This window comes from Betta splendens, chromosome 21 (genome assembly GCF_900634795.4).
Source record: "Betta splendens chromosome 21, fBetSpl5.4, whole genome shotgun sequence".
Lineage (NCBI taxonomy): Eukaryota > Metazoa > Chordata > Actinopteri > Anabantiformes > Osphronemidae > Betta > Betta splendens.
In genome coordinates, this window is record NC_040899.1 from 13306687 (window position 1) to 13568420 (window position 261734).

The 261734-nt window shown below is 42.6% G+C and overlaps 12 protein-coding genes and 2 long non-coding RNA genes across 31 annotated transcripts in view; 8 read left to right on the top strand and 6 right to left on the bottom strand.

The window, feature by feature from the left end:
• Nucleotides 1-11529: 11529 nt before the first annotated feature.
• LOC121201883 (uncharacterized) lies at nucleotides 11530-14563 on the top strand. Its single transcript, XR_008693497.1, has 5 exons — nucleotides 11530-11669; nucleotides 11776-11956; nucleotides 12922-13143; nucleotides 13280-13787; nucleotides 13934-14563. It is a non-coding gene; the product is annotated as an uncharacterized LOC121201883 (long non-coding RNA).
• A 2231-nt stretch (nucleotides 14564-16794) lies between these two features.
• Nucleotides 16795-38840, bottom strand: epb41l5 (erythrocyte membrane protein band 4.1 like 5). Of its 3 annotated transcripts, XM_029137823.3 has the most exons (26): nucleotides 38618-38840; nucleotides 37647-37862; nucleotides 34715-34819; nucleotides 33464-33506; nucleotides 33212-33290; nucleotides 32956-33000; nucleotides 32416-32468; nucleotides 30442-30562; nucleotides 30209-30296; nucleotides 29928-30016; nucleotides 29737-29806; nucleotides 28425-28594; nucleotides 27899-28005; nucleotides 27611-27629; nucleotides 26854-26896; nucleotides 26496-26614; nucleotides 21859-22010; nucleotides 21659-21756; nucleotides 21394-21525; nucleotides 21110-21177; nucleotides 20441-20563; nucleotides 19722-19803; nucleotides 19509-19589; nucleotides 19215-19277; nucleotides 18844-18983; nucleotides 16795-18473 (listed from the first exon to the last, which is right to left on the bottom strand). In XM_029137823.3, exons 2-26 carry the CDS (start codon nucleotides 37824-37826, stop codon nucleotides 18404-18406), a joined length of 2340 nt encoding a protein of 779 aa, XP_028993656.1. In that variant the 5' UTR covers nucleotides 37827-37862; nucleotides 38618-38840; the 3' UTR covers nucleotides 16795-18403. The 3 variants fall into 3 exon arrangements, with proteins under 3 accessions (XP_028993656.1, XP_028993657.1, XP_055360742.1); XM_029137824.3 differs by lacking the exons at nucleotides 34715-34819; nucleotides 37647-37862; nucleotides 38618-38840 and adding an exon at nucleotides 34312-34617; XM_055504767.1 differs by lacking the exons at nucleotides 32416-32468; nucleotides 32956-33000; nucleotides 33212-33290; ... (2 more) ...; nucleotides 37647-37862; nucleotides 38618-38840 and adding an exon at nucleotides 30826-32170.
• Nucleotides 37863-40551, top strand: LOC121201937 (uncharacterized). Its single transcript, XR_005897152.2, has 2 exons — nucleotides 37863-38015; nucleotides 38237-40551. It is a non-coding gene; the product is annotated as an uncharacterized LOC121201937 (long non-coding RNA).
• ptpn4a (protein tyrosine phosphatase non-receptor type 4a) lies at nucleotides 40318-84869 on the bottom strand. Of its 2 annotated transcripts, none has more exons than XM_029137822.3 (27): nucleotides 84334-84869; nucleotides 68462-68616; nucleotides 62839-62946; nucleotides 62482-62524; nucleotides 61760-61838; nucleotides 61244-61288; nucleotides 61100-61152; nucleotides 58859-58979; nucleotides 58512-58599; nucleotides 57535-57623; nucleotides 54952-55015; nucleotides 53844-54016; nucleotides 52930-52998; nucleotides 52678-52812; nucleotides 52336-52497; nucleotides 49336-49495; nucleotides 48944-49027; nucleotides 48766-48822; nucleotides 48413-48569; nucleotides 48016-48182; nucleotides 47502-47592; nucleotides 47252-47313; nucleotides 46531-46677; nucleotides 45766-45894; nucleotides 44287-44435; nucleotides 44032-44167; nucleotides 40318-43938 (listed from the first exon to the last, which is right to left on the bottom strand). In XM_029137822.3, exons 2-27 carry the CDS (start codon nucleotides 68597-68599, stop codon nucleotides 43567-43569), a joined length of 3078 nt encoding a protein of 1025 aa, XP_028993655.1. In that variant the 5' UTR covers nucleotides 68600-68616; nucleotides 84334-84869; the 3' UTR covers nucleotides 40318-43566. The 2 variants fall into 2 exon arrangements, with proteins under 2 accessions (XP_028993655.1, XP_055360741.1); XM_055504766.1 differs by having other exon boundaries at nucleotides 52678-52815.
• Nucleotides 84870-86931: 2062 nt separating this feature from the next.
• tmem177 (transmembrane protein 177) lies at nucleotides 86932-88765 on the bottom strand. The gene is made up of 3 exons (XM_029137825.3): nucleotides 88615-88765; nucleotides 88086-88327; nucleotides 86932-87922 (listed from the first exon to the last, which is right to left on the bottom strand). The coding sequence occupies exons 2-3, from the start codon at nucleotides 88284-88286 to the stop codon at nucleotides 87191-87193; spliced, it is 933 nt and encodes a 310-aa protein (XP_028993658.1). The 5' UTR covers nucleotides 88287-88327; nucleotides 88615-88765; the 3' UTR covers nucleotides 86932-87190.
• Nucleotides 88766-95663: 6898 nt separating this feature from the next.
• Nucleotides 95664-107206, top strand: mrasa (muscle RAS oncogene homolog a). Of its 3 annotated transcripts, XM_055505121.1 has the most exons (8): nucleotides 95668-95821; nucleotides 100006-100261; nucleotides 101170-101418; nucleotides 101617-101770; nucleotides 102746-102845; nucleotides 103314-103393; nucleotides 103897-103971; nucleotides 106880-107206. In XM_055505121.1, the coding sequence occupies exons 3-8, from the start codon at nucleotides 101226-101228 to the stop codon at nucleotides 106944-106946; spliced, it is 669 nt and encodes a 222-aa protein (XP_055361096.1). In that variant the 5' UTR covers nucleotides 95668-95821; nucleotides 100006-100261; nucleotides 101170-101225; the 3' UTR covers nucleotides 106947-107206. The 3 variants fall into 3 exon arrangements, with proteins under 3 accessions (XP_055361095.1, XP_028992699.1, XP_055361096.1); XM_055505120.1 differs by lacking the exon at nucleotides 100006-100261 and having other exon boundaries at nucleotides 95664-95821; XM_029136866.2 differs by lacking the exons at nucleotides 100006-100261; nucleotides 106880-107206 and having other exon boundaries at nucleotides 95664-95821; nucleotides 103897-106613.
• Nucleotides 107207-112940: 5734 nt separating this feature from the next.
• Nucleotides 112941-149745, top strand: pth2ra (parathyroid hormone 2 receptor a). Of its 3 annotated transcripts, none has more exons than XM_055505180.1 (13): nucleotides 112941-113071; nucleotides 119778-119883; nucleotides 121474-121584; nucleotides 121779-121900; nucleotides 124337-124434; nucleotides 128544-128727; nucleotides 130752-130905; nucleotides 131579-131639; nucleotides 134314-134380; nucleotides 137782-137876; nucleotides 142244-142382; nucleotides 144872-144913; nucleotides 147098-149745. In XM_055505180.1, exons 2-13 carry the CDS (start codon nucleotides 119778-119780, stop codon nucleotides 147482-147484), a joined length of 1566 nt encoding a protein of 521 aa, XP_055361155.1. In that variant the 5' UTR covers nucleotides 112941-113071; the 3' UTR covers nucleotides 147485-149745. The 3 variants fall into 3 exon arrangements, with proteins under 3 accessions (XP_055361155.1, XP_028993230.1, XP_055361154.1); XM_029137397.3 differs by lacking the exon at nucleotides 112941-113071 and adding an exon at nucleotides 114478-115090; XM_055505179.1 differs by lacking the exon at nucleotides 112941-113071 and adding an exon at nucleotides 115686-116279.
• A 10950-nt stretch (nucleotides 149746-160695) lies between these two features.
• On the bottom strand, nucleotides 160696-180243 carry LOC114847035 (polycystic kidney disease protein 1-like 2). The gene is made up of 39 exons (XM_055505233.1): nucleotides 178668-180243; nucleotides 178363-178553; nucleotides 177126-177345; nucleotides 176899-177029; nucleotides 176663-176810; nucleotides 176395-176575; nucleotides 176093-176225; nucleotides 175839-175986; nucleotides 175406-175711; nucleotides 175125-175267; nucleotides 174866-175042; nucleotides 174594-174731; nucleotides 174369-174515; nucleotides 173993-174117; nucleotides 173700-173817; nucleotides 173485-173616; nucleotides 172215-172328; nucleotides 171915-172029; nucleotides 171646-171836; nucleotides 171313-171543; nucleotides 171106-171207; nucleotides 170275-170453; nucleotides 169787-169933; nucleotides 169208-169407; nucleotides 168908-169101; nucleotides 168543-168741; nucleotides 167562-167808; nucleotides 167170-167404; nucleotides 166996-167092; nucleotides 166777-166911; nucleotides 166146-166331; nucleotides 165129-165459; nucleotides 164895-165028; nucleotides 164094-164218; nucleotides 163081-163241; nucleotides 162615-162825; nucleotides 162055-162156; nucleotides 161828-161959; nucleotides 160696-161712 (listed from the first exon to the last, which is right to left on the bottom strand). Exons 1-39 carry the CDS (start codon nucleotides 178909-178911, stop codon nucleotides 161500-161502), a joined length of 6663 nt encoding a protein of 2220 aa, XP_055361208.1. The 5' UTR covers nucleotides 178912-180243; the 3' UTR covers nucleotides 160696-161499.
• Nucleotides 180244-187400: 7157 nt separating this feature from the next.
• Nucleotides 187401-198311, top strand: LOC114847546 (alpha-1,6-mannosylglycoprotein 6-beta-N-acetylglucosaminyltransferase A-like). Of its 4 annotated transcripts, none has more exons than XM_029137403.3 (19): nucleotides 187401-187565; nucleotides 187694-187793; nucleotides 188054-188144; nucleotides 188457-188522; nucleotides 188768-188965; nucleotides 190690-190754; nucleotides 190961-191050; nucleotides 191171-191236; nucleotides 191375-191551; nucleotides 191655-191824; nucleotides 191951-192079; nucleotides 193925-194058; nucleotides 194144-194277; nucleotides 194638-194781; nucleotides 195119-195265; nucleotides 195370-195483; nucleotides 196298-196372; nucleotides 196463-196620; nucleotides 197477-198311. In XM_029137403.3, the coding sequence occupies exons 2-19, from the start codon at nucleotides 187707-187709 to the stop codon at nucleotides 197673-197675; spliced, it is 2244 nt and encodes a 747-aa protein (XP_028993236.1). In that variant the 5' UTR covers nucleotides 187401-187565; nucleotides 187694-187706; the 3' UTR covers nucleotides 197676-198311. The 4 variants fall into 4 exon arrangements, with proteins under 4 accessions (XP_028993236.1, XP_055360795.1, XP_055360796.1 ...); XM_055504820.1 differs by having other exon boundaries at nucleotides 188054-188143; nucleotides 188432-188522; XM_055504821.1 differs by having other exon boundaries at nucleotides 187403-187565; nucleotides 187694-187980.
• A 122-nt stretch (nucleotides 198312-198433) lies between these two features.
• Nucleotides 198434-233520, bottom strand: tmem163a (transmembrane protein 163a). The gene is made up of 8 exons (XM_029135882.3): nucleotides 232937-233520; nucleotides 229429-229548; nucleotides 208101-208144; nucleotides 207517-207608; nucleotides 206666-206762; nucleotides 203030-203141; nucleotides 202081-202222; nucleotides 198434-202001 (listed from the first exon to the last, which is right to left on the bottom strand). The coding sequence occupies exons 1-8, from the start codon at nucleotides 233136-233138 to the stop codon at nucleotides 201941-201943; spliced, it is 870 nt and encodes a 289-aa protein (XP_028991715.1). The 5' UTR covers nucleotides 233139-233520; the 3' UTR covers nucleotides 198434-201940.
• Nucleotides 233521-233617: 97 nt separating this feature from the next.
• Nucleotides 233618-238522, top strand: acmsd (aminocarboxymuconate semialdehyde decarboxylase). The gene is made up of 10 exons (XM_029135881.3): nucleotides 233618-234323; nucleotides 235017-235061; nucleotides 235616-235712; nucleotides 235806-235855; nucleotides 235941-236177; nucleotides 236323-236416; nucleotides 236695-236790; nucleotides 236936-237108; nucleotides 237195-237293; nucleotides 237675-238522. Exons 1-10 carry the CDS (start codon nucleotides 234267-234269, stop codon nucleotides 237735-237737), a joined length of 1011 nt encoding a protein of 336 aa, XP_028991714.1. The 5' UTR covers nucleotides 233618-234266; the 3' UTR covers nucleotides 237738-238522.
• ccnt2a (cyclin T2a) lies at nucleotides 238318-246659 on the top strand. Of its 5 annotated transcripts, XM_029135877.3 has the most exons (10): nucleotides 238319-238517; nucleotides 239007-239088; nucleotides 239197-239325; nucleotides 239628-239688; nucleotides 240181-240243; nucleotides 241003-241048; nucleotides 242987-243150; nucleotides 243272-243342; nucleotides 244390-245569; nucleotides 245748-246659. In XM_029135877.3, the coding sequence occupies exons 1-10, from the start codon at nucleotides 238336-238338 to the stop codon at nucleotides 245819-245821; spliced, it is 2052 nt and encodes a 683-aa protein (XP_028991710.1). In that variant the 5' UTR covers nucleotides 238319-238335; the 3' UTR covers nucleotides 245822-246659. The 5 variants fall into 5 exon arrangements, 4 of the variants coding, with proteins under 4 accessions (XP_028991709.1, XP_028991710.1, XP_028991711.1 ...); XM_029135876.3 differs by lacking the exon at nucleotides 245748-246659 and having other exon boundaries at nucleotides 238318-238517; nucleotides 244390-245673; XR_003784113.3 differs by lacking the exons at nucleotides 243272-243342; nucleotides 244390-245569; nucleotides 245748-246659 and having other exon boundaries at nucleotides 238336-238517; nucleotides 241003-241445; nucleotides 242987-243126.
• map3k19 (mitogen-activated protein kinase kinase kinase 19) lies at nucleotides 246406-257809 on the bottom strand. 4 transcript variants are annotated; one of them, XM_029135872.3, is made up of 16 exons: nucleotides 257650-257809; nucleotides 257351-257553; nucleotides 257088-257276; nucleotides 256092-256212; nucleotides 254993-255156; nucleotides 254622-254724; nucleotides 253939-254026; nucleotides 253222-253338; nucleotides 252618-252769; nucleotides 252490-252524; nucleotides 250494-252404; nucleotides 250297-250401; nucleotides 249978-250219; nucleotides 249602-249854; nucleotides 249318-249526; nucleotides 246406-249223 (listed from the first exon to the last, which is right to left on the bottom strand). In XM_029135872.3, exons 3-16 carry the CDS (start codon nucleotides 257274-257276, stop codon nucleotides 249094-249096), a joined length of 3819 nt encoding a protein of 1272 aa, XP_028991705.1. In that variant the 5' UTR covers nucleotides 257351-257553; nucleotides 257650-257809; the 3' UTR covers nucleotides 246406-249093. The 4 variants fall into 4 exon arrangements, with proteins under 4 accessions (XP_028991705.1, XP_028991706.1, XP_055360793.1 ...); XM_029135873.3 differs by having other exon boundaries at nucleotides 254622-254682; nucleotides 257650-257808; XM_055504818.1 differs by having other exon boundaries at nucleotides 257351-257449; nucleotides 257650-257805.
• Nucleotides 257810-259376: 1567 nt separating this feature from the next.
• Nucleotides 259377-261734, top strand: part of ramp1 (receptor activity modifying protein 1) — a 32000-nt gene continuing 29642 nt past the window's right edge. Inside the window, exon 1 of the mRNA XM_029137165.3 lies at nucleotides 259377-260026. Coding sequence (XP_028992998.1) covers nucleotides 259969-260026 — 58 coding nt within the window. The 5' untranslated portion in view covers nucleotides 259377-259968. The remainder of the gene's footprint in view (nucleotides 260027-261734) is intronic.

The window sequence follows — 261734 nt, forward strand, 5'->3', positions numbered from 1 at the left end:
CCTTCATCAAGAACTCAATGGGGAAGTGGAAAACAGCCCTGGAGGCCAACTTCAAGCCGATTGCCCAAGTCAATATCGAGTGTGGCATATACCAAGAAGATGCTCTGTCCCACTGCTGTTCTGCATAGACCAACCCCCCACTTTTTACTTAGTCCTCACCTTCTGTCTTCTGCCTTACAGCAGATTAATAATCCATCACACTCTGTCTGTGTCTCAGCGGTGGTGTGAAATTTGCACCCACAAGAGGCCGGAACATAAAGGATCAAAGATTCTTTTCATATTATCGGGTCGGAAAATCTTGTTCTTAATTAACACATTCCCGTGAAAACATACAAACGAAAAAGCTCGGAGCCTGTTTGAGCTTAGCAGGAAATCTGTCGCCATTCAACAAATTTATCTTTTAAGTGTGAGAATAATGATGGGAGAGTGATGACATCGTGGGATAACTAGCTTACAACTACAGATCACACATCGCGCGCGTGTGTGTGATCATAATTCATAGTAGGAGTGCGTGTTCTTTCTTTCCAAGGGCCAGATAACCGCTGTAACCTGCCCCACATCCCTGACCATCTGCTCCACTTTAGTCCTTCCTAATTGGCTGTAACTGTTTTTAGTGAAATGCTAAAGTTTGGTTTCAGCTCTCTAATTAGCTTAGTGAGCCATTATTAGTGATCTCTCTGCATCAGCGTTTCTTCATCTCTTTCTTCTTGTTTTCCCATCTCTCTTGCCCTCATTTCTTCTCTGCCCCTTCTTCCTGCTGTTACGCTGCTCCTCCAGAGACTGACCTGGTTCTCACGCTTCCTCCGAGATGAAAATTAAAAAAAAGAGATATCAGTAGGTCCACGCACGGGGTGAATGTGGTGCCATATTAAGCTTTGTTTCAGTATGTGTGTTGTAGGTGCACTGTCTACTAAAACAGTAAGGGCTTGTAGGCTGGAATGGTAAAGGAGGGTTATTTGACCCTGTTGGATGCCTCGAGCCCGCTGGAATGAGGCAATTAATTAATAATTAATAATCTTATGTTTTTTTTCATTGCAGCTCATGACAATTTGGTTGGTTTCCTAATAGGAAATTTGTGGTGCAGTGTAAGCATTTTTGTGTTTTCGCTTTTCTGTCCGTCCATCCGTCCGTCTGTCCAAAGATTGTAACTGCTGTTGAATGCTGTTATAGAATTTTATGGGTTAATAATTGAATTAATGTGTATATAAACGAAGGGAATTTAGATAAATGTACATAGTTAAGAGCAAGTCCTTACGGCACCTGTATGAGGTACATCTTTCTAGCATCTATGTTATGTTTAAGTTGCTAACTGCTAACATTCTGCAGGTATTAACATGGCACGTTGTGATGTTTCAGTGAAGGTTCCATAACTGAATCCATATATTATGACCTTTATAAGCTAAGCAACTTTGTCTTGTTCATATTCATGGTGAGTGTCATTTTATTTGTTTGTTTACATTTCTCCAAAAATGTGTGTTGTATGTATTTTACATGCCCTTTATTTAGATCTCACGGCGCGCTGAAGATTAAGGAATAAATGCCTGTGAAAAACAACACACGTTGTGTCGTGATGCCTCACAGGGAACTTCAAAGATGACTTAAATTTAGTTTCAATATAAATATGTTATATTAAATATAAGTTAAAAATCTAAATTTGATAAATCATTATTTTACGAGGTAATTTCTCATAAAACTCCTCCTTTCTGCGTTTAGTCTGTCTCCCCACTCTCCAATCAGCCCTGGAGCTTGGTTCTGCTATAGTTGCACTAGTGGTACTTGATAATATTTGTAAAACGCTGTATTATCATACTCTGAATGAGCTCAACCCTTACCTGTAAAGTGCCCTTGTACAATATATACAGTAAATGAAATTCATGAAATGTATGTAAAGGCTGTTGTTTCGATATCACACATATCACAGATACAGTAACTAAAGGATATTTGCATTTCGACTTCATGGGCGGTGCAGGAACAGCCTACCTTGCTGTTCATCACTCAAAACGAATGCAAATGTGGTGAAGAATTATTCGCGGAGCAAACAATGAGTCTGTTATTTGTCTTATTTTTCCCTTTTTCTCCCAGCACCTGTTCCACTTCCTTTCATCAACTTTACTTATTTGAATTCTGTGTGTTCCTGCTTACAGGAAAAACAGGACAGGACTGAAAGGCATTTAAATAATATGAAGGTAATTTAATCTGCATATGATGCAGCCTTTTACTGAATCATATTTTCCAATTTGTACAAACATAAAGTAAACTAAGTGCCAAAAGTCTCCTTTACTGACTGTACAAAACCCATTAGGTGTATTTTTTTTTTTATCTTCCTCCACCTGGAGGGTGTCCGGGTGAGAGAGCTTGTTCATGCTCTTGGCAGCTTCCAGCTCCCAGCTCTCCTAATGTCCCCCAGCCCACTGGTTGCATGCTGCTAAATCAAATTACATTTCATCAGACAAAAGCTTTTTTTTTCTCCTGCTACAGAGGCTACACCCGCACAAATATGATGGCTGTAAATCTAATCACAGCATAAAGTTTATTGCTTTCTTATTTCTGGCTTTTCATTTGTTTGGCTGGTTGCCAGGCGCTGGCAGCCGTCCCTGAATTACTGCCAAATTAAAAAGTTACACTAAATCTGAGGCCCACCTGAACAACTAGTTTGTTTTGTATAATTCACTTTTGCCTTGTGTGTTTCTTTCCCGTTCTCCGTTGTTCTATCTGCACTGAGCTCATCCGTTTGTAATTTATTGTTCCTCAATCCTCTTTTCTTACTTTTATATTAATCCCCACCTTCATCCAATATTTCCACCACTCGCGCGTTTCTTTTCAATCATCTCGTGTGTCTCACGTCTTATTGCTCCCTTCTTTTATGAAACATTTTATCACGAGCGTTTTCACCAACTGCTTCTTTCTTTCTTTGTGTTTTGGGCCGTCTTGATTCATTTGTGCGTGATTTCATCAGTCACAGTTACAGCTCGCACATACTGTAATGATGATATCAGTCTTTCCGTTCGGTAGCCCCTGGCTTATCTTAAACAGATGCTCCGCCACAAACACTTGAGCTTTTAGAGGTTGTTGACATTAGGACTCTTAAACCAGACGCGGCTGTGGTTTTTTCCCCTCGGTGCAGTGAGTGATCGTACAGTATGTGTGTGCACTTTATTACCAAGATCCACTCACGGTGTAAATGTTTCATTAAGAAATGTTCAAGTGGGCGCCCCATTCCCAGAAACATTGTGTTTAGACAGGGCGCACGCCCATGACGTGTGTGTCAGACACAGAAAGGCTCACAAACAATACAAACACCCCTCACACTGTACTGTGCACGCTGGCAGGAGGAACCTGCTGACTCCTTATCCCTAAAACGGCAACAATAGCCCTCAACAGGGCCTCTGAGGAGCCGCAGAGTGGTCCCCACAGAGGCAGCGCTTTCATCAGGGTGGGTGGCACAAGGTGTGTGTGTGTGTGTGTGTGTGTGTGTGTGTGTGTGTGTGTGTGTGTGTGTGTGTGTGTGTGTGTGTGTGTGTGTGTGTGTGTGTGCCCACACATACCTGTCTGAGCTGCCTGCTGAGCCCACGTTGTTCCATGTTCCTTTAATATGACATCACATATCACATCGACACTACTGTAAATGTGTTGTATATATTCTTATTATACATGATGATACATGAAGCACTAAATACATTTGAGGCCTTTGGGGCAGAGGTTATATAGTTTTCCTTGACTGCATGTAGCTGCTTTCACGCAGGAAAGAAGAGGAAAAGACACAATCAGAAAAAGTATTTTTACTTACTGTACATTTAACAATAGATTATTGTCGCTACCTTTACAGGAACAAACAGTTCAAATCAGTTGGCCATTTGTGAAACTAGAGCATCTCTGTAATTTCTTCTAAGTGACATGTGGAGGCTTTATTCATTGTTTTAGCATATAACCAGAGTCATAGAGGGTATTTACATCTTTGCTCTATGTCACACTTGACTGGGTTCATTCGAGCACGTCTCAACACACACACTCACACTCAGGTGAGAACCAAAACAATGTAGTCTGACAAACATCGGGGCTGTTTTCATGGTAGTAACATGATTTGATTTGCTTTGTTTGTTTTTTTTATTTCATCCGAATCAGCAGGTTGTTGCTGAACAACTAGTCAACAGCGCAGTGTGGAGGAGTGTGTTTGGTTGTGAGCATTGTTTTGAGGTGTGTTTCTGCTTTTGTTTAAAAAGAAGACTGAGCAAAACAACTTTAGGTGTTAAAATGCTTGATCCCTCCTGGCTCAAACTCACTGTGTTTTATTGCATAGAACTTTAAGCTGCTACATCATAATAAATAAACATACTGTACATTTATTTTATTCTTGAACAAAGCTCAGGATTTCTGTTTCCTGCTGACGGTGACGCGTATGCGTGACATTCTTTCTCTACAGTCTCCTGCAGGTCTGTGATTTTTCAAAATGAAAACTCTCACATACTATAATGAAACGGAAAAAAATGAAAAGAAAAAATGACTAATGGTGTAAGTCACTCCTGTCATCACAAGGTCCCTAATAATGTTTTCATGTGTGTGTGTGTGAGCGTTCCTTAGGGATGGAGGTCCACTATACAGTAATTAATTTTCTAATAATGTCCCCGTGGCTTCACATGTGAACCGAGTTACAACACATCAATCACAGCTCATGCAGTGTGTGTGTGTGTGTGTGTGTGTGTGTGTGTGTGTGTGTGTGTGTGTGTGTGTGTGTGTGTGCGTGTGTGTGTGTGTGTGTGTGTGTGCCTGCCACGCGGTGCATTCAGGGGCAGCTCTGGGCAGTGTGTGCTTATTGGATCGGTGACAGGTTGCTGTATTATTCATCACCTGATTGAGAATGACAGATGACTCCCTTTATGAGTGGATGCACGTGCATCAGTGTGTTTGTTTCTTTGGTTTAAGAGACAAGAGAAGGTGGTGTTGACGTGTTTTGTCGTCTGTTTATTGTGCAATTCCTACGTGAGCAATAATCAGATTATCATAGACTCAGATTAAATGCAAGGTGTGTGTAGACTTTATATTATAACAGAGGAAACAGTCCACAGTCCACTCATTTTGTATGTAGTTTGTTACATATATTCTACAAAACAGGACACAGTAATAACAATTACTTGCTATTATTACATATTACTGACTTATCTTCTTCATGCTGAAGTTAATAGTGCTTAGCGTTGATCTGTTGCCTTTATTGTGTAAAAGCAAATAGTAAATGACTGAAGGAGTTTGTCGTTTGTTTGTTAGGGAAAATGACTCACCAGATATTTGAGGTGGATGGAGGGTGTACAAGGTCCAACCAAGGCTTAGGCCAAAACAAGCACTTTGGTTAAGGGCCAGTGAAAAGTCTAATAAAGATATTGTGTATGAACTGTAGTGAGGTTTCTCTCCTTTAACCCTGTGCTGAGTTCCTGATCCTTATCATTCAAACATGAATAGTGAGTCTCAAAGCTGAACATTCAACTGCAAAAGATTGCAGAAAAAAAAACATAAAGGGCTTGAACAGAAATATCTAACTATACCTATAATGCTGCCTCTAATACATGTCTCTGAACCACCAAGCAATATGCTGCCGTAAGATTCAGTGGGAGAGACAGCGTGAGTACAGGAGAGGTTCATTCATTTCCTGCTGAGTTAAAAGAAGGTTACCAGCCCCTGAACACCTCCTGCACAGCATGGTGTGCGCTAGTGTGTGTCTGTGTATGCGTGCGCCTTTTGTTCAGCTTTCAGCGCGCGCGCGTGTGTGTGTGTGTGTGTGTGTGTGTGTGTGTGTGTGTGTGTGTGTGTGTGTGTGTGTGTGTGTGTGTGTGTGTGTGTGTGTGTGTGTGTGTGTGTGTGCGCCTTTCTTTCTACTCTCAGCATGTAGTAGTGAGTGACAGCTGGTGATCTGGAACTAGAAACCCAGTGTGTGGCTGTAAATAAAAGCTCATTCTGATTTAAATAGTGGCTCCCAACCAAGTTGACCTCTATACTTCACATCTTGCCCGCGTCTCTATGCACAGATGTTTTTCAGCAGGCGAGCGATGCCCGGCACCAAATGACAGACATTAGCGAGGAGCTGAGCGGGGTTTAGCAGGTGAGGAGCCGCGTAAACGGACCCATCCATCCATCAGTAGTGACAGTAGCGTCAGTTTCTAAACACATGCAGCATAATAACAGCGCCGAGGCCTGTCCAGACCTGCAGCGATGAACCTGGGGAGTCGATGGCTCATCATGGTGCACCTGACGACAATCCTCCAAGAGACGCCGCCGCCTGAGACTCCCTATGATCCGCCCCTTCGGGTGATTTGCACGGTGGAGCGGTTTTGCATCACCGGCGCAGGCACGGAGGAGGAAGGACCGGTGCATGAGACTGTATTAGCTTCAGAGCTGTGCACCTACAGTAATAAAGCGACAGCTGAGCACACGCGCGTGAGTCTGTCTGTCGGTGTGTGTGATGGTATTATCCTTAATAGAGAACCACAGGTGGCTCTGTTAACCAGTCTAAACAGTGTGATGCAGATTGGCAGCACTGGATGAAACAGAAGAGGAAGGGGAGCATATATAGACCCCCCCACCACCACCACCACCACCACCACCATACATTATTCATTCATGTTTACTCCTGTGTCTTCTTTCTGCCAGCCACATTTCCTTCCTCCTCTCTTCCTCCTTCTGTTCCTCCTCCTCCTCCACTCGTGTCCTCCCTCCACTGCCGTTCACCCTCTCCCCCACAGGCTACGAGGCCCTTTTCTTATGAGAGCCCTAGATCTCAGCCGCAACTTTACAGTGGCTGAATATTGTATCATCTATCACTCTGCATAGAGCCGCAGGCGGCGTCAGGGGGGTGGTGGTGGTGGAGGGGATTTACTGCACAAGACGACGGCCCGCGTGTGGTGGGGGGGGGGGGTGTGGGGGGGGGTTGGGTTGGGTGAGACGAGGACGCAGATGGAGCGAGAAGACCGGAGACTGAAGCGTGCCAGGGAGGAAGAGACACCCAGCAAGGCAGACAGAGAGGAGGCGAGGGTGGAGGCCCGTCAGCTGATGGATGGAGGCGAGGGGGAGAATGCGCAGGGAGGGATGGAAGTGAAAAAACAAATGAATGGAAGAGGAAGAGAAATAAGCAGAGGGAGACAGATGAAGTGAAGGAGTGGGCTAATGAGCTTGAGTGATTGAGTGATTACTGCTCGAGTGTGTGTGTGTGTGTGTGTGTGTGTGTGTGTGTGTGTGTGTGTGTGTGTGTGTGTGTGTGTGTGTGTGTGTGTGTGTGTGTGTGTGTGTGTGTGTGTGTGTGTGCGCATGATAGACACAGCGCTTAAAGGGCAAAGCCAGGCTGCGTGTCCATTAGGTGTTTAGTAATGACTGAGGTTTTGTGTGTGTGTGTGTGTGTGTGTGTGTGTGTGTGTGTGTGTGTGTGTGTGTGTGTGTGTGTGTGTGTGTGTGTGTGAGCGTCTGTAGTAATCATCTGTGTCAGCGTGATTGATGATTGACCACAGTCGCTGATTAAACATTTAACATCTTTTAGGACAGAGGAGCGAGGAGAGGAGGAAGGCAGTGATGGAGACGAGATGTGAGAAGGAGGAGGGAGCAGGCAGAGGCTCCTAATGATCAGATTGAATCTGGCATCAACAGGAGAAGAAAACTCCAAGTCAACACCTTTACAGGTCGGCCTCCCTTTTCAAACTGGGTTCACACTTATTAGCCCAAAAAGATGGATGTGCCACGTTTAACACGTCCTGGATGCATTTTGCTAATGACTCACCGCCGGACTGAGTTTGTGTTTATTATCTTAAACCTGAGCTGGTTTCTCGTTGCCTCTCGCCTCGAAGGGGCTGATTCACGTCTAGAGGGATGGTAACGAAAGGAAAGAGATTAAACCATCCAAGATCCAAACGGTGTCGTCTCGAAGCAGATCTGGACCTGGAGCAGCAGCAAGTTCAGCCGTTACATGTGTCACGTCCCCATTAAACGGCCATCATCATCGGCCACTTGTTTTCATTCCAGACTCACAGCCAGTGTTGTTGACTTTAGCAAGTCATTGTTTATTTCCATCCATGATGGAACTTTAATTGTACCCGCACAGTGTAACTCAACTACATACTGTACTGCATCTAATACTCTACTTACGTCCAACAAAAGTCTGATGTGTTCTGTGAGGATAAATGCAGCTCATACAGGTTGTGTTCAGGTCCACACTAGTAGTTTTCTGATTAGGTTGTGGAGTTGTGTCAGGTGAAAAGTTCAGCCTCGTGGGAAATAGAAGAACGCTGCGGAGGAAATCAGAAATCTTCATCTCTTTCGGTGCTACAGAGACCTTTTATCGCTCCAGCGCCCATTCACCAACCATTCACAGCTGGAGCAGTTACAATATCGCATGGATTCACTGAAAATAATAATCTAAATAATCAACTTTCAGAGTTTTCAAATACTTGATTACGTCAGCACAACCATGAATGGGTTCTACTGACTTTAACCCAGCCAAGTTGTTATTGGGCTTTGTCCTAATGCATCAGTGACCCTAATATAACCTTAAACAAATGGTTACTAGTGTAGGTATTTGATGGGAAAGGTCCAGCACATGTGCCACTATAAGGTCAGGCTGAAATAATCTACAGTAGAGGGGATGAAACGGTTTGTGCAGTGTGTGTGTGTGTGTGTGTGTGTGTGTGTGTGTGTGTGTGTGTGTGTGTGTGTGTGTGTGTGTCTCCGCAGTCTGGACGCTTGGCTGTTCTCAGGCTTTCCAACATAATTCAGTCGTTCCGCCATGTCAAGTTCACCACCGCTGCCCCGCAGGACCTGCCACGCCTCCCTTTCGCCACGCGTCCATATATGGGCGTCCTGCCCCCCACCCCTACTGCGCTCAAAGAGATTATTATATTTATGTCCGCGCTGCTCCAGTGACCCTGTGACAGAGGAGAAGGGAGGTTATTCATGCCACTGCCCCTGTTGTGTGAGTGCAGAGAGTCAGATACAGTACGGGTGCATCTATAAAGTGTCACAGCATCCCACCAGGAAATAGACTGTACCATAGGTTTATCCTAAGATCTTATCTACAACACATGATGTCCTGTGTTGATGGGCTTTGACGGTGCACGTCTCGTCATTTGCAGTCAGCGCCAGCGCGGCGACTGGAATCACCGAGAAACAGACACAAAGAGCAGAGAGAGCGAGAAAAGGCTTGAAAGGAGAGAAAGAGGAGAAGAAAGGCTCTTTAAACGCGTGTGTAGCAGCGAGCGCTGGCTTCGGAGCAGACACGCCCCGTCACACAACAGTCCAGACATTAACTTCTCCGCTCTGCCATCACTCTTTCTTTCTTCCTTTCTCTCCATCTGCCGCTGCACCTGGCCTCTTCTGCGTTGCCTCACACTCGTTTCCTCGTATTCACTTCCTCTTTCTCGCCGCGGCCTCCTCCTCTTCCTCTCGCCTCCCCTTCTTTTTCCAGCTAAATGCTTCTTTCTCCCCCGTGCCCTTCGTCTCTCCGTCTGACTTCCTATTCCTATTTCATCCATGATCCACATCCACCCCCTCCTCCTTCTCCATCCTCTCCCCTCTGAGGCGGGGGGGGGGGGTCCCTGTCTCTCCATCTTGGCCCAGCATGACTGGACTGTGTGTGGATTCACAAAGTCAGGACCACGGGGTGATCGTCCAAAAAAAAAAAAAAAAAAAAAAACACCTAAAGGCGTCTGAGTCAGCGGCCATATGGCAGCGAGCAGCTCCCCACACCCAGACAGACAGACACCCGGTGTGAATGTGAAGGAATGGATTGTGTCCCTGACGGGCAGTGGGCATGTCCGTCCACCATTTAGTGGCTTTCCCATGAAGAATTGATATTATTCTCCAAGCTGCTTGGCCATGCTTGAGTCTGAGCGCGTGAATAAGTGGAGAAGGTTCGTGTGTGGGTGGACGCGAGTTAGGCAGGATTCAGTGAACCAATGCTAATTTAATGGCAGTTTAATAAACACTCACCCACATGTTGCTAAAACCCCAGAATTGCCCTTTAAGCAACATTATTGCCCCCCTTTTGTACAACGACAAAGCACAATACAGAGTAAAACGAACCCGGTGCCTGCGTTTGCTTTGCAGATCCAGTAAATGATGGCTGGTACCAGACAGAACGTCAGGGTTCAGCGGCGACACTGGGATCCATTAACTATCGGCGAAGTTTAATTGAAAACTACTGGGCAGTTTGCTGCGAAGTAAACGTCAGCTTGATTTATCACGTGGGAACCATGAACATCCTAATGATCCTCGCGGCCGCATTACAGTGATGTGGATGAAGCGTTGCGCTCCGAATGGAAACAGTTTGTGCTTTTCTGATCATATGTCTCGGCTTTTGTGTTCTCCGCATTCCGTTGCGTGGTTGTGTTATTGTTGTGCTCCGTGAGCCCGTGTTTGTGCAGGGGTACAGTAATAGTTTTGAATGTCAATGAAATATGAATGATCACGTCACAGTGAGAGGTAGCGGCTTTTCTTTTCTAATAAGACAATTATTTCCACGCGCGCTACTGATTCTGCCCTTTTCAATGTGTTCCCCGCCATTACACACACGCTGACTAAATTAAAAAGATTACTCACTTTTGACAATTTTACTGTTCCTTGTTTTTTTTTTTACAGCGTTCCCCGTCACGGACTCGTGTAAACGACGGCGTCTGCAGCCAACACAAAACTTCCGTGGGCGCTCGGGGCCATTTGTTTGTCCTGTGACTGACGGCTGGCTGATAACAACGCGTCACACAGGAATCAATGATGGGGTGGGAAATACAAACAAACACGAAAACAATATAAGGATGTTAATAATAAAACGCGATAAAAACATGTACTGTAAATCACTTCAGTCCGGTTTTATTTATTCATTTTAGTCGCTTTGTGATTCGCACTGTTGCCTCAAAGGTCTCGGGTTCGATTCTCAGGGTGTCCTTACGGCAACAACGTATTCATTTCTGTCACATTGATTGCTACAGCATGGAATTAACCCGTATGGCATCAAAACTACAATACTGCTCTTCAACAGAATTAATTGCAACTTATCTGCATATAAGCGCGTCTTGCAAACTGTACGCACAGCCGAATGCCGCATCACCCGCAGCGCGCGCGCCGCCTTTTTAACTTTCCCCAGTCAGCCGCGCGTTCCGCAGCATCTCCGTGGCCCTTGGTGATTAAAGTAACTTTGAAATCCCTGACTAATGCTGTGCGCGCAGGACGCATTTACATATGCAAAGCGCGAGCGCGGCGTCGTTCGGGGACCCGGCGCCGGCTCCGCATTAGCGCGAGGAACAAAGCGCCGAGTTCTAACTGGGGCAAAACAAACACACGACAAGGACGACAACGCCGCCTTCAAAACGCCGGCAAACTCCACGCATCCACTTGTTTTATTTGTGTTGTTTTGTGCTGAACCATCAAAGCGCAGCGCTGCTATTTCCTGCGAGTGCGCGCAAACGGAGCGCGTGCGGCGCACGCGTGAGCTGCGATGACAGCGACGCGAGCTTCGCACTGACTCATCCCGCATCACGCTCTGTCCTCGTGCATCTGATCATTAATGTCGTCCGCTCCTCTTCCTCCCGAGGCTTGAATGTTTGGCGACAACGCAAACCTGCGCTCATGCGTTTGATGACTGGACCATTACCCCCCTTGGACCAACCAAGCCTCCGGTTCCGGTTCTGTGTTTCTGTCTCCCAGAAGTACATTTTTAAAGCACTTACACCCGCTCCACTTTTCCAATAAGTGCATTTTTCTGCTGCCGAGTGTGTTTTGATAAGTTGACGTTTTGCCGTACTTCCCTAACAGGGACTTGAGAGGAGGGAGTGCAGAGCATTAGGACCGGGCTGTTCACGTTGGCCATTAAATCTCGTCTGCAGGACTAATGCACTGCTGGAGCTTTGGACGGTTGATGATGAAAGGATCTTCATCAGTGCTGAGACATCAAATGACTGACAATAATGAAGCAATGCCATGGAGGCTGTAGTAAGTAAGTTGGCGTCCCTGTCATTTGGATGCACTGTAGTCAGAACTGCTTCGTGTTCTCTCCTCTTTGGTCACGTGGGAACAAATAAAGTACAACCAGGAAGTAGATCGCGTGTAGCAACTGTTGCCATGACACCGCGTCACCCTCCTGGTGACGCTGCTCCCCTTCGGTGCCTCACGTTTGTCCTGCAGCATGTTGTCGGTGCCCAGCGATGCCACGCACACACACACACACACACACACACACACACACACACACACACACACACACACACACACACTACGAGACTACTTCGTCTCTCTGGCGACTGCATCTGTGAAGGAGCTCTAATTCCAGCTAATTTCACCGCGTAATGATGCTCTGAGATGAAATGAAACTTGTTACAGTGCGCCACGTGAACATCTGCACCCGGTTTGAGGATATTGGGGTTCGCACTTCGCCTCCCGCTGGACGGAGCTGCTCGTCACGTGAGCGGTCATAAGCGTCTTATTAAGCCTGCACACCTCATGTTCGTCCACTTCCATTTTCACACATTACTGGAGCACCGCTCTGCGAACAAGCGCTTGACTGTCTTAATGAGCCGTCGCCGCTGCGGTTTCACTGTTTCTATTTAAGAACGGAGGCGAGAATCTAAATTGTGAATTGTGCCGTTGTCTTAGCAGATGGCGTCTTTATGGCACATCCACAGAAAGAGGGGGAGACCCTTCTGCATCTAGGCCCGCAGACTGACAGAATTACACTCCACTAATTAACTTGAATAAGGCATCTTGACACTCAATCCAGGAAGTGATGCGCTGGAGCGTGTGCGCGTGTCTAACCAGCCATTGTTTTGTGACTGTGACTGAATAATAACATCGTCAGTTAAGCAAATGTGACCCATGCTGTCAATCAGATACTTCTGTGTGTGTGTGTGTGTGTGTGTGTGTGTGTGTGTGTGTGTGTGTGTGTGTGTGTGTGTGTTTGCACAGACAGTAGCTGCGTCCTCCTCCTTCGATTGAATTGACTCTCCGCGCAGACTGAAGTCGCCCGCCTCGATAATGGTCGCCATGGAAACGGCGTTCGCTGTGACAGATGCGGGATACGGCAAACCACAAGGGACACACACAGATTTGGAGGCAAGCGCTGGCAAATAGATAGCCGAACAAAAACGAGAATAAAGAGACAATGCGAAGCCGCCACCAATGGACACAGTGAGTGAACACATTCAGATTAATAAATGCCAGCAAAGTGGAATAAACGTTTCAATGATATTATTCCGTCTGATTGAAGCATCATAGCATTTAGAAATGTCAGGAATAAAATATCGGACTCTATCTGTTTTTCCAGTGTGTTTGTCTGAGCTGTGAACACAAAAGAACAGATGTGCCTCGTTTTGACAGATACCAGATTTGAGCTGCTGAGTTAAAGCTCACACAACAACATCCTACAGAAGCCTTTAGTTATGAGGCTGGAGCTCGTGGTTTTAGCCACTTTGCTTCTGAACCAGCTCGCAGTTCACAACGCAGACGTGTCTCTACTTTGAGAACCATTTGCTGCAATGGTTAGTCGTGGTAATACACAATACATTGGCCCACCAGACCGGTCCCTGGAACCTGAGCTTTACACATCATTGCCCATTGAATTTCTAATATGTTGCTGTTTCTGCCACCGGGTCTGGGTCTAATTAGCGCTCAGCCTCAAGAAAACAGCCTAACAAGCGACAAACAACGTACAGATAATAGAGCTCCGATAATTTGACACGATGTGATGTTGGAGTCCTGTAGTTGCATCACAGCTAATGATCACAGCTGAGAGCGAAGCAGAGAGTCGACTAGTTTCTGCATGTGGACGAGACGTGAGTATGATAAAGACGGAGGAACAATGTATGAGTGTGTGTGTGTGTGTGTGTGTGTGTGTGTGTGTGTGTGTGTGTGTGTGTGTGTGTGTGTGTGTGTGTGTGAATGACTCTCGCTCTGACTCTTGTTTGTGTTTAACACACAGAACCAGTGCCTGCTCTCAAGCCCACAATCCCCTGTGCATCCTCTGAACACACACACACACAACCTGTCAGCCCCGGCCGCGGCCCAGCTATTGAACCTGGTGTTCTGATAACAGTATCAACAGCCTCTCCCCTGCAGGCAGAGACGGCCTCGTTCATATCTGTGACGTCTGCTTGTCACTGTGGATGGCTGTAACACACATGGCTGTTGAACGGAGCTGCACAGCGAATGTGAGAAAGGCTCAGAGATGAGTTATTTCATTAGCAGAGCTGATGTGTGGGCTTTCATTTAAGGGGGGGGGGGGTTATGTCTTATTTCTGCAGACCAGTTTACTTACTGGTTAATGGAACATGCAGTGTGTTCACTGCTGCACTAGCAGAGCTGCAGTCAGCTGTTGTCCCAACTAACTGTGGTGCATCTCACTGTGCCTCTGAGTCTCTGATCTGAGTCTATTTTTATATTCATCAGGCGACAACTGTGTGTTTACAACTAGATGCCACTAAGGGGGACAGAGGTGACTGTGTGTGTGTGTGAGTTGTAAAGACACACACATCCACAATGCAGCACTTCTGGGATCAATTACCGCTCATCCACGTCTTTATCATCTCTTTATCTGTTCTGAGTTTGAGTATCTGACTGGGCCGACCGGCATAAATGCTGTGGATCTCACACACACACACACACACACACACACACACACACACACACACACACACACACACACACACACACACACACACACACACACACACACACACACACACACACCACCAGGCCCTTTTTATAGTTGAGATGCATAAGCTCCTTTTCAAAACGCCCTGTCAAAGCAGGGTATCCACTACACCGACTAGATGAACAACACAATAGCCTTTATTGGAATGACAAACAGAATCCTGTGTGTGTTAGTGTGTGTGTATGTGAGAGAGAGAGAGAAAGAGAGAGAGAGAGAGAGAGAGAGAGAAGGAGAGCGGTGGCCGGTTGGAATGGGTGAGTTTTCAGGGGCTGTGGATATTACAGTAATTAGGAACTATCAAACAATGTTCCCCCCCCCACACACACATCTGTAGCTGTCATGTTCGCTTCCCGTCCAGATGCAGCACCATTTGTTCATCAAGGACAGTGAAATCCACAAAAAACAGGAAACACCATCAGTACCTGACACTCAGTGACAGACATGGAGACAGATGCAGGAGCAGGAGCACATTTTTATCAGCATCTGGGTTTTTAATTAGGACCGTCCCTGAACTCACACACAAACAACGATCTGAATACAAATCCTTCACACGTGGACTCAACACAAAACAGTTGATTCTTGGTTTCATGGAGATGCCTCCTGTAACATTTTTTTCCTGCCACGCGTGTTTCAGCAGAAGCAAGTTTTCCCGTAGCATCCGTGATGGAGAACAAAGACTTAGAGAGACATCCATCCTTGAACCTGAACCACTTGTTGCTGGAGCAGGACACCGTGGATTCCGAGGAGGGTGGACAAGTCACAGATTAGAAACTGATGAGGTTTCCAAACAAATGGCACAACATAAAGGCATCAAATTCCACTTTTCTATGTACATATCATCAAGGGGAACTGCTGAAAAACAGATGCACTGAGATGCTGACATTTGCTTTTCTATTATTAAAGACTAACAAATAAAACCTCGACTCTGACTTCCATTGATCTGTTTTTGTTTCAGACCGAACGGCTGAACATCAGGTCACAAACAAGGCCGCGATGCCGATATCGAGTTGCGAAAAATGTTAAAATTTAAGAGAGGACAAGTAAACATTTGCGTTAGAGTGGATCTGAGCCGGTGACATCAGGCCACGGGCCCCGAGCCAAATCTCCATGAATCCACCCAGAGCTTTGAGCATGCTTAAGCAATCATGACCTGGCATAAGGTCCATGTACATAATCAATTATTCATCTGGAAGGTGGGGGAAAGTCAGCCCATCTGCTGGAGGGAGCAGTCCTGGCTGAGTGATTGAGCCGCAGCCCGTGCCGCCGCTCCGGCTTCAGTATGGAAGCTTTGCTTTGTGCCACGGACTGATCACAGTCCTTCTGCTGCAGCGAGACATAAACCAGTGGAAGCCAACAGCATCAAGATGGTGCTGTTACTTATAGACATGCTGCTTATTTAAGGTATATATTCAGTGAAATTCTCTGTGTGTATAGATGATGATCATACATCACATTATTGCTGTATCAGGTCCTTCTAGTGCTGAACCACAGTCCATAGGCTCCTTTAACAGCCCTCTGTTCCTTTTAATTCCTTTATTATATAGTTTTAAGCTGTAGCACAGAGCAGTGCTGCCATCTAGTGGTGTAATGGTGCACACACTGCACAGACTAGGGGGAGGGCGGTTATTAGAGTATAAAGGTGATTGACAGCTGATGTGTGCTGATGTCATGCGGCTTCATGTCAATGTGTTTATTTATGCACAGACATATATGAGAATTTGCATTGTATCTGTGGGTTGTGACTCTTTCTACCTGGTTGTTATTCAGTTAATGATGCGTGTCTACTAATACTTCTCTTCGCTGTTTTCACAAGCGTATCAGATCTTCCACTTCCGATCGATTCATCCCTGCGCCTCGTAATCTTGCGTTACAGTAGTTTGTAGGAAATCAGAATCATGTGTTCAAGAGTCTTAGTGGAAGTGAAATAAAAACTCAAAGGAAGAAATCTCTTTTCAGCAACGTAATAAAGTTCTCAAGCCCCTCAGCAAACTGAATATTATAGCTGCATAAGCTGCAATGTAGATAATTAGGTGAGTCACATGCATGTTGTTCCAACAGCCTTATATTTAGTTGCAGGTCACAGTTAAAAAGTCATATTAGCAATAAGAAATGGAGCATGAACAAGGCGGTAATGTAGCATCGCTTTACTGGATGATCAGACAGAAACGTTCATATGAAATTGCATTGGAGGCTCCACATCCAGTAGACTTTTATGATTTGGATACATATTAAAAAAAAAAGTCCTACTTTTTCATACTTAAAAAAACGTGTGTGTAAAATCTGCTCAGTTACAATACTGCCAACCAGCTTTGCAAAAATATATATAAATCTACTTCATATCTACAGTCAGCAGATGCCATTATGATAGTAATATCAAAATCAGAACTACAACACTTTTGGATATTTGAAGGATTACACTGAGTAGTAGCATAAATTACTGTCACACTTTAAAACGGTCAGCTTCCCTTGTTTAAAACAGTGAGACTAAAAACAACTACACTGAATGATGAGCGATTACAATGATTTGGGTAAAGCGACGACAAGATCTACAACTCTACTGTTTAAGAACCGGTGTAATACACTTGATTAATATGTCAGAACATGTAAATTTAAAAACAAATTCAAAAATTTGTGTACAAAAGGTTTTTCCTCCGAGGTGGAGGGTTGAACATGAACTACTGTAGCAACTGTGACATCTCCAGCTTTCTTCAATGAGACATTTAAATACATTCATCTCTACATAAGGCAGGTAGTAGCTACAGCACATTAATGCCTGGAATCCTTTCCTACAACAGGGTCAGATCACTATCTAAAATCAGCATCCAGTTATACGACCTCACTGTACACCTCGTACTCCAGTGATAACTTTAAGATATTCCAACTGAATTAACTTCAATCAGATTATATTACCATAAAATTATGTAAATTTATAAAAGATCTAAGTAATAACTAGGATTTAAGAGGACAAAGTGTGCAGCTTCACATTTTAACTTCAATAGCCATGAGCCAGAGTTGAACACATTAAGATGCTGAATCCCTGGTGATAATGGTGCCAACATATAAGAAGGGAAAGGCAAATAAAATGATAAAAAAGTCAATTAAGAGCAAGACAATAAAAAATCCAGTGAAAATTTTTGCCATCCAGTGTTGAAGAATCCAGCAAAGTTTGTATCCAGTGACTACAACATGTAGAACTGACTGGGTTTAGTTTATAATAAGCTACTGGGAAGAGCCCAAGAACGCGTGCTTGTGGTTAATCACGAGTCCAGGTGCTGTTCATCTCCCAGAATCTTTTCCTTTAGCTGTCCGTCAGTGCCTCGTTGTGTCCAGTGTGCTTCAGCAGCTCTATGTGTGAGAAAACCTCCGAGGAGTCGGGATCCAGTGGTGCCACAGTGCAGGATCCCACAATCCCAATCAAATGAAGACAATTAGACATGAACTAAAACATGCTACTCTACAGCGTACCTCTGTGTCATCACATGATCTTTGTGCTCAAGTTCCAACCTAACCTCAGGAATACTTTCATCGCTGGAGATGAAGGAGATTGGTTTGGATGGATTAAACGAACGACAAGTTATGGTCCTGAAATGTTATTACTATGAATGCTTTACTATCTTACAGTACTGCCTTTCCTATGGCTGTGATCTGTGTATGTGGTTCATTGTCCTGTTTGTCGCTGCCTTGTTCGCGTGTGAACGTGTGAGATGAATGTTGTGGTTCTGGCTCTTGGTCTCGTCTTCAGAGCTCAGTGGTCAGGAGACCTCTGGGTTTGGCTGCGTCCCCTGAGGCTGGCAGCTGACCCACAGCACTGTGGAACAAAAGCATGGTAGGAATACCATCAGCAATAATGACATGCTACAGGAAGCTCAGCATATGGAAAAAAGCTCCATGCTGCATTTAGAATTAAAAAAAAAAAAAGGCCACTTTGTTGCACATTGCAGTGGCTTTCAGTCATTATCCTGAGATGAATAATGTACAACATTTCCTGTGACTAGTAGTGTTTCACAAACATAAACTTTAAAACAAACAGTTTTAGCTGCTGCTATTGCATTGAACTGCTGAGGAGTGCATTCTGCTGCTTGGCCAACAGGGGGCAGCATGCTACAAAGCTAGAATACAAAAAAAACACCTTAAACATGTTCAGGCTTTAGTTAAATAATAAAGCAATAGATTTTTACCTGACAGAGACAGTGTTACGTGCGTGAGCAAGCTGGGGGAGGGCTTGCGTGAGACCTACTCCCCCATCTACAGGGAGGAGAGGGGTGACCTTAGCATTGTGGTCAAGGTCGAGCAGGCCATTGGTAAAAACACCTGGAGGCTGAATTAGAAGTAGATGAGGGAGAAGGCAGGAGGTGAGTTTCTACATAGCCTCTAATTTATATCTGTACAGCATCTACACAAGTGTATATGTATATGAAATGAACTGAGAACTACAATCATTAGGAGTCATTAAAATAAATAAATGCCATCATCACTGCTTGCATTTCACAATGATAGATAGATACAGCCAGGCACCAGAGCCAGACAGACAGTTAGACAAGCCACTCACAGTACTGGTAGGAATTATCCAACGGGGTGTGATCAGAGGTTTGAGCTGTTGAACTGCTGGCAGCTGGAAGACAACCAAAAACCTGTCAGCCTTCACTGAGCAGAATTATTAAACTATATTATTTTATTATAGTATTGAACATAAGTCCCGTTGCCACACACACACACACACACACACACACACACACACACACACACACACACACACACACACACACACACACACACACACACACACACACACACACACACACACACACACACACACACACACACACACAGAGTTTGCAATTACCACAGGAGTAGGATCAGTGAAGTCGATCAGGTTGTCAGACAGGGGGGCAGTGCTCGGCAGGTCAACATCCTCCGCTTTGACCTGCATGATGATGCAAAGCACAGCATAAATACTGGTTCACATACTAGTACACACGGGCCAAAGATCCGTTTGTGATTGTAACAAATACAAATTTACCAGCTCATCTCATTTACTTGTTAAAAGCCATTTTACCTTTGGTGCTATGCCTTCACTCGCAGACTCAGACGGCATCTTGGGGAAAGTGGGATTCAACTCTTCAGTTAACCGCTCTGCACTAATGGTCAGAGGAAAAGAAATATAAGCAAAAGAAACTGAATTGGACTTCTGTTCTTCTTAATAAGAGAGAGACACAGGGTAAAGCATATTTGCTAGCACATTTCATGGATTATTCTATGATTTATGAATTCCATCGATCGACTAAGCCCCATTACAAGGACCAAAAATGAAGGTTGTTCCCTTGACTAATGCATAAAATACATATCAAATATTAAATACCAAATAGCAAAACAGTTGCACAATTGACAAGCTGGAATTAGAAATGCGATGGCATATTTATCTCAAAACCTTAATAATTAATTAATACACCAATATTTTGTTTAGAAAAGAAAAGAGCCTGAAACAGGAGAGACATTTACTCCATCAATGATTATGGAGGCTTTACAGTATTACCTGGTAAAGTATGTTAATTCATTATATACATGACTTCAAAATCCCCAAAAAATTAGGTGAAGACATCTTAAAATCAACATTTTATGAAAAGACAAAATCACCCCCCTGACTCATCACGGTGTCATCCTAGTGTAAACACGTACTGTTCACAGATCTCAGCAGTATCCAGGCAGAGCTGAAGTCATGTGACCCACACACCCACACAAAAACCCAAACGCAGGGCATCATCTGAACACACTGACCTGGCACCAGCTGATGAGACCAGTGAAGCCGGCTTCAGCAGGTCCCAGGAATCCTGGATCTCAGGGCGACTGCTGACCGAAAGAGACGAGTTGCTGCCCATTTTCCCTGTGGGCAACTTCAACCTGGAATAAGACAGCGCACACGTTTGTGATCCCTAAAATTCAATATTCTGCCTAAGAGAAACACACAATTAAAGTATAATAATAAAATAAACTACAGGTGCATTTATTATTTTTTATTATTGTCACACACAAATTCAATAAATTTGTTCATCTTTAAATAATATATCTTTATCAGAAGCATTTACTAAATCTGGCTTATTCTCTAGTTTGAGCCATTTTCTGCCTCTGATGTGGAAAAGGAAGGCGACTTGCTGCAGGTGATGTAATGTTGTGAGCTACGCTGATAAGCCTCATGAATATTTAAGGGCTTAATCAGCTCTAGCAGCAGGGATTATGCTTCGTGATTGGCTGAGACAATGCACTGACAGTTGGCATGACTCAGGAAGACGAAGGAGGAGGAGTTGGAAAAAAGCGGATTCAAGACGATGCTTAGTGCTTCACTGCCTGACTCTAGTGTTTATTAGGAGTCTGTACAGTATTGCAGGCTAGTAAATTGTGTGTGACAGTGTGTGTATGATAGTGGGATAGTGGATAGTGCTACTGCACCTGGCAGATGAGTCCTGCACGTTACAGTTTTTCTCTCCAGCCATTACAGCATGTTCCTCCAGTGACCCCTACACACCGAACAGCAGAGCTTTATGTTAGATGGCGGGAGGAAAACATTCTCATAACATTAAAATGTGTATTTCCCAACTCAAAATCCTTCAAAATCCTTTTTGCTAACTCACAGTGTCGGTCGGTGATTAAACTGATAATAATGCACTGTTCCATACTGAACACATAATGTATAATGGTCAGACAGGCCCTGGTCAATGGCATGTGGTCCTTACTTTGAGGGCAGCAGCCTCAACTTGTGCCTTTAGGATATTACTCTTCAGGTCCTCAGTGTGCAGTGGGGTGACGTTTGGACTACTGCCCGCGCTGCTCAGCCCACACTTCTCTGCGACCTTTACCACATCCTCCTGTTGGAACAAGGGCAGAATCAAAGCTAAAACATTAAACATGTCTCATCTGCTTGCTCAGAAAAATGCATATCTATACATCTATATAAAGAAAAGACATCAGCAGTGGTTTTGGCTTGCTTTCTGAACCCACCTGATTGTTCATGGCCACATTGACGTTCACATTATTTCTTGGTGTAGCAAGGAGGGGACTGCTCTCTAACTCCAGCTTCTTCAGACGAGCTGCTGCTTCTGAAAAGGCACAGTACATTTGCAAGTTTTATTGTATTTTATAGTTGTGTTGTATTCATTGCAACACTAATTCCATTTTGTGGAAGGTTTTCATGCCCTCACCATTGAAGCTGAGCGAATCATCTGCAATGACACCGGCAGAGGCGTAGGCGTTGCTTGGTCCGGCCTCCTCTGTAGCTATCACTGTCGTGATAACTGGAGTCTGGATGACCTCATCAATGCACGTCTCCATCAGGTCAGCAACCACGGGCAAGCTAGAGACAAAAAGAACAAGAGGAAGACACAAACAAATGTCAGGCAAAGGTGGGGGACCAACACTTCTATCCAGAAATAATTATAAACCCATACAATGCAAGCAATAACCCACGTTTGAGTTAAAATGGGTCAAATGTTTCAGGGCTGTGCAACTATGCCTCTTACCTGCTGCATCCATGATTGGACTCTGCACACATGGCAAAACTGGGCGATGGTAGTCCATCAGAAGACATTACAATAATGCCAACTAAACAAAAGGTGAATTAAAACAATACATGCTCCGTAATCACAAAGCAAGGACCACAGCTGAAACACAACCTGAAGATATGATTCCCCAACAGGTCCAATAAACATTAAATGTTCTCTGTGAAACTAAAGAATCTTTAGTTGTTTATTCTCTGAAATGATTGAAGACACTGGTCACACTTGGTCACAGTGCAAACACTTAACTAGATAAACTAATATGAAACATTGTTCATTGGCTGAGATGTGCAAGGGAAGGTTAATACAGCAGTAAATGAGCTTGAGTGAATATCGACTTTTCATATATAGTATACAGGTGAACAGTTTTCATTATAACCCACTTAAATGCTCTCCCATCACCACAAAGTGCATGAAACAAGCATTGAGTGTGTTAAAAGGGTAACTTTTTCAGTTCATTTATAAAAAAAGTTAAAAAGGATTTCAAAAGGTATTACGCTTGTTTGATTTCTTGCCATAAGGTAGAGGAGAAGGTCAGCATTAATGTAATTGCTCAGAAGAGTCTCGCCTGGCTTTAAACTGGAGACAGGGACAAACGGCTTCCAAAGAAAGACAAGCCATCAGTATCCAACACCTCAGAAGATCAGACGTGAAACAGTGGGCAAACGATGCAACGATACTGTAATTAAGACTTTTAGATAATAAAATATGCACAGTAATATATTTCTGTAGCTCCACATATCAAAGCTGCAGAATAATGAAATGTGACCATTAAATTAAACAAAAAAAAAATCACAAGATTCTCTTCTATAAAAACATCACTAGATTTACCTCACATTTAATTCATTGAAGACAGTGTTGGAGATAAAAGTAAATAGGGAAAAAATAACAAGGAAACTTGCAAAAACTCCTCCAAGAACTATGTCACTACTATATATGAAATATGTAACCATTTTTCCTTGTAGGCTTAAGAGTGGAGCCAGTTTTCAAAGGCTCGCATTTATACAATCTGAAGTCGGTCAGTCAGTTTGACCAGGGGGCAGAGTGGGGATCAGATGAAAGAAAAACAGAACAGACCAACAGAGGAAAATGAGAGGAAAAGCAGCAGAGGCAGGACAACTTTGCAGAACTGTGGTCGAGAAAAAAAATGTGACAGGAGACAGATTGATACAGAGAAGGCAGAATGAATGGCGACGGGCAGCTTAGAGAAGTGTCAGTCTGTGACAGCAGTGAAGAAGTGACACTTTGGTTTCTGGCGAGGAATGTTTCAGTTCATAAGACATATGTGCGTTCACACCAAGTGTGTTCTTCCATGTGGCGCAGCACAACCAAAAAAAAATAAAAAAATACTAAACGCTTGTCAAGGCACAACTGAGTCATTCCGCTGTATGCACTATCCCATTCATGTCAATACAGATGATGAGACTGTCAGTTGGTCGGACGAGTCCAACACCTCTGTGGGAGCGCTGCTGAGTGACGAGCAAGGAGTATGGAGGGAAGCTGAGACCTATGGGGAGTAGACTGGAGGAAGATGGGGAAGGACAAGGGGACGGGGGGTGCGAATAAATAGAGTTGGGGATAATGGACCTGGAGAAAAGAATAAATGGAACTGTTTCAGAGGAGACGGGACAAAAAAGGGACGAAGAGAAGAATAAATTAGCACAATGACTTGCTTATAGATATATGGAAAATAAGATGGAGCAGAGTATAACAGAAGACACAAGGACACTTAAGGTTCTGGGGTTGCCTAACATTACTGGGAACGTTGTGCTGCCCCTGCTGGACGAATTGTGTATTGCAGCCACCAATACGAAGAGTGGCATCTCTGGTTTCAAGGTACATTATTTTCCTCTGTGGCCCTTATGTTTATATTAAAACAATCCTAGTAGTAATTTGGGTAGAAACAATTATTTTGTTGTGTGGCAAATCCATCAGGTTAAGAATAATACTGTAAGTTAACCATACAATTTACAGGGTTAAGAATTATTCTAGCTATAGATTTCATTATAGTAAGTACCATTAAGTGCCATTTAGCAGCCTCTGTTTTAACGAGTTAAAATGTATTCAGGCACATAATCAGTAAATATTTAAAAAGGTATGAGCCTCGTATATTTTTAAAATATTTTCCAATGATAGTCTGTACTTTTATTACATCGAATTTAAACTAACACTGTCCAGATTATTCAGAGAGCGCACATTGCTTCTGCTAAACTGTACACTACAGTATATTTAAGTGTGTTGTGACATGACCACTTGAGTGTAGTGGACTGCAGGTCTTTGGAGACTCTGACATCGTTTTGCACGCTAGCAGCTGGTGCTTGATGCCTTATGGCACATCTGTGCTTCTGTATTCTGAAGGCACTGAGCAAGAAGCGTCTTATACGTGATGACAGCTCTTCTAGAAGTGTAAAAGACAGGCATGCAGCTCCTCAGTGCTACTGTAAAACGCTGATTTACTTGACAGCGTATAGACCGAAAGGAGATGCCAGTTCATCGTCTAAATTCCCAATTAACACAAACTTGTGTTTGTTGCTAAACAATTAAAGAGGAGGAACTTAGAGGAAGGAGCAACACAGGTATATGAGAAGGCAGAAGATGCAGACATTGCTACACGACAGCTTAAACAGTACAAGACAAATGCTCCAAAATAGAGGAAACTCCATAAATTACCTTAATTGACAGCATTTACATGCAAAAGGTGGATTCCAAGGTCTGCTTTAAAATCATCATATGAAACAGCAGGTTTATTCTATTTTGTGCTGGGCAAAGTGTTGGGGACAGAGGAGCTGATTGGTCATGTTCCGGCTGCATGCAAAATCAACAGTGACACGACTTATAGCAAGAGAGACAGTCAGTTCAGAACAAATGAACAACTGGACATTTATTATTACCGTATCTAACTATTATCACTCTACTAAGCCTTTTTTAGAGCATCCTCATGGCCACTGACTCAGCTGTAAAATGGTTCCATGCCTTGATGGAAGCCTATTATGATGGGGTCTTATCATCAAAGTCATTTATGAAGGCTTGTTGGTTCCAGGACATTGAAAAGGTACATCACTTTCCTTCATAACAGTACAATCACTGCTAAACTTAATCTTACCAATAACTGGGACTAACTAGGAAGTAAGAACATCTCCTAATAACTCCCTTAATATTAAAGATAAAGGACTTGTACACAGATGTGTACTTTTCTTATTAGATTAACCACCATTTGATGTTCATAGGATTTACAATGCATCTAACCTTATCAAAAACGCTTTAAATGCTATAAGAAGTACTTTAGTAGTAGGAGGATATTCACAGGATGCACAGTGTGACATCAGGTGACTGAAAAAGAAGGGCACCTACATATTATAATGCACCAAGGTTATGAACAGAATAGATTCAAAGCTGAAATCATTACATTGCTGATTGATGACGCCAAACCCAAGATACCCTGCACAGCATCCAAAATCAATACACCACTGCCTCCACTGATTAGGTTGGCATTTCATGCTGATCAAGAGCAAATAGTCAGAGAAACACAGCGAGTTATCCCAGTGGAGAAGAGTCCCCGTTCCAAAAGCCAAGGCCGCCAGCTACAGAGCCATTGATTAGTTAAAGCCAGAGCAGCTGCAACGCTCGGTGCTCGTACGTACCTGGCCTTCTTGCAGACAAGACCAATTTTTCATCAATACATGTTAAAACTGGAACACACAGGGGGACACTGGAGGTTTAGAACAGCGATACTGTACTTGCAGGCGTACTGTATGTGCTTTTCTCTGTTCAAATGCGCACACACACACACACACACACACACACACACACACACACACACACACACACACACACACACACACACACACACACACACACACACACACACACACACACACACACACTATTGCACCCACTATTATACATATTTATATTGCTATAAAATACTACATTGGATGTAGTGCTTCAAATACAGCATAATAAATAAAAGAAATAAGCCAGGCATGGAAGAGATATGCAGGCACACAGAAAAATGCAAACACATGTACTCTCATTGCCTCCCTCCCTTCTTCCTTCCTGTTCAAAACAACACAGGGTCACTGGATAAGCCATGTTAAGCTACTCTCATGGCATTAGACCATGAAACACATCTAGCTATCCAACCATGTCTTTCAGTTGGCCTGCTCCAACCTCTCCTAACCTGATTCTGAAGGAAGTGGTGAAGAGGTGAGCCTTTATAAATAAATGAAGAACAAAAAAAATAAATACTTCCAAGTGAAAAACACATTTATCCAGATACCAACCTCCTTTTTTCACCTCCAGGACTTCTGGGCAACGTCTCTATTTCCATGGGTCCACATGCAGATGCAGCAGCTGGGCTGACCACAGGCACATCAGACCATGGGCCTCTTCTTATGGAAACCTAAGAAGAATTATGTTAAGGACAGAAAATAAGTTAGCGAATAGGGGAATACACAGAAAAGGGTGCAAGAAACTATAATTTGACATTAAAAAATTTGATTAATACGAGGATGGACTCTTCTCTATCATTAGTCTTCAATTTTACAGTAGTACGAGTTTAAGACACATGTAGGTGTTCAAAACCTGCTTTGGTCCCTTTTGTTTCACTGTGTAATTAAAAGGAGACATTTTGTTGCTCACCTTTTCTTTGATGGAGTTGACACCATTGCCTGAGGAAAGAACTCTGAGTAGAGAAAGAAAGTGATCATTTATATTTAAAATGAACAATGTAATACCTAATACCTAAAGAGTCAAAACCATATAATGAATTTTACTGTGTTCTCTGTATGTTCTCTGTATTTTAAAGTGCTTTGAGGAAGTGTAGAAAGACAAAATTATTTAGTAATTTTGTTCATTTTATATTTTTCGCCAAATTACAACCAATGTGCAAATGTCTATTGGGTACATATTCTACTGCTATAAAAGGGAGAGCTCCTTCTTATTGTACGCCTGCCCAATCAGGTGTGATGTAATGTCTAAGGAATGTTTATCAATCACAAGTCTATGAGTCAGCTGGTCCTGTGACAACTCAGAAGTACCACTGACATCATGTCTTAAGCCCCCACACACAGACTCCTTAAACAAAAGGCCAACACTTTTAATAAGATTATGGACACACCTTATGATTGGACTGAATGAATAGAGTGTATGTGACAGACCTACAGCAAAAGTATATGAACATCATTTACATCATATTAAATCAAATAATACCCTGTGGAGCCCCTATCAAAAATGCGATTATGCGAACAGGACTGCACAGAAGCACTGCTGCAACAATAGGTATTTGTTCACCTTTACTTTAATCTGAACAGGAATGTGACCAAAAGTGATTCAAACAGGCATTGACACAATGTAAGGTTCATTTAAAGGACTATTAAAATAAAAAGCGGGTACTTACTCCTGGGGGTTGAATGGTCCTGCAAAGACCAAAAAAACAAACAATAAGCGTTATGTGCATGATATATGCTATACTGTATATTACAGTGAAATACTAGAAAATGAACTAAATCTGAATAAAAGGTGAAGTCGATCAGTCTCAAGCTAGATTAACTCAGATTCAATGCCGTACAAACTATTAAAGGTCTGCTTCACACTGATGTCTTATGGTGCTGAGGCGTATCATGAATTGCATAAAGCGAGGCATGTCCTTGTGCTGTGCATGTGTTACTGTGATTGCTGTCCTTACCTCTGTTCTGCATGGTTCTTCTCGAGTACCGTCGACTTGGCCTCCTCTCAAACGAGGCTGACCGTCTTGCCTTATTGGCCTTTGTTGTCTGATACTCTGTCTTCCCGCTGATTATACACAAAGATACACACACAATTAAAAACCTCCATGTGTTCCTTAAGTGATAATATTAACTCTGAACATATCTTGCTTTTTGGTAAATCCTATTCACACAGACATAACAGACACGGGGATGACCCCAGCTGAACTCTGGACCCATCCGGGCGATAACCTGCTATTAACAACAAACCCTGTAACCTCTGTGTTAAACCAACATTACTGTCAGTGTTTATCCAAATGGGTAATGTTTAAACCCACAGAGCAGAGAACGAGCTGGCTACTGGAATACGTTCACAGCAAGAGGCTTTCTTCTGCCACTGTAAATACGTGTACGGGATTGTTTTGTTTAGAGGAAAATGAGATTTATACACTAGGATAACTAAATAACTGATGGCAATTTTTGATAATAAGGACAGTCATATTTTACCTGTATCTGAAGCGTGAGCCCATGCGTATGAAACTGGACTGTGCAGAGTTCTTGTGTACAGGCCCTCGCAGTCTGAAGAAAGCGTGGTGTTCCACAGCACACTTCCAAAGGTGCTTGCATGCCTTGGGATGGTCCATCCTGAAAACAAAAGTGTGCTCCTGCTCTTTACCCTGAGGAAGATTGGCATAAGGTTAGCTCTAATTAGCTCAGGCAAAGACCATGCAACCACAGCACAGATTTTTGGTGCGCAATTAAATTCAACATAAAATCAAGAGTCACTTGAAACCTTTTCAATTATAGTCGGCATGCTACAAAACTGAAAATCTGGATTTAAAGTTAAAGGTGTTTATTCCACCCATAGCTGCAACATTTCCACATTGAAACCTGACACTTCAAAACACAACATTCACACAATGCAGTGCGGCTTAAAAACACTAAGCCTCAAAATTCGTTGATGCACAGCCTCTTATTTCAAAGGTTGAATCAATTGTTTGTATCTGTGAGTCAACACGATCAGCTGCAAAAGCCTCAAAATAACCCAGAGATCCAAAAGGGCTTGATTTAACAAGCTGATTGTTCAGCGCTGCAAAAATATGCATGCAAAGCCTTTAAAGTCCTCAACAATCAAGTCAACAAGCTGTTCAAGTAATGTATAATTTGTAACATGATGAAGCCGAAATTCAGTCTGCACTGTTGGCACACGTAGCATATGCTGTTATCAGACTGATTATACTGTGGATTCTCTCCTTCTCTCCTCTCCAGCGTAGGATGTGGTCTCCTAAAGTTAATTAGTACAAACCATTTCACAATCAAAGATGAAGGAGTGCTTGTCTTTTCTTAAGCTCTTCTTGAGCTTCTGTTACAGGGAGCAACGATTTACCCTCAAAATATGTGCAACTAGTGTCAGCGTTAATAGCTGTTGTAATGTGACGGACAAGTGAACTGAGCAGACAAACGATAAGGAATGAGATGTTTAGAAAAGAAAAGTACAGGCACTCTGAGTTGGAACGGAATCAGTGGTCAGTAGTCAATATCTGCGCTGTGTGTGTGCACAGGGGAACGGTGCATACCAGAAATACCAGAGGGGGCAGGCTTCTTTATTAACTCCAGCCTCAGACCTCCAGAATGAACATAAACAGACTCTCCCTTTCTTTTATACAGTATGCACTGGTTTTATCCTTTGGCCCTGAATGCAACAGTGCAGCACTGAAAAGGACATTCATTATGATTTGCACGTACAGTACAAAGAAGTGCCTGCATTTTTGCCATTCTACTAATTCAGAGGTATTTGGCTTTGATTGATCATGTTCACCTGTTCATCATCCTCCACTACTACAAGCGTCAGTTTGCTCTTCTTAAAATCCAAACGAGTGATCTTGGGCCTTAAAAAAAACACAAGACACAAGACAAATATTGTTATAATCTTAATAAATAATCATTAAAAACTAAAAAGGTGTATATCTAAAGAATTTGAGGTATAATTGAGGTATAAACCACACATACCAGAAGAACAGTCCGATCTTGGTTTGTCCTTCAAACACGAGCACTCCAGTGGGTGTCAAACCCAGACTGTACTCATTACCATCTCTTGCCTGCAGGACAGTAATAATGGAAAGAGGCAGGTAAATAAAAAGGAAACCGAAGTGAGTTTTTCCAGAAGCACATTCGTTCCACTTTCTTGTTTAAAATCGCAGCTTTCCTGCTGGCGTGCATTTCAAGGGATGTGAAACAGCAGCTTTGACCTGACGCTACATAGAACATGTTTGTGAGGAGTGTGTTGTTACCTTGACCATATGCATATCCACCCCATACATTTCTAGCCACTTGGCTTTATTTAGGTAGTTAATCTCAGCTTGGGCTGGTGTCTGACCTCTGAAAGAAGACACACACCAGAAGGAAATGCATCAATTAACACACAGAGTCAAAAGCAAAACGTAGTCTTCATGTTGTGAGTCATCTGATATAAATATGCTCCTAATATTGTAGCCAACTTCCTGTATCTAGTTCCAAGTGTCACCTGCACTCCTTCCATGCATTGTATATTGCCAGTTCAACGTCCTCTGTTTGGTTGGGAATGAAGCGGAATTCTGACACCAGATCCAGATTATGTTCTAATGGGTCACAATCACCGAGCTCAGCTAAAAGAAAAAAAAAGACAGGAACATCTGATTTATCAACAGAACAAAAGGTAATTAGGCTACTTTTCATAATTACATGCCAGGAGCCAGTTCAGACGAACAGTAACAGAAACAGTAACGTCTTTTCTTCTGGGACAACAGAGAGTCTCCAAATGCGTGGTATTACCAAAGCTGTTAATGACAGTTTTACTACATAATAACACAAATGTTAAATTAAAGCTTGACAAATAAATTTCAGTAATTGGGTAGATGTGATTACAAACCTATTGACGGCTTCACTAGTCGAGTAAAGACAGCCTCAGGATATAGAGGTTGTCCTAAGTCACTACAGTACATAGCAGTAGACCAACGACATGACTCAGAATAAAAAGAAAATGAAAGTAGAGAGCTTGACAGAGGAGAAGAGAGAAGACCGAAAGGGAGCAGGATTAGGGGGCCTCTGAAAAGGATGAAACACTAATGAGCTGGCATTTACTCCACAGTGACTATATGTGTGTCCAAGGTTTGTGCACGCAATCCCATTCCAGAAATGTTTCAGCTGATTTAGTCGTTTGGAACGGTCCTTTGCATTATATTTAGTTTATCTGTAGGGCTGTATAAAATCAAAAATATACATTGTTAAAGCTATGCTTTTCAATGGGGGTTGACCGAAAACATGTTGAGTTGTATTTAAGAATGAAGGGACACTCATTCCTCTATATTTCCTATCCAAAGAAATTATTATTTATTCCTCTGTATCAATCCCTCAGGGCAGCTGAAGATGACTTGAAATGGACTTTCTTAACATTTAACGGGAAGCTTCCGATTTATCAAGAGGTGAGGTTTAAAGTGACAAGCCGTGACACTGGACTAAAATAATTAGAATCTGGCGCACTGTTGAAAACAACAGGATTCATCAGTTTTTTTTAAAGTGGCATTAAGTTAGACGAGAACCCCAAAAATGTAACCTACCGAACCCTCAGGAAACTCTGTAAAGATTGGAACACGCCTCCCCAGTTGGAATATCTTGTTTTAATTTCCTATCTACTGCTCAGCTCCTGGCTACAATGGCAGCTACATTTCATAATGAATAGTAGTCCATGCCCAGTTTACCTTTTACATTTTTTTCAGTTTTGGGCTGCTGTGTCTGAGCAAACAGAAGAAAAAACAAGACAAGCTGATAACACCACAATACCTGACCTATGTCTCAAGTTAATTCTAATGTTGGGCATTAGTTCCAATCCAGGCATTTGTTAAGGATCAGTATCTGCAGAAACAAGTCTAAATACCAATCTGCACTATGCTGTCCCAAAGAGAGGGTCTCCCCTCTGCCCCACTTATTCCTGCTCAGTGTTCAGAGCAAGGATGAAAGGAGTGAGATACTGACAGTCACAGAGTAGCCACATGTGCAAATTCCTTAGTTAACTTTTAGATAAAATGAAATGTGACTTTTTTGTGACTTTGGGAGGTGAATATCAGCTGTGGGTGAAGTAGCACTGTGCCCCTTTTAGAAATACAAAAATAGCTCTAAGCAAAGTGAAGGCTACAGCGAAGCAGCAAACTATTTAGGTTAATTTAATTATCAGATCAAACTCTGTCCTGTCAGTTACCCAGCATTAAAAGCACTCCAGTCTAAGCTACAAAAACTTGACTGATAAACCTATGGTGGCTATGGTATAGTAGCTTTTGGGTCTGCGCAGCACACAGTTCAAATCTATCAGTGTTTACTGGAAAAAATAATACATCTTCCTGTAAGTCCAGTTTGAATCAACTGGAATTATGTGTCTATACACATAATGCCAGTTGGTACAAAGGCAAATCCAAGTACTGTAGCAACATGGCTGGACGGGTTCCTGGAGACCTGCTGTGCCTACCTTGTAATGAGAAGGCAGCCAACTCTACTGCTGTTTCAAAAGGACATTCAAGCCTGAAAACACAGACACATCAAAATTATTAAACCTGAAAGACTGCCACAGGCCACTAAATTCCCAACTGATCCTCAGCGAAGCCTAGTGGGCTTTTCAACTTCCTATTAGTATTCAACCAAACAACGCAAAAAAGTCCCATCTATGTATGTATCCAGTCTTACTGGCTACTATGACACAATAATAGTGTTGACCAACATCTAATCCTGTAAGCCTCTTGGCTTGGCCATGACTAAAGGGATAACAAATGAAAAGCAACAGCAGTTAACTTACTAGATAGAAAGTAAACTTTATTATAATAAATGTAGTGCAAACCAAAATGGAATTTGTTGATGTCGCATTACCATCATGGACATTCAATCAAAATGTGTTCAATAAAGACAGTAGTTGGGGAAATGCATGATTTGGCTTTCTTGACATTATTAAATATCTTTCTGCATCCAAGACCTGTTTATTAAGGTGAACAGCAAAAATCCAGATATTACATACTTGCCACTGAGGATGTCTTGCTTTAACTGTAACACAAATAAGTATCTGAAAGAAAAAGAAAATCCACACTTATGTTTTGGCTCCCAAACAGAATGAAAGATAACAAATCTACTTCACACATACTCCTCCAAGAAGAGGACATAAAACAAGATGAAGAGCTATCACAACCCCAAAAGTCCAGTTGCACTCAAACGCAAAACAGAAAATGTGAAAGAAAAAGTCAACTACTGAACAAAGTTTAAACCTCTTAACTTACCTTGTAAGCTCCTCATGCAGGTTGTTTGGTTCTGAAGAGTAGAACTTTACTCTCATGTGAAGGCAATATGGTGGACCAACTATTGGACAAATTACAATGATTTAATGTTATGAGGTTTATCATTGCATTGACTAGTATAATGTATGTACTTAAGAGGTTGTCTTAAGGACCAAGTGAGCCTCATTCACTGTTTGCTGTTATTCACATTATAATTCATGAATCATTAATGAGTGGAGTACCAAGTGTACTTACTTTTCACTTGCTTTTTGATGCTTTTTGTGACATCAATCCAATGCTGGAACGAAAAGAATGTGAATAAAAATTTAACATGTGGCAACATGCAAATACTCCTTCCTCATTGTTCCACGCTTTGTGTTTTCCTACTGTCCCTCTTTCAACAATTACTGTGAGGTTAGACATATATTCAGGTTACTCATAGGTATCTGCAATCACAAATACTGTAGGTGCGCTGTGCCCTCCAACTTAGTCTCATTGTCTACCAGTCTGCTGGTAGACAATGAGCTGAACAACTAGCTGCTGTAGAAAAAGCAGAACGCACAAATCGAGCTCTGGCAGCTACAGATGTGAATGTTTCTGACTAGACTTTCAAAAACAGGCTTAAACTGACAGATCTTCTAGTGGGGTCTTGTCTTTTCACAGACAGTTCACATCTGACATGTCACAAAGATCAGCAAGGGCAGTGTCTGTCAAGATTGAGTTGTAGACACTACACATAACTTGTTAGTCTGAAAGATTAAAAAAAAATCAACTAGAGTAGAGGACCAAATGCCATGATGCAAATTTCTGTTTGACTTTCAGTGTGACGGTGGAAGGATCATGGTTTTCTTCTCTATTGACCTTTGTTATGTAATATTTTCCTGAATAACAATGTACAACACACTGTAAAAATAAAAGGTATCCACAAAAGTTAAGCTAAAATCTGGGAGGTCCCAGGAGGCACACAGACACAACAAGTTTCTGCACTGTGCTGTAATTCTTACTACTTAATGATGTATGAAGCATGCCTGTCAAGGAGAGGCAGCGGTGCTGCTGTGTGTGCATGTGTAATTTAGAGAGGGAGAGATAACAGAGGAACTCACCACAGACTCTAGTCCTCTCCCCCGCATTCCTTATTATGGCCCTGCCTCTCTCATTCTCAACTTCACTGGGCCCTCCCAAGCATTCAATTCCCTGCCTCCACCCCTGTCCTCTTCTGCTTCATCTTTCCTCCCACCTTCCATGGCCAATGAGTGTTAATACGGAAAAAAGGACCTTTGGAAGACCAGTGACTTGTTTGTTCCCATTACAGTCAGTCCCATGCTGACAAGAGTCCTATATCCAAACCCTTTAGTTTGGTTACTGGGAACAAAAGGCCCTGTCTCTAACTGAAAACTGGCCCAACACTTAAGGAACATTCCTAAAATGTTTATGACTTGTAAAATCTAAACACAATAAAAAAGAATGATTATTACAGTCACCAGCGTGTGAAATGTTTGTTCTCACCGGCACTTGTGCAGAGTCCATGAAGCGCAGTCCAAAGTAGTCTTTCTCAATGATGTCTAAATGGTACATGATCTGATCGAACAGTTCCTCACCTTTGGCTTTTTTCTGATCAGGAAAGAACAGAAATGAACAAAGTCAGTCAGATTCCTTATGTTGTAAATGATGCAAATCTTGCAAATCATTACAATCAAGAACCAACATGTGCCGTAACTATGATTTGACTATCACAGAGCTCCCAATATTCATTTGGACAAAAAAATAATAATTTTAAATCAATTCAAATACACCAAATTATCTACAAGAAATCTTGAAGTAAAACTGCATCTGTTTTACCAAGCTTCAACAATATTCTACTTAGTAAACTTTAGGTTCAGTGTAAAATTTGGTTCTGAAAAACAGTTAACACATGTGAATGGAGAGATATGAGCAGCATTAACGCTGAACAGGTGTTTCCCTTTGTGACAGGCTGTACCAGTTACTGCCTGTGCGCTGTCTGCAACTGGAAGATATCTTTCACACATGTTCACTCACAAAAACTCACACAGGTCTGTTGCCATGGCCACCGAGGTGAAAGCACCAGAGATGCACTTTTGCATCAATTTCTTTCCAATCATACTAGTGACACAAAACTACTACATTTAATACCCGTTTACTGACCTTACAGATTTCTAGGACCTTTGGTGCATAGAGGCTTTGTATATGTCTACAGTAAGCTGTGTTACAGTCATGCATGTTGTCCCTCACTGTCTGCAACTGTGACATAATTTATGTACTGGGCCCCCAAAATGCCCAAAATGATTAATCCCTTCACAGCCGCACTACACTTGCTTCTGCACAATTTAGGGTTCCTACACACTCTCTCACACACATACACACATCCCAAGTGAGCTCCTGGGCAGCTCAGGGGGGTTGGCCCCCATCTAGCTGGCATAGCTGACAAGGCATACCGCACCCTACAGTACCCAGGGAGAAAGAGTACAAAGGACTCATTGTGTGTGTGTGTGTGTGTGTGTGTGGTGCACCCAAGGCCTTGTTATAGTGCCTGCAGTATTGTAGCATACAGCCCGGTCTCTTAGACACTCCGAATGTTTAAGTTGACAACTGAGTTACTTAACTCATGCTTTCTCCCGCAGCCATCAGACCAACTACTGCGATAATGCATCCGCTTTTAAAAAGAGCCAAAACACACAGTCTACATCAAACAAATGTGGAGGGGATGTTAAGCGCAAGAATGTTGCCAAACAGAGGAATCCCTGGGAGACAACTTTGGGTGGTCTTGCAAACTAGTGACACAAACAGCTGGAAAGCTGAATGAGCTCTATTCAGTTCCAGACTGTGGCTGAGTATTTACAGCCACTTGATCATCCAAAAAGAGAAACATTGTGTGCCATTTAGTAAAAGGTTCCCCATATTTTTGCCAGCCTGAGTTAAGCAGTTAAGTATTTAGTCAACACCTGAAAGTCTGAGAATACATTGGAGGCAAATGATCCATCAAATGTAAAATAGGTGACAATATTAATACATTTTTGCAGAAAACTACCGTTTTATATTTTCTCATTAGCTATTTGACTGTGATAAGTCCAGTGAAACGCTGATAGTGGGAAGCTGCAAAACTCCTCTACTTCTCTTTATTATCAGAAGCCCTGCCTACGCTCATGCTCACCCTGTTCATCCAATGAACATTCAGTTCCCTGCGTTACACAAAGAGCAGACAATTTAGAACAGGTCAGAACAGTGTGAGACAACAAAAACAGCGACTGAGAATCATCATGGCATAAAAGGGCCAGATAGAAAACGTTATTATTGAATAATTTCTCTGAATGTCACACACCAAGTCACAGCTTAGGTGAAAGTTCCTTAGTCTTGTTTTGCAATAAAGTAACTGATCAACTGACCTGAAGCAAAATACAAAAAGTGCCCATTTTGACACTGTAAAACACAGACTCAAAGACATAAACACGGCCGTGAAAATTATGATGGTACAATCTTTTAGGAGCAAAGGTCTTGGGTTTATTTTGGTCCTCAAAAAACCATCTGCATTTAATTATAGGGCCTTCAGCGTTTGCTAAGTTTTAACATGTCTGAAAAATAGGAACTACACCAACAAACAGAGTCCTTCTGTGTCTCATTTTTTTAAATATTATTAATAATTAATATAATAGAAATGTAACAAGTCATAGTTTTCTGAAGTCGAGGATGATCTCTTTGTCCTCTAGATGCTGAAACACTGTAGGTCATGTCATTCAGTAACTGCAAAGCAGCTCAATAGCACCAAGTAAAGCCTTAAAGCAGTGCTCCTAACGGGTGTGTTTTCATGGTTACCTCCTCACCAAACAGAGCTGCAGGTTATCACTTAGTGTAAGATGATAAGCCAGAAGAACTTGCAGATCCTACCTATATGTGGGGGAGGGCCACGCTGGAATGCCTTCAGAAAAAAGAAAATACTAACTGGAATGGGGCGAACACTTAGAGCATTAAACTAGAAGAAAGACTCCATAGGATTATAAAGCGGCTTCACTATGCACTCAATACTGAGGCAGAGGATCCTGTGAGAATATAAACATCACACAGTGGAAGAAAAGCCTGGGTTTTAGGTTGTGGGGAGCAAGCTGACATAAAACTGAAGGAGGAATTATGAAAAGCAAAATATGAGACGAATAAAAATTAAAAGGCAGAAGCAACATGAGCCCAACAAGTCATGTGATGCTGTCACGTGACTGCGCGTCCTCCAGAGAGGATCATGGAATTACAGGTGCTCAGCGCCCGATCACAGGGACACGCTGGTCACTAGTGCCCCTCTTTCCCTTGGGTTTGACATCTTAAACGCTCTTGGTCATGGTGAAGGCCACGTGGTTTGAGCTGTCAGAAACTGTAACCGGCGCAGTACGCACAGGCAGAGTCTAAGCGGAGGCGGAGGCGGAGGCGTCCTCACCGGAAGGTCCACGCTGACGTCCGTCCCGTCCAGCAGGGACACGCGGCAGGTGATGACGGACTTGGCGTCCCCGGCAGCGGGGATGTGCGTGGTGGCCCGCTGGGCCTCCCGCAAGCGGGCCTTCTCCGCGTGCTTCCGGATGGAGCGTCGGCCCAGCGTCCTGCGCAGGAAACTCAGCATGGCGTGGGGGGGGGGGGGGGGGGTCGCAGTGCCAACCTGAGGGGGGAGCGGTTCGGAAACACGTGAGAAAGAAGGTGTGATTCAAACTGCAGCGAGACAGAAGAAGGAGAATACTGTGTGACTTCGTTCAGCTAAGATAAAAATGAACTGCGAGGCTTAACTCGATTAAGTCACAGTTAAGAGCTACAGGTAAATGACTGGACATGAACGGTTATAACGTCACTGCAACAGAAACCAACAAAAAAATGTAGTGACGTCAGTTAGTTAACGTCAACTGACTTACATTTATAAAAAAGAAAGGGTTTTCAGAACGACTCTTGGTAGCTAGCTTCTTTATTTATTCGCTAGATGTGTAATATCAACTATTACACTGGTAACTAGCTAAATTTGCGCCTATTTGGTTTATTTAGGTGAGCCAGCGTGGTGCTAGCACACACCTTTTACAACCAAAACGCCTCAAAACCCCAGAAATACGAGAACACACTGGCGAACGTGAGCGGTTCCTGCTGGTGTGACGTCAGAGGAGTGGAGACTCGCCGCTATCCTCAGCTTCACTCGTACCGAGGCCTGAAGCGCCCGGTGTGTACGCGAAGCAACAGGTGTGCGCTCGTTTTAGCGCACCCGCCGACCGTTGGCCACGAGCGCACTCAACGCGGAGCACTCCGAGCGTGCAAGCGCGTCCCACACAGCAAAACAAGCACGGCCCTGCGCCGCGGGAGCTGGGAGCCGACGTCCACTTGCTCCCGCGGCCACTTGTAGGTCGCAGGACGTCTGGATGAGAGGACACTTACGAAAGCCTCCTCGCGTGGATTCACGGCGAAAGTACGTCCACTCGCATCGCAGGCGACTAAACGGCAACCTCGTACGTTTCCATGTCTTGTAACTTGTGTCCTTTTCACGCCGTTCTTCTTTTGTCGCGCCCCGTTCCCCCTGCGGGATAATTTTTCTCTCGCAGGTCCCAACAAAAAGTAGGAGGCAAAGCTTCCCTCAGGATGTGACGTCACGACAAATCCCGAACAAACCGTGATTAGCATTTTTAAAGCGACAAGCCTTTGTTGACCTGTTGTGGGTCAGCGACGCCTTCACGCGTGTCTTTTGAGACATACAAAGTTAAAATGTGTTATACATAACCTGGAAATTCATGTTTTATTCAAGTTATTTAATCGTTGGTTATTAACGTTTTCTAAGAAAATGGAATTGGTAAATCGCTTTTTTATTGTTGCCACATCTAAAGTCAAATGCACGCATGCATAAAGATGCGCCCAAATCCGCACATCCACATATTAAGGTCGTTTATATTTTAATTAGAGGATTAGAGGAACAGACTCTTTATTTATTTTCTGTATCAAGCATACAGTGTGTCCATTGCACCCTCTTCTGGTTAGTTTGGGTATAAAAGGTCAATAAACCTTGACATGAAGGAAAAGTGTGACTGACATGTGCATGTTTAAGGCTTTATGGGTCATTAAGGATTTAACGTCATGGTATCAAAGCAGTAATTAATGCAATTTACTGAATGTGTCCATTAGATTTCTTTTTTTGTGTGTGTTTATCAAAATGTTTAGATCACTTTTCAAAGTTGTGCACCATTTCTAATCATGTAAATAGGCTGTTACTGTTATGAGTACAGATGGGATAAAAACAAAACAAAAGTTTTGTTGAGCCTTTTGATGATGCTCATTTAAACAAAATATCATTATCTCTATTATATATTACATTTAAAACAAGTTCTAATTTACCTCTGTGGACACTGTCTATATTTTTTCCTCATGTAACAGCTGTCATCGCATCCTCTGGCTAGGTAGTACCATTATTAAAGATGGTTTAACTACCTTAGGCTATTAAATCATTTGACATTATCATCAATCTTTATGGTTGGCGTCAATGCAGCACAGCAGGGAGTATTTGTTCAGCTTTTCTTTCTCTGCTTTCGCAATATTTTCCTCACAACTAGAAAAGCCTTTTCATAACTTTTTGGACAGCCTTTGTGTCAGTGAGTATGTTATTTTCTTTGGATGCTGGCATCACAGACGGTGAAGGTTAGAATCTAACAAATCAAAAGTCTAAAGATGTTAAAGTGTTTTTTGCCAGTGTTTTCCTCGAACTTTGCCCAACCTCACTTTTACAGTGTGGAAAAGCAAGGTGATCGGAAGCCACGTCTCCATGCTTTGACAGACAAGCTTTAATTGTTCACAATCAAGCTTATGGACATGTCCAAAGCGCCGTAAAACCATGGTACCAGAAAGAAACAAGCAACTAAGGACAGAGGTTTGTTTATGACACAGGTAGAAGTTAACCAAGGGCATAATACTGTAAAACATTTCGCATCATCTTGTGTTTCATTATATATACACTCGCTGTTATAGATTTCAAATAAAACAAACTGTTTGAAATAGCAGTGTTGAGATAAACACCATGTGTGTCACATTTGAATCACCCAAAGGGAACCAAAATAAAAAAAATCTTAAATATAAACAAAATCTTTCTGCTCACAAATGATTTTCCCTTTTATTTTAAAGATTTTTTTTCATATACAACATTGTATTTACACGGTCTAGTATTATTTACACAAAATTAACAAGTGGCACTGTGTAGTTAGGAGTTCTTTTCTTTTTTCTTGTTCCCTATAGGTGTCTTATTTAAAGAAAATTAAAAATGATAAATAAAAAGCAAAAAAGAACAACTCATTTTAACAACGCTTTACTGTACGTCTCCAACTTTATTTCAGTAGCACTACCTGCCACTCAGCCTACAAAGTGCTGTCCTTTTCCTACAAGAGCAATAACTGTTTTTGCCCTTACAAAAATACAGTTAACCCAAGCCCGCCCCATGCCTGGTCCCCTCCAAACTACCTTTGATCAGTACCTCGAACACAGACAGTACCGGTTACGCGTCAACAACACAACAGCAACAGCTCATTGGTGGACATATTGTGCAGACAGAAACTTCTGCAGCCCTGATTAATCACTTATTAGCTTTCACCGTGGGGCACTGTTGACTGTTACCAAATGTTTTTATCAGCATTATAATTTTAATGTCAGTTAGATAGCCCAGCTGCTGTGCACACAAACAAATGAGGGGTAAAAAAGCCACTGGGCGTTTAAATCTGGTTTTGTTTGATTTTAAGCACTGATGGTAAAAAAGTGAAGTCATTTACTGGCCAGGTTTGATGGAAAAGAAAGCTGTTTGGTACTGTATCACTGTACCCATGGTGTTCTGCTCAAATGTGTCATTTGCCTGGAGGCCACGCAGGGAGAGTAGGATCCATGTAAAAGGATCTAAAAGAGTCGGCATCTGGGGAGAAACAATGAGAAGAATAGACTGTGGATGCTGCGTGGGCCTTGCAGAAATGATGGAGACTGCCTGAGAGAGGGAGTTAAAGAGCGCTGAGGAAAAAGGAAAGACAGCGAGGAAAGAAGTTTCTGGACGATCCTGTAACTACACGCAGCATTAGTTTGACAGAGAAGAATAGTTTGAACTGGCATTTCACAGGCAATGAGTCTGCTAAAGTAAAAACAGAAGTTTAAAAAAGTAGGCTCTGTTTGCATTTGTTCAAAAAACTGAGATGGGGTTAGATTAGGGTTGTGTTTTTATGGCACAACCTTCCAGTTGATGGACAAGCAGGCTTTTAACAGACAGCTAACTACATGTTAGAAACACTAGAAGAAGAGAGGGAGGGGAACAGATAACATCGATCTGACCACACACACACACACTCACACACACTCACACACACAGCAGTAGGTGGGGTTCTGTTTGTTCAGCTTATTCCATTGTAGGAGCCAATGACAGCAGGTACTGAAGCGGCCGGAAAGGTAAATCTCACTAATTATAAAGAGGCGACACTTCACTCCACCATGATATGAAAAGTACAATGTCAGCTGAACCTGTACTTGGGGGGGAAAAAAGACTCAACAAGGAAGTTGATGCTGGGTTTTGTGAATAAAAAAATACCATATGTTAATGTAAACATATGCCATTAAAGGTTGTTAATCAAAACTTAAGGGGCATTGGCTAAAGGTTTGTACTTGTGCTGCTTATTTGAACTGACGAGGATGAGAAAGATTTTGAAAAAGCATTACACGGCTCTGCTCTGGTGACCTCTTGACCCCACTGTTACTCAAAAAGTCATCTGTGAGGAAAGTCTTGGGAAAAACAAAGAACGAGTCTTACACAGAAAGCAACAATGTCCAGTCTTACTGTAAAAGCAAAAGTGTTCCAGTTAGCGCCTCTGGTTGGAAGAATTAAAAAAAAAAAAAAAAACATAATGAAGGAGGTCAATTGTTCAGTCCACCTCCTTCACAGCAAGGCCGAGATCAATTCCATTCAAATTCATATTCCAGGGGAAGCTGAATTCATGCAGCAACTCTCAACCACTTGAGGATTGTTTTAGGTACTGGTGACTCATACTGGTTGGATTTGTTTTTCAGGTTTGATCATAATGATGTGCAAAAAATATGATGGTTTCACAATGTGTACTTTCCACAATTTGTTCTGGGCCTGAGCAAAGTACAAACCAATCAGAGAGAGGAGGGGCTCGCATCACCTCAGCCCACTGTGCAAGCTGCAAAAGAGCTATAGGTCTGACTTAACGGTTTATATGAAGGAATGAATGGACCAACCTCAGCCTTGAGCTGTCAGCTGGAAAGCTAGAATTCACCTTGGCCCTGTGTCTACTGGAGTCTCCATCTTTAGGACTTCATCCTTGTTGTCTTGTGGTCAATTAACACAGTTTTAAGCAACAAGGAATTCGTTCAAACATTTAAAATAATTAAAAAAAAAAAAAATCTGTCACTACATTACTTTGAGTGGAAGGTGCAGTCGTAGAAGCACCGGTAGCTGCTACTAGTACATCAGTTTAAAGTGACCAGTAAACACAGGCCCTGACAATTGTAAACCAGTTAGAACGTGCGTATGTAAGCTCAAAAACACAGCACAGGGTTTAAAGTACCCAACTCACCACAGCATAGAACAAGAAGTGAGCCACGAAAGTGCTTTCAGCGGTCCATCTGCCAGTCTGCGCTGTCAGAAACTTAGACGAGAAAGCCCGAGAAAAGTAAAACCAAGTACAATAAATTAAATCACTGTTTTTCCCCACAAAAAGCAAAAAAAGAAACAAAGAAGTAGTTAGAAGAGGAAGTACACTACTTTACTACCTAAGATTTAATCAGGAAAGCATGAAGCTTTAGACTCGTACAAACAAAACGTACAACTTTTTTTGTTCAGTGGACAGGGTTTGACACGAACTAAAACACAATAAATACTCTTTCTGAAGAACAAAAGATAAGGTATATCTCTTTATCAGCTAAAAGGACACTAAAAAAAGGCAGGTCCGTCTGGCAGACTCGCTCAGAAGGGGACAGGGCAATCCCTTTCCGGGGGGGGGGGGGGTCAGGCATGGAGCTTTCCATCCACTGGGAAAGCCCTTCCCCTTCGTACTTATGGCACTACAGCAATTCCCCATCCACATTTTATCCACTCACACTTTTATCTTTCATTCTTTGTACACTTTCTTCACCCTGAACATTCAAATTCCCCTAATGGTACCTATTCAACACAGCTGGATTTCTTCTTCTTCTTTTTTTTTTTTTAAGTCTAACTTGTCCGTGATTTTGACGTTTGTTCATATGTTTGTCTTTTTTTTCCATTTTTGTCAGCATAAAGTGCAACAGTGCTTTTGTTCTCTCCTCCAGCCCTCGTCGGCCTTTCTGGTAACCTCCTAACGACTCCCAGTGCTCCATCACGGGTTAGCAGGATCGGGGTCAGGGTTCGCGCTGGTCTCACTTGTCACGCTGGTGGCGCTTGCAACACTTGGCTCCTCCACTTCCTCCTCCTCCTCCTCCTCCCCCTCCTCTGTCACTTCTCCCACATCCAGAACCTCCACCTCTTCGTCGTCGTCGTCGTCTTCATCGAGGCCTCCTTCCAGCAGCTCCACCACAGCGGCCTCGCCGTCCTCCGTCGTTTCCGCTTCGTCTCCTGCTTTCGGCGGCTCTTTCTCCTCCTCCTCCCTCCTGGCCTTTTCTCTTTGCTGGTACATGGCCATCTTGAGTGGCTTGACCAAACCTTCCTCGTAGACTTTCAGAATGGCCTCACACACAAAGCGGTACTGGCTCTGAAAGAGAGAAAAAACAGAGACAAACTTTTTAGCAAATGGGTTTAAAGTGACTGAGACAGAGTAAACAGACAAATGTATATCTGTACTTACAGGTGTTTGTATCATCATGGCCCTCTGGTCTCTCATAGTCCTGACAATGTCTAGGGGATACACTGGCTGACTACACTCCATTAGGCACAAGGATGTCTCCATGGTGATCAGAACCCCTGTTCGACCAATTCCAGCACTAAAAAAAATAAAATAAAAGCTCTTTACTATGTAAAATCCTGTAAATACAAATGTAGCCAACATCTCAAACTATGGAATATGGGCTCCCAACTTTCCAGAGGACAAAGGCAAGGGTACCTGCAGTGAACCACCATTGGGTGGTCTTGTCCCGCCCGCTTAGCTCGTACAAGAGCCACAAAATCCAGGAAATCGGTGGAGTCATCAGGAACACCATGGTCTGGCCAAGCCAGGTACTGAATCTGTGTAAACTCTCTCTGCTGCTCACTCTGAACACACACACACAGGGGGAAAGAAGAAAATCAAATAATCATGTATGTAACCGAGCTAGATATATTCATTGAAAAAGCCTTCCTTATTATTTACAGCCTTAGAAACAAATTCAGGGCCTTTTCTCTGACCTCAGACCAGACCTGAGGTTACTACATAATTAATCATTCTAGGATATCACTCATACTCAACCCACAACAAGTTATTGTGTTTCATGTGGGTGACCTCCAAGTGTGTTTTATTGAGCTGTGTGTCCTGTATAGACACTGCTCGGCACCGCGTTTGTATAATTCTGGCCTTTAAAACGTCTTATGAAACATGCTGTGTGAATAACAAACAGTGGTTTCATTCTTTCCACTCCACTGGATACCAAAACATGGATATTATCTCTAGCCTTACTACAAGGTAATGGTTTTATATCGGCCCATATCTTTTTATTTTATTCATTCATGAGGGAAATAAAAAAGGCAAACAGGATACTGAAGTAATGTGAAGTCAACTCAGACCACAGAGATTTAATGATGATGGACCTACGCGCACACAGGGCAACTGCTGACCACTCTTTTTCCTGTAACTCAGAGAACCTGTGTTCCTCTCGAATGTTGCCTCTTTGCATTGCCATAGTAACACATCTATCACCATAGCAACAATCACAGGCAGAGGAGAATGCTAATTACTGCCTCCTACAGCCATATACTTTAAAGGTCATGCTAACAAGGGACACACAGAGGAGTAATCAGGAAAACACAGACAACAGGAGACAATGAGGAAAAAGGTGATTATACATTTAAACTACTTTATAAATTACAGTAGATTTGTTTTTCATGACACAGTAGCTGACTCATCACATGCAATACGATTAAAGCAAATTTTAACAGCACTTTGCATCCAAAGCAAAAAAAAACATGTCTTCAATAAAGAAAGATGGGAAATAAAGTTAACAATGACATGCTGATCAATCAAAAAGCTTCCTAAGCCCTACAAAACAAACTTAGATTCTCCATTCCCTTCACTCTCCCTCTGCTTGGTTTCTCCTTCTCCCGCTCTCTATTTCAGCACTATGACTGACTGGGGTGGTTTGGTTGTCATGGTAACCAGATCCCAATACGTGGCCCGCATGCAGCAGCGGGAGCCAGAAAAAGAACAGCCCACACTGGTCACTATGGTAACACACCTCCTCGAACTCCACAGGAGCTCATCCTTTGAGACTCTCCGGTTCCTGTCTTTGACTGGACCACCTCGCTCTCTAGTTCCTGTACTGTCATTCAGACTTTCATCGCCTGCTCGCCCTTTGCGCTCTCTTCTGATATTCTGTGCGTGTGCGTTTACCTGCGTGTGTGTGAGAGTCATCTCTCGGACGAGGAAGGCGGAGTTGCCCTCTTCATTGTGGCACATAACTGTAAAGTCTCCATAGGTGGCGCTGCTCTCTGGGTTGGGCCAGTATTGATGACACTTCACCTGTATACAGAAAAAGATTGGTGACCAATTGTTCTTGGCTGCATTCACAAAACATCCGGTGCAGTAAACAGCATTTGTGCTACTACATGTAGATATTAAATATCGTTCTGTCTTTAGGCATTGGAGTCAGTCTTTTATGGTAACGTTTTCTTTTTTTTTGGTGGGTAATACTTTCATTCTAGTGTGTTAAAATATTAGCTTTGTAGTTTTGTTTTTGAAGAAAAGCTTTATAGTGACTTTTAAACACAATAACAAGCTTATTTAAAATGAGCCAAAATGACAAATTTTCAAATCATTCATCAACTGTTAGTCACCATTATTTATATTCTATGCTTTCTTGTATGTTCTATAGCAAACTGCAATATTGTTCACAATAACCGGATATTTTCAATATATCCTACACTGTTCATTAAGGGACTATTTCAGGATCAAAGGTAGCATTGAAAGTAGAGGTTTGGTAGCCTGAGTCAGATGAATTCATATATATATGCAGTAGTTCCATTAAGACCTGCCTGTACCGTGTACAGTAGTAGCTGCAGGCAATAATGCAGACTCAACAATCGTAATAAAACCCAGTGCTTTTACATAGAGGTGTGAATACGTAATCTGCCAACTGTGAGGCAAATTCCTACATACCCGCCCTCTCTCCACCTGCGTAGTCAGCATAACCACCAGAGTCGAGCCCTGCTCCCAGGTCATTTGCCAGAAGTCAGGGCAGGTGTTGGGCAGCGGGCCCTGGCATGCGATGTAGCGGTTTATCAAACAAGAGGCTGGAATCTCCATCTACAGAGAGAGACAGAGAGATTGAGAGAGGAAGCCTACTTTACAACATCTCACATGAAAACTGTACTGTGTGTTTGTACATTTGTCAAGAAAACCTTTTCAGTTTTTAAAGTTCCCGTTAAAAGTGCAGTAGTTACATTTTTTAATTGGGTAGAAAATACAAGAATATCTCAGAAAAGGTTAATTGTCCTCCAATGAGGCTGTTTATCGAATCCTAAACACCTAAACCTAGACATCTACGGTACCGTTTTACTGTTCAGATGTTAGGCAGCAGGACTGTAATGCATCAGTAAAGAAATTGCACTGATTACATTCAATACCAAAACCCACCCTCTAAATATGCACAGGCTGTTGGTATGTACAAAGCCAAATGTCTGGCTTGCTCAAAAACATGAGCTTGTAATGTTACTTGCTTGTAAAATGCGGTGTGGATCCATTCACCAGCATGACCACCATACAGTTTCAACATGTGTTTTGATGGTTAGCAAAGCCGACCACCCACTATGCCTCAAAAGAGCAAAACACTGAGGGGATAAACAAAAAGAGCAAAATGAGGAGCTACATTGATACTCACATTGATGTAATTTGCATTGATGTAGTCATCTGTGCTTTTCAGAATGACCCGTGTGGCATCATCTACAGGAAGAGAGGGGACAAAAAAGGTGGGAACAATTACAAATAAATAACAACAAAAGAAGAGGGTTCACAGGGAAGAACAGGCGGTGAAGAGAAAGTGTGATGAGACGAACAAAGGGTTTGGGTCGGGACAGATTTGAAGAAACAAGCCAACAGAACTGAAAAAAAAGCTGTGTGTAATTACGTACAAGGAGAGATGTCTCTGTAGCGATTTTTGGAAACGTTCTGAGGTAATTTGGCACACAGCATGGTCATCCCCGGCTTTTTCCTGTACAGTTGCTGTAAGAAAATAACACAATTTTTGAAATCAAAGTTGTAGTAACCAGAAAATTGGCAAACGATTATTAGCCACTTTGTACACACTTCAAAGTAAGTCCAAACGTCCAGGGGTATTTTACAGCACACGCTGTACCACCGAGGGTGTGTTTGAGTGTGCGTGAGCACTGGCATGCTATGACTTTGTGCATGTACAGGTGTCACTGAGTGCGGTTTTGGCATTTAACATTCCACTTTACTAAAAGAACAACACAGAACCTCACCAGGAAGCTGCTATGACAAGACGTTTTGGAACGTGGAAAGAGGAAATTGATTCGTGACAAGTCCTCACAAAACCTATTTTTCAAGTACTGTACACAAACTGTAATACAAAGAGCGTGCATAAACAAAGACCACAAATGGAATGCTTTTATTTAACTTCCTCACATCAAACTGTGCCAGTATGGCTCCACTGCTCAGGCCCTCCTTCAGTGTGACCATAGAGTCCCTCAAAGCATGCTGGTCTAGCTGGGCAGGGTCCTGAGGGGACTTCTCAGGGATGTACTGAAAATCTGGCTCCGAGTCCACCTTCTCCTCCACAACATCATAGATAGCTGAGTGGGAGAGGGAAGAAAGCGTAGATGCAGATTGAACACAAAGGGCTGTTTATGTTAATTTGAATCAAGCTTTAAGTATATGAAGATAACAGAAAAGACAAACTGCACATAGTTTTCCTGTGTGCATGCATTTCCCATGATGCACCAACTTCTACTATTAGCAACTGTGGCTAGTTTAACTTGAACAAGCCCATTCACAACAGGCTCCGCCAATGGCAACAACTTACCATTTGGTCTGACCAATAGGATGAGCTCGCCAGAGTGGCTCTCGCAGCTGGCCTTGATGAACATGACCACCTGGTCATGTGTGTGGTCAGAGATGTCCCGCCCGTTAATTAGGACCACCTGGTCGCCCTCGTTAAGGCGAGGCACGCACAGGTCAGCCTGAAGAGACAGCACGATGAACGCAAGGTGAGTGAATGAGATTCTGAATAGTAACAAGTGTAAAGTCCAATGAAATTGGTCAAAGTGTATGAGAGTGGTTAAGTTTCATATTTAATATAAATAAAACTTCACATCAGTAAGTGAAAGGACCTAGTACACTTTATCTACTGCCTCATAGCTATGAAAGGTAACTTACCGATGTTCCCGGAGCAACTCTAGACACAATGATAGGCATCTTCTGGTCAGCTCCACCCTGGAGACAAGAGGAGCACAACAAAGCGCTGACATTTCATTTCAGGAGCGAGCGTCGAAATCATTTAAGAACCGCAAAGGTAGGAGTGTAACAAAGACATCGTCTGTTCCGTAGCAGGCACCTTGACGTTGAAGCCAAAACGTCCGTGTTCATCAGGTCTCATCTTAATCAGGACGAGATTATCATGCGGGACAACGCCGTTGAGCTGAAAGGCACGACACACATCCAACCGTGCAACATTTGTTAATAAACTGCCTAGAAATAAACTACTGTCTAACTTGTCATTCAGTAGACAACTGTTTCACTGACGTAATTAAGAAAGGCAAAATCATATCAAAACACAACATAAATGTATGTAGCAAATGCTTAAGAGCCAAATTTAATTTTCTTGGTTTTTAATAATTCAGTATTATGACATTACATTGCTAGCATCGGATGTACAACAGAGAGGCGCTGTTTTAATCCGCTAATTAGTATTCAAAGCAACAGGCACTAAAACAGGCTCGTACTGACCGTGGTCTTGTCAGCATTGGCGGGAACATCATACATCTCATTGAGATGGTTGTCCAGGAGACTCTGCTGGGAGTGGGCCTGGATGATCTGGCTCAAGGTCTTCCTGCTCAGCTGCTTGGGTGGCAGAGCTGGTGGCGGTCCATCCACCCCCTCTGGTGACCTTAGGGAGAATAAGGACGAAAAAATAGGTTTAATTAAAGAGAATATACAGTATTACATCAAAATAAATGATCAAAGAGAAATAAGTGTAAAACACACACACACTCAGCAAGCTAGATTCTTGTGAGAGAGTCTGTGTTTATAGTAAAACAACATGGTCAGTTAGGTGAGGCTGTTGTCATGGCTTGGTCTCCGGAGGGTAAAATCTAGTCACTTCACTCGATGTCAGCATCTGTTATATGTGGTTGTGTGAAGGCCTCGCTTGGGGGTGGGAACACCAAGTCACAGAGCGCTGACTTTGTTTTGGCTGCTGCTACTGGTGCCACTTTGAGTCTCACACAAACACACACACACACACACACACACACACACACACACACACGCACACACTGGCAAAGTGGCATCTCTTATGGGTCACAGTCAGGTCATGGAGCAGGAGGGCAGCGCAGGGTTGCATTGGGGCATTTTCCTACCACGCCACAGGAGTAAAATGGATATATGTACAGCGAGCATGACTAAGCCCTGCTCTTGTACTTGCTGTAAAGCAGGAGACACCATGACTGCAATCACATCCTGTGTTCCTTGACGAAATTTGGAGAATCAAGGACATAATTAAACGACAGAAGTATCTCATCACACCATTACTACTACAAACTGAAGAAAAGGGTCTCATTATAGCACATACTGTACAGCTGCATGCAATGTTGTGCTACAGTATAATGTATAATTGTAGCTTTTCGTTCCCCAACACTGTCAACGAAATGAAGACACTCTTGAAAAACCATCAATGTAATGCGCTGTGGTCTGCTAAACAGATCATTTTCACTCTACACGACTAAATAAAGAACATTAGAGAGAGAGAGAGAGAGAGAGTGTCCAAGGGTTCTGGCTTTGCTGTTACTTGCATATATGTAGAACCAGTAGTACTGAACTGCGAGCGAGAAAACAGACTAATTTCATTTTAACAGGGGGAAACTCTTGAAGGAACGTTAGGAAAATCTGGAGGAAAGTGATCAATCAGAAAATTTAGACTGCATTTACTGTATTTGCATGTAAAGCATTGGAGCCAGGAATATTTATTCTCATCAGAATGGAAAGATTTTTATTTAAAAGGGAAAACACGTACTTAAGTCATTATATATCAAACAAAAATGAAATAAGTAGTAATTATCATATTTAGGACATATTCGTACTCATACTGTACATTGGCCACAAATCTAAATGACATGTATTCCCATCTTTGGACATTTTCAATGGCCCAGATGTATGATCAACTAATATTTTCTGTAGCCTGACTAACTGTTGAATATATGTACTGTATGGTTGATGTGAATCACTGTTGCTGTAAATAGCATTTTTAAACATCTGGTCTGTGTAGCCTGCTTGAAAGTAAAATTTTATTTATGAAACTAAAAGTGGGCACTGGAAACACTGTAACCTACCATGATGCATTAGGCCAAAACGGTGAGTAATTCATGGGTAATGTGCGTCCTCATCCTTCGGCTTTGTACCAGAACAATGAGCCGACAACCTGGCGTGAGTATGAGTGTGTGTGGTTTGTAGGCAGCGGAACAACCACTGCAATGTTACTTAACCATTCTGATTTCCAACTGAGACATGCTCCACCTCTCCTTCTGTATTATACACAGAGACACTGGTAGGGTGAATATTATGTATACAACACATCTTACAGCCCAGGCATGGGTGGATCTCACATCTATTGTTCGTTCTCAGACCATTATAGCAAAATGTGGCAGATGGGAATTTCAACTGGCCAATCAGGCCATATTAGTGTTTAGATTTTATTCTGGGGGTTCTTGATTCAACAGTAGATGAGTTTCAAGCCCCTCTGGTCTTCCTTCAATCCCACTGTGTTCAAATCAGCTGGTTTGTGAAATTCTGTGGGCTAAACCATGCCCAGATGGAAGAGCACAACAACCTACTGTAGCCAAAAACCATATACTGTACATAAGCGACCAATAAAAACTTAAAGCTGTAGTCGGTCTGTAACTGTATCAATGTTTTTTTTTCTTTGTTTCACTCTTGGAACAGTAAACCAAGCTAATTTCACTTCACAGCTGTACTGAACATATCAAACCTCTGGATCAAGAGCTGACACAGGAGGGTGAACAGGACTGCAATCTGTGATTTTTAAATGGCCAGATCTGCCTGACATCAAACAATGCAACACTTTGGAGAAAGAAAGTGGCCTGATTTACAATAAAACCAAGTTGCTCACTAGTTCATTTCCTTACACAGGCACTCAACTGCTCCTACTGTATGTACAGCACAGTCACCAGCTATTAAAGTACATGTTAGCACAATAAGAAGACAATCATACATCGTACATATCTCCCCCCTGCCTTACTCGCACACAAATGCTCTGATTCCTAGTTCAGCCGTGCTGTACAACCTCTCCACCCTGCAACCCGCTATAAACACATTTTACGGGCTGTTTTTCAAAGGGTTCATCTTTGCAGCAGGGCCGGCTAAGTGACACTAAGAGAGGGTGTAAACTGTTGGAAGAAGCCACAGACACAGACAGACATTTAAAAACAGTCAACTCAGCAGCGCACTTAGACAGAGTGGCACTAACACTGTTAATTAAAATTTTACTTGGAAATTAAAGGACGGCTTTTTTGGGGGATGCTTAATTTATGAAGTGAATTTATAGTAAACTTTACTGCTGGTTATTTTTATAGGGAAAAAGTGGGTGATGTGTCCACCAAAACAACGCTAGATGAAAAAAAGAACAGAAGAGATGGAAATATGAGAATGTTGTAGCGTGACATTCCCTTGAAATATAATATTCTTACTTGACCCAGCAGCTGTGAGACTTACGGTGTAGAGTCGAGGCTGATGCTGTTGGCCTGTGTGGAGGACGCTGACTTGTGATTGGAGGAGAAGACTGGCAGGCTGGGCGACGCATGGATCACGTGGTCAACCAGGTGGCCAACGGACGACGGGCGCAGTCGCGTGCCCTCTTGTACAAACAGCGAGTTCCTGCCAAGCACAAACACAAATACGTTAAAGTTTGGCAACATATCTTGGACATTTTTTTTAAATATACTCTGGAAATATAAGGAGCAAGCCTAAGCATGTTGAATAAGTCTGAATATTATTTCTGACAATTTGTGAGCGAAGCGAAGCTGAACCATTGTGGACCCTGAAACCTAGACTCACTGATTGGGCGTTCCTGGTGGCGAGCGAGTGGGCAGGCTCTGCGTCTCCAGCCTTTCATCGGATAGGCTGTTTCTGCTGACTGACTCCCAGTCAGTTCCACCCACCAGCTTCCTGGCCAATGGCTTGCTGGGAGACCTGCTCCATACAAACACACAATCATAATGAAAATTAAAATGATATTTTTTAAATAAACAGTGCAGTTTATTTTTTACTTGAAATGGCTCATGGTAAGCAACACAGAGCTTTCATTACCTGGCAAATACTCTGTCTTTGATGCCTTTCTCCTTTCCATACTGCACAGACTGCACCTCTGTCCGTCCGCTAGCGAACAAAGCAACAAAAACATTCATAGGACTAAAGAAACAGGAATGAGATCTTGTCGCCCCTGATTCTAAACCTCAGTTTGCTTCAACCCGCCCAATTTTGTGGTTCTGCTATAATAAAAGCAACTTTTATCTAACAAGTTGCTAAGAATATACCATGAAAATCAAAATTAAGTTAACAAAAACATCAGCAATAGGGATGTGTTATGATACAATGTTAATAACACTGAAACCACAAAGTGTGTCCTCAGTAGAAAGCCAGTAATTGCTGTATCCAAGGCAAAAACACATCTACGCATGCACCATCAGGAAAAAGAGCATCAGAGCGTGGCGTGTTCACATTGCATCACTGCTGCTCAATAATGCATCACAAGACCCCCAGTACTCAGATCCCCTCTCTATCTAATTTCAGAGAACTGGGAATCAGAAAATGCCACAAATGACAAATTCACAACACACTGTCATAATCTAGGTAAAAAATAAATATTTGATTTGTTCAATTCTACATATTCTTTCTTTTTTTTTTTAAACCAAAAACAATTAAGTTGTGGTTTTCTGGGGTAAGGTAGCATAACAGACAACCACTGGCTTTCTCAGGCCTCTTAGGCATGAGTGGAACAACTCCATCAACCTCCAAACAAACATGTACTTCTATTAATGGTCTTTGAAGTGGAGATCCATGTTATATATCACAAAGACAGAGAATACAACCACAAGCCTGATCTATGTACATGTGTTTGTATGAATCTAGCTCTCAAGGCAAAAGCCTTCAGAGCTTCTGTCTGCGCTCTGCTGATCGCACATCCTTTGTATACGAGGATAGTATAGGGTCATTCTTCTCACCAGTATCTGAACTTTGAGCCCAGGGTGAAGTAATGAGTGAAGAAGTTCTTCTGTGGTGGTACAGGCCTCTCCAGGCGGAAGAAGGTGTGGTGCTCGACGCAGGCCTTCCACAGGTTCTTGCAGGCTCGATAGTTGACCATGTTGAAACCCAGCAGCATCTCCCGCGTCTCCGTCTGTGTCAGACATCAGTTAGTAAGAATCACAAAGTCTTTGTTTTTTAGGCCTGTCAGATCACACATTATCTTCATCAGTGCCATCAATGTCTAAATATGCTTTACTTTTAACGGTTTCCACTGTCAACCTACTACATTTAACTGCTTTACTTTTAGCAAACAATCTCTACAATGCATCCAGTTTAAGATGACACTGGGAGAGAGGTTGTGTATTCCCCGGTCAGAGTGCCACAGAAACATAACCAGGTTGTAATTAGCTCTTTATTGATTATGTTTAACTGACCCTAACTAACTTTATTAACTGCCCAAGTCATGTTTATCCATGAGCTCCAATCTTTGTTTAGATAAGTTCAGATAATGTACAGTATGTCTGCTTAAACATAACACCTCCGTTAAAGAACAACTTGAGGCCTCCACATTCATAACTGTTGTGGTGTTTAAGATTCGGGGTATCCTCATCTCACACAAGTCAAAGAAAAAAACATTTTTAACAAACATATGATTAAGGCACATTTGCTTACTATGTCAGCAATATTGAATTTTTTTTTATTCAGATGGGCAGAAAAAAGCAAGACGTAGATGGCCAGCTTTCTGTAAAATTGTTTGATAAAGTGGGAATAGAAAGATCTGAATGTCGAACAAAGGATTAAAAAAAAAAAAAAAGAGTCAACAAGAACCCAGACACCAGGGGGTTAATCTGACACCGATTACACACATGCATGCAGACGCACCTTAGCTAAACATCTGCTGTACTGTACACACAGAAAAACAGAATTCTTCCTCTGTTTAGACCGATGCCACTGTGGGAAACAGAGGTAAATCTGTGTGTGTGTGTGTGTGTGTGTGTGTGTGTGTGTGTGTGTGTGTGTGTGTGTGTGTGTGTGTGTGTGTGTGTGTGTGTGTGTGTGTGTGTGTGTGTGTGTGTGCGCGCCTACCGCCTCTCTTCTCAGCTGGATGAAGAACTGTTTGCACTTGAAGGAAATTTTTACAATTTTCAACCTGGAAACAAAAAAAGACACAACACAAGGTCCACAGTTGATAAACAGTGTCATAACCTTGAAGAAAGTTACCATCACTACAGTTTCACACAGCTAAAGGAGAGCTAAATACTATTATTTATTTTTATTAACTAGGCATCTGAAAACCAAATAAACAGTAAAATAAATTAAACAAATAAAAATATTTCTCAGACGTCACCAAGCAGCTAGACAAAAGGAGAACAGAAATCCAGCAAGGCTAAAATTTTGTTTTGTGAATCAATCAGGAATTTAGGAATTCACAGGTGAATCTGTGTATCTTGTCATCAGCATTGCAAGAAAGAAGTAATATAATATACAAAATAGTTTACAATAATCCACCATGTGCAGTCGCGGGGAGAGGTCTACCAATGAGCAGAAGCCGTAACATAATCCTTTTTCTAGAGCGCTGTTGCTATTGTGACTCATCGCTCCCTGCTAAATATATTTTACATACTCACACACGCTTGCATGGACAAACAGACACACACTGGCACACACATGCTAAGACAGAGCGTGAGTCAAGGCCCCGCTAAGTGTGGCTCATTTGTCAGGCCGCTGAGGACAGAAATAGGGAAATGGCAAAAGCCTAAATGTTTCTCATGCACACTCTGGGGTTTTTCACCATTTCTCAACCCCAAGTTTATTTTAAACTAAAAAAAAAAAATGGTGAATGTGACGAGGACAGCAGAGGCATGTTAGCAGACGCGGAAGCCGGGAACCTTTGCGAAAGAGAGGGCAGAATGAAGACAAGTGAGTGGTGGACTGAGAGGCTGCTGTCCATTATGTGTCTGTCACACGTGGCAGTCGACGGCTGTTGAGGACAACACTGCTGCTCGCTAAATTTAGCTTGAGCGACTGTATACGCACACACGGTTGTAGTTTTTATCCTTGTGAGAACATCCATTAAAATAATGCATTCCCAAACCCCTTGACCTATCGCCACCCATCAGAACTGAATGTCAAACCCTGCCCCTTGCAAAAGGTCCACTTATGGGATTTTTTTGCATTTGTGCAATATAAAATTTGTCAGAAGGGATTTTAGCTTGTTGTTCCCACAACATCATTCATATATGATATAATACTGTATGATATAATTAATCCTTCACTCTACATACCCTCCGTAAACACTCAAACCTGGCACAAATATTGCGTTGCTGCACTGATTTCCACACATATACGACCGGCACCGGCTGCTATGGGCATTAGATCAGGCAGTGTGTGTCTATTAAGCCTACACGTGAATGAATTATCTTACAGAGTCACAGGGATTTGAGTGGTTCTTCTCCCACCCACAGCACCCATTAACATTTAGCCTCCCACAGTGCAGCAGCATGAGGTGTACGAGAGATTCTAAGAATCTGTGCTTTGGAATGAGACAAAGAAAAGACAAAGTGTGATTGATGAGAGTAGGTGAATTAGAGTGGTAAAAACTGGGTTGGTGGGTGGAGGGGGGCGGGGGCATTACGGCAGAGAAAGTAGCTTTGAGGCCTTTAAATTTTCCAGGAACTCATAGTTTAAGACAAAGTTCTTAGATGAGAAAAAAATAGTAGACTTATCTGCATAATCAAACAGGCAACTGAGGCTTAAACATTAATAAGCCATGTCAATATTCACTACTGTTTGTGAGAGGTTACCAAAATATTACACAGCACATTTCCCGGAAAAAAGGGTTCCTGGAGGCCATTCAAGTGGAGCTGGCAGCAGTCTCATTGGCACATAGGTGGATTTGGACAAGAACTTCCACAGTTTGAGTCCTCAGATCAGGACAGAAGCATTTGCGTCGGCGAGCACGGCTTCGACCACAGTGAGCAACGCAACACATTTTTTGGGAAGCTGCAAAGAGCCACTTTGTTTTTAATATGAAAGTGCATATTGCTTATCAATGCATGCAAGATATTTTCTTTCAACCTAGCAGTACTCTCCTTCTGGACAGATCTACGCACAAGTTGCACATGCACATGAGGGTTGTTGGTTTTCAGCAACCTTGCTCCTGGGTTCCCTGCAGGTGCTACTAAGACAGCTTTCACTGAGTCTTTAATTCAGCAATGTGTTTAAGGGGACGCAATAAATTAAAGAACAACACGGGCTTTGATTAATTTTGCCCTTGCTATCTGCATTTCATCCCGATAAAAACATGCTGTTTAGCCTGAAATATCTAGCTGTCGTTTATACTACATGATCTCTGTCAATACTATTATCTGTTGTTGTGGACAGTGATACCATTTCCTGTACACTGACACTGGAATTCACTCCCTACTGAATTTAATAGCTGCAAGCCAATCTTCTAAAACTGTGACAAATCTGGTATGACCAACACTGGTCGTAGTGTTCAACAAGCCACACACACAATTCTACAACTTTAAAGTAATATCTGAATAAGACAAATACCACAAACATCATTACCTTGTTTAAAAATAAGCTACAGAATCATTGCTGAGGTAGCAGGCCAACGTATTTAATGACATGTCATTTTATGCTCTGGATGTGTATGTTACTCACCATGGGAAATAGTTGATCCGTGCCCTGTTCTTGTAAACCACAATGCCAGCGGACATTACTCCAATAAGAATCTCAGTATTACTCTGGTCCTGAAGACAATGGGAAGGATTGTGTGCATATAATGAGTACAGTAGCAAATGAACTTTTGGAGTTTGTCTATTAAAATGATAAGATATTTTGCCTTTATCTGAGCCCAAATCAAAACACTGTGATTGAAGGAGCAGTAAAGTGTTCAAAAGGTATTGTGGATCTTGGGAATTAGCAACTGTGGTTTCAACCAGAGACCTGAAATGATCCAAAAGGACTTTGTTCTGAAACAATTTTTTCTATTCTTTTACCTTTCAGTGTAATAAAGACTAGACAGGGTCTGAACACACAACTAAGCAGATGTACACAAGTACGACTACTAAAAAGTATTTCACTAGTAGTTTCCTTAAAAAAATCCCCCAAAAATGGGGTTGGATTGATTACAATAATAAGAATGTATTAAGAATAAGTTGTGATTTGTGACTTTTTAAAATAGTTTGTATTTAGGTTTATAAAAGCATATTATATTTTTAGTCCAAGAATAATGTTAGTTTAAAAAATATATTTTAACGTGTATTCTACAGAATTGCGACTGGGAATTCAATTTCTTTTTAAAATAAAGATAAATAATAACCTAGCTTCACTAGCTCTATTTATTGCTGTTGGAAAGAGAATGCCACTGCGTGACATTTCTGCAGGGCATTGACATGAGTGGAAAAAAAAAAGAAACACTATTATACACATCACAGCTCCTCCAACCTGTTCTCCTTATGCGCATAGAGACGCGTCACCGCTCAGCTGATGATTGATAGATACAGAATGTGCAGTATAGTGTCAAGTAGGCGTGGCTGTATACATTTACTACAGTACAGTACGTAGCATTTGTATGTCCAGTGTTCCAGGACATAAGCAAACATGGGCAGGTTAACATGAAATAAAACCTTACTTACCCTTGCATAGTGCAGCTCTACCCCGTAGAGCTCCAGGGTGCGTGCTGTGTTCAGATAATTAAACTCTGACTGGGCAGGAGATAGACCACTGAGACCAAGATACAGGGAGGGGGAGAGAGAGAGAGAGAGTTACATACATAGGTTACATAGACAGGTAGAAGGTATTTTAAGGTTGTGTATGGGAGAACAGGGTGTGATAATGACAGGATAGGTAAGGCCGAGTGGGTTTAAGGGATAAAGAGTGTGATAAATAAAGGCCAATAAGTAGAATAAGTAAGGGCAGTAAGTTAAATAATAGCATTGAAAAAGTCTGGACAACCGTGAACGTGTGTGTACGGCAGGGTTACCTGTGCTGCTGGTGATGTTTGGCGACCTCTTTGTGGAAGTCCTGTGGAGGGCTGGGGATGAAGCAGTATTCAGACAGATATCCTGGACTATGCTCTGTTTCACTGTAGTCCCCCAACTCGGCTATGCAGAAAGAGAGACAAAGAGATGATGTCGCTGTATCATGACACAGCATTGGAGAAGAAAAGGCTGACCCAGCAGTTCACAGCCGTCCACAGACATTAACAACAGACAGATAAGCAGAATGAAGCACAGCTAAATTGGTTTTGACACAATTTTCTAAAATTTCTTTTCTCTTATAACAACCAGCTCTGTAGGCAGGTTGTCAGCAAGTGCCTTCTTAAAAAAATGCATAAAAACATCTCTAGAATAGAGAATACAATACAGAATCATCTATTTTAGCTTGAGGCTGGAATTGCCTTCCCTGGGAGTAAACTAAAAACAAAAAATTGGAATGCTTTGATAGAGTTCACATGAATCATTTTTTATCAAATACAAAATCCAACATAAATTCATTTAATCAAAATCTCTTTTTCTTCTTCTAATTGGATAAAAAACCCAACATGTTTATAGACTGGCAGATCTCATAGTTCTGTAAGGCAGACAAATACTGCAAGTCAATTTAGAAATAACTTCCATTCTATTATCTCACATTGCAAGTATCGATACACAGGTACTGTAGGAACATGAGTGGAAACGATCTTTAGGTCTTTAGTTGGTTTTAGAGTCAAGACCCCAAGGCCATTAGCTCACTAGCTAGCAGTTAAAACGCCAAAGCATCAATTCACTCAAGTAGTCCCCAGACTAACCTAACAGCCGGTAGCCTAAGCATATTGACCAATGAATCAATTCCAGCTCACTCTCCCATTGATGTGCACATGACTCTAGGGAGAAATTATATGTACAGTCAATAGCTGACTAGGGTAATGCATTTCTTTTATGCTGCAGTTATTACTTTAAGGACGTGTAATGTCAAGAGGCAAAGAGAGATGTTTTTATTTTTATCTTTAATCATACAGTATTATGGTTCAAGGTGTGAGAAACTACTGTAGCTTTAGCTCAAGCTATGAAAATTAAACACGCTGTAAATCTGTAATAATTTATGTTGCATATACATATTGTAGCACCTCGGTCCCTGGAGGAACGATGTTTTGTACCACTGTATACTTAAAAATGTGCATGGTTGAAATCACAATAAAAGCCTACTTGACTTGACTTGACATCATTTTCCATAAGTGATGTTGGACTTATGAGCACTGTATGGAATCTAAGCCCAACTGTGGATGGAAGACTGGGCAGAAACACCACCTTGTTCATTCCACCAATACCTACCACTGCCAAGAAGACCAAATCAACCAATACAACACTAGGTGAATCAGATTTAAAGATGTAAAGGTTTTGGATGATGCAACATTTTTGAAGATCTAACTGAAAATAAAAAAAAGATCATGTGAATTACTCAAGTCCATGTCAAATGGTTCCAAAGAACAAAAAAAGCAGCTCTAAAGCACCATTGTTTTAAGGGATGGGTTGCTATGGCGTAGAATGGCACAGAAATAACCAGAATGTAGGTCTACTTGGTGGGATTTGAGGAAAAAACAAGCTTCAGTGGAGGATTTAGAGAAATCAGCCCAGGCACTGAGCTAACTGAATTAGCAACATACAAGAGCAGCTGCTTCAAGCCGGTTTTCCTTCCTTTTTTAAAGCAAACATTTATGTGCATAATCTGGGCTGGCACTGAGCACAGTGACAACATGGACCTAAATACACAGTGCATGTGTGCGCACGCGTATAAAAGCAGCAGCATCATGATGTTGGTAGTCTAGGCTAAATCTCTTCACTGACCTATATACTGCAGCGGTTAAAATTCACCCGTACAATATGCGAGAGAGGAGGAGGAGAAGGACTGAATTAAAAGAGAAGGGCGACTCAAGGGGAGTGGGGTAAAAGATTCACAAGTAATATAAAACAGAGATATGTGGAAGGATGAATGAAACATTATGAAACCTGCTGTTATTAAGCCCTATATAGAATATGTAAAACTGACTATGGACCAGTACTGGGGGAAAAACAAACGGTTTGAACTTAGGCTTCAATTGTTACCACCACACAGCTTAATGCAGCCATAATAGCTCCAGAGCCCCAGTTATGAAAGCGCTGGGACAACCACAGTCGTAGCATTTAACAGTGCGTGTGGCTAAGGAGCAGCCTAATGAATTGCCTTTCCATTGAAGGCTACTCACATTGAACAGCATAGGATGCCAGCAGTGCAGCAGTGTTGTGTGGACAGGGCAATCTGGAGGCACAGTCACAGAAAGGATTCAGTCATGGATGCAAAATATATTATGATTCCATTCAACAGTATTACCAGGCCATGACATATTCACCTTCCAGTTAATACGTCCTGCTTGATCTGAAGAAAATATTGGTACCTTAGGGAGGAAAAACAAATTGCTTTAGTTTAAATAACACATAACTGTCACATTAGAAGAGCCACACTTTAAATGTCAATGCCTGTTTTTAATAGTCACATTATTATTCTTATTTAATACTTGTACCATGTGGTTTTCTAGACTAGAAAAACTATAGACCGTTACTTTCTTCAGAGGTAGACATAATCAGCAGGGGATAACGCTTTAATATAGAAGCTTAAAAAAAGAAATTAGATGGCATCAAAGGAGAGCGCAAAAGCAGTGACACCTCCTCTTTATGTTGTTTATGCGAAGTGCAATGTTGTAGACCTTATGTTTGCAGAAGCGAGGAATGGAGTGTAATGAAGAGTAATGAGTCGTTCTTTTCTTGGTAAATGTACCAATTGTAGCTTTTCCATTTTTGGAAATACAGAACTGATCATTTCTGTCAGTGTTAATCAGCACTCGGTGAATAAAAGGAAGAAACCCTACCGTGTGTATTCTTCCTGAAGCTTACTGGGTTCTGTCACAAAGAATTTGACTCTGAAGCTCAGGTTATGGGGAGACCCTCCTGAAACAAACAACAATTAACAGAAGATGAAACAAGTGCACAGATCTGCGCTTGCACATAATTACAACTTCAGCGTAAGCTCTTGGATCCAACTGATTTAGAGGAAACTGTCTGGTCTTGTGATTATGACACTGGCAGTGTTTTAATCCAAGAGCATTTACACCCACGCATTCTGTGTGTATAGCTTGAAACACTATGTTTTCATTGCAATGTGCAATCACGTCAGCCTCTGCTCCTCTACTGAAAACACAAAACCCTACGGTTCCTCATCAGTCAGTCAACATAAACAGAGTTGGGTTGAAGCGCAGTTCAATCATCGCTGGAGGAGGAGTGCACATCTCACTAGGGCTACTCCTTAATTGTTCTCCACGTTACAAATTCTATTACTCATTATCAAACAGCAGAGTTGAATTGAAGTTTAACCGTAGCTTAAGGCCGATCGAGAATTTTAAACCGCACTTGGTAAAAACTTGAGACTTTCGCTTGGGGTTGATTGAGAATTTTCAGCGTCAGTGAAGCTGAACTGCACACTACCCACCAGCAAATGTTTTAGAAATTCAGACTTGCTTTGTGTTAGGACTATTGACATTAGCTTTAAATGTGCACGGATCAGTTAATGTGGCGTGTTGTGGATTTCACCTACTTTTTAACTGTTTCCTGATGGGTTTGTTGGGATCGAGCCAGCGCTGTAAAATATTGATTGAGACACACTTAGAGACACCATACCACTTTCACAGAAAGACTGCACAACTTAAATTATTGACCTGGAAACACGCACCCACACATGCACAGACAGTGTCTAATCCAGCTAATACAGTGTATGCAGACACAATAAGATTTTGGTCTCTGACTTATACCTATTTGACTATTTATCTATTATTAGGAGAATAAACCAAACCCAATCTACTCCTGAAGCCATTAGGTCACATCATAGGTCATCTTTATCTTAGGTATCTCAATTCACTCTCACACACACAATTGTAAGTAAAATTATACTGACTGGTGCATCTGAGGAGTCATCAGCCAAGTGAAGACCAAAGTAATCCCTCTCGGTCAGCTCCAGGTGCTTAAAGACAGCATCCAGCAACACCTGGCCATGGTCCGACTTCTGCAGGGGAGAACCAATAGAGAATAAAGTGATGTGGTGTTAATGTGGACCCACTATTACTTTTCATGGCATGACGAGAGAGAAAAAAAGTTGGGGAAAATTTAATTAATTAATGTCAGCTTTTATAAGTCACACAGTGCTTAGTAAGGCACGGTTTGTGACATTTGATGAAAAAAACTACCCTAACATAGGAGTAACAACCATAAAACACATAGTATAAGTCTTAAACATCTTACTTATTTCCATAAAAAATTAATAATGGTAGGAATAGGTGTAAACAAAGGTGAAAACAAGATTGCTAAGTGAGGAATATAAAAGGAATTGATACAATGTGGGATGGAAAACTGCAAAAATGCCATTAATATCACATCATTTCACAAGGGGAAGTAGGGAGAACGACAGTAGCCACAAGTAGAGCAGAAATTTACACCTGATCCTGCAATGATTTGCGGAGAGGGAAGGGAAAAGAGTGCAACTCCATCAGAGCTCCCATGGGGGAACACACAGATACAAGTACAAACACGCAGAGCTACTACTCTTGTTCACCTCTCCCCTTTCCCCAGTGACACACTTTTAGAGCCCAGTATGTCAGAGAAAGAAAGAGAAAAAGAAAGAGAAAGAAAAAGAAAGAGCGTGATTGTGTATGTGAGTGCGTGTCAAAGTTTTGCTAAGTGTGAGTCCAACCTATCCATCTTCTACCACTTGTTCCCATGCAGGGTCGTGGGTGCTGCTGGAGCCTATCCCAGCTATCTACAGTCCATCGCAGGGCAACACACACACAGACAACTGTTCTCTCTCTCTCTCTCTCACACACACACACACACACACACACACACACACACACACACACACACACACACACACACACACACACACACACACACACACACACACACACACACACACACACACACACACACACACACACACACACACACACACACACACACACACACACACACACGCGGTCCTTCTCGCTGTGAGGCGACAGTGCTACCCACTGCACCACTCTGCCGCCCCCACTGCACCACTCTGCCGCCCCCAACCTAATAACTTCTAATAACTTTATTTATAAATCCTCATGAAAGAGCCTTGGCTGACCAAAGTGCTGTACATAGCCAGCCAATAAATAAACAAAAATAACCAATTAAAACAATACAATGAATTAAATACCAATAAAAACAAAGGAATAAAACAATGGACATCTCATGCTGAGTAATAAAGTAAAGTCAGGGAAGTTATGTGCCCAATATGCAGAGGTACGGCCTTCAAGAATTTGGGTGTTGCAATGGCAAAGGTCTGTCCTCTCTGAGCTTCTGCCTGGATTTGTCAGAAGAAGCTGATCAGCTGAACTGAGAGAACCAGGAGGGATCTGTAGGAAGAGGCAGCTCTCTACTAAGTTCTTTCTGTGCCATCCCGTGCTTCTCGCCTGCCTACAGCTCAGCCGTGGAGCATAAAGCCTGAACGAGGACAAAAATGTACAAGGTTAATGTCACACCGTTAACAAACGCCAATATGTTGGAAAAACAAAACAATGCGTCGCTGTTTTTCAATTTTAATCTAAGGTTTAACTTTAGAAAACACAAGGTTTGCTTTGGAAGCAATTATCAGATGAGAAGTGAAATCAAAATGTTGCAAGTGTTAAAACTTTTTAAGGCAATGACAAACTGAGTGGAATTTTCTAGACAATATGGACTCAAGAACACAAACCTCTGACATCATGCTTCCCATGGATTTGTGTGACACAAATGAATGAAGCGGCTGAACGTAACCACTTTACAGTACTAATAGTAGTCTGGAACTAGGACTAGTTATCATAACTAACTGGAACATAGAGTAGCTCCAAAATGCTTGTATCTCAAAGACAACAGAGATAAAAAAAAAAAATGAAAACAAGTGTAAAAGGACGAGAGCGTTACTGACACACAAAGATGGGGCAAAAAAAGAAAAGACTTGATTGACGATGCCCTGGGTGAGACAAACACTCTTTGTGTAGTCCACCAACACCACTGACTGAAATAGTGTCTGTGTGCGTGAGAGCGTGGCTAGAAGACGGAGACGTGGTGATAGAGAGCAATCAGAGCATAAGGGACTGGCTGAGAGACTGAGAGGGAGATGCTCTGATATGTTTTTTTTCCATGGTCAGGGTTCATCTAGAACAAAAGAACTAAAAACAATCACACTGGGCAGTTTGGCAGACCAACGTAGCACCGAATGGGAAGTGTTTCTATGGCAGGTTAACACCCCCCTCCCCTCATCCCCCCAAAAAGTGACACATTTTTCCTTCCTCTCATTCCACAGATGAATGTGTTTGTGTACGTGTAATGAAGAATGATGGAAATTTAGAAAGGCATGAGGAAGCGTGTCGAGACAGGAAGAAAGCTGCAACAAGGTGAGGTGGAGTCGTTCACGTCTACCTCTCTCACTTTCTGTGTCACACATACACATGCACAATGTAGCTTAGCATAGTCTGAGCAGCATGTGCTAAATATGCCACAACATTCATAATCTAAATTCATTTGCATAATGCAGTACAAAAGACAGATGCTAATTCAACTGATAAATCTCTGGTCAGGTTTTAGCCAAGAGATTTTAAACTTCAACCGAAGTTAATGGAACGAAAAATCTGTTTAGCATCTATTGAGGAGATCCTCACTGTGTAATCTAACATAGCCAGCCAATATGACCAGCTGTTAACATGGTTGAGCTATGTCTTCCGCTTCAAAACCTCACTTTAGAAATCAGACGCGAAAACATTGCCCAAAAGAAGCTCCACGAAGCATGGGCGCACATTTCACAACTGACCATTGGAGAAGAATTAATGAGGTCACGCAAGAAAAAGCTCATGGGGACCAACACTACCCTCTAGCAAAGTGATAAAAGGCCAACGAAAGGGGGAGGAAAGGAAAGTAGTATGTGGTGCTATGACTTGAGCTTTCACGGTGGCTTCTAGACAGGCTCACTAACCTTTATTGGTGACATAACTCAAGTTGTTGGCAGGATGGGTTAAGAGGTGTAGAGAAACCGTTTACTTGACTTAACCAAAAATAAGAGCTGAAAGACGCCCTCACACCTCCCTATTTCTGGATGAAGAAGAAGAAGCCAAAGCGAGTGGACCGCTCCCACAGCCCCACCCATCCCACAACACAAATATGCCATTTCCACAGTTTTTATACAAATCTAAGTTTTGCCCCAACACATAATTAAAATGAAATAATTTCACAAACACCAGTCATCTTTGAGAGTCAGCGGCCTATATTTCGGGCGACCGATGAGCAGAGCTGTCACGCTAATTGTAGGAGAATTTGTTATTATTAGGAGAGAAGCGAATGCTCAACATCTGCGACAACGGCAAAGACAGAAAATCTACTTTGCTTTACCTTGACTTTTTATTGCTTACAGGGGTAGAACTACATTAACAAGTAAAACCTTTGAGTTGTCAGTATCAGTATCTAACAGCCAATGCAAATATAATGCAAATGGCTATAACAGAGGGGCTTCATAGTTTAGAAAAAAAGAAATTTTAAATATTTCCTTGCCTCTGTCCTCTGTTCAGTCTCTCAGACTCTGTTGAAGAGTTATTCATCCTCTTACTCCCTCATTATGAAGTGCTACTTGATTAACATAGCTCCTACAGGCAGCTGGATGTTTAGGAGATGTGTAGTTGTTACTATGGTTACTGCGGCATTTGTTACTTTACTCTGAATAAATCCTGCTTCTAACTCAACTTTAGTATTTGTAGAGGCGGGGCAGTTGTAGCCTTTTAATTTCTTGTCCTTTATCGGGCTTTCAAGCAGCACCAGATTCTGTTTTGCACTGGTACTTTTCAGATGTCAAAGACCCCATCTAAAGGATTGTCAGTACCAGCCTTGATGTGCTCCCGCCACTAGCACCCCAAGCACTTTGGTTTCCATGACAATGAGCGGGTACGGTTGGGTTTTCACTCTCTGCTAGATTTGAGGCCATTCGGCCAGGGAGAGGATCAATAGAAGTATTGTTTCTCTCAGGAGGGCTTGTCTTTCCAGGAAGTTACTGCTGCTCTAGGGATCTGATCAATGACACTGTCAGAGAGACTGACAGAGAGCGAGTCATTCATGCCGCAAGAAGCAGGAAAAGTGGGTGGAGGTGGTGCCGATAGTGGGCAATCTGATTTAGAGTAAGGACGCTTGAAAAGGAAATGAAATGAACACGAGGCATTTCAGAGAGGAGGTGTAAGAAGGAAATCCACTATTATAGATTAAATGGTAACGCTTATTGCGTTTAGCATAAGGCGCCAAGTGCCATTATTTATAATTATTAAAAGTATGTCTTAATTTGCTTGATCACATTTTCATCAAGTTTTATTATAGTGAAGAATACTGAAGTTTTATTTAGTTCAATCCAGAAAATGTAAACATATTGTATTAATTTATTTTACATACATGATGCTCTTTAGTCTTTTCCATGGGAACCATGAAATGAAATGTAATAGTGGCAGGAACTGAAGGTTTACCAGCTACCAACTAGTGCGCGATAAAACACTAAATGTCTATCGCATTTATTGGTTTCTCATTCACAGTGAAAGTAAAAAACAATTACGACCTCAGCTCCCCGAAGAGCACTATCTAAATGAGTATATTATCATGTAGTCTTGAATAATACATAATGCAGACAGAAAAGACTTAAACACCAACAGGATGTGATCTGTCAGAGAGGATGTTATTAGGGGAACATTATTATCTGACTCAAAGGGAATTTCCCTGCTCGCACTGTCACAAGTTAGATCAAACACACTGTGACACAGACACAAAATCAAAAGTGGAAGTGTCTTATCACATGAAGGGACCGTAAGATCAGTCACACGACAATTAATCACCTGGCCTTCAGGCAAAACGTAAAGCACACTCTTCATCTGTGAACCAACCACTTCGGATACCAAACCCTGGGAGCCAAAAAGACTAAATTTAACCTTCAGCTGTCTTTAGAAAAAAAAATAATAAAACGTGGGTTGCTTTTACCATAGGCATAGATGCAAAAAGACACAGGGAGGCATTTCCACCTCCCACCAACTCTTTAGTTAATTTGAGGTGGGCTCAAAGGGAAATTTACAGTAATGGGAAAAGTGGGAGGGAGGAAAGGTAGCAGTAGCGGTAATCTAATTTTATGTGCTACTCATTGTGGGGGTTTTTGTGGGTTAAATTACAACAAGGTGAGGCATCACTTACAAGGTTGTGCTCCTCACTAAGAACACGTGTTCAAATAAGCACAAACGTGTGAGGGTTCATGAACTGAAAGATCAAGTAGTAGTACTCAAGTTGATGGATGAGAGAAATACTGTGAAAACATGATTACAACAAGGTAATTGTTTTTGAATGCAGAGTAGTTTAGTAGTAGGATCACCTTTATTTCCACGTCATAGGTTATCTTATAATAATAATTATCATAATTATTAAGAAGTAAAGTCAGCATGTGCAGAATGTCTGTGATTTCACCTTTCAACTGTGATAGCGGTAACATAGTTACCAGCAGTACTTACGCTGACTTTGAAAGCCTGGACTGTGTTATCCAGCAGCAGTACGTTGCACACAACCTGTGTGTGCTGCCTGTCTCGCTCCAGCTCCGTCGCCCGGACATTGTAGGATCTGCCAGCAGGCAAGCGGAAGCGCGCGCTCATCACGCTCCTACCAGGGTCTGCGCCGAGCAAAAACACAGCAGAGGGGAGAAAACCATAAGTGTGTGTGTGTGAGAGAGAGAGAGAGAGAGAAAGTCAAAGTGTAAAGACAAAAAGCTGTGGTACAATTTTTATCTGCCATTCCTTTTTTTTTTTTTTTTTGTTAAATCTTATATACATTGCAGCTGTACTTCAGATAAAGACCTTGTAGTAGAGACTCAAATATTTGACAAAAAAAAAAAAAAAAACACACAATAAGATAACGCACAGAGCCATGATGCAGTTTTCCCTCAACCTCCTGTTTGAAGACGACCACACACCAGCACAAGTCCGTACAAGCACAGCGAAGCAGCAGCGGTGAGCTGCTTCATGGGAAAAGAATGTCAATGACAGACGGGAAGCAGATTACCTAGCAAGACATCCCAAATTACAGTATTATAGCAGCGCAGCACTAAAACACTTACAAGCTCCAAAAACATCTGATTCAATGAGATATACAAAAAAAGCCAAAGGACCTGAGGATCTTCCCAACCTAATGTCTCATCACTTCAAAATCAACATCAGTCATTTTTGTGTTAACTGTGGTCTCCATATAGGTAAAACAAAAAGTAGTCATTTAAAACTGTTTATTGCCTCATGACACAATACTTTTTTTTTAACTCATACAACCAGTTGTACAGTATGTTCCTTGTTGTTTAATGTAAACCAAGGAAATCACCTGGGGCTGTAGAATATGCTCAGAGCTTAAATGGTTCCAGCTAAGAGTCCTACAGGAAAGAATAGAATGTAGAATATGACAAAAGCCTTGCATTCAGTGAAGAGCTGTGGTAGACTTTGAAGAAACAATGCTTTACAAATTTATGATTGAATTGATCACAGTCTTTCTTGGTCATATGTCACGTTCGTTCTAATGAAACTTGTCCTCTGCATCTGACCCATCCCCACAGGGGAGCTACTGTGAAGTGTCTAGCTCTAGGACACACCTGGTGCCAGAGGCGGTGACACACGGCTTCCCAGGCCGACGCTCTACCTACTGAGCTACCTAATTAAGCCACCTAGGGGGTGTGGTTGACTTTAATGTTATGGGTGATATAATGTATTACATTGTGCCCGGACTTCTGTATCACTAAGTGTCGCTACGTGTGAGACTGTTCAATTGTAGGTTCTAATTGTTCGGTTAGCAGTAGTGTTGTGAAAGCCATTACAGTTACAGCAAGTTAGAATACCTTGATGTGGAATATACTGTATTGTCTATGGGTGTGGCTAAAACCCATGCAAGCTTAGTTAGACACCATATGTGACATTCCCCTAACAATTGGTCCCTGGTCAGTGCTCATTAGAGCAAGCTTTGTGTGAACATATGGCATTGCAGTGGGTTCTGTGCCCCTTCCGCCCAGCTCATGCTTTTATTTGCATTCTCAGATGATTTAACATGATGGGAGACAAGTCCACAAAGGGTCACAGCCTCGTCATCACTGGCCGCTACATCAGTTCCGATGGCTCTGTGTGAGCACATTGTTGTTTGTGTTTGTATATGGCATATATGGAGGGTTTGTCTGCTTGTCGCTACACATCAGCACAACCCCCCCGTGATGACTGGCAGATGGTGTGTACACTGTTTATGTTCAAATACTGTACGTGCACGTTTACATTGGATGCCACCACTAACCACCACGGTAGCTGACAAGTAATTTAATATTTCTAACAATTATGTCATTTTTTAAGCACAAATTACAAATATACAAATAATAATAATATACAAATTATATTCAATAAAATGTACTACTCAAACCCTCTCCTGTGGGTGTTAAACTCCAAGCAATAAGACGTGATTACATCATTGGTATACACTGAAAAAATACTAAGGCTTTACATAAGCAACCATAATGAATGCTGTATTTATGTATGTTGTTGTCTAGTAAATAATCAGTGTGTGTGTATGTGTGTGTGTGTGTGTGTGTGTGTGTGTGTGTGTGTGTGTGTGTGTGTGTGTGTGTGTGTGTGTGTCTGTTTTGGCTCAGCAGATGACAATGCTTACCCCGCTCACAGTTTTAGTGGAGAAAATCGTGGCTTGTGTAACAAACTGGGGGTGTTTGCTTGGCAGAGGGTGTAACAAAGAGATGCTGCTGAGCAGCGCGGAACGTGTAGGATCCATTGGCGGAAGCTGATCACACTGTAGGTTGACATGGTGAGATCAATACACTGACTGCCAGTGTGTGAGCACACAAAAAGGCAGACAGACGCCAGCTACAATACTGTCAGCTTAGTAAACAGAAAGGATGGGCCAGCAAGATGAGCAAAGATGAAGCCATGCAGAAGGAATGAAGGACTGAGGGGCGCTATACTGTCAGTGGAGGAAGGGATGTGAGAGGAGGAGGGCAATGCAGCCCATGGGAGATTCTATCCTATATAAACAGTTTGTTGCCATCCAGCTGAAGACTGTTCAAAAGACCATGGAACTGAGGACTGGACTCAATCATGTAACTAAAATAGTTTTGTAGCGTTTTTTTAATACCTGCAATAGCATCTCAGGTAACAATAAAGCTAATTTGTTAGATTTTTTTCCTAGTGTGTAATTCATTATCCATCTCTTTTGTACCGGTTTCTGTTGTGCTGAATGGACTTCTATTCTCAGGCTTGTGTGATTTTCTGCTCTGTTGTGTTCTTTTCAGTTTTGCTCTGCTGAGCTGGACAGGAGGGCCACACTCCCCCTGAGAGAACCCTCCAGAACTCCGGAAGCATGCTACCATTATTGCTTCCTGCAGTCAGCAGAGCTTACAAACAAGCAGGAGTGTGTGTGGGGGGGGGGCCTAAAGCATCCCTCACTGGTGGGCTCTTCTGCCTCTCAGCTTATTGCAAACACAGACAGTCATGCAGTCTTCCTGTCTATAAAGCAGAATGTGCAGTCTTTTAAATAAAACACAGAGACACACGTTGTAGGTTGTGTACAATTCCACTATATCAGCAAACGCACCCTCTTATATACAAACACAGAGGGACCACTTAATCCAACTCCGATCTGTGATGCTTCATATACTTCTTATTTAAACTAGTAGTGCGGGAGTTTTCAAAGGAAAAGTTACAGATCAGACACGTCTTATCCGAGTTCGAATAAAGGCCAAATACTGAACTTCATTTGCCCCATGCACATTTTTTTACTTCCAATTTCTTCAAAAGAAATCCAAAAGACATGCTTTTTCTATCCCTTTGTGTCGGTTTGTAACAAATGAAATGAGAGGGGAGCAGTTATGAATCCCATAGGAACTGTGCGCACATCACTGCACCAGCGGAAACTAGGCCACGTAAACAGGTGGTCAATTACAGATGTGTGGCAATGTGTGTGCGTTTGTGTGCGTGTGTGTGTGTGTGTGTGTGTATGTGTGTGTGAGAGAGAGACAGGGTTTGCAGAAAGTGTTTGATTTCTGAGTTTTCGTTATAAATTATTCTCTTTCTGCATGCAATTCTCTTTTCTGCATGTTTTCACGGGCACTGGGATTTATTAGTTATCACTGACTCCAGTATTGGACAGAAATATACTAAAAGTGCAGGACACCACAAGAGCTTTTACCCTATAGAGATATTGGAAAGCTAGTTACCTGTTTTACACTCTTCTCATCTTTATTTATGCCTATATCCTCAGTCATTCACCAGCTCAAGGTTTTATTCCCCCACTTCTTTCACTGAAACATTGTGTCACACTCACAGTTCCTTTTAAATGTCCTGGTAATATAATTGCCTTGCTACACACTACTACAAAAGTAGGAGCTACAAGCTAGAACTACAAGCTGTAGATTCTACCCCTGCAACTCTGAGAATCTGCTCACCAGTGAGCAGAACAGAAGACGGTCAGCGTGACTGAACTTATCCCAAGATTTTAGATGGAACTTCCTTCACAGAAGCATCATTAAAATATTTTTTATAATGCATCAAAGACCAGCAGACGTCTGCTTGAACATAACTGAGCAATACTAGTAGCCTCTTAAAGTGTGTGATGTTTTCTGTGTACATTTCGCATTAAAACCACCTATTTTCAGACACTACTTACAAACAATTCATTTCATAAGCACACTATGCCAACATAAATATGTGTTATTATGACAAGGCTCCTTAAAGAGGACATGCTCCATTTGAGTATTTGTTTAGTTTTGCATGTAGCATAGCGTTTCACCTACTGAACCTTATCTTCGTATCAAACCCTTGTTTGGCTCTGGCCATGCAATAGTGTTATCTGCTTTATGTTGTTACATGACAAATGTTAGGACTAAAAAAAAGTTGATATGTTTGTTAACTTTGTTAACATAAACAAAAGGGACACAATCTCAAATGACTGACAAGATCTTGCCCCACTCCCACCAGTGGTCAGATTAAGCTGGGTCACTAGACGTTGAGATCTATTCGAGTCTGACTTAATGCAGATTTTCTTGAGACACTTTCGTTTTCCTTGCCTTTTCTTCTCCTCTCCTCCTGAGAGTATAGCCTGTGAGTCCATTATGCAAATTACAGTCATCAGTGCCAGGGTGCAGCCATTTACTTACACACACAAACACAGAGAGCCATTCATAAAACCTAACACCTGTCACAGAAATCCTGACTGAATCAAAGATACAGACAGTAATTGAGACCGACGGGCAAGTTAGGCTCTTTCTGGACAATGTTACTCCAGTGCTCCTGTCCTCTAGATGCATCTCACCTAACACCTTATTATCATTATTATCCCAATCCATCCTCCTTTGCTTGCACCTAATAGCTTTGGTGTTACTATGCTTCCCACTTCAGCTTGTTCTCCTGTGCCTAGTCACACCCCTTCCTCCTCTACAGCAGCACTGCTCTTTTATCTTGCTTTCCCTCTCATGCCTATATAATCTTCACTCTTCTCTTAATCTTGTTCTCTCCACTTCCATGTTCCTTTTTGTCCTCAGTAACATGCAGCCATTATTGAACAGGAACATTCTGGTGACTTGGTGCGTAACATCTTAATTTCTTTTCTTTATGTTGGGATTTATGTTGGGATACACCAGGATTTTGCCAAGGCACCACTGGTGCCGAACGCTAACCCTAAACGAATTAATCCTTCTTATTTTCAGTCAGAAGACGTTTTTAGTTTTATTGCAGAGATAAAATTTAAAAAAATGCATATATTTTGCGCGATTCTTGCCAATACACTGTCCTGACTACTAGGTCATTTGAAGTGACATGTATGTGGATGTGTTGAATGTGTAAGATAAATATAATCATCATTTTTTTATTCATTTTTGCAAAACAGTAACATATATCAGCATGCACATTGTTAAGTCAACAATAATGACCTAACTGTGAAAGTAGAACTTGGATGTTTGTGGACTGCGAGATTAGTCGGACAAGAATAAAATAATTCGGACACTAATAAGACTGAAGAGTTATTTATAAACCTGTAATGCATCACCACTGCTATGTAGTGAAACATACTGTAAAACGGCACGGGACGATATACTGTATTGTGCGATGAGAGACTTGCTACTTTAAGCACTCGCACAGAAAACAAACAGTGGAGAAAGAGGATTGCAGGTTTGATTAAAGCAGCACATTCCCCCGTTTCCCCTTCTCTGCTGACAGTGGCACCGTTAAACGGTAGCAGGGGTCGGGTTCTGAGCACGCTGCAAATTTCCACCCTGTGTCCACCTCAGCCCTGCACATTCCTGCCCCACCAGCCGGGAGGCCAGGTGGTCTGCACGGAGCGCAACCCCTCCTGCTGCTGTTAGATCAGGTTAGAGCACACAGTGGGCACTGAGATGTGATCTACATGGCCATATTGATTTCATATCTGAGTGCATAAGTAATATACTGAATGCAACTTGCATCTTCTCAATAGACTTTTGCAGTTTAGCAGAGGCTTCTGTATAACTCAGCCCACCTTGCTTGGGATGTAAAAACTCTCCTTATCCACACAGGCAAATATATAAATGTCCGTGTGTTATCTTGTGCATGTGAACCGGTCTAGGCTCCTGTGCAGCAGAACACGTTCACGAGTGCATACGCAGCTGTATCATTTCAATTTCAGCACTGGATCAAAGTTCAAATAGTTGCTGAGTCATAATGTTTGAGAACTTCAGGCATTAAAAGTAAGACTGGAATTGCACAGTGGTAAGCACTTTGATGCTGATCATGTGCAAACAACTTCAGTAAGACCTGAATATGCCACAGCGCTCTCTCGGGTTCTTAATGAAAGTCAAAGTGAAAGAATTTGTTCTATTGTCGTTGTTATTTACCGTAGCAGCGAGTTCAGGTAAACAAACCAACCACACCACTAAAATGCCTTTCATCCCACCCTTTGTGTCTAATGTATTTCTCTGTGACTAGACTCAGATCGACAATCAGAATGAAACAAGTACTCAAGTGAGAAGGACTATGAAAGGTGTTTATAGTCACCCTACTGCTTTGGAAGCAATGCCGATTTTACTAGAAGCTCTGAGCCTAACTAGAATGCTTGAACATTATCAGTGCTGTGCCATTATTATCAAAAGCTCACTCAGGGTTGTTTTTTGTAATCGTATGACATAAGGAACATCTATTTGTAACCTCTTGTCAACACAGTCTGACACATATACCATAAATAACATTAATTCTGTGTATGACGACTTAAGCTGCTTGGCTCAATCTGGCTGCTTCATAGTTCAGATTGTATCTACGAGGTAGACAGACAGTCTGTATGTCTGTCTTTGATTTGATGAAAAAATATTAGCATGTAAGGCAGTCTGGGTCTTTAGGGACCAAACATTTCTATTAAAAAAAAAAAAAAAAACAGGGGGTTAGGGTTAGGGTTGCGCATGTGATCCAACAATTTTACAATCCAGAAAACATCTCTTGCTTTTTAATTGTAAAAAATAAATCAAGTTCTCAGGATTCTGAGAAAGCATTATGCAACAGTTATACATGAGCTAAAGTGATTAAGGAGCTCACTTCTGGTATGCAGCCTTAAAATACACTCTGCCATTACTACGACTTGTTCCCATGCTGTTGTGTATAAGCACCTGCTGGTTGAAAACATGAAAGTTGGCATTCTAGTTGTCCTGAGCGCTAACGTTCACCTCGGAAAAAAAGACATTTTTGCTTCCGTTTGAAAGAGCTGCCTCTGGTGTGCAGCGCCTGGGACATGCTCTAGGCTTTTGCACGCATCACAATTTTGCTGACAAAAGGGAACTCTGCTCGGTGAATATACTGAGGATGCTTCTGGCGCTGCATTACACCAAATAACTCTTCACCTACTGGTCAAGTTACTAAAAGGTTTAACCTCTGACAAATAAATGTGTAGTTGTGGTTTACCACTGCTGCTGCTGCTCTTCCGGGGCTCACTCTCTCATGAACACACATTTTATGCTGTTATTTGTGTTGCATGGTGTTGACCTGTCATTACTGTCGCTGAAATTGTGTGTGGGGGGGGAAATCACAGGTGCCATTTTTACACGTTTGGTTGTGAGAAAGAGTAAGAAGATTTACATACAGCAGTACTGCAGTGATGTGAAAGCTCACAGATGATCATGGCTAAAGATAAAAGTTCATGAAACCCAGACACTGAACTCAGAGTGGATGGCTAACATGCAAACTACTTCTTCTTCTTCTATACTACACAAGTAGACCTGACAATCAAACCACTTGCTTAGAAGCATTACATAGCTTGTGTAGGAAACACATTGGGGGATGTCTATGTACCCCTGGCTGTGTGAAGAGGTGAAGATGAGGAGATTGAGGTGGGTGGAACACATTGTGGTTGGTAAACAGGGCCAAAACAGGAAAGCGTAGGCCCACCTGACAGTCACCTCATAACTTGTATAATGTTTCCACACGCTATATAATAATGTCAGTTGCTGGTGAAAACACTGAGACAGCAGTTTGTTGCATTTCCCACTGCCCTGGAATATAATGGAACAAATGTCAGGACTAAGGTTTATGCAAAAACAATCTTATGGTACAGCCACAGCAATAGTGAGGAAACAAAAAAAAGAAATCAAGAGACTGCTGGTGGATTTTTATGAATGCCGAAATCCAGTTTGAATGTCTTGTTCTTTGTAATGAAGCCACAGTAATAACTTAAAACACCACTGACAGTAATCGAATAGTACATGAGGATTGTGATTCAGATGACGGGTTTACCAAAGAACTAAAGTAAGAGCTTAGTAAATTTACAAGTTCCAGTTCTGTCCTTACTTCACACGGTTTCTCACAGCTTGCTGTAAAATCCTTGACAGAGTCTTACACGTCTAATCATTTGAAACTTTAACTTGAACCTTTCTGTTAAGTGTTTGTTACTAGGAATGCAGTTGTGGTTTAAAGCTCCTACTTGGTCTACTATAGAGTAATTCCATTCCCTGTATACCTAGGTCATGTGAGGTCCTTGGTACTTGAGGCCTTGACAATGCAACACGATATAACTAAGAACTAAGCAACAGGTAATAGGTCAAAACACCTCCTTGGCAGAATTCAACAACGCTAGTGATGTCTGTGCAGATTTACGATCCAGACTTAACGTGCCTTAGATTGAAATCTCTAAAAATGTCCCGTCTTGTCCTCATAGTAGCTGCTTCCATGCTGGCACAGAGGCCAATGGAGACAAAGCAGGCTGAGCAGCAGTGAGTCAGCCAGAGTCAAACCCCCTGCCTCACAGTGAAATCAGAGAAACCACAAGAATGTAACAGCTTCTGTTATTATTCCTCCCTGCTGCCTCCCAGCCCGATAGCCTGCCCTAGAAAATAGCAGCAAGGCCTGTTTCTGTCTTTCACACACTCACTAAATCTCATGTTCTCTGTCCTCATCAACACACACTGGCACACGCACGCACGCACACACACACACACACACGCGCTTCGCTTCTCTTCTCTGACTGCCCATTTTGCTCGCTTTCTTTCCACGCGCACATACACAGACGGACTGACACTGCAAAATCACAGTGTGCAATTTGCTGCTCCTACTGGGAAAAGCTGCAAACACGAGGGTGTCAGACGTTTAGAAACATCCAGACGCATGCACCCAGAGCAGCCAAGCTTATACAGCTTACGGTCAGGTGGTACACGCACAGTAGAAACACATTTACAGATTAAAACGATGTCGCTTCCGCATTCAGCAGAGGAGCGTTCATGAGGTCCCAGGTAAAGTCAAAGCTTCTGACGAAGTAAGGCCTAAACCTGTGAAGGAACTATGAATAGGTGCATTCAAAGCATTCAAATGACAACTTCCTGTGTCAAAATGAAGCTGGAGAAATGCTGGCTTCACATGTACTGTTTACCGGCCTTTTTTTTAAAGACTGACTCAATAGATGTTCAGATAACCTATAGTGATAACTGTACTAGTTATTAATGCTTTACCATTTCTTTGTAACCTTCCCAGTTTCTCTCCTAAACCAAAGTGACAGGGACCTTTTAAACAGGCTCATGGGACCTAGTAGGCCAACCTTTTTCCAATAGCTTTACTCCAAACCACATAAAAATTGCAGAAATTCTTAGTTGGTGGTAGAGAACCAATAAACACTGCATCAGGGCTATGGTGGGATATCAATGGTTGTGATTGATAAAAAACAATAGTTGAGTTAGCCGCAGGCGCTAGAGACTAAATTTAACGTTAAGATTTTATCCCGAACACTTAACCGCTTAAGAGTCATGTGGTTTGTGGAGACCATCTCAGCTGTCAGTGGGTGAGAGGTAGATAACATCTTCACATTTACACCTATAGGCAATGAAAGAGAGGCCAATGAGGCCAAGTGGATTCGGGCCCAAGCTACTCTAGCTGTGAAGCTACATTAACCAAAAACAATACAACTGTGTCAATTAATATTCAATGTTCAGTTTTAAGAATCAGAATGCAATGTGGTCAAACACTTGCTGTGTTGTGCCTTGGTGTTGTTTTGAATGCTGAGACATATTCAGCTCAATGGCGTGGCACCAAGGTGGTTTTTAGGAGGTTTTTAGAACTCTCAACAAGCACAAGCACCAGGCCAGAACTATAACACCTATTTGATTGGGTAAACAAGGGGTCTGACGAAAAACGAAACACAACACTACAACACTTGCTAGGGTTGAAGCAAGGCTTAGAGTTATGCACTTAGTTGGTGGTGCCCTCACAAAGATAGATGTGTGTGTGTGTGTTTGTGTGTCATTTCAAGCTCACGTGGGTGGACACACCCTCCTAAAAAGCATGCCCATAAGCCGGTGTTACTAAATAACCCCAAGCATGTTGTTAGTCCTCAGCCTCTTGCTCAGTGACTCCGTTCCCATGGCCCAGATCTACCTTCCACTGACTGGGACTGAAGAAATCACGGAGGAACAGAATTTTCAAGACAGCAGTTTTATGTGGAGCAAGACGGTCAAGTAGTATTTAAGGCTAGAGAGGATAAAAATAAAGAACAGAAAGAAGGAAGGATGGAAAACAAGCACACCAGTAAAAAAACTGGAAGCAAAGTGACACAAAAACAGCACCACTGCCGACCTGTGTTTTTAGACCGTTCTTTCTATTCCTGTTTGACTTGGATATAGAATCCCTGTGCACTTCCTCCATAGATCTCCAAGCAAAACAAGCAGCGGATAAAACTCGGTTTTACAATGTAAACTGTTGATGTTCCAGAAATAGCCCTTGTAAAGTGTCACACAAAAACGCACTGCATATCTGAAAACGAGGACAAGAAACTAAAGGTTTGGAAGGGAGGGGGGAGTAGGCTAAGCGCTTCTGCTTCTAGGTTTTAATAAATGATGAAACCAAAATGTAACTCCTACTGCCACCAACAGAGCTTGGAAAATAGCGATTTGTCTCAAGCTACAGACGTGATCAGATACAGAAAACAGCAATAATACGAACATCCGTTTTTTTACTACTGTTTTTAAGCAACTTTGCCCTCTGACCTCTGGGCTGGGGTGGTGGCGGTGGGGGGGGGGGGGGGGGGGGGGGGGTATTCAAGTCCTCTGAGGCAGCTGTTTCAAAACCACTCCTGAGGATCTGTAGCGCACAGAGACACACGCCAAGCTCGGGTTGCACCAGCGCCAGCAGCGTTTTGGAGGGGGCGCATGGCAGTAGGCCTCCAGCCCTCTGCCGAGCATATCGCGCTGCACCTTTGGGTGCAGAGGCGCACGTGCATCCCTGTGTATGTGCCCGTTGGGGGAGAAGAGGGCTAAATGATAGTGAAGGGAAGGACAAGCTAAAACATGCACTGGAGCCAGCTGCACTCACATACCTAAGGAGTGAGGGAGGGGGTGGGGCTGCAGGGGAGAAGCTTCTTTTCTTAGATTGAAAATGTTTGGGCTGATATCTATTATTAGGATTGTAAAAAAAAAATATGGCAACATGAAGTGATGGTAGTCAGGTAGGACTATATCATCATCTCAGTGTAGGGTCAGCCTCAATCAGTTTGAATATGTATTATTGTATTACATTTGGTTATTAAGACTTGCTTGTGTTTCGGCACTTGACAAATATCCATGGACTCATTTCTAGTTTCCATGCAACACTTTAAACACAACTCTTTTAAGTCACATTCTGAAAAGCACTTCTAAAGCAATATTTAAAAGGTTGTTACATTTCTTTTAACACTGAGAACCACAGGGATGTATTTGTTTTGGAGGTAGAGCTTGTTATAAAGCTGCATATTAAATATTGATATAAGAACTGGTTGTTACATCATTTACAAAAGTGCTTTTTCCCTCATAATCTTTCCACGGTGCATTTTCTATCAGTAAGATTAACCACCAAACGCTGATGTAACACTTATTTATGCCAATCACAAGCTGCCCAGTGCTTTTGTCTTCTATTCCCTCGGTTTATCCCAATCATTTTATCTCTGTATCTATCATCGGTGATCGTTTTAATCTTTTAAAGTCTCTTAATCCAGCCTCTGTACAGCCAGCTTGTTCCGTGTCACAGCCTCCAAACCATAATCTAGCCCTGCGTTTTACAGAAACTGGGTTAGAACACATAAGTGACTCATAACACATTAAGACACATGAATAGAGCCACTCTTTATGTTGCCATAGGCAGGTTTTTTTATTGCAAGCCTCATGAAAACTAACAATTTAATATTTTCTGTTGTCTTTAAATTAAACTCCTACGTATTTGAGACTTTCGGGACACTTTCCTACTTGATCAGGTTGGCCAGTTGGCTTTTCCAGCTGCTGACTGGCTGAACACATATGTGACATAGAAGTAATAGTAGTAGCATATTAAGAGCTTACTGACTGAAGAACTCAACTTCTGATGCAACCATTATACCTGGCCAAGACCTCCAATTTATGACAGCCATTTCCACTAGTGTCCGACTATCGTAAGCCTGATAAATTGTCCATAAAATACTATTTAAATTAATGATTGAGTTATGCTGTTCTAATTATTTGGATATATTTTTGAATTTCAAACTTTACTACAACTTTTCCACTAAAACTGAACTACTCATTCATAAAAGAGGATTACTGTACAGGGCCTGTTAGGCCCTCTTAGCAGGCAAAAGTGATGCGTCACTGGTTGCTGTCAAGGCATTTAGCTGCAGTATCTTGTACTGAATAAACATGACTGTTTTGGGGTTGTTGGGAGATAATTCTTCTTATCAACTAGCTGCCATTCTCATGCCCATAAGGCTGGGTATGTTTGATTAAATGGTATCAAACAAACTGACTTAAAAGGGTTATAAAGCCTGGATCACTCAGTCACCATGAGCCAGCATGTGTCACAGGGATCCTAGTTTTACTTTATCTTACAGAGGATATTATGAATATTATATTATATAATATTATATTATAAATTAACATTACTGTCAATCTATTTCTTTTGGGTTATGAACAAAAAAATATAAATACCCACAAAACATTACATAAAACTCTAAATTTACAAAAGCAAGATAAGGAAATGCTACCATCTTTGAAGCCTGATAGTATATCGTGCTTGCAGCACCCAGACAACAGCCGTCTTACCCGTACTGTCAGTTAACACCAGTGCAAAACTGTCAGTACTGCTGAGCACCATGCTGGGTGGTTGAGGTTCACCAGATATGGCGTGTCAAACTAAGATAACAAGACAAGGGAAGAGCAGAAAGTGGCACAGGGAGGAAATGCTGGGAAGAAAGCAGCTGGAGACTGCATGAGACAATCATTTAAACAGTCACAGTCATAGGAACGACATAAAAACCACACACTTCAAGACCTTTACACACCTTACATCAAGTCTTATTGCTTCATATCTTTAAGCGTATATTGTTCCACACATGCTCTGTGCACATCCCAAAATGTAAACACACCTCTTAGTCCTACAGTCTGACAAGAATAACAGCTGAGCTTTGACCACACTGGTATGCAGCCAAGTTTATGATGTTTAAGCAGGAGAGTGCCATCTTTCCGCAGCTTCTACAGTGGCACCCGTTAGAGCTGAGTAACATCCACAAAAATGCCACCATACTAAACTGGTACTTGAGAGGTCAAAAGGAGTTTCATTTCCTGCTTGTGCCCATCAACATTTCCAAATGGAAAAGAATAATAGCACCAGATATTCTAAACTACTCAGAGAGACTATTTAGGAATAGTTTTTAAAAACACAAGGCAAAATTATAGTATATCCCTGCTCCATAGCCAGTAGTAGATGTGAGACTGCTGACCTGGGATCTGATGATGTGACCTGAATCCCAACTTGCCCCCAGCAGATGCCCAGACTTCTGAAGTTAATCCCAATTACCTCTGCCACAGCTGTGTCCTTTCTGTTCTTTTTCCTCCTTCTAAGCCCACTTTTTCTCCCTAATATTTACTATCTTTTGTCCCTTCCTGTCTTTCTCGCTCTCTCTCTCTCTCTGTCTCACTCTCACAAACCACATCTGCTGTATGCCATCGGCATGGCAGGTTCAGGTGCATAGCTGAAGTGAAGCTGGGCCATTGCCACAGGCAATTTATTCTTCACCAGATGAGTCCATCCACTTTTTCAAATGTGGACGGAACAAAATCAGGAGAAATTTAAAAATCAATGCCAAACTCTTCAAAAGCATAAATAAATGACACAAAGAACAATGTTATGAAGAAATACATGCAAGTACCAGCAAAATCAGATAAAAAAGCTGACCCTACATTTAAAAAAAGTATGAACAATAAATTAAACAACGAGACCTCCTGCTATTGTCTGCATCTGATAATTTGAAAGGCTAACAACTGTACAAGCTAACAAACATCTGACTGGTACCTTCCTAGGACTCTAGTCTAATCCTTACTATCACAGCATCAATATATAATATTGTGTCAATAAACAGGCCAAAATGGTGTCCCAAATAAAACATGGCAGGCCTAATTCCCAAGATAAGTAGTTCAGCTTCAGTCACTGGGAATCCCAGATGTATTCAGGTCAAGCATCAGGTCAAATACATTCAGAGACACCCATCTGTTGGGGTTTTTTCTTCATATGCACAGTCTTTGAAAAGGTCCAGTCAAAACAACTCTGAATATAAAATTGTATAACATAAGCAAAAGAAAAGATCAGTACAGTTACACAGTATATATATATACACACAACGTGGGCTTCTGGTGGCCCCTTCACGTTCCACACTTCCAGGGTTGCTGATATTGACAAACATCTAACAAAAAAAACAATTTCGCAGTTTGGATATCGCAAAAATGACAACAGGGTTCAGGGAAGAAGAGACGGAGGCTACACAAACAGGACAGAGCAGGCTCCATATGATTTCAGCAGCGGCAGCAGACTGGCGAGCAGCAGGCAGCGGAGGAGCCGACTGCGACCCAAAAGATGTGGCACGGATGGTGGAGGATTACGTCATCGCAAGAAAAAGGAGGACGCCTCATCACAGCAGAAGCCTCACATCCATTACTTAACGCCACACCGTTAACAGCTCCCGACCGGCGAGCACGAGCCCCCTTTTGTTTCTGTCATTGCTGCGCAGGACTACATCTGCCGTAACGAACGCGCGGCGAGAAGTGGCTGCAGGGTCGAAGCATAGGAGCTCGCCTGTGACATTTCCAGGGAATGACACGTACGTGAACGCGGCAGTAACAAACAGAGCTTCGCCAGTCGTTTGGCAGTGAATGACAAAAACGCCACAAATAAAGTAGCACACTCGACTCTATCTCTCCGCAATTAAGGCTACGCGGTAAACACATTAGCTCGTTTTCAGAAAGACTTGCGTCGTAAATGCCCCACAAATCACCAATTAATGCTCATTAGGCTGAATATGACAGTGTAATGCTACATTTAAAGCCCCTTTCGTATGAGAACTGACGCCGCACTGGTTCCATTGAACGCCCACTGGACTGTGTCATTAAAGGGCTTATTGTACACTGCATAATGAATGAGTTGTTAAAGGCCCATTTAACTACAATAAATACGTCGATCAAACCCGAACGAAGCTTGAATAATTCACTGGACGTTTTGAATGCATACCAATACTGCGCACTGTGGATTCGCCACAGTCTCGCAGTTACGCAAAGTATACAGCGAGATATTGAATGGGCTAAGGAGCAGCTAGCTAATAAGTAAGCTACACCACCACTGGCGACCAGGGTTAGTTTAAAATATGTATATAGCACGGCTTTCTTCATCTGGCGGCCCAGTCAAACGGGAATACGCGTTATTAATAAACGCACCATCTGCTGAAGCAGTAATTTCTACGTTATTTCGCAATACTGGGTATTTCTGGCTGCACGGACAAGCAACTTAGATGCCAGTGACAGCGCTAAGCTAGCTAGCTAACGTCAGTTGGCTGTAAAAAAAACTGGTGGCCTGTGGACGAGTGTCTTTCTTACCGTCATAAACTGCTCCAGGGGCGTCCAGCTTTTAAGGAATATAATTGTTTCTGTATTAGAAAATGGTTTGTGCAGGGGCGATAGAGCCCGGACATCCAAAATCAGTTCTCCCACTGCCTATGAAACCCGAGCATCTTCATAATCACCGTCTTCATCAATACTCGGAGTCCGGCGACGTTTCACACACATCCATCCAGCAGAGCGGGGCCTCCTCCGGGCTCGACCATGCGACTGGCTCGGCGACGACGGATAATCCACAAGACAGGAGCCCCCGCAGTAACCATTGGCTAGACACGGCGACTAGCACTCGATTCAGATCGCCACAATGTGAATTATATTCCCACGCGCGCGTAAAAAAAGACGAAATGCGATCAACAAAGCGGTTACAAGTGGAAACGTTTGCGTGTAAAATCACGAAATAGGCAAACGTTGCGTGTCTGGCTTCCCCAACATGAGCCTGTCCGTTGTTGTCAGTGTTCCCTAGACTGATCTGCAGCTGCTTTGCCTGCCTGCCTTGCAGCATAGCAGTGATCAGTGTAGTGACGTAATGGCGCAGACGGAGCGGAAGGCGCGCTGTTTGTTTTTCAACGCACCCCATCGAGCGGCCTACGAGATGTGTGCCATGAAATCATATCTTTACAAATCGTATTCAATGTTGTAGGTTAAAAATCTGCCCTATGCATATTTTACTACTAAAACTACTTGTGAAGGGGAATAAACCATATCTAAACTGTTTACTATGGATAACATACATTTTCCTATGAGTTGTTTTATGAATTTGTTCAACAGCTTTGTAAAACCAAGGATTTGAACTATACACTTCATGTTTTTTGGTGTGTTTTTTAATTTTTATTTTGTTTTACTGTTAAAGTGGAGTGTATCTTAACAGAACATGCACACAGTCCAAGCAGGTCTCCACAAAATGACATTAGTGTCTCAGAGTTTCCTCTGGTTTGCAGCATATTTTTCTAAACACTGGGGTTGAGAGATATTGTGGTGACAAATTGCCTAGACTACGTGTATTGGATGGATTTGTTTGTTATGTTGGTTGAATACCTGAACTTAAAATGGTCTGGACTACCAGCAGTCGTCTCTTTACTAAAGTGAAGGTCAGGCTTTAAATCTGTGCATTTCCCATTTTGTCAGAGGGGGGTTATTTTTCTGATTTGACTCAACTATTCGACTGGCAGTTTGAGTATTGACTAGTGGCCTTGGATCCATTCACAGACCCAAAAACTGTAGCCTACTGTAACTGAAGTGTTTGTGCCCTCTAGTGAGCTGCCATCGTCACATCTGAATTAGTCACTGGGCTTAAAGGCACCAAATTTTCCCCGGCAGCCAGTGGCTTGTTAAACTGGGTCAGAACGCACATCAGATATCCTGCATTTTGTCTTACAAAAATAACCACATCAGCATCCATAGTATGGATGAAACAATGGCCCTGCTGACGTGTAACATGTTCCTTCCATGCACAGATGTATTATGATGGCCTACCTCTGGTCACCCCTGTGTCATGTCTAGCTTATTATCCATCAGTGTATGCAGCTCTTTTTTAGCTTTTGTTTAACACAAAGACACTTATACATAGATATATTGACTTAACCAGAATGTATTTTTACATGAATTTAATTATTTAGTTAACTCTGCCCATATGAACGTTTGCGTGGGTTTAAAAATAGCCGTATATAATATAATATTATATAACATATATATATAACTAACTAATCTGTGGCCCTGTCATTAATGGACACAGAAAACAATTAAGATTTTTAGAAAACTGTCAATGTAGAATTGTGGGCTGTACTGACCTCAAGTGGTTGAAAAAGAAATATTCTACAAACAATAGTCGATTATGCATCTTGTTCTGTAGGGCCTACAATGATGTAAGAAAATGAAGTGGAGTGCTGAAAGCAACACAATAGGACCATTGTTGCTGAAGTGCATATCAAAAAGAACACTTTGTTAGTTAGAGAAATGATGGACTAGACCTAAAAAGAGTGGCTTCTCACAGTTTAAAAGGATTGTTCCATTCTTTCACTTGTATTCCAAAGAATATCTGATTAGAATATTATTATTATTTGGATACAATACATTCAGGCCATGTGCTTAGGAGAGTCCTTAATGATGAGTGTCAACTGTCAAAGTCTACAATCTCCTTTACAAACATGGAGGGTTGAAAAAAACACGCAGTGCAAACTGTAATGACTGACAACAGTATTGCTGCTTTACCAGTTCTACTGTTTACATACATTTTATGTCCTTTTTTCTCAAAATATGTTCCTTCAAGTTTTGATCCCAAGCAACATTAGTAATTGCACCATTCTATATTTAGTTCAGTCCAGAGGGTACACGTAACATAATTAAAGCACCCTTTTAATATGCAGACAGAAGGCCTAAGGGAACAATAAGCTGCATATTAAGATCATTATCACTCAAAAAATTAGTTAGGGTCTAGAGTGGTAAAATCCCTAAAGGTTATTTGAGATTTGACCTGAGACACATAAAAAACAGCTGTTCATTAGGGGAATATTGAATCATTAAGTTAATGTTTTTTATGAATTAGATGTAAAATAGATAAAAAGGACACATGAAAAAAACTGAAGGATAGGATTTTTATATAGTTTTGAAGAAAAAATTGTATTTTCCAGTTTTGTATTATGATAACACATTTTTATATAAACATTAGATTTAAGATCTTTTAGCTAAGGTAGAATTATTATTATTTCTATATTGACACCAAGATGCAAGCAGTGATGTGTTTAGATGTCAGTCCATTCAATAGTGACCGTAGAACTGTTCATGAGGTACAGTGACATTATTCATTATTCTAAACACGGCAGCCCTCTTCCTTGTCTTTTCAAACTTTCTCCTCCTTCAGCAGTGCAAGGATGCCTTCCCTTCTGGATGTGTACGATGGATGTTTAAGCTGAAGAAGGTGAGCAGGGAACAAGTTCCCACTGGGAGCATACATCGCCTCTCCTTTCTGACCCATCAGAGTGCGCAGAGTCCTGTTTCTAGATAGCATCTTATCATAAAACTCTAATCCTCCTTTGGCATAATCTCGGGACACTCCAGCCGCACGTCTGTCAGAGCTATTTTCAATCCATTGGTTGACAGCATCAGACGTTAGGAAGTATGACACGGCGCCAAGACTCAGTGCCACGACATTTGCAACTCCACGAAGCAGAGCTGGCCCGGCATGGAGGCCAAATACCTGCTTTAAAACCACGCTGTACACCCAAACCCCACTCAGGCAGAAGGGGGCAACGACAGCATTTAGGACAGGTCCTCCAGACTGCAATCGAGCCACCTCCCGGGCTATAGCAAACTTCTGTGCCTCAGGGGAAAACACCAGTGCTTCTTTCAGAGCAGAACCAGTGTCACTGCTCCAGTCAACTGGTTTGCCGTTAATGAAAACAATGCGGTTGGTGATTCCACTGGAGTCGTCGCTTGTGCTGTTAAAGTTCGCTGGGATTCCAATTTGGACACCTGCGGGGAGCCAAGGGACTCCAGCACCAACTGGATGGAACCCATAAGAGGCAAAAGCAGAAAACTTCTTGGGGGAGGTGAGGCCATAGTCTTTCAACACCTAAAAATTAGAACAACTTTCAATTAAGGTATGATACAATTTTATTTTCATGGCATATTCTTCATGCTAGTTCTCATACAGTGTTTTTCAGTAGCTGCCAGTGAAGTGCAATTCTGGTCTTTATCAAATACGCACCATCAGCAAATAAAGATCAACAAATTACCTGTTGAAAAACAACTTGCAGCTTTGAAGACAGTGTGACTTCCTGTCCGTTGTGCCAGGCCTGATAGAGCTGACGATAGGAGTTGTCGGGGAATACGTGATAAAATATTTTGGCCGCAAAGATTCCACCACAGCTCGCGACGAGCAGCGGAGTCCGGTATTTCTGAAGAAGCGCCGAGTACTTGAGGAAATGAGACGCCATGTTACGTTCTCTGTGCTGCTGTAGGCTTCAGAAGGTGGAATCTGTGCGATACAGTACGTTACATCATTGACAATACCAACATACCAACATACTTGCTCGTTCGTCATTTGTGGGTGAGGTCAGGTAGCAAATATTCTTTACGTTTACTTAATTTTCTTTTATTACAAATACTTAACTGGAGCTAGCTAATGTTACCCATCCTGTAGTGAAGTTAACTAAGGGCGTACACGTAACGTTAGTATTTAAATAGCATTGTCTCTAAATGGATAATTTGATTTAAAAAGGCAAGGCATTTTGTGTCTACATATTAAAAAAATTATACACTTACGGGTTCACCACATGTTTACAAGGACAGAGGTGTCGTCCGTAAAGCGGTTTAGCTATCGCCGCGATGTCGTGCGACCGTTTTACGACAATTAAAGGAACATGGTCTAACGATCAGATTAGCCACAACCTGAAATCATCAACGACATTAACTAGGAATGGAATAGTTATATAGCATTAAATTTAAAACGTTAACTAACATTTGCTAATTGCTTAACATGTACATCACTATCATGCATTTACGTAAATCACATTAGCAGACTCCACCTGTTCACCTGAAAGTCATTCAATAGCGACAACCAATGTGTATTTATATCTGTTATAACTGATTCAAGTGACAGTTTATAACTGACCTAATTTTATTATGCATAATTTTTAAGCAACTAGTGAATTGATTCATCAGTTGGATAAAAATCATGCATATTGAAATTAGGTCAGTTTAATTAAGATTTGACAAGCTTGGATAGAACGTAGAAACTTCCATGAAACATGAAAGAAGCAATACTTATTTCGACAAATTCAAATAGAAAAAGTTCATCAATCCTTTAATACTTGCAAAACTGAAAAACTGTGCAAAACTCTCTGTCTATTATCCAAGAAACAAATGGAATAATTTAGTGGAATGAGACAGCTGTAACACGAACAAAAAACAAACTCAGAACAATACAATTCAGATTTAAACAATTATATTTTACAAACACACACACACACACACACACACACACACACACACACACACACACACACATATATATAAACATAACAGACATAAAGCATATACTTATTTTATTTTAGGAACTTTTGCTAACTAGGTCTACAAATATTTGAGTTTTCATTAATTCCTTTGTGCAAATACAGTTTGTACTTTATTTTCCTCTATTGCTTCTAAATATTAAAACAAATCCTGAATACATATAAGACAATAATTTCAATAACATCAGTTTAAATTTTAACAATTTCAATAACATGTGTGTAATAGAATGTGTGTATGGCTGTGTCAGCATCTGGATCAAAGATTCCGAGGCTTGTACTTTTACTACAGGAAGCTGGAGAGAATGCTGTAAATTCACCCTTACAGAACCCAACCATCCATAATCTATACACTGGGTGTGCCATACTCTGAGCATCCAATGCTAAGACACCCACTTCCCACACTTGATTGTCTCCAACTTCCACAACCCAGCTGTGACTTCCTGAGCTGAGTGCCCAGGACACAGAGGTGATGCTCCATTCTCTCAGGATTTGTAGGAAGAGACTGTTTTAGTCCACATCTCACAGTGGTCAAACTCTTCAAGATTACAGGTGAATAGGACACAATCTCCTTCATTTTGGACCAGACACTAAATTTCCCAAGTACTTGACAATATCGACCAGGGTTCTTTTGACCTGCTGTGCGTCATCGGGTAGAACTCCTTTGAACGCCTACACAATACAAACAGGTGTCTGACGGTCGTCTCAGTGCATCTTAAACCTCTCGTTGTGGATCCTGCAGACATAATGCCACCACCTCCGGGAGAAAGGCCTCGAACAAACTCTTCAGCACCAGATTGCGAGGCGTTTTTTAGACACACACACACGCACTTGCACACAGAACACTGGCGCAATCTTTTTGTCTGACACGCGAACGTTACAGAAGCTGTGACCACAAGAAAGCAGCATCGGGTCATACCGCACACGAGAGCGCCTGCGCCGAATCAGACGAAGTGGAAGCCACGTTTAAAGTTCAAGACGTGGATTTAATGGTTTAAAATTCACACCGTCTCCTTCTAAACTTAATTAACGTAATCGCGCCCTCTTGCTGACTGGGCGATAGTGAATGATGGAAGTGCGCCTCTTATTGGCTGTCGACATCAAAGACATTTTCCTATTTGCTGCTTGGCCCGTGACGTAACAGCAATTTAAGAAACACTCACCAGAACGCTCCTAGGCGCATTGTTAGTTAGTTTAAATGCGCCTTTTTCTGCTTGGTAATGCACTGTGTATGTTTAATAGTTTTTTTATATTTTGCTAGTTAGTTCAGCAATGTGTGTGTTGTCAATAATTACATCACATATCGTCATAACTTAATTTTAGTATTGTATTACTGAGGAGCCTTGTGTTGTTTTTTTTTTTTTGCAGAATTATTAGATGTGGTGTATGGTGGGAGTGTAAAATGTTCACCCAAAGTGAACTGTGTTTCAGACTGTCTCTGTCCACCCCCTTCGGATGTTATCAGCCATAACGAATGGGCTGATCGGAACTTATCAGCGCATTCGTATGGGCCAGTAGGTGCCTGCTCTGCCTACTCGCTAATAGCTAACAGCTAGCTAAGTTGCTATGTTAAGCAGCTTTAGAGGTTATTGTGGTTGGGGTTAGGGCTGGATAACGGGTGGGGGGTTCAAGTTACAGTTAGCTAACACAATACAGCTAGCTACTTGCTAAGTTATGGTCTCTAATAATTCAAAATCACAAACTTCGATCGTCACGTCTGAACAACAACCGCTCAACAGCGCCCCCACTGGCTCTGCTGGTTAAATCATCCGAGCCGTGATCAACCTTACGGATCATTGACAGCGATCTACTGCACCTATTCACCGCTGCCAGCAGGTAGATGGGCACCTACCGGCCCATACGTATGGGCTGATAACCACTGATAATGACCATTGAATGAGCAGAGTTGTAGAGAATAGAATAGAAGGATAAACTATTTAATTTTTTTATTCTAGTTGTTCTGATGTTTTCATCAATAAGGACTTGGTTAAAACTAACAAAGTATAAAAGTATGTTTACTGTACATTATTGTGTGTTTATATATTACAACATTGCATGCAGCACCACAGCATTATTTTGTTCTATAATCAACACAGTGTAGAATGCAAATGCCAATATGTGTTCTGTAGAAGCCATTGTAACCACTAATATAAAACAAACAGAGGATGAAAATATCACAGAGATACGCATATATTTCAAGCGTTGCTCAGTCATGTGTCAATGTGCTGCTGATGATTTGCATGTGGTGTGAATTTAGTTTGTCAGTTTCATGGCGGCTGCTATTTTGAGTTGTCAACGATGGCATTATTTACATACAGTACAATACTCTCAGCAATAATCAATTTGTGCACACATGATATCAAACAATATTATCTGTGGTAATTTTAAAACATTTCTTTCTGCCACCAAGGAAAATTAAATAACCCATAAGCACATTATAGCATATGTAAAAATAGAAAATAATGACAGAAGAGAGACAAATATCACTGTAGTAACATGGACAAAGAATTTACTAAAGGTAATTTTAACCTCAAAATTTGCAAGTTAATATTGTATATACATTGAAAGGTGTGTTGCGTGCATGAAGAGAATAGCAGCAAATATGTCACTGCACATGAACAGGAGGTGTGAAATTTTGTTAGATAGATAGTCAGACACACAGACACACACACATGCAAACATACATGCACATACAAACATACATACATTTGTGATTTATGATGTGTGTGACTACAGGTACACGCCTGCCAGGTACACAATCATTTGTTTCCACACAGCTGCACCCAACAGTGGTTATGATGGGAAGAAGGAAGTGAAACTGTTCTTCTTTAAGTCACAAGTGGAAAAGTATTGAGTGTCTAAGACTACCATGCATGACAGTGTTTGACCTCTAATGACATTAACTCAAATCACAATGTGCAACTGCTAAAAAACAGGACTTTTTTATTCACAACAAAATGTCAAAAAAACAAAACAAATCGAAAATGACAAATGAGGCACTTGTACAGAGAGGCACTATTGATGAAGGGGACCAAGCCATAATAATTAAAGTGTGCATACATTAAGTGTGCATAAAAACATAGACTAATACGGTATAATGATATATTATTTAGATAATAATGTACATGTACATGTCATACACGTACTGTATGAATTCAAAAGCTTAGTAACATAGTAGTAAAACATATTCAATGTAGGACAGTGAATACTGAAAAACAACAATGTGTGGATTTCTGTAATCAGATCAGATGATCTGATTCGAGTGCAAAGAAACAGCTTACAGCTGTCTCCATGGAAACAAGCAGGAGGCAATGAAAGGCTCTTTGTGTGCATATGTGACATATGAAATATGTATGTCTGAAGGGACAGAGATAGAAAACAATCCCCCATTCTATGTTTTATTTTTAATTCTAAACTATACTAGGACTCGCAAAATGCGAAAGCACAATAATAATATTGTTGTATATTCTATGCTTGTTCTATTGTGCCTTCTGCAATATACACAGTATAAGAAGCCAAGTCATGATAATGGGAACTTCAGGCAGATATCACAGTGACTGAAATGTTTTAGGAGCCGATTCTCATATCAATAACCTCTTGCAGAGACTCCCTTTGGTCCTTGACATTGTAGATCAGCTTGAAATAACAGCAGTGAGGTCAGCACCGAGACATTTCTCTTAATAATCCAAAACTAAATATATACCAAATAAATAAAGAAGATTTGAAAGAAGATTTAAAATGCGCATTGATTTGTGTACAAACATATCAGCGATCTACTTTTAGTGCATCAATAGACGCACTGATGACACACAAAGAGACGTCATTGGCGCCTAATTATCCGTGACACTGGATGACAGTTAAGTTTTTCTAGGCGGTCATGATGAACACAGTGGTTCTAATGAACCATTCTGATGCCTAAAAAATCGTTATCACTAGAAACTGGTTGAGTGGACGTGTGCCACTGTGACTTTGGGTACATGGGTGACATCACAGAGGCTTAATGTGCACTCTTTTTGACCCCGCTGTCCAAACACGCACAGCCTCTGAAGAATAACGAGGAGGCAGGCGAAACAAATCTATCAGTTCTCAAATTAAGCTCCCATCAACCTGCCGTCGTATCGAGCGCAGTGACCTCTCAACGCATGAATAAATCAGTAATCTCGTTCCATTCACCACCTCCTGATTGCTTCCTACAAGTCCTCCACAGCCTAAACAGATCAATACAGATTCTCGGGTTAAACGTAAGAGCATCTGCCCTCTTCAATATACATACTGGAAAAACAGCTGTTCAAAGAGATGTTAACATGTTAGTTAATGGAATTCTGTTATATTTCCCACCAGGAAATTATATATTATAGATTATAATATTTTAATATCATTATTATTATTTAACCACCCAACAGTTCTTCTTGTCATCACTTTCTTGACCAGCCATGATAACAAGTGGCCTAATAGATAAAGACATGTTTTGAAAATCACAAATAATAAATAATATGTGACTGCTATATGTGTGTGTATATATATGTTTAGTGTGTCTGTGTGTGTGTGTGTGTGTGTGTGTGTGTGTGGGGGGGGGGGGGGGGGGGGGGGGGGGGGGGGGTTATGTGCTTTCATTTGATTTGATTTTAATGATTTTCCCAGAAATCCGAGGCACGATGAGACACAGTGAGAAAGACCGAGAGAGTGTGAGCGGGAGCTTCATTTACCATCACTTAGTCCCTGTAATGCAAGTTATAAAACACCAGAGTATTTACAGAGGTAAAGCTTGTATCAGGCTTCTCGTGCCAATTGAATTATTTACATCTTTCGCTCCCTCTCGCGCACATATCCCTCACACTTCCTGGTAATGGACTACATCATAAACAGTCCTGCCAGTAATGTTGAAAACGTGTGTGTGTGAGAGAGAGAGAGAGAGAGAGGGGGGGGGGGGGGGGGGGGGGGGGTGAAAGTGAAACGTTTCATTATTGTGTTTTTTACAAAAAATGAACTTTTTTCATTAAAGCACAGCTACAAGCGCAGGTGTGTGTGTGTGTTGTTTGATATACATGCAGAGATTCATGTAGTTATTATTCAGATTCTTCACCAACCAGTTACTGTAAAAACGTGCACAGATTTACAGTAAGCAAAGCAGCTTATGGTTGTGTTTTTTATTGCGTTTGTCTGGATCTGGTGAGACATTCTGCACGCTAATTACGTCTTAACTTCAATTCAGCCTAAAGCAAACGATAATGATTAATGAAGTTAATAGCTAAGAGAACAATAAATTATCTTAATAATATTATCCCATAGTCTGTCTGTTATAATGCTAAGCCATAATTCTCAATAAAGTAATATGTAATATATAACATGGTTTCCATCCAGAAAAATCATTAACATCCACAGTACAGTAGCTTTATTTACATACTTTTTCATATGTTATGCATTTCATATACAGGGTTGTGTCACGTTCATTCACGAATGGAACTCGAATGCATTGTAATGTGAATTTCATCAAGTCAAGCAGCAGAGTTGAGTGGGCAGCTGTGGATCCATCCATCCTACCTGTGTGCAGTCTGTGTCCATCCATCCTGACTGTGCTCTGCTGTTGTTGGCGTTGTGGTTGTTGTTGTTCTAGCTGTGCTTTTCTTTCTGCCTGTCCCCTCACCCCCACCGGTCCTGGCAGATGGCACCCACATTCAGCCTGGTTCTGCTGGAGGTTTCTCTTCCTCGTTAGGAATTTAAATGTACCTTTATGTGGCTACCATTAAAGGCTTGCTGGTTGTGGGATTTGTTGTGTTTAGTTGTGTAAAGACATAACAATTGTGAATTCACGCTATATAAATATAACTGAACTGAGTTGAATTGGGACATTGCGAGATTTATATTCTTTCATAAATTATAAACGTGAAATGCGTAAACTTTCCAGTCCTTAAAGTAAAGTAGACCGGAAATAACCCTTCCAGTCTCATTGTCTCTTTACACACAGAAGTCAATAATCGATGCTTCAGTCAAGAAGCCCTCCTCTAAATTAGGAACGGCTAATTTGACCGGGCTATCCCTTTAATAAAGTAGCCCTCTACATAACGGAAGGGTCCACTTCACTCAAAAGGGGAACTCGTTTACTGCTTCTTGACACTATAGAGTTAAATACACAAAAAGGCACGTTAAAAGAAAACTATTAATCATATATGTGATTGCTGCTAAAACAGCAGATGCCCAATGAGCTCGACAATCGTCAGCAAATCGTTACGCGCCCTCTAGACGAGAGGCGCGCACCCCCGCGGGATTCTTCTAATTATAGCATCAGCTGTTCGCGATACAAAGATTAGCCAGCGAACGCATTGTTTCGCAGACGTGGTGAACGCGCGGCCCGTCTGCGGGTGAATGGGCGGCGGAGTCCCGGAGCCCACGAACACGGCGATGAGGGGCAACGTGTCGGCGTGAGGACGCGTCTTTGTTCGCCGCAGCGGAGCTCGTTCCCGGTGAGTGTCTTTTCCTGCCGCGAGAGGAGGCGTCGCGGACGCGGCCAGTGCAGGCAACACCTACTGCACGCGAACCGCCGAACTCGGCGTATCAACTACTCACCGCTAGCTAAGTGGCACCCGGGCTAATGATTCCCCGCGACGACGCGGCGAGTTGGTCCGCTCGCGCCATTGAAGCGTTTCAATGGCCGTGAAGCGTGTGCGGAAATTCCCGTTCGCTGCAAACTTGAGAAGAAGAAAAAAAATTAGCGAGCGAAATCCGTTATTCAGGGGCGGCTGCTGTCGGTTTTCCGTACGGACGCGCTCGCGCACAAAACGGGCCTCGCCTGCGCTCAGTGTCTCCGAAACAAACAAACAACAACAACACAATTACAAGCCGCGCTCGCCTTTTCTCGTCTGTCCGAAACGGGCTCGACACATTGTGCCAGACGCAGCCCGCGTCTGTTGTGACCGCCGTGCTTTTTTGTTTTTTTTTGTTGGCCACAGCTGGACACAGCTGGAGTCGCTCTGAAGTAGCAGCGGAGCGCGTACCGTAAGAAGCCGCTGAAAAGGGAGAACAGAGAGATTCTTCTTGTATCAAATCATAGGATGAGATCATTCAGAAGCAGCAGTCAGTCTGCGGACACACACACACACACACACACTGATCACACCCGTACGCTTACGCGCGCTGGCAGACACGCACGATGATTACTATTAATAGCCAAAGTGAAATCACTAGATAATTTAGCTGTCAGATCGCGACAGATCCCTCTTTATCCTTCCGTCATAACTTGACTGAAATGTCAGCCTCTGCTGCTGCTCATGGTGGCGGCCACAACGGTTTCCTTGCTCACGACAACAATGGACTTTTGGACAGTATTTCTCAGCTTACTTGGGTATAAACATATATTACTGGCTGTTAAACAACAGGTTTAAAAAAGCCTCAATTTGGCACCTAGATGTCTGATTTGTGGGGCGAATCGGCACATATTGGTCTCTGGCCCTTGAGGGACTGAGTAAGAAAGCATGGCGATTTGGAAATCATGCAAGCTGCCCAGGGGCAGGAATCGCATGAAACATTTAAGAGTAACCTGAAACGGACGATTTGTGTGACTCAATGATTAGCAACGTATCCTTTTCAAATCTACCGTTAAAAGCAAGCAATTATGACACGTCCTGATTGCATTGCAGCACCCATAGCGTCTTATTTGCCAGGTTGTTTTCCTTGAGTGATATTCATGTGAATATTTTCATGCGATGGTCCAACTTCCTTTGACAGACTGGATGTACTTCACTTGTGCGTTCACATACTAGATGTTTGCTGTGCAGTTTGTTAAATGACGATGTAGCGCGTTCACACCATTTTCGAGGTTGTTTCATCTCCAGGAAAAGGTAATGCAAGAAACAATGCTCTTGTCTCTAGGTGAAAGAAATGAGATTTCACTATGAAGATACAGTAACAGAATTTTATATTAGTGTCTTCATGAATAAGTACAAAACACAGAACTGTTTAAAAGTTTTTATTAAAGCTGCACCAATGGATTCATTACCATCAATGGATTCATTACAATCTAAAATACATTAAACATCAGGAGTAAAGGTGTAGGAAATGCACACTTGGAAATAAAACAGCACTTATTTATTCAGGAGACTGAACGGTATTGTTGATTTTTGAATAATGGAGGTACTTTTAGAACCAGATCCAGCTAATCTGATTAAGGGTGATGGACACAATTGCAAACTGTGTAAGAGCTGCATTGTGTTTTGCCAACAAACATAAATGGCGCTGTTTATTTAATTTAATCTAATCTTTGACTTAAACTGATGTTACCAATACTGTTATTGGTTCATTTTAAGCATTTCTTATTAAGCTGTCTCTGTGATCGTTATGACTTTGTGCTTATTTGGAGTTTCAACCATAAAACTTGTTTTTCATAATTGCTTTCAAATCACACAATGAGCTTTGATTTAAAGCTGGCTTTAAATGATGAAAACATAATCGTTGATCATAATAGTAGAATTTTAAGTTATTGAAAGCTGAGCAGGTGGTTTGTCTTTCAGGATTCTCCATGCAGAGATAGTTTCTGTTCCAGTGATGTTGTGGGTGTAAGGATCTATAGCTAGTGATACTTTAGCCGGTATAAACCTTTTGAAAATATATTATGACTTCATATATTGGGGTCTAACAACAGATGATCATAAATCATAAATCTTGTGTACTGGCTGATTCTGACACTGTTTTTTTACCTCATTGCATATGTTTTTATCTATTAACTGGTACCTAACCATTTATTTACTGGAACTGATGCCTTTCAGTGGTTCAGAAATGACATCCTGTGACCTTGGTGACGTTCCCAGAAACAGAAGTAAATTGTCAGGGTGGATTAATTGAAAGGTCAGTGTAGGAAATGCCCCCACTGTGTCCCAGCGTTACAGTTCTTAGTGAGAGCTTTGGGCTGTGCTTAAGAATTGTGTGTGGGTGGAAACCTCCTACACAGAACGTCCTAAAACACAGTTGAAGTATAAAAACAAGTAATGCTTTCTGACTACATTGGTTTCCCAAATGTGATTAGAGACTTGCAAGTCATCATTGACAGTTTAGGCACGGGTGATGACCCACAGTCATGTGATCTGCAGTTCATCCATCTATTAATCTATCTACACTTTGTCCCCTCTGCTAGGTTTTTTACGTGGTTCGAGTCTGGTTGTAAAACCACTGATGGTTTGGAACAAAAAGGAGGCGGGAGCTAGCTCCCAATTTGTTTCCTGAGATAATGCAAAATAGATATTTTCTAGACTCTAGTATAAGAACCTAGTCTTTAATGGGCTGCCTCTCAATAGATTTATATTTTTATTTATTTTATTTTTATTTATTTATATTTTATTTTATTAAAATAATCAAAACCATCAACACTCGTCCTCATATTCTGCTTAAAATTGTTTAATCCTAAATCAGAATGTTGAAGAGATTTATTTCTTAAAATCCTTGAACAAAGTATTGAGCAGTAACAAAGGAATTTTGCAAACACCTGCACAGTCAGGATTATCCAGGAAATTATATCACAGAGGGAACGTTTCCAGTTTTATAGATGGCACAGCTGTGTTAACAATGAAACAATATGAAATAATAGATGTAAGGTCTTGGATGTGTTGTAACTTTCTATTTTCTACTGTTAACTCAAAGCCAAGGTTTGGGCCTGGAAAAACCCCTAACATAGGTTTCTTTATTTACCCCATTTATAAAATAAATAATAGTTTTTCCCTTTTGACTATTAAAGTACTATAGATTGAGTGTCCTTTTGTTTTGTGTCCCCGGCCCCACAGCTGTTTGTTTGCAGGGCACACTCGCTGGCCCCCAACCCTTTTTGTTTAGTGTTGATTTGTTGGTTTTGGCTTAAATGTATGGACCTATTTTTTAAGATAAGACCACATTTCAAAATTCAGTTGTTAAGTACAGAAGCTCGTATGGCTCCTAAGTCAGGGCTGAGCTGCTGTAACTCGCAGCTACCTCTTTGCAAGCAGGCCTCATGCCTTAAAATGCCTTCTGTTGTGGTTTTGAAGTTAAATTTAACATATGTTTTGGCAAAATGTCTTCGGGGAAATACGGTATCAAACATAAATAAATAAATGTACAGTACTGATGCTGAAATCATTTATAAGAAATGGTGCAGAATAGCAGAGTTTATCATATGATCAAGGAAAAAATCCAAAATGTGGACTATCACATGATAAATTTGAGCTTTGCAATGTCTGAACACCTCCTTTCAATGACTGGTTAGTACAGGCTGTCTTCTCTCTTGTTAGTTACATTGAGTTACATTGCTGCTTTATTAAGCGAAAAGGGAAGTGCCAGAGCACCAAAAACACCTCTTGGAGCCCAGAGAGGCTTAATGTGAAGACAAAGACAAAGTTCAAACTCACACCATTTTACATAAGGCCTTGTAAAACAATAGGACAAAGGTTTAATCCCTTCACAACAAAATCTAGCATTACAGTCGTCACCTCCTACACTTGGTGACCAACCAAGGTTTTTATATTGTGATGATTTTTTTCTAAAAAATAAGTTGGCCTGCTGAAGCAGAATAGTTTGTAAAGCCACAGTATATAGCGTTCCATTTTTGGTTAGATGACTGGATTTCCCTTTGGAAGCTTCCACTCCCAAAGGAATGTGGGGTTTAACTTGTGTCTGTGGGTTATTTTAGTCAGCGAATGGTGAGTGGTGAGTCAGATGGAACCCACCGACCAGACGCACGGGAGGAACGCTGACACGCCCAGTGAGGGGGTGACCTTGCCCGGCTCCGCCCCCTTCACGCCCGGCGCGGCGTGAGCAGCACAGCTGGAGGCCGGAAGGCCGGGAAGGAAACCTCTTCCTTCCCTCTATTGTGCGGTGCAGGAAAGGATGGATGGTGGCCAGCTGACAGCTGTTTCCTGGTGGATGGAGGAGGAGTGGTAGCGTGGGTGTGTGCGCTCGACTCGAAAAAAAAAACAAGTTTTACAGCAAAATGTCATCTATTTATATGCCATTTGTGGTGTTTTTTCATTAAAGCCATTTGTGCCATATTTGAGATATTACATCATAAATGGATCATCGATTGGAATATAAGTGGTTGTTAATCACAGACAAGCTGCCGTATGATTTTAAAAGGGGTCTGCTTAAAAACAGTGAGCAGACCAGCCTTTTTTACAGTAGCAGTTAGGTGGATATTTACGGGTCTCTGTAGTTTTCGTTGTTGTTCAGTGCTCCTGACGCCACAGCTCCAATCATACACATACGCTGTCTATAAAAACTACAACAGCGATAGTGCGGAGAGATTAAACTAGAGCTGGTGCTCTAGTTTAATCTCTCCTAACGTGCTCTGGTCGTACAAATGATGCTTTCCAGGTCAAAGGCTGGGTGAGTGGTTAACCACTGCTTTTGCGATGATACTCATTGTGCCTCCATAAATAATTCATGCACATTCGCAGCCACTGGGAGCCATTGCTGAGCTACTGTATGAACAGTGTCCTATTTGGTGGATCAAAAATAAAATGTGCTCATTGTATATTTTTTTGGTTCATTTGGAAAGGCCATGTCAGAAAATGCCCAATGAATGAGATGCGACCACCAGAGCTTAGCCGCTGACCAGTGATAAGCACCAGATTCCTGCCAGACCTTGTGGGACAGCTGAAGATCCCAATGTACAGATCAGAGTAGTGTGTGACTCTTAAACTTTTTCCTTTGTTTTGCTTTCTGGCAGTCATGGCTGTGATCTGTCTCCATGGTGATAAAAAGCGGCTTCAATTGTGAACTTTAACACCTCTCTCTGTTGTCACCCCCCCTTTCGTGTTTGCTCTTTATCTCCGTCTCCAACCTTTCATTCATCAAGGCGTGTCTCGTCAACCACCTACTTCGGCCCGTTAGCGCCGCTGTGGAGGGGTAGCCATGGCAACCAGCGCCGTGCCAAGTGACAACCTGCCAACGTACAAGCTGGTGGTGGTGGGTGACGGTGGAGTTGGGAAGAGCGCGCTCACAATCCAGTTTTTCCAAAAGATCTTTGTGCCAGACTACGATCCCACGATAGAGGACTCCTATCTAAAACACACAGAGATAGACGGACAGTGGGCGATACTGGACGGTGAGTGGAACAATGACCCAGGCAGCATTCAACAATAAGGCCATATCTCATATTTACATTTGACTAAAGCTTAAGAATGGTAGGAATAGTCCAGAAAGTGTGTTCAGTAGAACTCATATATTCTAATAAATTGTTTTGGGTCAGTTAAACCATCTCCTGCATAATTTCATAATATATTTGTGTCTCTTCATCTTTAAGTGCTGGACACAGCTGGGCAGGAAGAGTTCAGCGCGATGAGGGAGCAGTACATGAGAACGGGAGACGGCTTTCTTATCGTCTTCTCTGTGACGGACAAGGCCAGCTTTGAACACGTCGACCGCTTCCATCAGCTCATACTACGGGTCAAAGACAGGTAAGTCGGCGCAGCACAGCTGAAGTGGTGCATCATGGGTATGATGAAGCCTTGGTTGTAATTTCTGTTTGTAGGAATGTGATGAAGGAAAGGAAGCATAGTTTTGTCATCTACTCGGCTTCTCCTTTTTTAAGGGAGGTAGATTTCCTGCACCTTTTAGTTATGACTGGTCAGATAAGTTCTGTTGGCCTTGACGGCATTTGACTAATCAGCTTATTTATGAATAAATTCAAACCAGATGAACATTTTTATTGCTGTGACTAAGCTGTGTGTCCACGCATATGGTAGTTTTACTAAGTCAAAGAGAGATTTGCAAAAAGAAGAAGTAGGTCAGGACACCCCTGCAATGAGAGATCCCCTGACCTGTGAAACCACCCTCTATAGAAACAAAAAGAGAAGTGTCCATTTCTGTTTGCGAGCGTCTCTGACTCTTGAATGACACACATGTCAGGGTGTCTTCCTTGCCTCACTCCTACTGCTGCAGGTCACTTGCATGAAATGCCATTGTCTTTTACTTAGAGTGTCAGTTTTGAGAGCAGACAAGTGACTCACAGCAAACAAATATAGAAACTAGAAATGAGCACGTTGTCCAGAGGTCTTGAACCTCGTATGTTACGTTGTGTGTGGTGTGCATAGCTGCTGTGTGCACATTGAGTATAGACAGCATTGTGGGTATCTGCCAGAAGCTTCATAATAATGTAGCAGTTCAGAATGTTCCTAAACGTGTGAGGTTAACTCAAGTAGTTGATTATGCAATAGATACGCATTGTCTTCACAAACTGCAGTTTCTCTTTCCACAGTAGTGCACAAGATACCAACACTCCTCACTGCAAAAGAAAAGAACACTGCATTTTACTATTTTATTTGTCGGCAATGCCAAAAAAGAGCCCCGTGTCCTGACGTGACCCTAGTCCGTCTATTGATTGAAGATGAGTGGAGTGTTGATTGTGTTGTGCCCTCTCCTGTGCTCCTCAGGGATGCCTTCCCCATGGTCCTGGTTGCAAACAAAGTGGACCTGGTTCATCTGAGAAAGATCACGTTGGACCAGGGACAAGAAATGGCTGCAAAGCATAGCGTAAGTAGCTCCTTCTGCTGATTATACGCTATGCGTTTGGAGTAGGAACTGACAGGCAAGGTGCTTCTTTCTATCTGACACAGTTAAGTCTATGGTCAAATTAAAAGCCAAAATAATAAAAATAAACTGGTTTAGTTTTGATTCTGTGACAGTTCATACTGTAGCAGAGAAAAAGCTTCAAAACACAGTTTTCTTTCTTGTGGTGTGTAATTGGTTTGGTTTGGCCTGGAGGAATGTAGCAGAATATGGCAGCCTGCTCTGCCACAAGCACATCTAAACCCTGGAATGTAACTTCTCTGGGCGTGTGTGACATGAAATGTTGTTTTTTCTGTTGTGGATCCAAGGACGCCTTCATGTGCTGTGTATGTACAACACTGAGAGAAGATTCCACTTATTGTAGTTGTCATCACCATAACCCTACTATTACCACTCGGGCATAGCCATTAACAGATCTTTTTTCTTTTTCAGATAACTTACATTGAAACCAGTGCCAAGGACCCTCCAATGAACGTAGATAAAGCCTTTCATGAGCTTGTTCGTGTTATAAGGTAGAGTTCCCTGTTCTTTTCACATGATGGTACAGTATGAATATAGTAATAAGATAGGAAGACTCATTCACTTGGTTGAATTGTGTGACAGCAAAACAATCAAACAAAATAAATCCTCGAGCTATTTCCTGTCTAGACACAGTCTCAGAACATTTGACCAACCCTTCTGTTGTTGACCAATAGCCATGTTATACAATGTTAGTACTGTACTAAAGCGGCCAAATACACAGCATTAGAGGACCACTGTGTTCACCTCGAGTCTCTAAGAATAGTATCAACAGATCTGTGTTACTTCATGCTGGGTCTGTAAGTGACTCACTGAGAAAACCCTGCTTGAAATGTTCCCATGGCTGATCAGTGGCTCAGTAAGTCAACACTGCCACCTGGTGGTCACAGTGTTATAACCAATAAAACAAAACTTCCCAGTCTTTTTAGCTTTTGTCAGACTTGTAATATGAGTCATAAGAGTGTTACAGTAACTGTTTGTTCTTCAACCTCCGCAGACAACAGGTGCCAGAGAGAAACCAGAAGAAGAAAAAGATGAAATGGAGGGCGGAACGTTCCACGGGTTCCCACAGGTTCCACTGCGCCATATTATGACCCCGCTTGCCTTTTCATCATTCGTACAGCACACAGACACGCACACACACACACACACACACACACACACACTTATATTACACAAACATATACACAACCGCATACCTTTTGGATGTCAAAGAACTCCCAGTTGATTCCTGGAGCACCCGAGGGAAGCGGGGACTTGACGCTTGCATGTTTGGATGGAACCCGGGAAGAAAGGATGTAACAACGGCCTTGAACTGAGCGCTTTTATCCTCCCTTCAGGTTCCTCTTTAACCGTCCTATGTGCATTCCACACAGATCTACAGCATGACTCAAACCTTGACTTATTTATCAAATGTGGCACAAGGAATCCGACTCTGGAGAAAACAACAGATGACACAATCACCCTGATTTTGGAACTTTACTCTTCTTAATAAAGGGAAGAAGACAGGGGAGACCCTCAAAGCAGTGCCTCACATCTGACTCCAAAAACCTGCTGAACATCACCTCTTATGCTTTCTGGAAGAAAAGCACCCGCGTGCTCCCTGGATTCGGCTCTTCTGTTCCCACTTCGTAGACTGGACAGGGATGAGGGGGTGAAAATCCGAGCGGCGGCCATGACGGTTCTCTCTTACGTGGTGAAAATAGATGTCGTGCGGTGCTGTTGAGTGGACGGCGAGTCCTGTGAGTACGTGGTCATGTGATGCTCTGGTTGTGAAGTGTCCGTTCAGAGACGATGGAGGAATGTGTTGTAGCGAGCAGAGGAAGCTGTATCATATCGGTCGACTGGTAAATGCTCTGATCAGTGTATTGTAATTATGAAGGATATTAAAAGGGCCAATGCAAGTGGTTGGACTTAAATGGAAATGTAACAGGACCCTCGAATGACACAATATTTTCCCACATATATATGAAAGAATACAACAGTTACCTTTCTGCAAAAGCTACTATTTAAAAAGAAGAAAACATTTATTGCAGATTTATGGTTCCCTCTCCTCAGCGGTTGCAATCCTTGATTAGCAGCAACACGAACAACAGCCCTCATTGTTTTTTTTTTGTTTTTTTTTGCCTTATGAGTCTTACTAAATGAGTAACCTTTTGTTTTGTATCTAAAATTAGGGAAAAATACAGTTTTATTTCATATATGTATAATCTTTGCAGTTTTACAAAGGAGCTGTAGGAAATCCTTCAAGAACCAGAATAGGCTTTGGAATTATGAACCGTTTCACGCGTGAAACAAGCTGGAGAAGCTGATTTGCACTGGTCGCTAACCAAAACAATGTGATGTCACTTTACTCCACGGGGGCTTTTCAGCGTTCAGGGCTCAGGCTGGAGAGTCGTGCTCAGATAAGGGGGTATGTGCTGTATCTGCAGAGCAGTTAGAGGGAACAAAGCTCCTAGGGTTTAAAGCCATGTTAACGTGCTGTCAGTCGGTGGGCAACCGTGCACACAGAACAACATGCATCGAGTATCATTAGGTTGTGGTCCGGAGCTGGAGAGAAATGTACAGTTTATTAACCTATGAAATGGCTCGTACTGTTACCGCTTCAACGGGGAAACTTCTCTTGTTGTCGTCTGGAAAGATTCCGGTCTCCTGAAGGAATACATTTTTGCACTTTTTTAATATGAAGTTCACACTCCTGTCGGCTCGTCGTACGAAGGAATTGGATGCAAAAATGAAATGACATGGCGAATGAGCGGGCGATGGGAGGTGGAGCCTCTGTGTATGCTGAAGGAAAGGTTCCAGGAGGTGTGGGGGGAGGAATCAGCCTCATCAAAGATGGAGTCACGCGTTCTACATCACCTTCAGTTAAAGGCTCTTCATGAAGAACACGTGGACGCACTGACCACGCGGCGATGATGCACCAGAATGTGGGGAACAAAAAAGGAAAAAAAAAAGCGTTTGACAGTGTTGCATCATGTATGTTTGATACCATTTTGTATTATTGATATGAAATATTGATATGATTCTTGCAAAATGTTTTTTAAACAACTGAATAATTTATTATTGTCTGTTACCTCAGCGTGTCCCAGACCTGGACAAAAAAAACTAAACTCCTACGTGGTTTCCTGTTTTTGTCCTTTGGGGCTGTCAGTGGTTCAGAGGCCTTTTGCCTTTGAGCCACGATTTAGTGGACCAAGAAGAAGGAAGCGAGCGAGTCCCGAGTACAAAAGGCTTAAGGACCTTTGATTCCGAGCAGTTTGTCATCAACTTGTAATTTATTAAGTGACGTTTTGCTTGTGTGTAATTTCACGTTCTGGAGTATTTCGTACCTTTGGGGCAGTCACGCCGGCAGACATCAGATCCGTCTTAAACTCAGAGTGGAAGCGTTTTCCTGGAGCTCAAATATTTTCTGTCCGGGTGTCTATTGACTTTTTCTTGACTATTAAATGAAGCACTCTTTTTTTTTTCAGAGAGGTTTTCATCAAACCTCATTGTTGAGGTGATGCAGTGTTTGCATTGCTGAAACTTTGCCATTACAACAGTCGTGTTTAACTTTCCACCAGTCGTGTGCTGATGTGTTTTGGACAGGTCTGTCGTGTTCTAACTGGCTGTGTCGGACTGAGGAGCTAGACGAGGCACAAACTAGCTGTGGCCTTTCCATCTAGCCTCAGGGGTTGATTATATTTCAATAAAAAAAATCAAGTATTGTGACCTTGGTTGGTGTTTTTTACCGGGTGAATCCAGCTCAAAGCCGACTAACCTGTGCGTACGGTGAGCGCGGCCACACTGGTTTCGAGAGTCACTCGCTTGTTCAGCAGAAGCTCTCCTCATTAATCTCGAGAGCCTTCACGGTCCATAGAGTTTAACAGTAAGAACGCTGAAAGCGCCATTTCGCCTCATTGATTTTAATCCCCCTTGGAAGCGAGGCGGGCTGGTTTTGCATCGCTGCTATTGATTTACATTCATGTTCTTTTCAGACTGATATTGGTTCAGGAAGGTGCTCAGTGGGAGACGAATGGCGAGAGGGTAACGCGCCGTCCCTGAATACGAGGACACCCCTCGAGTGGAGGTCACCAACCACACGCAGGTTCAGAGGTCTGGCAGTGTTGAGACGCTTCGACATGAAGAATCACCTCCTCAGTCCCTTTAGGTCTCTGAGAGCTGCACAGGTTCTACCACTAGGGGGCAGCACTTCTCCATCTCCTCCAGCAGCCTGCTCCCTCATCTGTGCAGCAAAGTGGACAGAGATGGTCCAAAAAAATAGCATACATGAATAAATAAAGAGGATTGTGTTAAAAACGTTCTATGCGCTTTTAATTTAAATGGAAACGAGCACGGCGGCAGAAAATAAATGTTAGGTCATTTTAGTATTAACGTTTGAGGGGACGCGCGGTCGTTGGAGCGTAAAGAGCCGGGACGTTGTCACATTTTGCATTCAATATAGAGATAGAATATAGAATACATAGATCTCGTGTTCCACCGCTGTCGCTGTCCACATAGTGATGTCACCGCAGGTCAGAGTTCACGCGGCCTCACCGCTCTCACACCCGCCGCTGTTTCTCAGCGACGCTGCATTTCCACGAGACGGCCTCATTATTCCTCGCGCGTGACAAACGCCTTCTGTTTCCTCCCTCCCTCCTCTGCTCAGTCATTTCTGCTCAGCAGGGTGCCTGGATTCACCTGGGCAGCGTTTTCCACCCGCCACCATTGCCTGTTTGTTTATCGCTCCCTTTGAACAGCCCGTGTCCCATTTTCATGGAATGAAGGTTTCGGGGTCAATAGCTGATTCCTGCATGTGTGTGATGATGACGCTGTATTAATACTCCACTAGAAATTAGCTTCTACATGACAAACAACAAAGTTGGTAAAACATAAAGACTAGTGGCCTTAATCCAGAGCTGCTCCTGCTCTGCCTTCCGTTCACACCCAGTGTAGGAATAATCACCAGAATAGTTATTTTTGCACATGCGTATCAGAGACCCCCCCCCCCACCTTTTTGGACGGCAGGGCCGAGTGGTGATGATGGAACGTCCCTCAGATGAATCCTCGTTAAACAACACGGAGGCCCATTCATCACGTCTCCTTCACCCTTTCGCTTGCTCTGCGGTGATTTACTGTACTGGTATTCAACCAGGAAATTAGCCTCTCCATCTGGTGATGACTGGACATGCATTTATGCTTTGTTTTCATAATTAGCATGCGGTTTTGCTTCGGATCTGTGCGTTTGGCCGGGAACGCAGTCGCCGTCCGGCTTGGACCTGAGTCGGTTGGAGCACTGCCTGTGCTGCTTGTTGTGCCACCATCACAATAAGCCTCTTAGAGTCCTTCGCCAGGAATCCCTCATAATTTCCACATGGAGCACAATATTTACTATCTGCATTGTGTAAATGCAACTGCAACGATCTTAAATCTTAATAAATAAATATACAGTTGTGCTGTAATACCCAAGTCACTGATGACATAAGAGTGATGTGAGGTCACTGGTGATGTCATAAATAAATGAGGCCGTGTTTCAGAAAGTGGGCTACATGAAAAGTATAAGTCATTATCATGAAATAGTATCAGACTAATATGTGAAATGTATCAAGAGATAGGACATTACAACTGAATGGGACATGAAAAATGACAGTGAGAGTGATGGAAATGACTTTTCTGGTCATGGTGACAACAAGAATTATGATTAAGGAAGATAATCACACGTCTAATAATAGTACAGACTTAGATCTACCACTGTTTTTTGCCATTTATTTCTAATCATAGTGGAGAATGTAGAGTTCAGTGCAGGTGGGTGAATGTCCCAGTCTCAGCACGGGCTTCAGTCATGAAAGGGTTAATGGCCTCACGCCCCTCAGGCCTCATTTCCATGGAGTGAAGTGTGAATATCTCTTCGTAAAACATGGATGAAAGCAGAAATGAAACAGGCTTACTCTTGGTGCAGCCCCCACTGAGACGCAGGGTGTGATGAGCAATCTTTCCCCCATAGACGTGCTGTAACAACACGCCAAATGCAGCACAGGAACTCATAGTGTGGGGTTTAAATGGTGTGAGGTACCAACAGTAGACGGATGCTTTAGTCTGAAGCTGCCAGAAAAAAGGCTTCAAACTGACCAACATGAGCGCCCCACGGGTTGAGGCCGCGACCCCCCGCTGTGCGCATCATCAAATACATGACTGTTATCAATATGGTGCCTAAAGCTCCAGGACCCAGTGTCTGTGGGTCATTTAATCAGGCCGGCGTATCTTTGGGAACACATGTAGGACTAATGAACTGAAACAGAAAGCCGCACCTGTCGTTGGCTCTCATCATTTTAGTCGAGGCGGCACGAACACGAGCTCCCTGCTGCATTTGGGCACAGCTGGTCCAACTTTCACTAGATTCGAGTCACCGGTGAACACTGGCATCAATGCAGGACCTTGTCAGAGTCGCTACAATGCTGTTACTGGCGCTAATTATCTTGGTGGTTTGTGGCACAGGCTTTTATTATAATTGTTTTTGATATGATCTTGTTCTATTTGGTTTAATTTAGGTTCAGTTCATTCTCATATTTCCATTGTTGGTCTGTTCTATTATAAAATCGTCTGTAGTGTATTTTGTTGGTTGTCTGGACGTTGAGCCGTGGCGTCGGGAATTCTTCCTTCTTCGTGGAACGATCTCGCTACCTTTCAGGCAGATTCATGAGTCTGAGAAGGGCTGTTAGACTGGAAAATCAGCTGCCTGGAAGAAAGTGACTTTAAGAATGACAAACGATGTGAATATAAACCTAATGTAACAATCCAAGAAACAAAGCAATCAGAAAATGTGACACAAAACAATAAATATAAGGAATAAGGAAACAAAAAAGTAAAAAAAAATCACAGTAAAAGGCCCAGATTATTTTAGTTATACTGTGAGTGTGATATTTGCTGCAAAGCATTATAGAAAAAAACGCATTCAACTATGAGCTCCTGAAATACAGGTCGTCTATTTTTGTCATGTGATGAAATTCATTCGCTGTCACACAGTATACTTGAATAGCTATAGGAAACCTTCAATACAGGCTCCTGGCCAAAGAATAACATTAACTTAAATCACAGACCCCAGCTCATAAAATAACACTAGAATGTGACCTCCCTGAACTAAAGCAAAGAACATGAAGCAATTCTTAGCTTAAATACACAGACTCACTCACAAACACTCTCACACTAGTAGACGCACTACTTGTTGAATCTGACTTCTGTTCAGTCCAGAAAACTGGACCCAGGGGAATAAAACACTTGAAATCGTCAACATGACTTCGCTGCTCATCCTGGAAATATACTGAAGGCACAGTGAACTGATGACAGACCCAGACAGTGGATCGCGACACATAATGTACAGTAAATGAACCAAACCTGGCAATGCTGGTGGATTAAAGCACAGGAGCTTCATTAGATTCTATCACACTCATTCAAGTGTCTGTGGAGCTGGAGCTAATGACGCCTGACAGCAGTGGGAGGTTACGTTACAACATGGACGTTCGTGGAGGATGCAGGGTGTTCACTCCAGCTGCTCGTGACCCCGTGCATGCAAATCACAATGACTTTTTCCCTTCGCAATAATCAATAAATAACAACCTTCCTTCACTCCACTCAGACGAGTGAATGATTTGTTGAAATAACGGGGAGCTGACAGGCATGTGGAAGGTGTCTGACAACTTATGGAAAAAAAATCTGAAATAGACGGTAATAAAAATGCATTAGTTCTCACATCGTCGGCGAGTTCCAGCCGCTGAGCGTTTTCCCGCAGCTTTTCAGTCAGTGTTTGCAAAATGAAAACGTTCAAAAACCGATAACATAATGTGCTATTTAAAAAAAAAAAAAAAAAAAAGGAGCCAGAGAATGATTTCAAAAACAGCGTGCTCATTACGCCGCAGGGACATTGCATTGGGCGCGTGTATTTATTTGAAGGAAGCTAAACTCGCATCGCTGATGCCTTTTGGTAGCGACTCGTCATCCAGAAAAGGCCTCGGCTCCGCTTTCGGCACGATCTCCTAAATGGGTTCTGTGGATTTGGCCGGTCTGAACCCCGTGGGTCTGCAGAAAGTTAATAGGAGCAGGAGTCAGGCTTGAACTGGGCACAACTATGATATTAAACCCTTCGGCCGAGGGTTTGACTGACTCTCCCACTACTTCCTGCTTTGGCACTGAATGCTGGCACCGAAGTGGAGTTTCTAATGCAAACTTGATGCGTGTCAGATCAAGATTATTTGTAGGAGGCGATGTCACTTTGGGGGTGAATGAATTAATTAGGCCCAAGATGAGCTCTGGCAACAGATCACTTTAACACAATTAACATTTCCAAAAGAATACATGCAAGTTTTGCTTAATTTTACATGCAGTACATGAAGTAAAGCTCTGTCACTTCCGGCCTTTTCAGCCATTTACGCAACCAAACCGTCCAGTTCTCAATTACATGAAGACGCTGCCTGTTTCGGGCCTTGAGGCTCGCACACCCCTTCACTGTACACACAACACCACATTAGCATCCACCACCATCCATGTGCACCCATCCATTATTCAATCCGCTCATCGGGGCTCCGGTGCAGCCGCTCTCAGCTGTCACTGGGCGAAATGCAGGGCGGTGCATCTCAGAGCCCACACACAAAACAGTGCTAGAAGGAGACAAACAGGGCGACAGACTGACTCACGATCCCTTCAGGGAAATAGTTAAACTCAATGCTTTGCCAGGGCTGCTCTAAATAGAGGCCGAGGCCAGACAGACAGACGGGAGGAGGATGACATGAACGGCCCACACAACGTATGCAGAAATACGGGATTTAATAAAGAAATAAGCAACACACACACAAGTAAGAGGAAAATATATAGATATCGAATGGGAATTAGGTAAAAGCAAGTAGAAGCAGGACAGGAAGTGATACCAACAGACTGACAGACCAACGGACAGAAACAAGACTGACCGACCACACCAGCCTGAATGAGCCTCTGTGGGAGGAAACTCAAGTAACCACATGTTTTTGGTTTTCCACAGTGCAAGAAAAAAGGTCACGAGTGCCGAGTCAGCAAGTTTCGAATCGATGGACGCTCACATTAGAGCGTGGCTGTGGTGGAGAACACGTGGAAGGTAGAGTACGGCACCTGAGGGCGGGTTGTCAGCTCACAGCGGTGCTTCACCTCTCCGTTTGCAAGAAGGCCTGTCTGGAACGGAGCGGGACGCGGCCCTCCGCCTCCATCAGAACCCCCGCTTTCCTGTCGGGCTGCGAGTACCGGAGACCAAGCACGCTGGCTGAGGAGCTTTTCCATGAAACTTAACCGTCAGTTTCTATTTAAAAAGAACTCAACACAACCGGCGCTCGCCTTGTTCCGATCTGACATTTAAGTTTCTGCCTTTAAAAAAAAAACCCAAACAACTGTTCTGTCTGCACGTTCTGCTGCAGTCGTGCCAGAGGTAGTGGCTCCTAGCACGCGGTGCACGTATTGCTGTAGGTTTCATCATGAGACAGATACTGTAGAAACAATTAGAAATCCAGTTTTCCAGGTTGTTGTAACTCACGAAACGCAAGCGACACGGGTCGACGTGCAATTACATTCAAATCAAAACCCAATCACACCCTTAAAGACACAAACAGTAAGATGTGAAAATAACCCAGTGGGGTGTCACATGATGCCACACTGTGGATTTAAACCATGCATGTTCAGGAAAATCCTCTCTTATTATTGATGAATACCACTTTCACGACTTTCTTATTGGATTTCTTCCGACTTGAACCTTTAATTTGACTATAGTTGAATCATCTATTGCCTGTTTGGCTCCGCTGAGCCGATCGCGAGACAATGTGAAATTGCAGTTTCCCTCCAGGAGTTTGAGGTTGAAAAGAGAAGGAAACAACAAAAAGGCCTCACAGCGGCTCACTGGAACCAGAACCACTGTCATCCTCCATTCAAATGCATGCAATAAAAGCCGCCTTGTTTATTTATACGTGACTCACGCGCTGAGTCACGCGCATCCTCGCTTGTAAGAGACTCAAACATCCGTCTTGAGCCGCGTGCACGGCGAGTGGAGGCCGGGGTCCCAGCAACACAACCACCGGGAAACAGCACCGATGACAAAAACACACTTGATCAGAACGGAAGAGGCCAGTGAACAATGGCCCAGCGCCCTTTAAAACGGCAGAATCCACTGGAGACAACAGGTGAGTGGACGTGAGCCACTAATGCATTTACATGGCGTTTCTCCAAAGGCATGTGACGTGATTGTCTGGGCCGCGTAATTAGGGATCCACGCTCAAAGTGCCTCATCGACGCTCAGGCGCCTTTTTAGAGGAGGAGGGAAATGGCGCCGGGGGGTTTTAATCCAACGGCGCCGCTGCCAAAGCGGAGTAGCCGCTTTAGCGTGCTGATGTGCAGCGCTGTTATTCACGCTCATTCTTAAATGCAGCCTGATTAAAGCGCGTGATAGTGGGGGGACAAAGCTGCAGGTTTGTGTTCGGCCCAAGGTTTCGCTGGTGGATGAAGGTCCCCTCGGCCTCGACCCGCTTTGTCGGCTCCACCGGCACCATGGCCACCTGGACCTCAATACAAATCTCTAGGGCAATGACTCATCCTGAATTGAGCTGTTGATTGTGAGATTTTATGCTGAGTCAGGCTGTTTGACGAAGCAGGAAGTTTTATCCTGGTGTGACTTTGTCACCTGCATTTTCAGTCTTTGGATCAAATAAAATTAGACGTATGTTTAAGGCGGAGTGAGATGAGGGTTCTGCAGGAACGTTCTGCAGGAACGTTCTGCAGGAACCGATGCCTCTTTGACGTGGGTGCGTTTGTTAGTTGACGCAGAAAACACGTGATCATCATCGACCCCGGAGCCACAACCCGTCCAGACGAGCGGCACCACATAAACGGGCCGGGCTCTGATGGGAACCCAGTCACATATGAGGCTGTGACAGCTTCCATTTCAGGCCCAGCGTGCAGTCCTTGGAAGCGAAAGCGCTTTCAAAACACAATGTCCAAGATGACAACAAAACAAAGAAGGAACGGAGCAGCCAGCGAACGCTGAGCAGCGTTTAGCAACTGAAAAGGGTGAAGACGATCAGAGGCCAGGTGCTAATGCTGCGGAAAAACTGGTCCCATTCGTATTCAGCTCCTTCATTTTAATGCTGAAATACAAATCTAAAGACTATTTTTAACCGCCATTCATGGTAAAGTGGACATTTGTTTGGAGTGGGGGTGTCATGAGGTCCCAGTGTGGCTGTGGGGGCGGTGATGAACGAGTCCTTGGGTGTAAACATAAGTACCAATCTCTTCTTACCCCCAGAGAGACCTGATTAAGGGGAAATCTTAATGTTTTGATCAATACAATTCAACACGAGACCCTCCCGTTTACAATGTAACACGGTGAAACCAGTCCACAAACGGTAAAAGACCCACTCTTAAAAACAGCTGATGGACGTGTTTGTCATTTTAATGCCTGGTTTTCAGCTCTGGAAGCAGAACAATTAGGGCTGAACCAGCCCCCCCCCAACATAGTTGTTGTATATATCTCATGATACATTACAACTGTAGTTCCCGTAGTGTGCGTCAATACTGTCATCAGGAGACGCGCAGGTGCCGTGACGCAGAGGGGTCCGGGTCTGAACCGCCGCGCACGTCGTGGTCAGACAGCGTTTAGCTCCACTCTGTGGGAAAGGAGCTCAAAATGCCCCGTGTGCGTGAGCAGTCCTCAGCGTCGCCATGCGCCCTGGGCGTAAAGCCCCACGTGCCCCCGTCGCTCTTCGTCGTCCTCCGTGGGTGTCACGCCGCAGCCTGACGGGAACCTCCGGTGCCGGCGTGCGTCCGGCACTCGCGGCGCAGACGTCGAGCGAGCGAGGAGCGTTCGCGCGCGAGGAGCCCACTCTGCGCGGCGCTCGGGACGCACGCGGACGAGGAGAAACCACGTGGAGTGTACGCCGTGATACAAGTGAGCCGCGTGAGCCGCGCGGCGCCGCGTCGGAGCACGACTTGCGGTGAAACTTTTTATTAATGTGCGGCCGCCAGCGGACGATGCGCCGGAAGCAGAGGAGATGTTTATTCCAGGAACCAAGTCGCGTGGATTAATATTGACGTGTAGCGTTATTTCTCCACCGATGGACGACGGGGCGGACGGGCGAACTATGAATTTGCTCTTGTGGATATTTGTCTTAAACTTTTCTGTGTGCTGGACTTCAACTGGCGCACAGGTAAGGCGCAATGATCCGCACTATCTTCTAATCAGACTGGTTTTAGAGTTTTACGCATTTTGCGCCTGTTACTAAGAAATGCCCACGCAAATAATAGCGGGCACGTGTGACCGCAATGAGCAGCTACATTAGACACAGCAGCAAATATGTGAATAACTAATATGTGTCTCAGTCCTTATAATTTAAAGCTTACTGAATTCTGGGCTCAGAGGCACAGAGATGCGCTCATCAGCATGAGTCATGCGGTTTTTTACTCCAATTTCTCAGCACAATAAGTAATTTGTCCACACCTCGTCAACATCGTGCAACCTGTTGATAAGTGACCGTCCTGTCAGGCTCCTTTTCACGGCTGACCTTTTTATAGATCGTCGCTGAACAAAAAAAGATTGTCCGCTCTTAATGCCAGCGTTGACATTCAGGAGCTGTTTGTCCCCCCCCCCCCTTCGCATCGATAAGCTCCGTTTCTGCCCTTCCGTCTTTGGATGCTTTACAAATTACGTTTGATCAGGTGTGCCCAGCCTGTATGGCGTCTAATTAAGTCAATACCTGGCAACCTAGTGGAAACAGGCAGGTCCTCCGGGTGAGGAAATTACATTATCCCTTCATATTATTCATGACAAAGTTAGACTAAAAGTGAGGAACATGAGCTTTGGTCGAGTATTATTATGACACCAATCATGAAGCACCAGGGATTAGTCAGTGTCCTTTAAAAGAGACTGAGTTGTTGAGTGAAGTGTGCTTGGAAAATGGTTTTAATAGTTGTGCTTGACACTAGTTTGAGTTGAGCCTCATCAGCACCATGGACAGCGCCGTCGGGACACAAGCTCTGCGAATATGGACAAATCACATTCAAACAGTGTTTTTTCTAATGCGAAGACACACATTCCTGCAGCAGTGTGACTTAAAGTGGGTCAACGGGCTGAGCTCAGTCCAACCTCCAAGCACTCATATGTGAGTAAAAAGGCATTTTCCGAGTCGTCAGCTGTTCGTTCATGTTTTGTTAGTTTACCTCCCGACATCATTTCCAGCTGACACGACAGCTGCCCTGTAGTGTTTCCAGGAACAGGAACGAACATGTGCAGCTGCAGCAGTTACATCCACCTGCGTGTGCAGTTTTCCTTGTTTGCGTCCCTGTGAAACTAATTCTCAGCTTCGGGGAGCAGTGCAGCGAGTCCTGGAGCCAGACCAGGTAAAGTTTGTGCGGTCGGGTCGTGCCAAGTGGCAGAAGTTCCTGAGAAAGGCATGACTGTGCACTTTTAGGACTGAACACACATTCTGGCTGTTTTGTGTTTGCGCGGAAACGTCAGGGCTTTGAGGCTTTTGTTAAGGAATCGATTGCGAGGCCTGGCACATTCACAGTCTTCATCCTTACAATACAAATGTGCAAGTATTTTTAATGCTCTCAGCCACTTCCCTAACTGGCTTTATAAAATTGGTGCTATCACTAGAACATTGTCACGGAGCTGAATGCCTATGGTGGCTCCTGAAATTGGATGATGTTCTAGATGATTGCCTCGTGTAATTCAGATGGAAATAATCACGGGGCGCCATGTCCTAAATGTGCAGACATCACATGCAAAGTGAATGTTTGAAGATAAAAAAAACAAAACGAAAACATGACACACGGCTCGCTTCGAAGCGCACGGTCCCCATCGACAAATCAGCACCTTCCTCTTTGAAATATTATCTGCGGTTTCGCCTGCAGGCATATTAGCATGTGAATAGATCTATGGATTCTGTGGGCGCTGAGGTTTTATCGGTAACATCTGTGGAAAAAGGCGCATCCAGCCGTTCTACCATCAAGTGAAACGTACGCCGACATATTCTAAAAACGCTTGCTGACGCTATTTTTAAATCTGGGGTGAACAAACATGCGCTAGTTTGACTCTTAAACGCTCAAACGGGGATGATTTGAACACACACAGTGTGACATTATCCAATTACAAGACTGTAAACTTCCCTGATTCCACATGTAAACAAACATCTGAGTTAGGAATGTAGATGCCTTCCACTGTGTGATTATGTCATCACATTAAACCCAGGTAAACAGTGTTTGATCACCTGAAACTCGTGAGCGTCCGCCGCAACTTTGCCGACTCAGCACATTTCTTGCTAACATCAAAAGGAAATGGTAAAGCTGTGAGTCCTCCATTGCTGTCTTCACTCCCACCTCTTTCCTTTCATTCCCCTCCTCCTCTCTTCCAATCTCATTGTGCAGCCCCGTGTCTTTGAAATGATCTTTATGTGCTTTTGCTAAACACATTCCTGGAGCCTGCAAAATGCTCACCAGCAACTGCTTCTCCAACTCCTTTCATGGCCACAGTTCTGTGTTTGTGTGTGTGTGTGTGTGTGTGTGTGTGTGTGTGTGTGTTTGTGCGATTTGGTACATGATCCAGAAAAGATATTGGTGAAGCGACGCTCATGTGTTACTGTATCCAGTAGTGCAGTTTTAACAGAGCTGTCCAGTGTCCTGCTTCACCTCTGGTGTCACGCTCTCTCACCACAGCAGCTCCATGATTCGCTGAGGCGGAACAAATTATTGAAAGCAATTATCCCTAATTATTTCTCGTGTGAGTGACATTTGAAGAAACCCAGTCTCTTTCGCTGCGTCCGCTGCTCAGCTTTGCTTAAGCATGAAGATATTACCAGTGGGCAGAGATGCTCTCCCACACGGTTGATTGGGCAGCCTAATGGTCCGTTAGCATCTCCTGCTAGCCGGCTCCCTGACAGGTGACATGGGACCGATTGAGTCCATAACGATGTCTTTGTTCAAACATAGCAGGTGCAGCTTTGGCATCGAGCCTCCTGGACTATAATCATGTCCGAAGGTAACACTAAATGATAAATATGACAGGATCCTGGTCAGTAAGACTCTGAAATGACACATCTAGAAGGAGCTCTGATGCCGGGGGTGGAGGCTGAGGAATGTCTAACTTCCAAAGGGTGAGAGGTGTATCTGTGACACAGAGAGGGCCACAGCAATCACAGGCCTACAGGTCAGTTCAAGTCAGCTTTGATCTCTGACTGGATGGGTTTAAAATGTTAGGAGAACCCACAGGAAATGCATGCGAGCATGGGGAGAATATAAACGCTCCAAATATGTAAAAGCTAAAAACCCATACAGTAGCAGTCTCCAAGTCTTTGGAGACTGGAGAATTGCTCCTCTAAATAGCTTTGCTTTTCTTAAAAATCCAGTGTGAGCGCGTCCCACAGCTCGAGAGCTCAGCGCTGACCAGGCAGAGAGAAACACTGTGGCAATAAACCATGTGGCTGTGAACAAGACTAAACTGTGGAGTCAAAAACGACTTTATGGAGCGGAGCGATGGAGAAGTTGAGGAGAATATATTATGATTATGTGGAGGAGATCAGGAAGGATGTGATGTTTTCTCCTGGACAAATAGAGACGACAACAGCAAAACAAGGGAGAGAGAGAGCGAACGAGCGAGCGAGAGAGATAAAGAGAGAGAGAGAGCGCTCACTGAAAAGGTCGAGTCTCGGGCCACAGATCCAGATTTCAACCCCTGTGGAACGTAGCCCTGACAACCAGAAGAAGAAAAGATTAGGAAGATGATGTCATTTCTAAATAATGTACATCAAACACAGTACTTTTTGTTTTATTTAAACATGCATTGGATCAAAGGTTATATTTTTGTTTTGTTTCAGAGATGACTAAATGTTTTTGAATGAAACCATTGCGCAAAAACTTTCTCCTTTTAAGCCACATCTAATGGTTCTGTTTAGATTCCAAACAGCCTTAATTAGATTATTATACGAATAGTTCAAAATAGTTCCTCTTTTCATATCGCTGTAACTTTTGAAACAATTAAACAACACCCCCAGTTCTCCGTTGTCGCCCACATTTCCCTGGAGCCGTTCGTTAGCTTTGCTCTCAGTGCTTCAGGAGTAGTTCTGGTTTTCAACAGTGACGCTGTTGTGTCTCCACATCATCGCGTCCCAAGCTGCTCGTCAGATGGTCCGACAGATGCAGTTTGCTGCGGACGGGGACGACTCCCTCGCGGCCGCGTTGATGACAAATCACACTTCGAGTCACGTGACTGCGCGGTGACTCACGCGTGAGTACGTCTGCGAAGGCAGATATGATCAGCTGTTACAACCAGGAGGCATCGGCTAAGATAAAAACCCCTGTTGCTATTTGTCATAGAGTGAACTGCCAAGTGTACAGGTCGGGGCTACCTGTGCATCGATTGTATATTCATGACGCTATAATCAAGGAAGCTGAAGCTGCAGCACGGGATGTGAAATCAATACAATCAGGCCATCAGATCCTGACAAATCACACATTCACGGTCAAAGCCTGCGGCGTCTCACGGAGATGTGCACGGGGTGAGTGATGTGCAGGGTTTGACCTTGTGTGTGTGTGTGTGTGTGTGTGTGTGTGTGTGTGTGTGTGTGTGTGTGTGGGGCTTCAGAGAGGAATACCTCAGCTGTCCTGCTGTGACTGTTCACCTCACATTATGATGAAGTTCTGCAGCGTGAATCTAAAAGTGACTGAGTTACACAGACGTTAGGCTGCAGCCTTGAACAGTGTGGACCACTTCAGGCAGCTCAGTGCGACCTGTTGTTCAGGCTCCTTTCCTCTGAATGCATCATGCATTATTGATGCTGCTGTGTGACGCCCTCGTCTTCTTCCCTGGATCCCTGTGACAGATGTGCTCTTGCTCCACAGATGGGCTTCGACGGGCCTCTCTCCGCGCAGGAGCAGATGTACATCCTGTATGAAATCAAGCTGCAGTGCTACCAGAACCTCTCCAACGTTGACCTGGAGTCCACAGGTACCAAGCGGAGCGACTGCGAACGGCCGTAAACGGTGCTTCAGGCTCGGTTCTAGCAGCAATCCTGATGCATCACACCCCAGAATAAGTTCAGCAGCTCCTCTCAGCTGCTGTGGATGCATTACATACATATTGGCAAAACGTTTAATTGTGACTTGTCAGGTGGGATTTTATTACCCACAAATCTAATTAGTGACTGATTGAGGCTCAGGTTACAGTGTTCTGGTCCTATTTTCTCCTAGTTGTTGGTTTTTACTGTCTTCTGATTCTGAACTAAACCCCACAGCAGAGCCGGTCATGCTCAGCGAAGCCCCGTCGCTCTTGGGTTGAATGGTTTAAGGGATTTAGCGCCACACAAAGTAATAGAATGCAGCCTGCAGCGGGCGGACGTGGGGCGCGGTGCGTTCAGGGCCCATTTGGCCTCCGGCTGTCGTAAGTGTGTGTAAATGACTCTCAGCCTTCACAAGAGAAGCGTTTTGTGATTACGCGCGCAGTCAGAGCCGGCGGCGCTCGCAGGCCGCCGTCGACGCCGTCCGATAGGAAGGCTGAATGAATGAGGCTCTTCATAATCACTTGTTGATCTGACTGACGGTCTAGTTTTTCCATTTTTATTGAAAATAAAAGATTTATTCTTGTCTCAGCGCTTTGTTCACAATAAAGCGATCAAACCGTGAATGCATTTTTCTTTTGTTGTCACTGTGAAAAGCCTAATCTCAGAGCAAGGTAAAATTAATTGATCTCAGCTCATTTACTCATTTATAAACGTTTCCTTTTTCTGCATTTGCAATTTTTTTTGCATAAATAAATGCAAACATACATAAACTGACTCCACTGTGTGTTTGTTACTGAGGCCATGGAGTCGTACTCACGCACATTATAACGAAACAAGGAGCCCTTTCATCCGCGTCCAGGGCCACTTCACACGCGTAACACGTGTAGCGTCTCGCTCTTTGTGCGCTACTAGAAAAATTCAATCAGCTCATTCCGAGCGCCTATAAATAAACAGCAGGCATCACTGTAACACGTATGACGCCTCAGGTCTAAGTCAAGAAACAACATGTGAGCAGATAATTCCCCTCCGCTTCTGAAGCTGTTCTTCACACGCGCTTCATGGTAGGATGTGGTGGAGGTGATAAGTAGGCATGTCATGCTGCAACCATTCCCGTCACTTTCAGCGTGAGTGCGGCAATGGGACGTTTTTCCCGGAGACGCACATTCTCTCGTCTGTAACGCTTTTGCAGGAGTTAGCGCCACAGCAACGCTTCTTCACTGGACATTTTAAGCCTGTTCCTCTTTAGTTAAAGGGCTGTTTTTATCTCCCTTCTATCAAAGTAAAGGAGGTTCTTGTTTATTAGTTGTTGCTTAGTGTATAAACAATATTCATCAGCCTGTTTCGATTCTCCCTAAAAATCACAACAATAATAATAACAGCTAATAACAATTTAGAGTTAAAGCTGGTTAACTGTATGAAAGTCAAGTCTATATGATAATTATTCTAAATATATGGCACAAATGAGCATTTGGCTGTGGATGGCTTTAAGAAATGCAGGTGAACCGTGACCTCTGACCTCCGACCCCCTCTCGCTGCAGACGACGTGTGTCCTCCAGACTGGGATGGGCTGATCTGCTGGCCCCACGGCTCCCCTGGGCTGGTTACCAAGGTTCCCTGTCCATCCTACATCTATGACTTCAATCACAAAGGTTAAGCAATTTCATTTTTCTCACATCTGCTATTGCCAGGACTCAGAACTAGGGCGTCACAAGGGATGGCTGTCATTTTTTAGCTTACGCTGAACACTACGTCTGGTATGAGCTGCAGTATTGACCTGGTAATCGTACATTTCTGACAGTGTGACACTGCATAGTTTGCTCAACTGCACAGATTCTTTTCACAGGACACGCTTATAGGAAATGCGATGTCAACGGCTCCTGGGTGTTTGTGGACCGCTGGAACAAAACATGGACCAACTACTCAGAGTGTCTGCGCTTCCTTCAGCCCAGTGATGAGGAGGGGAAGGTTAAGTATGGCTTTAAATTATTCAGGCAGCAGATACACATTTAATACCTGTCAGACTCCTTTCAAAGACACTGTGATGTTAAACAGCTAAAATAAGACAATCAGTCATATTTATGTGATAGCCAAACCATATAGTAATAAAAAGAAGGACCTAGAGTCTGCAGGCTTTGTTTGTTTTTTCATCATGTCCAGCCCTGTGCAACATGGAGGAGGGGACGATGTGGGGTCATTTGCTGGTGAATTGAGGGCACACCTTGCTGTCGCTGCATCATTTTGCAGCCCCACGCCGTCCCTTCCTGACCTCATGAGACTGACTTACAGTAGAGGATTTAATGAACTTCAGGACCTTCAATAATTATGGACAGCTGTTAAAATAATAAAAATAAAAAAACACTGAAGGACGTGTGTGGGGGCGCAGGCGTGGTGATATACTGTACCGTGCATGGACACACAGGGAACACATGCAGCGGCCAGAGTTGCAACCTCAACAGGATCCTCGGGGCCACGTAATGTGTTGGCTGGTGTGAACGACTGCAGAGGCTCTTTGAGGAAGCGTGTGCTTTATCATGCTGTTCTGTGATATAGAGCTTCAAAGCTCCTGCTCAGCTGAAGCAGAGGCTCCTATGGTTTTTTGCCTCATTACCCTGAAGTACAAAGCCGTGTCAAGTTGAGACCCCTCATCACAGGCTCCAGTTCTGAACTGCTGGCAGTTTGCGACTGATTTATTTAGAACTCAGGATGTATGAAAGTATTATGCATCTGTACTTTTAGATTTGTAATTACTGCTTTAAACGTCTTCAAGGTCTCAGTTAGCTCCTCTGATTGACATAGAACCAACATTAATCAACTCATCAGGACTTAATTTGTGTGGCGTAGACACTTTTAGGACACTTATTACTATACTTAATAATCACCTCACCCATAAAGACATTAAGAAACGTACTTATTTACAGCCCAGCAGACGGGAAAATCATCTTACTGTTAGATGTGTATTTGTGGGCACCTGTCAAAAGAGTTTGAGTCACTGTGGTGAGTGAAGCTCACTAACAGAGATAGCAGTAATGTACAGGCCTATTGATTCCTGTTTGACAGCTTAACGTGCTCAATATAAATGTTTAACACAGTGTGTGTTGAACATCACAGACAGTTAAGAAAGCAGCACAAGGAGTCTATCTTATGTGTCTGTGCCCAACGTGAAGCGAATCACTTCTGTTTGTCCCAAACCAGTCAGATGATCCAACCGTGTGACAGCTGTCATGTGTTCAGTCCCAGCTGATTACAGTGGATGATGCAGTTTCATGCTTTGATCATGATTGATTGATTTTTCCGCCTTTTCTGTTCAATAAACTGCATTGCATTGTAAATTTATCAATATCCTGGTGGTTTCTGCAAGTGGAAACAGTCCTGTTCGACTGTTGCAGATGACTCTTATGGAAAAAGTGTAGCATTTCAGACTTTAAGTTGAGTTCATACATAGTTTCAAAGATACAGTGGCTTCAAAAACCTCATTTAACCTTAAACTTATGACTTATTCTGTTAAGTTAGCGACATTAATAAAACTAATAGCTGTGGCTGGACGCCAGTGAAAGAAATGATTATGAGTAATGTGACTAACCTTTTAAATGACGGTCAAATGTCAGGATCTCTATTAACCATCCTTGCCTCTTTATATAATGGTGGAGAAAATGAAGAAATACATCAGTGTAGTGCTTAAAGTATCGAGTGCCTGTCTTTTATTTGAACATTTCTACTTAGTTTTACTTTTATTCAGTGTTTGACAGATTTTCAGGTCACCTGGCTGAACATTTGAGGCAAGTAGAATGATCCCATCATGCCGACTGACCTCTGTTTGGTCTGTGTGACCATTCATCTGCACTTTGAAAGGCATCGTATCGCCGGGTGGCGCTTTAGCCTTTACTTGTTCATGGTATCAGCTGTATCTACCGGCTCCGGAGTCCGATCGCTGCGTGAAAGGGCGACATAATCTCAGACTTGACATAATCTTAGCTTTCTCCGGATCACATGCTTTTGCAGTGTAGGGACCTTTCATCTATGGAGGATTAAGGGTTAAATCTGTGTGTGTGTGTGTGTGTGTGTGTGTGTGTGTGTGTGTGTGTGTGTGTGTGTGTTCGTGTGTGTGTGTGTTCGTGTGTGTGTGTTCGTGTGTGTGTGTGTGTGTGTGTGTGTAGCAGGCCTACACAAATCCATCCTTTCCCTGTGTTCATTAACATCGGATGAAACACACACTGACATATTTACAGTGATCCAGAACCCAAGCTGACATTTGCACTGGCTGCGTGGAGGCATTAGTGTCAGTTCTAACTCCAACATATAATTTAATAAGCGAGACCACAGTGATGAGCTCTCCTGTTTAACCACTGCCTGTGAGTGTTTGACTTTTAACTATAGCCATTTTTTTTCTCTTTGTGTTTACAGCAAGACTTCTTTGAGCGCCTGTACGTCATGTACACCATCGGCTACGCCGTGTCCTTCAGCTCCCTGCTGGTGGCCATCTTAATCATAGGCTATTTCAGGTAAGCAATAAACTGCTGTTTGAGTAAAACGCCCTCGGATCGTCACGTATGAACTAAAGTTAAAGAGTTTTCCAGGTCCAGATCTGTGCTACGTTAAAAAGGGAGACGTTTGCATGTAAAGATAGCACAGGAAACCACTCTATGGGAATCAGCTAAAAAGCAGCAATAACATTTAAGCCATTTAAAAACATTTTGTTTGTCAATGACAATGGCACTGTAAAATGACAGTAACTCAATTCACACGTCACAAGTGATGAAGTAAGAGATGTCACATTTAAAAAACCTCTAAGTCTAAACAATGCTGGAAGCACATTCAACATTCGCACAAGGCAGGAACGAACAATAAGAATGCAAATAATGGAAAACCCAGCTGACTGATGAAAACACCATCAGTGCAGAAGCAGGAGAACAAGGTTCTGACAATATAAAGAACACAAAAAACTTCACCAACTGATGGAAAGTAGAAACAAAAGGACTAATGATGACACAAGCAAAGACAAGCATGTGGTATTTTAATAAAATCCAGTATATTTAAACAGTAATTACTAAATGTTACTGTTTGTTGAGTACTTAATTACAAATAAAATCACTCTTTTGAGGGATAAATATTAATATCAGTGACCTACTTTACAGGATGAACCCCATTATTTCTGAAATGCCAGGCATCAAGAAGACAAAGGAAACACAACTTTAATTTTCACCTGTGAGTAGAAACTCAGGACAGAATAGGTTCCTTCTGAAAAATGTTCAAAATGGAATTTTTTTATTAAATTACTGTAGCTGGTCTCAGGAGAAATCAAAATATGTAACACAAGCTTCAAATCAAAATTTTAATGCTGCTCTTTCCTTCCTTTCACACAGTTCCTCCACCAATTATCACTAGACCGTCTTCATAAAATGTGATCTGCACCAACAGTACAATTATCAACAAATACGACATTGTGAAGCTGACTGGACGTGTTCATTAGACAAACCCAACACTGGACCTGTGAACAGCTAGAGTACGAGTTCAGTCAATGACATCCGTTTTGTGCGCAGGTGTGCGTATTGTTTGTGTAGGACGGCAAACAACTTCAACACACTTGACTTAAAATGAGGACAATTCAAGGTTTCACATACAACGAAGGGGCGTCTTCTCTCCTCTTGGTGCCTATGGAGGTCGTCTCTCCACCTCACGCGCCGTCTCTGATTAAAATACAACCATTTCAGCTGCCTTTAATCCTGTAATTCCACCGGCGCTGCACTTTGGGCTTTTGTGACATTTTACAGTCAGTGTAATCGTTCTCATTCCATCAGCACTTCAAACCGCTGGCAATGCCTGCTCACTTGAAACCATATGTAATGACGAGAGCCCACTTATGTGAAGTGGCGCCAGTGAAGCGGGAGAGCGATCGAAAAATTACGATTTACGGTAAATACTGTATGAGGGAGTTTTAGCGGATTGATTTATACATTGATATGTCAAACAAACTTTATTTTGGGAAACTCAACAAAGGCACATTTGGGGATATAACCCTAGATTAATCACAGTTGGAGGTCCACACAAGATTGTAGCGAGATTAAAAATAAAAATGCCACCACATCTACACACATTCACATCTAATTACTACAGTAGCTAAAATTTTATTATACATGTTATTGCATGGATGAAGATCAACCCTTACAGACAGAGGAGGAGTTGTACAGGCTGATGGCACCAGTAGGAAGGTTCTCCAGCGTTCTGTGGAGCACCTAATACTGATCAGCCTCTGGCTCAAGGTGCTCCTCTGTCCAGCCACACACTGTGTGGGGGTGGAGGTGTCGTCTATAGAGAGGAGTTGGACCAGCATCCTCCTCTCAGCTACAGCATGTAGGGTGTCCAGCTCCACCCCCAGAACAGAACCAGCCCTCCTGATCACTTTGTCCAGTCTGTTACTGTCTGCTACATTCATGCTGCTGCCCCACAGACCACAGCGTAAAACACTGGACCCACAGACTCATAGAACATCCTCAGCATGGAGCTGCAGACGCTAAAGGACCTGAGCCTCCTCAGGAAGTACATCCTGCTCTGAGCCTTCTTGTTCACTGCTGAGGAGTTCTTTTTACAGTCCAGTTTATTGTCCAAGTACACTCCCAGGAACTACTGTACTCTTTCACCCCCTCCACCTCTTCCTTTTTAATAGTGAGACGGGTGACAGCACTCCCAGATTTCCTAAAGTCTATCATCAGCTCCTTAGTTTTACTGATGTTCAGTTGGAGGTGGTTCTGTCCACACCAGTCCACAAAACTGTCCACCACTCCCTGATACTGTGTGACGTCACCACCCTGGATACGTCCTACAATAGCAGAGTCATAGAGAACTTCACATTACGCTACAACATCTTCATCAGAAAAAACAAGGTCCTGGTACTGGTTTCCATGACCAAAGGAAGCAAAACAGCTGCAGTATAAGTTCGGTTTTGTTGTTAATATACTGTACAGGAACACATCCTCTTCAAACTGCTGGAAATGTTGCCTTAAAAACAAAACCTTGTTTTGTTGAAAAACCAAGATCTTGTTACCTGCATTAAATCTATGAATGCATCATTTTTTAAATTGTAGCAAACTACGCTTCAGATCGAGGAGAAAACATACTGTAGTGTAGACAGATATACAGTAATATGAAGATATACTGTATGCACTGTATATCTTTCTTTTATATGAATAATAACAACAGTCAGAGACAGATGAAGTGTGAACATGCTTGAATAAACAAAATACTTAAATCATTTATTAACTAGTCATGAAGTAATATTTTTGTCACAGTGATGATGAGGTTTGCTGTTGGCAGCCACTGTGATGGAGCATTACATCAATGACCTGACTTCCACAAAAATAGCCACTGTTCAGAATGGATGAATATAAAATAATAACGAACAGTGTCAGAGTTGTCATGAACAAAACAGTGTAGGGAGTGGTGCAGCAACTGTCAACAACATGAGACATGACTACAGTATGAACAAATAAAGGCTTTGTAATTAGGATTTGTTTATTATTATTTAAATGAAGCCTAGCAGGTGGCACCAAGTGCTGGGAGACACTGCAGATGCGTTCTGGGATAATTTGCTGACTGTGGTCCCCACAGTCTTGGTACAAAAAGCAGAGCATCATTATTTGGCTCAGTGCAAACTTTGCAGAACATTAGCTGTTGACTGTGACGCTGCCGAAGGCACGAACTGAACGAGCCCCACTGTTTCACACACAGAGCGGAACAAAGGGGTCGATTAGGAGATCGGGAGGTCCCACTGGACCCTCCAGACACCCAGAGCCCAGAGTGGGATTAAAACACAGTGTTCCAGATGCGGCGCGGCCGCTTGGAGCCGTGTCAGGAACTCCACGAAGCTCGTCCTCCTTCAGCTCTCGCTGCCTCTGCTGTTTAAGTAATACAGCACTCAACCCAGTTGAACCCCATCATAGACTAGGAGGAAATATATGCTCATACACATTATGTGGTGCAGCAGAGCGCGTTATTCATTGTTTCTGATGAACATGCACACATGTCAGTGAGACTCAACAACTGCTGTGCTGGCTTTTATTCTGAATTTCTGCAAGGACCACAGTTTGTTGGCACCAGGCCCGAAGTCCTGTGCTGCAGCTATGATGCAGTGAGGAGCGGCGTAGAGTCCGTGACAGAGAGTTTGATGTAACAGCAAACGAAGCTGCGCTGCTTTTCTGCTGCACCAACACTTTCACCCGCTCTGACACCAACAGACTCGCGCGCTCTGCACAACCGGTCGGCCGCGTTTTCTGATCGATGCCGCCTAAATTGTTTTTTTTTTTGTTTTGTTTTGTTTTTTGCACACAACCTCTATTACGGGTTTGAGACGGCGAACACGGGAAAAACAAGGCGACGTGATTAAAGCCATTCGCTGGAATCAGACCGGGAGTGTTACAATCTTTCAGTCGCAATTGCTGTTCTTCCATTTCATCCTGGAACCGGTCGCTGAGTTGATACGTGGGGAGTTGGTACGGTAGTTCCTCCCACATGCTCTTTCACCTTCAGGTCAAACATTAAAAATGGGTTTTTGGAGAAATATCGAGCGTATTCTATTGTGATTGGACGCATTGATCGATTCTTGCTTCCTCTGCAGGCGTCTTCACTGCACCAGAAACTACATCCACATGCACCTGTTTGTGTCCTTCATGCTGCGCGCCGTCAGCATCTTCGTAAAGGACAAGGTCGTCTATTCCAGCGTTGGACTGCAGGACTTTGACTCCACCCTGTTGGACAACCTCAAAACAGTCAGCATGGCGTCGCTGGACAAGGCTCAGTATGTGAGTAAGCGTTGTTTTTGTCTAAAAAACGCATCTGGGCGACTGATGTGAAACGCGTCCAATTATTATTAATGCTGCCCTGAACGCTGGATTCTGGAATGTATAATTAAAAAAAGACGCATCTGTTGTCTCGTTTGTCTTCTGAACACTTGGAGACACAACATGCATCATGTCAGGAAGTTTCCCAGGCGCCGGTGCCAGAATCCTCCACCAAATGGATTTCAAAATATGGCTTCTCCTTTGAATGAGCGGGTTGAAGTGAAAGCACGTCGCTTCAGCTGAACGTCCCTCTGGATTGTCTCCCCCGTCTTCTACCAAAACTCTACTGATTTAACAAAAGCCCGTTTTAAAGTGCTGCCTTGTCTTTAGATGTGTTTTCATCCGTCCCTGCCCTGTGTTACTCAGTGTCACTACAGGGGTGCTTCCCTGTGGATGAGGAGGCTGCTGCCTTTAATCTCAGGGCTCCTACTTAGAGACATTCTGCTCAGGAAGCATATTTAAACAGAGGGCTTATGAATGTTAATAGGCTTTCATTGACTAGTCATTGATTTCAGCCGCTTGTTGACAGTTGCTTTTAGACGTCGCTTCATTCCAGCTAAGCAAGTCGTGAGTGTTGTAAACATTAGTGTTAAGACCTTACCTGTTCCTACATAGGCCTAATTACAGTCATTCAGCTCTATTCTTCTGCTTAATGCCGAGTTTCAGTGCAATTACTCCATAGAGAGGTATGATTACTGACAGTAAACACAGGCACAAGCTCAGCTTTGTTTACTGCCAGACTCCAGCTACAGTAATGATATGAATATATTAATTGAAAGTGAAGCATTAAATTCATTGTTGATCCCGACTGAAGGTTTTTCCCATCAAACAGCTTTCTATGGCAAATGTGAGTCAGGCCTTCAGAGGTCTGCAGGATAACCTAGGGTTGGAACACTCTGTTCAGACCCACGTGCAAATTTCATACTGTTTCAAGCGGATCCACTGTCTGTGTTCAAATGCCCTACTTTAGCGAATCCACACTGATCCCAGTCGTCGGATAAGACAAAACTTGCAAGTGGGCGAGTTAATTAGAGGCATTTTCTTGGTTTGGTTAAGAGCCACGATTAAAAACTTTTCTGAAGGCTTCCTCCTCATTGTGATGCTGTGGCCTGCGCTTTGAAATAAATAAGTGTTTTTTTTCCCATTTTTCCATCTCATGTAAGAACTTTTTAGTTCAAACTCAACTACTTTAAAGTAACACAATTTTTTTTCCTATATTAGATTCCAATCAATTAATTTGAGTCTTTTGCCGTATGTAGACCCTCCACATTTGTTTGCATATCTGGGGATCTTGAATGAGTGTATTATTATTATAAATATTTGTTTTTCACAATCTTGAACATCAGTAGTTACAACTGAGTTTGTTTTTTTGATCAGTGTAATTAACCTGTCACACTGTGCTTCCTCTCAAGCGATAGGAGAGTGAATGGGAGAGATTAGGGCCTGTCAGTTGGAATTTATAATGCATCAGTCAAAGCTGGAGCTGGTGATCACAGCCTTGGCTCTGACTGTAGGATCCCAGCACTTCTCTGCAGCCATGCTGTTGTTTCCACTGTTTGCTTGTGTGTCTGCACTCATCCTTCCTCACTCATCACCATCAACTTTAAAAATGATCACAGTTTTCTGGATCTTGGCGGTATTGCTCTCTGTATTATTCACCACTTTTATCCCTGCAATGAGATCCGTAATGAAATGCTCATCACTTAACAGTGGGTCCACACTGTTCACTTACAGCAGTGACCTTCATTTCTCTGATGTTTGCGGAGTCACTGCAGTGCACCGTCTCATTGTGTGCAAATGTACGCAGCAAGGTGCTAAATATAATCAGATCATGTCCCATCATAGGGACACCTGTGGTGTAAGAGGAGATTGTGTGGAGTGTCGCGTGCGAGGACAATAATGTGTTAACATAGCTGAAAAAATGAGCCAGCAAGCACAAATAAAAACATGTAAATTCCATAAATGGCTGAATCTTTTGTTCTCAGATTGGCTGCAAGGTCACAGTGCTGCTCTTCATCTACTTTCTGGCCACCAACTACTACTGGATTCTGGTTGAAGGCCTCTACCTCCACAGCCTCATCTTCATGGCCTTTCGATCCGACTCCAAATACCTCTGGGGCTTTACATTCATCGGATGGGGTAAGCAATTCACACATAAGGCCGGAGGCACCACCACTAACTGCCACTAAATGCTGTGACTCCTTAAATGTATGTATAAATATGTATCAAGTCATGTGATCTGGTTTAATAACATTGACCAATCAAAAACTTAGTTACTGATTATTGAATTGAATTATTATTATAATTAAAATCATAAGTGAGTAATTTCAGTAATAATCAAAATCCACAGACTTCATAAACAATATATTATAACCAAAAATCCTTTTTTATGTGATGTGACTAATAATTAAAGTAAAGTTGTGTTTGTGTGCTGAAAGGTAAAATGTCTTGTAGTGTTGAACACTTATTAAAAATCTCTACAGACTGAAGAAATAGGGATATTGTGTCCTGGTAGTTGGGGAAGAATGTTCCGGCTACCTGAAAGCAATTAAATTGCTACTTCCCCAAAGAGTTGACACGTCAACGCAGCTGGATGACGGACGAAGGTGTAATTACAGCTGTCAATTTGCCGGCAGCGTGTGGGGTTTACATATAAAGATGGAATAACAACATGTCCGTGTGCTGTAGATTCGCTGTCACACTCAACTAAAACCACCAGGACCAACATGTCAGCTTCCACCAACACGTGCTCTTAACCAGAGGCTGTTACTGTAAAACAGCGGAGCTGAATGTTGGCTGTGTGTAATTCCAGGTGTTCCAGCTGTTTTCGTGGCAGTGTGGGCCATTGCCAGGGCGATGCTGGCAGACGTGAGGTAAGAGAGCGGCGCCGCTGGCCCGTTAGCGCCACAACGGCGACATGGGAGCGAGACGCGAAGCAGACAGACTCAAAGCAGGAGCGATAGGCCTCCGAAGCGCATTCGCTAAGCTTGGCCTAATTGTGGTGACCTTTGAATCGTCTGTGAAATCCAATTACACGTGCACGCTCTATAAGTGCGCTCTTTTAAAAATCATCTCAGGTGCTTCAAAATATCAACAACATCAACAACAAACTCAGGAAATCAGACACGTGTCACATGAAGCGACTTTCAGATTATTGGATGCCTCATTTTGAGAATACTGTGGGACAGAAGCAAATGTTGAACCTGAGGAAATGTAACTTTTTTGACAATAACAAAAATATTGTATTTGATGCCCAAATGTGTAAAACAGTTGCGGAGGCATGTTTGCCCCTGTGTTGCCTCATCGCTCCTCCTCGCAGCTGTTTGAAAAGCTTTGTTTTGCTCAGACCTCCTTGACGCAGGGTTTAAAGCTCATCGGACGCCTTTCGCGGCTCCGCTACTAGTTGCAATAGGGACTTCACACGCGCGCGCGTGCCCCATGTTGTGTGTGCTAATTGTGCGTTCCATCACACACTGTACGCTGGCGTCTGGGTTGTCTGCGGCTAACGAGCGCCACGGCTCCTGCTTCTTTAGCCTGGAGAAGTGGAGCTGCTATAATTCAAGTGGATTTGACCAACAGAGCAGAGGGCAGTTTTCCACTTCAGCACAACTAAATGAGACGAGGCCCAGAGGAGTGTTTGGTTCTTCTTACAATAAATACATCTTATTTTCTTTACCGCTTCCTCTGGAATAAGCAACAGGGCAACGTAGGTGTGTCACCTTTTTAAATCAGACAAACTAAAACAAACAGCTATCTGTGCCTTTGTAAATGTTTGCAAGCTGTTTGAAGTTAAGGTCAAAGAGTTACTCCAGATGTGAGTTACGTTGATTTTATCTGTATCTATTATTAAAGCTAAATCCCCCCCAAAATAATAATAAGTGCCCAGATCATGCACAAAAGGGTGGAACATGGCAGTTAGTTTGCAGACCTGAACTGTTTCAGAAGACAAGCACAAAGACGGTTCAGAAACATAAAACCAGAGTTCAAAAGGGGCAAAATATTGACTTGAATCGACCTTAAAAGAACTGAACCTAACAAAACACGTGTCAATGTTCAGGCTATTTCACTAATTAAATAACATTCCAGGGCTCCAGAGTAATGTTTAGTACATGTGTTCAGTTTAGATCTATTGAGAAAACATGATGACATATTTGTGAGTCTAACATGACCTGACTGAGTTAAATGTGGGAACAGGTGGACTTGTTGTAGACCTCCATCCCATCACACGGCCACATTTCATACACCAGACAGACACAAGATCGCAGAGTGAGATAAAATAGGAAGTGATCTGTGAAAGTGGCCTGAGTGTGAACCCACAGTCCCATCACTGAATCCATACTGAATGCATAATCACTCAAAGCCGCATTAACAGAGAGCTCTTATAATATTATCACAGGAGGACACTCATGTACGCTCCACTGAGTGAACCTGGAGCCCACAAGCACTGAGAGACATATATTATTTTTTAGTTTACAGCTTGTTGGCAAGCTACTAACACGTAGTTTATTGCTACCTGTTTGGTTTCATAGCTCATTCTGGGGGTTTGAGTGCTATGGTGTCTTATGTTGCTGTAATTGTGTATTGATTATATTTAGCATCATTTCAACTGGTGGATCTGGACCCGCTTTCTTCTGTCTCATTGCACTCATTGTAGACCTGTGCTATTTCGCTTGGATTGGATTTAAATCCAGCGAGATGGGCAGCGCCCTGTAGAATGTTTGCAGTGTAAACAGCGGTGAATGCTTTATCCTGTAGGGGTCAATTTACACTGTGACCTGAGAAAGAGGAAGCGGCTGCATCTGAAAATGAGATGCATTAAAAAAATAAAAGCACAGAGTGTCTTATGAAACTCATGTTCAGTTGAGTGGAGTTGATATATGTGATAATTCCTATCAGAATTCAGTAAAGCTAGTGAATGGCGTCATTCTAACACATTTAATATTCTTTACGTCTTTTGATGTCCTAATAAGGGAAGAGGTGCGGTTATTAAAGGCTGAATCGTTTAAATCCTTCCAATTAAGCTTTAATTCCACTTCACGTCCCCATTCGAACATTAGTATTCATGCATGTTCAAAGAGTTCCTGTGTGTAATGTGCTATAACTTTAATGTCAACTCCAGCACATCAGAGGTGTAAAGACAAGGTTGAGTCAAACTCATTTACACATCAGTTCAAACGAGCCTTAATGTGACACAGAGGTTAAACAGCCAATAAACAATATGGATCATCACAGCGCTCAGGATAGATTTACTTCCGCTGCAGACAAAGACAGGCAATTAAATAAAGTCCTTCTCTGTTCTTAACCTGAGAAAACTTTCTTAGATTCTTGGGCGAAACCAAAAAGTTTGAGATGTTTTTGACTTTGTTGTAAAGTCTCACCTTCCTACAGTATATTTTCCCACTGAACAATAAATCTGGTGCCAGATTAATTCTCAGCCTGTCTCCTCTTAATGTCCAGCACTCTGTCCTTTGAATTCTTAATATCCCCCGGCTTCTTCTTTTGCTCCGCGTCTCTATTCACTCTACTTTGTATTTGTGCCAACTGCAGGTGCTGGGAGTTAAGTGCTGGTGATATCAAGTGGATCTACCAGGTTCCCATCTTGACAGCCATCGGGGTAAGACTGTGTGAGAAGCAGACTTCCTTGCTTTTGCAGAAGTTTCTCAGATTTTAGAGAGATCTGTGCATTTATGTGTGAACCTTTGCCAGCGGAAGCTGCTAAGATCTCCCTGCCTCAGCAGAATCTTTGCAAGTTGTGGTCCAGCAAAAGATTCAATTATTCATTTACAGATTTTTTACCAAAATAAAGTTTTAGTGTCTAAGTTAATTTAGCATTTTCACACAGCAAAAGCAAGATCACCATACAATAGCAGAGTTAAGCAGCAGGTTACAGCTACTGTACACTGGACGGAGAAATGAAGCAGACAGACATTTTTGGTGTAAATTAGGGGCTTTCACAGTCTGACACTGGGTCAAACCTGAAACGGAATAATAACAAAAGCCTGGATGATGAGTTGTATTAGTGCAGTGTGGTTATGTAGCTGGAAATGGGTGAAGGGTGCAGGGGTTTTGTTGTGAGCTACACACATTCCCACTTCCCTGTAGAAAAAAAGAAAGAAATCCACATCTGTTAATACTGTAAATACATATTTACAACTAACGCACAACAAAAGTAAGCCGTCAGAAAGCTCTGCCTCAAATACGGCGCTGACGATCGAGCACAGGTGCAAACAGCGTCCCAGCAGCACGTCCTCCGCAGAGACCACTCAACATACAGGAGGCTTTCAAGTTGTGGCACACTAAGCGAAACCAAGGCTTGGCATGTTGTACAGTATGAGACTGTAACAAGCAATTACTGAAAATAGCGCGATCACAGGAGCAGGTTGTAGTCGGGAAACGGAAAGCGCAATTAACCTCCGCAGAGGCTCGAACCTCAGGCGTGTTCGCGTGTGCCTCGTCTTATTGGAAATGGGGAGGAAGAGCACAGATGTGACACGCTCAGAGGCAACACAGGGAAAAGGTCGGCCGGAGTCGGACTTGTGCCGTCGTCTTCCAGCTGGAATTAAGCAGACATTGCAAATAAAACAAGGAAACTCTTTTCTTTGTCCTTCGGATTTAAAACGGCGACTAAATGCAAAGATTCCTCCACAAAAATGTGCATTAGCATTAGCATTAGCGTTAGCAAACTCCTTGGACGTGTGGTGTTAAATGGCTAAATCGCTGAGTGGCACATCTGTGCACACATCTGTTCTTTCATGTGATTCCATCAAAGTCTGTACAGTAACTCACGTTTGAAGCGTCTTCATCTTTGCAGCATTAAGCTACAGTCTTCCTCTCTGTCATGTGTTTCACACTCTTCACATTCTTTTAGTTGTTTGTTCGTTTAATTATTGTGGTATAAAAACACTAATTAAGCTGATGGAGGATAGAGTACCAGTGTTCGCGTAGCGTCTCGCTGCGAGGCCCCCTTTTAAAATCTCAATCAATGACCGAGCTTCCGGGCTTGAAAGAGGTCTTCCCACTCAAATAAGCCATTTTTGGTGTGCGTTGCGTCGGTTGCCGCCGACTGGAGGAACCTCCCGTGGACTGTAATTAGAGATGGCGCCGCTTTATCAGAACTAATGCGCCGCTGGAACAGATTGGCTCCTCCAGATACAGGAGCGCTCTAAGCCTGCGCTGGAAGGACCTCATGCTACTTCCTCGGCGCTAATGCAGTACAGTAAGAGACTTCAAATTACAGCGAGTCGACTTCTTTTGAAATGCCTTCGCATTATGTTGCCGATAAATGTTTTAACAACCGCTCAGCAACACTTTATGCGTTAAAAAGATGCGTTAAGAAGACTTTTAATTCGTCTCCCTTCATTCCTCTACACCAGACTTGATTACACATTTATTTTGAAAATTCTGTTATATGATCCACATCCTATGGAGTCATGAGGTGAGCTCAGTATCGACGATCGACTCCTGCTCGTCTGGTGTGATTGATGGATCTAAGCTGTTCTTTGCGCCGTGTATCTTTTAAAGGCACCTCAGTTGTTTCTTCCTTACTTTGCCTCTGCTCATGGAGCCTATTTGAATGCAGTTCATCAGTTTGATTCACAGGCAGTGAGGCACCATCGCTGCCTGCCAATGTCTGTGGTGTTGATAGGTTACTGGGCAGATGGGCTGTATGTAATTTTCACTGCATCTGGCTCACAAGGGCCCAAAACACGAACAGATGTTTCACCCGAACATCTCGAAGGAGAGAACACATTTTGGCCCAAAGGTGCTTTGCATGTTTAATGCTCATTTCTGCTCATATACTGACCTATGTACAGTACAGTATAGTAAACATACAGTAATGTGCCTATAAAGCAAAGGCTCATGTTTCTTAGTTGATTCATTGACAGATTTTGGGTGCGTTGCTACTGTATGAAACAAGGCTCAAACATTCAGATGACTGTGTTTGAGTGACTGGTGACACATCCGCTGTCTGTAAATGTGGGGCAGAACAACATCTGCTACTGTGGTGGCATTTTAGTTTTACGTCTGCGTGGAACAAAGAAACAAGTGCAGTCACTTTTACTTTTTGAGCTCAGTGACAGACTCGTGACCTCTCCAAGGCGAATCGCACTTCCTCCCAAGGACAACTGGGACGTCTCAGCCCACCTGAGAAAGGATGCTGGATTTCATTTCCAGCTTTTAGCTTTTGTCCTAGAAATTCTTCTGTATTCTTCTGAGAGTTGCTCATTCTCAGGCTGAGGACCTGTGTCTGTTCAGCACATGCAACATGGAGAGACGAGACTGAGACTCCCAAGAATGTCGAGAAGAAAAAATGACTGAACTGAATGAAGTCAACTGAAAAACAGGCACAAACAATATCCTCTAATCCTGAGCCTAACTTCTAACTGTCTGAAGCTAGAAAAAGACAAGGACTGATACTGCTGGTAATAGGAAATGGGCTGTCAGCTCCTGTTATAATTAAAGATATTGGATGAGACGTTTAATAAGCATGAGAAATTATTGGTCAGTGTGTCAGTTTTTTTTATTCCACAAAAGCGATAAAGCCTTTTTATGGTGAAAGCTTCTGGGAGGAAAGTATTAACCAGGTGCTTTGCATGTGTTCATTGCATTAAGGAGCTTTTCCTCATAATACACAAATATCAACAGCGTTTTCTCGTAGCAGGTACAACTAAATCCTGTGTGGTTGAGGCTTCCTGTTCACTGAAGCTCATCCACTGTCTGTGACACGTCGCGTTGAAGGGATGACGCAGGTTTAAGGGTTGAAGCCAGGTTTAAATTTGCATATTTGAAACCACTTTGCTTCATTGTTATTAAAGCGTGAGGAGAAACCATTTCATTCTTTCACAATATAACCTTCATCACATCAGATGAATGATGTTGTCACAATGTGATTAAACACTTTGATCTATTTGCTTTTGTAATAAACTGGTAATTAATCTTCATCACCTGTGTTCTACCCACTACACACTACACTGTGGGAACAGTCACTTCTCCATCTCTCTCCTTCCGTTTCAGCTCAATTTTGTCTTGTTTGTGAACATCGTGAGGGTATTGGCCACTAAGATCCGCGAGACAAACGCAGGAAGATACGACACCAGGAAACAGTACAGGTTTGTACCGAGCCCACTCGGCTTTTAACAGCCGTCACAGTTTGTTCCAGAGCTGGAGTTGCGTGCGTGAGTACGTGTCCCTGCGATTCCTCATTCTAAATGTCAGCGTCGCAGATAACATCCACTCATTATATTATACAAGTACTGTACACTGGAGGGACATGAAACAGAGATTGCTCGTTTTTTTTCTTGTAAACATTAAGAAAACTGTCTTTTAAAACATAGACATTATTTGTTAGTCCTCTCACATTCATAGTAAAACACCTGAGAGTGAGGCCTTGTCTTCTTTCTTACCTGGACCCATGGCTGTAATCATGTTGTGTCTTCTATTAATGATACTTCCCCTCACCAGACCTGTATCCTACAACTCTGTGAGAGGCCCCCTCTCACAAAGCAATGCAATAACTGACTGGGCTGTGATCAATCCAGTTCAGCTCAATTTTATTCACTCATCATTATATAGCATCAATTTACAACAGACTCATCAGGACAATGTTTAAAAACCACAACTAAATCCAACAAATCCCACAAAGAGCTGGCCTCTACAGTTATATTCAGGTATATAAATAATAGTCATTTATTTTACATTTATTAATTAAAGCTTTGACAGTAACTGTAGAGGAAAAATGCCTCCAGCCGAACCAGGCTCAATGTGGACAAGAAGAGAATAACAAGCAGTAACGTGGGCAGGATGGTTGGACATCACCACCACCTGCACCATAACTGACAACTGGAGACGCAGCTCTGAGTCTGATACCTGATGATGAGGACAGAGTGGGAGAGACATAACTACTTTTTTTGTGTGAATGAAACTGGTGGTTACTTTTGATTACAAATCAAAAAGCTCATTTCCCTAGATTCTGGCGTCTGTGGTTCAACTTTTATTAATGTTTTTCCTGTATGAAATCATAATGTAATTTCTCTAGTCTTAATGATTAAACAAATTCAATATAAAATTAGTTGTTATTAGCTGAGCCTAGTAATGCCATCATCATACTGTAGATGGCTGTTGTACAGCAAGATGGGAGATGAAAACTGTTGGACAATTTTACTGTGTCACTGATGCACCCAGTATGTTCAATCTTCCCAAAAAACATAATTAAATTTTTCAACATTGCTTCAAAAAATGTGACACACACACACACACACACACACACACACACACACACACACACACACACACACACACACACACACACACACACACACACACACACACACACACAACCCTAACCATCACAATTAAAGACAGACGTATAACCTTTGCTCTAATCCGAACTAAACCTCAATTATTACCTCAGCTCTAAAATCACATCTTCACTCTCAAAAAGGCCTTTAAAGTTGTGGGCCCCACAAGTGACCATTGGGCTCCACTTTGCTAGAAAATGAAGGATTTTGGGCCCCACTCGTATGTAACCACAGACACACACACACACACACACACACACACACACACACACACACACACACACACACACACACACACACACACACACACACACACACACACACACACATATAATGTATGTGAGTAATTTTCACTGCATCATCTGCATCCGCCCTCATCTGCAATTATCACCATTATTCTCTCCTAGTTGTTCTGGCGCCAGTGTGTCACTTAAAAGCATTATCATTACAGTGCATTATGTCAGCGGAGCCCAATTCTGAATGCTGCCATAAATGAGCAGCCTGTTCATTTAAAAAAAATTATAGTGATCCGCTGCCGTTAACTGAAAGCCACGCTGGAGGCTGAATGCAGGAGATTCAGGTAATTGTATATGTCCAGAAAAGCAGAAAAAAATAAAGGCCGCAGGCAGATGAGGAAGAGCAGCTGTCAACAGGCTGCGAGAGCTTGGATTGATCTCTATGTTATGTTTAGAGCCTACAGAGTGTTATGTCCATCACACTGCTTGTGAGTGAAAGAAACAGCTGTTATGCTTGTAGTCAGAAAGCAAATTTACATCGTAAATAGCAAATTCTTAATAAATAGTCTTCTTCATCTTTGGCTGTTTCCATCAGGGGTCGTCACAGAATCATCTGCCTCCATCTAACTCCATCCTGGGCATCTCCAGCCAGCCTTACAGCACGTCAGCTCATCCCTGCATCGCCTCTTTGGTCGCCCTCTCACCCTCTCTCGCCTGCAGCTCCATCTCCAACATCCTTCACTGTCCCTCCTTCTCATGTCCAAACCACCTGACTTTGATGCTAACACAGGCAGCGTGAGCGGTCCCTCTGATGTTCATAGTCCTGTCCAGCCGCGTCTCCTCCTCACCGCTACTGTCTCCAACCCAGAGCAGTAGTACTTGTCTTCTACACATTTCCTTTGCCTCTTGCTGCCACCTCATTTGTAATAAATAGTAAATATCAATATTTACACTCAACTGACAGCTTGCATTTTTTTATTAAAGTTTGTAGAATCATTTCAAAACACAACTTCACATATTAATTACAGGTGCAGTGGCAGTTCATTTGTCTCACATTCAACATAATATTCATATTTTGATGTTTCAGTAAACCTGACTACTGGAATATCTGCATATACTGTATTTACACTTCAGGGACTGAATTCTTAAAGATGTAACGCTGCAAGGACAGTCATAGAAGTTACATAAACAGTTTTTGTGACATAAACATCTGTCCTAAAACTGCTTCAGCTTTAAATAATCAAACTAAATGTTTATTTAGTTTACAGCTGGATCAGATGATCAGTATGTATCATTTCCAGCCCTTATGCCTGTTTGGGTGTCAGCCACCACTTATGCCCGTTTCCGTATCGACGACTTACTCTGTGCTTATTTTAATCAGCATTAGGAGCGAATGCATTTGGACTGTGGGTGTTAATGAACAGTTTCTGTTACCAGCCTTGAGATGTTTGTGCAGTGGTTTGTTGCTGTGGCGACGGTTTGCTTGGAGAAGTTAATAAAGTAGCTTGTTGAAGTGGAAACGCCTGCTCGCATCATACTGTTACTGCTATCACACATCATGTCGCCTGTTACTACTAGGACTGTATGTGTCATAGATTAATCAGAGACAGTATGAAATGACCGCAGTCAAACTAATAGGAAAGCCTTCGCTGATGATGTCAGGGTGGGCAGAGCTGTGGGTTGATGTAATGTGATTTTATGAGTCACCACTAACAGTATGATGTATAAAATATAGAGCAATGGGCTAGAAGCTAAAGGTTCCTCTAAAGTTCCACCAGACCTGAAGGGAGGTGAAGATTCTGCTCAACTGGATGTTTCTTTTGCAGGCAATTGTAGCATTCTTGTGCGTTTTCATTGCATGTAGTTGTTGCTTTCTGGAACAGCTCCACTTAAATTTCCAATAGAGTCTAAATAGCTGCATTAGGCTTCCTCGTCCTCAAGGCAGAATCACTACACAAAGAGCTGAGCTAAATTGATGGTGGATAAATTTTGTCCTTCTGCATGAAACAGCAAAGAGGAGCAAATGAAACCTGAGAGCACTGGCCTGGTGCCTTTGGATATTTGACATTTTACTGCATTTTGATAATGAATCTTGATCATACCTAGAATCCAGAAGTTTTCTTCTGAAGTTGTTGTGTGTAAAATGTCAAATGGGTCCATTTTATTTTAGAAAATATGCAAATGCATGTTATTTGTAATTCACATCACCCAGTTACTGCGGAACGAGCTCACAAAGCGGTGCACTGTGAGCGCAGATAAAACATTTACTTTATGCCTCAACAAGGTAAAGGTGTCAAATAACAAATTTCTGCTATTTGTTCAGTCACACAACCACCTTGACTGGATTATGTCTGAACCCGGCCAAATACTGGAAAGCTGCTGGAGAAGCATCGGCCCAGCGTTTGCTGGAGCAGCAACACAGGGCTCCTCATGAGACGCTTAACCAATAACCTGAGAACAGTTTCTGAATTTCAGGGCGTGTGCAGCTCTCAATATAAAACTCAATATTCCCTGAAGAACTAGGAAATCTTCTACCATATGTATTTATTCACAGGAAGGTGAGCTTGGCCAGACAAATCGTTACTAACCTCAGTGTGTGCAGTGCTGGAGCCCTTTAACACAATAAACATGACAGTAATTAACTAAAGGTTCATTTGCTCTACCTCGCTGTCGGCTTTCATACAATATGACATCAAACTGAAATGACTCTTACTGGGTTCACACACAGGTTCATATAAATACAGTATATGTACAGTATGAATAATATGATTTAAGATCATACAATGAACACATTTAATACTATAGTTTGCTCAGTCTAACTAACTTTTAATCCATTTTATGGATAATCATACTTGTATCTATTTTCACATTTAAATGGAAAAATGCATATTCATATAAACAGTAACGAAAATGAATGAATGAATATTGTGTGTGCTTCCACAGAAAACTGGCCAAGTCGACCCTGGTGCTGGTGCTGGTGTTCGGCATCCACTACATCATCTTTGTGGGGATGCCTCATACCTTCGAAGGACCGAGCTGGGAGGTCCGCATGTACTGTGAGCTGTTCTTCAATTCATTCCAGGTACGTCTGCGGTGACCTCCTGACACACTGTTCACTTTTCTATACAGGTCTTTAGTCACACATGCGTGACCCAAATCAAAAGTTTGTCACATTTTTCTTACTTCAAAAGTCTAAAGTCTAGAACTTTGATGTCAAGTATCGTGATTCTGGTCGACTTCGTCATGAATGCGTGTGTGAAGGCTCAGAGCTGGAGGTGCATTCACAGCCTCTAACCCCAACGTAAAGCTTTTTCTCTTTCAGTCGTATGTGTAGGTTGACCCCTTCTATTTAATTTCAGCAGTGTACTGTACGCCACCTTTGTGTTGACGTGCTCTATACAAAGGCGATTGTGACTCATGCGCCGTTCTCACACGTAACTACAGTTGTTGCATATTGAAGCCAAAACGCGCGTGACCTACGCTTTGTGCTGCACCTGAATGACACATACTCTTGAAGCTGTCACTTTTCTTATGCTATTCGTGTTAACATGCCGTCAAACCGAGTCGTTACCTCCAGACAGGCTTTTAGAATGCCTCATACTGTGTTTGTGCCTCTGACAGGATGTGATGTCAAAGGGACTCATCTTCTTGTTATTATGAGGCTGTATTGTGTCTTAAACTGACTTAAAACCAATTAGTACACGTGCCACATAATTATTATTTCTTTTGTACATGTGCCTGCTTTAAATTGTGTCATGACTTGTTAGTGTGACCTGTAATTTCTTGCAACAACTTAATTTGGTAAATTGACTCGTTAATAGAAAACTAAGTGGGTAGACCTGAAATGGCAATAAAAAAATAATTTAACTACTGAAAATGTAGCTTTAATGAAAGTACTGTAACAAGCCTTCAACTAAAGCCGGAACACACACACACACACACACACACACACACACACACACACACACACACACACACACGCTCAACAAGAAGTGTGTCTAAAATACAGTATATTCAGAAATTTAAAATCATCTACAGTATAATCACAACAATGCCATAATCACTCAATGGAACAGCGTGATGTGTTCAGCAACACAAAGACTGACTCATATAATCGCCATGTTTGATTATTAAAAAGAAAATCTTTTTATAAACTCAGTGTGATTAGATCGGTTGCAAAGGATTAAAGTGGTTTGCAGAGTAGTATTGTACCATTAGAGCATGTGTTAATCTTGTACATGGGGTCATATAGCTGTTTTCTGTTAGGTGCTTCACTACAGTATATGGGAAAACGTGACCCATCTATAATGATGTGCAGCAAATTCCATAAATCAGAGAGATGAACTGAAGCGGCTGTAATTGTAGTCAAAATGTGTCAGCCTCAGGCAAATCAAGCAAATAAGTGAGAGCCATTTTATTTTTGAGGTGTGTTAGAGGCAAATTTAATACACATGAAAGAGTTGCAGAGATCTAAAACTGACGTGCAGCAGGTAAATACTTTTTTAGCCCCAAACAAGTGAACTGAATATAAAAGTAGAAGAAAAAGGGAAATAACATGCCAGATGAAAATGGACTTGGACTGCTCCTAAATGAAACATGTAATCATTGACCTGCACATTCAGTTGATGCATTTAAAGTACACTTATTAAAAATGAATTCAACATTGTTATATTTTATGCAATTGCATAAGCAACTAATCGCTATTTAGCTTTTCTGAAACTATAAAACGGTTCAGTTCAACTTAAGCACCAGTAAAACAGGAAACTGACAGTCACAGGTGAATTTTCATTTCATGTGTCCAGTGTCTCACATCTGACTGACCACTGAGCTTTATTAACGCTCCCGTCAGAGAATATGTCAGTGATTTTATATACTGTGTAACTGTATAACAAAAGTGAAAAAATGTTGATATTTACACAAATAGATTTAGAAAATGTTGTGTCCAGCCAAAAAAAGCCTTACACTTAGTGGTTAAATATCTTACCAACACCTGCCACTAATGCACTTATGTAGAGGTCAGATCCATACGTGTCTTCACACTAATGAATGCACCTCACACATGTGTCATGTCTTTAAGCAGCTGAAGTCAGGGTTTAAGTTGCATGGGGATTCTGGCGCTAAACTCACTTATTAGGCCCCAATTAACCTTCTGTTCTCTCCTCCAGGGTTTGACAGGCTGACCATGATCTGACCCCGGGTTTGCATGAAAACTAATTAACAAATGAAATATTAAAGGCTTTACAGTGATCTGCACGGAGCGGCAGGTTCATTTTTTAAGGGGTTTGTTTTGGCAGAATTCAAGACAATAAAGTGCTGTACGGTTTATTCAGCGATAGAGTTAGAAAATTAAATAACTTTAAATACACAGTAAAGTATTTAAACATGAATTTAAAAAGATAATGATCTTTTACAAATCATTACAGAAGCAGCCTGTTGGTGGCACAGTACCGTGTGTAGCATTATTAGATAATGAATAATATTATTAAGTTCTTGATAATAATTTTTTTCCTTGACACTGATTCCCAGTGTGATTGAACCACATAATTATTTTCTTCATTCTTCTCTTTTCAGGGCTTCTTTGTGTCTATTATCTATTGCTTCTGTAACGGAGAGGTGAGGGTTTGTTATTTACTGTATTTTTGGCATTCATGACATTGATTCATTTCTTACATGGTGATCTTTGCTTCAACTGGCAACTGACTTACTTCAAATCACCATCATCAACACTGACATGAACACAACATAATATACACTGTATGAAGCCTGGTTTATGACACCATGCAGTCATCTACAGTTCAGATTGTTACCGAGCACAGTCACAACCTAACATAAACTACAGATTCTCCTCCTCTCTCTAAGGCATTGCAATGAAAAGTGTTACCATTATATTGGCATATTGGATATTTGTTGCTCAATATTCTCACATTCTCTAACAAGAAACAAAAAAAAACCATTATCCCAGAATCCTCTCTGTTGTTTTGCTTTTTCTATTTCTCCTTTCATGATTTTGTCCCTTGGAGCCATCTTTTCATCCATCACGACCTTTAGGAGTGACTTCAGATGAATCAAAATGATTTGCTTTAACTGCATCCATGGAACAGAGATCAGCAGTCGGTCAGAGGATGTGAGTGGCTTCACATCCAGGATGAGAACCTGGCAGATGCAAACTGGTGCAATGATGTGAAAGCACACCTAGAATTAATTAATAAGCAGAGAACAGAGAAGAACACATGGAGACACAGGATTGTTGCTGGTGCGTTTTAAAAATGCTGGTATGACAGTCAATTACCACTCTACTGTCACATCCTGTACGAATCCATCAACAGGAAACAGAGATGGGAGGAGAGAGGCAGAGGAAGGATGCTTCGCAAACACCAGGAGAGAAGCTCCATCCGACTGCTGTCAGTAGGAGGTTACTCCATCAGCTCAGCAGAAAGCCTGCTGAAAGACCGTAACTGATCTGAAACAGGACAGAGAACCGCACGGTTCTCAAAGAGCCGTATCTCTCTCATGTTACTGAAAGAACAAACAATGGAGCCGTGTTATTACTGCTGCAATGATCCACTTGTGCAGACAGGAAAAAAACATGGACACTTAAATCACCGATGGAGCTACTTTAGTGTTTACTGGGAGATTAAGGTGCAACATATTTTTTAATTAGAGACCCCGGGAAATTGTGAACAAGCAACAGCCGCTTAAATAATTGAATGCGGCGTCTCGAAGAATAACACGCTGTGCATTAGTGCCCTTTTCTAGAATACGGCACAAGCCGACCCTGGTCCTCGAGAGCTACAGTGGCAACCAACTGCACCCAACCCAGCTGCTTCTAATGCTGACGTATTAGAAGCATGAGAAATGAGCACATGTTTGACAAAGAACCAAATTGTGATGGTTAGATGACGGGGTCTCATCAAATGCAGCTCTTCTGGAGTTGCCCTTGGTTTGTAGAGGTCAGTATCTATCAAAAGCAGAGGAGGACCAGTGTCTCTCCATTTGTCATTGTGACTGGCGCTGTCTGTGAACATAGTGGCTATTCTCCTACTTTAATCCCATGCATGGGTACACTGACAAGAAGCTAAATTAGTCGGAACATTTCATATTCTATAATAACCTGCTTCATGGAGCTGTACTCATTTCCTCGCTGCTTTTGAGCTCTTCGAGTGGTTTTCAGCCCAGAGCAGCCAACTGTCGATGTGCGTAGCAATCCCTGTGTGTGTGCGTTAACCTCCTGCACAGAAGAAGTCTTTACACAAACAGACACAGGGTTCAGAAAGATCCCGGTGAGGCCACAAAGTCCCGGTGCAAGTGAACATCTCTTTCTCTATAATTGTTGGGGGCAGCGCCGCTTTTCACCTCTGCTGAGTAGAAATCAGAAAAACAGTATTCACACAGTCAGCGTTATTAAATGCAAGCAATACGATGAATGGGATAAATATGAGAGAAAGTCAGGATTTAGCAACTTTACAGATTTGAGGTTCAGCCCAGAAAAAAACTGTCTTCCAATGTTTCAGTTAACGCCGCTGATTGATTCATCTGGGTTAAAAGTCATGCGCCATGTGTCAAGTCATCATGCACATTTTTAGGCCTCTTTCTGGATTTGATTACAACAAACACCACTTTAACAACATACAGACTGTTCATAACCACCTCAAACCCTTATCTGAATGCTTTGTACTGTAAAAACTGTAAAAACAAACCAGTGAGCTCAGTTTAGTTGCTTTTATCGATACTATGGTCATTTTCTTTACATTTTTGTTGCACTGTGCGTTACACTGATTAATACCGTCTCACCCTCAGGTCCAGACGGAGATAAAGAAAACGTGGACGCGCTGGAACCTGTCCTTTGACTGGGAGAGCCCCGTGGTGTGCGGCCGCTACCGCTACGGCTCCGTGGTGGTGGGCCTCAACAACAACAGCACCAGCAGCCAGTCCCACCTGGCCGGGGGCGGCCTCTCCACGCGCTCCACCACGCTGGCCTCCAGCCGCGTCTACCGCAGCGCGGGGCCCTCGGCGCTCAGCGTGCACGCCACCCTCCCGGGTTACGTCATCGGCAGCTCGGACCCTTCCATACCCGAAGAGCCCGAGGACAGCGGCCCCAAGCGCGTGGACGACATCTCCCTCAAGGAGACGCTGCCCGTCGTCAACGCGAGCGCCGCGCCCGAGGATGAGGAGGAAGCGCTGTAGAGGCGGCGATGGAGGTGAAACAGCGGCGGCTTAGTGCAGTCAGATCGTTCACGAGGGACCAAAGGCAAATGAAGGCACTGAAGTTTTTGTACGAGGATGCAAAAGGTTTTCTCAGGGAGGGCGACACCGCAGTGCCCTCTGTTGTTCAACAGCTTTTAGAGGCAAGAAAGGCAACTGTAGCACACGCCGAGCAGCAGTTATTGTCTGATGTTATGGAAATGGAGTTCATTTCCAGTTACTGTAAGTGATACGATGTTTGTATATAACACGGCCACCGCATCTGAGCATAAGGGTCATTCACAATAGCAGAGAGCTCAGAGAAGTAATGAGAAAAAAAACCAAGATTTGGATGCTTTTAAAAAATGTAAAATACCAGCAGCATGAGAGCTGAAGAATAACGTGCAAACTTGATGAATTCCGTTCATGGACGGGTTCAGTGTCATAGTGAACTGTGTGCTTGCTTTTATAATCAGCCCAACATGTGGAACTCGCTACACACAGCTACACACATGTCCAGGACGACTACTGTGACAAAGACAGACACAAAATGCAGATGATTGTGACACAAGCGCCACCATGACGTTGACTTCGGTCGCCTTGACCTGTGGATTTACTCGCTCTGTTTACATTTGTAGGTACAGTAAGGTCGACGATCACAGTCAGTGGCACATCTGGTCCTGGGATTGTGATTTTTCTACTTTTGACAATCAACTGTGCTGACTGTGAAGGGCTACATTTGGTGTTACGTGTGCATGTTTGTCAGTAATTTTGCTGCGGTGCGTTTTGAATATGGAACTTTTACTGTTGTGTATTTCGTCTGCTTCAGGAAAAGCCTTAAACTTGAAACAATTCGTTTTAATCTCGTTTGGTGTCTGTTCTTAAAGCATTTGGCTGTTTTTTCTCTGTGATATTTGTTTGTGTCACTTTCCATTCTTTCTCCTCTCTCCCATTTTCTGTGCCAATAAATGTTCACAGCAACAACCCGCTGAGCTGCTTTCTGATACTGAAAAAATACTTTTTTTTTACTTTTTACCTGAACATCTCAAAATGTATAAATGAACTGTACATTAGCTCAGTGCACTAGTGAGTAAACCATGCTTGTTGCTTGGCTGCTTGGCATAAGCCCAAAGACCACTCCAAGACCTTTTCATGCCCTCATCCAAACACATACACAAATATATATTTGGTTTATTTACAAAACAGCACAGAAGAGTAAAAAGAAGTACATTAACACAACTATGACATAACACTAACACATTTTGTAATATTATTATATTTATTATTAGTTTACCTGTATATGATATTGAAATTAGGCATTTGTAGGGAAAACCGAGAGCATATTTTGTGCATATCTTTGTGCTTGTGATTCTGTCAAGTCATAAAACAGCCTGTACATTTCAAATAACTAGTTGTTTTTTCATTTGCTGTCAGTGGGTAATGGCTAGTTCTTCTAATCTGCTTGTTGCTAATGTTATCCAGCAGACGCCTATTGACAAGCTGCCTTATATATTTAGTCATCAGCATTAGACGTCTGCACCAGTCAGGCAAAACATCTCGACCACCATCGTTCTGCTCCTGCTCCTCGGCCTCAACACCTCGGCCCCCGTCGGCGTCAGCCAGCCTTCTTCTCATACTGCGTCCTGGTGCCATGTGTTCCCCAGGTAAGCAAGGAGTAACGTGTAGGTCATATTGTCCATGTGTTCCATTGCTATGTGTTCGTTCTGTTGCCCATGTTGGTGCAGTATAAACACTGGTCTTATGCAATCCCTGTAAAACAACATAAACTGTAATATATTATATAGTGCATTGTTTCTTTCTGTATACTGTAAATTCTTTGTTTGACATTTTCTATCCAAGAACACCCCGAGTTCTGATGCTCTGACCCTTTTATCTACCCTTCACAATTGGTTCCTTGTCAAACTCATTAAGATTGTCCCCATTTTTCCTTCAAACACATCGATTTCAGGAACAGAATGTTCAGGTCAGCCAGTACCACGATGAAGAGTCAATCAATGTTACTTACTGCACCTGTCAGTGGTCGTGTTATGTCTGATGAATGGATTTGAAATAGAGCTGTTCTAAGACATTTGCCATCATTTAGGTTAACAACTCCTGTACAGTAGGGTCTGGATTCTCTCAAGCCTTTTAGAGACTCCTCAATCTGACAGTTTTCTTCTGCAAACCTTTTATCTTGGTTCATGTGTTGGCAGCTTAGAGTTTCAACTTCAAACACAGCAATAAAATATATAACCACAAGTGAATTAACCATATTGACTTGTCTACAACATTACTCAAAAGGCCAAACCTGCTCTTTTCTCTCAGAGGTAATATAGAATATTTGTCAGTATTAACTCACACGTGCCATTAAATGCGCATAGAGTGATGTGTCATCTGCAAAACGGAACACCGACCCCTAACTACAGATCAGACTATGTGTAATTACAGGCCTTGTGTCCTCCACTTTGCTTTCCGGTTCATTTCAAAGGCGTACTGCACTCGTGCCGTTTGTCACGCGAGCTAATTGCTGCTCAGCCATAGAGAAGAAAAGCAACACACCCACACATGATGTAAAAAACATCCTCGTTAGGCATGAAAAAGAACCACAGCTCAGCAGAGTGCTGACCCATTAACTGGTGAAAGGTGTGAGATGAGAACAGAAATCCTGGAAATGCGGTCACATGAAGTCTAGATGTGTTACCATGGCAACTTCGTTCCTTTGTAAATGGGTGTATCTAGACATGGAGTTCACCTATTCTGGATTGTTAAGCAACAAATCTGTACAGGTTCAAACGGTGATTATACCCTGACAGTTTACTAAGTTTCTTCCTTTTTAATGTGGTAGGTAGAAAAAAATAAATCAACAGAATGTTTGCACATCAGTTATTATTCATTTGAGGCTTCAGGGTTATTGGCATCCATATGTGAGCAGGGAATACAATTCATTAGCTGCACTGTCCCATCATGCTTTGCTACACCACGCGCTGCAGCTAATTAGGCCTCCAACAATATTCTGTTCATAATGTAACAAAGAGACACAGTCCATGACTTGGATATTTGTCCACAGGACATCGAATAATTTTTCTGTCATTGTACATTGTACAGCACAATTGAAATGCAATCATTTCACCCAATAAAATGGTAATAAATAAAACTAGAACATAAAAGTACTAGAAGTAAAGATAAAAAGCAAAAAACGTTAACAGTATACAGTAGCACGTAAAACTTTACGTTCAGTGCACTAATTACCGAATTATTTAACAGTGTATAATATCAACTGGTATCCATTGACTTCACATTAGCAGCTACTGCAGGCAGAACGGTTCAGGGGAGCACAGATATGTGCACCTGCATTTTCATTTTACAATACACTACTGTAAATTGACCTAATCTTACAGTATAATAGCAAAAGGGCAATGACCAATAATAAATATCTGTGAAAATAATGGCAAAAAACTGGTTAATAGCAACAGAATATTACTGTCAGAGGCAAAACACCACAACACCATAATACACTTTATTACTGTTAATCAAAACAATAACAGTAATTAACCCCACTATTTATATATATATATATATATATATAATTATATGTGGAAAAGAACGTACAGTATAGTTTTACTATTACATATAATTTCTAATTCATTTGAAATCATTAAACCAGACCACTGAAATCACAAAAAACAAAACACATGAGCATCATCATCGAACCAATCCGCATCGCTGCTGATGTGATTGACAGGGGCCAGGAGCCAACCAGCTACAAGTAAAAACATTTTCTGGTGATGTGTGCGTCAATGAAATCGACCTCAAAAAATAATGATGTATATTGTCTCTAAGATATTGTTTATTGTACAGACCCCAATACACAGCTATGCAATCAACTGGCCATGAATTTTTTGATCCCACACATGAGTAAATAGTGATTTGCTCAGGTTCATCATTACTGTAGTCACAGTCACTGTATCTAAGAATTTACATGCATTACATAACGATTGTGTCAGAGTAGAGACCGTCTTTGGTCTTTACTGTTTGCCAGGTTATTTATAAGGTTTCATTTCAAAGTTTATAACATTTTCACAACAGTAAAACAAAGTGCTTGCTTCTGGGCAAAGGTCTAACCTGCTTTGGCAGGTTATAAATTCACATGTATCCAGTAGCTTATTGTTGGTAGTTTTATTACTCATTTTTGCACCTACAGCCTAAAGAGTAGGAGCTTTTAAGGCTTTCTATTTATGTAATAATTCATGTGTGCATCTATCATTATTTGATTGCTCACGCCACTAATTGTTCCTTTTGAGTTAAACAAGCATTAGTATGATTAGGCCTGATTGGACTCTGTCAGGGGGTATGAAGTATAAAAGCATATGTAGGTCAGTTCTTGGAACAACTTAATTGATCAACAACACCAATCATCCGGGTTAGAGTCCTCATTGGACCCTGAGTTGAGATTGTGCCTCCCTGCCCAACCACACATTATGTGCATGCTCCACTTAGGCAAACCTATACACTCGTGGGATGGGTAGCAGAGCTATTCTGAAACCTGGCTCTGCGGTGCCTTGCATCCTAAGTACTTTATTCCAAATTCAACCACTTAGGTTTGTGAGGGGCTTCCTACTGACGGAGGGACCTCTACTGGGAAGTGGTGTTGCACACCAGCCATCCCAAAGTAGGATGCTCCTCAGTTTTAATTGCATTAGTCACCACCCATGACTTTGGAGGCTGCCTCCTTGTGGTACCACTGGATAGAGACTTGGCTTTGATGGCTGTGTCTGCTGGACCCCCAGGGAGCTGGCAGTCCTACAAATTTCCTCATAACTAAGCACATACATTTAGCGACTGGGGCCTGGAGGTGAGGCCAGCTGTGTATTATTATTAAGCATTTTGTGATTATGTGTTATTATATATGTATAGGTTTACTGTATGTATATGAATGCACAGTATTTAAGTATGAGTGTATGCACATGCCTTATCATTATTAGTAGTATTAATATTAATTTAATCATTAACATTGCTGCAGTTATTTGCTTCAATTTGGCTCTCGTGTATGTGTGTCATGTATGTGTGACTTCAGTGTGACTGTCATGTTGAGTTTCATAATGTGCCAAACATTTCACGTGTCTAAATTACGCGGTGTGTTTGGTTGAATATGTGTCAAACAATTTATAAATCATTGCATTCCGTTTTTGTTTATGTTTTATACAGTGTTCCAACTCCACTGGAACAGAGGTTTGCAGTTTCATTATTTCTACTTACTACATCATGGACTTCGATGCCAACCCTTCTCCAGAATTTGTTCCCCCATAAATTCATTATTTTCAAAATAAACATCTCTATCGTATGGAGTCAGCTCCTCCAGTTCTTATGACTTATCTCTGGAGAATGTTTGCTTCCTCCTTTTTGCCTCTGTTTCCTGCTGTATCAACACTCTGTCTGTGCCTTATTTGTTATTTCGGCAATGTAAGAACTACTATATGCTCTATATCCAATGTCTAATGGCATGATTCCATTTAATGACAGGCGTCAGCATTACCTAATCTCTTCTCAAATTCTTTAATCAAAATGTTATTATAAATGCATACTGTAAGTTCACAGGTGTCACACAATCAAAACACCAATACATTTTCTAGACTTATCAGGCAGCAGACAAAATACAGGCAGGTGGGTTGGAGCTCAGCGAGGACCCCCAGCAGTGTATAGGAGTTTAATGAAGAGATGGTTCAGAGTGACCTGAGCCATCTCTAAACGACAAACTGGAAATAAAGCTACTACTGTAAAGACACCTCCAACAAAACCAACAGTAACATTAAACTCAGGAGGAAACAACACAAATAAACTCAAAATGGCCACTCGCCCCAGAATCGAGCAAGAAAAGTATAAACTAGACTAAACCTGATTACCAGCACTACACACACATGGAAATCCTGACCTGGCTCCAACGAACAGAGACCTGACTGCTTGAATACCAAAACACACACACACTCACTATTTGATGAAACAGAACAAAACATACTCCACAGAGAAATGTCAGGGAGTCCTCCATGCAAGTAGACAATCAGGCAGAGCCCAGGTTAAAGCGCTGGTGTGTATATTTACTGGGCTGTGGGCAAAGTCAAAGGATCCAGGTCCATGAGGGACTCGAGGCAAAATCAGGATGTGCACGGATGAAATGAGCGTGGTGGGAGTGATAAGAGAGAGAGAAAAGGGCAGAACAGTATGTATAAGTTTACACAAGTGGTCAAACAAGTTTAACCAAGTATTTCATTTGCCTCTTCAACAGGTTTCTGAAATTATTTTTCTTACTTCCTTTTCAAAATTTCATTACAGGGTGAATGACTTTCACATGGTCAGTGATAAACGTTGCCGTGGCAACCTCGCTAATGGAAGAGCGCCGTGTTGCGACTCCCTCATTCTTCTTGACCTCTTGTTTCTAAATGGTTGGATCGGTGACTCATGCACGTACAGTTCACAGCCGTAGTTTGTGACAAGTTGTCCTTCATGATTTTAAGATCGTTCTTAGGATCTTGCCGTGCTCTGCATTAACTGCAATAGTTAGAGCAAGATCCTCATCACAGGCTTTTGGGTTTAAATTGAAGACACAACCAGCTTCTATTTACCTTGTGCTTTTCCTGCTTGAGACAGTTTTGCAGCTATAACAAACTACACAGGTTGATTTTAAGCATTGTGCTGACCCTGTGGCCTCCTGTCTTTCTGTCTGCTTCCAAATATTTTAAAGTCTTGTGCAGGATAAAAAACTAGGACAGCGTTGGACAGTCACCAACCAGAAACAGGAGTCATGCAAATGGGATGAAACTGACTGACTCACGGTGGAGTGAATAAAAGGAAGCGCCGCGAACCAGCGTGACATTCTGAGTCCTGCACTGCACATACTGTAACTGAGCAGTAAAATGATTGTGTGTTCCTTTGATCTGTGTTCTGTGCCCCCATTTTGTTTGAACCCGTTTGCATTTCTCATATTCAGACAAGTCAAATGCAGCTTCATTGTGAAAACACTAACTTGGTCCAAAATGAGCTACAATAAATTTGTGTTCCTGCTTTGGGCCACGTAATTAATCTGAATTCATTTGCTGCAGTAGTTCCAGTGTCAGAGTCATGGACATCACTTAATTGTCTCCCGGTTCATTGATGCTGCCCATCCTGCTTTGGTTCCCATACATACAAATGAATTCATTTAAAATAAAATAAAATAAAACTGGATCCAATCAAGTGTCCTGAGGTCAGATGCTGCAGCACTGATGCATGTGTTTCTCCTCGGCTGACGACTGTGTTCACAGTGCGCAGTTAAGTGCACAGCAGAAGGATTGGAGCGCTACCGACAACCACATAGCTACAGTTACTCTTAGGTGAAATGCTGCACCTGCACACAGTTTTAAGACTGTATTGATAAAGCTACTATTGTGGTTCAGGTCAGTGATGGAAATTAACTGAACTAGAAAAGAAACAGTTTTTATTAAGAAGCAAATAATGACAATAAAAAAGACAGTTAATGCATTAATATTGAGGATATGCTGTTTGTGTGCATGCTCATCCCCTGTGCCATTAGAATAAACACTCAAGCCATCAATACTAAATTGTCTCTTTCAGAATTTCTGGCCTACAGTTAAACACACAACGCACATAAGAGGAATTACTCAGATCGCTCATTTTAATGATGACATCCAATGGAATAAACTTCAGTGAGCTCGTGAAAACCCTTTTAGCTCTTCTGTTTTTCTACAGTATCTGTGCTGCCGTATTCACGCTATCTGGTCTGACCTCAAGCTGTTAGTGCTGAGTTTGTGTTCAGCCATCATTCCTTTCAGTCCTGCCGCATTTTCCTGTATGAAAGGACCCACTGGCTCACTGACATGTGCCCTCATCACCTTTGTGGGAATTGTGTTTTCCTCACAGATCCCTGGATGAGTCTGTATACGTGTGTCCCCTGCAGTACCGCGCAGGCTTTTAAGTGCTTACGCACCTTCCCTTCACGGAGCACTGTGAGTCATCACTGTATGAATGAAGCCATAAAAACACCCGACTTGCCTGGACTGTGTGAGTTGCGGTTTGGGAAAATGAGAAAGGGGAAAAATGGACAGATTTACTGTATGAGCTCCTTTTAATGAGCCACAGCAGTCTCGGATCTCTAGGGGAACGGATGATAAAGGCTCTTGAGCTTATTACCTAAAGACCCATGGCTAAAGTTTCCCATGATAAAGATGATAAAGCCTGAGGAACAACTCAAGCAACTAGATCGCATTCTACAAGTGGCTCAGATGCTTAAGTCGTCATTAACACATTTCCATTACTTTAGAGCCTTTTAAACCAAAGCCAATGATGGCTGTATTGTATCTTATGAGTCTTTCTTACCAAGCCAGGTCTCCACCAAGGCCGAGATGCAGTACAATGCATGTGCCTTGAGTTCTGTCCTAAAGGGGCGAATAGAAGTCTCATACCTCCATCAAAACTAGTGCTGGCTGCAGCTCATACATATGCTTTTCAAGTTTAATTACATATAAAGGGGAGAACAAATTGGCTGTGGCATTTCAGACGTGGTGTGGCATAAAAATAGATTTTCTTTGTGCTAAAGTCAAGATCAAATGTCGTGCCAGAAACCAATAATAAAGTCTTTTGGCCGGTTCGTTCGTCTTCATCATCTGTGTGTCTGCGCTTAATATCAGGAATAAGACGGTAGCCGCCTCCCACACTGTGTTCAGAACAAGCACTTTACAGCCGTAGCAGCAAGACGGACGCTTTATTAGTATTTTTTACACACCGCTATTTCAGACCTCTACAGAAAATATTGTAAGATTTTCTTAAAGTTTGCATGGTCACATAGTGGATGAGGGCGAGAAAAGGTTGTTGTGTGACAGACAGCTGTAGCAACAAAGGGCGTGAAGGGACAGAGATACTGCAGATTAGAGCACAAAAAGGAATTTAACCGGACAGATAAGGAGACAAAGGTGGAACATGATAGCACATTCTGGTCTTTGAGGCAGCTCGGAGACCTGCAGTGACCACAGCGCCTGAGAATGTGTGATAATGAACAATGCCACCGGCTGTGTTCATTCTGTGGGCCCATCAATACCTGGAGGGGAGGAGAGTGACTCCCGTGTTCTCCAACCTATTCATCGGCCCCGACCTCATGCCAGCACATGCGTTCACTCCACAGTGCAAAGATGCGTCAGACACTGTATTTAATGTTACCAAGGCAAAATGATCAACTGTACCTACAACAGAAAATGTAAGTTATTTACAGTATCCACCATGTGAGTAGGTGCTGGTTGCATGTGGGGACCCAGATGTGAGAGGAGGATCTCAGAGTGGCTGCTGTGAAACCATCATTGTACAGTATTGTGTGAGTGAGGGCACGTGGCTGTTTGAGCTCCGGTTGGTTCAAATGCACTGAAACCAAGCCTTTATCTACAGTATTTAACTGTAAAAAACACTGTTATAGAACAAAATCCTGAAAGCATGACCCAGTCTATTTAATTACACTATGATATTAATATTGATCCAGTGGAGAGAAGTAAACATCTCATAAATACTTATATAGGGCAGAATGTAATATTAGGAGTGAGTGGGTAAAATAATAAGCCTGAAAATCTATACGATTAGACCGTAACAACAATCTTTTTGACTTGTGATATATTATAAATTAACATAATTTTATATGAAATAATGGTGATGCAGTGATGCTTTGTCAAAATAAATGGAATGTCTATAACCCCTGAACCACCAGGCTTAACTTCCTGCAGCATATAGCGTTAGATGCACTTTTTATTGATCCCCTTGGGGAAATTGCTTCCTCTGCATTCATGCCACACCAAGGAGCTAGCGTGACGTGCCTTGCTCAAGGACACACCTGTATGATGGAACTGGGGACCTTCTGCTCTATTGAGCTGCCAGGCCACAACGAGTGAGAAATCATAAACATACAGTACAGTATAGCAAGGAGCTGTGAAGACTCTCCACTTCATTTATACAAAACAGTATTCTGGACACACAAAGTCACGAGCAATAAATGACTTTTTGTTCTGGTGAACAGCTGGCCTATGTTACGGAATAATGGGTAATTTAACTGAAAGAAAACTAAAATAAAGTGGAATATGTTTCCACTTACCCGATAAATGTCTGACATGCTGATATTTTTCTTTTTTTTTTTAAAAAGCTCTGTCCAACAATGAACAGTGTAACTAAATTCAGAATCTTTTGTGACTCAAAGCCCCAGTTTTTGTCTTTATTTCTAATTTCTGTCCTTTTGTGTGGAGGAGCAAAACCACTTACGAGGAGGCAGGATCCCGTTTTATGGCTTTGCATCACAGACTCCGTTTCACGAGCTGCCATTCCAGCAGTGAAGAGCCCTCCTCCCTGCTCCGATCCGTCCTTTCAGCAAATCACACGTACTGTAACTCATGCTTTAAGTCCACTGCCTGTCCCTGGCAGAAACCTTGATAAAAGGACGTATCTGCTGAGACTGTTGTAGTTTGTGTCAAGTCGTTGGCGTCAGGTTTTGACCTGTACAGTACATCAATACTTACACACTTGAGAAAGTAATAAGAAAACACTTCAACAAAGTAGTTCATAAAATAAGAATGAATCATTTATAGAATGTGTGACTTATTAAATAAAATACAGTATGTAATTTAAGCCACCTCATGTTATATTTCATTCATTATATTTATGCAGTGCAAAAAGTATTGTACTATAAATCAGAATCAGCTTTAATGGCCAACTTTGCACAGGACAACCAAGGAATTGTATGTGGTCTGACTCCATCTTTGTTCCTTCACAGAAAAAAACCCAACAACCCAAATGACTTAATTTTTATATGTTTATGCATTTTTATATCGGTATGCTATGTATACAGTATAACAGATGCCTTCCTATGTTACCTGCACGGCTTATTTGGGAGAAGTCACTTGGGTTATATTGAGGCAGCAGTTGTTGCCTTTTCGGCACAATGAAGGCAAATTGATTTTTCCGAGCTACTGTACAATGCCTGTGATTAGCCCTGTCATCAGAGTCATCGCTGTTAATAGATTATTTTTGCTGCTTAATCCCATTACGCTATACAACATCTCTTACATCACAACAAATTTTCCTTCCCTTTGTTTGTCAAAAACACAAGATAAAAAAACATCAGCGACGTTTCCATGCCAACGGCAATGCATTAGCTCAGTGCCAAGAGCAGCAAAAAGACCCCAAGCTGCTTAAATTGTTCTTCTGCTACTATTCAATTTAAGTGTGCACAAACATTCACCAAGCAGCTACCTCTGTAAGTCCAGTCGGCAATTTGACTGGCTAATGTAATAACACTATTATTATATTCATTTAGGAGGTTTGTGCCAGAAATATAGAGTATTCCACAATACGACGTCTCAGCCCAGTGCCACACTGTTCATGGATGTGATTTAGAGGACGAAGAGGGAGCAAAAGGGAACCAAAACGTTAACCTGATGGAACGATGAGACGCGCTGTCACTGCACACTCAGCTCTTAGTGTTCCAGCCTCTGCTGCAGGACCATTGTCAGGATATTGGCTTTTTCTACCTCTGGCGTTTGGTTTGAGAAGCCCACTTCATATTACTAACTGTGTCACTGCCAGGCCTTGGCTTTGCCACAAGCATTTTGCTGAGCCAACCTGAAAGACCTGTGTCTGTACAGTGAAGCTCTGCTGGATTGTCGCACCTTCTGTCTCACCTATTCGCACTTATCGGCACCGTTTCCCCATCAAAGCACAGTTTGAGTCTGGTGATCAGAATCTAGTGACTGAACTTGTAACAGTAATGCTTGGTTAGAAAAACCTCAAACATGCGGCATCTACTGAGGAAATCAGAATGTGTCAGAGAAGAGAAAAAGGATTCCAAGCAAGAGGTTGTTTACGATTCCAAATAAGCCTCTTTATACCAATTTGATCCACAACAAAAGATCCCATTGTCAGAGGATAGATGGTTTCAGTGCGTGTGTGTGTGTGTATATAGTAGGTGTGTGTAGGTGTCTGCGTACATTATTACCAATTGTTCTTACCAATCCTCCTTTTGGGGAAGATTTGGAAACAGTTTGTTGTGAAATAATGACATCATTTGTTAGGAGGAAATGCTGCGTCCATAGAACTTAATCCAGGATGTTTCCATGTGATGAACTGTTTGGAGCACAGTTGATGATGAAGCATCTCTTCAGCACCATGAAATACAGAATTTTGCATTTTAGCCTAATTACATTTTGTTGGCGTAAACCATACAAGGAATAATTTGTTTTGGTAGCGAGTTGCAACCTTAACATTCTATAACATCAGGATGAGGAAGTGGACAGTAACAACCGGATTTTCATTTTGTCTTTAGGGATCCAGATTTGGAAAAACTCAAAAACTCTTATTTAACTCAAAGATGATGAACATGCTTTTATCGTCACTGTCCATTCTGTAACTCCACTTAGGTGATAATGACTTGTTTTGGTTCAGGCTGTGATCCTGGACCACTATGACCGCCTGTGGGGTGGCAGCACATCTGTGTGCGTGCTGCTGTCTATAAGTGCTTATCAAGGTTTGAGGCTGTCTGAGGCGATGGGCTAAAGTGAACTCACTGGGAACTTTCCCATCCTGTGATTTTGAAAGGGCTTTGTTGACCTACAGCATTGTTTTTAGATATGTAAACGGGTTCCAGGAGGCAGATTTAAAATGCATCAAAACTAAGGAGACGAATGTTAGGAACTTAGAAGTGGTAGAAGCTCACTGAATCAACACAGCCTTTAACTACCTGTAAGTGTTTTTTTAACTGGAGCGCATGATTTTCTGATGGTAACTGCAGGCAAAATCAAGTGAATTATATAAATTTCATCTTTACAGAATGAATAAAATGTTATTCTAACCTATGTTCCTATTACTCCTTTACATCATGTAGTACTTTGACTCAAAAACAAACAAATAAACAACAGTACTTCTACTTTTAGGAAATATTCTACCAAATCCAGATCCTAGTATCAATAGTCTTGTTCTAATCATACTATGAATGGCTGCAGCTACAATACAGTATCTCTTTAACAACGGTTTGCATTTAAATGTGGCTTAAAACAGCTGATTATTAGCTTATACAGAATATGCTAACCCTAACCCTATGATTGACCAAGAAAGGAAAATAAACATTCCTTTAATAATATTTTCTTCAGCTTAAATGCATTTAAACTACAGTGTTAGCTGAATAAATCCAGTCCATTTTATCACAGTAATAGGTTGCTACACAGCGAGCCTGCTATCATTAAACAGCAGCAGGCTGATTTGAATTCTAATGAGGTGATTTTATTGTAAATGATTCGTTCCAGTTTCTGACAATTCAAACCTTGCTGGGTTTCGGACAATTCACTCATAATACGACATACAAGATCTTCAAATTACAAAGGTGCAGAGGAGAAACTACAGCATAAATTTCTACATGTGGCTTCTTTTTATTAGAAGTCATCAGACTTGACACGTTTTTTTAAACACACCCTCCCCCAAAAGAATGACCTGACTTTTAATGAGTAACTCATCTTTCACCAAACTGTTTTCTAGCCATGTTGTGGCTGAAGCTGTTATATTTCTATAACAGCTCATCTATTTCATTTAACAAAAACATAAACAACAAAAGCACATAGTACTGCACATATACATAATCACACCACAATATTTTACAATACAAAGTTACAGTATAGCATGTATTGAAGCACTAAGAATCTATAATATTTGCTGAATTAATGAAAAGAAAAATGATTCTAAAAGTGTGAGACTTCCTTGTAATCCTGACTAAGATGATTTGGAGCTAAAGGACGTCTTTACCATTCTCTCTGCTCTCTAATTAAAATGATCAAATCAGTGTAATTATGGCAGTGATAATTATGGATCACACCATATTCTCAAAGTAACACAGCATTCTGTGACCTTGCTGTAGGGAACAAGGATTAATGAACATAAACACGTGAGCAACTGGATGGTTTCAGGGCATGAAATCAACCAAGGCACTGTCTATGAAACGTTCCGCGTACATGCTACGTCTCCTGGGATTTGATCGGGTCGTCAGATACCTTGTGAACATTTATGTCAAGTGAGGAATTAATGATATTTTTGGTGTTGTTAAGGACCAAGCCATCGCTGCTCTTCACATCCGATTCCTGAGTGGCTTTTGAATCCTTACATCTAATCCCGACGAGACTGCAGATTTTCCTAAGCATCACGTCGACAACCTCCTCCTCTTCTGACGGCTGCAACAGAAGAGATAAAGAACGTGTGGTGGTTTTGACCATTAATCGCAATTTATTTGGGAGGCAAATTAAAATATAAAAGACTGGGACCAGGATCAAATATTGGCTGCTTTACCTTGTGATATATGCGCTCGTGCTGGAATGACACAAGTATTACTGACACCAGGAGATTGAGCACAACAAAGGTCATTAATACAAGACAGGAACCAAAGAGTAATCCTCCGAGCAAAGGGGTGTAGTCTAAGACCTGGCAACAGAGGATCAGAAGGACATCAGTATCATTTCTGTTTGAAACTCTTCACGTCAGAAAAGAGAAGACATGTATTTTTCTTTTGTTCCCACCTGGTCATAGTTGAAGATGCCTGCCTGCATGCCGACAAGGGTCACTATAGTTTTATCTAAAGTTTGATACGATGACAGCATCCAGCCATAAATGACGTTGCTCTGGAAAGAGTAAAAGCATTTTATCGGCTGAGGAATCATCCCTTCTCTTCAGTTGTTGATTAAACCGATCATTTTGTCGCTAATGGGGTTAGGCCATTAATGTTTCAGACCATTCATACATAGATTGCTTCTCAACCGTAGGGAATACGTACTATAACAGATTAAATTAGAAGGTCAGACTTAATGAATGTATTACGAACAACCCCCCGCTTCACTATTTTGATTGAGCCATAAACCCATGACACACAGAAAGTGATTAGACTCCAAGCTCCATGATAGTTGATTTAATTAAATGTTTTATTTGAAATTTCATTCAGTTCTTCTAGGACTGATCAATAAACAACATATTGTAGAAGATAAAGAGAAATGTTATATATAACAAAAACGATTACATACAGTAAAAGGAATAATCTTACTAAACTATTATTTACCACTAAAGGGGCAATCAAAGTACTCACTGCAGTGCAATATGCCAAGAACATGACCACAATGACCACAAGGAAGCTGGATATGTCGTCCCAGGCTCGGCCCAGCGCCGCTGTGATCATGTACATCTTGGGATTTAGTCTGAGCAGATGCCACAGTTTGATGGAGGACAGCAGGACCAGGAAGGCGATGAGATACTGAAGCTGCGCGTCGGTGGCAGCTGTGTTGTAAAAACTGGCAAATCTGTGTGCAGAATAAGAAGAAGCAAGATGTCAACAGAGGCAGGAAGGAATACACCAGTACAAAGATTACAAACTTTAGAGAACTTTGATTTAACAAATAAAACAGCAGCTGCTGCTAAATATATACAGTAAACTATATAATTTATAGTAACATTAAATAGTTAAATAATAGTACAAAATTTCAAAGTCAAATAGAAAACAATACTCTTCATTAAAAGAACTTGAAGTTGGGGTTATAGAACGATGTTTATCTCACTGGTCTTTGTGGTTTTGGTAGTACGTCAAATCCTGATTTCCCTGCAGGGCCAGTTTGATGAAGACGGCCAGGGCGCCCCAGCTCAGGAGGATGATGGCCAGCTCCAGCAGGTTCCACTTGCCCCTGAAGTAAGGCCAACGCTGCTGCTTCAGCAATTTAGCCTTACACAAAACAACACGTTACTCTCACTTTAGGTACATGAACATGTAGCAGAGATACAGCAGCAGTTGGGATGATGTGAAAATGAATTATATTATATATAATTCATATTATATATAATTCAATATAATTATATTATAATTTTGAGTAAAAAGAAAAACATCAGGTCTGTAGAGAAAACAGGGTTCTCTGTGTGTTACTAAAAGCAAACTATCAATGTCTCCAAATCGCAGTAATCAGTTTAAAGTGCTGCAAATAAAGAAACACAGTGAGACCTTAATGGTGGACACTGCCCCTGCTGAAAGTGTGTGTGTGTGTGGGGGGGGGGGTTATTTAGTTGGTACTAAAAAAAGAACTAAATGCTCATAGGCGTCACGGCAGCATGTGTCATCAGCATGTTAGGTTACTGTCCTACAGCACGACCAACACTAGACATTAAATGTCCTGCTTAGTGGAGGGAACAAGGTACCGGGCGCTGAGAGCTGCACTCAGTCAGCTACTGTATACATGTAGCATCATATCAGTTATTTACCACAACAGCTAAATAATCCATCAAACTCAGTGTTTGACTACCAGCCACAACAAGTATGTTCTGCGAAGAAATTGGCTTGGAAATCAAATATACCTATAAGAAACATCTTTGAAATCTGGGGTGAAAGGCTTCAGGTGAGTCGACTAATGAGCCCTGCCTGCATAGTCTGAGGTCAGCCTGAGTTTATGAAGCAGTCAGTAGGAACATATGCCAGTCTCATTAAATGCCAGAATTCAAACAGACCCAATCCATGGCCGAGAGAGAACCAAGCAATTAGGAGGCCTCGGTACTACAGCTGTGTGCTAATCGCGTTAGTATGTACCTGAAGGAACATGTAGTACAGGATGAAAAGCAAGTATATGACCGCAGCCGCCATAGAGACGAAGTAAAGTCCCCCTGACTGGTAAAGGCGAACACTGTGCAGCTGGGTGCTGAACTGAAACGCTCCTGTGAAATCAATGGGGACAATTTAATTAACGGGTTCGTGTGATATTTTAATCAGATTTCTCTAAATACATTTTCTCTAAATGTAAGACAGTATTTCAGGCCTGAACCACAGCCTGAGTACAAATGTAGTACTGGCTTTGACTGGGCATTTTAAATGATGCTTATGTCTGATATTTTATCTGGAAATAAGACTTATTCATTGACAGAGAGAACAGTTTCCATTCTGGTTTGCCTGTAGTGGAAACTGCTGTAGGGGAACAGACTAAATCTTTCAACGGTACTTACGGTACTTATTTCTGGCTACATTCTGATTATGCAGATTTGCCTGATGCTTGGTTACATGACAATAACAATGCTTATGCTAATTAAGGGGAGGATAAGGATAGGATAAACTATCTACATATCAAGCTGCTGTCAGTCAGCTGCATTCTTATATATATATATATATACTGTATACTATATATATATATATATATATATATATATATATATATATATATATATATATATATATATATATATATATATATATATATACTGTATAAATGACTCATTACAGATTACTTGCTTGCAGGTGAAAAAAAACACCTGTGGGCTGGTAATCTAAAATTTAATCTTTGAGTGGCTTAGAACACTGAAGTAGATTTGCCACAGTCTGCTGGTTAAGTAACCTCACCTATGGCCGGAGTCTCCAACAAGAGCGTGACAATGCAGAAGAGGTTCACGTTTGCATTAAACACAGTAAACTCTACGAAGATCACCCTTGTGAATGCATCCAACCATTTCCTAATGAACAGGTACTCAAGGGTCCTGTGAACACAGTACACGAAAAATGTTCCTCCTCCTGTTTAAAGACACATAGACACGCATTGAACTCTTCCAATGCTCTCCTCTCTGGTGCTGTACACACCTGCTGGCGTTTTCAAAGTCTGGCCCGAGCTCTGCTGCAAAGCCACCAGCCCTGTAGAGCGCCAGGCTTCCCCAGACGTAGTCAGCCCTGAGCTGAGCCTGCGTCTGGTAGCTCCAGGGGCTGGAGGCCCCCGTGGAGACATTGTTCCCCACTGAGCGGTTCCAACCAGGAGCATAGGAGTCCATGTCCTCCGCCTCCCATGAATACAGAGCGTTACAGTCAGGAACATACTGCAGCATGAGGCCCGGACTCTGGCAGGAGTTGGGCTTTACTCTCAGTTGGCGAAGACGGGCGTTCCCCACTAGCTTGGAGTTTCCACCTGTAATGAATCCTTAGGCACAGTTTACAGTTTGAAAGTCAGTACAGCAGGAGCACGTTTTACCTCTAGACTGGATTGACACATTCTGTGTTTATGTTAATCCTGTTTGTGCCTGTTCATTTCAATCTGCCTAAAGGAAAGACACTGAAGGTCTGACACAAGGTCTGGTCAAAATACAAAACCAGGTGAACAAGTCCGATGTGAGCAGCTGTGTGATGAGAAACCTGCTAAATGCTTGTTCTGGAATTACTTTTACGCAGATGAATGTTATCAAGTTTGGTTGAAAAGAAACACCTTGAAATGAGATGCTAAAAGCTCTTAATGTACGCAACCATCAGCAGTGAGAGGCCTTGTCTGGACGGGGCCCAATAATTTAAACAGCTTTTACACCAGACTTTTGGCAAAAAAAACCAACTTAATAAATAAATAAAAATGATGAAAAGAAATCTAAGTTACTTAGACACAAGGCTGTGAAATCCACATTTTTGTTGCAAAAGCACTAAATCAGACTTCTATTAGAAACTAACAATGAAGAACAAATACTTTTTGGCAAAATCCTTCTTTCTGCAGAACACGACAATTCTTTGAATGACAAAGAGAGAAAATTCCTCTGACAGACTGCAGTGAATGTGTGAATAAAAAGCATGAGGCTGACCAATGTTGTCTTTTTCTGTGTGTGTTCGGTGATGCATTTATACCTGGAACTTCTCCAAAGAGGCTACTGAGTAGATTTGTGTTGGCCCAAGTGTAAACATCCTCAAGGCTCATACAGGAGGAGGTGTTCTCACTGAAGCTGGTCATGATGTGCTGGTTGAGGTAAAAGGCGTTGGGATCTCTCTGGGTGTACGCCACCATCAGCAGCGCGGTCAGGAACAACATGTAGACTGTAACACACCAAACGGTCATTAAGCAATAACAGTGAGTTGTAAGTTTGATACCTTGATTCCTTAGTTCCTGCTCTGCAGTGATTTGGTTTTCTAGTGTTTTCCAAATTATTAGTTTGTTTCTTTTTGTAATTGAATGTTAGTTTCTCTCTGCCTTTTCAAATGTTGTATTTCTGGCCTTGCTATGATTTTTAATTTTGTTCGTATTAAATCGTTGAGAACCAACTTGACACCTATCCTGAGTATTTTTGCTCTTGGGTCTAACCTGTTTGCCATCATGTTTGTGACCTATAAAAGATTATAAATATTGGAAAATTGGTAAAGTGACTTGATGGAAACAGAATGTTAAGCAAAACAAACAAAAAGGAGGCCTGTGTTGAACTGTGCTGATTAATAAAATATAAAAGCACACACTAGATGCTTAAGGTAGTAATGAGATACTTACTAAAAATCTCCCTGAACAGTGCAAAAGCTTTCTGTTCCAAAATCTTGTTCTTTTTCATCTTTTCAATATCTGCAAAGAGCGGTGGCTCATAAAGATTTGGGTTCCGTCTGACGGCTTGTTGTTCATTAAAATCACCTGGGAGTGAAGAGATTTTTGTGTAAAAACTACATTTTTATCACACTTGAAGACCAAGAAATTAATTAGAGATTCTTTTATTACCTGTATATTTGTTATTTCTTAGATGTGCCACATTTTCCAACTCCTCTTCATCAACTTTCTTTATCACAAGGGCAAAGAAGACAGCCAGACATAAGACCTGTGGACAGACAGGAATAAACATGAACAACTCTGAATCCTGAGCTCCTCCTACTTTACAGATTTACATGACCTCACCTTTATTGGCTGAATGACGAGGATGCTCTGAAAAAAGGAGATGTTCATGGACACCAACCAGCTTATGGAGCGTTCCTTTCCAAACTTCAACCCATAGAGCATGGTGAAGAACCCTGCTACTACACTGGTAGCGAACACCAGCAGCCAGCCCACGAAAACAAACCACCAGGGCAGCCAGCACCCTTTCTTCTGCAAACTGCTGTCAGTGCCATCACTGCTGTCTGCAGGAGTCAACCTGTGAATGAAAACGGTCAAAGGATGACGTTTACATAATAATGACATACTCACTATAATATTGTATTATAACAGTATCTACAGTCTTTCTGTTGAATAGTTTCAAACAATAGGCCTTTCATAGTCTTAAAATGAAACCAAGCAGGTTTGCACTGTACCTCTTCTGCGTGAGTTCATTGATGTTGACGCTGTTGGATGTGAAGAGCTGATCTTCAAGAGAGCCCTTCATGCGCTGGACTTGCTGCAGAGCCCGACTGTAGCTGTGGGGGGAAGGGAAGCCGGAGGGCCCCAGCAGGCTGAGTTCTTCGTGTACGTGGCACAGCTGCCTGTACAGATACTGGCTTTTGTTGCTCTTCTTCTCGATGCTCTCCACCGCTGGCCCCGCATGCACATCGTCGCTGCTCTCTGCAAATGCATGTGTTATTTTTTTACTCGTTCAGCTCTGTCTAGACGTTTAGGCACTCGATGGGCGTTTTAGTGGCTGGCTGCTTTACAGCAGTGTGGAAGAACTGGAGATTTATTCGTATTCAAACTCAATTATTTGGCCTAAATCCAACGTCATCCTCCATCTGGTCTTCCCCAGCAGAGAATAGAGGCTTGCAAACAGGCCCTTTTATTTTTATTTATTTTTGCATTTCTTCCCAGAGAAGAATAACAGGCTCCTGGGACTCATTACTGGGTGCATCACACTGTATTTCAACCGAAAAGCACTCAGTTTAAACTAAAAAAACCTGAATCTACTAAGTAAACGTGCCATCGCTTATCACTAAATTGGAATAATCATCCATCTGGACCTCTCCAACAGCAAAACTGTAAGCTGTCAATGCACTTAAATGCAATTCTTAATGCCTTAAAATCTTTACGTCGACTCAAAGTAGAAAGGGAAAAAAAGTTCTTCTTCATATTTTAATATTGATGAACTGGTCAATGTTTAAATGACGTTAGGAAGAAAACACCTGGTTTTCTTGAGATAAAGCAAATAAACCAAACGTATCACTAAGTGTATTTCCAGCTCAGAGTTACCGTGCGTAAGCTTCTTAAAGCTCCCAGTTGGTCAAGCAGAACAAAAACAGGCTTTTTCAGCTCTCCATCACATCTTCCTCAGACAGAACCACTATCTACGGTGCAGCAGAACCCACCTAGTGACGGAGGCTGGACACTGGGACTGAAGCCTTTTGTGTCCGACTGGGTGGTTTCACCGATTTTGTGGTTCTGTTTTATAAAATCCTCCACCACAGAAAGAACATCGGTGATATCGACTTGCTGCCCAGGCGCTAGCTGGCGTGGGACATTGCTCTTGGCATTTTGTGATAGTAAATGGGCTATTCTTGTGATATCCTGAGAGAAAACACAATATAAAATGTATAATAGAACTTGTTGATGGAGAAGATGAACTAGAGATACATTTTTTACATATTTTCTCATTTCAAACCTGTTTCCTATTCTAATTTTTAATACAATTTATGGCATGTAAAAGCATCTAGCCCATGAAAATGTAACGCACCTTGATCAAGTTGTCTAAAGTGACGGCGGTCTTCAGCTCATGAGCGCCGGGTTTTTCTCTTCTGCACGCGCAACAAGTCAACTCCCGAGGACGAGACAGTCGGAAGATTGTAACAATGATCAAATTCACGGGAAACATGATGAGTGAGCTCTCAATTCCAATCATGAACTGCTGCCAGGTGAAAGAAAACTGACCTGTGAATAATAAAGATAAAGCCACAGATTTGATGGAAAACTGTTGTTGTCTGAATTTTAATGTTTTACTTTGAGCACAATCACAATATAAGGAATCAACATGTACCCATTGTCATGACCTGCTCCGACGGATCGTTTGGGATGCCATAGAACATGATGCTGGTCAACATGGTGCAGAGCAGCAGGGAGAAACAACAGGACACTCTCTGCACACAGGTGAAGGTGCTGCTCGGCGGCCGGCTCATCACAGAGTACCACAGATGTCCGTCGTTGAAATCCCTCGTTGCCTTGCTAAAGAACAGGTTGCTAGAGGAAAAAAAAGTCAAAGACTCAGGTGCATTTTGAACCTACGTAAACTCACAACATCGTATGAGTGTCACCAATTCAGAGTGAAGTGCCTCCTCAGTGAGAGAGCTGATTAGAGTAATTGACACTTACAGCTGGTTTCATTTCTTAGAATCTGATGATTTTAAATAAACAATGCCTGAAGCATAAATAGATCTGAGTGTGAAGAGACACAGACAACATCCCTCCTGCACATACAATAGGTGGCAGATGTGTCATATTCAGCAACTTGCTATTATTCTAACCCAAACCAGCTTGTGCATTAAATCACTATTTTGCAATAAATTGTGTTGTATTGTGCATTAAATCACTGTTTTGATCCTCACTGCTTCGGTCCTACCTGAAACTCTTCAAATCCTTTTCGGTGGAGGCGGGGAAAACTTTATCGAGGGAACAAGACCCAATGTCTATGGCCAGCCAGGAGTTGCACAGGAAGAACCATTTCTGAGCCGTCTGTAAGTCCTGCACCATCACATTACCCACGAACCTGAGGAAAAAGCAGCCGTGTAAATGTAAGCGTCAGCACCTTTTAAATGGGCCTACATTCAGCTGTTTTGCTGGCCAAACCTATAAAGCAGCATGGAGATTTCAAATGGAAATGATGAAAGAGGACAAAATGTTTGGCAACACTGAATTAACAAGCTCATCAGAGGTATCGACTCAGTTATTGATTGTCCGATGTTCTTTGGGGAAGAACAGCATCAATCATCGCACCGTGCCATCATCATTACCTTCGGGGTTGGCAGTGTTCTAAATCATCATCAGCAGTGTAATAAAGGACTGTGTTCTTTTTTGGGGGGTCTGTGTAACATTTTAGCGTTTTCCTACCAAGCCGGACGTCTCCCTGAGTTATTGTGCCACAGTCTGATGGAGTGCAGCTCTCCCAGAGAAAAGGGTGCAGTGAGCAGGAACGTGTCCGTCGCGCCGCGCTCGAACACGCGCTTCTCTTTGTCGATCAGGTGGTGCGGCTCGCTGTGTCCCTCCGATCCCAGCAAAGTTATCGTCACCTGCAGCAGGTTTGACACAGGCCGGTGTGTTAAAGGTAAAAATCACACACTGTGACATCACGTGGAAATGGAAAACAGCGGCTTTGAAGCCAGACTACAGTCAGCAGGAGCCTTTGTTTCATTCAGTGCAGCCAAGACATTAAATTTCAAATTAAAATACACCACATTATAAGTAATGATAATGTTAATATAATACTATATTATATACAGTATATAAATACTATATGTTGTATAAGTTCAATTTCCATTTTTAATGTCTCCTCGCTTTCTGTTTCTCTCTGCTTTCGCTAACTTCCCATTTTTAATCTTTATTTCTGACAGGTTTTACAGTATCTCTTAACCTTTATGTCAGCGGGGCTAAACAACAGGTAGGTCCAATCACAGCAGCTCAGGTGATTCCTCAGAGCGCAATGCATTTTGGGTGTTGTCCTGCAGGATATGACCATTTCAACACATAATACATGTACTTGCGTTTTCCTTGTTTTCTCTGGACATAGACCATCAATGTTAAATGTTGTTGCACAATGTTGCTGATAAACTGTTAAATATCTCTAACACAACTTGCTTTTCAGCAGTGAAGTATCGCTTTAATTGGAGAAGATTAATTCTCTCAGCACTTATTTGAAAAACTCACGTAGAGCTCTGGATTTACCCGAGAGGAAGTTGAAGCTCCTCTCCTGTGCCCAGTGCAAACAGTCAGCAAGTATCTGTACTCGTCCATGGGATCGTTGTCCTCTAGAATGGTCAGCTTCACCTGCCATCAGTCAACAAGTAAAACATACAGTAAATAAAACATTTCCTCTTCGGGCTGTTTCGTGAATGAATATGCGCAGTGTAGATAATGCGGATGCAAACACACCTTGGCCTTGTCTTTAATGTCTTTCCGTCGCGCCCACACAACCACCAGGAAGTAAGCAACAAAGAGCGCACCCACGAAGCAAACCACCACAGGATTCTGAGCGAAGGTGGCAAACAACTGAGCCGTTTGCGACGGGTCCACTAGGTTAGGAGCAACAAAAAAAGAACTCCCGAAAAAGGTGAGATGAGTGCAGAGGCACTGAGTGACGGAGGGTGTGGTATTAACACCAACCTGGAGGGACAGTGATTAGTGCTGTTATTGCATTGCAATACATGCAATAATATATAATATCAATAATATCAATAACAATACGAATTGTGCAACTTTACGTGCCCTGCATCCGTAAGTTGCCCATTCTGAAGCTGAGTCATTCCAAAATTTACATGAAGCGCTGATGGAGGTGATTGACAAGGTGGCGTTAATAGATTTTATTCCTGGTCCAACAATGGGCCTCACCACCACATAATACGTTCCGATGTTTCCATTTAAGACCTTAGGGTCCAACAGCCAAGTGTACCTCTCCTCTGTATTAGACACATTAGCATTAGAGCATTCATTCATTAAACATGTTGTCTCCGCTGCTAAAAGGAGCCATTTATTACCGAGTGTTGCTCCTGCCAGAGGCATCTGTGTAGCTGCCACCATATTAGTGTCAGTGGGGTAAGACATGTATCCAAGCAGCAGCTTGAAGGGTAATGGATCCACTGAAGGCTCCATCTTTGAAAAGTATATCAGTACAGTTAAAACAAGATTCACAACAATGAGAATGTAGACAGAGACAGAAAAGCTAAGACAAGCTAGTAAATTAATAGCAATACACTTATACTACAGCATCTGTAGCATCTGAATAACTAATGTCATACAGTAAACAAACTACTAGAAGCAGGAATACGTTTTCTCACCTTCAAGACCAGTGTGTGGTCAGCTGAAGGGACGTCTATAGCCGTTGTGCTGTAGTTTCCCAGGTTTAAAATTGTGATGTTTACCTGCTCCCCATCAGGTCTGGGCAACAAAATCTGTGCACAGATCCATAGTTGGTTCACAAATGTAGAAGAGCTCCTCATCAGACTACTTTAATAGTCCGACAGTGTGTGGAAGTATTTTAAACACAAAGGAAGTCAAAACAAAGAAGTTTTCTTTTCCATAAAATTTCACTGAAAGAGGTGTGTACAGTATGATTCTCATTGATGTTATTATTAATAGTATTATAACCACTATAATCCCTGTGTGTGTTTGTCTTTCTCTGTGCTTCCGGCACGATAAAAGGGGAGACAAAACTTTGCAACTTTCAGTTATTTATTAATAGCATTTTATTAATTCACTTTATTCATATAGAAGAAACACACATGTGCAGCGTGGCTCTTCCTCTGGATAAATACCAATGTATTTACTGTGTCTGACATGTGCTTGCTGACGGCCCAGACACCGGCTGCTCATGTGCGTGTTCTCAAGGTTAGTTTCATCCGGATTTTCAAACATTGTCAGATCGTGAATTGCAGTAGATTAAATGTTCAAAATCTTAAAAAATAAATGCTTCCTCTTCAGTATTTTTCTCTCCATCACCCCCAAAGCTCCCTGAGCAGAGATTCACTGGTATAGAACCTCAAAGGGCGAATTGATTCAGTGTTCCACCTGGATTTAGCAGTGGGATTGTAAGAGTGTAAGACAATGTAATACGGCTACATACATACATACGGCTATGCCTCTTTTTTACACTTACACTTACGTTTATAATAACCTGCAGAGCCCTGACTAGAGCCTCCAACATGAATAACTGATTAGGATTCTAACATGAGGCTGTTAGAGCCGCACATCTTGTAACGCTTCGACCAGACCTGGAGTTGTTGCCTTGGTACCAGACTAAACTCAGTGTGGTAAAAGTTATTCTTAGAGCTGTGTGATGTTTCCAGTTGAGTGCTGTCGCCATCGGTGCATAAACAAGACACTGTATATGAGTCCTATTAAGGACCAATGAGACAGACTGAACACACAGTACAGAATGTGGGCACACAAATATACTGTAAGTGCTGCATGAACGTGTTTTTGAAATGTTACAGTACATGCTAAAAGGTTTCTCTTTGTTTTGCTACAGCGATGATTTGCCTCCACAGAAACCACTCTTTGGAGGAGAGTGCAGTGAGTCCTCAGACGATGCGTGTCTGTTGCACTGACCTCAATATCCTCCGTCAGGTTCTCCACTGGGATTCTGGAGTTCTGTGCTGTTGTCAGCGTGAGACCTCCTATGGAGCCGCTAATGTTCCCATTGCCATTCCAGGAAAAGGGATTGTTCTTCAAACTCAGCATCTGTAAATTAGTACTAGCTTCAAGCTCTAGTAGATACTTGTGACAAACATGGGTGCCGTACATCAAGGCTTCCGCTAACTTACCCTGATGTCAACTGGATCTTGTGAAGGAAACAGACTGGAGGGTAAGACTGGCAGCGTGAATGCCGGGCAGGAACAGTCCGGAATACTTATCGGCTCCGTGAGCAAATCTGGCGTCACTCTTTGAGAATTGATAAACAGATAATAATTGCATAGATGGAGTCACTTACAAAATATGTAAATTTGTAATTAATAGTAGCTGACACTGAAATCAACAACAGCCATTTTTAATCTCCCAACAGTACCACTGTATGGTTAATAAGCAGACTAGGTGTGTTTGAGAGACAGAACCTTACCTTTTGACATATATGGCAATATTAGCTTGTTGGATGATAGTTGGAGCCTCATTAACATTTTGAAATATCAACAGCGCACTCTGAATGTTGTCCAGAGCTTCAAGAAGGACGTCTGAGATGTTTTTCTGCCATGAATGACACAGATTTATGACAGAGCAGGGGTTGTTTGTTTTTCTCCTCGTATGAATCACTGACCGCACTTTCCCGGGCACCGAGGCTTGTGTAACTCACATTTAATAGGGGAAAATCAGGTGGCCATTATCGCACAGTACACAATCTTAAAGCAGCCCAATAACAGGAAACAGCTCTGAAGCGACTCGGCCTGCGTCAGGAAAGTAATCCCATCAACACGCTGCCTTAATGTGCCACTACTCACGCTGGATGAATAATCCAGGATGTTGCCTGCTCCTTGCATAATGGCGCTGGCTGCAGCGCCTATTTCGCTGGGGGTGTCTTCGCTTTGATTGAGCTTCATGCGACGGAGGGAGGAGCTCAGGTTCATGAACAGCAGCGAGGCCTGCTCCTGGAGGTGGGAGAACGAGGCATCAGGGCCGAGCGGTAATTGGTTTTGAATGCTGCTTTACACTGACGGGTTGTGGACCTGAGCAGAGGGGCTGAGCTCCATGCTTTGTTGGGTGACGGCGTAGAGGCCCCCTGCGATCGCCTGCAGCTCACCTGGAGCGTCGGCCGGGACCGCGTTTACCGTGTTGATCATGAGCTCCAGCATTTGCTCACGAAGCTTTAAAAGACAAACACGCTCACGTTCATCAATTTAATGACTTATTCATTTAAACAGATGCAGCACTTGTTTAATTCATCTGCCAGCAGATATTAGGTACATATTGGTTTGAATCTACTTTGCTCTCTGTTCACCTGTTGTCCGCCTGCTGCTGTCGAGTCACTGGACGGAGCGTTTAGTTGACTGGCCATGGAAGAGAAGAGCTGTCCCACAGTTACTCCAGAGAGCTGACCTTGGTCTTTGAGCTGACTCAGAACGCCTTCCACCGAAGCCTTAAGATCACCTGCCGAGGCTATTTTGACATCATTCACCTGACGACAAAAAGGGAAACAGCTTTGATCTATTAAATTTGTCAGTCAATATGCGTTTTTGATTAAAACGTTTCTGACTAACCTGTGTAGTTATTGTGGTACTGACAACAAAGCCACCTTGCGTTGCAGTTGCTGTGATGATCAGGTTGTAATTGTTACTTTCATCTCCAAGAGGTAGGAAGACAGAGTTGACTACATTATTATTACCACAGCTTGGCTGGTTGTCTGAAAAATCACAAAACCACAAAAAAATTCTCAAATTTTAATTATTTATTCAAATAATGAATTTAATACTATAAGTACTACAGTACATGTCATCAAGTGCATATTAAGACAGTTTTCCAGATGACAGGCTGTACTTACTCTTAACTTTAAAACAGTAGCGACAGTTAGAACAGGGAAGGTTAGTGCTGCAGCTTATATTGAAAGCATCCAGAGTTGTTCCGTTGGGAGGCGATATAGTGCAAGACAGGTGTAGATTGCTGGAGGTTCTGTAGCTGGTCGTAGCACTGGTCGGTTTATGTGAGGCAGTGGAACCAGTGGTGGTTGTTTTTGTGGCAGAGGTTCCGGGTTTAGTGGTGGCCTTTGTGGGAACAGGAGTTGGATGTGGACTGTTTGTATGCGATGACGTCTTTATTGTATATGTTGTGTAAATAGGTTTAACATCCACTTTTAAGAGAAAAGAAAAAAACGCAGTGTGAGCTGCTCAAGAGAGTGACATCAACATAATTCAGCTGAAATATCTAATAATGACGTCATCGAAAGTTGAACGTGTTTCTTGCCAATCCACACTCACAAGTGTATATTGCAACAATAAGATCCCGATTCGAGGACCTGGCCGTGCTGAGGTCAGTGTAGTTCACAGTGAATTGATTTCCGCCGTTCTGTTTTTGTAGAAGAGGCCTCATCTGCGCCTGCTGGTAGCAGCTCATTGTCTCACCCTCCTAACAAAGCAACATACAAAGTAAAGCCTTAATTATGTTTAACAACCCATAATGAAAGTGTCTCCTCAATTCAAAGTAATTTAGAATTTATTTTTACTTTACTTACTGGCCAGTTCTTGTAATTTGGTTCTTCAATGTTCCACACAATATTTGAACACTGGCTATTTCCATTGCAATCCAGTTTTAGTACTGCATTTGTGTTTTGTTGTATTGGGTTACAGCCTTGAGTGCATGTCAGGCTATGGTACAACAAAAATATACACAGGTTGGTTCCACATTCAGCGGTTGCAATACAACTGCAAGTTAGTAGTTTTAGGTCAATCCTTCACTTTACTGCTGATTTCTAACCCAATAAACATTCACTTCAGTGATTGCAGAGCTCGTGGGGGTGAGAGAAAGATCACGTACCTCAGCCATGAGGGAGTGAAAGGCTGAGGAGCATAGAGGATGCATATGGATGATTGAACGTTGTTATTACTTTTACTTATCACGCTGAAGTAGTATTTATTAAACTGATATGGATTTGGCAGGCAGTTTGGTGTAATGGAGTAAGTCAGTCCGTTCTCACTTGGGCATTTACAGGAATCCGCTGTGAATGGACATGAACAGGTACTATAGGTCAGTGGGTGACAGGCTGATACAGTAACATGCTATGCATTTAATGCATGGTTTTTACCGCATGACCACTGGTACTGTTTGTTCTTGTCATTTAGATTAGATGAGTCCTTAATGGAAAGTGTGATGGTTGTGTTACTGGTGACAGTGTCTGAAGGATGTGCAATTATATTATTTGCAGATCTGACAGCTCTGACATGTATGTTTCTCTGAAAATAAAACAACATACATGGTTAGAAGAGAACGTTTAGAACAGTGGTAACAAAGCAGTTATCAGAGTCAGTAAAATCATCTTACTGGTCTCTTGGTTAAACTCAGCTGCTTGTGACAAACCGATTTAGTGGCTGATTTGAGGCCACTGGGAGAAAACACTTCCGCCTCCACAAAGGAGAAAACGTTCCACGCTTTGAGTTTTACTCGTATAACACCTGCAGCCAAACAGTTGAACGATGTTAATTGAATTTATTCTTTGTTCATCTTTTCTCTCACAGACTAAGAGGCCCTAATGCTAAAATCTTCATGACCTTCCATTTGGTGTTTGATATGAAACACTTCCTTCCTTGTATTCATCTTTCTGGTCTCACGGTACGAGCTGTTCTTGTCCGCCGTCAGGGAGAATAGGAGCAGTGCAGGCGCCCCTTTTTCCAGGAAAACGCCGACAGTAATGTCTGCAGAGTCCACGCAGTCAGTTCCCTCCGTCAGCACGGACGCCTGAAGCCCCGCGGCCTTCTCTAGAACACACACCTGCGGCAATTGAACACAGCACAGAGAGCGGAAGCAGTTTCACTTCCATCGCTAGTCTGTAAAAGCTAAAATTCTGACTTGGTGAAGGATTTTTTACTGTAATTAGAGAATATAGGATAAAATCAATGGTTTGGGATATTATTTTTGTTAATAAGTGACATTCTAAAATGTTTCACTATGATCAAATAATCAAAGGTTTTGAAGATAAGGTGCATCTAATGAAGCAAAGTGTAGTTTTGTGCATACTGAACTATTCAATCTACATGGGGTGACTGTGTAAAGCGGTGGCAACACACTTGACGAACAGTCTGACACTTGACGAAATACCATGACCGACTGACTTACAACCAGAGCACTTACTGTGACCGGCAGAACGACGGACGTGGTCAGTACTTTAAATGAACCATGGCTTAAACTTGAACCCATAAACATTAATAGTTACAACATGTTTGATCTGCAGTAAGCCTCAGTAGAAACTTCACAATGTCCCCATCATGGTCATACAATGAGTAGCATCATATGTGTTAATGTAAAGAATCAGCCAAGAAAATAAAAAAATGAAAAAACATTTTTCTAATCATGAGTTGGCTGTTGTCAGAGTTACAAGTTACATTGCAACACAGCTCACAAAGTAAAGTCGTTTTTGAGGCACAGTCATTTAAATTCCCATCAGTATAACAGGGGGCTCGATGAGCACGGAGACATTTTCACACCATGTCCCACTTGTTAAAATTGTAACACTGATTATGCTAATGGCGACACCGGGATTGAAAGCCGGTGATAATGCATGATGGGGATTTTGATGAAACTCAGACGGGCGATGCCGTCGCTGTGTTGTGGTGTTTATGGATGTGTCACTAATTGGCTGATTGGATGCTCAAATAAAAGGTTAAATTTAATTTGTAATTTACAACTTCGATTTCAATCAAGTCTCGTAAAGCAGTCTGAATGTTACAACGCCAAACTTCTAATAAGATGCTTTAATAATTGAGACTGGGTCGGTTGTGGCTGCTTTACCTGCAGGACGGCGGACGCTCCGGGGGCTGTGACGGTGTTGGAAGCTCGGAGGATCAGCTGGTGGCAGCCGGGCCCAAGGTCGTCCACCTGCTCCCCCGTCACCGTGAGGTTCCGAGGAACATTTCCTCTGACCACGGTTAAGCTGGACAGCAACATTCCGCCTTTGTGGATGTGGTAGGTCACATTTGTACCTCCACAGGCACAAAAAACGAAATGAAAATGAATATGAGCCCAAACCTGACAGTCAAATTGGCTAAAATGAATCACATACAGTAACACTGAGGGCGTCTTGGTGCCTACAGTACCTGCTGCTACGTGTGTTTGAATGTGAAGAGGCTCTCCCTGCAGGGCTGAGCAGTCGGTCGCGTGAAACCACAGGTTTCCAGCATGACATCGGACGACACCCATCTCTGTGACAGGCTCTTGAATGGTAATTATTTTTTGAACTGTAATGTGCATGTCATTACTGATGCATTCAGCTGCCACAACAAACGCGCCCGGGTGAGCGTACGCGTGCGCCACGCCGCTCTCAGACCTGTGAAAAAGCATGTAGGACCGTCAGGCGGTGACGCGTTCGCTTACCACAACGGTGTGTGTCACCACCGGCACAAAAAGCAACAAGTGCCACAGACTAAACAGGCGCCAATTTCACGGCAATATGGGTTGAAGATATGGGCTAATTAAAGATAATGTGCTGCAGCTGTTTCCGGCTTATTATTGTCATGAATTTATTAGAGGTTTATCTAACACGAACGTTAGAAAAAAACCTCCAGTTTATCGTCTGGAATTTATATCAGAATGTTTCCTTTCTCATTTGTCCCATTTGCATATAAACAGCTTGAATCGAGTTCCATTTTTGGTTTTCCGTATTCTGATGGATTCAATTCAGTTTATGTACAATAAGTGTAATCTCAAAGAACTTTACAATATAAGGTTCACAACCTCACAGAAACGTAACACTACTGCATATAGGCGTTTATATAAATTCCAGTACAACCAAGTTTTGGGTTGTATCTGCTTCCTTCAGTTGGGGTGAGCGGACAGAGAAGAAGGGAAACCAAAGCAAAAACATGACAAAAGAACAGCTACATACTGTACAACAGCAAAAAGCAGCAAAGAAAACAGGCACATCGGTTGGTCCAAGAACTAGACACTGGAAAAACTGTCCTGAGTCCAACAATACTTGTAGAAGGGTAGAGAGAGAGGGTTATAGAGGGAGAGGAACAACTAAGGAAGACATGCAATTATATGATGGTATGTATGAGGATGGAGCAGACGGGATAGACATGAGGTAACAGTGACCACTCAAACCGTATTACTCAGGATCAGGGAACAGCAATCAAAGTAACGCCTGGTTTGGAAGTGTTCAAGGAACATAGGATGTTTAAACAGCAAGTATGAAATTTGGCTATTTTACAGACAGAAAGCGTGGCAGAGTGATTAAGTACTATTAGTAGCAGTAGTAGTAGTAATAATACAAACTGAAGCAAATCAAGAAAGATACAGTATGTCAGCATGTTTACTTATCTGAGTCCTTCCTGGGGCCAAAAGAACTATAACTTCAGTTCTGACTGGATTTATTACTGCAAATTGACACATTGTTTGTTTTTTGTTTGATTTTAATTTATTTTAGTTAGTCATTGTTGGCATTTTGTTTCTCACTAATGGTTTAAATGACCCCATTAGTCAGTATTTAAGTTCCCCTCTGTGTGCACTTCAGCTGTTTCTCCAAACCAGGTAATGCTCTATTAAGCTGGTCTCCCAATTAACAAGATGACAATGAAGAAGACGAAGCAGCAGCTCAGCTGATTGGTCAGTTGATTTTTGTTGTAAACTTTGCTTGTTTGTTTGTTGAGGTGAGATAGTTTACTGTGCTTTGACCTTTTTATAAGCCCAGCACTTTTTCATTAAATTGTCTCTTTCTGTCTTTAATAATAAATAAAACCATTTGCTTTTGGCAACTTGACTAGTGGCTTTATTGCAAACCCCTTCAGTCCCTGACACTGCATTTTAGTAAAACACCTTCTAAAGTTTTAGTTTTAGGATTTGTAGGAATTACGTTTAGACCAGAGTTTGGTTTAGGTCAGTGTGTAAAAGTTAACACTCACCCCTCTGGACCCTCCAGATATTTGATGTGGCCATCTCCAGTGCTCAGCTTGCATTTAACACTTCCCTGGGTTAAATGTAAGAGCCACTTTATGCTGATGTTGATGTCACTAAAAACAGCAGCCACTGCGCTCATTGTCAAGGTGAGTCCTGTGAGGAGAATTAATAGAATGACAACCAATAGTGTGTAACTTCATTTTTGTAGTACTGTATGTGATTTGTAATTTTCTGGATATGAAAGCTAGGCAACTTATGCAAGAAATACATATAAAATGTTCAGAAATTCACTAAGTAAATGGGACATTAGTTCTGAACTACAGTAGCTGATTTGATATAATTGTTCAGGCCAGAGTCAAACCAAACTAAAACTCTTTCTCTTTGGGTCAACATTGCACTGTCTCATGTGATTTAAATGATGATGACTGAAACAAAAACATTAGTGGCACATTAGCGTGACTGTAACATCTTCATCTATTTTAAAAGATGTGGTCCAACCAAGTCACCTTTGACCTTTTGACTTTTCATCTTATTTTTATATATAAATAAACTTTTGTGGCTTTTTTTGTGACTATATTTATTATTTCACTATTTCTAACAATTTAACTAGCTAGATATTGATGAGCCACCAGCTCCAGATGGCGCTGCTAATACTACAGCTGGAATTTGACTGCTAAGATTCAGGACAAAGCCACAGAGAAACACATGGAGGAGAAAAGGAAGCATCACCAGTGAGACGTGATGTAATATGTGGGTGGAAAAGGTGTGGAGAGAGAACAGAAAGGCGCCTGCAGAATGTCACTTCTTAATACAGGAAGTTACTGCAGTAGTGAGTAAGTTCCTGGAAGTGGTGGAGCCTCAAAGTCACCACTTCTTTTTTTCTTCTTTTTCATTCATGATGCTACACAGTGTCACAGCTCTGTGAACAGCTTAGACCGTGTCCTTCACCAACATAGGGCACCTACTGTAGCTTACAGTAAAACTGTGATATAAAGAGTTGGACGTTTACAGGATGTCTAGTTCAAGAGTTGTACTGGGATTAGAATACTACTGCATGACCAACCATCTTTGCATTGATAATCCACAGAGAGGTAGCTCCCCAGTCCGGAGCAGGGTTCACCAAAGGAGTTAACAGCAACATGGCAGACCTGACGGCCATCGCAGTGAGCTGGGGAGTACACAGAAAACATGATGACTTAACAGCACATGACAGGACAATGGAGTTTCACAAAATCACTTTACTTGACATTCACATACACAGACAGACCATAATTTGCTTTCCCATACAGCCTGGGTGGAAGCGGAGGGGTCAACCTACTGAGCTACAGTAGAACACTATGTCTATGTGACTGTTAGAACCAGTGGCATGGGGCTTATGTTCATGATGTGAATTCCTAAACATACATAACATAATATATATGTAAATATGGGCCCTTTATAATTAGAGCTTTCATGTTGCCCGTGTTGCACATTCAAGTTTATAATAGAACAATTATACAGTGAATTTATAATGCGTGCAGGGGTCTAGTATGAGGACTGGTTTAAAAAAGCAATAACGGCATATGGAAAGCAGGCGCTGATATAAAAAGATAAGGAGAGGGAGTTAAGAGATTATATTTAGTCACGGCCTTCTTGCCGTCACAGCTGAGAGCAACAGCAGAGCTAATGTCGACTATTTGTCATAAAGCTTGGTTCAAATTTAAATTTCAACCAGCTGAATGAAAAAAAGAAAGAAATGTTTATGTCAGCTCGTGATACCCGCTGAAAGATAACAGAGACAACCCGCGATGAAATTTATAAAAACACAATAAAAAAAAAACATTTAGGTACTGTGGAATTCAAATTGCTGGTGAGTTCAAGGTTATCTTTGAGGAAACGTGTGTGGATAATAGTAAATGTGTTTTTTTCAGACTTTTCCCATCCTGCTTACGTTGTTTAGATGCAGCAGTAGACTTGCTAACGTGACCAACTGGTTCTAGCTAAAGCCTAGCGAGTTAGCTAGCCGTTAGCATACAGGACCAACACAGCCCCTGGGATGCCTTGCTTGCAGGCAATACTGTAGAACCTCAAAAAAAAAGGGTTTACCAGCGTGACCTGTTCTAATCTTCGCCAGCGTGTTTGTCTTTTCTATTATTATTCTATTATTAATGACCTTACAGTAGCACTCAGTCAGTGCGTGCTGGGAAGGGAAGCGGCGCAATGAGGCTCTCAACAGGACGTTTAGAAAATGAGACGATGGGTCATCTGCTCTCGGCATCAGTTAAAGGCGTGAGTCAATATTTGCTCCGGAATCGACGATCATCGTCTAGTGCGTGTGGCTTTAAGCTATTAAAAGGCGTCGCTCCCGCGAATGTCCTGATGGACGGCCTTTTTAGCCCATGTGCTTTGTGATATGTGGATTGAGTTTCACCACTGTTTTTTAATGCACAGGCCTTTTATGCCTGAGTGCTCTGCTTTTCTGGTCTGTCCACTATTGAGTTCAGTAGATTGAATGCGAGGAGGATGAGCATTATGGGACAAATAGCTCATTGTGGAAAAGCACTTTGCATCTGTGTCATTATAATTAGAGCTTAACAATATATGTATGTATTTACTGAAGCAGAGGAGTAAACATTTACCTGCTAATGATGCTGTAACATCCACCCAGCTGCACTGATGCTGGGATGGCTGCTGTGGGGATAGACTGGATCGGCAGTAATGAACGCTCCTACGACCGTAGAAGCCAGCGTCTATCATCATCACCTGACCAGAACCGCACTGCAGAGTGGTGTTATGACCCGCGCACACTATGGAGCGTCCCGATTCTGGGAAGAACCAAAAGAAGCAAAGTGGTCATTCTTCATAACTCGACTGGTCTTTCACCACAGTTGGAGTGAGTATAGATGACAGCGCATACCAGTCTGGCAGATAAAGTGCTTCCTTTTGTTGCAGTCCTTCACGGCCTCCCACTTAAAGCCAGAGTTTTTCAGCATGTGGCCACAAGCTGCACCTCGCTCTGGACTGCTGAGCCAGTTGGAATAGATGATTCTTGAACCGTCCAGCCAAGAGAGAGGCCCTGAGGACGGAGCAAGGCACTGCTGACCACATGTAGTGCAGAGGTTGAACTAAAGAACCTTTACACTGTACAGTACATACCGCTTTATAGTAAAACAGAGTTCATATCATTCTTATCATTACAGAGAAGTGAAAACAGTTTCAAATAATAGTTAATTATAAACACTATTATATTTCTAATAAAGAATGATATCAGGTTCTAGAAAGATGTTTCCAAACAAAACTTCAATAATCGGCAAAATATTGTCAAACTATTTTAATATGTAGTAATTTGTACAATTACAAATTTTACATTACAACCTTTGTTCCTATGTGCATCTTTCTTGTCGTTACAGACTGAAGCTACAGAAAACAACTGAAACTGTGAGACTGCACTTCGAATAGATGGAAAAAATATATATTGTAACATTGGTGAAATGTGAGGAAGTGATGCGTAAATTTTGCTTTGTCAAGGAGACGTCTTTCAATCATTGTGCAGGTCAGTGATTCTCATGTTTCACATAGCAGTCGTCTGTGTCCCATTTCTTTCCCTCTTACCTTCAGCAGTTGGGGAAAATTGCAGAGGCGCTGAGGCCGATGATCCTATTCCAATCCACGCATCCGTCTCAGGGTCCAGGTGTTTCTGAAGGAAATACTGAGTTTCTTCATCTTGGATAAATGCCAGGTGTCCTCCGACCTGCTCACACCAAGCCTGGGCCCCGAAAAAAGACTGCTGGAGACCCACAACCTCATAACAGGAGCTTCTAAAAGTTTCCTGGTGTTCTGGACAGAAAGCAATGCAGAGGCAGCTGTGTGTAATCAGGATGAGCAGAACCGTCCGACACATCCTGAAAAACAACCTAAATGTTACATTTACTGTAGCAGTGTAAAAAATGAATAGTTCTGTCACAAACACCCTGGTGACATCCTGCTTTTAAGACCGACCTGACACAAGCCGCTCCCACGCCACCGCTTGGAACGTGCTTTACTTAACAGCCAGGCTTTTGTCCGTAAACCAATGGATGCCCATATTAGACGCAACAAAAGGAACGTCAGCCAGCGCAGAAGCTTCACACTGATGAAGAGACACTGGAGAGCAGGTGCCATCAATTATTTACAAAACGCCTTGAAACATTCGCCGCTGACTCGATGAATCAGAATTTATTCTGAGGATGTTAATGGATGACATTAATGAAGAATAAACACGTCTTAAATTGTATAAAACTGAGTTATTGTTATTTAATGCTATATTTTAAGATGACTCAGACAAACTGACACAATGAAGCCATAGTTTTACTTGCTGAGGTATTTTTTAGTAATTGTCTTCACTAAAAAAAACTTTTAATCAACTTCCGGATTTTTATATGACAAACCACATTTATTTTTTTCAGTCCAGTTACAGCACACTTGGCTGAATCCAACTTAAAATGTTGATGACTCACTTCCTATACAAAGTTTACCGCCAATACCTCCCATCCAAGACACAAAAGCCTCTACTCCCTGCGAGGCGGTGGCGAGGGTTCTCCCTGAGGCGTCACACAGGACAAAACGTCCCTGTAAACATCTCCTGGGGTTTTTCCAATGTCAAAGTTGCTCGGATCAATTGGTTCACTGGTAGCGGCGATGCACCGGTTTGATGGTGCCATCGACCGCAAGGCGAGTCTGAAATTCAATCAAATGGCCCAAAAAGAATCCTGGACACAGTCAGCAGCCTTTTACAGTCCTGTTGCCCCTTGTCGATCCGAGACACACTGATAAAAAAGAAAGACGATGACTTTGAACTCATTTCATGATTCCTAAAGAGTTTGATGGAGCACATTTGGAAGCAAGTAGATTATTCTTGATTTATTTTTTTAGCCTTCTGCCACTAATGCATCATCTCCATCTCTGTGCAGCTTTCAGTCCAGGTTTCACATACAGACTTTTATCCTCTTGAAACATGCTCTCGCAGTCAGAAAGAAACACAGTCATTGAATCATCTGCAAAGCTTTTTGAAGTGAAAACAGGGCAGGGCTTTTTACAACCTTCATTTCCATGTTTGAGGATGTTCTGGCTACAACAAAAATACATCAGAGGGATGAGATCATCAGATTGGAAGGAAGCGATTTCCTCCTCACTGCACATGATGTTCACATCTAATATGTTTTGTTCATAATAGGCTTCAAATGTAATCAAAACTTGATATGCAAGCTGGAGTTAATGGAAAAGTCCTGCACCTGTCTTAGTGTTAAACTCACCAATTCATTTTGCTGTGTTCAGTTCAGTGTGGAAGATGTGATGAATAAAAATGACATCTTCTAAAACTCTGAAGACTAGATTTGAAATTTCGGCAGCGTAATAAGCTTCTTGTTGGTATTTTGAAGTTTGTCTCAGTCACATATCTAGTTTGTTTCATCAATGATTTGCACTGGTTTTCTCTCCGTCTCTCCTTCTTTGACAGGTGTTCATTTACAATGCATCGCCATATGCTTTCATGTCTTGGGAAAATTAAAGCTTGAACTCCTGCTTCCCCTTTTCTAAACCTCTCTGACCAAGTCGGGATTCATCACGTAGATTGAAGACTTGTTTATTCATTTTGGGACAAAGATCACGCCTCGTTACAGTTATGGAGAACAGTACTTCGATCTAAATTGATTTAATGTCTTGCAGCTCCATATTTGAACTGTTAAAGGGAAAGCCTTGATTACAGATACATTATTTTAAAGTTAAGTGCTGTACACACATATAATGTAGATAAACATTTAGGTTCAGTGTAGATACACTTATTTGCTTATTTAGTTAACATTGTCACATTATGTTTGATTTCATTGGTATTAATTTATTTTTCCTCACTACTTTGTGTCCTTCTGGGTGGTGGGAAGCTACAGTAGCGCATAGGCTGAGGCCCAAGGCTGGACCAGGACCAGGTGGAGGGTTCTTGTTTCATAAGTTGCTACAATTATGTGTGGATTGATTTAAAATATGTTAAGTGTTGAAGTGCTCACTGTATGCAGCCATTGTTTTGTTTTAATTAATGACAGTTGCTTCCTATTGCATTTTATGACCCGATCAGCCCGTGTTGCCATTCCCTGATCTTTGTTGAGCAGGTCAGTTTGTTTGTTGACTCATGGGCCCAGCATTTATGCAGTACAGCATCTTGTACATTTTACTGTTTCTTCTTTACTGTAAATAAAAACATTTTGAATTTGGGAATTGACTTGTGGCAAACTTACATCTCTTCTGAATTGTTTGTTCCCAGAGTTCGACTGAGGCCATTTTGGGCGTTGCACTTCACTTTTCCTATTCTGTACTTTTGTTGGCACCTTGTCTTGTACAACCAGGTTCATTACTATCTACAGTACATCTACTCTTGCAGCTGAGCTCAGATGGTGACACATCCAAGCTTGTACAGTATAACAGGAAAGACAGCATGGGTGAAAAACATCAGTGCCAATGAAGTGGAGTACGGATAAAAATAGAGCAGGAAGTGGAAGAATGACCTTTCAGAATAAGTCAAAAACACTAAGTTAAGCTACAGATTTGTCTTAGTGTTGAATCTGTAGAGATGAGGTTTTTATTAGTTGCTTAACAGATACATAGTCAGAAAGACATGTACAGTAGGACCAACACCACTTTACTGCAGCTGTTTTAAATGTATTTCAGCCAAACTCAATGTAAATATGAATGCATATAAAAACAATTTCTTCTTTTAATTCTGTTTTTTCAAGCCCCAGTGATCAGGGACAGAAGGTGAGTAAACAGAACACCACATTGTCTTATTGCACAAAAAAGATGAGAAACTGTAGGCACATTTAAAACATGGCTTCCTTGAACGCACCATCTCCTGTGATATGCACATCCTGTGTTTGCATGCGGCATGAGAGACACTTACTTTATGTGGGAGAACAGGTTGGTGAACTGGTTGTGTGACTGCTTGGCAGCACACGCACAGGGCAAACAGTCTCTACCTCAGGGAACCTGGCAGAAGAAGCATCTAGAGAAATGATTTTAGAAAGGAAAACAATCACACCACTGTCCTGTAATGTAGTCCTTTAAATACAGCAGAAGGATCAAACAACACTGTGAATGTAAGTTTTTCACTCCTTTTGTTGTGCTGATATTATTTAGTAACATTTTGAAGTAAAGTAAAGTGTTGCATGTGAATTAAAACCTCTCTTTTGTTTGGAACTGGACAATGGTATCAACCAACATCCAGCTGCTTCCAAACCATGAGAAAACTGAAGCGGCCCCTGCAGGGAATTGTGTATGTGCTGCTGGGAGTTGGATTCATCTGGTGCCTGACTTATTTCATCCTGGTCTGTATTGTCCCGCTCTGCATTCACCTCACACGGCCTCATCGGCTGCAACGGATGCATTGAAGCACTTACAGTCCCTTAGTTTGATCAACTCATAGGCAGAGATGACCTTGTGCACCCACACTGAAAGTCCTACAGTACCTGTACTGTATGTGCTGCGTAATGGAGATCTGCTGGTTCAGTTTAGGTCACTACTGGATTAAATAACACACTCATCTGCTGACCACAACGGACGTGAATGGCTTTTGTTGTTATTTCAGAGCAACACTGACGAGGGGGGAAAGACCGTGACCAGTCACGACGGAGTCAGGCCTCACGGCAGCGTGAAGGCCGACGCAAGCAGATCTGAGGGTGAGAAAGGATCACGGGGAGAAGAAGAGTAAAAACAGGAGCATAAATTCTTTTTTTTTTCTTAAATACGTTACATTAATTCACTTAGAAAATGAATACATTCCCCTCCTCGGTTAACAGCATGTTCTCCACAGGCTAGAAATCAAATTGCATTATGATCACCTGATTCAATTGGAGCCTACTGTTCAAATAGGAGCTATTCATTAGAAGGCACAGAGGGTGCCGCTCCTCTGTGCTTGTGATTTGTCATTATTCTACTTTTTGTGGAAAAATGTCTCTCCTGCTCCGCTCGACCCACTGCTCCTCTGACAGACATAATGAAGTTCATCGCCAAGTTTGCAGATGATCTCCTGAACATCGTGGCATCGTCTGACGACTGTAAGCACAGTCTCATACCAACATATTCATTTGTATCATTACTATTAAATGCTCCAATAATTGTATTGTATTGTTAAAAGCATTTTCAAACCCCACGTAATATTTGCTAAGGGAATAGTCTGTGAATAATATTTGCATAGAAAGGCTGATTGTTTAAAGCGTCCCTTTTCAGATGCCACTTAAATTAAGTTCAAAGCAGGGGAATAATTTGTCAAATTAAACACTCCAAACTCTCTTTCCTTCAGTCTCTGCTCCGTCTCCTTTGAAGGACTACAAAGGCGAATGGCGCGTGCTCCAGATTAAGCTGGAGGCAGAGGAAGAAAAAGCACAAATGAGGGACACGATGATTAAGGAGCTGCGTTCTGATAAACTTCATCTGCAGGAACAAGTGGTTCACTTGGAGGAACTCCTAAAGCTGAAGGCGGGGGAAGATGCACAATCTGGTAAAATTACTCATGATTAAATTAAGATATGGCTGCATGCACGTGTTGCCTGATAGCGCGATCAAGGCAAGGGCTGCAGATGTACAGTAGCAAGGGCATTACACTGTCTATCAGCCCTCAACTCCTGAGTTCAGATTGATGAAGAAAAGTTTGGATCAGGCTAAAGAAATACAGCTTCACTACAGGGTAAGGTCATACAGCAGATGAATTATTAATGATGAATTACAGTACAGAGCATGTCAGCGCTGTTAAAAAGTCATTTAGACTACAAAGGCATGCAAATGAGAACTACAGTTCAAGGAGATTATCACTAACATGCTTAACTGGAGACAAAGAGGTGAGAAAATACACAAAGACACAATACGGTTGTAATGAGAAATGACTACTCATACGACAACTACTGTACAACACAAACGAGCTTGTGAAGGCGTCAAAGAGAAAGCAAAGATGCAGAGAAACACTGACCGAGATCTATAAATATGCAAAACACATGAATGAGAGGACGATTATGAAGAGATATGTAGTCAAAGGAGATGCAAAGCAGTCCTCGAGTTTTGGGGATGTTACTGTGGCTTATGTACAGTATGTACGTCCATCTCTACATATAATGTGACCAAGGATAACTGAATAATATTCCAGAGCACAACTTAAACCGTGTGAAATTGTGTAATAAAATATTAATTGATTCATTGTTTTACTGCAGAGCCCTGTAATAGTTTTCATTAACGTAAAGGGGTTGTGAAATATTCTCAAGTGGGTAAAAACAAAACAAAAACTAGCAACACGGTCACGAAAAAGAAGGTTGTAATGGTGCTACTGTAATAATGAGTGACCACACTCATTTCTACAGTGACATCTGGTGAAGACGGTCGTAGCCACAGCAGGTCCATGAGTCACAGCTTGTGAGGAGTCCATGTTCATTGTAACAGGAGGACATACAGTATTACCCACATGGACAGTGACTCACCGCTGAGTGGTTTCACAGCAGCCTTTGGGTGGTGGAGCCCACAGTAAGCAGTGAAACAGACACTAGAGAGGATGATTCACTGTTTGCGTCTTTTCATGGGATGTGTACACAATTAGACCAATTATGGAAATTCAGTGACTTTTGCGTTTCTATGTCGGCAAACAGCAGAGACCTTGACATTGCAATAGCTAGTTTGTAGATGAACTGAATATTTTTAAATCTACTGCATAAACATGCTGTTGGTAAAGATTCTCAGTCATCCAGACATAAACTGTGTGAGTGCGGTTTAAAAACACTGACGCAGGGTCCTGTTAGAAAATAAAGCCTTACACATTTAATGTCCTCCTGCTGCTGTTATAAGGACTCTGGTCATCCATAAAAAACAGTCTTATGCCAGTGGCAACCATGCATGCCCACCTCACACCACCACTTCCACTTGGTTCACACATCATATGGTGCTTGGGTTGTTCCATTCCTTGTTTATACATTCCCCTTCTCTCATATCATATTTTGTGTACAGTTTACACATGTGATCAGCAGGAAATCAAATGAATCTTCTCTTTAATTTCAGCATAAATTAACAACCTGATGAAAATGCATAAATCAAGTGAGGCCTTGTTCATTTATTTAGCAGTTTTTGGATCATTTGTAGTTTCGTAGTTAGTTAGCATTTGTTCTTCTTTCATTGTCCATTTCTTTGTTCATACATTTGACTCATATTTCATCTTTGAAGCATCAAACGCTTGTGTTTTCCTAGATGATCAAGACAATTGCCCGCTGCCACCCATGGACGGACACCCAGAATGCATAGGGAAGCTGAAAGTAAGAGATTTGGCAACTTGCAACTTGTTTCATCATGAATATGTTGCATTGGCAAAAAAATAAAACAAAAGCAAAAACAGGAGCAGCTGTTTAATCAGACATTTAATCATTTTGTTCATCATCCATCATTTAACTTGCTTCCTGCTTTCTAGCAGGTGATCGGTTGATATTCATCATGTACTTTTTGTACTTTGCTGTTTCTCCAGTGGATGAAGGAGATGTGGGAGTCTGACTCATGCTACCGCAGCTATGGGGTGAATGGGTCTCAGTGCTCCTTCCTGATTTATCTCAGTGAGGTACCAGAGTGGTTTTGAGGTCATACTGTGTATCATTTGCTCAATAGCACTGCCCACTGGGCTCTCATCACATTAGATCACAGCAAATAACGCTAATACCTTGTTTTGTCCGGTATAAAGATAGAGTCCTGGTGTCCTGTTCTTCAAGGGCGAACAGCCTCCTCACCTGTTGAGGAAAACTCAGAGGTGAAGCTGAAGTCAGCGTGTTTTTAAGTCATTTTATTGCTCATGTTTGTGTGTATAGTAGTAGTAGAAGAGTATGAAATCAATTCAGTCATGAACTTGGTGGCACAGAATAAGCCTTGTGTTTATTCATTTATTCAGGAAGTGTCTGACCAAGCAGTGATACAGAGAAGCCTGAAAGGTCTGTATTCGTCTATGGAAAACAGAACCCAGTTCCGATGGATTCAGGGTCGAATTTTAAGTATGGAGAAGATATGGTTCAAGGCTGGACAGTCTCTTTCAGCCAAGTATAACCTCACAGAGCGGAAAGCCAAACAGGTTTTGTTAATTCTTGTGCTATTATTAGTTATATTGGTTGGACTCTGAAAGGCAAAGAGGGATTAACGCAACTCCCTTGTCTGTTGAATTCTTCCTCCCTCAGATCCTGGTGCATCCTGGCGCGGTTACAGATGAATCTGGTTTCAGAATAGCACAGAGTGCGTTCAGCGGCGGCCCTCTCGGGGAGCTTGTCCAGTGGAGTGACCTCATCTCCACACTTTACATCCTTGGTCACCGTCTTCATCTTTCCGCCTCCGTACCCGAGCTCAAGCAGTAAGTACTCCACGCTCGTGGAAAAGAGGCTTTCATCGCAGGTCGCGTTTAATAAGGGACGGGTGACACAGGCAGAAGTAAAGCAGATTAGAAATTCTTGTCTTGATTGAACCTCTGTTTTTCCAGTTTACTGGGTTTAAGCACGGACGTCTGTCCGCCTCGTCAGTCAGCCGTGAAGGTAGATCTGATTTACACAGACATCATCGGCCTTAAACAGATCCAGTCAGCACTTGACACATCTTGGACCCAGTACAAGTGAGTATCAGGAGGAGATCAATCATCTGCATTTCAGCATTTGATGAATAATGCAGCGCTATCATCCAAAGTATACATTTCGTGACAGCCAGGATTAATTGCTGGAAACTGTATGACAACCTGCTTTTAGAGCAGAGTGGGTTAGTGATTTGCATAATCATACTGCTTGCGTTTGGCCATTTCCCATCAGTGTAAAAAGACCAAGAGTGCAGAGATACAGAATTTTACAAAACTCTGACTAATTCTATTACTCATGTATTGGAGTTATGTGGCAAATTACAAAAAATACGATGTATGAACAATTTCGTATTCTGTTGAAAACCCGTTGATAGAGTTTTGCAGATTTGTGAAAAGTGAATCTTCTATTGTAGATTCCCAATCTCCTGTGGCTCTGTTGGGTTAGTCTAACCATTGCTTGCTTTGATAGCAGCTTGAATCAGTTGTTTGCCGGGTCAGATGTTTTTGCTTAACAAGCTTCTTAATGCTGCACTCATTAATGTGGCCTGAGCATATTTCCCCACATTACTTTTTCCATCCAATCAACTTTCCACGAATGTGCTTCTATTCAGCCAGCAGTGACCTTTTGAGGCTTATGCTTCTTGCATTGATGTAGATCATCTTCTTAAAAACGGCAAGTCAGCAGACTTTTGCATGGAAACTGCTGACTCATGGATTTAGTATTTAGTATTACTGTTTACTGTACCTGACAATAGTATTTTACATGTTCAGTATTTTATACTGTAAATACTGTATTTATAAAGGTTTAAAAAATGTTTTGAACTATACACTACATTTAATTAACTAAAAATGCATACTGTACCACAAAACAGAAAAGTAAAGCAAAAAGGTCTGATTTTGAAAAGAATAGGTCCAGGTTGGATGTCATTAAAGAACAAGTCAAATATGGGTCAGGAAATGATTATACTTGGACCCATGGAAAGTCTAAAGTGGTGATTTACTTGATCGGAGCCTGCATTTGTCATTAGAAGGTCTGCTTGTATCAAATCATATAATTTTCTTCCTTTGGTGGGACAGAGAGAAAATAACCCCTTATGTGAGACTTTAAAAAGAAAGTTGATTGAACACAGTTGCAAGTGTCAAAGTTGAGCGAAAGAGAACATATTGAATGAGAATAGACAGAGAGGTGCTTTTTTTATATTAAACGTTATAAACACATTCAGATTTCTACTTTTGTCAATTCTTAAATTGCAAGTTTTAAAATGTTTTTTTTTGGAACCTACTTTTTTAAAATTTAGTGAATTTAGATTTAGAAAGTTTGTGCTGCCATTAAATGACAAACTTCGAAACAACATTGAACAAACATCGAACGCTCGTGAACTAAGTTTAGAACAATTCGTGCGTGGAGCTGCAGTTGTGTCACCATATGTCGTTGCTGAGTCACAGTCACATCCTCTGCCTGAAAGTGAGGAAATCTTTTTCCACTTGTGTGAACCTGCAGCACAAAACAAATAGAGGCTTCTACTTTATATGGGACTTACATTGTTTAATTGCCTCCCACATAATTATTTGCACTTCTCATTACAAATATAACAGACAGATGCTTGCGTATGTTTCACATACTGCAGCATCGTTCTACATTAAAAAGGGTCAAATAATGATGAAGAAAGAGGTCAAAGTCTGACTTGGAATCTTAGAGTCTGAGTCAGTGAGTGTGTCAGTCTTTCTAGATTTTATATATAATGAATGTAATGAATCTATATCTAAATACATATCTCTCTGAAGATCTAATTTAATCCAGTCTAATTTAGTCTTTGTATATGAAGTAGTACTCTGATTTTTCTTAGATCTTTTAATGTGTATGTATATTTCTTGTGTTTGAGACAGGTGTATGATTCGTGTGTTGGATTCTTTTGGCACTGAGCCAGACTTCAACCACGCAGCATGGGCTGAGGAACACTACCTCAAAAGCCCATTCGGTGGCCTGAACCTGATCCCCATGCAGTTCTACACCATGTTCCGTAGGTCTACTTTGTGGGTTGAGCCTAAAAAAAATCCCAACTGACACTGTGCGAGACTTGACGACCCCTTTCTTATTGTGACCAGCTCACACTCCGGACAACACTTTCCTGGGCTTCGTAGTTCAGCATCAGCTGAGCTCCCAAGAAACCCAGCGACTCGAGTCTGTCAAGAAGCGGAATCGCGCTCTCGTGTACGGCAAGAGTGCCGCGTTTTGGGAGGTAATAAAAACAGACATGGCTCCGACAACGCAGCTCCCCACAGTTAGAAGTGTCGTATGACATTAATCACCAGCCTTTCTACTCCACTCCCACTCCCACTCACTCAGGATGGGAGGATTTACTATACAAGCACACGACAAAGTGATACAATTTACAAGAGAAAACTGACTAAAACAAAAAGGTCTGAATCGTTTCAGTCTTTTAGTCTTGTGTTGTGTTGACGTGCCGGGAACAGAGGTTTGATTACTATTATACATTGTGCCTTCAAAACACTGTTTGTTGCCTCTTTGTGGTGTTTGAATGATTGCTGCATGTAGTGTGTGCTCTGTGCAGTGATTTTCTTTCGCTGTTGTACCACAGGGTAAACGGTCTTATCTGGACACCATTCACAAGCACCTGGAAATCCACGGGACGGTCGACGATAGTGCTCAGATCCCAGAATACGTGGTGAACCACGGCATCGTCAAAGGGACCGAGGTACAGACTCTGCTCAGGCAGAGCAAGGTGAGGGCGAGGTGAAGAGCACCTTTAAGGCATACGGTTATAAGTGCATATACTGTATGAATGATTGGGGTGAGGGGATAGAGAGGGAAGAAAAACAATAAATAACACATTAGAAAACGCATATAATTTGAATTTTTGCCTGATGTTGTATGTATTATGTTGACTGTCTGGAAGCAGTGGCTTTGTTTGACCACTGTCACTGTCTCCAGTCTGCTGCTGCGGTGTGGGTGCATACGGTGCGTAGCATTTAGCTGCCACCGTGTGGCGACAGCGTGTGTGCACACGCTTTTATTTGGATTTGTCCAGAGATTCAACACATCCTCGTGGTCTGTCTCAGGTTTTTGTGGGGTTGTCTTTTCCATACGAAGGCCCCGCCCCCCTGGAGGCTTTAGCCAATGGCTGTGTTTTCTTGAACCCCCGCTTGGACCCTCCACTGAACAGCCTGAACTCCCAGTTCTTCAGCGAGAAGCCCACCATGAGAGAGGTCAGAGGTCACGCTCCAAACCGCAACGCTTTTCTGGAAGCAGTGGACTGAAATAGAAACAGAACATTATGCTCTTTGATGCCAAGCCTGTTCTTGTGTTTCAGCTGACTTCTCAGCATCCATACGCTGAGGCCATTGGAGAGCCCTACGTGTGGATGGTAGACATGTACAACCTCACGGATGTGGAGAGAGCGCTCACAGGGATTCTGAACCAAAACGTTCATATCTTAAATACTGTGTCAAGTAGTAGTTATATATATATTGTAGTTATTTATATATATATATATATACACACACACTCTATTCTCACCCTCCGCGGGTGGTCTCTCATCCACTTTCCAAGCTTGGGTCCCCAGGAAGCTTGAGGGTTCTGCGCAGTATCCTTGCTGTTCCTAGGACTGCACTTTTCTGGACTGAGATTTCGGATGTTTTTCCAGGGATCTGTCGTAGCCACTCCTCCAGTTTGGGGGTCACAGCCCCTAGTGCTCCGATCACCACAGGCACCACTGTGGCCTTCACCTTCCAAGCCTTCTCCAGTTCTTCTCTGAGCCCTTGGTATTTCTCTAGTTTCTCATGTTCCTTTTTCCTGATGTTGCCATCGCTTGGTATTGCCACATCCACCACTACGGCTTTCCTCTGCTCTTTGTCTACCACCACAATGTCTGGTTGGTTCGCCATTACCATTCTGTCAGTCTGGATCTGGAAGTCCCACAGGATCTTGGCTCGCTCGTTCTCTACTACCTTGGGAGGTGTTTCCCACTTTGACCTTGGGGTTTCCAGTCCATACTCTGCGCAGATGTTCCTGTATACTATGCCAGCCACTTGGTTATGGCGTTCCATGTATGCTTTGCCTGCCAGCATCTTACACCCTGCAGTTATGTGCTGGACCGTCTCTGGGGCCTCTTTGCACAGTCTACACCTTGGGTCTTGTCTGGTGTATATATATATATATATATATATATATATATATATATATATATATATATATATATAGGAATATCTATACAGTAATCACATGTGTGTACATTTCAGATTGAACCATATGTTCCGTATGAGTTCACCAGTGAAGGAATGCTCCAGAGAGTCAACGTCTTGATTGAGAAACAGGTTGGAGGTGTTGGAGTTTGGTCTTTGCATCAAGAAAGGGCACGATCATGTTAATAATCATGGGAAAAACACTCCCTCCTTCTGCTTCAGGACTTCTGCTACGCTGGCAGAAGGTGGCCGCCACGGAGCGCGCTGCAGGTGGTGAAGGCAGAGGCAGGAACGTCCTGTAAGCAGGCATGCCAGGACGCGGGGCTGATCTGTGAACCCGCCTTCTTCCCGGATCTCAACAGTGTGATGAGCCTTGCTGAGTGAGTCGAGGTCTGATCTCCTGTACATTGAACCTGATCACAGGGGCGCCCCCCAGGGGTGGCCAGGGGTGTCCATGCCCCCCCCCCCCCCCCCCCCCCTCCAGAGAAGTGCAAACACAGCTTACAGGAATGTTCAATAAATAGATAAATACAAACCGTTAATAAATACATAACAAAACACAAATGAATAAATCAATCAATCATTTTGCTACACTTTGCTATCCCACCCAACAAATTTCTCTGCCCCCCATCTGGCCACCACATTGAAAATTGTCTGGGGATGCCACCGCCTGATCAGGATGAACTTTGGTATCGTTACTTCTTATTATAGATCAAAACATTTACTCTTCAGAGGCAATTCAATAGGAAAATACATTCAAAGGTCATTTATGTGCAAATGTGCAGCTCTGTTTTTTTTTTTTTTGCCTGGCTTGTCACAGCGTCACAGTGCAAAGTTAGCTTCAGATAAAATTGAACGTGTCAAAGCACAAAATCAAGTTCAAAGTCTCTGTGAGATGCAGCCTACACGAGACCTTTTCACCCCGATCTGCAGTCGTCTCCTCTGCTGCCTCCAGCAAAGCCTTTCATTCTTAAAGTGACAAAAAATATATAGAATAACACAACACACAAGGTTGTAAGACCAGTTTGTGTTGGCGTTAATGTACGTTTGGCCCTCAAGTTATGGAGGAGGGAAGAGTCCAAGAGGAGAAACTGAATAAAAAAATGAAAAAAAAGAAATTATATAAACATACAACATGTCTTCAGGTTTTACCAGCTTAATTCTGAGTGCACGTTCCTGTACTGATTTTTCGACTCGACACCCCAGTGATTTCATCCTCCTTTCATTTCTTTCCAGCTACGGTTTGAACTGTCACACATCCCAGTACTCTGAAAGCAGCGTGGTGCTCCCAGCCTACGACCAACAGAAACACTGCCTGCTCCAGGCTGATCACCTGCTATTCAGCTGTGTGAGATCCGACGCGCTCCTAAACCGCGTCTGTCCCTGTAGAGACTACATTAAAGACCAGAGAGCCTTGTGCACGGCCTGTGTCTGACGGCCATGAGCCATCAGAGTCCAGCATCACCCCACGTCATGACGCTGGACAGAACTATACCATGACACAAAGTATTCACTCAGGTGTGATAGTGTTAATACCGTTTGGTTTAGGTTCAGTACATGTAGATTCAGATATCATGGGTTCTTCACTGTCTCCTCTGAACCCAATAAAGAGTGACCTGTTTTAAAAAAGAATGACTACCCCAACCTCCTGCCATCTCGCAGGCGCAGGCCTTGATTACATTTCACATCAGGCTCCAAGGGAGTCGCACAAAGAATTTCTTTATCAGTTTAATTAGTCTTTGCTAATCTCTGAAAAACACCTCTCTGCCAATAACAGCGTCTTCTACAGCGGTAGAAGAGAGGTTGGATATGAAACAGTATTAAGTGTATGAATTAAAGTCAGTGTGATAGCCCTTTATAAATTAAATTGATCCTTTACTGTTTATGTATTAATTCATAGCCTCGTTCAGTACATTGTGCATTTATCTATAGATACAAGCCACGTGGCATCGAGCCAGTGAAAGTGGGATCTGGTTTGTTCTGTTTTATGTTTCTACAACAAACAAACAAAAAAGGCCAAGGAATGAGCAGGATAAAATTTTATTAATCAATAAAACTTTTTTCTCTCTGACAGAGATCTCATTGTTCTTTTACATAAATAAATGGTGTTTACATCATCTGCAATATCACTGATGTCATTACTGTACAAACAGACAACTAATTTAGTTACATTGTCACATTTGTTGTTGTCAAGTGTGTGTGTGTGTGTGTGTGTGTGTGTGTGTGTGTGTGTGTGTGTGTGTATGTGTGTGTGTGTGTGTGTGTGTGTGCGTGTGTGTGTGTGTGCGTGTGTGTGCCTGTAATGCATTTGTAACCACTGAAGCTGGAAAGGTTTCTTACGAGCCCATGCAAATCCTATAGCAACAGGGAGAGGTTAGTATTGCTATTAATTGAAATGATAATGGGACGATGATGCAGATGCATGAATGTCCAGATGTCCAGGGGGGGATAGAAGCTGGTGACGCTGTACTTTGTCCATACACAGGCATGTACACAAGAGCAACCATTCACATTCAAAGGCAATAAAGGTATCACCAGACAGCAGCTTTGTCACATTCCCACAAGCAGCTGTGTGCGTTAGGGGCGTGAGAGAAGGTTGGAGAACCCAGACGAAACCCATCTACCTGCGAGGAAACAGCGCTAACCTGGACTGGAAGCTGCACTGGAGCTGCCCTGCCCCAAAAGCAAAGTAGAGCCTTAAAAGTAATGAAGTTCCCTGTGTTATTGGAAGTAGGGTACATTAATGGACATGAATAGTTAATTATTGGAAGAAACCTGCTCAATAGGCTGGGTAGTGCTGCGTGTGATGCCCTTCAATATTTAATAAACCCCTGTATATCCTTCGCCGTGGTGCTGAGATGTTTACATCGTGTATGTATGTGGACTCAGTAGCGCAGTTCATCCAGCTGAGGAATTGGGCACAGTGCATTTCTGAACAAGATGAACGATGGCAGGACTGAAACTCTGAAAATGGAAGGTCCTGTTTCTGATGCATGAAATGCAGCCAGGGCCGTGGTGGTTGTGGTAGTCACCGAGCAGGTTCCTGTGGCATGAGAGGTGGCACAAAATCAAAGTGCAACAAAGAGAGGTAGAAAAGGATATTGATCGAAATAGCATCTATTTTATCCAACAGAACGAGAGCTATAGCGTTAGTAAAGCAGACTTTCACTGAAGGAGCTTGTTCTTTGCCTCGTGTGGTGAGGTCAGCATGTAAACACTGTGCTAGCGAGTCATCGTAAAGATTGTCTTCTATGCAGAGAGAAAGGGGGGGGGGGGGGGGGGGGGGGGGGGGGGGGGTGGCGTTACAAATCCATGTGCTGTTGGTGAGTTGAGAGGGCGTGAGCTGATTCACACCTTCAGTTCGTAGCAAATCTGTATTCTTCACGCAGTCAAACTACACGATAGCGTCGTTTTATACCTCGACCAGGACTCGATAATTACAGTGTAGAGTGGATGCAGGCTCCTTCACAGCCACTGTCCAAGGTAACTGTAGCTGTGTTCAACCTGGGATAAATTTAGACTCTCTCCCTTGGATCCAGCTCTATGAATAATAATTAATACTTTGCACTACAATGTCCGGCCACAAGGTGGCGCACAACCATCACCTACAACAGTACGACTTTAATCAAATCGGGAGTGTGTACTCGTAGATGTCTGTTGAGTGTCTGTTTGTACACAGGACACTATATTTTATTTTATCAGGTCATGTTTATAAAATAGCATGTAATAAATTTGTAGAGTGAATTGATTTAATATATAAATAACTGATAAATACTCTCAGGTTCAACACGAAAGGTAAAATAAGTTGTTCTGTTAGTAGTTTGTTTACCTTTCGGCCACAGCTTGAGCCTTGGAGAGTGATGTTACTGTAGATCACACCTACATCCAGTCCTATTTCCACTTACACTGCAAAATTTACAGTCAATTTCACCAATAATCTACAACAATAGATAAAACAACATTTACAGTATATGCGCAGTATATTCAACATTTGTAACTATATGCAACAATAATCATCCTGTACTTTAACAATGATTGGTCTACTCAGAGAAGCCTTTAATGTTGGGCACAGAGCACTACGACTATGTGTGACTTTTGTTACTGATGCACCCAAACCTGTGTAAAAAACACATTTACAGACCGTGTGGTTTGTATTTACATTCTGTTCATTGCACATAATAATGGATGCAAACAATGGCAACATGCAGGACGTGACTAATGAGCAGCTAGAAGACGTTGTCTCTGCAAATGATATGCAGTGTAACTGATATTGCATTTCACCGCTTAGTCACTGTCTTTGTGCTTAGATCTTTCCCGTATATTGAAATCAAAACAAGAAATAGAAGTATATGTAAAAAAGGATGTTATTAAATACCCAAACTGAACTCCATAGAAAGGCAAAATGATAAATAACAGAATTAAATCAAATAATTGTATAATTATGTATGTAGCAATTTTCTACATCTGGTGATTACGTATATTAGCTTGAAGGGGCAAAGACAAGACAAATATGTGTTTTACTACCCTGATAAAATATTGGATATTCAGTGTATGTTTCAAGTACAAAATCGTTCCTGAATGTTTTTTAGTAAATAACTGAGTGAGTAATAATTCATATATATGTACAGTTTATGGCAACAGAATATATGACAGATGACAAATAAACAAGCTAAATATGCTGAAATCAGTACCTAGTTTAGATTCATCATCCTTAAAAATCATTGGTCCTGTTGTTTCTCTTTGTGCAACATTTGGGTTTAACCATTAAAAATCTCACTTTTTTCAGTGTTGCTACTGAAAACACCAAGGACATTATGTAAGCAACACACAAACATTGTGTTTCATGAACTAAAGTAAGTGATTTGTGCTTGGACTCATCATATGTGCCGCCTCATGGTATAAAACGAATAACTGAAGCAATTTAAAGTCTGGTGCATTTAATTGTATGACTGAGGTTTGTCCTCATTATCTACTAACCTGCTGTATCTATGTACTTGGTTCTGGATCAAGGCTAACCTCGACTGTGCTTGCTGACTCTTTGAGTCTCTAAGTCGCTGCTTCGTATTGTACTTCTCATTGAACATAAATTAGGATTTATGGTGGCTGCATTGACGAGAGGAGGCTGGTGAACTAGGAATAGTTACTAAAATCTTATAAAAGAGTCGCTGCCTGCTATTTTTACTTTATTTTAGCAGCAGCAGCTACCGTGGGTCCTCACTGGACGAACCCTGAGGAAAGTCCTAGTTGTGGGGTCTGTACCTTTACACCAGGTTTAATTTCCAAACGGGCGGCGGACAAAAGCAAGACGTGTGAAAAAGATCTAACTGAGTGAAGTGCTGTCTGTCGAGGGGACGGTCTTCACCTGCGTTCTCTTCCCTCAACGCCTCTCACTCGTCTGTGTGTGTGTGTGTGTGTGTGTGTGTGTGTGTGTGTGTGTGTGTGTGTGTGTGTGTGTGTGTGTGTGTGTGTGTGTGCGTGCGTGTGCGTGTGTGCGTGCGTGCGTGCGTGCGTGTGTGTGTGTGTGTGTGCGTGCGTGCGTGCGTGCATGTTATGCGGGAACGTCGTATGTACAGTATGTACAGCGCATGAGTGCGTGTCTGTGGACACGAGCGGGTGGAGTGTGCGTGGGCGGTCGACGGCGAGAGGAGGGCGGAGGCGCGTGCGTGCGAACACCTGCTCGGCCGCTGGACGCGGCCTCTCTCACTCGAAGCGCTCGTAGTTCCGGGTCTGCCTCACGCGCGGCACCATGTCCTTCAGGAGCCTGTGGGACAGAGTCGGGAGGCGTGAGTAACGGGGCCGTGTGGCGCCGGCAGACGAGATGCTGTTGCGCGCCATCTTACTTGACCCCGTAGGCCAAAATGATGAGTCCAATGAGGACGCCGATGGTGCCGTCCAGGAACCAGACGTCCGTGTGGTGCTTGAAGACTTCAGCGCTCAGCAGAATGGAGAAACCCATGATGGCGCCAACCATGGAGTTAAACCCTGCAGACAAACAGTGTGACTCAGCCACATTTAGACGTATTGTTGTACAAACATTTACAACAGTGGTATTGATAATGTCATAAGACTCTCGGACAGAATGCAGAGACTACATATATACATTTACTGCTGTTTCCCTGCTCAGCCGCCGTGTTCTTAATTCCATTGGTCCTTGTGTGGAAGCTTGCGCGGCGGGTTATTGTCTCACCTGCAGCGAGCGTGCGGTCTTGTGGGAAATAAACGCAGGCTCTGAGAACAGCGAGCTCAGGTTTATTGGATTGATGCCCTGTGCGTCCTGAAACCCGGCTTTAGCCGGAGCCGCGTGTGCTTCCGAGGGCGTGTGTGCTTTCGTTCGCCCGCGCAGATGTTTATGAGCGTCTGGTGGGTCATAACCACTTCTTTGGTTTTCGGTGGTGCATGCAAACAGTACCTGGTCCCACATAGTGGGACGGGAACGTTTACGTCACTACATACAGTACACAACTGAGTGTTTTGTGTATTTGAAATCATATTTTATCTGATTTTGTTTGTGGTAATTACTGTAGTTAATCCTAATAAATTTATTATGTCTGCTTTAAAGGATGACAATGTTTATTATTTAACATGAAGTCAGTGTGGCCCTTTATGCAGTGGCCTCAATGGGCTTCTTTGTCCCTAAAGAGTCTATTTACTGAGCTACATGTAAATGAACCTGAGCTTATAATAGACGCACTGTATAAAGTCCTATACTGTAACTTTGAAGTATTCTTAATGTACCTAATGACACACTAAGACATTTGCTGTATGTACTGTATGTGGGAGCAACCCTACCATCGGTGATGAGGGCCCGACTGGTCAGCACTCTTCCCAGCATGAACTTGGCCACGGCCAGCACAGCGCACGTGAGGCCGCTCACTATGGACACGCTGAAGAGGAAGTCGTCCTGACAGAAGACAGAGAGGGGCGGGATTTAGGAGACAGGCCCAGTACAGCTCTGTAGAACCTGCAGCTGTTTGATGAGATCAACTAAAGCAACAGAGGGAACGGCCAACGACAGCACACGCGTCATCAGTCAAGCTCAGCGACCCATGAGGCTTTGCAACCATCAATTATATATATACAGGCTCGACTCAAGGTCAAACAGACGACGCCTCCAATGGTGACAGCACAAACCAACATGGCCGAGTGTCCTCCTCAGGTTTAAGTAGGAGGAGAGATGGTTGACCGGACATTTCTCTAGGGTGAATAGAGTCATACAGTACTGTATTTCTCACCACATGTTCACAAGCTCACACTTAAATATGCATGATACATTTACGAGCTCTGGAAAGAGGAGACCATTATCGTTCCATCTTCCCATAGGTTATCAGACTGTCCAAACGTGACATATTACACACCATTATTAGGCACAACATGGTCAGGCCTGCCCTTGTTTTACAACTTGAGTCGCCTGTGATGCTTTTTAGGAAAGATCTAAGGAAAGTCTCCATTATTCTGCTTTAAAGATTCTCACAATAACACCTATAGGCTCAAAAGACTGATCAAAGAAAGGAGCTTTATTTCTGCACATTATACAGATGAGCAGGACTGAATCTAATTCCCTTCTTATCCTGTACAAACCTGGCAATGAAGCTGATACTGATTCTTAAAGTGTGTATTGTATTACGCGCTGTATTTTTGCACTTCGCCTCAATTATAAAAGCCCAAAGGCAGCGTGTGGGCATTACAGTGGTACAGTAATTAGCTCAGTCAGATGCAGGTCCTTGTTTTTCCCGTCTCCCTCTATTCTTCATGGATCTCATGTGCAGTAACAGCTCCCTGACGCTCCTCTTCCTCCAGAAGCCTTTAAACAGCGTCGATGACGGGATGACGGACGGGTGCCGACGCCTCCCTCTCGCGGCGTGCACGCGTGTTTCCGTGCACCGGCCCGGCTTTGCTCGCCCCGTCTCTCCCTCTCTCTCCAGCGCACGCGCACGCCGAGCCCGTCTCAATCTCGCTGTTTAATCAGCGCAGACAGCCTGCCACGGGAGTAGCAGCCCGGAACGTGACTCGAATCAGGATTCCCCCCTTTTCTGCGCCCTGTGTCCACTCGACAGTCGAACAGATCAAGGCAGCGACGCCTCAAGGGGCTTTTTTCAGCTTTCGCCAAAATCTTTTGGAGACGGAAAAAGATGAAAATCGAATTGTGTGTGCCACAACATAAAAATAGGGTCACATTAATGTTATTTTTAAAATTCATAATAATTCCTACAGTATTTGTCAGTATTATACACACGTTATCATACAAAGTGAATACGTAAAAAGATCACTGCTGGTGTGATAAATCAGCCCTGACTGCTGCCTGATGAAAACCTCAGTGAACACGTCTGCTTTCGCCCCAAAACCACCAAAGCCTGACACCGAGGACGGGAAGCCGCGAATGATAAAAAATAACACAGTGTAAGTGTCGAGCCGGTGAAGATAGACGCGATAATGAGGCGAGACGGAGCAGGTGAGCTCGGAGCGGGAGGTTGGAGAGAGAGTGTGGATCTAATGATGAAAGATGGCTGGGACGCGAGGAGGGAGCGACGGCGACGACGGATGGAGCGCGGAAGAGACTTACAATGAGGGGCGTTTAAATTCAGCTACCGCAGCGGGCGTTGTATTTTATAAGGAGCCACAAGCAGGTGTCCGAGGCCTCTTACTGCACGCGAGCAGGTCGTCCATACACTGTAAATGCGCGCTGCTGACTGGACCCAATGCAGAGAGAAGGGTAGAGGAGGCTGATTGAAAGCCAGCGTCATGAGACAGTGGTTAATGGGCTCCAGCCGCTGTCAGGAGGCTGCTTCCAGACCCAACGCCCTATTAACGCCGCGGCACCGCAGCCTCAAGCCCAGAGACGAGCAGCAGAGTGACTACAGCCTTTGAGGCTGCGGCTCCACTGGCTTCTGCGTTTGGGCACTCGACAGCAGTATGAAGAAGCAGCAGTAACATCCTGATGAACCTGACTGATGTGGATGGTTGGTCTGACTGTCTGCTGTGTTATCTCCAGGCTGCTGATCTCATTTGATGGTAAAAATAGTAGCAGAAGACGCGATGCCGCCGCATCGTCTGGTAGAGTGGAGCTCCGTAGCATCAGATGAACTCTGACGGTTGATGATGGTTAATGTGGATGGTTCATGTATCGACCCAGTGTCATCACACAAAACCTAAGGTGCTGAACCTGCTTAATAAGAAACGTCACAGAGCCACGTGGTTCTGCAGTGTAAAGACCGGGCCTCCCTCCGTGACCTGGCTTCACAGGTGTGAATTAAACCATTCACAGGGCAAATAGGAGCACTGAAAGCTCCTCCCAGAGCAGAAACGATGCTGGAAGAGCCGGACCCGACCCCAGCAACAGAACGGTGAGACTATTTCTGGATCCTGTTCAGAGCCTTAAAACCTCTGAGGTGGGGCTGAAGGGTGTGTGTGTGTGTGTGTGTGTGTGTGCGTGCGTGCGTGCGTGCGTGCGTGCGTGCGTGCGTGCGTGCGTGCGTGCGTGTGTGTGTGCGTGCGTGCGTGCGTGTGTGTGTGTGTGTAGGAAAAAAAACAACAAAAAGTCAAGTGGAGGGAGACAAATACTGACGTCAGAGCAGCAACAGGAGACAGATAAAAAAAGACTCTCCGCTCACTGTGTGTGTGTGTGCGTGTGTGTGTGTGTGTGTGTGTGTGTGTGTGTGTGTGTGTGTGTGTGTGTGTGTGTGTGTGTGTGTGTGTGTGAGAGAAAGCGTGTGCGTCTGCGTGCGGAGTCAAATTTAGCTCAACTCAGGGGTGTTGTTCGCTTTAGCTGTTGTGCCTCGTGTTTACTGTTGTACGTGCGTGCGTGTGTGTGTGTGTGTGTGTGTGTGTGAGATGCCATTTCTGCCTTGAACACAGAGACACCTGTTCATATACACACCGCGCCACGTTCACTGCAGCAGCAAAATGAGGCGGAGGGTGAATTCCAACAGATGAAGCAAATACAAACTAAAGGCATCGCTGTCGTTAGGAAGAGCAGCCTCTCCTTTATCAAAAACATTTACAATCTTTTCTACCTGCGTCTATGAATCTCGCTGCGAGGATCCACCCAGCATCAGCTGATACACACATATATTTTCTTCTTCTCTATGTCACATACTCTGTAAAAGCTAGCGAGCATCACCCTATTTTGGAAGCCCTTTATTACTGTAGCCTTTATCTAACTGGAACTACAGTAACCTGGTGTAACGCACTGAACAAACAATAAGAAGGAGGAAATTAGCATCCATGGCACATACACAACCTTCTGCTTACATCCTCTGCAACATATTACAATGTACAGTACAGTATGTGTCTGTTTTTATCATATATAGAATATAATGGGATCTTATGTTTTAATTTTGTTGTATATCTTCAGATTAAACCTCCAAACATTTAGATAAACCAGACTATTTTTAACAGCAGTTTTAAATCGTGTACGTGGGGTCTTACCACTTCTGGCGGCACCCTGGTAGCCAGATCATGGATGGCCTTTCCAAGGATACACAAGGAGGACAGAACAAACACAATCCCCAGGACTACGCACGCTCTGCAACAGACAGACAGACAGACAGCAGTGGAGTGAAAATATCATATATAAAACAGGGAGAGTAAGTTCAGAAATACAGTAAACCCACAATAAAGATTCAAACTAATTTTACCTGCTTCAAGGTATGACGACTACCAAAACACCCACTGTACACAAAATTCCATTTGTTTGCTTTTTAACAACTAGACAACCAGCAGCAGAGCAGTTGAGCCTTGAAGGATCAGATCTAATTCTGAGACGTTCAGCCGCATCGCTTCAACAGACGAGAGACCAAAAAGATCCACGTTTAAAAGGTAATATGAGAATGTGCAACGCAATGAAAATAGCAACACAGCGACAGTTTATATAACCTCTAATGAGAAAATCTGTCATTTACACTGTATAACTAAAAGTTCAGATTAACATAAACATGTCATGAATCATAACCTTATGCGTAATGGGATTTTTTGAGTATTGCATTAGCTCACACTTTCACAACCGTCGCCAAAACACCACTTTTTGAATCACGGCGTTCATCTGCTCAGCAAAGATCAGGTGCTTAGAGATTCTACATATTGAGGCTCCGAGGCGTTCATTCGTTTTCTGCGTCGGGTTCCAGCTGGGGCTTCAGGCGGCGTCGAGGAGCAGCACCACATTCCTCTGCATCCGTTTCTCCCCCAGACGTGCGTTTCTTTGCCGTTTCATCCGCACTTTAAAGCATCGGCGTTTTCTGCGTTGCTTCATCATCAGTCCGTTAAGGCGGCGTCGTACTTACATGTACTCTCTGTGAGCCGAGTGCACGGCGGCTGCATTGCTGTAGCGCCACAGCACGATGACGGACGACAGCACGTCCAGCGTGGCGTCGAACTGCAGCGGAGACAGGAACCGAGTGAGAGAAAGGAACAGGAGGGAAGCTACGTTTAAAGGTCAAGAGGCTTCTCTTTAAAAATGGCCCTTTCATCTTTAGAGGAGCTCTGGGTCACATCTCATGCATATACACTTCCTGTAGCTGAGCTACTTGATTAAAATTGTAACAGACAGTGAGAACTTATTAATTAACAAGATTTTTTAATAATCAGACAGAGACGGTCAGTGCTGCGCACTTTCATTGAACTCCTCACGATTCCCAATCTGCTTTTTTGGCCTTTGACCGTTCGGTAAATGACTGCAGCTCAGTATAAGTGAACACAAATATCCGCCGCTGAGCTCCGTGTGCCCCGTCCCTCTCGTCTGCCCCGTTACCTTGGAGACAGGGGGTCCAATAACGCTTGGGTACGGGCATTCATTAATAAATCACCGAGCCCCAAGTTATGACTGCTGATCAATGCAAATGGAAGAAGGAGTGAAGGCGGAACTCACTGCAAATCCGAAGGCTGACGCGCTGTGTCGCATGAACGATACGGCTGAGGAGAGACACAAACAGAGACACAAACAGAGACACAGACACAGACACAGACATGACAACTTTGTTATTTGACCCTTTTTCAGTCATTTACATTTCATGCTCTGGACAGTTTGACTCATCGTGTATAATAAAAATGAAACTGCAGGCTCCTGGAAGATCAGTAGAATCAAACCAACTTAATAAAACTTAATGAAACCACCCCCAGCATTCCAGACCTACTGTAACCGCTTGATGACATTTCTGGTGTCCTGTGTTGTGTTAAGGCCACTGTTGCTCATTGTGACGGTCCCACCTGGGCGTTTCTGTCCTTCTGCCTGCCCTTGTGCTCGTGTCCCCCCCTTCGCTGCCTCCCCAGTGTTTCCAGGACAGCGTCTCTGGGGACACCGTATCGACAGCTACATCGCCATGGTAACAGGAGGTTTAAGGGGAGGCTGGGAGTGGGTTTGAACTCGGCAGAGCTTTCATGCTGCTCCCCTCAATCTCTCTTTGTTTTTGTCATCCAGCCAATCTCTCTCTCTCTCTCTCTCTCTTTATTGCCCTCCACAAGATCTCAGTGTCTTTCAGCTGCTTATACATTCTGGTTGGCATAAACTGCTTGACAACGGCATAAAGAATATGATGCAAAGTTCTTCCCGAGCAGAGATGGAACCAAAGAGAGGAGAGGTGAGGGCCGTCCCAGACTGACCCCTGACACCAGACAGCTGCTGCCACACACACACACACACACACACACACACACACACACACACACACACACACACACACACACACACACACACACACACACACACACACACACACACACACACACAAACACACACACACGTGCATGCAGTCACTGTCTCTCTCGCTCTCTGCAGAATCCAGACAGGTCGCAACAGGCAAACAGATGAAGGCTCCTCACTCTCCAGCTTTTTTTATGACGCGTTAACGTTTTGCTTTTGCCAGTTAAAATACTGTCATGCTGTTTCTTAACTTGTCACATTCACAGACAGCTGTATAATGAATTGAGGAACCAATTCATTATGAGTCTGGATGATAAATTTGTCTAACACATCATACAGAAAATATATCAGACAAACAAGAAGTAATAAAATAATAAAATGAAACGCATTTAATACGTATAAAAAGCTACGTTTGCCATAGTTAGAAACTCTTTTTGTTATTTTTGATAATGCTGTTTTTGAAGTAACCCGAGTTGGAGCACTTGGTAAGTGGTCACACACCTATTACATTCACCGTGTTGCATTATTTGACTTAACGATCAGCTGACTGTGTGCTTGTTGTAAATGATGCCAAACAAACCCACATCCCACGCATGAAGCAGTTCACATCACTTTGAAAATGCATATTCAATTCCTGCTTAAGTAGTTAATGTTATTATTTTTGTTTTTGATTAGTTACAGCTGATTTTGAAGCTGGTTTTTAACATTTAAAATGATTCAACGGTGTTTTGCTGCTTCATAACACCACCAGTTAATCACAACATTAACACAGATGGAAAAGGGAATATAATTTGTAATCCAACTAATACTTTAAAGGAAACCTAATCTCTTGTTATTCTGACTTGACATAATCACATTGAGCTAATCTGCTGGCTGTGCTTTTCTATAATGTGTCTTAAGATCTGTGACCTTTTATCACATGATTCGACTTGTGTGCTGGTGTGCTCATTAAAACGACAATCACACTATGATTCTAATGCTTAGACTGCATCTTATTTTGCCTCTACTCCACCAGCCAATGAAATCAGCCCAACAACACCAAATACACAAATCTATTAGTCTATATACATTTTCTGCTTGGATCACCTTTTATTCTGTGTCTTCGCACCCACACGCATGTTGTGTTGTAAAGCCCTCACTCTGCAGCGAGACCAGCTCGGGTGCACGTCGCGATCCTGAGGATAATTGGCTCCTGCTTCTAAAAGCCTTTACTTGTGACCGTCTACATTCCAAGTGAACCTCTGAGACATGAGCAGAGCTGGAACCTGCACTGACCGATAAACTGTCATGGAATTAGCCCATTTCTGTCAACCTGAGTGTCTGTTCTCTGAACTCCACTCAACCAATGGTAGAGTAGCTTAAGAGTCTTATTCATGACACAGAAATGACAGCTCTATATATTTATATACTAAAGCATTAATACAATACATGCAAAGAAAAACAATATCCCGATGCAATTGGTATAGTGAGGAATTTTAACAGCATTCCAAATTGTAGGATGTTCATGGTTAGATCTCATATCTAACCTTGTCATGGCCGACCAACTTGTGACTACTGCATGACTGGAAGCACGAAAAACGGTGGTTTTATTGCAACCTTCACGTCACCATTACCAGATGGTAGCAAAGACGGGCGTATTTATTTTGTGTGCTGGAGCTGAATTCATGTTTCACCACCAACACTTTGCCTTGGTAATGAACTGCATCATGCACATGCAGACTTCTTATTGCTGGGAAATTAGTAAGTGATTTGTTGAAAAAGAAATTAAAAGAATAAAATGCAACCTATATATTGGATAGTGCAACCACTAATGACCTAATGTGCCACACACACACACACACACACACACACACACACACACACACACACACACACACACACACACACACACACACACACACACACACACACACACACACACACACACACACACAGATCCTTAGTGGCCTTTTTTCAGCCCTGTTTTAAATGTATGTCACTTCCAGAAAGAACAGATGTTCTTCTTCTGCGTCTGTGTCCTCTGTCTAGAAACTCATTTTGAAGGCAGCTTCTCAGCCTCATCACCATCTTATGTTCAGCCTTCTTTCAACCTGTAGTCCTTCAATCACTGCACGAGCCCGTTTTGTGTGTGTGTGTGTGTGTGTGTGTGTGTGGTCGTCAAGCCAAACAATGCAGAATCCCACATAAGCCACCCAGTTGAAAATAGCATTTTTTTCAGTCCTCGCAGTTGTTTATTTCTCCGGTCGCCGGTCTCAAGCTCATTCGGACGTGCCAGCCGTCTGTGTGTTAACCTCCTGCCAGGAAATCGATACCCCTCTGGAGGCGAGCAGACACTATACTGTGTTACATCCTCTGGGTTGTTAGTTAATCAGGGAGGCAAGCATGCATGACCGGTGCTAACAAGAGTCGGGAGCTCGGAGGGAGAGGGTGGTTACGATGGAGCTGGAGGAAGAAGAGGGAGAAAACAGCGAGGAGCGATGGAGAAAAGACGCTAGTCTGGGAAACCGAGACACGACCGATACACTATTCTGTCCGTTTAGGTCCTCTGCTTTTTAATGTCCGCTCAGTAATCCACTCAGAGACCCCGCGGTCACCTGCGCAGCTCGACTGAGCTGCTAAAGGAATGGTTACAACTTGGCAGCAGTAAGACCCTAATTATCAGCGAGATATGCGAGAACCGGGGCCGGTGCCAACACCAAGCGCTCACGCTCACTCTCCAGCTCTGTCCCTCTGTTTGTCCCCAGTGTTCACTTGGCGCTGATTAGAAGCAGAAAATAGACGGATCTGGTTCAGAGCAGAAGAAAATTCAAGTGTTGTTATTTAATATGTTACGCTCTTCTTAATCTTAAATGAGACTATTACTATATACTGGAGAGTTTATTACATAGTATTCTGCAAAGATGCACTAACATATTTGATATTTGTTTATGTATTTAGGCCTGTAACATTTATAAACTTGTTATTACATCTCTGATGGGCGTTATAAGAAATCACTAGCATCAGGCGGACAAACTGCACAGTGGCTTTTATCCATCAATAAAGGTGTCATATTTAACACCAGACCCATGCACAAATCTTTGTTCAGTTACATTAGTCCAGACCGACACACATCAACACGCAGCTTGTCATCTCCATCTTCCAGTAAACAACCTCGGCTGTTGACTGTATGAAAACAGTCCATATCAAATTAGCAGAACCATTTGCAGTCAAACAGAAATGTAATTACGTCCTCCCCTCTGTTCCTCAAGGGCACAAGCTCTATTCCAGGGATGTGAAAATCAATTACATCATCGGGAACAAAGGCACAAAGAGAGACACGGGGGGAAAAGAGGAGGGAGAACGATGCAGAAATACAATAGATGAGAGGAGGCAGGAGACGGTAGGAGCCACTTGTGTGTCGCCAATCAGCGACTTATCTGATCTGAGCTGTGAGAAAGATCTGGCAATACAGTTTTCATTGAAGCTAAGGAAAACTGCCTGATGACATCACGGCGCTTGAAGTGCGCGAGCGGCTCATTACGCGGCCGCGCTACAGGTAAATCTGCCACGGGCACGACGGGAGGAACCGCCAAGAAGGAAGTTGTAAACAAATGCAGAGACATGTACGAGCCGGAAGGAGACGGGAGGAAGAGGAAGCAGAGGGTAATGAACAGGAATTATGCATCATTAAACTGGACCAAACAAGATTTCTATGCAAATACACCTCTCAGAAGGGTCGCAGAGATATGCAGCAGCCCAGCGCCGGTTCAAAGCGAGGGAAACGCACGGTTCCATGCGGGTTTCAGGTCACTGGCGTCTTGTCTGAGAGCGGGGTGACCTTGCTGCAGCCCCCTGACGCCACCAGAGCTATCGATCCACGAGGGCTCCACGCTGCACCAACGGCAGCCTGCCGAGCTTCAGGGGGGTTTGTCAGCGTTCATCCGCGTCTCGGTGTGTGATATTTATTAGCGACAGCCCCAAACAGTACACAAAGGGTTAATGCCAGAGACACTTTGGATTTTTCCCGATGATGGAGGACAAGATGCAGTTTGAAATTTGGCCCTTCATCTCAGTTCTGACGCCTCAGCTTTTCAGGGCCATGTTTATATTTAGGCCATCGCATATAATTAAACATTTAGGAATTACATACAATGTTGTAATACTCCATTCATAGAAGACAGGGTTGGGTGGGTGATGTTTGTGTGTTTGAGCCTTGAGGACGATCCTAATTAGAGGCTCTGAATCAGCATACAGTAAACTCTCACCTTCTGTGAACCAACACAAGCACAGGCTACAGACGCACAACCACATCAGAGCCCAGGTAAACATTCATCTACATTTACAGTAGCAGCAGGCACAACACACACACACACACACACACACACACACACACACACACACACACACACACACACACACACACACACACACACACACACACACTCTGCAGAAAGATCCAAAATGGCTGCAGCTACTTGCTCAGCTGCAAAATGTTGCCATTAATAATTCAGGACCTACTGCTTGTGCTTCGCACTCCGGCTGACTTCACCCTGTGAAAATCCCTACTAAGATTTTTCCTTCCTCGCTTTCTCCCCCACACGTCCCCCTTTCGTCCTTCTACTTAACCTCCCGCCTCTCCATCCTCGTCCCCTGTTGGTGGCTTGTTGGGTCCCTTCCTGTCATTTACAGTAAAAGAGAAATCAGGCTTCTCTTTTGTCATACATTACATTACATTACAGTATTCTTATCTGTTTCTAACCCCAGTCATTTTGCTTCCCTCCTCTCCTGTGTCTCTTCACTCCTTCATTAACACCCCTTCACTCCTCAGTACCTCCCCCCTGTGCTCCATCACTCCCCTGCTCCATCAGTCCGCTCCTCTCCGTATCGATCTGTATTCGGCCGGGATTGCAGTCGATGGATGGGCGCAGCGAGGCAGTTGCCATCTGTGAGCGGCTTGGCACTGGGGGACTCACCAGGGTTTGTGTGGAGATTAAACTAGGACAAGCACACGGCTGATTGGACTAATGCTTCCTACACACCTGCAGGTTTTAAAGAGCTTCATCCCGGAAACCTTTTAAAAGCCCAGGAGTTTCAGGATGTCCACAAACAGGATTTTGATTATTTACATCATATAATAGATCATTATTCCTACTTTATAATTAATACTAATACTAATAAAAATAAGGCAGAAGGTACAAACAAAACCCAGCAGACTAAATTGCACTGATTAATTTTCCCTGAGGGTCCTCACAGGACCTAATGCTCCAGCTTATGGCAGCCTAGGTGACAGCTTTATGAGAGATTAAATTAGCAGAATATAAAATATGCTGTCAAGGTCTCCACTGCAGCATTACAGCAACAGCCAGAGCTGAGGGTATAGAATCATCTGATATGGAGATGGATGTTGCGACGCGTGGCCCTCCAGCGAGCCTTGGTTTGTACTGTACGTCTGTCGTCTCTGTCTGTGCTGTCACTTCCTGTTTGCTGTTTCCTGCTTTGGTCGAATCAGGTCCATCACCTTCACTTCACCCATTTGTTTTGTTGGTCGGATGGTTTGTGGTTCGTGTCTGTCTGAGCAGTGAATTTAAGTTCAGACATTTTGTCCTTCCAATACATTTTAGTTTCTGTTCATTTCTACAGTATTTCACCTGCATAACAGTGACTTTTAATTCTTCCTTTCTGCTACTAGCTATATTTACGACCTGCTGTAATTTTTAAAGATACTTTGGTACTTGTTTCCATAATAATCATAAATCATCTTGTCAGTGAGCTGCGAGTTGGTAATACATGTATGAATACTATATTTGGCTTACTAGTAATTGTAATTAGTACATGGACAAGACATGAGTATATACACACATACATAGAAATAAACTACACTCCAAATACAATATGACATGTTGCTGATGACATCTTAACCCTGCAGATTCAACCTAAACAGATCTGTTATGCAGTCTCTGTTTTAAACAATGTGAATTTCAAATCATCTGAAGGCACGTTCTATTACTTATTATTAATCATTTCAAATAAAATAATTTATCCAAATAAAATAATTGGAAATGGTCATGAAGCTTTAGTGATATAGTCTCACACTGCAGAACACTTAGCAGAGTCCATGACGCTGCCAACATGGAGCAGCGATCCAACTGGCAAAACAGCGTCTCACAGAATGGTCGGTTTTTTCAAGCACTCGTTACATGAACTCTGCAAATAAGTCGATTACAAAGAAAACTACAAACGCTGAATGTGAGAGGAATTAAATGTTAAACCCAATTAAACTTGATCACATAACTCAAAAGAGTTGTATAACAAACTCATCTGAACGAGAAACTGTCATACGCTCATAAAGGAAAGATCTTATAAAGACAGTTGGTTAAGTCATAAAAGGGGCGGATCTTCTTTAAATAGTAAATTACACAGGTTTGAGTGAGTGAGTGAGTGAGTGAGTGAGTGAGTGAGTGAGTGAGTGAGTGAGTGAGTGAGTGAGTGAGTGAGTGAGTGAGTGAGTGAGTGAGTGAGTGAGTGAGTGAGCTTATTTTGAGGAGCCAAAGCTAAATCAGACTCAAATCCACTCCAATCTTCCAAACATCTTATCTACAGTGTCCAATAGCAGCACATTAGCACAAGCAGAAACTCCTGAGCAGCATCCTTCACTGTCAGAGTCACTAGTCAGCTAATGGACTTGACAGGAAAAGGAAAGATTTCTAGTTGCAGTTAGAAACAGAACCAGCACGAAACAAGAAATGAAAGAAATGACATCCAAACCCAGAATGGCCTCGGGAATGCGTTCTCACTATACACAGAGATCAAAAGATGAACATAGAACGAAAGATAAACATTTTTAGCTTTTCTGTGTATGTTGCTCAGTAAATCAGTGGTTCATTTGTTTTCTCCTCTGAATTATACTGACAAGACATTGACTCATTCCTTCTGACAACAAAGACAACGTCCACGAGTAAAACCAGAGGCTGAAATGAAGCGTAGTCATTTAGATCTTTTCCATCATTCTCACAGGGATGAACCTGCCTACCAAGGAATTTCTATTTAACATGTTTATACTTTTACTAATATTTTGGTGAGTTAACCTGATATTTCCACATTTCATTTTAGTTTCAGCTTCTAAACTCAAACCCAAGTTTCCAGCAAACACTATTAAATGACCTGGGCATAGTTTTAGAGGAAATTGTACTGTAGCTATCACAACTATATAACCGCTCTCTGACAACATAAACTGATTCATTAGACACTATCTTTTTCATATAATCTTCCCAACATTATTAAAAAAAGAAAGATAAGATTGTCCCACTGGGGAGACTGAGTGTTATGACTTGCAGAGGTCCTTGGCAGGCAAACAGTTAGCGCTAATTACCAGCCTTACACACAACCGGACAGCTGCAGTGGTGGTAAAAAATGTTGCAGCATCTGTTCAAACCCAGCTCGCACACAGCCGTGCTCCTCGGTACAGAACCCCGGTGTCATGTATTCTGGGTGCGACGGAATGGAGGCACCTGAGTCTGACTCATCTCGGCTCTAGTAAAGCACTGAGGAGCGATTCCAGCAGACGCCTGAGCAATCGCGCTGCTGCAGCCCTCTCCATTTGTTCAATGATACCAGCACTTGAGAGCCACGATAATTTAGTAGCCTCTCTGTCAATTTCCCATGACTGTGCAGCGGTCGGGCCGTATTTTTACGTGCGCTGGTATTATTTGTAAATGGAGATGTGTATTTGGATGGATTTGTACTGTTCAGCAGGCTCCACATATGATGGATTACAGGTTACCACTGTATGTGGAGAATATTTAATAATCTGATTTGCAGCTTTAAAGTTGACTTAATCACTGGACTAAATTTAAATTAGAATATATTGCTTTCAGGCATGAAACACTGGGCGACTAGAATACTAAATACATTACCATCAGTTTTAATCATTAATTTTATGTAGAGAACAAAAAAAAGAAACCTTCTCCACCTCTGTGCATTTTTCTAAATGTATTCAGTTGTGTCTCTTTCTCTCTCTGACCTTGAGGAGGTGCTGATTCAGGCCGAACAGCAGGCGGAGACTCGAGGAGAGAAAAGGAGAACGCTAGAGACGGACAGGAGAGTGATAAATGTGTATGTGTTTTTATATCTGCGCAGCCTTTGGTTAAACACAAGCGCACATGCTGTGGGTAAAAACCGAGGCAGACAGTGTTTTGGTGGTGGAAATTCAGAGCGTAGGTCTCTTGTGTTGCCTCGACCACAAAACATTTCCTCTACAGTTTAGTAATGAGCCCTGTGGAGACTGTTCTGCATAACAAACTGAGATACTGTACACAACTAGGCAAGGAATTACACACACACACACACACACACACACAAACACACACACACACACACACACACACACACACACACACACACACACACACACACACACAGAAGAGGATCCTATTATAATGATGTACTGAATGAAGATTAGCTGTCACATAAACATTACTGCAGTGGTTAACATCCAAGGCATCGAAACCCCAAAGACTGATCATATTGATCATATTATTTTGCAACTATTCTGCACTTGAGTGCAATATCTCCTCTAGGATAAAGTCATGCAATTATATTTCTCTTTACAAGTGTTTTGAACAGGTCCAGACCCCAAAGGTTTCTCTGAGCACCTTTATTGGCTTCTTCTGTATTATGCAGTCTGAGTCTTCCTGCAGAAACAACCCAGCTGTTAAGACCTTGTTAGAAGCAGGATGATTGTGAATCGTGATGTAGCGGATCGTGATGACGGTGAAGTGAGAAAATGAATAGGCCTTCTTTATCATTCACTGGGGAAGCATGAGGGTCAGCAAAGAAGCCACGCGGCCTCATTCATTTCATTTTTCCAGGCAACGCTGGTGATATACAGTATCATAAATCGCCTGTTTGTCTGTGCTATCCAGATTATTCATTATTAACAAAGTCGGGGAATCGGAGCTTTCGCAGTGCCCACAGTGACAAGCTGTGCTGTCATGGCAGCTGCCGTCTCATTATCATTCACCGTGGTAACAACAGCTCAGAAGGAGCTGATAGGCTCCTCAGATTAAAGCATGTGAGCTACTGGACCGGCCTGAAAAGTGATTGGTAGCTGAAGAAATGAGCGTTAAACACATTCTAGCATTGAAATATGAAACATACCTGAAGACAGTGGTGAGGTTTCTCTCTCACGCTGACTTTTAGGGACTCGTGGTCCCCAGGGGCGAACCCACATTCATGCTGAGCAGCTGCAGCCCACTTTCCCTCATTCAAATCACTCACTCACACAGTTTCATCTCACTTAAATATATATGAAGGTAGAGTCACGACCAGCAACAGCCTCCGTGTATTTTCATTCTGTTCTGTCGGGTCTTATTAGCCTTCGTATCTACTTGCCTACCAGCAAACTACAGATACGAGTGGTCTGCTTGCTGTGGGTTGATCCCTTCGATAAAACTGTGAGGGTCCAATCGTTACACCAAGAAATCAGTGTCAAATTCCTTGTGCTTCTGCATTTTCAGGCTCATAGAGCATGAATACTAGACGTCTTCCTGCTGACTCCTTATTGAATCCCTACACACACATTGCACTTCCATTATTCTAACAGAATTCCTCCTTAAGGGTCATGGGGTCATCAGAAAAGAGTGTGGACAGTTCAACGCGAGCTCAAAACATAGAGACGGCCAACATCAGCCACCAGTTACCCCAACGTGTAACATGTAACACATGCATAGACCGGCACCGTGTCATCTGATCGACAGCGTGACACTCTACAGAGACCGTGCATGTCCAGTGGCCAACATAAGCTTTAACACTCTAATATGTACACCAACAACAAGTCTATGTAGTCAAGAAGAGCAGACTGAGTTTGTTACTGTTCATAAGCTTGAAGGGAAAATTACCTGAGACATGTTGGGGTGTGCAAATTTAAATTAGTTTATTAAATTTAATTAGGGGGGTTGATGTCACACTTCAGAAATAAATGACTGTTTTCCCTCTGATATTAAAAAAACGCTAGCTGAATCTACTGTATCACGCTGAGTGTGAGTGTCCTGTCGATTGGGCAGCTTGAATTCCATCTATGAGTGTTTTACATCAGCCAGGTAACCAGCACTAACCAGTCAGCACAGATCGGCGGCCTGTAAAGCGTTAATGGAGCATTATTCTGCTGCTGAGGGGGAGTGAGAAGAGGCCAGCGAACCGAGGTCAACTCTCGAGTCGCTTCTCGGCACAGGCCTCGCTGGCGTCCCCTTTGTGCCTCATGCCTCCTCCTGGAACACGAGCCGACAGTGCAGCATGCTGTTCATTCAGCAGCAGAGCCTCCTGACTCACTGTTTCAGGCTGAAAACACTGTAAGATCTATTTTGGTTTCATCAGCTACAATCAACACTCACACATATACATAAACACGCAGCAGACAGGCGCTGACTGGTATAAATTAAGCAGCACTAGCTGTTCGGAGGCGACGGAGCATGTAGTGCAAATGAGCCCTGTGTGTGTGTGTGTGTGTGTGTGTGTGTGTGTGTGTGTGTGTGTGTGTGTGTGTGTGTGTGTGTGTGTGTGTGTGTGTGTGTGTGTGTGTGATCCCGACATGACGGCTGCTTGGGGACTTCGACAGATGAAGACAGAGCACTTTGCATTTGCAGCAACGATCTAATTCAGACAGAAGTTGATCCGATTTTCTGTAGGGAACCAAGCGGTACCGGTTAATTCAGAGCGTGTAAAGCGTCAGTCACGCCCGGACCCACTCGCGGTACTGGTGCTGCTCTCTCTGTCATCCACCCTGTTCACGCTGTCTGACTGCTGCTTTACCCGTCTGCCTGAAGAATCGACATGAGACACTGCTTTGACTAGACTGAACGCAGAGGAGGGTTTGTTGTTGAGCCAGAATTTCATGAGTGGGTGCTGGGTTGCTGCTCGCCGCTCAGAGCACGGTTTCAGCAGTGGAACAAACCAATAATTCCACAAGCGACCATAATAAGTAACGTGCGGGAAGGATTTATGGATGATTTTTCTTACTTGAACCCCAGGAGCTCCAGAAAGTACCGTACCTCCACCAGAACCCGGCTGCTTCCGTCCTCTAGTTCTACTGTTGCTAGATGAATACAGGCTCCGCTGAAGTGAAGGTCAAAGTCATTTTATAAAAACAATACTTTACTCGTGATTGAAGTACGGTGTTTTAGAGGTATAGAAGCATATGGTTCGTCTAACTTCCGTGAAATTAATGTTTACTTTTCATCCCAGCTGTCACTTTTCTCTTTCACTCTTTACTTAAAGCCACAATCTGTCATTCGTCTCACTCTCACTTCATCTTTAACTCTGCCTAAACTGAAGTTATGCAGTGTTTCATTGATTCCCAACAAGATACGAGGGGAAATGGAAATGACTCCGTTGGAGGTAAATTATACAGTAGCCCACTTTTTCATGCTTCGTCATCAAGTCCTTTAAACTTCCTATTTCCCTGTTCCATCAGCCCAAAGGTAAAGGGCTCGATAAAGCCTTCGTGCATTAAGGGAGAAGAATGGACTTTCCCAGTCGCTTTCCCTGAGGCCACCTTGGTCAGCACATCATTCCACAGTAGCCAATGGCAGCACCCGGAAGCCTTGCTAATGGATCTATAGAAGGAATCTGTTTACCATAGATCACTATGGATCCAGCTGATGGCTGCTCCACGGGTTGTATCACCTGGTCCTAAATGTTCACAGTGTTTATAAATTAAAGTTGGGAGTTTACATGTGTTTGATTTAAAAATGAGTAACTGCTGCAGTGGTGAACTGAGCGTTCAGCTTGTTATAAAATATGACGTATGTTAAGGGTGTTTATTAAGCAGTAGTAGGAACAGTTTATTGCTTGGTTAGGTATCTGGTTTAATATGCTATTATTTTTAATAATCCCAATTTTCAACGCTATAATCTGATAACACCAATTGTACCTGAGCTGTAAAGTGGTCAAAATGGAATCAGTGCCACAACAGAACCACAGTAGGAGAATGAGTATGAAATATCCCTAATCGCTCAAGTATTCACACACAGACGGTTTCCTCTTTTATCTTTGCCTGATCACACCACACCACCTGACTTCTTTGGCTCGTCACAGGCGAGTAAAAATAGTCAAGCGGTGCCGACTGATAAAAGACGGTGTGAGGCTGCTTTGAGAGGCTGTCCTAAATTACGCTCCTGATGGAGAGTTTGTGACAGTAAAGCAAATACACTGATAAAACGCTGCCTAAAATGCCTACAAAGGTTCCTCTGACACATCCACAACCAGGAAAACCCAATAATAAAAGCATGACTGTACCTACTATAAGCTTATTAATAAAATACACAGTATTGCTTTTGCCTCTTTAATTTAACGAAAATGTAATATTGCCTATTAATTTAAAGTGTTTCTTTTAGGTTAATGGTGCAAAAGTATGGAGATGATGAACAATAGAGAGCCAAACATATAATGCACGCATTTATACATACATGATCATTTTAATTCGAGACATAAAAGTAGAAACCGAAAGAAAAAAGCAATTCAATTTTTTGTTTGCATTATTATCACAAATAAAATTCACACCGGTCCCCAGAGTGGAAGGTAAAGGACTGGGGCACTTTGGCTCATTAACTATGTCCAAAGCAGGAGGCAGCAGCGTCACCACATCTGACCGTCTGTTACCAACTACACGTGGGATCAGAGAATTAATGCGGTGTAAAAGCGAAACACAAGACTAAAAGGCCAAGCGGCGATGCTGAACCCAACGTGGAGTTCACAAATCATTTAGTTCAATCAAAAAGACCCAGTGTTGATTGAAGCTGTGTAACGAGCCGTGTCCGACCACATGGCGTCCACTAAGCATCAAAGGAAATGTTTTAGCACTGGTTTTTAAAAGTTTGCTTTGCACTTGCTTCATCAACATTCTGCCATTTACATTCCTGTGTTTATTCAGTGAACATGTGGGTCAATTAAAGTATGAGGCTGTAAGTAAATGTTGCCTGAATGTCCTCAGTTTATTTAAAATATAAATAAATGCTTTTTGTTTAATTTCTTCGGTTACCGGGACCCGGCCAGGCATAGCCTGAAGGAGCCACGTGGAACCGTCCTCAGGTGGACCCATCCCCCGCAGGAGGAACCGTAGGGGGCCGGTGCATGGTGGATTGGGCAGCAGTCGAAGGTGAAGGCCTAGGCGACCCAATCCCTGGATAACCAGTCTGGCTATTGGGACATGGAATGTTACGTCACTGGGGGGGAAGGAGCCTGAGCTTGTGCAGAGGGTCGAGCGGTACCGGCTAGAAATAGTCGGGTCTGGGCTCTGGAACCCAACTCCTTGAGAGGGGCTGGACCCTCTTCTACTCTGGTGTTTCCTGCGCCGACAGGCGGCAGGCTGGTGTGGGCTTGCTCATAGCTTCCCAGCTTAGCTGCCATGTGTTGGAGTTGTCCCCGGTGGACGAGCGGGTCGCTCTCCTGCGCCTTTGGGTGGGGGATAGGTCACTCACTGTTGTTTGTTCATACAGACTAGACGGTAGTGTGGAGTACTCAGCATTCTTGAGGTCTCTGGAGGGAGTGTTGAAAAGCGCTCCAACTGGGGACCCCATTGTTCTTCTGGGAGATTTCAATGCCCACGTGGGCAACGACAGTGATACCTGGAGAGGCATGATTGGGAGGAACAGCCTCCCTGATCTGAACCCGAATTGTGTTATGTTATTAGACTTCTGTGCATGAGCATTTGTTGGGAATGTCTGGGTGAACCCTCTGTCAGACAGACCTTTAACTCACACCACCAAGGGAGCTTGGTGGTGTGAGTTAGAGTTTGAGTGGAGCATCAGGTCTGCTTGACCTGTGGGACTCCTGAGGCAGCCGATGGGTACTGACAGGCCAAGGATGCTGCAGCTCGTGCAGTTGCGGAGGCAAAAACCCGGGCCTGGGAGTTTGGGTAGGCCATGGAGGAGGACTATCGTTCAGCCTCAAGAGATTCTGGCAAACCGTTCGACGCCTCAGGAGAGGGAAGCAGTCCTTCACCAACTCTGTGGGGGGTGCTCCGGGAGTATGGAGTCCAAGGCTCTTTACTAAGACTTGTTGGGTCTCTGTACAACCGGAGCAGGAGCTTGGTTCGCACTGCCAGCAGTAAGTCAGACCTGTTCCTGGTGCACGTTGGACTTTGGCAGGACTGCCCTCTGTAACCGTTCAGTTCATTATTTTTATGAACAGAATTTCTAGGCGCAGCCAGGGGCCGGAGGGGGTCTGGTTTGGGGAAGTCTCTGCTCAGACTGCTGCCCGGTTGAAAATGGACGGATGGATGGATTCTTCTTTATGTTAAATATAAAAGCTAAACATGTGATATGGTTTTCATGTGCAAAGGAAGATTTTTAAATTAATGCATGCAATGTAATGTAGAAGGTAAAAATGTTAAGAACACAAACCTTAGAAAGAATAATGAAACCTAGTTATACATATTACTGCTCTAGGCCTGCTCCTAATCTACTAAAGGGTGCAGAGAAATGACCGACCCTAATGAAAAAAAGAAAAATGGCTGTTCTAGTTAAATAGGAAACGCGAGCACTCTGATTTATACCCCTGACATTATACTTTGCTGTATAATGATTTTATCACTAGACCCACAGAATTAGGGCCCTGGTGTGCTCAGAGTGATGCAAACAGTTTCATAATAACTATTAGTAAGCAAGCAGGAGCTGGAAGTGAGACTTTATTCTCTATAACCGTGTAACTGTGAACAGCCAGAATGTTTGTCGTGGTGCTACCACTTTTAGTACATTCACATCTATTCATATCATCAACCGGCGTCATTCGCCACAGTGTGGGATGGAGCGTCTTTCTGTGTATACGCGTGTCTCGTCCTAGGACCCAGAGAAACGTAGAGGAAGCATCTGGTGTGAGAATCTGAGAATGTCGCAGACTAATGTACCTCGCTGCTGTTCCCAGAGAAGCTTCACGGTTGGTTCTGAGAGTGTGGTTCCACTGCACTGTACGATGATGCTGCAGTTTAAATATCAAGAGTCTTTATCAGTCCGTTTTGGTTTTGTTCAACGCTCCCTTGTCTGAGGTCACGCGGGCCAATTGTGACTCATTAGATAATTGCTTATTAAATGGAAAATCCATTCTGAGCACATGCCATCAAATCATGGATTGTTAAAGACAGTATTCTCTTTTTCAGCACGCGTTGCTCACAAACAGCAAAAAGCCAGATATTTAATTACTACACATTAACAAAGCAGTAAGGAGCCAGTGTGTGGCCTCATTCTGTTGCACTATTCCACATTGTCTTCCCAATATGCTGGTGGAGACTAATCAAACTATGCCCCGAAGGCAATGGTGCAGCCTGTATGAAAACGCATTCTAAGCAGTTATTCTCTCAGAAGAATATTTTTGAATTCATGTATCATGTTCATGAATCCTAGGTCTGTCCAATTCATGTTTCCAAAATAGGAGTCAGGGCAAAATAACAGCTGCTAATTTCTATCCTTGAAAGCATCAATTCAGATTAAATAGGCATCTCTTAGCATAATCATAGCTTAGTGGAGGAGAGCTCGTGACATTTAACATCTGGGCTTGAAAGTAATAATCAGAAATCACAACACTGGCTTAAATGTTTTTTGTTGGAATTACACGCATAGATGCATAAACCTGACCTTATGGACATCTGGTGACCCTTCATTAAAGGGAAGTTAATGGACATGGAGGAGGATGTAGCACATGTTTACTCAGTTATGGTTTCTGACTATTAATAATGGATACTAATAATAATTAATAAGACTTAATAATTGATCATTGATAGTACATTGTACATGGAACATTGGGTTTTCAGATTTGGTTTTCTGTTAATATACAGTACGATACCAACTCTGATCTACAATGTTAAGCTCATCAGAAAAGCTGACTTTGCAGTACAGCGTCCAACAGTAGACTGAAACTTTGTGTTTGCGGTAGGCACTCACTGCACGTAATTAGGCTTTGAAAAATGGATTAATAAAAAGAATGTCAGGTCATTCAGTAATTTAAAAGCTGCTAGCATCATAACATAATACAATTATATTTGCTATAAAATGCACTGCACTGCATTTGCAAGGTAGATACATCATACCGTAAAATAAAGTTCCTTAGCTTCCTAGTAGTTTATCAGGTTAAGTCTGTCAAGGTTTACTCTGCACTGAAGAAAACAAGACAAAGCTAGACTAAAATGATTATAAATAAATACTCGTACTTTACACTGTTTAGTGTGACGTGTACTGATGCAGAGCCAACTATATTGTATATATTCAAATGTATGTATGTATGTAGACCATTTGTTTGCATTGTTAATATTAGTAGACATAGAGTCATGCCAATATAAGCAGGCAGCAAATAAAACCACAATATAATTCTAATTCCATAAGGGCAGCTCCATAGCAGGCATTAAATGGGAACAGTAGTGACAGGACAAATGAAAACACTGTTCATGTGAAGCCAACTGCGTTTGTAAGCTAAAGTGACACCACAGTTAATATCTGCACCTCAGGTGGGGCTGAAAATGCTTTAGTTGTAATTCAGACAGGAACTACACATAAGTATAGAAAGTCAAATGTTGTTGTGTGTTGAAGAATGGCAACTCTGCACGTCACGCATTGACGTCACATTCAAGTCACAATGAATGATCAGAATCAGAGCGTCCGGGCGTGAGAATGAAACCCAACGCAAACTAATAACAAAAGCAAATGTAAAAGGCCCAGGAGAAACACAGAGCAAATTATTCTGACTTTTATGAAAACAGTTTGACTGGCGCGTCTCTTCCTGCTGGCAACTTGGTATTTAGCAGTAAAAATAGACGACGCGGGGAGGGAAAACAAATGAATAAATGATTGTGTTTTCTACCCCGCACGCAGACAGGAGGCTGGGGCGAGGATGGGGCTGGGTGGGGACTAGGGGGGAGAGACGGGAGGAAATTGGAGACGTCGAGGGGGAACTAAAGAAGGACGAGGTTTGGGTGAGGGGGAGGAGGGGAGAGAGAGGATGAGGGGGAAACAGGGGGTTGTGGGAGGAAAGAGCCGTGAAAAAGTAGATCTGGAGCATGAGAGAGAGCGAGAGAGAGAGAGAGAGAGAGAGAGATGCATATTGGTCTGTGTTACTGCAGACACTGCTCATATATGATGAATGGCCTGCAGATACCAGTGAACAGCTAAACGTCTCCATTGTGTGCACTCGGCCCTGTGTGAGTCCTAATTTGTTTTACCCCCGGGTGGGTGGTGTCTTTTCAAAATAGCAAAGGAGAAGGTGCATCTCTAGTGACCATCGACAAATCCCGATAATCCAGGTCTGCGTGAAAAGCGCGACAGCGGAGTGATCTGCCCTGAGGCCTGTCTCAGACTTGTTCATTCATTTCTGTCACGTCAAATCCAGGCCACCGTATTTCATGCATAAGAATTTAGAAGAAGAATTAAGAATGAAGGTAAATGCTGCTTGATAATACAAACTATCTATTGTCTCTCCCCCACTGCGGTGATGTGTATCACACTAGATATTAGTAGATATTACTATTTGCTATTTTGATGTTGCAATAAGAGAAGGCACACGTTGCTCATGGCAAAGTATATCAGGCCAAAGAAAGGCCTGTCTGTTTGATGCTTAATGAATGGCCGCTGTTAAGACCCGCCTCTGGCTGTTTAGCTCACGCTCCGCTCTGTGATGCACGTTTCAGGTCATCATTACTTAAACGCGCCCTGTGTCCTGAGACTAAAGGGAAGCGAGGAAAAGTGTGAGGAAGGATGTTCAGTGGATGGAGACAGTCGGAACGAGTCAAAGCGTGTTTTGTTATTCTCTCCCTCTGTGCATCAGCTCCTCCAACCTACAGCGACGGAAGTCATGGCACAGAAACATATCTATAAAGTGCTGGTTTATTTATAACGGGGTGCTTTATGTATCTGGGTTGAATCGCTGTAATTACAGCTGTACTGCAGTAAATAAGAAAAAGGAGAGAGATGCAGTTGCTTGCTTTCTGTTTCAGTGTTTCATCCGTAATGCTAAATTATTATGATTCAATCAATTCATGACCTAATTTCAGTATTTATTTGTGTTGTATTCCAGCTTCCTTCCCCTTTAAAGTTCCCTCTCTTTCCCTCGCGCTCGTCCTTTTAGTTTCTCATGTTCACCTCCTCTGTGTTTTCCTCACCTCTTATTTTCTCCCTTTCACTCCCTGCTCCTTTCATTGCTCCCCCCCCCCCCCCCTACTACAATCCCACCACCTCCATCAGGCGTGCAGTGGTTTCTGGCGGTGTCGCTGATTGATGGCTGGGCGGCCTATTAGTCCAAAGGCCGGCTCCTACACCGGCTCCTAATGTGTGCAAAGCAATCTGAAAAGCGTGCGCGTGCTGGTGTGCAGCCTGTCACCCACTCTGAATACTGAGCAGTGTTTACTGTGACAGCGTAGCCAGCACAGTGCGACACGTTGCACAAATACCTCATAATGAAACAGTATCCTGACGACAGGAGCGTTGGTTTTCTAATTCAAATACGCGTTTTAGCGTCTCATTCGCCTGATCAGCTCAAAAGAACATCCCGTCCCCCATCTGTGAGTGCTCACGTGACATACTGACTTCATGGAGGAAGTTACTGGTCATGATGTAGTGTCAGTCATGCTTGTCACAAGTTCGTCTGAATACACATCTGGATGCAGCTGGATGACTAAAAGCCAGCTGGTACCTGCACTACGTCTGTGAGCCTGATGCATGGACCGCTTCCACAGGCAAACCACCAAGAGAGAGAAGCACAAGACCGACGGACAAGACCTCACTGAGGAGTCAGTTTGTGTAAGGAGCCTCTCTTCTACAGTAAATACTAATATCCCACTACAGGACGCTGGGGATCCTTGAAATCCTTCTCCCATCAAGGAGGATGACCTCGACCTTTAACCCATTAAAGGTGTCCACTAGAGGACAATGTGTAAAAATCAACAAATCAAGAATTAAAGAATTAAACTGAAGAGGAGGTAGAGAAAGCGAAGGAAGAGGAAACAAGCTTTCCGAGCTGCAGGAGATGAAAAAGGAAAGTAGGGCACAGACGGGAGGAGAAGGCGCCGGTGTTGTTTAAAGTTGAGCCATCACACGCGCCCGCTCCCGGTGCTGCCTGCCAGCGCTCGTCCCGCTCCGTCCCCTGGTGATACACAGCTGCACCTTTCAGAGCTTCGGTCCGCGCGCCGCTCATCCATCTGCCTGCCGCTCGCTCGCTCGCCCGCTCGCTCGCCCGCAGCCTGTTCGTTTGGCTGCTGTCACTTCCTGCTCTCGCTGTCGTGTGACGGTTCAAAAAAAGGGGACTCGTCGCCTTTGCTAATTGACCCGCGGCGTCTGACCTTTGGTCCTGAGGCCGAGTTTCGCCTGCAGCCACTCGTCCTTTAGCTGCTTTGTCCCCATAGCTTTGATATTTCTATATATTGTTGGGTGCATAGTGTGTTTTTGTGTAGGTTTGACTGTTGGAAATAAGGAAAATCTACTCGGCGCCTCTTCTCTGTGTGATTTCCACAGATTTTTCAGTGGTTTGTCTTGAAGGAAAGAGACATGAATCAACAACAGACGCCGCGCTGTTTACCAACAATTATCCAAAGGTTATCCATCTCCTGGGAGTTCACACTGGCTTCTCTGTCTGAGCCGCACGGTGCTTTCACGTGAAAAGCTTGTGCGAATGGACCCATTTCCCCCCATAAATACACTCATTCTGTCAGTCACAGTCACAGTCACAGCAGTAACTAATGCTCCAGCGCTTGTGCTGTGTTTGGCAGATATACTGTATCAGGATCCATACATTTCATTCTATGATAATGACACAGCTTTCTCACCAACTGCACCTTTGGTGGAAACTAGGAAGCAGAATAGGTGTAAACTCCATTTTATCGTTGGCTTAATTGGTTGTTTAAGATAAATCTGGTTTTGGTTTTTAACCCAAAATTGCAAAACAAAGTCCATGGGTGAGTTGAAAGATGAGCCAAAGGTGTCACAGAATGATTTGCTTATTAAAGTCTGTACCTGTCAAAAGAAACTCGTCTGTGATAGTTTATCGCCTTAATCTCAGAAATAAAAACCTTTTTTCTAATTTCTTTGTATTTTTACAAGTATTGTTAATATCTTTAAGAAACGCAGCTGACTGAGTGCTGATCACAAACAGTGTTTCTTTGTAGTGCAACGCTGGGGGCGCGTAACATTTTCTAAATGGACGTATGAAAACGCAGAAGTCTAAACTTCTCAGCTTTTAGGAGAAATTTGCCGTGACTCATTCATTTGCTTCCCTGCACAGCTGACCTTTATATGTCAGGATGCCTGCGAAGCACATGCTCTTTGTCCTCTCACTGATGAAAAGTGTGCGTGATGCGACCAGATTACACATTATGTGTGACTTGCCGGTTTTCATAACTAGAACGATGTAATAGAACACGAGTGTACTGCACTGATCAGCTATGAGGGCCCTACTCATCAGAGCTGAGAGGGATGGATGGATGGATGGATGGATGGATGGATGGATGGATGGATGGATGGATGGATGGATGGATGGATGGATGGATGGATGGATGGATGGATGGATGGATGGATGGATGGATGGATGGATGGATGGATTAATCGCTTACTGAACGCTGCCACGGCCAGGATGAGAGTGACCACAATGGAGATCCAGGAGACCCAGAGCGCCTTCTTCCTGTAGCTCTGGGCCTCGTGAGGCTTCAACCGCATGCTGCTCTCCAGGAGACCTGCAGTGAGACACATCCATCTGTTACGAGGGCAATGTGAGACGTGAGAACCAATGTGAGACTCCTCCGCCTGGAGTCACAGACGAAACAGCCCAGATTTGGAACTCGCCTGAAGCTGCTCCATTGTCGCCAAACACGAGGGCGGCTCTGCAGACTCATGCAATATTTATAGGTCTGAACTTTTACATCCAGGAGTGCTTTTAATGCTGTCAGCTGTCATTCTACCCAGATATTCATCTCAGGGGCTGTCACAGTCACCTGTGAACTGTCCTGATACCGAGAAGGTGTTTACTTTTTGCAGTGCTATAACGTCAGGCAGGTAGTGGAGGAGATGGAGAAGGATGGACCCAACTCAGTACCTGCACGTTCTGCATTCTAAAAATGCATTTACTTAACCATGTATGTAGGATTTATGTTCATTATCTATACAATAATATTACTGTATATATACTGTATATAGGAACTGATTTGTTAAATAGGTAAATACAAAGCAGAGTTTGTTTTCTTACAGTATATGTACAGTACGATACATTATGATTTATAATGTAGCTGATGGTGAATGTATTGAGTTATTGAGTTGGTTTATCTCATCTGGCATCTTAACTGACAAATACAATACTATGTTTTACTGATCTCTTGCTACAACATATCGTACAAGCAGCAGCTCATAAACTTTTATTGACAATTACATCTCCAAGTGAGGACCCATTAATGCACTGAGGTGACCACCAAAACTGGTGATGTGGAACACATTGCACACACAGTGTGTTAGTGATTACAACTTGACTTTGTTGTCATAGCGACCAGACTGATCCACCCTGGCTCTACCCGATCTGGAGCGTTATTATGACACCGGCTCCACAGACGTCATCCTCACTGTGTGATCAGTTGGAGAAGACGTGTGCGCGTGCGTGTGCGTCACACGGAAGGAGACACAACTGCTGATAAAGAGCTGATGAAGTCACATGAACGCTTACTGTAATAGAGGGGAAAAGTCATTTGGGCCAGATAAATGGGCGACAGAGTCAGTGAACCAGGCTCAGGCTTCAAGAACCCACTGGGAAGATTAGAAGCATATTAAAAGCAGCCTCACCTGACATTTCTAGTCTAAACGATGGTCCTAAAGATGTTGTAGATAATAGCTCCCTTAACGACTCATGGTTTCAGTTATGCCCTTCCTGCCCAGTTTGCAATCTAGGCATTTTATTTAGAATATGCCGCCTCAGCTTGAGGCTTGGCAACTTCTCAGCAAACATTCTGATTCTATCCTCTTACACACCAAAGCTCATTAATACATAAAATATTATACAATCAACTTGCATTATAGATATAGTTTTCACAAACACTGTTCTACAGCTGCTTGTTGCTTGTTTTGCAGTACGTTGCAGTATCATTTATCTAAGTTTATTTTATAAGTCTACACCCTCAGGATATATTCATATTTTTAAGCCTGACAGCTTTATTCGAAGCTTTTCTTTCCGCTTTCCTCTTATTTATCATCACACACTGGACTTGTATGAGTTGCAGTCCTTGTTGCTGTCCAGTGTGGGCGTAGACAGCGCATCCAGACTGACTTGGCTCCTACTGGGACCTGATCCTTCACCAGACTCCCGCCGATGGTTTGTAATGGGCATCCAGATCAAATCCAGTCATTTGACTGAAGGCATTTTATTTCTAAAACCACATAATATTTAAGAAGAAAAATCTTCAAATTGTGAGTGTTGTATCCATTTTACTCTCTTGCATCCATAATTAGGTTTGATTAAAATAAGTAAATTCTATAATGAGAAACACTCTCTTCTTGTTTTTGGGACTCCTGCTTACAGGACTTGACTTTCCTCAGTGACATCACTGGCTGTAACTGACTGAAATCAAAGACGCTCACATGACTTTGGTCCAAAGGAATCTACAATCCTCTGAAAGGCCTCAGTCAGGGAAAAGACCTAGATCAATTTGATGTAGTATTAGTGAGTAAAGTCTATCACATGTGGTACTGTGTGTAGAGTTACAAAACACATAGTTCCACTTGTTTACTCTGTGCTCAACGTATCAGTATTTTGTATTTAAACCATGTAATGTGTGCATTTGTTGTGTCAAATCGCATTAGCTGGACTAGCTGGTGTGTGTGTGTGTGTGTGGGTGGGTGGGTGGGGGGGTGGTTGTGTGTGTGTGTGTGTGGGCAGAGAGGGGAAGTGAGACACCACGGTTAAATCGCCTCACTCACATGATCCAGACTGGAGGCATGTGCTCCACATCTCCTCCTGTACAGCTCTGCTTAACACGCACTTGTGTGGAAAGGGTGAGAGTGAGTAGGTGTGTGTGTGTGTGTGTGTGTGTGTGTGTGTGTGTGTGTGTGTGTGTGTGTGTGTGTGTGTGTGTGTGTGTGTGTGTGTGTGTGTGTGTTTTCTCTGTGACACCTTTCTTTCTTTACCATAAGTAACATCAAGGGAAGCTGTGGAGGCCGATTAAATCCTCTCATCCACTCGTACACACTTTTACAGTATGACTGAGCAGTTTTTCAGCTTTGCACTCAATCTTCCAAAAACCTGTTGTTGACTTTATGTCATGTTGAAATGTGTGTTCAGCTCGATATCGGTATAAATCTATTCAACTGCCTGACTTTCAAAATAAAGTTCTCTCCTTAAATGCCAATTCATAACCTTTGATGGTTTCCTACTCTCTGTCTTAGAACTATGAGCGTTGGGGTCAGAGGTTGGAGGTCAGGGGTTAAGGGTTGGAGGGGTTTTAGATGTGAGAAAACATTTATGGATCAGCAACACTAAATACAAGCAGTACATCTTCAAGCCATCAATCTACTGTACAGCCTTTTGTTGTTAATGCAATGATTGAAGTTTAGGATTACTATATAAATGAGGGCCTTGTCCACTGTTGTTAATACAAGTTGATGAATAATAGTATAAGGTCACACAGCAACAAACATGCCCTAAGGAATCTGCACTCTTAATGAAAGTGTATTTCTCAGTAACAGGCTTTAGGCTTATTTCAGACATTCACAGGATAAATATGCCTCTGGGTGCACGTTTAAGGCGACGACTGTATTCTCTCATGCAACTTGGCTTCTTGGGGAGAAAATGAGGCGTGAACTGGGAACAGCTGAAGGAAAGCGGCGCCAGAGAATAAATAGATGACAGGCTTCGGAGATTAATGATTAGAACTTTAAATTCATCTTCGAACTGTACAATGCTGATGTGGGGCCAATATCAATTATTCAGACACGAGCTAACTAAAAATACCTCGCTTGGTTAAAAATAGACCACCTTCCACGCGGCTTCCCCTCAGCATCCACGCAGTCAGTCACATATGCGCACATCCATCCATGACCATAACTTCCAACCAAACGCACGCATTGACGGGTAAATGGAGTTACCTTCTCCCTCCACGCTGTCTGTGATTTTCATCTCCTGGCCCGTGCTGAGCTGCTCGGGCTGGCTGGGGCTCTTGGTTTGCTGGTGGTGGTTGTTACTGAAGCCATCCGGGGGGCACTGGCCGTTCCGCACTGTGGCCGGGCACGGATCCACTATAGTCGGGTCCGGGACAGGGTAGGACTCTTGGGTCGCCGGATCTGTCATTGTTGCAGCAGTTGTTTTCTCTTCAGTCTCGGAGGCAGTGGAGGATGAAGATTTTAAAAAAAAGGGGGGGGAGGAATAGAATCAAACCGGTTCGTTAAGTGCAGCAGCCATCCAGTGCGTCCAGTCCGCCACCGGTGTTGAGTCAGTTGCGCAGGGGAGGAAGATCAGATATGGCGATAAGAGGAGATGGGGAGATAGAGGGCTTATTTTCCCAGCATCCGGAGCGACGCCAGTCCCTGTGTGTGAACTCAGCGCTGGAAGAGGAGCCTGGATGTGGATGCAAAAGGTCCGGCTGAGCCAGTTATCACACACTTTAGGGTTAGATGCGGCGACGCGATAAATTGCTGAGATCTGCTGTGGATCTGGCAGGCGGTGCCAGCAAGTTTATTTCCCCTCCTCCCTCTCCCGCTTCTCTCCTCCTGCCATAACTCAGCGCCTAATTCCCACACGGACCACTGGCAGACCTCTGTCTGCGGGAGCAAGTATATTACACCGTGTATGTGTTAGTTTATGATGAACGCTGCAACTGTTTTTAATGAGGCACCGCGTGACGCAAAGCGGGGACGCAGTTTTAGAGGCGCGAAGCTTCAACGATCACGAGCTCAACACCAATGAGTTGGTTCAAATTCTGAAGATTAAGCCTTTTCCTACTTTGTCTTCTCACTGAATTCTCAACCGCGTCTGCTGACTAATAATTAGCGTCCATCAATTGACCACCAGGGGGAGCCATAGCACAAGTTCGCATTAACTACTAAATTTAAATGAAGGAATGAGATTGATAAAATATCAGTAAGACTACGATAGAAGACACGAATTCAAAGATGATAGTTTTAATCGAAAGGCAAAATCAAATGTTCACATTCAGCATTACAGCTCTACAGAAATGTTAGTTTATAGTATTAATCTGTGTATATGTACTGTAAGATGGACCTCAAAGATTGAGGCAATACTGTATATTAATGATTACTGAATGCTTGCTTTAAAGGTAATAAATGACAAGAGCAGTCATTCACCTGTCGGTCATTGGTTTCTGGCCGAGGGCGGGGCGTCAGGTTGTTGCTCTCCCACGCATTCACTGGACGTGTTCGCCTGCAGCAGATTATCCCAGAAGCAAACAACATCATAAGGATGAAGGTTGACATTCATAATCATATTTTACCCAAGGAGTGGCCTGATTTGAAGCAGGTAGGTACCGGTGTGTGATAACAGACTGGAGCTTCAGCTGTGTTGGCCGTGGTTCAGAATTGAACTCTACGCTGCTGTCTGAATGACAGACAGAGCCTCCACTTGAATGCAGTGCTTTTAGATGCCACTAAAACAAAATGTACGGCGTTTTTCCAATTGAACTGTCACCCGGGGTGTAACAGCTCATTCCACAAATCTGTCTTCTCCATGGATGGTTAAACTTTAATCGATAGGCAGCTCTGGCCTTGCTCTGTCTGCTCCTGCTCATAGGTCTTAGTCACCGTGGAGGCCCGGCCTTAGCTAATGATTTCCCACATTTAGTGCTGGACAGTCGCACTGTGTGGTACATGTGAAACAACAATGTGCTTTGAATACCAGTTATGTTGATGTAGTTACAGCAAAACAAACATTGAATACAACTACAACCACAGTTTTGGAAAGATTATAATGTCTGTGCAGTGTCAGACCCACAGACCTGGTGATCTGCAGGAATATCTCACAGAAATCATGTCCGTCTTCATCTGTATGCTAAAGCTTCAACCAGCTCAGATGACATTTAGGATGCTGGGGTGGATTGACTAGGATGAAGTTGAAAGTCGAAGATGAAAACAAGGGAGGGAGGATGAAAATTACAAAATAATATACATAAAATATGAAGACTAAAAAGAATGAATGGTTCTTTGTGTGTTTCAGAGGTATGGATATGGTGGATTTGTCCAGCTCCACCATGTATGCAAGGTGAGTCACTAAAACCCACGTTTGTCTCTCCCTCCCATGCCCCATCCTGGTTCTGTTGGACTGGTGCTGGTTATGTGAGCAGCTGCACAAGTCAGCGAGGTGCTTCTGCATCAGCAGAGCAATTCACTTCAAACATGACAACTGTGTAGATGATGCTACTTTTTGGAGCATTTGTGATCAACCAACTGCTGATGAATATTGTGTAACACATGTACACATAAAGAATCAAAATATTACATTAATAATCAATAATAATAAATCAATATTTTTTGCCAAGGCAATGGGAGTTGTTCAATAATGTTTACAAGACATGGAGTATGAGCCAATCCTCTGCTGCCCCCTGTTGGTCATTAATTTGACATAAATTCATATAAAATCCCAGACAGCAACCTCCTGAGACACAAAATACTTAATTAAAAATATAAAATCGTTATAGTTATGCTCCTAATAACTAAATGAACCAAATGTAATAGATGAAGAGGTGTCACAGGCCAGCAGACATTTCATTTATCATATCATCTGTATGTGTGACAGGTGTTCATGTTGTGTTCCAGGGGGAAGCAAAGATGATGAAGGATGGGAACGTGTTTCGCGTGGTTAATGAAAACTGCTGGGATCCAAACACACGCATACGAGACATGGATCAGCATGGTACAGCAGAAATGAAAGACTGTATTTTAAAACAATTTTTTTTTCATTAGCACCCACAAATCGACTGCTCGTGTTGTTGTTTGCATCCTTCAGGAGTAACAGTTCAAGCCCTCTCCACTGTTCCTGTGATGTTCTCCTACTGGGTAATTTTCTCATGAGCTGGTCAAGTATTGATTATTTTATTCGAACACAGAAAGAATTTTGCTCATTCACACGTCGGAATTACAGGCCAAGCCCCATGACACACTGGATCTCTGCGTCCTTTTAAATGACAATTTGGCCCAGACGGTGCAGAGCCACCCCAAGAGGTTTGTGGGCCTGGGAACGCTGCCCATGCAGGCTCCCGACTTGGCCATCGTAGAGATGAGGCGATGTGTGAAGGAGCTCGGCTTCCCTGGGGTGCAGATTGGCTCACATATCAACAACTGGGACCTCAACGCCCCTGAACTCTTCGCTTTCTATGCTGTGAGACCCTGTGGACAACTGCATACGCTTGTTTATTTTTATGGCAATGTTTACACTTCATTGGGTGGATTAATGAGCAAAGTGACATTGCTTCGTAGTTGTGGCACTGGATTATAATGACCTTGTTGTGTTATCATTTGCGCAGGCAGCTGAGGAGCTGGGCTGCTCCATATTTGTCCACCCATGGGACATGCAGACAGATGGGAGGATGGCTAAGTATTGGCTGCCCTGGCTGGTAGGTGAGGGAGATACATCTGATTATTCTCCTGATGTACAGTATCTCTCCTCAAACTACTTTTTTCTACAGTACCTGGAACTAATTCATGTTTAATTATTACAAATGTTTAATTAAAAATAAATATAATATAATTATCACAAATGACTGTTTTTTTTGGTTTTCCACGTTTTATTTGTTACATTATGAGTATCACCTAATTTAACCCATTAATCCTATATTACATTATATACATTATATTTAACAGTGAAAACGAATATTAGATCTTTGTTTATGATATAGGAATGCCAGCAGAGACGACCATCGCTATTTGCTCTATGATATTTGGAGGCATCTTTGAGAGATTTCCAAAACTGAAAGTGTGCTTTGCTCATGGAGGTACAGACGAGGCATTGACTGCACATTTTAAATGTAGTTCCTCGAAAAACTCAGTACGATAAGCATTAAGAAATCAACTTCAAAGGTTTCTTTTCATTGTTAGTTGTAAGATGCTGTGTTGTTGACCTTGTATTCATGTTTACAGGTGGCTCATTTCCGTTCACTGTTGGTAGAATTGAACATGGTCACACGGTTCGACCTGACCTCTGTGCAGTCCATAACAAGTTCAGTCCCCGGAAATATCTTGGTTCTTTCTACACTGACTCACTAGTTCACGATCCCATCGCATTGAAGTTGCTCATTGATGTTATTGGAAAGGTGAGGCTGTGTTTACAACATGTTGTATTCAGAAAGAACTTACATGTTCACATGGACACTCACAAGTGTATTCATTCTTCTTTCAGGATAAAGTGATGCTGGGGACTGATTATCCATTCCCATTGGGTGAGCTGCAGCCTGGATCACTGATTGAGTCAATGGATGATTTTGATGACACACTAAAGGTGAAAACATTTTAGTTTTCTTTTATGTAGCCAGTATAGATACTGCAGCTTTTATAAACACTATGGACCAATCGGCAACGGTGCAAAAATGACCTGTGGATTAATATTGTGATGGACAGCAGAAAACGTTGCATTTTACCCAGCTGGTGTCAATGATACAGCTGACCAACGTATAACACATAACCAGGGCCTGTCAGAAGAAACACAATGCACAGAATTGTACCACCAATATTCTGCTCTAGAACATTATAATCCTGCATCACAGAGAATGGTGCTTTAAATGAATGTCAAAAGGGTGCCTACACCAGTTAAATTATCTGATGATGTTATTATGCTGTGATATGATGTAAAAATATGATGTGCATTTTCTTTGTTTTCCAGGATAAATTGTTTGCTGGAAATGCACTGGAATTTTTGGGCCTGAAAAGAGAACAATTTGAATAAAACTAAAAAAACCTCAGTGATGCCATACAACAGCTATATTCAAATGTACACACTTTGAAGATTGACTGTTTTTAACACAATTTGATAAAATATATGGTCTATTGTGATGTGATATAGAATATAAGTTAAAATATAAATAACATACAGTGCTCAAACTGGATTTTAATTTGTTAATAGTAGATGTTAAAGTGATTAACAAGGGGTGATTTTTTTCTTAAAAATAAATGGATTTAGAAGTAAAGTTATTCGTGTGCATTTACTACTGTACTTAATGAAAAAAATCATCGCAGATATGGTATAAACAACAGTGTAATATGCGTTCAACCAAAGATTACTAAGACTACTACAAGATCAATTAGTTACTAAAACACTAAATATTAAATATTACTTATAAATATTACTTGGTAGCTCATTATTGTTTCTTAATTGCTATTCATTCCGACAGACGCGTTTTATATTAACAAACAAATGTACAGTACAAGCCTTTAGTGCAAAGTTTGACTGAATACAGTAATTATATTTTGAAATGCATGCGCCACGTTTCCGTCGGCCAAGAAGCCTTGACTTCCTGCGCAACCACGTCACTTCCTCTTTGTCGATGCTGAGTGAACCTTGGAGTGCAATGGCGGCGTGCCGGGGGTCTTCGTCGAAATGGTTTTTCACCCGGGAGCAGCTCGAAAGCACGCCGTCCCGTCGTTGTGGAGTCGAACCGGACCGGGAGCTCTCCTACCGCCAGCAAGCGGCAAATCTGGTCCAAGACATGGGCCAGAGACTAAATGTGTATCCTTTGTAAACAACTTATCCTTCGGTCAGAATAAGTAGACATGGCGCTAACTGTTAGCGGGCCCGTACTGTTAGCTAATTTTATAGAAGCAGCTGAAGGCAGGTTACATGTTTCAAAATTTTCCACTTACATGCTTTATTTTTTATATTCTGTTTCACGTTATGACAATCATTGACGCTACAAAGTCGTACTTTTATGTTAAGCGCAATGCTAATGCGGCTAACGCTTACGTTAGCATTGTAACGTTGTCTAACGTTAGCTTAAAGGCTAACTGAAGAATTGGCAACCAGTACACACGAGACTAGTTCGCAGCTGCTATATCAACTTAATCGTAAAGGGAATTGGCATCATTATTCACCTTAACATCAGTTTAGCATTTGAATAATTATAGATTGAAATCGTAAATTAATGGCGCCCGCTAACAGTTGTAACGATTCTTTCATAACGTGACGAACAAGTTCAGTTTTTCTTGACCTGCCTTCCAGCTCTCAATTAACAATAAATACAGCTATTGTTTACATGCATAGATTTTACATGCATCACTCTTTCACAAAATTCCACAGAAACGTAAGTATCTTGTTACGTAACGTTCCCTTCATCTGTAACAAAGTAGTACTGAGATAGTTATTAAGGTAGTTTGTTCATGCATTTAATTTTGTCAATGTTTTGATACAGATAATTTCTCCAACCACCCTATTCTTGGCTGCAAAGGTGGAAGAGCAACCTCGGAAGCTCGAACATGTGATCAAAGTTGCACATGCTTGCCTAAATCCTCAAGAAACACCTCTAGACACAAAAAGTAATGTGAGTGAAGAAAGCTCTTTGTGTTTGTGCGATTGAAGGTTTCTTTTCTCTCTCTACGCCTACCTTAAGTTTTCACAGTCATCATTAATTGCAACTGTAGTGTGTTTAACAGGCTGTGCCATATTGCCTTTAAAAGGGATCTTTTATTCATCTGGCCTACTGTTGGTGTGTATAAAACACCTAAAAAAGGCTTATGATAAAATGAGCCTCTTTTTGGAGTTGTGGCCGTTTAAAGTGAATCGTTAGGGAGGTTAAATTAATAGACTTATTACATGTGTTGTAATGACTCTATCAAACTTCAGGCATACCTCCAGCAAGCTCAAGAGCTGGTGATACTTGAATCCATAGTGCTGCAGACCCTCGGTAAGTAGTGGTGACTGGAGCGGATGATTTGAGCGAGACAGTGCTTTGTTTATAATTATCATTGGCTTATTATCATTAAAGGATTACTGCTAATGAGCACTGCTAAATTTATTTATCACAGCCTGTTCAGTATCAGCTACACTGTGGGTGTCTTGTTCCTATTTTCAATAAATCAAATAAAGGTGACATGTCATTTATTCATGGCGGCCCTATAATGTAGGATTAAAATAAAGGTAATTTTTGCTTTCGGCACTGAGAAATATAAATGTCAGCTGAATTCTTTGACGTCATGTAAACACAAAGGATAATGTATTCTGTACAAAAATTCCCATTAATGTAAACAAATAAAATGGACAGAATTATTTAATTTCTACCCATTAAACCTCTAAACAGTTGACCATCTTTTGAGCCCTAGATTTGTATAACAAAAAATGACATGTCACCTCTCAATTGTGTTTGTGTTTAACTCACCTGTCATGTATTTTGTTCCAGGCTTTGAAATTACTATTGATCACCCACACACTGATGTGGTCAAATGTTCCCAGCTAGTGCGAGGTAGAGGCTTCCTTCTTTGCTCTTTGTGCCCTCTGCTCTTCTCTGTCCCACCTCAGTTGGGTGGGGAGGGGGGTTAAAAGTATTGCTGATTTAAGGTTACACTTGTATATGCTTTTATTCTATGACTAATGCTATAATTGACACTTATGTTGCCATGTCTAAGTCAGAAAAGTAATCAGGTTACAGTAGATGTTTTTGCTTAAGCTCATTTTTCTAGGAATCCCTAGGTTTTTAGTCAGGCTAAGTGTAAAAAGAAACCTAATTTCCTTTGTTACTCAAATGGTTTCCCTGACTGATTTCTTTGTCATGTATACACACAACCAAATTTGGAATTAACTTTTACAAGTCCAAGTTAACTCATTCACAATCACCTGCTTAATTGTAACCTGGTTACTTATGTACTTGACTGTGCTTTTTGGAACATACTATGTAGATACATGATACTTTCCAAAAGTCATAGTCAACAACAGTTTAAGACGTTTTAAGCGTTTAAACATTTATTAGTTTTTATTTTTTATAATGCTGGGAATAATTCTTTTTTATTATTATTAAAAATGCTTAAAACCTTTTTGTAAAAAATTGGATAATCTTCCAAACTCTGCTTTTAGGCTGGAGAGATATCAATTACCAGTTTGTATTCTTGGCCTTGAATTAATCGTTGTACTGCAAATTGACAAAAACAGTAATGATATAAAACTTTTGGCTTGCAAAATTACTTATTGTTCTTTCCTTGTGTTTTTCTCAATTCGTCTTCTACAGCAAGCAAGGATCTGGCACAGACTTCCTATTTCATGGCTACCAACAGGTTGTTATCCTGCCCCTCCTTTGTTGCACTTTGACTGCACACCATAGCTTCCTCTAATGCAGGGTACCCTTTCAGTGTCCAACGGGCCCTACTTGCGCTGGTGGCTATTGGGATGCTTGCCTTCTTCCCTCAGCTCCCCTTCCTTGTTCAAAGGAAGTGGGACAGGGTGGCTTGTAGCGTTACCGGCCCCAGACGCAGTGCGGTGTATTGTACAAGGGACCATGTGTTGGCACAGATGGGTTGAATGCAAAATGTGAAGTGTAGTGGTGCGCTTGAAACCCACATGTTTGTTCGGTTGAGAAAAAGTGCATAATTCTAAAAGAGAAAGACACTTTGGTAGCCTGAATAGCAGCTAAAGATTTCACAGATGTAAACATTTCTCGTAGAGGTTCTTCTGGTAAGTACCGTAGAATCATTTTTTAAATTTTCTTTTTTTACTTTCATTTGTTCAGAATGCATTATTTCCTTAGATACCTTTTAGCAAAGGTATATTAGCATATTAGTTGGCTTTAAATATTTAGTTATGTTCAAATGCTGATTTTGTTGCAGCTCTACAACATTCTTACATTCATATATCTCATATAAAAGACCTAAAGGTGACCCATTAAGGACCTAGAGAATGTGTAATATACATAAGCTGATGTGATTTTTATTTATTCTTAAATTTGAAAACATTTTAGGTAAAAATCTTGGTCCTTAAAGGGTTTGTCTAAAGTTGTTGACAGTGGAAAATAATTTATATTGTGTTTGTTGTCAACTACGTCAAATAACGTGACAATGTCTGGATGCTTATTCTTTTAATATTTTAGCTATTGACAGTTACTAAGAAGTTTTACACTCGTAACATTTGTAAGGGTTTTTTGGGATAAGGGCATCAGCCCAGTGCTTTTCTATTTTAATGTGAATGTGAAAGTGTTTTTTAACGTCATTGAGACAGTTCAGGATCCAGACATTGCTCGTCTCCCACACTAGGTTACCATCCTAAAGTGTAGTATTTGAAAGTTAGCACTATTTCTTTTTATTTTACAGTTGCATGCTGACACAAGGTGTCAGTAAGGTGTTGTTAAATACAGTACACAGCTTTTATGAATTAACCTTATATAAACGCATAACTAAAGCCTTTGACGGTGAATGACTAATATGATAGTTTAGCATTGATAATGGATGGTAGCCATTTGTCTATATTGAGGTTCATTTAAGTGGGTGATATATTCTGTCTTACTGTAACATACTTACATTACCCTTCATTCTCTTAATTGTCTTGTATAACGGTTTTGCATGCATTGTTTTTTATCCCCTAGTCATTGGTGAATTTATAATGGTTTAATTTAAGTAGGCTCTCTTTTATTACACACACAGTATACCCATTGCACTGACAGCATGATTAATTTACATTTGTCAATAGAGAGGGTCCACTGGCTTGATTTTTTTCTTAACACAGTCATTCATACAGACAGACCTTTCGTTAGAGCAAGCCCGCTTATCACCTGTCTTTTGGATGGCCTCAGGGATCACTGTTTTTTGTGGCTACATGCCAATTGTTTCACGCTTCCAACACTTCATTACTTACTTGTAAGCACGAGTTGGCCTTGATGTTAAACAAAGCAATTCATTAGATGTCTTTTTATTTTTGTTTAATTAGAGAAGCTATAACATTATTAGATCCATGATGATTTTCTTTCTGTTTTGCTAAATAACCAAAACAGTAAATTAAATCTGTCTGCTCCTTTGTGTTTCTTTCCCCCCTTCTTTTCTCCATATGTGGGACCAATTGCAACTGGCTCCTATTGAAATTACTCACATGCCTATACCACCTTGAATATTCACACACACACACACACACACACACACACACACACACACACACACACACACACACACACACACACACACACACACACACACAATTAATTGTGCATATGCTAATGCATTATGCAGTCTACACCTCACAACGTTCTGCCTCCAGTACAAACCCACAGTGATCGCCTGCGTGTGCATCCACCTGGCATGCAAGTGGTCCAACTGGGAGATCCCAGTTTCCACTGATGGGAAACATTGGTGGGAGTATGTAGACAGTTCTGTCACTCTCGAGTTGCTCGATGGTAAGTTGAAAAAAATTATGATTCATATTGCATTTAGTCAACCTGTTGCTATTATGTTTTAAAGAAGCACTGTTGCATTGTGTACCAGCAAAAATCATTGTGTGATGCTCTATCCCTGCAGATTTGACCCATGAATTTCTGCAGATTTTAGAGAAGACGCCAAGTCGCCTAAAGAGGATACGCAACTGGCGGGTAGGAGAATATATACGTGTCTTTGTGTGTGTAAAACTAAATTTTTTTTTTTTTTTTTTTCATTTTTCTTCTCCAAAAAGGTTAAATACAAAGATACAGATCTGGAAAAAATCCAGTATCTTAAGTCTGTTATGTGTTCTTCACTTTTCAGTTTGTTAGTAATTTAAATTGAAAAATGTAACGCTATGACAAAATTCCTATGGGATCTAATCACTTTTCAAAGGGCTCTTTCCAATTTATGATGGTCTGGGCGTCAGAGGTCCTTTACCAAAAAAATGTCGATCTCTGTATAATTCTTACCACTGACTTTTAAGATTTTTTTTTTTAGAAAGCCCTATTTTAACTAATGTATTTTCCGGGCTATGGAGCGCACCCGACTTCAAGCCGCACCCACTAGTCTTTTAATGGAAAAAAAAACAAACATTTTTTTCAATATATTGGCCGCACCAGTTAATAAGCTGCATGAGTGAGATATTTACAGTTTATTTACAGAGGAAGACGTTACAGAAAATGTGTAACTTTTAATTATGTAAATACTGCAAGTACATCAGCGTACCACAAGTAATTGATCACTATCTACCGCTGCCTTCTGCATATTAAACCCACTAAAGTCATCGTCTTTAGTTTCAGAATTAAACTGCCTTGCAATTACTTTGTCTTACAATCTTCGACGAAGCTGCCGCCGAGCTGAATGAAGAATACGCTCCGTTGGAGCGGCCAGTAGGTCAATCACACATAAAAAAAAGCTATAACATAACGCCAGTTGCAAGAGCACGCTGAATAGTTTCAACGCTAACTAATGAAAATGACTAAGGGCGCATACACCACGCAAGCGTCAACAACTTTCAGTTGGATCGGCACGGTGCACACAACTTGGCCGTTTGTGTTCGGCAGCATAAAGCTTGTAAGCTGATTGAAAAAATCAATAAATTAGCCGCACCGTTTTTTAGGACCCAGGGTTCAAAGCTTGAGAAAAAAGTAGTAGCTTATAGTCCGGAAAATACAGTAACAAACCCTGACAGCCTTGCATGTTCTTACACCCTCTAGGCAACACAAGCTGCCAAAAAGCCCAAGACTGACAGTAACCAGTTAATGGATAGCCCGTTTCCTGGACCTTCGATGCTTCAAGGCGATGCCTCACTTCCTGGACTTTCCTCATCCAACCCAAGTTTTCCTAAAACTAGTGCTTCCTTCACCGTTGCTGTGCCTGGCCATTCTGCAGGTGCACCCCTGTCTTTGGACAACTTGGCCAGCACATATAATCAACCTAGCCACAGTGAGTGGCCCCAGGGCAACCAGAGCCAAGCAGGGTACTCTGTTAAACAGGATGTCCTCAGCATCCCTCACCAAGAGCAGATTTTGTCTTTACAGGGTGAGAGTGGAGAAGGCAGGCACCAGGCCCCCCTACAGCCTTCTCTAGCCCAGAAACTGTCTCTGGAGAAATACAGAGATAAACATTCTACAGAGCTGGTTGTCTCTGGTGAGAAACACAGGCAAGAGCAGCATGGTGGAGTAATGGACTGTGATGTGAAGGGGGAAATGTTGTCTTCCTCCTCTTCTATCTATGCACCATTGTCAATGAGCCAGGTGGACAATAGAAAGCATTCACAACCACACCAAACACCCCATGCAGTTGGAAGTGGAGGCAGCAGCACAGTCTCTCCAATGAAACTCAAAGTCTCTTCCTCAGCATCAACACAAGACAGACGCTATCAGAGTGACAAACGGGACAAAGGCTCACTGAAACTACGCATGGCTGTTCCTGGGTCTGGTGGCACCACCCAGCCGGATAAATGTGGGCAGCAGAGCAAAGATGAGCTTAAGATGAAGATAAAAGTTGGATCATCAGAGCATCACAGTTCGTCTGATGAGGGCATCGCCGCAAACAACAACAAGAATAAACATTCCAGCCCCCTAATTGGCAAGGAGAAACATCGTGGAGCGGAGCACAGCCTCCATCGCCACCACAAGCACAGTCAGCCTCTCGCACACAGCGGCAATGGTCGAGGAGGACTGCAGGGTCCCGTTGGAGGAGGCCTCCTCCGGCTTCATCCGGGTCTGGCCAGCATGGAAGGGACAGCGCTTGTTCCCCCTGGATCCACCTCTCTGTCCTCATCACGCAAGAGGGTGTACCCTGATGCCAGCCACAACCACCATCCTCCTTCCTCATCCTCTACTTCCTGCTCTAAAGTGAACAAAATCGCCAAGGTTGGCTCTGGTGCTCCAGGTACTTCATCTTTTTCTTCCCCCTGTTTTTCTCTTTGCTCCTCCCCTGTACTGCAGTGTGTCTCATCTGACTTGCAGCTCTTTGGCTAACCTCCTTGCCTCCCTCCCTCCCTCCCTCCCTCCCTCCCTCCCTCCTCCTCCTTGTTCTTATTTCTCCTCCTCCCCCCTGTCACACCCAGGTGGGCTGCGGGCCTCTCAGCAGTACCCTTCTCCTAGCGAGTCACCACATGAAGTGGGAGAGCAGAGACACTGACTCCACTGGTCTGCAGCCATGGCCAGCACATGGAAATGGCAAACTACTCGCCCTTGAGACACTGAGACTGTGCTAACCTCCTTGTTAAGTGCCCTGGGACAACTCCTTTGTGATGATGAACCCTTTACTGAAAGGCAGAAAAACATACTTGCAAAAATATGAAAAGTAGTGTTGGACTGAAAAATTGCTTCCTGACAGTCGCATCGCTGGGCTGTGATGCTTAGCCTTGTTTTTCCGTTAGTTTGAATAGCTGCTGGTTCTCCTTCCTTCTCAAATTGGTTTAGGAATGTGCAAATGTGGCTGTGTGTATGTGATGGGAATGGGTTGAGTGTCTTTGTTTCAACAGGGCGACATGCTCTCTGCACTCTTTTCAGATCTCATTATGGGAAAATGAATTGAAGTACCATGAAGGCATGGAGGACAAAGTCCACTTCGTTTCCTGCTTCTTTTTCTGTTTTAAAACTAATTTGAGTGACATTTCAGCCATTGTATGGACGAGGCCAATAGGCCAGCTGCGAAACAGTTCGTTATATTAGCTGGCATTCCATTTAATATCGTGGATGGATGTAGTTTTCTTTTAGGTGTTAAATTTCATCTCCTTAATTACTTCCTTATCCTGATTTCATTTTATACTTCAGTACAGTGTGTATGATTTGCATGTTTCAATCATCAAAGGGATTTAAAGGAGAAAGCTTACTTACTGTTTACAGGAAGTGGAGATAAATGTACATACGTTTTTGTATGTTTAAAAAAAAAACTATGACTACTCAGGTTTGGAGCTGCTTGTAAGTATAACAAGATAACTATAATACCTATAAAAGACTCTTATTTTGTTGAACTATTATTTGTTAATCATTGGATGAATGATTGCATCATACCAGTGGTTTGATTCTTAGAGGTTCCTGTATTGTGCATTTTCATCACAGGAAATATTAATTGATGTCCTTTTTAACTAAAGGGGCCCATCTAACAAGACCATTAGTAATGCAATATGTACCAAAAACTATTTTTGCCCTCTAAGCAGACCTAAAGCCGGATGCGAAAGGTAGTGCCTAAAAAAACTCACAGGGACATTAATAGTTTGCTTGTCAAGTTTACATAATGCTTTTTAATTTTTGATGTACAAAAGATTTTTTTTCTAAACTGGACATTGAACTCAAAGGGAGATGCACACATTAATCAGCATGTTAACAAGGTACTGTTACAGTTTTTTTTAAATTGTTTGCTCTTTCAAAACTGGTAACGCACCAGTTCAGAGACCAATCAGCCATATGCAAGATGATTTCCTGCATATGTCAGAAACCTGAAGTATTTGCACGTGAAGTGCTTGATAGGTTATATCACTCAACTGATCACGTTTCTATTTAGTTGTATTGCACTCCAAAAAAATTCATTTTATCACTTTAAATAGACATTTTTCATTTCTGAAGCCGTGACCCAGTTCTCTCTAACTGGGTTGCTCATATTTTATTTTTTGCATATGTAATGGGATTGAAAGCCGGATTGTTTTGGACCCCTATTGAAGGTTTTACAGTTGGGCACACGGAACAACAATGGTTGTGGACAGATGAGCATGAGCCACTCTTTACATCTTGTTTTTTTACAATTCAGTATCATAAATAAACAAAAAATGTCGTCACCATGACATAATGTAAATGCTCATTGTTGATGTCATTTTATTAGATTATTGCTCAGTGTACAGGTGCTGGTGATTAGAATATCATATCAAAGTTGATTTATTTCACTAATTCCATTCAGTGAAGGTGAAACTTCTATATATTTATTCATTACACACTAATATATTTCAAATATTTTTATTTTAATTATGATTATAACTGACAACTAATGAAAAACCCACATTTAGAATTGTAATTAGAATATTGAAAACTATTTACAGCTATTTAACTCAAAACACCTGCAAAGGCCCTTAAATGGTCTCTCAGTCTACTTTATTGTAGGCTACACAATCATAGGAAAGACTGCTGACTTTAAAGTTGTCCACAGACGCCTTGCACAAAGAGGGCAAGGCTCAAAAAGTCATTGGAAAGGAGGCTGGCTGTTCAGAGCTCTGTGTCCAAGCACATTAATAGCGAGGGAAGCGAAAGATGTGGTAGAAAGTGTACAAACAATAGGGATAACTGCATCCTGGAGATGATTGTGAAACAAAACCCATTCACATATGTGTCTGGGTTAGGGATTCACAGAGGGGCCAGCAGCTGGAGTCAGAGCTTCAAGAACAACTATTCACAGATGTATGCAAGACATGGGTTTCAGCAGTCGCATTCCTTGTGTCACTTGTGACTGGACTGTTGCTAAGTGCCCCAAACCTGTGTTTTCTGATAAATTTCCTTTGAAAATCAGGGTCCCAGAGTCTGGAGGAATAGAGGAGAGGCACAGAATCCATATTGCTTGAGGTCCCATGTAAAGTTTCCGCAGTCAGTGATGGTTTAGTGCCATGTCATCTGCTGGTGGTCCACTGTGTTTTCTGAAGTCAAAGGCCAAAGCAGCCGTTTACCAGGAAATTTGAGAGCACTTCATGCTCCCTGCTGATGACCAGCTTCATGAAGAAGCAGCTTTCATTTTCCATCAGGACTTGGCACCTGCACACAGTGCTAAAGCTAAGGAACATGGTATCCATGTTCTTAATTGGCCATGAAACTCCTCTGACCTTAATCCCATACTGTGGGGTATTATGAAGAGGAAGATATACCAGACCCAACAATGTAAAAGAGCTGAAGACCACTACCGGATCAACCTGGGCTCATAACACCTGAGCAGTGCCACGCCGCATTGATACAGTGATTCAGGCAAAAGGAGCCCAAGTAAGTAATGAGTGCTGTATATGCTCATACTTTTCAGTTGGCCACGATTTCTAAAAATCCTTTGTATTGGTATTAAAAATTCAAATTTTCTGAGCTCTACATATGAATACATAATATACAAGTTTCACTTTTAGTAAATAACCCTTTTAATGATATTCTAATTATATGACCAGCACCTGTATTATTCTATAGTGTAGGCAAACTCCAGTCTAATGCAGATGCTAGTTCACTATATCTGTACATGACAGAAATGCCATTAAAACCTTAAATGTTCCAAACAACACAAACCTAATCATAAATTGGTGAATTTATAACATTGGCACATTACTAAGTCTAAAAAATAATACCCAGAGGTGGTAGCAGTAGTCTGGCACAAAGCTTCACATTTTATAGATTCTATTAAGGTCAAGAGCTAATTTGAACAATCACTTCAAGCTGTGTCAGCGAGACTTAGCAGCACCGTCCTGAGTGACTGCAGCGGTTCTTTTTATGGGTTTCCCAGGAGTTTCCTGCACCGTCGTGTTTGGAGATAAATGAATGTTTCAGCAGCTGACCTGCAGATGGTCGTAGCCTCTGGTTACTGGAAATGTGAGAGAAGTCCCAGTTAGGCCACTTTGTACCTGCCGTGTTCATTAGTAACGTATACTCAACAAGACAAAAAGATCGGAACTCACCTTGTCAAACAGGTTTTTACAAAATCTTTAGCGTTTTCCGAGAATCCGTCTGGCAGGGAGGGCATCAGACCTCGCTTAGCCCCAATGTAGAACATGGCGGCCATCTTGTCCATGTTTGCCAACGGTGGCTTCCCTGTGGCCATCTCAAACACTGTGCATCCCACACTCCAAATATCCGACTTCCTGCCGTAGCCTGTCTCGCTGATGACCTGAGAGGTGAAACGGGCCACGTTACAGACCAGCGCAATTAACATCAGAAGCCCTTAAATGGATTCCGCATTCACCTCTGGTGCCATCCAGTACGGGGTGCCGTGGACAGACCTCAGCAGGTCTCCGCTGCCGCCAGCGGTGTGGTTCAGGCAGCTGAGACGTCGCGCACACCCGAAGTCTATGAGCTTGATGACGCCAGTGGGCATCAGCATGACATTGTTTCCTTTCAAGTCACGATGAATCACTCTGTTGAGGTGCAGGTAGGCCACCCCTTCCACGATCTGGTGCGTGTACAGAGCCAGGACTCGCTCTGGCAGAGGGCCAAACCTGAGAGCATTTCCAAAAGAATTCCATAAAAGCCCTAAAATGGCACTTTGATACATTTGAAGCACTCTCATGGTCTGGCTTTCCAACAAACGTGCAGCTGTGCCCATTCCAAAGGAGCCTCACCTGTGAAGGATGCTAGCAATGGATCCTCCTGGGATGTACTCCATAAAGATGGAGACCACGTGCTGATGAAGCGAGGTTCCCAGGAAGCCCACGATGTTGGCGTGTCTCAGAGCTTTAAGAAGCTCCACCTCCTCCTGCAAGCGGTTGTACTCCCTCTGTGCAGCAGCAGCAGGGTCGGAGGCGTCCAGACTGACCTGCTTCACGGCGATCAGCTGCCCCTGGCTGGTTAGGCCACAGTAGACCTGGGGAGAAGGCAGCTTTAGCTTCGCGTATTAGGCCGCTTGCCACGTTTCAAGACTTGGCTTATTTGCATACGTACTGTGCCGTAGGCTCCTCGGCCGAGCACTTCACCCTTTGTCCACGTGATGGTGTCATCTACATCCAAACCAGAGCCGAGTCTAACAATATTGTCTCCTGACGCAACCTGCAGGCAGATACAACAGGTGATCCAACGTGTTAATATGAATATATAATGAATATGTGGCCATACATTCACAGTGCGATTATTTCGTTTACCTCAGGAACCTCATCCCATCCTGAACCTTCTCTGTTTGAATTCTGTTTGCTTGATTTCAGGGCATCAGAGTGTGGGGTTATGGAGACGTCCCTTTCATCCAGTGAGATCAGCTCCTCCGCCAGACATTGCAGCAGGTCATCCGTCAGTGGCCCATCACCCGCCTCATCCAGAAACCTCTGATACACTGGTGACATGATGGTGTTGCAGCTGCTAGACGTCCAGGTGTTGATCATCAGTTGGCTTTGATGTAACACTGATTCAGGAACTGTTCTGTTTAGGTTTGTTGATAAATTCCGAGGTGTTTCCTGTATTTTCGTGTGGGTGTGACTGTCGGTTTTCGGCCTAGTCAGCGGTTTTTCATCTGATTTTAATGTGTCAAAGCCATATTTCGAAAGTGCCTCCTCTATGGTAGATAACGTATGATCTTCAGGGTTTTCTCGAGAGTTATCACTACAGAGCTGGATGTGCTTAGAAGGAACTAACTCTGTGTCTAGTTTGGGCAAATGGTTCTCATTACTAGAGCCAGTCCTTAATAGAGATGTGACGCGAGGCGTTGCTGTAGAAGACGCGCGTTTTGCTTTATGTTTAGGCGGAACCACTGTCGTCTCCTTGGGGCTTCTCCTCTTGCTCGCAGGTTGTTTCAGGGGCCTGTGTTTGAGTTTGTGCGTCCGCTGAGTCCTGCGAGACAGCGGCTCGCAGGACGCTGGTCCACGCGTTCTCTCACAGCTGCTGGAGACCCGGAGGTTGTCATAGAGCGGACCTGCAAACATCTCATAGATGGCCGGCCCCTCGTCTCCGCTCTGTATCTGCTGAAACATGTCCGTGTAGGTGATGAAGTCCGCGGCAGATTTGGACCTGGCTGTGGCTGCTGCACTGAGGCTCTTTGAGTGACAGGCACTATGCGCTATGTGCTGTTGAGCTCTTGTTTTCTGTGGATGATAAATGGCCTTTTTTCCAGGCGATGGTGCAGCTTTGGCCTTGACTTTATCTTTGACTTCTGCAGAGAACGTCCGGTTTCTTTTGGACTTGTTCTGACCTACGAGGCTTCGATCCTGATTATTTGGATTCTTTGCTCTCAGTTCACAGTTTTCGCTGTTCCTTCTCTCCTTGCTTTGGCCTGGCTTTAAGCCTTTCCCCATTCTCTCACCTCTCTTCAGGTCAACGTGTGCAGCAGAAATGAGCTGATGAGTCTTTGCCACAGCAGTGCTGGGTTTCATCACTGCATCTTTAGCTTTTTCAAGTACCCGTTTATGCACCCTCATGTCTTCAGCCTCTTCATTTATAATCTTACTTCTATTTTCAGGTGTGATCTCTGCATCAGGCTCTGAAGCGGAGGCCACATTGTGATTTTCCTCCTTGGCCCCTAATGTGACCTCTATATTAATTTTCATAGAGTGTTTAATATCATCCATAGTGCCATCTTGTTTTGCATCATTAATAATTGCGGATTCATCATGTTCACAATCTGAAAGCTTTTCAATGCACAGCAGCTCACTTGCTGATCTGAGGAGCGGAGGAATGTGCTCGGTCTCTGACTGAACCATAAAATGCAGCTTTGTGTCTCCGACCAAATCAGTCTCAGTGAAGCTCCTGTCCTTCAAACGTCTCAGCAGCCTGTCTTTGGACAAATTCCCAACATCAATTTCTGAACTCCCCTGTATATGCCCATCATCTTCTTCATCCTCATCCTCCATGTCCATGGAACTCTGAGTGCTGCTGCTGCTGGAGCCGCTCTCCTCACTGCCACCCTTAATGCCCCAGGACAGCCTCTCTCTCCTCAGCCGTGTCATAGAGGATAAAGGGCTGATGGGCTTTAAGGGGACCTTCTGCTTCAGTCCTGGCAGCACTGGCCTCCTGTCCAGTGGCGCTAATAGCTTGGGGGTTCTGGGATGCAAAGCCGACAGGAGACCCTGTAATAATAACACTTCAATCATTACAACTGGACGAATAGTGCGGAAACAAGTAAAGGTAGATTATGATGAAGGTGAATCTGACCTTTTGGTCATTGACAGCACTGTGAGAACCCAGCCCTGCAGACAGAATGAGATTATGTATAAAACAATAATGCCGATATCACCGGCAGTCAGTTTCAGTGTTTGTCCTCTTGTGGTGTGTTTACATACGGCTCTGGACGTGGGCCCTGGCCTGCAGCATAATGTCCGAGGACAGTGGTTCCAAGACGCTCGGTGCCGACTGGCTGAGCTGGCCGGACTCGGTGACGGGCAGAAGGCCAGGGAGGGACTGAGACGCAGCGACCTCGCTTTGTGTTCTCTGCCTGTTAGTGATACATGTCAGAACCAGGGGTTGAGGATTTCAAACACACCAAAATGACAAACAATAACATTTTAGTCTTTCTTACTTGTGTTTTATTAAAATTTGCCATTGAGAGCAGTGCTTATAAAAAGCTTGCTGCTTGACTTCTTCTGTGTGTAGTGAGGAGTGGGGGTGTGTGGATGTGGGCATGTGGGAGTCTTGCCGCAGTAAATGTTTGCAAAGGCAGTTAACGTGTAACCAAACTCTAAGCCTTGAAGCTCCAAACATTGGCTCACATCCACTGAATGTTGGCCACAGTCACTCCTCTGGGCTTTTCAGTAACACATGCACGGCAATGTGGATATTTTATACAGCTCCTACACATTATATATATGAAACGTTATGCTTGATGATGTGCGTATGGACACTAACACTGACACTGAATGCCCACAGTCATGCTACTGATCCATGTACCTGTGTTTGGGGGGCACTGGCACATGGGAGCTTCTTGGACTCAGAAAGGGAGCAGGATCCACCCGGTTCCATCTCCTGTTCCTGTTGTCTCTCAGGCTCGGCAGAGATGAACCTCCTCTGTTGATGTAAAGACGAAAAAGGGACGCCATAAAGTTCTTTGCTCTATTAATGGAGTTAGCACGCATAGTTAGGGCAGAGACGCCTTTTAACCACATTATACATGTTTTTACGCAAAACATCACTGTATCTGGAAGCCGGTGATGTGAAATTAGACACCTGCTCAGCGACCTTAATTCTCCGTGCAGAGCTTGGACTTGTTTCTGTGTGAGAGCTCCACGTAACAGACAATGAGCTGATTCACCGGAGCCCCCTCTCTCTCCCCCCGCGCTCTTGTGTTTGGAGGCTTTACGGGTAGAACAGGTTGTCCTCTGGACCGGTGACAGGTGCCTGTGTACAGGTCTGCGAGTGTAACCGGAGAGGAGACTGTTCTACTGCCGGGGCAGGAGCAAGAGGCAGCATGTGCATACAACTTAGTACGGATGGGGGGGTTGTGTTGACTGTAAACGCATGACACGTATGTGTGTGCTCAACTGTTTGTGGTTACGTATGAACAGATGTGATCAGCACGGTGTGTGTGTGTGTGTGTGTGTGTGTGTGTGTGTGTGTGTGTGTGTGTGTGTGTGTGTGTGTGTGTGTGTTTCCATCTCGCCCACCCACCTGCTTCCCCTCTCTGCATCCTGGTAGGCTTGCCTGATGTCTCTCAGTGTTTCCATGGCATTTTGGAAGGAGAGAGGGTTATCCTTATCTGGCCCAAGCGCACAAAGACACACAAACACAGTTACAGCGTGAAGCTATCCTAGAACCCGTGGGTTCTGACTGTCACACATTCATTTTCGGTTACAGTTACTCTAGAATTATGGCCTGACATGGCCTGAGGCTTGATATGGAAAACTAGAGACAATAGTGACATATTAATATTGGAATATTAATAAAAACAGATTTCTAATCAACCATAGAGAAAACCAAAGCATTACCTTTTTCTGAATCCTCCTCTTCTGAATCAAATATTTCCTTTATCTACTTAGAGAACGTCTAAATAGCCTTTAATGGCTCTATGCTCCACGTGTGTTCTCCTTGTTCCCTTATCCTCAACCATGACCCAACAGCACTGAAACCGGTCCTCAGCTGAGCGGTCGTGGTAGTGGTTGAGACCCCTCCCCTCCACTCATTCCCCCCTCAACGCCCTCCTTTTAGAGGCGGGGGGTTCGATGCTGACCATTTAAAGAGCTTATGTGGATCCATTGAGATTTAGTTTTGACCAAGAGAAAGGTTGGACCAAGAGTACAGCTGTCGGTCACGTTTATTAATCCACTAACAGCAGATGCTCGCGGAGTTCTTACCTTGGCTGAGACGTTTGTGATGGTCAGATAATGTCACGCAACCTGGTGACTCAAGCACTTCCTGGAAAGAAAACCGGGCAACGTCTTGTAGAAGCGATGAGAGCTGCATGTGTATAAATTCATAAGTGAAATAATTAAGCCAGGAAATTAACACAACAACGTGGCCACCATAGATTTACTGCTGTGCACCTACACACACACACACACACACACACACACACACACACACACACACACACACACACACACACACACACACACACACACACACCTCCCCATTAACCGTATATTCTTCTTTGGCATATTGATGCAATGAAACAGAGGGACATTTTTCATTATTCTTTTTTTCTGTGGTGTGATCTTTCACTCACCTCAGTGTGGCTTTGTATCAGGAAGCAGTGTTGACTGGTGGACTCTATCTGCTGATGTGGATAAAGGCCATCTGGGTCTAACTCTATATCAGAATCTTCAAATTCCGAGTCAAAGTCCTGGCGCAGGCTTTTGTTACGTGCTAAGTGTGACACGGATGCAGAACCTGAACAGCAAGAAAATCTATCATTACCATTGTCTGTCTCAGATTTCTATTTTTTACCCAGTGCTCCCTTCCACACAAACACAGGCTTCGAGTGCAACTTTAAAACAGGATTATAAACGAACTCTGAACTCTGGTCAGCAGTGTGTGTGTGTGTGTGTGTGTGTGTGTGTGTGTGTGTGTGTGTGTGTGTGTGTGTGTGTGTGTGTGTGTGTGTGTGTGTGTGTGTGCATAATCACGATTAGGAGGAAGTATTTAGAGGCCTGAGCATGTGTACGAATGCTGCTTTGCATTAAACACAGCTGAATAAGTGAGAACGTGATGAATCAGTAACTAGTGTGAGGCTGATAACGTGAGCACTGTGGGCGCTCAGCTGGCAACCGCTCTGAGTTTGGTATAATCAGGCAACTCACTTTTGGTCTAAAACATAGAAACACGGTATATTATCAGTTTATTATCAGATTATGATCATAGCTTAAACAAGAAACACGAGAATGTATAAAGGCTATTATCTGAAACCAGATTATGTGCATTTTCCCCCAGTTTTAAATCAGCATTAGTAGATTGTTTTTAGTTACTTTAGGAGTAGCCATCACTCACAGTCATACAAAGATAAGCTTTAAACCAGCTGATGAATATATTAATTCTTCTTTTACTTTATATATAATTTATATATCTTAATACAGTACCTACTGGTATAATCATAAGCAGCTTTGTGATGCAGCTGTTGCGTTGCAAAATGCTCAGGTTTGTTCATTACCTATCTGCTCACTCTTTAATTAAAAGGAGATGCATCCGTACTAAATGAATGTGTTTTTGGTCCTCATTACACTGTACAGTCATACTATCAATGGGTAATATACACATACTTAGAAATGAGTGACAAATAAACCTGTGTGTGCACTTTGTTGGATTAATTAGTGCTTCCTCACTCATACCTGTGTGACTCAAAGCATCCTCCATCATATGAAGGGTCTCCTCCTTCAGTGGGTGAGCAGGATGGTGGAACACAGCGCCACCACTGTTTGGAGAACTCAAATCCTCCCTGGGTGTTTGAGACTAAAACATGCACGTGCCAGATGTTATTAAGTGGTGCTGGTTATTTGGAGTCACTGTTAGAAAAGCTCCTGATCAGAAGCAGCACATTTCCAGTTACATACTACACACTAATGTCTTACAGTCCAGACAGTTGTTCACAATATTACAAAAGATACATGATTAAATAATGTTTTTCTATTAAAGGACTAAATGGATTCAAGAAGTTCATACATACCACAAATAAAACTACTTGTTTACTCATCTGAAAAATCCTTTAACACTCGATGGGAGGTGTTGCAAGGCGTCTCCCTGCTAGGAAGGCTGCACCAGCTGTGCCTGGGGAGCCTGGTGAGGCCTCAACAACCAACCTCACACCAGGACGGCTGAGGTGGAGCACTGCAAGCTCAACCCCAGTCACATCAGCCTCGCTCTTCAAATCCCAAACACTAAAAGAAGCTCGTGCTTGTTTGTGTGCCGCGGCCTATTTAACATCACCAGCGATGACGGGGAGCCGCTCCCCCGTGGCCCGGTGTCTTACCGGCAAGTCAGATGCTTGTTTTCAACGTGGATCCCCAGGGGAGAAGCTTCAAGACATTTAGGTCATACCATCTATGCTAGCTCACAGTCAACAGGAGGTGGCGTTCACAGGGCCACACACACACAGGCAGCTGCTCACACCTGCACTTATGGAACTAGGGACAGCTTAGACTCCACAGGCTTTGGGTGGTGGGAGGACAATCCTGGACCTGAAGCCTGACCTCCTGGCTGTGAGAGGCAACTGTTCCTCTATCCTCCGACTAGCTCGTTCACCTGGAGGACCTTCCAGAGTGAAACCGTAACGCTGCCGCACTGACTCTGTTTTGCCCATTGTGTGTGTGACAGATACTGTAACTCACCTCAGTCACGTCTCCACGACAGGCAGTTGGAAGGTCAGCGTGTCCTTGGTTCTCCACATCCTCCGTGTCTGAGACCTCAAGCTCCTTGGCTGGTTCCACGTCCCGTTCCATCTCTGCCCAAAGCCCCTGCGTTTGTTTCATGGCCTCATCAGCATCGCACCACCGTGTCTCTGTCTCACCTCCGTCCATCTTTCACAGCACCGAGCGACGAGTCAGACCACATGTTTTGCCTTAAACTGATGGAACTGTCACTGTTTACTTACTGGCTGCAGCCGACTGAACTCCTTTCAGTTCAGCAGCCTCGGAGTCAGGTTACTTTGGCCTCATTAGCGTGATGCGGGTCCCTAATGATCTTTTGCTCCCTGCAGAGGCAGCGCAGGCTGTTTAACAGGAATTGCTCCCTCACATTATCACTGCTGGTGAGTCACAGATTATCCTGCCTTGTCCATTAATGCCAGTTTACATACTGTGAACGCAATATAAAATACAGTCTGAGGGCGGATCTCCCTCTGGTTTCCAACCATTAAGATGGCTGAAGTTTCTGGATATATTTAATCCTTACCTACGGCTGTGATGTCATTTCACTTGGTTTATTCCCATTGTTTAGGTTCCCTGATGAGTCCAGTCATGTCATATGTGACCTCCTGCACACATCGGACAAACTAACCTTTGATCTATTCAAACAGACTCTCCACTGTAGTGTCTCACCTGCTTTTCTTCTTTTTTCGCCACACGCCTCCTGCCGTACGTTTACACTTGGTTGCCCCGGCAACGGCCAGAAAGACAGACAGGCCTGCAAGCTGTGGTTTCAAATACCAGCGCGTTGTGAGTCCTTTGACTCTTCAGGGCTTTGTTTTTTCCCAACAAACACATACACGGACCTACGGTACTTTAAAAAGTATTAAGTGTATGATATTATCGTTTTGTTTGATATGAGGTCTTGATTGTTCGTAAACATATATTCCAGAATTCAAAACTTCAAGATTAAAAAAAGGAATTAACAGAGAATATTCCCAACCTGACATGTAATGTTTAAATCAGACAACCAGTTTTTTAGGAGCCACTTCAGTCAGACATTATTTTGTGTAACCATCCGTGTTATGTGTCCTTTGAGTTAATAACTTAAATAAAATAACTAATAAATAATATATAATAATAAATACATTTGTAAGCGTTCTGCCTGGAGATAAACAGTTTCCTTGCTCACTTACCCCAACTGCAAAAACCAGAGGTATTATTTTAATAAGCTGTAATAAATCAGCCACTGCGCCACCGCACAGTCGTTTTATTATAAATACACTCAAAGTGGGGAGAGATCATCATTATCAGTAAATACTGTATCCAAGCCTCTTACTCAGCCACTTAGCTCCAAAACCCCCACCCTCTGAAATGATTGGGATTATATATAGAGAACAACAGTGTTTGGGCTTTTCCATTTTAATAGAAAGCCTCCTCATGCAGAGTCTGCAGCGAATCTATCTTCCTTCCCTGTTTGCGAGGCCCCGGCGTTGGAGAAATTGCCGTCTCCCACCGACAGCGGGTACGAGATGAGGGACTGGCAGCTGCCTTGACAGGCTGATATTTCTTTCAGCCGCTGCTTTTGTTTTTGTTCTGCGAGTCTCATCTGTGCCTCTGATGTAACCTCATAAAGTCGCACAAAGGCATTTGGCAGAGAAAACATACAACAACAAAGCTTTAGCTAAAACTACAATCTCTAGCAACCCACACAGTGGAGATGAGTCATTTTAAATTAATTTGCCATTTCACACTGGGTTCACTGCAAACTGCAACAAAAGACGGAGAGACACCTTTCATCTACTGCAGGCGTCACCTTTTAATGACTAACTGTACTTTAAAAATAATTGTCTTCAAAAAGTACATGGTCTTTGCTGTGAAATACTTGAATATCCTACACAATTACTGTGTAAATGATGCTGTAGCTGAAGCCTATCCCAGCTGAGTCGGGGTACATGCATATAGATAACTTTTTTAAAACCCTTGACTGACTGATTGTAGAACCTGTTTGAAAACCTGCATGTGAAATCAACCTATTTCAATAGGTATGGACTCAGTAGAACTCTGGAACAACCAGGATTTTTCCTAGTGATAGTGTTTATTCCACGTATTGACGTGAGTTCGCTTCCATCTACCTCTAGATGGCGGTGTCGCACAACCCAACACATCTATTGTGAATAGGGCGCACTACATCCAAGCACCTGTGTTCATGTTCCCACAGTCATAAGGTTCTGATCCACTGTATGTTGCGACCGTATTATACTATGTAGATTGTGGATTAATCTCCACTATGACTTGTGTTTGTTTATGCTTTTGCGACTTGAATAACGAATGGGTTAACCAATGACAAAGTAGCATAGAACCCAGCGTCTCCTCCCCCATCCAATCACCCTCACTTCCTCTTTTACTATGTTTGGGTCAACCTCGTGTCCCCTCCATTCACACGCCGTCCCACAGGCTCTCAGCCCCAGCTCTTCCAGACCGGCGCGTCCCGTCGCGCGCAGCGCAGTGCTCCAACGGCGGCGAGGCGCGCTCCGGGGTCCGAACGCCAGGTTCCGCAGCTCGGGACTCACGCTCCAACTTTGCGACTCAATGTGTTTCACGTGCGGGTGACGGAAGATCGGTGACAGCCAGTGACGAGGGAGTTGGATCGAGGACGAGTCGCGCTTCCTCCGCCTTCGATCGGTTGGAGCCAGGTGCCACGGCGGAGGCTCGCCCCGTGGCTCCACGAGCCGGCAGATTCATTACAGATTCCTTCAGCCGTCACTTTTGATGTCACCGATTAATCTCTGAACTGCAGCAAGTCCCCCCCCCCCCCCCCACCCCTCCCCGTCCAAACTTGAACCGGCGGATCCCGCAGCTGAGGATGGGTTCGCAGAGCAGCGCGGCTCCGCAGCGACAGACGCTCCTGTGGTTCATTGTCGGTGAGTGCCACACGTTGTGCTGCGTGGAATGTGCGTGAACTGTGCGCGGAGGGGGAACAAATCAGACCGAATCACGCGAGTCGGGACTCACATGATGCGCTATGATCTGTAGGATTATCGAAATGCCATTCTTTGCGTTTCTCTGCGCCCAGAGTCAAATGTGGGAAATCACTACAGCGCGTCCGTGCAGGTGCGTGCATTTCAGTTTCATCGCTGAGTTGGTTGTTCCACGTGCGGAAAAGTGAGAGGCTTGTGGAGCAGTGTGTTATTTTAATTACTAATCACATCAGTGCCATATAATAAGATGTTATAAAACCTGTTGTGGCACCTGTCACCACAGAGTCATATTTGTTGGGACGAGGCCCCGCATATGCTCCGATGGCCACTTGTTATTCTTTGTCCAGCTGCCGATGATTTGTTTTTGTAAGGTCACAACATGTTTTAGTATCAGGCGGGATTCATGATATCGTTCCAAAAACGACACAAATAACATCACATCCTCTCAACCCGTATCACTGAAGCTGTATAAAGTTAGTTCCTATGCGCTCAAATGACTTAAGCGTCGGCCGTTTGCTTGTTTTTATTTATTTCTGTTGATTTGGCTCAATTGCAAACAGCAGCTGTCGCCTATAGAGCTGACTTGATGCAGGCAGCTGTTTGACTGACAGTGTTGTGACACCTGACTGACGACTGCTCTGACGTACAGCTGCTGCTCGACAATGAACCGCTTCCCAGCTCTGGATCCCAGAGGTCTTAATCCAATCAGTCGATGAGTCTTAACGGGGAAATTACGCCGTCAAACGTGTAACTGCACGCTGGACGTCACTCAATCCAAAGTCTGCAAAAAAGTATTTGACGTGAAACCGATTTATTGTACTACGTAGATTTGCATGAAACATGAGAAATGGGAACAGCTTCTAATTTTCTGAGACTTTGACTGCGTCTGTTCTCATCTCCACATATTTTGCCACGCTTTTATCAGCGGATGGAGAGTCATTTCACTTTCACGATTCGTCTCCCAGTCTAACCACTAAATCGTTCACCTTCAGCCGAACTGTAATGGGAACATTTCCAGTTTTGCTGCAACTGGACCTCGTGTCCGTCTCGCGGTCGCCCGTTGTTCGTACGCGCAGAGGAGGCGACGCCGTGACGCTGCGACACGCGCTGACGCAGCGCCACCTTCGGACAGTTACGCCCGAGCTTCCTCTGCTCTTTGCCCCCCTGGCTTCATGTAGGTGTTCTATATTTACAGAAAGAGAAAGTTATGACTCATCTGCAGCTTTAACTATTACTGTCACCACATCTAAAAAAAATGCACTTTCAAAGTTTTGCTATAAGAAAATCGTCTTTTCCAGCTTTTTAGCCCTCACTGCCCGATACTCAGGCATCAAAAGACACACTTTGCTGATACAAGTCAAATCACCGCGTGGCACCGACGCCATCACAACCCTTCCTACTGTGACAGGAGCAATATTTTTTTTATTTTCTCTGGTAACGTTTCAGCCGACAGGAACATAATGGATAAAGAGAGCGCAGTCCCTCACTCTCCCATTGATATAAAGGGACCGGCACAAAGAGACAGTTTAATCCCCTTTCCCTGACACCGTCATCTTTCTTCCAGCAGCTCAGGATTCAATTTGAATTCATTGCAAATATTTGGCGCACGCAAGCGGCTCACTAGGTGGAGGTGAAATGACACATGGGGAAA

Excerpts from the sequence above, each read along its gene's own strand:
- epb41l5 (XM_029137823.3), bottom strand. The coding sequence starts at position 37,826 with ATGCTGAGTTTCCTGCGCAGGACGCTGGGCCGACGCTCCATCCGGAAG. Across the intron at positions 22,011-26,495 it reads CCTGGAGGTGAAAAAAGGAG|CTTGCCCGTGGTTGCTGACC; the intron begins GTTGGTATCTGG and ends TTTTGTCTCTAG. Across the intron at positions 18,984-19,214 it reads GGATAATTCCTACCAGTACT|CCTCCAGGTGTTTTTACCAA; the intron begins GTGAGTGGCTTG and ends CTTCTAATTCAG.
- map3k19 (XM_029135872.3), bottom strand. The coding sequence starts at position 257,276 with ATGGACGGAGGTGAGACAGAGACACGGTGGTGCGATGCTGATGAGGCC. Across the intron at positions 250,402-250,493 it reads GATGGGATGAGGTTCCTGAG|GTTGCGTCAGGAGACAATAT; the intron begins GTAAACGAAATA and ends ATCTGCCTGCAG. Across the intron at positions 250,220-250,296 it reads GCCGAGGAGCCTACGGCACA|GTCTACTGTGGCCTAACCAG; the intron begins GTACGTATGCAA and ends CCTTCTCCCCAG.
- ccnt2a (XM_029135876.3), top strand. The coding sequence starts at position 238,336 with ATGCTGAGTGAACCTTGGAGTGCAATGGCGGCGTGCCGGGGGTCTTCG. Across the intron at positions 239,089-239,196 it reads TCACAAAATTCCACAGAAAC|ATAATTTCTCCAACCACCCT; the intron begins GTAAGTATCTTG and ends GTTTTGATACAG. Across the intron at positions 243,151-243,271 it reads CACTCTCGAGTTGCTCGATG|ATTTGACCCATGAATTTCTG; the intron begins GTAAGTTGAAAA and ends CTATCCCTGCAG.
- ptpn4a (XM_055504766.1), bottom strand. The coding sequence starts at position 68,599 with ATGAGCGCGCGCTTCCGCTTGCCTGCTGGCAGATCCTACAATGTCCGG. Across the intron at positions 62,947-68,461 it reads TCCAGGCTTTCAAAGTCAGC|AAGTCGGACCATGGCCAGGT; the intron begins GTAAGTACTGCT and ends TCTCCCCTGCAG. Across the intron at positions 46,678-47,251 it reads TCAATGCAAATTACATCAAT|ATGGAGATTCCAGCCTCTTG; the intron begins GTGAGTATCAAT and ends CTCTCTCTGTAG.
- LOC114847546 (XM_055504820.1), top strand. The coding sequence starts at position 187,707 with ATGAGAAAACTGAAGCGGCCCCTGCAGGGAATTGTGTATGTGCTGCTG. Across the intron at positions 191,051-191,170 it reads TCCTGATTTATCTCAGTGAG|ATAGAGTCCTGGTGTCCTGT; the intron begins GTACCAGAGTGG and ends TCCGGTATAAAG. Across the intron at positions 194,059-194,143 it reads GCAGTTCTACACCATGTTCC|CTCACACTCCGGACAACACT; the intron begins GTAGGTCTACTT and ends TATTGTGACCAG.
- tmem163a (XM_029135882.3), bottom strand. The coding sequence starts at position 233,138 with ATGACAGATCCGGCGACCCAAGAGTCCTACCCTGTCCCGGACCCGACT. Across the intron at positions 208,145-229,428 it reads CCTGGCCGTGGCAGCGTTCA|CCGTATCGTTCATGCGACAC; the intron begins GTAAGCGATTAA and ends GTCTCTCCTCAG. Across the intron at positions 202,002-202,080 it reads ATTTTGGCCTACGGGGTCAA|GCTCCTGAAGGACATGGTGC; the intron begins GTAAGATGGCGC and ends TCTGTCCCACAG.
- mrasa (XM_055505120.1), top strand. The coding sequence starts at position 101,226 with ATGGCAACCAGCGCCGTGCCAAGTGACAACCTGCCAACGTACAAGCTG. Across the intron at positions 101,419-101,616 it reads ACAGTGGGCGATACTGGACG|TGCTGGACACAGCTGGGCAG; the intron begins GTGAGTGGAACA and ends TTCATCTTTAAG. Across the intron at positions 102,846-103,313 it reads AAATGGCTGCAAAGCATAGC|ATAACTTACATTGAAACCAG; the intron begins GTAAGTAGCTCC and ends TTTCTTTTTCAG.
- pth2ra (XM_029137397.3), top strand. The coding sequence starts at position 114,935 with ATGTTTATTCCAGGAACCAAGTCGCGTGGATTAATATTGACGTGTAGC. Across the intron at positions 121,585-121,778 it reads CTATGACTTCAATCACAAAG|GACACGCTTATAGGAAATGC; the intron begins GTTAAGCAATTT and ends TTCTTTTCACAG. Across the intron at positions 142,383-144,871 it reads TGTTCTTCAATTCATTCCAG|GGCTTCTTTGTGTCTATTAT; the intron begins GTACGTCTGCGG and ends TTCTCTTTTCAG.
- tmem177 (XM_029137825.3), bottom strand. The coding sequence starts at position 88,286 with ATGGCGTCTCATTTCCTCAAGTACTCGGCGCTTCTTCAGAAATACCGG. Across the intron at positions 87,923-88,085 it reads TGCAAGTTGTTTTTCAACAG|GTGTTGAAAGACTATGGCCT; the intron begins GTAATTTGTTGA and ends TCTAATTTTTAG.
- acmsd (XM_029135881.3), top strand. The coding sequence starts at position 234,267 with ATGAAGGTTGACATTCATAATCATATTTTACCCAAGGAGTGGCCTGAT. Across the intron at positions 235,856-235,940 it reads CTGTGATGTTCTCCTACTGG|GCCAAGCCCCATGACACACT; the intron begins GTAATTTTCTCA and ends TCGGAATTACAG. Across the intron at positions 237,109-237,194 it reads TCATTGATGTTATTGGAAAG|GATAAAGTGATGCTGGGGAC; the intron begins GTGAGGCTGTGT and ends TTCTTCTTTCAG.
- LOC114847035 (XM_055505233.1), bottom strand. The coding sequence starts at position 178,911 with ATGCTTTTTCACAGGTCTGAGAGCGGCGTGGCGCACGCGTACGCTCAC. Across the intron at positions 175,043-175,124 it reads GTACCACAATAACTACACAG|GTGAATGATGTCAAAATAGC; the intron begins GTTAGTCAGAAA and ends TTTTGTCGTCAG. Across the intron at positions 166,332-166,776 it reads ACTGTTCAGGGAGATTTTTA|TCTACATGTTGTTCCTGACC; the intron begins GTAAGTATCTCA and ends GGTGTGTTACAG.